General features: G+C 39.5%; 2 protein-coding genes and 1 non-coding gene across 7 annotated transcripts; 2 read left to right on the forward strand and 1 right to left on the reverse strand.

Moving 5' to 3' along the window:
• The first annotated feature begins 1,442 nt into the window (after positions 1-1,442).
• Positions 1,443-19,821, forward strand: CC2D1B (coiled-coil and C2 domain containing 1B). 3 transcript variants are annotated; one of them, XM_043878352.1, is made up of 25 exons: positions 1,443-1,580; positions 3,144-3,230; positions 4,417-4,561; positions 5,612-5,715; positions 6,069-6,227; positions 6,668-6,793; positions 6,997-7,156; positions 7,371-7,552; positions 7,709-7,784; positions 7,882-7,992; positions 8,071-8,201; positions 8,409-8,481; positions 8,682-8,818; positions 9,226-9,340; positions 9,418-9,590; positions 9,974-10,099; positions 10,640-10,698; positions 10,786-10,902; positions 11,277-11,350; positions 11,487-11,545; positions 11,748-11,799; positions 12,264-12,363; positions 12,530-12,620; positions 13,739-13,868; positions 19,491-19,821. In XM_043878352.1, the coding sequence occupies exons 2-24, from the start codon at positions 3,165-3,167 to the stop codon at positions 13,865-13,867; spliced, it is 2,565 nt and encodes an 854-aa protein (XP_043734287.1). In that variant the 5' UTR covers positions 1,443-1,580; positions 3,144-3,164; the 3' UTR covers position 13,868; positions 19,491-19,821. The 3 variants fall into 3 exon arrangements, with proteins under 3 accessions (XP_043734287.1, XP_043734288.1, XP_043734289.1); XM_043878353.1 differs by lacking the exon at positions 19,491-19,821 and adding an exon at positions 14,145-16,545; XM_043878354.1 differs by lacking the exon at positions 19,491-19,821 and adding an exon at positions 16,287-16,545.
• A 415-nt stretch (positions 19,822-20,236) lies between these two features.
• ZFYVE9 (zinc finger FYVE-type containing 9) lies at positions 20,237-196,565 on the reverse strand. 3 transcript variants are annotated; one of them, XM_043878349.1, is made up of 19 exons: positions 196,433-196,565; positions 127,770-127,875; positions 116,671-116,776; positions 110,130-112,225; positions 87,303-87,402; positions 84,712-84,888; positions 82,896-83,065; positions 77,697-77,817; positions 73,066-73,188; positions 71,340-71,495; positions 64,193-64,417; positions 63,030-63,112; positions 53,340-53,444; positions 32,631-32,781; positions 30,449-30,529; positions 27,944-28,106; positions 24,938-25,043; positions 22,369-22,545; positions 20,237-20,861 (listed from the first exon to the last, which is right to left on the reverse strand). In XM_043878349.1, exons 3-19 carry the CDS (start codon positions 116,738-116,740, stop codon positions 20,700-20,702), a joined length of 4,266 nt encoding a protein of 1,421 aa, XP_043734284.1. In that variant the 5' UTR covers positions 116,741-116,776; positions 127,770-127,875; positions 196,433-196,565; the 3' UTR covers positions 20,237-20,699. The 3 variants fall into 3 exon arrangements, with proteins under 3 accessions (XP_043734284.1, XP_043734286.1, XP_043734285.1); XM_043878351.1 differs by lacking the exon at positions 84,712-84,888; XM_043878350.1 differs by lacking the exon at positions 127,770-127,875 and having other exon boundaries at positions 196,433-196,560.
• On the forward strand, positions 191,107-191,213 carry LOC122678463. Its single transcript, XR_006336135.1, has one exon. It is a non-coding gene; the product is annotated as a U6 spliceosomal RNA (small nuclear RNA).
• Positions 196,566-224,585: the final 28,020 nt, after the last annotated feature.

Raw genomic sequence — 224,585 nt, forward strand, 5'->3', positions numbered from 1 at the left:
AAAAATACTACTGGCTGTTTAAGGATGTGCACATACATAGTACAATATGTCTACTAGCAATAGTAATGCTCAGGAATACCAAAATCAGGAGAGTGGATATCTCTTTGGGAAAGGGTTGCAACATGAGAGGTGGACAGATGGCTTCAACTATATTTCTCAAACTTGAGGTAAGTGCCCATGTATTTAACTCACACAAGAAATAGAAACCGTTGAGTGCCTACTATGTACCATGCACTGCCCTAGATAACTTAAAGCACAAAAACTTCTGCCTTTAAGTAGCTTGCATTCTAGCGAATGTTACATATTGTACATTTTTGAATGTCTTAACTATTTATCATTCAAATTTAATGAAAAGAAATGAGTGAAATTTCCACTTTATTTACTTCTAACACTTTTTTTCTTGGCTACCCCGTGTGGCTTGTGGGATCTTGGTTGCCGCACCAAACCTGGGCCCTCTTCAGTGAGAGCCCGGAGTCTTAACCTCTGAGCCGCCAGGGGATTCCCTGAAATTCCCTTTTTAAAACAATAAAGATGGGGAATTCCCTGATGGTTCAGTGCTTAAGACTCCACTTCCACTGCAGCGGTATTGGATGGATCCCTCCCTGATCAAGGAACTAAGATCCTGCATGCCAAACGGTATGCCAAGAAGAAAAGCTGAGTTTTTTTTTTTTTAAGCTGAGTTTTAAAAAATATAAAATAGTAAAGACAGTCTCTTCCTCGGAGAAATCACCAAAAAGGAGGTGGAAAAGCTCTTTGTCCAAGGAAACTGGGAGGTAATTCAGAAGTTTAGGAGACAGGCAGGAGGAAACGATTCGCAAGGTTCCAGGAGGTAGCTTCTCTCCCCCGATCCCCCCTTACACTACCCCCTTACACTTGCAGGGTAGGAGAGGAAGAACTTGGTGTTAAACTGAAGTGACTTTATAAAGAGATGCAATGAGTACTGCCTCTCATATCTTAAGGATTAAACCCGCCTTCTGATTAGAAAAGGTAACTTTTTTATTAGAAAAGGTAACTGCAAGATTAAGAGGAATCTGTGAGCCCCTTTCCCTAGAGACTCAAATTATAAAAGACACTGAAAGAGATGGTAAGGCAGAGAAATCACTCCTATAGGGCGGCGGCCGCACCACGTTCCCCTCCACGCCGATAGGGGCGGGACGAGGACTTGAAGCTAGATAGGTGAGCGTGCACCCAGGCAACCTCGGGAAGGGGAGTGAGGGAGGAAGGTTGGCGGGAAACCTGTAAATAGGCTAGTACCGACAGCGAGGCTGCTGCATTTGCTCCAGATGCGGAACAACCTGGAACGGCCCAAAGACCCGCCCAGATAACTTCGCGTTACCTGCCCGAAGGCGCCTGCGCGCTGAGAACTCCACCCTTGGAGTCACCTGTTGGAGCGCCACGCCCGCTTCGCGTTGCGCATGCGTGATCCGCGCCGCACCGGCCGTGGAGTCACGTGTTAGAGCGCGAGGCGTCTCCCGCGGGGGCGCTTCCTGTCACGGCTGCCTCGGCGGCCCGGGGGCCGCGGGAGGCCTGGGCGGCACCGGGCGGGAGAAGGCCCGGGTCGGTTTCGGATCCGCCGCGAGGTATGCCGCGAACCCGCTCTCTGGCGAGGGAAGAGGAGGGGACGGCGGGGGAGATGGAGGCGGCCGGGCAGGGCTGGGCAGGGCGGCGCGTCCTGCCGCGGGAGTGGGGTCCCCGGCTTCGCCTCGCCTGCGCACTCCCTGTCCTCCTCTCTCCAGAGCCTGCGTCTGGGTCCAGCACCCAGACGGGCGCCCCCGGAGCCGCAGACTTGGCGGGTCTCGCCGACCCACTCACTTCATGTCCCCCGCTCAGTTGACCACCCGCCGTACACCCAAGTCACTGAAATCTGACGCCTTGGAGTCAGTCACTCTGAGCGCCTCCTCCCGTGCGCGCACAGCCAGTTAATCTCGGAGTCCTGCTGGTTGTACCCCCTAACTCTGGATTAGGTCCACTTCTCTCCCTCCTCAACACCGCCCTCACGGTCCCTCAGCCTCTCCCCTTTTCGCCGGGACCGATTCACGATGCTCGGTGTCCAGCCTGTGTTCTCCCTCCTTCCGTCCGTCCTTTCTGCAGACAGGGGGCATGTTTCTGAATCGCCGACCTCATCCCCTCACGTCCTTTGCCTTCAGAACCGTGCCCAAACTACTTTAGGCTTCAGAGTTTTCCTCATTTGCCCCTTGCTAACATTTTCAGTTTCGCTTGTCTCACACTGTATGCCGCACTAATCCCAGCTTAGTTGCCCTGTGCAAGTCAAGCTGTTGTCACCTCAGAACCATTATCAGGTTGTTCCCTATGTTTGGAATCCTATTCCCCTCCCTCCCCCTCAACATGTTCGTGACTCAGCACAGGCATCACCTTCTCCAAGAAGCCTTTTCTCTCTCTGCTGGATAAGGGCCGGCCCTGGGCAGCCGTGGCGCCTGGCACATCCCTGTTTGGGTTTTGTCCAGTGGTGAGGGGCTCCCCACCTTGTGACTGTTCTTTGAGAGCTGAGGGCATGTCACATCCACTCCTGCCCTCCGGTGCCTAGCACAAGGTCTGATACATAGTAGGTCCAGGAAATGGTTGTGAGATCTCCGAGAGAATCAGAATACCGAGTCAGATTTCTCTAGAGCAGAACTGTCCAATAGAACTCGCTGCAGTGATGAAAATGTTCATTATTTGTGCTGGCCCATGGTAGCCACTAACTGAAGGACAGAAGCTTTAACTGGATTAAATTTAAACGTCAGTAGCCACATAGCGCAGCCATGCTTAACAGCACTGTTTTAGAGCCTTTCTGAATCCTGCCAAGCCTTACACCCTCCCTGAACCTGGAGTTAACTTCCCTGATCTGCCTTCTTAGGCCACTCATCACTCAACCTCTTGGGTTTAATCCAGGTTAAGTCAGTTCAGTGACTTTTTTATTGTGTCCACTCTCCCCTCTTAATGGTATTAATAGGTGGTCCCCTCCCTTCCATCTTCTGTGTTGCTTGCTTCAGTGCTCTACTTCCAGCTTAGGTATTTCAGCCTTGGATGTTAAGCATATTAAGCCTTGCCTTCTTTCTCTGAGTTGGGAGTTTACTAACCACACCTGTTGGGGGCGGGGCTTGTAAGCTGCTCTCATCTGAGTTTCTTCCACTCCCCACTAGACAGGTATCCAGGCTGTCAAGATGCCAGGGCCAAGACCTCGGAAGGGCCCTCCGGCCAGTGGCCAGGGTGTGGCAGCTGCCAAGCAGGTATGGATATAGCCTTCTTCACCTTCACTTCTGAGTCAGTCTGAGGGTAAGGGTCTCTGACAACTTGGGCAAACTGGGTCACCTGTGTGGTTTCCTTGTTAAGTCTAGCGACTTTGAGCCATGCCTCCTGGAGCTGGCAGAACCCATGGAGACCCTCTGGACCACCCCCTGGCACACACATGTGGAAGCTAAGGCTTGAACTCTCTTGTTTTCAACCCAGGCTTCCTCCTGCAATGGCCACCTCCATGTGAACGATCCAGAGAGTTCAGGAACCACCAAAATTTAGGGTGTTCTGATTGGATCTGCGTGCTCACTTTCTCCCTTTATTTCTTTTCGGCCCAAATTTGAGACTTCTTAGCGTATTGTTACTGTCTTAAAAGAGGCAGGTAAGGGAGGTGGTAGGATAAAGGGCATAGACTCAAGTCACAAGACCTCATTTATTTTTTTTTTTAAATTTTTGGCTGCAACTTGTGGCATGTGAGAGCTTATTATAGTTTCCTGACCAGAGATCACACCTACTCCCCTTGAAGTAGAAGCATGGAGTCTTAATCATTGAACTGCCGGGGAAGTCCCTTAAGACCTTATTTTAAATTCTAGCCCTGCCACACTCTCAGGGCTGTCTCAGTTTCATCTGAACATGGAGATAAAAATAGGACCCACTTTAGGTAGTGTAGTCAAACTCATAAAGACAGAGAGTAGAGCAGTGGTTACCCTTGGGGTGGGCGGAGGGGAAATGGGGAATTGTTTAATAGGTGTAGAGTTTCAGTTTTGCAAGATGGTGATAATAGTTATGCAACAGTGTGAATGTATTTAATGCCACTGAACTCTACACTTAAAAATGGTTAAGATGGTAATTTTCATGTTACGTGTGCTTTACCACAATTTAAAAGGAAATAGGATCTACCTTAGGATTTTGAAAACTAAGATAGTCACATAGGCTGCCAGGGACCCTGCCTGGCAGCTGGTGCTGTTATTGTTAGTAATAGTAATGGCAGTGTGATCTTACTGAGTTCTTTGTAGAGTCACCAGGGAGTTAAGTGTCCCAAGGAGTAATGTTCAGGCCTTAGTTTCGCTTTCTGCACATCAGGCCCCACAGGGAGCCGCTTAGCTCCTGGGGATTGACTCTGGGTCTGGGCTCCACCCTCTCCTCATTGTATGGTTCTTAAGAAACCTTCTCTGCTCTCAGCTCGGGCTCTTTGTGGAGTTCAGCCCTGAGGACATGCTGCTGGGGGTGGAGGAGACTGAAGACGAGGGGGACCTGGAGGCTGAGTTGCTGGCTCTCACTGGGGAAGCAGGGACCACAGGCAGGAAACCGGCACCCAAGGGGCAGGGTGAGTTTGCCACACTTGGTGCGGGGACCAGGTGGGCTCAGGCAGGTGGTTGGAGGGGCCTTTCCTCACAGCTGCGGGGAGCCAGCCAGATCACCTGGTCCCTCTGTATTCATGTCCCATCTGCAGCATCCCCACCGAGAGGCCATCTTGCTCTGCTCACTTACTGTGTGTTGTGTGGGGGGAGCTCACTCCTTCCTGGGTTGCACCCTCTCCCTTTGGACAGTCTGAGTCTCTGGGCCTGGTATAGGCTAGGGACTCAGCACAGACTGAATCGGTCACACAATGAGTGCACAGAAATTGTATCAAATGAACGAATAAGTGGTATCTTGCTCCCCAGCCTGAAGAGGACAGAGACCTGAAGCCTGTTGGGTGAGGTCAGAGAGAGCCAGGAACCCTCAGAGAAAACCATCTCCCATCCCACATGTCCCTGAGCTGAGGACAAGGAGAGGACCCTGAAGGGACTGACTGGTCTGGGAGAACCATGGCCATCACTTCTTTCTCAGTGCAAACCTGCTTTGGGTTTGATGAGCCTGGGTTTGAATCTTGGCTCTGCTGTTTACCAAGATTGCCATGTTAGGGAAATTAATAAAGTTCTCAGTTTACTCATATGTAAAATGGGGATAATATTACCTTTGGGGCGGGGGGAATGGTACCTGTGCTGTGTGGCTTATCTGATCTTAGTTCCCTGGCTGGTTCCTCAGACGTGAAAGTACAGAGTTCTAAGCACTGGACTGCCAGGGAATTCCCAGTATTACCTATTTTGTGGAATCATTGGGAAGCTCACAAGTTAAAAATCTTTATTTATGAAAGGTGTGGTTAGGGGGAACGGATGGCAATGTCTGTGAATAACTGCCACAGTAAAAGGGCTGAGAAGGCAGTAGCCTGATGCTTGTTGGAGGGCCTAGAAAAGTGTCCCTGCAGAGGTGGGACTCTGACTATGGAAGGAAGCTGCCTGGGTGTATCTGCCAGTGCAGTGGATTGAAGACCATCCTCTACTCCTTGGAAACATTTTCCGTGTTGCTCTGACCCTCTGTGACCCCCTTCTCCCAGCCCCTCTGCCTATGGCCCACATTGAAAAGTTGGCGGCGGACTGCATGCGGGATGTGGAAGAAGAGGAAGAGGAGGAAGGGCTGGAGGAGGATGCAGACTTGCTGGTGCGTCTGCCAGGCTGGTGGCGGGGGCTCTGTGATCAAGCTGTGGAGGAGGCCTGGGTTTGTCCCTCTGTGTGCTGATGTCCTTTCCTGGGCCCTTGTCCTGTCTGTACGGTGTGAGACGTCTCCTGACATCTGAGCTCTGTACTTGGGGATTCTCAGATACGGAGGCTTCACTGTTTTGGGGGCTGTCCCTGATCAGATTGGAAGGGTGTAGGAATGTTCTGGTAAAGGGGACTTTCAGGCACAGTGAGTGACGCTGGGAAATATGGCTGGAGGAGAGTGTCCTTTATTCTCAGGTCCTGTCGTGGGTATGATCATGAGGCTCCAAACTCTTGGGACCTGTGTCTCCCCAGACAGAGCTGCAGGAGGTCCTGGGTACAGATGAGGAGGCTGGGGCCCTGGATGGTGATGAGACAGCCAGCCTGGGTGGCCCTGAGGAAGAGAAGGAACAGGAAAACATTGAACCTCCGGTGCAGGCAGCTCTCTTGACAGCCCCAGTCCCAGCAGCTCAGGTAGGTTCTGGAGTCTCCAGTGTGCCTTTGGCTGTGTCCTTCGTGCCTGCATGCCCGTGTAGGACACTCGTGGAGCACAGCTTGTCTGGGAATGCTGCAGTAATGACCCTTTCCAGGGCCCTCCTCCAGCAGCTGCCCAAGCCGAGACTGAGCACGAGAAACTCCTTGTTGGCTGCCGGCCTCAAAGGCCTCTCTGTTCTCCCATACCGCCCCCCACAGCCATTTCCCGGCCTCCACAGATTGTCTGGGCCTCTGTGTTTGCCTCTGACATGGCCTCTGGCCTCTCCATTGAGTCTTTGTCTCCCACCTTGAGGCTTTTAGACCCTCCTTCTCCTTGAATCCAGGAGCTTCGTGTTCTGGGGCAGCTTCCTTGCAAGGAGGGAGTGGCAGGGGCCTAGGTAGCCCTGGAGTGGCCAGGCCCTGAACTGAAGTATCCACAGGCTGGAGGGCCCCCAGGGCTGCAGGCCCTGCTAGAGGATCGGATCCGCAACTACCGGGAGGCTGCAGCCAGTGCTAAGGAGGCAGGCGAAGCGGCCAAAGCCAGGCGCTGTGAGCGTGGCCTGAAGGTGCGTTGGGCTTGGCTGGGCACCAGGGCTGGGAGGAGTGAGGCTGAGGGCAGTGAAGGCAGAGGGTGAAGCACCAGAGGAGCTTGGTCCAGCAGAGGGGAAGCCTCCCCACCAGAATGTGGAGGTGAAGGACCCCTGGCCTGTCTTTGGGCAGGCTGCAGTCCGTGGTGGCTAGCTAGGTTTCTGGTTCTTTTCCCTCTCAGACACTGGAGTCCCAGCTGGCTGCTGTGAAGAAAGGCAGGAAGATCAGTGAGGATGAGATCCCGCCTCCAGTGGCCTTGGGCAGGAGGCCCTTGGCCCCCCAGGAAGCAACCGATAGGAGCCCTGAAGCAGAACCTCCAGCTGCCCTCTCTGTGGAGCCAGGTATCTGGAGACAGTCAGATCCCGTCCTAGTTCCCAAGGTCAGGGCCTGGGGCCTGCCTCCCCATCCTGCCATTGTCCGTGGCCATGTCAGTGACCGTGTCAGTGACATGTGGCTGTGTCAGTCACAACTTCCCTAAGATGTTCTCAGGCTAGCCAGACCTGGAGGCACTGGAAACCTTCTTTGACCTTGATACTTTCTCTTGTTTCTCCATAGGCAACCCCTCCCAGCCTGAGACAAGCCTCTTGGGCAGCCCTGGTATTTCTGCCCCACCCGACTCAGACCCAGACCCACGGGCCCTGCTGTTGGCCCGACAGAGAGAGTACAAAGTGGCTGCTCTGAATGCCAAGCGGGCTGGAGACCTAGACCGCGCCCGAGAGCTCATGAGGGTTGGGAAGGTATGGCATCTGCTTCAGAGGCCCTGTGTCCAGCCCCTCATTTCACAGATGTGAGCAGTGACCTGGCCAAGCTTCAGTGAGACTGGTCTGTGGGGGGTTTTCAGCCCAGATCCTTGGGGTTCCCTGGCTTATGTTCCCGCCTTGTTCCTACTGCAGAGATTTGGTGCTGTCCTGGAGGCCCTGGAGAAGGGGCAGCCTGTGGACCTGAGTGCCATGCCCCCGGCACCAGAGGGTCAGTATCGGGGTGGTGGGGGGAGCCTGCTCAGGCTAGGGCCAGGGCTGGCCAAGCACCCCTACCCATACCTATACCTCTGCTCTGGATTCCCCAGACCTGAAGCCCCTTCCACAGGCTTCCCAGGCCCCCACAGCACCCTCAGATACATCCCCGGCAGTGGAGCGAATGCACCCAGTGATGGCCTCTGACATCCCAGCAGCCCCGGGTAGGACTGGGGACACTGTGGAGTGGGGACCTGCGGGGAGGCAGGCAGAGCTGATGCTGTCTCCTTTCTCCTTTCAAGTGGCCCTCGCTGAGCCACAGACAGTGCTGGATGCCCTGCAGCAGAGGCTGAACAAGTACCGCGAGGCAGGCACCCACGCTCGGGGCAGTGGGGATGAGCGCAAGGCCCGGATGCACGAGCGCATTGCCAAGGTGGGCTACAGCCTCCCTCCTGGACCAGCTCTGTCCGTCTGCTCCCTGGTCTTTGAGTCTTTATCTTGTCTGTGTCTCTGGAGCTCTTGCTGTCTCAGGGGCTCTCCTTCCTCCTGGGGCTGCTGTCTTCATCTTCCTCTTTCTGCCTCTGCCTAAGTGGAGCCTGTGACCGCTGCCCACCATAGGTCCCTCCCCCTCCTCTTGCAGCAATATCAAGATGCCATTCGGGCCCACCAGGCAGGACGGAAGGTTGACTTTGCCGAGTTGCCTGTTCCTCCAGGTGAGTGGGGTTTGGCCTGGGGGCTCATGAGGTCTCTGAGCAGGATGGAGGGGAGGGAGAAATGATTTCTCACACATCAGCCTCCACCCTGGGGGAACCACCCATCCCAGCCATGCCCAAGAAGACCCCAACAGGACCCACAGCAGCCTGATGCATCCTCAAGGCTCCCTGAACCCTCTCCCAGTGTCTCTCTCCTGCAGGATTCCCCCCTATACCTGGCCTGGAGCCCACCGTGGCTACTGAGGAGGATATGATGACAGCTACTTTAGCAACTGCCCAGAAACTGGCCTCCTCAGAGGATACAGCCCCAGTAGAGGAAGAGGAGGATGAGGACAAGGTTTGGCTGAGGGCCCAAGACTCCAGGGACTGGTGGGGGGAAATAGCTGATAAGGGGTAAACCCAGCCATTGGTGTCCATATTAACAAGCTCAGCAAGGTAGATATTTTTGCTTTTATTTTATAGAGAAAAAAACTTGGGCTAGGGCACCCAGCTAGGAATTAACAGAGCTGGATTCAGACCAGGGTCTTTCTGACTTCAGAGCCCAGTTCGATCCCCTTCCCCCTACTCTCTCACGTTGGGAGGTTAGCGCAGAGAACTTTTGAGACTTCTGGTTCTGAGATTCTCTAGGGTCCATGAGGGAAAGCCATTCCTCTCAGGTCACACAGTGAGAGTACAGTGTTATGAAGAGAGTCCAGGCCAGGGTGGGAGACAGAACCCCTGTGACAGCCTCCTGGGCGCCTGCAGGATGAACCCCCAGCCCAGGCCCCAGCGGCCAAGAAGCCAGCACAGCCTGTCCCTTCATCACGGCCCCTGCCTGAGCCCAAGGCCTCGAGTTCTAAGGAGGTGCTGAGTCCATCTGGTGAGCTGCAGAGAAGAGGGATGGAGGGGAGGCTGTGGTGAGAGGTGGCATGGCTTCACCTGTGTCCCCCCCTCCAGCACGAGAGCAGCTGACCCTGCTGGAGGCACGGAAACTGCAGTACCAGCGGGCAGCCCTGCAGGCCAAGCGTGGCCGGGACCTGGAGCAGGCCAAAGCCCATCTGCGGGTGGCCAAATCCCTCGAGGCTCAGATCACCCAGGTGCGAGCTGGCCGCCCCGTGGACCTCTCCAAGGTGAGTGTTGCCTGGTTAAGCAGCAGGACTTCTCCGGCAGAGAGGTGGGTGGCAGTCCTGATGAGCAGGACCGTGAACAAGGTTGCTTGGAGGAGGTGGGACTTGAATAGGATGCGGTGACAGCTGAGAACTCTTTTGCTTATGTGTCTCCCTGTCCCATGACCCCAAGAGAGCCCGGGGGCCTGCCTGTGGTGAGAGGTGACCAGGCCGGGCAAGGCCAGTGACAGAGCATTGCACTGGGACAGGATGGCAGGCAGTGAGTTCCCATCATTGAGGTTACTGGAAGCTGGAGAAACATTTAGCGTAGATTTCTGGTCTGTTTGGCTCAGTAGAGGAATAATTTGACTCTTGAGGGCCCCTGAGGGGCCTTGTGACCTGGACAGGTACCTTCACCCTTAACGGATGAGGAGGGTGACTTCATCCTGATCCACCATGAGGACCTGCGACTCTCTCAGAAGGCTGAGGAGGTGTATGCCCAGCTACAGAAAATGCTTCTGGAGCAACATGAGGTCAGTCCTCCCCTTCCAGTGTCCATAGCCTCCCCTTGGCAAAAGGCAAGATAGGGTTCAGATTCTAGCTCTTCAGCTTACTGGCTATGAGATCTTGGGTAAGGAATTTCTCTTCTCTAAACCACATTTTCCTTATCTGTAAAATAGGATGATTAATACCCCTCTTGCAGGGCTATGAAGTTCAAACAACAGAGTGCAGGGGGAATTACCTTGAAGATGGGAGAAAGAAGTGTTTGAGGAGTGTATGTATGTCTATCTGATGGTGTGTCTACCTGAATGGCTGCCTACAAGTCTGGTTGCTAAAGTGATGAGGAAGAAAAGGAATTTGCTAAGGGAATCTGGGGGAATGGCTATCCCCAGTAGAGGAAACAGCAAACACTTAGTTCAGTGGGACTTGGAAACAGTGACCTTGGGTTATTATGTTGGAGAAGGAGAGGGGTGAGGCTACAGAAGGTTGGCGCTTTCAGAAGTCAGGCCTTGAAGGCCAGCTTAGCTGGGTCCTATCCTGGACCACGGAGTCACTCTGAACCCCATTTTCAGAAGTGTCTGCTGTTCTCCAAGCAGTTCATGCACCAGGGCAATGTGGCTGAGACCACCCGGTGAGTGCAGGGCTGGGGCTACAGCTTGTGGGGTGGGGAGCAGGAAGTGAGCACTGCCGCACTGATGTGCACACCTTTTCCTGTCAGGTTTGAGAAGCTTGCTCAAGACCGCAAGAAGCAGCTTGAAATCCTGCAGCTGGCCCAGGCTCAAGGCCTTGACCCTCCTAGCCACCACTTTGAGTTGAAAACATTCCAGACTGTGAGGTGCCAAAGCCTAAGGGAGACCGTGGCTCCATGCAGGACTGGGCAAGAGGCTGGGAGCCAGGGGTGGAGACTTAGGTCCCTTGAGTGAGGCTGCTCGGGCTTGGCCCTGACATAGGCCCTGGGGCTGGAGAGGGGCAAGATGTGGTGCCTGCTTGTGAAGAGGGGCTTGGAGCTGTGTGGTCGCTGGGGCAGGCGCCCTGTACTAGAGTCACAGACCGAGAGGCCTTCACTCCAGCTCTGCTGCTCAGGCAAGTTTTGCCTCCCTGGGCCCACTCTCCTCTTGGCCGCCACCCAGCTGGATAGGCAGGCATTGGAAAAGGGAACCTTTTCCCACTGCTCTCCTTCACTTTGCTTTCCTTGCTTCCTGGCTCTAGGATCTTTGCAGAACTCAACAGCACAGAAATGCATCTGATTGTTGTCCGGGGAATGAACCTCCCAGCCCCTCCAGGTAGCCCTGGGGCCACCCCTACTCTTGTCCAGATGCTCCAGCCCTGGCCAGGAGGAGGCAGTAGCTCTCCCTCTGTGTCAAGTGCTGGGGCTCCTGGCTACTCCCTGTGACCCTGACTCGTCTTCCTCCTTCCTAGGGGTGACCCCTGACGACTTGGATGCTTTTGTGCGGTTTGAGTTCCACTACCCTAATTCGGTGAGGTTCCAATAAGCAGGAGGGTCCTGTGAACTCCATCTCCCCTTCCAAGGCCCTGTGCTCTTTTTCTCCCCATCCCTCGGTCTCATTCCCTCTCGGGGTCCCTTCCCTCAGCACTGATGTAGACCAGAGCTCCTGGGCCTGTATCTGTTTTTTTTTTTTTTTTCAAGCTGTCCTGACTTCTCTCTTCTCACTGCTTTAGGACCAGGCTCAAAAAAACAAAACAGCTGTGGTGAAAAACACAAACTCTCCAGGTGAGGACCTACATGCGGGCTGCTTCCTTCTCCCCTCCCCCTCTGATACATGTGTGCAGCACTTGTGTTTCCAGAGTACTTTCAGATCTATTATCTTACTTGGCCTGCTTACCTTGGGAGATAAAGGCAGGTATGACTACTACGTCTTGAATGTAGTTGGGGAAGCTGAAGCTCAGAGAGGAAAAGGGATTTGCATAGGGCCTTAAAGCAGAGGTGGTGGAAATGGGACTTGAATCCAGGAATCCTGACTCCACATTCCAGGCCATTCCCATTTTGATACGATCTGCATCTAACAAGAACTGTCCAGGTGAACTTCAAAGCCAGGATTTGGATGCTCTGCCTCCCTCTGGTGGCAGTAACTCTGAATTGCAGGCAGAAAGACAGGGTGGGGAGGCAAGTGGGCCAGTTTCCACTTGGTCAGGAGATCCCTGCAAGCCAAGTCCCTCCTTCTCCCCCTCTTGCAGAATTTGATCAACTCTTCAAACTAACTATCAACCGAAACCACCGGGGCTTCAGGAGAGTGATTCAAAACAAAGGAATCAAGTTTGAAATCTTCCACAAAGGGTGAGGGCCCATCGGTCAAACACTGCCAAGGTGGGCTGGGAGGAAGGATTGGCTTCTGTTGCTGCCCCTGCCCCTGCCACTATTCAGTTTTCTTGTGCTGGTTTTAGCCAGCTCATTTCTGCTGTCCTTGCCCAGTCCAGTCCTCTGCTGACTCTTGGCTTTCCAGATCCTTCTTCAGAAGTGACAAGCTGGTTGGCACAGCCCACCTGAAACTGGAGCGGCTGGAGAATGAGTGTGAGATCAGAGAGATTGTGGAGGTAAGGTGGGAAAACTGGAGGACGTGGCCAGAAAAGGGCCAACATTCACTGAATCCCTGTTGTAGGGTTTTTGGTGCTTGTTAATTTAAAAATATCCATAAGTGTGCTGTAGAGTATGTGCTATTCCCATTTCACAAATGATGAAATACAGAGGGTCTGAGAAAATTTCATTCTGTCAGAAAGGAAGTAGCTATACTCTTTCCACAACACTCTGAGCTGTTCATGTTCCCTTGAGGGGCCTGATCATGGCTGTCCATGTGGCACCCATGAATTCCTAGGTATCTGGGAGCAGGCTTTTGTTGAGGCAGTTGTGGCAACACGATGAAGTAGAACAAACTCTGGACATAAAGTTGATAAGGTAGTTCCAAGGAGGGACCTACCAGAATGCAGCTAGTCTGCTTAGGAATCACCCCCAGACAACTCCTTAAGCTTCCCTGAACTCACTGAATTTCACAGGGATGTGCCCCTGACGATAGCAACTGAGATCAACAGAGAAGGGGCTCTGGCAGAGCTGGGCCCAGACCTCGGCTGGTGCCTTCACAGACGGAGGCTTTTCCTGCTACATTGCCTCTGCCTGCTTGGGAGAGTTGTTCTTAAGTGGGGCCTGCTTTGTGTCAGCCCCAGTGAGGTGGGTCAGACTTCAGAGCCTGTAGCACTGCTTTGTACTCCAGCTGCCTCGTCTCCCGCACAGGAGGAAGCACACGGTGGGCGAAAAGGCGGGCATATCCTGACCTTGTTGCACAGTGAACCGTGTGACTGTGTCCCTCATGCCATCTGTGAACGGAGGGTTTGGGCTCAGTGGTTTTCAGGCTGTGCCTTAAAGCCAGAGCATTTCTTCTAGGAGTTACCATGGGGACCGTGGGGCAAACTGAGTCAGCACAGCTCTAGGCTTCTCACCCCCACTTCAGAGCACTGGCCCTTATTTGGATTGATGTATCTTCTGAGACGTACCTAAAACCACCGAACCCAAACAGCAGGAGGTTGGGGTTGTCCAGAAATGGAGACTCTTCTGTTGACATGCAGGATACTTTAGCTTCTCTCTCACCTTGTGAGCACAGGGAGCTGCCGGTCCCCGCCCCACCTCTCAGTTACCATCTCCCTCTCCGCGGTCCTCACAGGTCCTGGATGGGAGGAAGCCCACTGGGGGCAAGCTGGAGGTGAAGGTGAGGCTGCGGGAGCCTCTGAGTGGCCAAGACGTGCAGATGGTCACCGAGAACTGGCTGGTCCTGGAGCCCAGGGGCCTGTGAGGTGGGCAGCTCTCTGGGCCCTTGGAACGTCTGCCTGGGCCCCATGGGAACCCTTCCGGTACTCAACTCATATCTAAGGAGAAAACCGAGGAATTTCTCATCTGTGAGGAAGACCAAGAGGCAAAACTGTTGGGTTGGGCTCAGGTTGGTTCACGATATTCAGTAGAACTGGGGAAGGAAGCTAACTCTCCCAGGTTGTTGTCAGGGAACCCTTCCTGAAACCTACTTGGACATTCATGCAGTTTAGACTTCTGTGCTCTGTGCCCGTTTGCAACAGAGGGTCAACGCTGGAGTGGAGTCAGGCTGGAGACTCTTCTCCAGCTTTTCCCCCTGGGCTTCGCTGGCTACAGAAGTCTTTGTACATAAAGGAGATACTGCTAAACAAGTACCAAAGACCTGTTAAGCACGTGCATTACTGACCACGGCTCTGGTCTTTCCCGTTGCTGGCCTCTCCCCAGGCCTCCACCAAAGCAGGCTGGATTCCAGGATTTTCCCCTCCCTCTCTGTCCGGGCAGGGCAAGGACAGCCTCACCGCTCTGCCATGGAGCCTTGTAACCAACCCCTTAACCCCTGTGAATCAACTGTTTGCAACCTGCCCCAGCCCCCATTTGCACCATTTCTAGACGTGCCTTTAAAAGATAAAACTGTAAGGGATGGGAAAGCGCGAGTGTGATCCGGACCCCCTTCCCCATAGGGCGGGGCAGGGTTCTGTGACTCCAGTTGGTCGGCAGCCGCCTGTCCCCCCAACTCAGTTGACCCCAGCCCCGCCTGTGCCTTGCCTCCCGACAGCTGCTGCCGTAGCCTCCCTGCTTCCCAATGCTCTCAGTGGGATTTTGTTCAGGACTGTGTGGTGGGAAGTGAGAGCAGGTTATCTTGAGTTAGGTCCATGTACCTGAGACTGAGACTGTTAACTGAGGAAGAAAGAAAAAAAAATTTATATAAATATGTAGAATGTAACTGGTTTTATTTAAGAAACTAGGTCTAATTCATTGTAGGGGATTTACGTTCTCACAAAATAACCATCAAAGTCTTAAACAAAAGCCCTGCTCCCTGTCACTGCCCCCCACCACCCCCACCCCATCACTTTTTAAAAGCCACAGTGGCAGTAACATTTGTTAATTGACAGAAACAGGTATGGCTTCCTCTTCAGAGACAGGGCAGGAGAAGCCTTGCCTCTTCATCTAATCACCTAGGGAAATCCCTAAATTTCTTCCCAAGAAATTCTCTGGATTTATTTTTGTGAACAGATGGAGATCATGGAGGGATTTATATCAATATTTGCAGTAGACTTAATGTTCAAAACTGCAGTAGTCTACATCTCTTAAAAATAAACTTTAACACCCCATCTTTTCCCCCCTTTCTTTGAAACATTGTTTAACAAAGCATTCCTGAAGATAATATTTTAAGGCTCTACATGAAGCAGATACATTCAACTTACTGATGATTGTAGTCCTGCAAACACACAAGTTTGGGATTGAGCTTTTGTGTGTGCGTCTTTTTCTGGGATGCAGCTGGACCACACTTCCCTGCCCTTAAGAGCAGAGCTTATAGTGTAACAACAGGGACAACAGATAACTTCTGAGAGCTAGAAAGCTAGTCTAGCTAGAAGGCTAATCTTAACTTACTAAAAATTCCATAGATGTGAGACTTAACACTTAAATGCAGTTGTATCTGTGTGTCATACAAGCAGCCATCTAGAATGAAAAGGAGGGCTGTCAGCCCTCATAAGGTGGCCTAGAGCAGAGAGGGAACCAGAAGAGGGTTCCTGACTCAACCTAGTCTTCCCTTAGGGTTTGTAAGTGCTAAGAAGGCTTGACGTTTCCGACCAGTACTAGGAATGTCTAAACTCAGTCCTCTGCTAGAAATCGGATAGCAAGTTTTTTTCTGTGGTTCAACAATTTCTCATCATAACCTGTTCAATTTCCTTCTGCTTCACTGTCCTTTGCTTTTTGAAAACCAGAACCTCCAGGCTGAGAGAGGTAAGGCAAAACCGCCCACTGGACTTAGAAACTAAGGTTCTTAAAAGGCCTTTGTTGTAGCCCAGGCATGCAGGGGTCACTGGCATGGGAGGAGCCTGCCCAGCCTCATCTTGTGCTAAGATTTATCCAAATACAGCATTTCAGCAGTGCAGATTAGTGACTTGTGGGCAGTTGGGAACCAGCCATGGCCCAAATCCTTTTTAAATTTTAAAATTTCTTTTCAATTATATAGGACATACTTTCTTCTGAATACAATATGGAAGGAATTTATCTTAGAATCAGGAAGTCTTGCTCACAACTAAAGGGCAGACTAGTTTGCATTTTATTACGTTCCTTTCTCACGGTTCTATTCTAAAACCTATATTGTTGCTTCCCAGTTTTTGAGTGCTTGTTTTCCAAATATTTGTGGGCAGTTTTTAAACACTCGTTTATCCCTTAAGTTAAGGCAGCTGCTTTGAAGATGAAACTCTGGGGCTGAGACTGGCAGAAGGAAGCTTGCACCTGATTCAGTTCCATCACAGATGGATTCTTCCCTTCTCTTAGCCTCAGCTTCCCAAACTCTAAAATGGACATTCTCATTCCTCTTATGCTCCTTCTCCCTTCTGGCTACATTATAGTCCTCCAAGTCCCGTTACCATCATTACTAAAATTATTTCAGCATTATTAAAACAAACAACTATCACAGACTTTTTATAGAAACAGATTTCTTATTGTCTGAAGTGCATTAAATGCATAAATTATTCCGCAAGTGACTAGTTATGATAGAAGAAAATTTAGTTGGAAATTCTGGGCTTACCAGCATTCAGGAACCAGTGTAGGTGAGGGAAGACACTAGATGGGAACTTAAACAGGGCAAAGTTCAATATATCTACAGCCCTAGAAACCAGTCAATCATAAAGGAAATGAACTTTGAATATTTTCTGGAAGGACTGATGCTGAAGCTGAAGCTCCAATACTTTGGCCACCTGATGCGAAGAGCCGACTCATTGGAAAAGACCCCGATGCTGGGAAAGATTGAGGGCAGGAGGAGAAGGTGGTGACAGGAGCAGATAGTTAAACAGTGTCACTGACTCAATGGACATGAATTTGAGCAAATTCCAGGAGATACTGGAGGACAGGGGAGCTTGGCATGCTGCAGTTCATGGCGTTGCAGAGTCAGACATGACTGAGCAACTGACCAATAAGAGTCCAGTAGGTGCTCAGATACATGTTGATTTAAAAAAACTGGAGAAACTACACTGCCTAGCATTTGGTGAGAATTTGGTAATTTTTTTAAAATGTAGTAATACCAGAATGGCAGTTCTATTCCTCATTATAGGATCTCTATATCTCAATCTGAGTTTACATTATAGAAGAATCTGCCTTATTTATTTAGAAACATGATGTTTCCAGTTCTATACAGCATACAGTATATAAAAACAAAAGTGAAACAAGGGAAGACAGTAAACTAGCCTTGGCTATCTTATGTCCAATTCCACAAGATGATTTCATTAAATATAAAGGACATTTTATGCAGTTGAGAATGGACCCGACTCTGCAAGGACAGAGTCTGTTCTTAGAAAGGTTTGCACTGATCTGTGAGAAACGTGTACAACTGCAAGGTCTGTTCAGCTGAGAAGGAAGAAAGGTAACTCCTGTAGGACAGAACCAAGAGAGCCAGCTCCTGTAGAAGCTCCAGTGTAGACCAAGCTGGATGTTGGACCCCAAGTTCCTACTACCCCTGTTAACAAGTGCATCCGGTGCCTGTCAGGTGTAGGGGGTGACAGTCCAGGGCTTGGTCCTCACAAGCTGGTGTTCAGTGGGCACCCGTTCTTCCTTTGGAAGCTCCCAGTCTATGGGAAAGGTTACAATCCCAGCCCTCTGCAGCCACGATCAGTGAAGCCTATGAAGAAGCAGATGTAGAATGTGGATTTTCCCCTCCGGCCCAACAGAAGAGGGATAAACCTTGGGCTTCCCCAGTGGCTCAGCAGTAAAGAATCCAATGCAGTTCAATCCCTGGATCAGGAAGATTCCCTGGAGGAGGGCATGGCACTCCTCCAGTATTCTGGCCTGGAGAATCCCATGGATAGAGGAGTCTGGTGGGCTATAGTCCATGGGGTCACGAGAGTTGGACAGACCTGAGTGACTAAACAAAAACAACAGACACCTTTGGGCCTCAGAAAACAGCTACTAACCTGAAGGGAGCTCCACAGCCTGTAATGCCAAGTACTAGGCCTAGCTCCAGCCGCCGGGGAGCAGCCTCTCACTGTCTTGGGCCTGCACTACCTTCTAGGGGATTTTTGGAACTGTCCTTTCACTGCAGAGGGACCAGCCTCCTCCTTGGCCTGGGGTTTTAGAAAATGCCAGTGACAAGGAAGTGAGCTGCCCTAGAGCAGTGTTTTTCAAACCGTGGGTTGTGAAATCTATTTGGTCTGACTAAAGTAAATTTTTCATTAAGGAGAAAATGATCAGCATGCGTCACATATGTCACAGGTAAAACCGAGTCTTGCCTTCTAATACCACTTCTACTAAAAAAAACACCCAACTGATTCCAAGGCTGGGGCAGGGTAAGCACAAGATGGCACTGGGGCATCTTGTTAGGCCAGAAAAGGAAGTGTTAAGAAACAGGAGCATGTGACAAGGATGTGGGAGCTCACCTAAATAATGAATTAGAACCATTCAAAGAGTAATCCCAAGTCCAGAATGAAAGTTAATTAAATGAGTAAATAAGAAAGAAGGGCTTTGGGAACTTTCTTGGCAGTCTAGGGGTTAAGACTCCGTACTTCCAAAGTAGGAGATGTGATTTCAATCCCTGGTTGGGGAACTAAGATCCCACATACTGTGTAGTGCAGCACTCCCCCAGCCACACACACACACACACCCACCCATATACACACACCCACCCACACCCACAAGTTGGGCATTAAAGTGAAAGTGAAGTGAGAGTCGCTCAGTCATGTCTGACTCTTTGCAACCCCATGGACTGAATAGTCCATGGAATTCTCCACGCAAGAATACTGGAGTGGGTAGCATTTCCCTCTCCAGGGGATCTTCCCAACCCAGGGATCAAACCCAGGTCTCCTGCATTGCAGGAGGATTCTTTACCAGCATTAAACTTACATATATATGTGTGTGTGTGTGTGTGTGTGTGTGTGTATAAAAAGAAGGGTGTTTGCTTATAGGTAAATCAAGTGCAACTGATAAACAGGAAGTGCTGGAATTGAAAAATCTTGAAGCCATCATAGTAAAAGATCAACTCAGGCAAGAAACATCAGAGTGCTAAATCTAAGGGGACGTTTCAATGAGTAAGATCTCCATATGATCACAGAGTGTCTACACAAACCAGTTATTTGTTCTAAGAGGGGAAATATCCAGTGGAGAAACCAGACAACACCTTGACTGGGTAAAAATTTATCATCAATGAGGGGCAGAAGGACATACATCTAAGTGACCCATGATGTGATGTCCCAAGAAGGACACAACATCACTTGGGTAGGATTCTGGCCAAGAATGCATAATTCATCTAATTCTGAGGAAATACCAACCAAGTTAAAAATGGGGCATTTTCTGTTAAATGAGTTGGAAGAACCTATATTCAGCAAAAATATCAATGACATAAAAAATAAAGGTGAGTCATGACAGAAACTTACCATGTTCTGATCTAGGCTGGAAGCTTCACTGGATGGGAAGGACGCTGGGTTAAAGTGTCAAACTGAAGTGGAGCCTGTCCTGCGGTGATGTGAGAGGATACCCTTATTTGTAGGAAGTAAGCATTAACATACTTAGGGGTGAAGGACTTTGATGTGTGCAATGTATGTACTTCTCAATGCCTCAGTTTTTTACGGAGAGAAAAGGAGAGAAAGGAACACTGATAAAGCAAACAAGTTAATCTGTAAATAACCGGTGAATCTGGGTAAAGCATACATAGTTTGTTTTTTTAACTTGCCACTTTCCTGGAAGTTTAAATTATTTCTCAATAAAATATTTTTAACAATACCTTCAATGTAGAGAGCTCCCTGGTGGTCCAGTGGTTAGGAAGGACCTGGCACTTGCACTGCCAGAGCCACAGGATTCAATTCCTGGTCAGGAAACTTAAGATCCTGTAAGCCATGTGGTGACGCCAAAAATAAATAAAATGCTTCTAGTGTATATTATAACTAGAAACGTCTTGAGTATAATCTATCAGCTTTCACAGAAAGGTCCAGTTCAGTGTCTGTCATTCAGTCTGGCAGGTCTTGAAAGAACCTGAACTGGGCTTTACTATTCAAGTGACCTCATTTATACTAAGTCGCCCTTCTTTGGATAAAAGAGAGATAATCCTTTGGTTCTTTGATTCACTTCATGAATAATCTAGGGGAAAAAATAGCTAAATGTGACTTTGTGAGGTTGCTGTAATGTATCTGGGACAAGATCAGTGTGAAACTGTCCGTTTTACATCAATTCTGTATAGAGAGTTCAAGACTGATGCTTCATTTTTTTTATTTCCCTTCTGCCCTCCCACCCACCCTTGGTGATGGCTGTACCCATTTGAGCATTTCTGAGCACAAGACCAAAAGTAAGTCTTAAAACAGAGGAGCAGAATTCTTGTCTAAACAGTAACAGAAGGGGATTAGCTGCAAGGATAGCATAACTGTTGTGCAGTAACAGAAGCTGCCCAGATCCTCTTGGTGGACAATGCATAGAAGACTTAGAATTACGGAACATCTGTCCCTCCACCACCACTTCCCACCCCTGTCCCCCAAACCCCCACTCCCACCCCACCCCCCATTAATAGTGTTAACAAAAGCTTAATTTTCCAGTTCTAAAGTGCAAATGATTTGGGTATGACTGCTGTTGCAACAGGTCTGAACAGAAAACAGTGAAGTCCTCTCTGTCTACGCGATGTTTTCCAGAATATAAAAGATGAGTTCCATGACGATGGGGCCCTCACTGAGCTGGCAGGCCCCTCCATGGATCACCGGCACCAGAGCGCTGTCCAGATCGTTCATGTACTGCGAGGGAAGGGGCTGGCCATTGCTCCCTGCTTGATAGCCAACCTACACCATGGAAAGAAGGGGATGACAGGTTACTGGACAGAGAAGATCTCTCCAGAGGACTGGAGGGCCAAGAGGCTGAGCAGGAAAGGAGATGTCCTTTTTGGCTAGGGGCTAGACACTGGCAGTAAACACAAACTTCTTCTCTTCCTTAGAACTGTCACTTACCATCCTGCCATATATTCATCCTGCCCCTACCACCTCATAGCTGTGAGACCTTGGGCAAGACAACCTGTTATGGTCTCAGTTTCCCAGGAAGGGAAGTTGGGGCACAGAGAGGTGTGGAATGTCAGCAATAGTACATAAACCTTTGGTTGTGGAAGTTAAAATGAGAAATATACTGGGTAAACTCCCTAACTCAACAGGAACTGAACACCGTCCTTCCATCCATTTCTCCACATACCATTTTTTAAACACCTACAAACACAAGAATTCAAGCATGAATGTAAACAGGGCCCCTGCCCTCAAGAGCCCCACATATTTAGTAGAAAAAAATGCTTGTTCTTATTTTATGTGAAGTAATTCTCTCTCTAGTCAGATTATCAGTACCATTTAGAAAAGGGTTGTAATACTCATTTGTATTACCCTGGCATGCTTAGTAAAGCATTGGGCAAGACCATAAGTAGAAAATAACTATCTGTTGATTGATGACTAGTCAAGAAATGGAGCTAAACATATGACCTTTCACATTTTCCCTGATAATGACACAAATGGCATCAAAGCAGGAGCACTGGGACGTGTCACAGGGATCTAATCCAAAAGAGCGACTTCCCTGGCTGTCCAGTGGTTACAAATCTGCACTCCAAATGCAGAGAACCCCAGGTTGATCCCTGGTCAGGGAATTAAGATCCCACATGCTGCCCCAAAATAATAAAAAATAAAATCCAAAGGAAACGTAGAGAGATTAGAGTGCTAGGCCATATAAGAGACACTGGGACAAGGAAGTGAGGGCAGGTTGCACTCAGACTGGATTGTGACTACTCAGAGCACACAAAAAGGTTAATGAGTAAGACGGGGAGGAAAGCCCGGCCACGAGACACCGCGCTGACAGGGACACTAACGCGGAAATGGTTCAAGTCACATCCACGAACTAGCACGGCAATGTTGGCGCTAAGAAAAACACAAGAAGTAGAACTGCAGAGACCAGTCAGCAGAAGCCTGCTGTGGTTGGACTAAGAAAACAACAGGGGACGGGACAGCCTGGAACCTGCTCTCTAAAGGAGGCAGGGTGGCCCCTATGTCACTCACACAGGGCGGCAGGTCCTCACACTTCTTACCCCACACTAAAAAGAAAGACAAGGCAAGACATTGAGGTGAGGGAGCCAGAGTTCACACAGTTCAGAGGCTGACCAAGCAGCACATCCAGCTGTCTTACCAGCAGAGGGAAGGCCAGAGACTACATTCGGTCAGGCCCAAGTGCAGAGACTTGTACTCTCTGGGTTGCAGGAAGAAAACTCGTGTCAGAAAAAAGATACTGCCCGAGACCTGCTTCAAAGGCTGAGATTCTTACCTGATCTGAGTCAAGTGTCACACGAAGTCCCAGTTTTGTCATTCCATCTTCTTTCAGAAGCTTCAGGTGGGGACACAGAGCAAGACAAAAAGCCTTGGCAACATGCTCTGTTAGCCGGCTGTGATCTGCAGGATCACTCAGGCAATTGTGCTGGTCATCATTTTCTAGGAAAAACACCTGTTCCCCAAACAAAAGAGACTTTTAAGCTTGTGTCCAGGAGATGTGGGAGGAAGTGAGTGCACCAGCTCATGGATATGAGTACCCTGACTCCCTGAGACGTGCGGGAAGACCAGACACAGAACACCAAGAAAAGCAGGGCACTGACATCTCATGTCTAAGTAACAGCTTCTGCCTCTCACAGTGTATGCGTCCACAGGATGGTAACTACCACTTACTGATCTCCCTAAAAGCCATGGCCGCAGTCATAATGGTACATTCTGTTCAGAACTGGAAAAGGCTTGCAGTTTGCAATGCGTACTTCTAAAAGGACACACTGCAACTTTCTAAAGGAAGTGATCTTAGAATCTAAGAGAACGGTTCTTATAGATCACATCACCCAACACCTGCATATTACTGCTCACTCATAGAAGAGAGGGGACTCACTCAGAGCCCAGGTGAGAATCTGCGTCTTTTGCCTCTCATCACAGACAGAGCTCTTCCTACCACATGGCTCTGCCACTGCTGAGGCCAAAGCTGTGTCACTGTGAACTGAGCACCGCGCTGGGCGCAGGCGGAAGCACAGCAGATCTGAAAGTGAGACCTGAGTCCTATCACACAGAGGAGGGTCCTGAGCAAGTCCTCTGGCTTCTTAATGCCGATTTGCCTCTGTAAAACGGGAAGCACCTACCTTCTCTGGTTATCATATAAATGATATAAAAGCAAAACATAGGCTGATTCATGTTGATGTTTGGCAGAAACCAACACAATTCTGTAAAGCAATTATCCTTCAAATAAAAAATACATTTAAAATTTTTTAGAAAGCAAAACATAAAAGATACAGACGTGTAAATATAGAATGCTTCTCTATACCAACACTTGGCTTACGGCTCAAGCAGTGGCTTATATTAAGAATCTGCAAAGGGGTAGCTCTGAAGCCTGGTGCCCGAGGCATTCGTGAAAATGGCAGTGTGAAGTGATAGACGGAACTCTCAAGTGGGAGTCAGGAGACTCTGGTCCCTGCTCTGCCAGCAACCAGCATTAGACAAGTCACAGAGTCACCTGGCCTCTCTGAGACTGTTTTCTCATCATGTAATTTCTCATTCCTCATCTCCCTATCTCAGGGGATCAGCGGGGAGCAAAAAAGAGGGAGCAGAGGTCAAACTACTCTGTAAGCAGTAAAGACATTCACATGTTTCAGACCCTCGACTACTCAAGATATGTCAAACAGATGATCATTACAAAGCAAGCAGATAAAACCACTCAGCTGCATATAAAATTACCAAGTCTGGTATGAAAGCGGTCACTTGGAACAACAGCTCAAGAACTTCTAGCCTCTGTGCTGTCAGGAACCAGCTAGTAAACTTGGGTTACTAGGCACCTATCCTCCCTTGGCTCAGTTACCTTGTGTGTAAAATGGAGAAGGCAGAAGTCACAGAACTTCTTAAATTAAAAAAAATTAAGACTTTTAAAGCTTCCAGAAATCCTAGAGATCTTATAATTTAATACTTGATTTTTATAGACAGGTATAAACAAGCTTCAAAAGAAATCAAGAGATCCAGAACCTACCTGTTTATTATCAAGAAATAAACTTTCTGATTTGTTTGATGCGCTTCCCAGATGGCGCTAGTGGCAAAGAACCTGTCTGCCAGTGCAGAAGACATAGGAGACATAGGTTCGATCCCTGGGTCAGGAAGATACCCTGGAGGAGGGCATGGCAACCCACTCCAGTACTCTTGGATAGTCTCACGTGAGATTCTGGAGAATTTCACGAACAGAGGGGCCTAGTGGGCTACAGTCCAGAGGGTTGCAAAGAATCAGACACAATTGAAACGAATTAGCATGCACGCACGCACATACACATATATAGGGTCCCTGCCTGGCTCCTCTCACCCCCGGGTAAGCCTCTAATACAGCTCTAAGAAACAATATAGTAGAAAACAGGTTAGGAGTCGGCCACATCTGGGTTTGATCAGGGCTTTACCAGTGCTTATTTGCCATGTAATCCTGGACAAGTTAGTTTCTGAGCTTTAGTTTTCTTATTTGTGAGATAAGTCTATTTTTAAAAGACAGTGTTATCTAAGTTATAACTGAGTGCAACATAACCAGCCTAGCTTTCTGAAGAATGCAGCAAAGACAGTATGTACCCTTCAGAGATGCACCCTTCTTGAGGTCCAGTGTGAACAAATTTCTAAAAGCTAGTTCATGGGGCGGAGATGTCAGACTGCTGCAGGCTACACTTGGTGCATTTCCTTCCAGTGAGCTAAGAGAGACCAGAGGGAACTGGAGAATAGAAGGTAACAGAGACTTTTTCCCCCCTTATCCTCCAGAATCAGTCCAGAATGTCTCTGGGCCAAGTAAAAAGTTGTCTGCAAAGGAGGGGGTCAAGGATGCCAAGTTTCTATTTCCTTACCTCGGTCCATCTGATGACCTTTCCATTCGCTTTATACTCTGATCCATGGAATATCTTCACACTTGTTATAGACTCCATGGACTTCCCATCTATGGGACTTAGGACACTAAAACAGAAACAAAGGAAAGAGATGGAAGCAGCTCTTAGAAGAACTGCTTCTCTCTTATCATATACTGGGTGCCTTGCTGGAAACACCTGTGCAAAACATCACAAAAGCAGCAGCCCCTGCCCCAAAATGTACATGAACAGCGCTCTCAGGGAGGCACCTGTGCACTGAAATAATTGCGAGGACACACGTGTGAAAAAGGAGTCCTGATGGCAGAAGCTGGTTCTTTAGCGTAAAGAAACTGTTTCCAAGCCTGCTCTCTTTCCCTCCTGTTCCTCCCTTCAGTGGCTGCACAGACCCACACCCAGCCCTGCTCCCTGCTCCACCACCACACCGTCACGTCATACCCTCCATGCATCTGTGTATCCGCCTCACAAACAAACTTCCGAAGGGGAAGGTACATGATATGCTCATTTCCATGTGCTATACTCACAGTCTGACACACAACATAGGAGTTCAGTGTTTACAGACTAAAGGAGTTATTTGACCAAGTATGTTAACTATGACAGTGCTGGTATGAACTGATGAACGTGCATCTCTATTATCTCTCGAAACAAGTTCCCTTCAGTGCTGCATAGCACTCCTAGGTTCCTGAATTGAAAGGCCACATTTTATGGTTGTGTCCTCTCCAAAATATAGCAAGTATAAATATGTGGATGTACACACTCATTCTGATGAGGAGTCAAAGTAATTGTTGTGAACTTTTCCTAACCACTTTCAAGCCTGTTTATGTTTTTGAATCTCTATGTATAAAAGATCAAATTTAACCTAAAGTTGACTATCAGGGACATGCTACATTTGACTGAATTAAAATTATTTAAACATTGTTAAGTTTAATTTCTAACTCATCAGACAGTATAAAAACTAGAGCAGCCTTAGTTGATAAGAACTCTCTTGAGAAAGGATACCCTGACATTGTGGGACAAGCTAGAAAACATTCTGTCTACACACTATACGCTAAACTCCTGGGTTCGAGAGCTTCCCCTGATGAGTTCTTGTTCTTTTTTCTAAAATGCTGCTACTGTTGTAGGAAGTGACCACCTACTTGTTAGCTACCAATACCATATGGCATCCGATTGTCAGATTACCAATTTTTTGTCCTAATGACCATGGGATTTGTTGTGATAATATAGATGCTTGCCCATATCGGTTCACACCATCAACCTAACAACCCACTATAATAGAGAATTAAACACAAATTGATTTTGAAATTAAGTTTTCCAGGAAGTATGGGAAGATAAAATGTAAGTTATAAAGTAGACAAACATACTCATTGATTTAGAAATTGCTTCTGTTTGTTCAATAACAAAAGTTTTAAAACATTCTTTTAAAAAAAATCTGGTATGCCATGCTGCGAACGCCTTCTGTCTGCCTTTGCTCCTGCCATTCAGTCACACTGGCAGGCCCACTCTGCCACAGCTGGGCAGCAAATATCTACCATCTTACCAGACTCAGCTCAAGAGGCAGCCATTCCTCTAGGAAGTCATTCCTGAATCCTGCCCTACTGCCTCTACTGAGTTCCTCATTTCTCTTTTATCTTTACTGTCTTCTATAGAGTTTTCTATGAGCATCTTCCATACTTCGGTGCTCTTATTATGACTATCTTCAAAACTTAGACTGAGTCACCTGTCACCAAGGACCATGAATTCATTTTTGTCTTTTCCGAAGCCCACATATAGAATTACTGCCTGAAGGATGAATGGGAGAAAGCTTAATACAATGAAGTTCAACATACTTATTCAATTAATCAGTTTTTTAAAGAACCTACAGGTGCCATACAGTGTTTTAGGTGATGATGACACAGCAATAAACAAACCAGCAAAAATTCCTGCCCTCATGGATCTGACATTCCAGAGCCAATATAATAAAATAAATAAGTAAAAATATATTATATGTTAGTGAGTTATAGGTACCCTTAAATATAATATGGGGAAGGGGAGTATGAAGTATTTGGTGGAGGAGGGAAGAAATGTGTATGAGAGGCTTACAATGTAGTAGGCTGGCCAGGGAAGCCTTTGTTGAGAAGTGAAGGTACAAAGGTCTGAGGGCAGAAGTACAGCTGATATATTCACACGAGAAGCCAGATAGTTTCTGAGAAGTAAGAGAGTGGGCAGGGGATTGTGTAAGGCTTGTAAGTTGTAGCAGGCTTTGGCTTTTACCCTGAATGACCCTGGATGGCAGTGGTGAGTTTTGAGCAAGCAGTGACATTGCTCTGGCTGCTGTCCTGGAAACTGACTAGGCTAGGAGGAGGAAGGAGGCTGAGACTAGAAACAAGGAAACCAATCAGGAGCCTGCTGCAATAATGCAGACCGAATGACGGCAGGAGAAGCAGTGAGCAGTAGTACAATTCTGGACATGTTTAAAAAGAAAGCTAACAGGCTCTACTGCTGGAAAGCTGTAGGGTGTGAGGCAGAGTGTAGAAGATGACTCCAAGGTTTTGGCTTGAACCATCAGAAACATAGTTGCCATATTCCAGAGATGAACATAGAATTTGAAGCCCAAGGAGGTGGCTTTAAGTCCTAGCCCAGCCACTTCCAAGCTTTGTGGAGTCATTTATCCTTTTGGTGTTTATTTACTCATCTGTAGTTGTTATAGAAAATGAAACAATATTAGCAAAAGTGTTTTGTAAACCAAAAAGGCTTAGGTTTTACTCTTATCTCAATAACTTTAGAGGGACTGCTGTGTTTCATCAGCTCCTTCCTTCCCCTTCCCTTCAAAAATATGCATAGAAACTCCTTCAGGAATTAAGCCAAGAAATCAGAAATTTAAAAATCCATGTTATAATACAAAGCAGTCCTTTTAGGCAGGGGTTTCAGGAAAGTAATAAAATGCCAGTCTAGATAAAATCCAGAGGCTAGCCCACGACGAAATGCCACTGAGGGGGCGTTTGCTGCATTTACCCCTTGTTGAAGTCCTTGTCGTCATCCACCCACTGGATGTGGATTTGCTCCTGGGGGTCCTCGGCCTCTGCCTTGCCACAGGTGATGGTGAAGTCCTTCATCTCCCGCAGTGCCTGCCTCAGGGCATCCATGTTCTCTGCAGTGATCTGGACCATAACTCCATCTGAGAATCAGCACCAAGACAATACAGATGAAAACAATGCAAAGCCAGGGAGAGGGCCAGAGGAAACTCTGTACCTGGCATCTAGCAAATCCCTCCAGGATTAAACATGAAACTTCTGTTCTCTAAAGCTGACAGATACAAAGAAGTTTTGTCCTTTGAACTCAACCTCTTACTTACTGAAAGTGTTACGAGGAGCAAATGCCAAGATGGATTCTGCTTAAAACACCTGCCTATTGATTTCACTTCAGGCACAACTAAGTTTGTCCTGAGACTGCTTAAAGGGAAAACTTACAATGGTCACATCCCTCTTTTGGACACACAGAGCATTTTGTTCGTGTTTCCACTGTTGCATCATGCTCTAATCATATTCATTTGTTTGTATCACTCACCTTACTATGACTGCATATAGTGAATGCCAGTGCTTGTTAAACAAATCACTGAATAAACAACAGTAGTAACCTGGGGAGTAATTCCATTTATTGACTGGCAATAAGGCAAATCTACCATGTATGTTTTACATGGGCTACCATGAGCCAACAGATGATAACTATTTGGGGGATACCACCTAAGTTAAAGGAAAATACTAAAATTGAGGGAATAAGCTGTCACATACTGAGCAATTATCTTGCTTCTCTGACACATAATTTTGTCAACTGAAATAATTTCTAAAGACCATCAGTAAAATTTTCATAAATAGGTAGCTAACTGCTCTACTGACACACATGGCGAAATATGAGACCTAAGAAATTCCCAAGCCAGAGACATATATGTAACTTTTTAAATACATTACTGTGCATTTGTAAGGATTTCTTTCAGTTCAGTTTATCATTTTGACTTTTAAGGGGTGCTTTTTAAGCATCTTGTAAAGACACAGTTTAAAGGTAGTCAATATTTGATTACAAAGGCATTAATCAGTCATTTAATGCCTAGATTTCTTGATGAGGAAGTAGAATGACTAACTCCTAGATTTCTTAATTTCTTAATAGAATATTTCTGCTTTGAGTTGTGAAATTAAGTTGCGAAATATTAGCATACTTTGCTCTTCACTTGCTGTTTTATTGGGTTTGGCAATAAAGGAGGTCAAAGTCAATCTCTGTTAACATATGTTAAGTTTATCTATGTATTTCAATTAACACAAAGGAATCTACCCTCAGGAAGAACTGCTCTTAGGGCACCGGGGTGAGCCACAGTGGAAATGAAAATCTGTCATTCTGTATGCAGACTGTACTTTCCAAAGATAATATAGCATCTCCTATCTCACATGCTTTTCTACAACACTACCTTTCCATTTCCCCATCAAGAAATGGAGTCTAACTCCTCTCCCTGCAGCAGACTTATGACCACTTCCACCACCATAAGATGATGGATGTGACTGTATGATTTTCAAGGCTTGGCCATAAAACCAATGCAGCTTTGGCCTTGTGCTGGAATACTTGTGGTTGGAATTCTAAGCCACCACATAAGAAGTCCAAATAGCCCAAGGCCGCATGCTAAACAGTCCATTGTTATGGACTCCAGTCATCTTTCCTAGTCTTTAAATCATCGAAAGATGGGCCCCAGACATGTGAGTCAACAAACTTTCAGATAATTCCAGCTCCGGGCTATCAAGTAACCATCAACCTTCAGGTCATCCCAACTGAGGCCCCAGACATCAATGAGCAAGATCAAGCCATCCCTGCATTGCCCTGTCAAGGGCAGACCCAGCGCAATCAGTGAGGGTGATAAAATAGTTGCTTTAAGCCATTAAATTCTGGTTAATCTGTTATGCAACAAGAGTAACTAGATCAAAATACAGTGAAGAAGAAAAAATAATAATAAAAAAAAAAAAATACAGTGAAGAATAGTTGAGGAAGAAAATATCCAGTGGTAAACCATAATGGAAAAGAATATGAAAAATAATGTGTATATATATATATACATATATAACTGAATCACATTGCTGTACAGTAGAAATTAACATTGTAAATCAACTATACTTCAATAAAATAAATTTATAAGTGGGGCTGAACTTCATCTACTTATTTACAGATTTGCACCCAGTGATGTATCTGAATTCAGACTACGTCCCCTTGGATACCTTATTCCAGAGCTCTGAAAAGCCATCTCTCTTAACTTTATGTCAGTGTCCCATGGCATCTCTACCATTTACTCCCTTCTTTGGAGAGTTAAGCATCTTTATGACAGTCTTAATTAGCTGTACAGTGAGATGCTATTGAATAAATAACTTCTATGGAGTCAGAAGTCTATGGCAAAAGTGTCAAGTTTTCCTTTAATGTCCCTTGTTTTTCAGTTGTATAATTAAGACTGATCTATGTACATGCAGTAAATAACCCATTCTTTACCTTCCACAATGCTGGACTTGGCAAGATATCCTGAAGAGGATTTCAGAGCGCCACTGAACACAAAGAAACTGGCACCAGTCACTAAAATAGCAATAGAAATAGGTTAGTGAAGAAAGATTTTGAGATGGAAGGACTGAAAATAATAATGAAACACTTGGTAGTTGGGAACTCAAACCATTATACAGAAAATAAAAAACACTTACTGTATACACTACCATATACAAGTAACCAATAACTCAAATACTAATGAGAGCTTAGAGAGTGAGGTTTTAAGAAACACTCTTCCATTTTGTTCTGAGCTCCCTTCAATCAAGAAGCAAGGAAATCTTAGTAGTCAAGACTAAGGTTTGGTCTGCAGCTTGTTTTGTAAATAAAATTTTATTGGAACACAGCCATATTCATTCATTTCTATATTGTCTATGGCAGTTTTTGAAGTATGATGCCAAAGTGTTGGCAACAAAGACCACAGGTTTGCAAAGCCTAAAATATTTATCATATAGCCATTCACAGAAAAAGTTTGCTGACCCCAGATCTAATTCATTGCTTTTTTTTAAGAGCAAATATATTTTGAATATGGAGATATGGTTGCCAACTATTTTACTTACCAAGTGGAGCTTTTAAAAAACAAATACGTATTTAAAAGATGAACACCTCTTCATAAAAGAAAGGATATTTAATTACATTTTGCTTTATAAAACTGCACTACACTGTTTTGTTTCTCTACATCTTACATTAGACTAAGATATTCCAACTCCCTACCCACTGGCCCTACAGCATCTCTAATGGGTAGGTCATCCAGCCTTTTGTCAAAGACTCCTAGTGACAGGGAGCCCACAATAGCACAAGGCAACCATTTCTATTTCTGGATAGCTCTCAGTGTTACAGAGTGTGCTCTCAAACAGAGCCCAAATCTAGATCCTTGTAGCTTTCACCCACTGGTGCTGGTTTTGGTCTTTTGTAACTATAGAGAGTAAGCTGAATATTATTTCCACATAATAGAGAACCTTAAAAATAGAGATACCTATTTTTCACCCTCTTTCAATCTATACTTTTCTAGGTTAAACATTTATATTTTATTCAAGAGATCTTCCTGTGACCTAGTTTTCAAACTTCTCACTGGCCTTGAATCATCCTTTGAAGACCTTCTAGTTTTATCAGTGGATATTGCCAACTACATTAATGACACCCAGAATTTATTAAAATATTATAGATATGATTTGACTAATAGGGAGCATAGTAGACTTGTCACCTACCTGTTTTAGATATTATATTTGAATATACATGTGCTCAGTACCTTTTATGCCTTTACTAAACAACTGATTTTAAAAACGCACCTTGAAGACAGAAGTAGTATATCTACTAGAGAAGTGCTTAATGAAGCATACTAAAGAAAGCTAGTTTTAGGAGATATTCTGAGAGGAAAAAGATTTGTGGTCAAATAAATTTGGGAAGGTCTAAGCACTATCCTCCTTTTAAAAAAAAAAAAACATGCTAAAGGCTCTGAAAAGTCCTACAGTAAAGAAATCTGCTTAAACTTATTTAATACAGGGCTTCTCAGTCTAAAATAATAAGCAAAAGTTTTATTTATTTATGTGAATATTTTAAAAACCATAGACACTGGTAAGACATTTTAGAAAATGGCATGTTGAGCAGCGCATCTTAAATTCTAATGTTGAGCAACACTTCTTAAATTCTAATGTGTATCTGAATCACATAGCAATTGTGTTAAAATGCAAACTCTGATTTAGCAGATCTGGGATACAATCATCATTTCTAACAATCTCCTAAGTGATGAGATCACATTCTGAGTACCACTGAACCTGGAAGGCTTCCTTCAGAATCCTTTCAATCTGTTAATTAACACTCTTTGGGTATGATCATTCAAAAAGCGCTAAATCTACCTAAACATGTTCTCACTATGGGGCCAATGCACCAAATACCTACGCTGGCCCGGTCAGTGTCCTGAGGCAGTGTTTTCAAGATGCTCCCCTCAATAACAGAGATTCTATTTGCAACTCTAAGTCTGGGCAGTCAACATATTCCTGCAGAACAAGCTTCAAAAGGTTAATATAATCAATCGTTTTCACCTGTTCTGACACTGAGTGTTACGGGATTGAGATATCCACTCTCCAGTTACAGCACCATCTTCCATCCCATGACCTCAGTCAGCTCAAACACTCACCCTTTCTGGGCTGATTATGAATACTGATAGCCTGGGTCTGATAGTTGCCATCATCATTCTGTACACACACAAGATGGGAGTCTGCCTTCTCATTGAAACAGGCACCTCCTGCCAGGACATGCTCATTGGACTTGTTCATGGCTTTTATCATCTGCAATCAAAAAACAGGGCTAACTTTCTTATTCTGCCAAGAATGGGCACTTTTTGGTGTGCCTGACACAGCACAGGTCCTTCACCTTCTCAAAGACAAAAGAGAATATTGTTTATTAAAGCGACAAAGGAGCTACTAAAGAATAAAGACAAAGTGAAAAATCAGTCACCATTAGTAAAACTTCAACATACACAAAAATTCTCTCTATAATTTATAGGTGATTTGTGTTATTCTATCCAATGGATTCTCTGAGAATATCTATACACTGAAATTCTAAGTCAAAAGAATATCCTATATTTAAGTGTATCTGCCTTCTTTTCCCACATCCATACAAAGGAGTGCTTTCCTCTATAAATATATAAACTCCATTATTTCTTAGTTTTACTAACTTATGTTTGATATCTTCAATGAAATAACTAATATTTTGCTTTATTCTTATCAAGAGATTTTAAGGTGATAATTCTGAACCTTACATGGAAAAGCTCATCAGCCATCATTTTGTATCTAGTCAGTAAGTCTGAGCTTATATCATCTTGATGCTAAAATCTAGCTTCTGGTTGAAATAGGTCAATGATAATTTATTTCTTTGCTTTTATTCTTATTTTTTTCTTATCATTTATCCTTATCATTTGTTAAACTTTCTAATTCAATCTTTTTAAATGGCTCTGATCTTTTGAAACTCTAGTTTAAAACTTTTGTTTTACTACCCTCCTCTTAACATTATAAATTGCAGTGTGAAAAATAGCAGATGAGTGTTCTGATACCTTTTATATTCCTGTACTACTATACTCAAAAAAAATATTGAAATGAAATTCTCATGACAAAAAATTAACCATTTAAAAATGAACAGCTCAGTGGCATTCAGTGTATTCACAATGTTCTTCAACCGCCACTCTTACCTAGTTCCAAAAACTTCCCCATCATTCATTCAAAGTAAACTCCCTTACTAATTAACTCGTTTCTTCCCATTCCCTCCTCCAACATGAATCTGTATTTTGTCTGCATTATGGATATTTCATATAAATGGAAACACAGAATATGTGACTACTGTGTCTGACTTCTTTAATTTAGCATGTTTTAAGAGCTCACCCATGGTGAGCATATATCAGTACTTCATTCTGATATATGTATGATACATACATATACATATATATGACATATCAGTATATCATATATCAGTACTACATTCTCTTTTATGGCTGAAAAATATTTCATTGTGCATATACATCACAATTTGTTTAACTATCCATCCATGAATGTTTCAGCTATGTCTACCTTTTGGCTATTGTGAACAGTGCTACTATGAAAATGTGTGTACATATACTTGTTATGAGGACTTGTTTTCAATACTTTGGAATATATACTAGGGGTGGAATTACAGGGTCATATGGTAATTCTATGTTTAACTTTTTGAGTAGCTGGCAAAATGTTTTTCATAGTGAATGAACCATTTAAAACTTCTACCAGCAATGTAGGTTTTCAAATTTTCTTGCAACCTTGTCAACACTTGTTATTTTCCATTGTTGTTGCTGTTTTCTACAGACATCCTAGCAGGCATGAAGGAGTGCTGCACTGTGGTTTTCATTTGCATTTCCCTAGTGACTAGAGGAAAACAATAGAATGGGAAAGACTAGAGACCTCTTCAAGGAAAGTAGAGATAACAAGGGAACATTTCATGCAAAGATGGGCTCAATAAAGGACAGAAATGGTATGGACCTAACAGAAGCAGAAGATATTAAGAAGAGGTGGCAGGAATACACAGAAGAACTATACAAAAAAGATCTTCACGACCTAGATAATCACGATGGTAGGTCACTCACCTAGAGCCATACATCCTGAAATGTGAAGTCAAGTGGGCCTTAGGAAGCATCACTACGAACAAAGCTAATGGAGGTGATGGAATTCCAGTTGAGCTATTTCCACTCCTAAAAGATGACGCTGTGAAAGTGTTGCACTCAATACGCCAGCAAATTTGGAAAACTCAGCAGTGGCCACAGGACTGGAAAGGTCAGTTTTCATTCCAATCCCAAAGAAAGGCAATGCCAAAGAATGCTCAAACTACCAAACAGCTGCACTCACATGCTAGTAAAGTAATGCTCAAAATTCTCCAAGCCAGACTTCAGCAATACATGAACCGTGAACTTCCAGATGTTCAAGCTGGTTTTAGAAAAGGCAGAATAACCAGAAATCAAATTGCCAACATCCATTGGATCATCGAAAAAGCAAGAGAGTTCCAGAAAAACATCTATTTCTGCTTTATTGACCTTGCCACAGCCTTTGACTGTGTGGATCACAATAAATTGCAAAATCTGAAAGAGATGGGAATGCCAGACCACCTGACCTGCCTCTTGAGAAACCTGTATGCAGGTCAGCAAGCAACAGTTAGAACTGGACATGGAACAACAGACTGGTTCCAAATAGGAAAAGGAGTACGTCAAGGCTGTATATTGTCACCCTGCTTATTTAACTTATATGCAGAGTACATCATGAGAAACACTGGGGTGGATGAAGCACAAGCTGGAATAAAGATTGCTGGGAGAAATATCAATAACCTCAGATATGCAGATGACACCACCCTTATGGCAGAAAGGGAAGAACTTTATAAAGAGCCTCTTGATGAAAGTGAAAGAGGAGAGTGAAAAAGTTGGCTTAAAACTCAACATTCAGAAAACTAAGATCATGGCATCCGGTCGCATTCAGTTCAGTTCAGTTCAGTCGCTCAGTCGTGTCCGACTCTTTGCGACCCCATGAATTGCAGCACGCCAGGCCTCCCTGTCCATCACCAACTCCCGGAGTCTACTCAAACTCATGCCCATCGAGTGGGTGATGCCATCCAGCTATCTCATCCTCTGTCGCCCCCTTCTCCTCCTGCCCCCAATCCCTCCCAGCATCAGGGTCTTTTCCAATGAGTCAGCTCTTCGCATGAGGTGGCCAAAATACTGGAGTTTCAGCTTCAGCATCAGTCCTTCCAATGAACACCCAGGACTGATCTCCTTAGGATGGACTGGTTGGATCCGGTCGCATTACTTCATGGCAAATAGATGGGGAAACAGTGGAAACAGTGGCTGACTTTATTTTGGGGGGCTCCAAAATCACTGCAGATGGGGATTGCAGCCATGAAATTAAAAGACACTTACTCCTTAAAAGGAAAGTTATGACCAACCTAGACAGCATATTAAAAAGCAGAGACATTACTTTGTCAACAAAGGTCTGTCTAGTCAAGGCTATGGTTTTTCCAGTGGTCATGTATGGATGTGAGAGTTGGACTGTGAAGAAAGCTGAGCGCCAAAGAATTGATGCTTTTGAACTGTGGTGTTGGAGAAGACTTTTGTGAGTCCCTTGGACTGCAAGGAGATCCAACCAGTCAATCCTAAGGAGATCAGTCCTGGGTGTTCACTGGAAGGACTGATGCTGAAGCTGAAACTCCAATACTTTGATGTGAAGAGCTGACTCATTTGAAAAGACCCTGATGTTGGGAAAGATTGAAGGGGGGAGGGGAAGGAGACAACAGAGGATGAGATGGTTGGATGGCATCACCAACATGTTAAGCATCTTTTCAAGTGCTTGTTGGCCATTTGTGAATCTTTTCTGGAGAAATGTCTCTTCATGTCTCTTGCTCATTTTTAAATTGGACTGTTTGTCTTTTGTTGTTGAGTTGTAAGATTTCTTTATTCTAGACCTAGAGAACAGATCCTTATATCAGCTAAATGGACTGCAAATATTTTCTCCCATTTTATTGGTTGTCTTTCCACTTTCCTGTTAATATCCTTGGATGCACAAAAGGTTTTACTTTTTCTTAACTCCAATTTATGTATTTTTTTCTTTTGTTGTTTATGCATATTTAAAAACCCACTGCCAAATCTAAGGTCATGAAAACTTACCCTCATGTTTTTCTCTAAGAGCTGTATGAATTTAGCTCTTATATTCAGGTCATTGATCTATTTTGAGTTAAACTTTATGATTTGAAGTAAGGGAACAACTTAATTCTTTTTACATGTGGATATCTAGTTGTCCCAGTACCATTTGTTGAAGACTATTCTTTCACCATTAAACAGTCTTGGCACTCTTGTCAAAAGCAACTGGCCATTAAATGTATGAATTTATTTCTGGGACCTTAATTCTATTTCATTCCAATACCACACTTTTGATTACTGTAGCCTTGAATTAAGTTTTGAAACTGACAAGTGCGAAGCCTCCAATTTTGTTCTTTTACAAGATTTTGGCTTCAGAGTGCCTTGCAATTTCAAATGAACTTGAGTATTGGCTTTCCAATTCTATAAAAGGCCACAGAAATTTAAAGAAAAATTTTATTTTTCTGGCTGCGCTGGGTCTTCGCTGCTCTGTGCAGGGTTTTCTCTGGTTGTTGTGAGCAGGGGTGCTCTTCACTGTGGTGCGCAGGCCTCTCATTGCAGTGGCTTCTCTTGTTGTGGCGCACAGGCTCTAGGCTCACAGGCTTCAGCAGTCTCAGCATGAGGGCTCATTAGTTGTGGCTCATGGGCTCGTGAGCTCAGGCTCTGCAGGCTCCGTAGGTATGGCACAGGGGCTTACTTGCTCTGTGCTATGTATGTGGAATCCTCCTGGATCAGGGACTGAACCTGTTTCCCCTGCACTGGCAGATGGATTCTTATCCACTGGGCCACCAGGGAAGTCCCCATTGGAATTCTGATAGGGCTTGTGCTGGATTTGTAGATCACTTTGAGTAGTATTAGCATGTTAACAACTTTCAGTCTTCCAATACATGAACATGAGATGTCGTCCCATTTATTTAGGTCTTCTTCAAGTTCTTTCAACAAATTTTATAGTTTTAAGGTTTCAAGTCTTTTATATCCTTGGTAAATTTATTTCTAGGCACTGTACCAATACAATGCCAAGATACCATCATCTTCTGGTTTGACTCTGTTATGTTTATAACTCTTGCAAAGTTAATATTTTAATATACAGCTGTATTGCCAGAGGCATCCAAATAATAATTAAAAATTCCTCTCACACTAACTTTTATCAACCCAATAAAACAAACTAGTTCTATCAGGGTTTTCTAAAAAATACTTTTAAATAAGTTTTTGCAAATAAGTTAAGTCAAAAGATCCCTTCTTGAAGAAGTCAGTAGATAGACCAATTTAGGTTCTCAGTTACAATTTACACTTATATCACATGAAAGAAATGGATACAATCATATACAGAATTCTAAAAAATATTATATCTGCCATTTCTTCCAAATCATTAGGCTAAAGTGATTTCTAATTTTGCTTACATTGAGCAGATTAAGAATATTTTCAAGAATTTCCAAAAAAAAAAAAGAATTTCCTGGTGACCCGGTAGTTAGGGCTCAGAGCTTTCACTGCTGGGTCCAGGTTCAGCCCCTGGTCAAGGAGCCAGGTATTCCACAAGCCAAATGGCCTCATGAAAAAATATAAAAAGTTTTCCATTTGGATATTCTGAATAAATTAGCTAGCCTCTAACAAAATCATTTTCCTGGATGTCAATTTCAAAGCTAATGAGATTTTCTTAAAACTTCGTATTTCTTTAGAAATGAATGAACAGGGTTGGTTGGTTTGTTTTCTTAAAACCATGTTCATTTATACCAAAGAGAGAATTTCCCAAATATTCAAAGGATCTTACTGAACATAAAGTAAACTTACACTTGTCATACGATGAGATAAATAATTGGTTTTCCACTTTAGTTGAGCCATTTCTCTGCTCTGTCAACTCAAAGTCTGTCATATCTGTTGATTTATTACTATTGTTACTGTAGCTCAAGACCCGTTACCTCTTTTCTGGCCATTTAACAACTTTATAACTGTTACCTACAGTCAGTCTCCAGCAGCACTGATTCATTCTACATGTGAAAAAAAAAATTCATATTTATGGTAAGATAAGAAAAATTTTAAACATAAAAAAAATTTTCTCTGCTTTTTGGCCTTCTCTCTCCCTTCTACTGTGCATTGTGTATCTGCATTATGCATCCACCAGGCCTCCCCATTGGCAGAAATACCTGCTCAACCATGAAAGCAACATTCTCCAAGCTCCAACAAGGCCACTTTTGATAACATTTCCTCTGGATCTTGGGAGGGGGTCATTTCTAGCAGATCTGGGTTGTGTCAACTGTTAATAATACATCATGTAATGTATAGCACTCTGTCTCAAAAAACATATAACTGTGCACTGACTTCTAACGGGTGTTAACAGTTCTCAGAGCTTTCTGAGATGCTTTTCCAGGCTATAATCCTCAATTTGGCTCAAATAAAAATTTTCTTTTCTTTCTTAGATTGACTGAACGCTTCCATGTTTACCAAAGGCACAGCTCTGATCACATCTTCCCCACTTGTCCTCCACTCAGATCCTAAGTGTCCTATGCTCTAACTCCAAACCAGCTCTCCTGCTTCACCTCCCTTCCTACTGGATCCTTGCAAGCAGGACTGCCTCCGGCTGTCTTACCATTTCCCATCTCTGAGTTGTAGCGTTTGCTCTTATTTACCCTCCTTTTGGGCCTCCTTTGTAGCTCAGTTGGTTAAGAATCCTCCTGCAATGCAGGAGACCTGGGTTCAATTCCTGGGTCAGGAAGATCCCCTGGAGAAGTCAATGGCAACCCACTGCAGTATTCTTGCCTGGAGAATCCCATGGACGGAGGAGCCTGGCAGGCTACAGTCCATGGAGTCACAAGAGTCGGATATGACTTAGCAACTATACCACCACCACCACCCTCCCTTTTCTTCTCCCATATCCAAGCAGCTGAAAAAAGCTGATCCCAAGTTGAGATTTAGTAAAAACACCAGTTCCCACCAGTAGCCTTCTTTAATTCCCCATCAGAACTAATGTGACCACCCCCTTTTTTGAACTGCCATAGCACATTTTTTGTATTTCTTATGTGGCATCATCCGCATCCAGCTCTGGATCTGATTAACATCAAGGACTCAAGCCAGACTGCCTATAACACAATCCTGGCCTAGTTACTAACTAGCCGTATGACACTGGGCAAGTTACATGATTTCTCTGTATCTTAATTTCCTCCTCTGTAAAATGGGATAATAAAACTATTTTATAAGCTATGAGGATTAAATAAATATTAATAAAGTGCTTAGAACAGCACCAAGAGCATAAGAAGTTTAAGTATTTGTTAAATAAAATTTGTATGCTTGTCTCCTCTGCTCTGCATATAAAACTGCAAAGCAATCTTCAAGTCAGCAGCAAATAATTCCATTGAGTATATCTTATCAGATAACGGGATTCAGACCTTCTAAGAGTTCACAAATTAGTGACAATGACATACTGATAAAAGGCAGGGAGACAATTTCTATAACAACAGTACGTGCAAAACACAGAACATATACGAAGTGCCACCCATGAGCCAGGCACTGAGCTAAATTCTATGTGCTCTTATCTTAAAAGAATCATTTTAGCATACCAGGTGAAACGTACATGAGCTTTTTTTCCCTGTTTCCCACCCCCAGAATCTAACATTCACACAATCACAAACACCATTAAAGAATACAGTTCTAGAGGAATTCCCTTCTGGTAAAGTGATTAGGACTCAGTGCTTTTACTGCTGGGGCCTCAGTTTGATCCCTGGTGAGGGAACTAAGATCCTGCAAGCGCTGCAGGTCAAAAAAGAAAAAGAAAGATGGGAAACAGAGGAAGGCAAAAAGGAGTGATACTGTTTGGAGAATGGAGAATTAAGGTTTCCTAAAGGGTTTAACATTTGAATTGGCTATGAAATCAGGTACAGAGGAAGAACACTTTGGATAAAGAAAAAAAGCATAAGTGAAGGAAGAGACACAGAACTGAGAAAGCAACACTGAGTTGAATGACAATAGGACAGGTGGAGGAATGTCCTTTCCTGGAGATGTTTCAGTTCAGTTGCTCAGTCGTGTCTGACTCTTTGCAACCCCATGAACCGCAGCATGCCAGGCCTCCCTGTCCATCACCAATTATCGGAGTTTACCCAAACTCATGTCCATTGAGTTGGTGATGCCATCCAACCATCTCAGCCTCTGTCGTCCCCTTCTCCTCCTGCCTTCAATCTTTCCCAACATCAGGGTCTTTTCAAATGAGTCAACTCTTCGCATCAGGTGGCCAAAATATTGGAATTTCAGCCTCAACATCAGTCCTTCCAATGAACACTCAGGACTGAACTCCTTTAGAATTGACTGGTTGGATCTCCTTGCAGTCCAAGGGACTCTCAAGAGTCCTCTCCAACACCACAGTTCAAAAGCATCAATTCTTTGGCGCTCAGCTTTCTTTATAGTCCAACTCTCACACCCATAAATGACCAGTGGAAAAACCATAACCTTGACTAGACAGACCTTTGTTGACAAAGTAATGTCTCTGCTTTTTAATATGCTGTCCAGGTTGGTCATAACTTTCCTTCCAAGGAGTAAGTGTCTTTTAATTTCATGGCTGCAGGGAAGATACAAATATCTGTCCTTCTAATTAGCTGCGGTTCCCTTGTGTGGAGAAGCTAGCAGCCACCTTCCAGGCCTATGGATCTACATATCATGAACCACGAACCTTCACTCATTTGTGTAGCAAACGAGCACCTAGTGTGCACCAGGCACTGTGTCAGCACTCGGCTCACTCAGCACTGAACAATCTCACCTCACAGAAGTCATGTTCTTGTGTGCAAAGGGGGGGGAAGTAACATCATTAAATGCTAGACACTGATAAGTGCTTATAGAAAATAAGGCATGCAGGATGACTAGGAGTACCGGCAAGTGCCACTTAATCCTGGATACTTAGGAGGGCTCTTACTGAAAAGAGAGGGAAAAGCCACGGGACCACCCAGGGAAGGGCCTGGAGCCCTACAGGCACTTAGAGCAGCTGCTTCAGTGGCTGTGTGGCTGCAGCATGTTACAAGCCAGACAATTTCAAGGAACATCAATTAGGCACAGTGTGACTGAAAAGGGAGAAGTATAAGAAGTAAGGCTAAACAGGTAGTGGGTTAAGGGGAACGTATGGTATAGAAGACTTCAGGTATAGTTCTGATCGGGATGAAAGATCTTTGAAGAATTTTGAGCAGAAGAGTGACATGATTTGACTTAGTTTTAACAGGATCACTTGGGCTGCTGTGTTGAGAATAAAGGGATGGGGGAAAGGCTGCCGACAAAGACCAGTTAGGAGACTACCGCACAAATCCAAGATTACCTTTGACCAAGACTGGCCCAAGGGTTGAGAGGTGGCTGGGATCTAGATAGGTAGAGCCAGCAGAACACAGAACAACAGGTTCGACTTAGGATATGAAAGAAGACTTAAAGACAACTCCAAAGTTTTGGGCCTGGTAAATGGAAGGATGGCACTGCCATTAATTTAGGGAAGACTGCAAGAGGAAATTCTGAGGGAAGATCAGGAGTTCAGAATTGAACATGCTAAGCTTAAGATGCCTAAAAAAACTAGAGATGTCAAAGTAAGCAATAAGAAACTCAAGTTGAGGGCTTCTCTGGCAGCCTGGTAGTTATGATTCCAGGCTTTCACTGCCATGGCATGGGTTCAATCCCTGGTCAGGGAACTGAGATACTCCTGCAAGCCAGGTGGCATGGCCAACAAAATAAGTAAATAAACAAATTAATTAATTTTTAAAAAAGACACTCAAGTCTATAAAACAGGGAAGAGTCAGGTTGAAGGAAGATATCTGGAAGACATCAGGAGGCTGTATTTAAACCCAAGGGACTGGCTAGGTCAACAAGGAAGTGGACAGAGACAAATAAAACTCACAGGGACTGAGCCATTGAGTTTTTCAAGATGAGTGAAAAATGGGGTCAGAAAGGTGGATGTACAGAGACAGAAATTAAATTTGGGGAGATGAGGGATGTGGAGGGAGACCAGGGTTTCTTACGGTACTTGAACACAATGAGATTAGAGGTGGCCTCAACATTAAAAGTAGCAGCAACCTTGGGAGAGCTAGGAGATAGGGAAACCCAGGGGCTTAGCTAGAAATAACGTTCTGAAGCCACGGCTCACCCCTATCACTGGGCATGCAGGGACATGGGGGAGGAGGGGTAAAGACAATCTTACTGTGAACATGCAGTGTTCAGCTCCTGCTGCAGTCACTGGAGAGGTAACAGCCAGGGCTCCTGGGGGATCCTTGTATTTTCATTCAACCTGAGGTTAAACACTGTCTTCCATGTATAACACGAGGAACAGCTATGCTAACAGTCAATGGACAGCACCTCTTTCCTCTGCCCCATTTTCCAGAGCACCTTTCACCAACTCCCTTCATTCTTTTGAAAAGAAGACTATTAGTTCCTTCTCCCTAAGAGAAAAGAAATGTATTCCTTGAAGGCCAAAAAATAAAACATTCCTCCAGCAGATTTTAGGACCATCTGTTCGTGCTTGTGCTACAATGAACCTTTAAAATTATGCTTTTATAACTTCACAATTCTCTGAAGGATATATGTAGCTTTGAACTAAAATAAACGGAAATTCCTATTTTAGAACTGTTCAGGGAAAAAGAATCTCAAGATGCCATTCAGCCTAAATTATACAAGTTGGGGATTGCATAGATATACAGTTTCATAGATTCTTATATTATATCACAACCAACATTATTTCTCTCTGGTTTTTAGTAAAGAATCAACACAATTTTGTTCCTTTTTGCTTGAAACTCTGACATGAGGCTACCTCTTTGGTTCTATTCTCCCAGTGATGTGATGAAAGTTTGAATGTCCACTACATTTCCTGAAAGATTTTGTGATATTTTTTAGCTGTATTTAAAATAAGTGACAAAATGTACACATTTAAAGTGTGTAATCTGACAAATTTTGGTATGTGTATACACCCTTATAAACAGCACTTGAAATCACTCAACTCTGTTCTACCGATCTAGACATACATATTACACTAAAATACTATTGTCCTGATTAACATATCTTTAAAATAAGCTTTAAGCATCAGGTAGTGTAAGTCTTTGAATTACGTTCTTTTTCAAAGTTGTCTCAGCTATTCTGGGTCTCTTGAATATCCATATACATTTTAGAATCAGTGTCTCAATTTCTATTTTAAAATAGCTTGCTGATATGTTTACTGGGATTGTACTGAAGCTACGAATCAATCTGGGGACAAATGACATCTTAACAATATTGCATCTTCTGATTCAAAAACATAGTATACCTCATAGTATTAATTTGGGTCTTCAGTTTCTCTTAGCAATGTTCTGTAATTTTCAACATAGAGGGACTGCTGATAATCTGTTAAATTTACCCCTAAATACATCATATTTATGATGCTATTGTATAGTTTTTAAATTCCAACTTCTGATTGTTAGTATACAGAAATACAATTGATTTTTACACAATGATCTTGTAACTCTGATAAACTGATTGATTAGATTTGGTACTATTTTGTAAACTCCTTAGGTGAAGAAGTGGTAAAGAATCCACCTGCCAATGCAGAAGACACAAGGAACTGGGGTTCGATCCCTTGGTCAGGAAGATCCCTGGAAGTAGGAAATGGCAATCCACTCCGGTATCCTTGCCTGGGAAATCCCATGAACAGAGGAGCCTGGTGGGCTACCAGTCCATGGGTCTGCAACGAGTTGAACACGACTGAGCATGCACACACTACTCCAGGATTTCCTACGTAGATAATCATGTTATCCATGAATAAAGACATTTTTTTTTCCAACTGTATTCCTCTGATTTTGTTTTTTCCCCCCTTATTACATTGGCTAGAAGATCCAGAAATGTTTAACAAAACCAAGAATAGACATCATCTCCTTGTTCCTCATCTTAAAGAACCAATCAATCAGTCACCATTGGACATATTAATTTTAGGTCTTTCATAAATTCTCTTTATTAGACTGTAAAACTTCTATTTTACACTGCTGATATATATATACACACATATATATGTATATATAGAGAGATGAGATTTCTGTAGTTTTTTATTTTAACATGCTTTTCCTTTCTATCCTATTAATATGCTGAGTTACAGATTGATAAATTAATTTAGCATTCTTGGAATAAATCCCATTTAGTTATGAAGTATCTTAATTTTTGTATATTATTGAATTGGATATACTAAAAACTTGTTATGTATTTATGCAACCAACTATGAGGGATATAGGTCTGCAGTTTTCATTTCCTAAAAATTCTTTCTGATTTTGATACTAGTGGAATTAAAGCCTCCTCATCTATTTATTAAGAGTTTGTATAGAACTGGTGTTATTCTGTCCTTCCTTTTGTAACAATCACCAGTGAACATATCTAGACCCGGGCTTTTCCTTGTGAAGAGGTTTACAATAATAAATTCAATTCTTTCAATGTATGCAGGGCTATTCAAGTTACCTATTTTTTCTTGAGAGAGGTATGAAAGTCAACGTTCAAAGAATTTGTCCATTTTGTCCAAGTTGGACATGGATTAGTATAAATGCATTCATACTACGCTCTATTGTTTTTCTACTATTTATAGAGCCTGTAATGATACCCCTTCTCTCATACCTCATAATGGGACTTTGTGTTTTCACTATTTTTAAGTGAAATATGGGTGATTTACAATACTAATTTCAGGTGTACAACACAGTGATTCAATATTTTTATAGATTATACTGCATTTAAAGTTTATAAAATAACAACTATACTTCTCTGGGCTGTATAATATACCCTTCTAGCTTATCTATTTTATAGACACTAGTTTGTACCTCCTTATTCCCCTATGCATATCTTGCTGCTCTTCATTCCCCTCTCCCCACTGGTAACCACTAATTTATTTTCTACATCTGTGAGTCTATTTTGTTATGTTCACTTGTTTTATTCTTTTAGATTCCACAAGTAAGTGATAACATTACAGTATTTGTCTTTGACTTATTTCAGTAAGCTTAATATCCTCTAGGTCCATTCATTTTGTTGTAAATTCTTTTTTATGGTTGAGTAACACTCCATTGCACGTGCAAGCGTGTTTGTGTATACATACATACACATATACCATTCATCTGTTGATGGACACTTAGGCTGCTTCTGTATCTTGGTTACTGTAAATTATGCTTCTACCAACATTGGGGTCCATGTACATTTTCAAATTACTTTTTCTTCAAATATATACCCAAGAGTGGAACTGCTGAATCATATGATAATTCTATATTTAGTTTTTTTAGGAACCTCCATAATATTTTCCATAGTAGCTGTACCAATTTACAAGCCCCCTAACAGGAATCCCCTCTGTACTAGGATCCTCCTTTCTCCACAGCTTTGCCACATTTGTTATTTATAGACATTTTGATGATAGTCATTCTGACAAGTGTGAGGTGGTTCTTCACTGAGGTTTTGATTTGCATTTCTGTGATAATTAGAAATGCTGAGAAACTTTTCATGTGCCTGTTGGCCATGTGTATACTTTCTTTGGAACATCTATTCATACCTTCTTTTTCTTTTTGCTACATCGTGCAGCTTGCAGGATCTTAGTTCCCTGGCCAGGGATCAAACCCAGACCTAGGCAGTGAGAGTGCTGAGTCCTAACCACTGGACTTCCAGAGCATTCTCTTCTGACCATTTTTTAATCAAGTTATTTGTTATTATTCTTTAATTACTTTATTCATTTGACTGTACCAGGTCTTAGTTGTAGCATGTGGGACCTAATTCTCTGACCAGGGATCAAACCCAGATCCCCTGCATTGGAAGCATGGAGTCTTAGCCACTGGACCACCAGGGAAGTCCCCCAAGTTGTTTGCCTTTCTAATATTGAGTTGTGTGAGCCATGTATCTATTTTGGAATATTAACCCTTTATCAGTCATATCATTAGCAAATATTTTTTCCTATTCAGTTCAGTTCAGTCGCTCAGTCGTGTCCGACTCTTTGCAACCCCATGAATCACAGCATGCCAGGCCTCCCTGTCCATCACCAACTCCCGGAGTTTACTCAAACCCATGTCCATCGAGTCAGTGATGCCATCCAGCCATCTCATCCTCTGTCGTCCCCTTCTCCTCCTGCCCCTAATCCCTTTCAGCATCAGGGTCTTTTCCAATGAGTCAACTCTTCAAATGAGGAGGTCAAAGTATGGAGTTTCAGCTTCAGCATCAGTGTTTTCCTATTCAGGGGGTTGTTTTTTCATTTTGGAGATAGTTTTCTCTGCTATTAAAAAACCTCTTACATTTAACTAGGTCCCATTTATTTATTTTTGCTTTTATTTCTTTTGCCTTAGGAGATAGATCTAAGAAAATATTGCTACACTTTCTGTAAATTAGTGTTCAGCCTATGTTTTCATCCAGGAGTTTTATGGTCTCAGGTCTTACATTTAGGTCTTTAATCCATTTTGAGTTTATTTTTGTATATGGTGTGAGACAATGTTCTAATTTCATTCTTTTACAAGCTGCTGTCCAGTTTTCTGAGCACTACTTATTGAAGAGAGACTGTTCTCTCCGGTAAATATCATGCCTCCTTCATTGTAGGTTAATTGAACCTAAGTATGTGGGTTTATTTCTGAGCTCTCTATTTGATTCCATTGATCTTTATCTCTTTCTGTGCCAGTACCATTCTATTTTGATGACTGCAGCTTTGTACTATAGTCTGAAGTCTAAAAGTATTCTACCTCTAGCTTTGTCCTTTTTTTTTTTCTCAAGATTGGATGGCAACTCAAGGTCTTCTGTGATTCCATATAAGATTTAGGATTATTTCTTCTAGTTCTGTGAAAAATGTCATGAGTATTTTGGTAAGAATTGCATTAGATCTATAGATCACTTTTGGTAGCATGGATTTTAACAGTATTAATTCTGCTAATCCATAAATCTGGAATATCTTTCTATTCCTTGGTATCATCTTCAATTTTCTTCATCAATGTTTTATGGTTTTAATAGTACTGATCTTTATATCCTTGGTTTAAATTTATTCCTGGGTATTTTATTTTAGGTGTTTTAATCTATAGGTTGATAGGTTTTCTTTTTTTTAGTACCTTAAGGATTTTGTGCACTGTTTGAATGAGAAGTCTACAGTCATTCTTATACCCATTACTCAGTACATAAAGTGGATTTTTTTTTCTCTAGTTGCCTTTAAGATTCTTTACCTCTGGTGTTAAGCAATTTGATGATGATGATTATAACGTTCCTTAATGTAATACTTTTCATCCTGCAGCTGGAGTTCATTGAACTTCTTGAATCTATATGATTATACTTCTCACTAAATTTACAAAATTTTTCATCACTGATACTTCGAATACCTTTTCTGTCAACCCACTTCTCTGTTCTCTTGGGGACTTCAATTACAGAGTTAAGCCATCCAACATTTCTCACATCTCAATGATATTCCATTCATTTTATTTTCCAGCCTTTTATCTTTGTATTTCACCTTGGATGGTTCTATTCTGTTTTTAGGTTTATTAATTTTTTTCGGCAGTGTCTGATCTGCCATTATTCTCATCCAGTGTATTTTTCATCTCATTGTCATTTTTGTTTCTTGAAGTTTGATTTGGGTTTTTTATATTTTCCATGTCTTGCCTTAGAATGTACAGGCCCTCATCTTGTTGAAGTTTTATTTTAAGCTTGTTAGGTAGGATCAGAGCAGACTAAATTTATGAACAACTTTGATCACTACAAATTTTTTGTCCCTTTCTTACTCTAGATGGTAAGAATATAAATTATTCCTGGAACTTTGAGAAGTGTTCTAGCTGCTCCTCTCCAGCGTTTTTTCTCACATACATGCATTGATTAGTAGTCAGCTGAAGACCCAATAGGAACTTCTTACAGATCTCCAGAGTTCTTTTATTTCCATAATCTGTCTTGTAAATTCTAGCCATGATGGCCTCTACATTCTGTTCAACTCAGGGAGCCTCTAGACCTCTAGGATCAGGTTAACTTCCCTCTAACTGCACTATGGCCTGGAAACTAACTCCAGACAGTAAGGTAGGGTAATCATAGGACTCACCTTCTCTATCCCATTGTTCTTAGGTTTTTGCTTTTTTCCCCTCACATATTTTGTCATGATGTTTAGCTATTTAAGGTAGACTGGTATGTTAGTGTGTGTTGTGATGGCTTTAAGTGGTGGCTTAAACAACAGAAATTTATTGTCTCACAATGCTGGAGGCTAGAAATCCCAAATCAAGATGTCAATAGCACTGGTTTCATTTGAGGATTGCAAAAGGAAAGATTTGTTTCAGAACTCGCTCCTGACTTGTAGATAGCCATCTTCTCCTTATGTCTCTTCCTGTCATCTTCTCTTTATACATGTCTAGGTCCAAATTTCCCCTTCTTATATTCAGAAGGTAAAGAATCCACCTGCAATGCGGGAGACCTGGGTTCGATCCCTGGGTTGGGAAGATCCCCTAGAGGAGGGCATGGCAACCCACTCCAGTATTCTTGCCTGGAGAATCCCCATGAACAGAGGAGCCTAGCAGGCTACAGTTCATGGGGTCACAAAGAGTCGGACACGACTGAGTGACTAAACAACAGGTCATACTGGATTGGGGCTTTACCTCTGCAAAGACCCTAAAATCAGCCCTACAATCAGAAATAATAATTAAACTGATGTCTATGAAAATCAGTTTAGGATAGTGTTTAAGAACAGTGACACTGAAATTAGAGTGCCTGGGTTTGATTCTAGCTCCAACACTTGCTAGCTCTGTGCCTTAATATCCTTACCTGTAACAAGGGACTTACCCCTACTCATTTCATAGAGGTAGCGTGAAGATACATATATGCTTAGAATAATGCCTGATACATAATATACCCTCAATAGATATTACTTAACACAGTGATCAAGATAATGTCTCATAAGAACATGAGTAACTTTACCTAGACCAACAGAGATCTTGAATAGCCTTTTTTTTTTTTTTTGAATAGTCTTGATGAAAGAAATTAGAAAATTTATATACAGTGACTACTTCATTTATTAAAATTACTACTTCAGAAATACTACCTTCTAGCTTTCTAAGCTTAAAGTCTTTCCTTATATGGAAAAAAATGTTGTCTGACATTTCAGTAAACAAAGCATGCTGCCTGTCATTCTGGTAAACAATGAATGTTGCCTACCATCAATTCATCACCACTATAGCCAACATCAACAGTCCATGATAAGGGGATATCAGGAGGGAGAAAGACAGGATACTGACCCTACATGGCTCAAATGAATATCTAAGGAATAATTTCAGTGAACTCTGACTCTTGCATCTTTCCATACTTAGAAAGAACTAAAATCATTAACCTGAGATGTCTGGATTTTTCACACTTAGCAGTAATCTTTTGATGTTCAATTTTTTTCCAGCAAAAATTCCTACATGTCCTGGCTCCTCCTCCCTTACCTCTTTGGAACAGTCCCTCAGAAGTATCTGAGAGGCTGTCTCCTGGGCTGTATTCTCAATAAGGCCACTGAATAAAACATAATTCTCAACTTTTATGTTGTGTTTGTTTTTTTTTTAGTTGACACTTAGAAGTCCCCCTCTCTTGATAATTTACATATAAGCTGCCAAAACTAAGTTTTCTAAAATTTTACTTTGGTTAAGTCATGTTTTTGCTTTAAAACCTATAAAATCTCTTTTACAAATTATCATATTAGAAGCAAAAGGCAAGGTAGAAAGGGAAAGATACATCCAACTGAATACAGAGTGTCAGAGAATAGCTAGGATTAAAAAAAAAAGGTGGGGGGCGCTTCTTAAGTGAACAATGCAAAAAAAACAGAGGAAAACAATAGAATGGGAAAGTCTAGAGATCTCCCCAAGAAAATCAAAGATAACAAGGGAACATTTCATGCTAGGATGGGCACAATAAAGGACAGAAACATTAAGGACCTAAGAGAAGCAGAAGAGATTAAGAAGAGGTGGCAAGAATATACAGAAGAACTATATAAAAAAGGTCCTAATGATGAGATAACCATGATGGTGTGGTCACTCACCTAGAGCTATACATCCTGGAGTGTGAAGTCAAGTGGGCCTTAGGAAACATTATTACGAACAAAGCTAGCGGAGGTGATGGAATTTCAGCTGAGTTATTTCAAATCCTAAAAGATGATGCTGTGAAAGTGCTATACTCAGTATGTCAGAAAATTTGGAAAACTCACCAGTGGCCACAAGACTGGAAAAGGTCAGTTTTCACTCCAATCCCAAAGAAGGGCAATGACAAAGGATGTTCAAACTACCATACAATTGCACTCACTTCACATGCTAGCAAATAATGCTCAAAATCCTTCAAGCTAGGCTTCAGCAGTATGTGAACCAAGAAATTTCAGATATACAAGCTAGATTTAGAAAAGGCAGAGGAACCAGAGATCAAATTGCCAACATCCATTATATTATAGAGAAAGCAAGGGAATTCCAGAAAAACATATACTTCTGCTTCATTGACTATAAGAAAACCTCTGACTGTGTGAATCACAACATATGGAAAATTCTTAAAGAGATGGGAATACCAGACTACCTTACCTCCCTCCCAAGAAACCTGTATGCAGGTCAAGAAGCAAGTTAGAACCGGACACAGAACAACGGACTGCTTCAAAATTGAGAAAGGTTGTATATTGTCACCCTGCTTATTTAACTTCTGTGCAGAGTACACCATGTGAAATGCCGGGATGGATGACTCACAAGCTGGAATCAAGACTGCTGGGAGAAATATCAACAACGTTACATATGCAGATGATACTACTTTAATGGCAGAAAGTGAAAAGGAACTAAAGAGCCTTCTTGAGGGTGAAAGAGGGGAGTGAAAAAGCTGAACACAGGAGCCTGGTGGGTTACAGTCCATGGGGTCGCAAAAGAGTCAGATACAATTTAGCAGTTAAACAACAACAACATACAATGAAATATTGTGTATGAAATTACTTTTCCAACTAATAGACACAACTGTCCAAGATCATAAGAAATAAAATTACACTGAGTTAAAACAAAAATTGAATTAGAAGAGAAGTGAGTCTGCTAAATCAAGTAAGGAAAATAAGTGATATACAATTGGTAAACTTTACTGAAAATTAAATATAATAAATTACAAGAAATATAGTTACTGCTTTTGAACAAAAAATTTTGAAACTTCACAACCATAAAGTTAGGAGGCAGAATTCAGATAAAGACAGATAATATGAATGGAAGTTGTCATGAATGTCCTTAGTCAAGTATTGAAATAATTATGGGGGCCTCATAGCTTTTACAGGCTTCTTGATTGGCTCAGTGGTCAAGAATCCTCCTGTCAATGCAGGAGATGAAGGTTCAATCCCTGGGTCGGGAAGATCCCGTAGAGAAGGAAATGGCAACCCACTTTAGTATCCCTGCCTGTGAAATCCCATGGACAGAGGAGCCTGGCAGGCTATAGTCCATGAGGTTGCAAAGAATTGGATACCACTGGGCAACTAAACAACAACAACATGGCTTTCACAGATATACTTGTATAAATAGTTCCAATTACCAAACACAAAGCATCATCGTGCAAACATCAGGCATAGCAATGTGTGTCAGCATCTCATTTCTGGACAATAAGCTCCCAGAAGCATTCATAATGTCTAATTCATCTTTGTATTTCATATCACAGAATATATTTAATAAATATCTATGAAATAGATAATAACACTTCAATGAGAAATAAAACAAGCTTTCAAAGCATAGCTTAAAAAACTACTTAGGGTACAAATTACATAAAAATAGCTCTCTTTAAAAATTTGACTCTACGTAGTTTGGTATAGTTTCAAGGTAGGACTATCCAACAGCTAATTGTACCCAGAAAAAATTAAGCACTCTTTCTCACTACTATTTTCTAGTGTCCTGAAAAGAGCCATCAGACAGAAATGTTTTCTTCAAATATGTCTTTCCCACATAATAATACTGAGCCCTGAGCTTATAAGTCCAGTAAGACATTTCTGTGATTTTAAGTGTATATCAAGTACAAAAATAATGTTTACTGAATGTACAAATGACTAAGTGAATAAATGGCAGAATGGGAAAGGAAAAAAGAAAGGAATAAGGGGAAGTAAGAGAAGGAAGGAAGAAATTATTTTATACCAAAAATAGTACAAGAAGTAATTGGGGAGTTACTACCCTGCCTAATAAAACAACAAATTTTAACATATCAAACTAAGTTTTGAAACTCCTCTTTTAAATCACAGTGATTACTAGTCTGCACTTCAGAACTGATTTTAAGAAATTTTAAAATTCAAGTAGTACTTCACTTGGCAAATAGGCAAGAACACTGCTTACATAATTCTGCTAATATATGTGTAGTATGCACAATTTCATTTTAGTTACAAAATACAGCTTAATTCGAGATGCAATCATTTGCTTTCAAAATTTTACTTAAAAATCATTTTGGGACTTACACAGGTGAGCTATGCTTAAACATTAAGGGTAGTTAATAATATATACTTACCAAAAGAGGGAAAAATCAAAAGATCCTACCACTAATATTATAAAGTGACTTTTATACCTCAATCAAAATGCAAATCTGTTGACTGTCAGCACCAAAAGGTCAAAAAACAACAAATGACGCAACCAAAAACTAAGACAAATTTAACATCTTCCTTTCTGTTATGAAATTCTCTAACACTGATTTAATTCATATAATATTATGAACTGATTTCACTGCCAATACATTAAAGTTTTACATGCAATCATGTATTTTTCATCTTCATTCATAATGTTCAATTATGAAAAAAATCACAGTAAGTCTTACCTCATTGTATCTGTTGCTGGGAATTTTGATGCTGGTTTTCCGAACTTCCATATCAACCACCAAACCTTGAACTACTGGCAATGTATACTGGTAATTTCTAAAGTCCTGGGCAAGAGCAGATTGAAGTGGAATAAAGAATTCATCAACAGCAGGATCTGATTAACAGTAATAAAATTAGCACAAAGGAAAAGTTATGCCAAAATTAAATACTTTTGAATTAAATAAATAAATTCACTCACTTAAATAATAAGAAAATGCATGATGAAAGCCCCACTGTGTGTATTCTATCTCTCCAGTTAGTCTGTAAACTCTCACAAGGAAGCAGATTAAGAAGTTTCATATACTTTTCTATACAATATTAAACAAACATTTAAATGTTTATCCTGCTTTATCAGCACTTGACATTTTCTGTATTTATTTGTTAACTGTCTCCTCCCTGTGAGGTAAGCTCCCAAGACAGCAGAGATGACCACTTGTTTTGTTCTTGTTATATCCCGAATGCCTAGAACATGATGGGAACTCGGTGAACATTTATACACTAAAACACACACATACACCACACCCAGTGTGGCTGAAGCAACGTGAGCAAGAAGTGGCAGGAGTTGAGGTCAGAGTGACGGCACACAGCTGGATTTCACAGGGTCCTGGAGGTCACAAGGACCTTGACCTCTACTTTGAGAAGGCTTTCGACCTACTGTAATGGATCTCTCTAACTTTCTCCTCTGTAAAGAACAGATGGAAAAGGAGCAAGAATAGAAGAAAGGAGATCAGATAAACACAATAAAAACAATCCAGGCAAGAGACAGTGATAACTTGAGCCAAGATTTTAACAGTTCAAAAGGTAGTCAGAAGTTATCAGATTCTAGATATATTTAAAGGGAAAACAGACAATATTCGCCCTTAGGTTGGATGTGGAATGTGAAAAAAAAAAAAAGTTAAAGATGATTCTGAACTTTATGGCTTGGGCAAGTAGAAGACAGGAACTGCCACCAACTGAGATACAGAATATGATGGGAAGGGGAAGGTGGCAAGTCAGAAGACTGCAGGAAAAGAATTGAGAAAGAATGGTGTCCGGGAAACTAAGAATAGAAAATGTGTAGATGCTAGTAAGTTGTTGGATGGAACTGTGTGAAAACTATCCTCTGATTGCTTCTATTCATTCAGAGAAATTGGGGTTATGTCATCAGCTGAAACTGAGGAAAGAAGAGGCAGCACAGGAAATTAGAGAAGAAATCACACACAAAAAGTCATATGGGGAGTTAGGAATGTATTAGGGACCAGGAAGGATTGCTGGGTAGGTTCAAGAGCTTCTTTAATGGTACTGGTCATGAATCTAAAATGAGACCCATGAGTATGCTGCTCTGTCTTCACTCATATTTAACTTGGATGGAAGTTAAGAATGAAGGAAGAGTCAGATCTGCACTGGTAAAATCAATTGACTTTTCAGGTATGACTGAAATCAAATCCCTTACAATTATAGAATGGAAGTGACACATAGATTCAAGGGATTAGATCTGATAGACAGAGTGCCTCAAGAACTATGGATGGAGGTTCATGACATTGTACAGGAGGCAGTGACCAAGACCATCCCCAAGAAAAAGAAATGCAAAAAGGCAAAATGGTTGTCTGAGGAGCCCTTACAGATAGCTGAGAAAAGAAAAGAAGCTAAAGGAAAAAGAGAAAAGGAAAGATATAACCATCTGAATGCAGAATTCCGAAGAACAGCAAGGAGAGATAAGAAAGCCTTCCTCAGGACCAAAGCAAAAAAAAAAAAAATAGAGGAAAACAATGGAATGGGAAAGACTAGAGATCTCTTCAAGAAAATTAGAGATACCAAGGGAACTTTTCATGCAAAGATGGGTACAATAAAGGGCAGAAACAGTATGGACCTAACAGAAGCACAAGATACTAAGAAGAGGTGGCAAGAATACACAGAAGAACTGTACAAAAAAGATCTTCACGACCCAGATAACCATGATGGTGTGATCACTCACCTAGAGCCAGACATCCTGGAATGTGAAGTCAAGTGGACCTTAGGAAGCATCACTATGAACAAAGCTAGAGGAGGTGATGGAATTCCAGTTGAGCTTTTCAAATCCTAAAAGATGATGCTGTGAAAGTGTTGCACTCAATACGCCAGCAAATTTGGAAAACTCAGCAGTGGCCCCATGACTGGAAAGGTCAGTTTTCACTCCAATCCCAAAGAAAGGCAATCCCAAAGAATGCTCACTGCACAACTGCATGCATCTCACACGCTAGCAAAGTAATGCGCAAAATTCTCCAAGCCAGGCTTCAACAGTATGTGAACCATGAACTTTCATATGTTCAGGTTGGATTTAGAAAAGGCAGAAGAACAAGAGGTCAAATTGCCAACATCTGCTGAATCATCGAAAAAGCAAGAGAGTTCCAGAAAAACATCTACTTCTGCTTTATTGATTATGCCAAAGCATTGACTGTGTGGATCACAACAAACTGTGGAAAATTCTGAAAGAGATGGGAATACCAGAACACCAGACCTGCCTCATGAGAAATCTGTATGCAAGTCAAGAAGCAACAGTTAGAACTGGATGTGGAACAACAGACTGATTCCAAATCGGGAAAGGAGTCCATCAAGGCTCTATATTGTCACCCTGCTTATTTAACTTATATGTAGAGTACATCAGGCAAAATGCCGGGCTTGGTGAAGCACAAGTTGGAATCAAGACTGCCGGGAGAAATACCAATAACCTCAGAAATGCAGGTGACAACCACCTTTACGGCAGAAAGCAAAGAAGAACTAAAGAGCCTCTTGATGAAAGTGAAAGAGGAGAGTGAAAAAGTTGGCTTAAAACTCAACATTCAGAAAACTAAGATCATGGCATCTGGTCCCATCACTTCATGGCAAGTAGATGGGGAAACAATGGAAATAGTGACAGACTTCTTTGGGGGGCTCCAAAATCACTGCAGATGGTGATTGCAGCCATGAAATTAAAAGACCCTTGCTCCTTGGAAGAAAACCTATGACCAACCTAGACAGCATATTAAAAAGCAGAGACATTATTTTGCTGACAAATGTCCATCTAGTCAAATTATGGTTTTTTATGGATGTGAGAGCTGGACCATAAGAAAGCTGAATGTTGAAGAATTGATGCTTTTGAACTATGGTGTTGGAGAAGACTCTTGAGAGTCCCTTGGACTGCAAGGAGATCCAACCAGTCAATCCTAATGGAAATCAGTCCTGAATATTCACCGGAAGGACTGATGCTGAAGCTGAAACTCTAATATTTTGGCCATCTGATGGGAAGAACTGACTCACTGGGAAAGACCCTGATGCTGGGAAAGATTGAAGGCGGGAGAAGGGGAAAACAGAGGATGAGATGGTTGGATGGTATCACCAATTCTATGGACATGAGTTTGAGCAAGCTCTGGGAGTTGGTGATGGACAGGGAAGCCTGGCATGCTGCAGTCCATGGGGTCGCAAAGAGCTGGACACGACTGAGCGACTGGACTGACTGAAAGATGCTAAGGCAAGTAAATGACAAGTGATACTGAAATGACTGGACATGCAAATGGGGACAAAAAAAGAACTTCAAGGAATGCCTCATAAACAAAAATTAACTAAAAGTGAATCACAAATCTATATGTAAAACATAAAACCATAAACTTTTGAAGAAAGCATAGTGGAAAATGTTTGTGATTTAAGTTTTAGTCCATAAGTTCTTAAATATGATATAAACAGAATGCCCCATAAAAAATTAACAAACTGGACTTCAACAAAATTAAAAACTTCAGTTCTATTAATGACATTATTTTAAAAAATGAAAAGATGATCTACAGACTGAAAGAAAATATTTTAAAATGATACAAATCTACCAAAGGACTTACATGCAGAATACATGAAATACTCTCAAAATTCAACAATAAGAAAACAAAAACCATATCTTTTAAATGGGCAAAAATTTGAACATTCATTAAAGACATAAAGAAGACAAAATAAGCAAATTAAAAGATGCTCTAAATCACTCATCATTGGAAACATAAAAATTAAAATCACAAAAATTAAAACCATTAGACTTCTATTAGAATCGCAAAAATTAAAAACTAAGGCAGGAACAAGTGTTGACCAAAAAAAAAAAAAAAGACTTTTGTACCTGATGAATGCAAGACATTGCAGGCATTTTGGAAGACAATTTTACAGTTCCTTATAATGTTAAACCCTGATAGCTCAGTTGGTAAAGAATCCAACTGAAATGCAGGAGACCCTGGTTTGATCCCTGGGTCGGAAAGAACCCTGGAGAAGGGAGAGGCTACCCACTCCAGTATTCTTGCGCTTCTCTTGTGGCTCAGCTGGTAAAGAGTCTGCCTGCAATGCAGGAGACCTGGGTTCAATCCCTGGGTTGGAAAGATCCCCTAGAGGAGAGAAAGGCTACCCACTCCAGTATTCTGGCCTGGAAAATTCCATGGACTGTATAGTTCATGAAGCCGCAAAGAGTCGAACATGACTGACTGACTTTCACTTTCATAATGCTAAACATACAATATGGCTCAACTCTCCCACTCCTAGATAAATGAAAACTAAACATTCACACAGAATTTAATACATGAATGTTTACATTTATAGCAGTTTTATTCAGTTGCAAGAAACTAGAAACCCCGATATACATCAACAGGTGAATGAACAAACTATAGTTCACACATACAACACAACCCTACTCAGCAATAAAAATCAATCATCTATTGATAACTGAAGGTTACCAGAGTATACCACAGCTAAATACGCCTCTTGTTAATCAGTCTTTGGCCAGTCTAATCTAGAGGACCTCATTCAAAGAACGTGAGATGAGTGGACGAGAAATTCCTTCCCAACAATACATATAACATAGATTAATCTCAAATGCATTAAGATAAGTAAAAGAAGCCAGACTGAGAAGGCTACATACTGTATAATTTCCCTTACAGGACAGTCTGAAAAAACTAAAACTACAGGGACAAAGGATCAATGATTACCAGACATTAGAAGTGCACCAGCAAATATTCTGGAGTGACAGAACTGTTCTGTATTTCAATTGTGAGAGTGGTTGTAATGTAACCGTTACATGTGTGAAAACCCTTAGAAATATACTCAAAAAAAGGTGGCTTTTACCATACATAAAATTTTTTTAAGTTTTAAAGAAAGAGGTAGATTTAAGCAGGGTTTACATTTTGCCAGGCTACCACAACACACAGTAAAAGAGAAAAAGGAACTAGAATTATGTTAAAAAAGTGATTTGATGATGAAACTATGGAATCAAAATATACAAAAACAGAAAAGGAACAGGAGTGAGAAATAGTGAAAAGGTTTCTTGAAATCAGTAGACTGCAGGATCCTGATAATCTAGAGAGAAAGTGATGATGTGGAGTGAGATGCTTCAGGAGATAATTCAACAAATGTTTGTATAAATAAAATGATAGAGACCATAGAAACCTTAGGCTGCTGTTGCTAGATAACAGGACAAATATCTCCTTTTCATTCCAAAATAGAATACAACCTGAAAGAAAAATTATCTTGCAAAAAAATGAGACCAAAAACTAAAATTACCAAGGAGGGACAAAGGGGTGGGGGCTGGAGTAGAAGAATATAGAGAGATATTATACATTAAAATATATCTTAGAAATTTTCATTTCTGCCCAATGTAGAGGAAAGGAGACTGGATTAGCCTCATGTCTTAAACAACCAAAGACCACACAAAACATATGGAACAATGATTTTCAAGAGAGCGAATTTGAGGTAAGAAAGGACAGTGATCCTTGAGAGACTGGAAACAAACAAGATGAGCTCTGTGACTGCCCAGGTCACGCTTCAGGAGAGCTTCCAAGCTCAGATGCAGGAAAGGGGAACGCCGGCAGAGGCTGGCAGAGTTCCTGAGGAGAGAAAACTGAAAAATGAGAAAAATGAAGGTAGGTAGTTAGAGTTGACAGGACAGAGAGGAGAAAACTGCAGACAGGACTCCAAAGGTTTGCAGAAGGTCACATCACGTATTTAGCAGTGCTCTCATTAGCTAATAAGTGTGAGGAAACCTGAGGCCAGTGAAAGAAATGCCTGAAGTGATTATTGGGAGCATTATCTGATACACAGGTCTGGGAATAATGCCTATTCCCAAAATCCAGATAGAAAGACCTCTTGGGCATTCATGGGCATTGAGTAGAGTCTTACTGTATAATAAAGAATTTGGCTGACCTTTGCCCCTGGTTCCTGGGACATAGCCCCTAAACCCTTGGAATTTCCTGAGTGACGTGAGTGCCCTTCTTATTCCTGGTGGGCTCTATGTCTATGTCATTTGACAGTCAGTGTCAACTTGATGATATTCAGGCTAACAAGATGACTCAGGGTGGTAGCTGGCCATTTCAGAAACATCAACCACATGATGAGAGGTTGGGGCTTTGAGGTACACAATACCTGCCTGACTTTTGGGGAATGCTGAAGTGGGGCTGAAGATTGAGTTCAATCACATAGCCAATGATTCAATCAATCAGGAATAGTAAGGAATCTCCAATAAAAACTCAAGACACAAAAGTTACTTGTTTGGAACCCTCCCAGACCCTGCACTATGTGTCTCTACTGGTGGCTGCTCCTGACTTATATCTCCACTGTTATAATAAAACTGTATCTTAAGTACAGTTGGCTCTTGAATAACATGGGGGTTAGGGGAGTCAACCCCTGCACCGTCAAAAATCCATGTATAACATTACACTCAGCTCTCTGAACTACAGTTCTGTAATCTGCAGGTTCTAGTAACCATGGACTGTGTAGTACAAATTTACTGGGAAAAAAAAATCCACATAAGTGGATCTGAGCAGTTCAAGCCCATGTTGTTCAAGGGTCAACTGCATAGTACTTTGCTGAGTTCTGTGAATCATTCTAGTGAATCATTAAACCTGATGGGTTAGTGGGATCTCCCACATTTGTATCTAGTTAGTGCCAACTGTAGGAGGTCTGGGGACCTTTGAATTTACAGCTAGCATCTGAAGTAATGGCAGTCTTATGAAGAACTGTGTCTTTAATCTGTGAGGTTTAACTTAATTCCAAATAATGTCCAAAGTCACTAAAAATCACTGTGGTTGTTGTTTCAGTCGCTAAGTAATGTCCAACTCTTGAGACCTGATGGACTGTAGCCCGCTAAGCTCCTCTGTCCATGCGATTTTCCAGGCAAGAATACTGGAGTAGGTTGTTGTTTTCTTCTCCAGGGGATCTTCCTGACCCAAGATTGAACCTGTGTCTCTTGCACTGGTAAGTGAACTCTTCACTACTGAGCCACCAGGAAAGCCCTCTTCCACCTATAATGGCCACCATATATTTTCCACTATTTTATTCTCAACCCTACAGTTTGAATAGGTAATTTGCATTACAACTGTTTTTTCTGTACTCTGAGCCAGTTAATTTTAACATAATTCGAGATTGAATTGATATCTTGTTCAGTGTTTAGAGACACTAATAACTACATTTCAAAACAAATTTAATAGTACTACTTTCAACATATGATAATTAATGCTTTATTTGGCTAGAATATTGAGAAAAATGTAATGATCTGATCCACTCTAAATTCAATAAATACTATAAAGCAAGTTTGCTTTAAATCTAGAAGCTTGTTCTCACAAGTGTTTGCATCTAAGAGCGCTGACTGAAAATACAAGGAGTATGTATTTCTCTGATAATGAGTGATGTTGAGCATCTTTTCATGTGTTTGTTAGCCATCTGTATGTCTTCTTTGGAGAAATGTCTGTCTGTTTAGTTCTTTGGCCCATTTTTTTGATTGAGTCATTTATTTTTCTGGAATTGAGCTGCAGGAGTTGTATATTTTTGAGATATGTAGCAGAAAGAGCAAGGAGGATGGAGCAGGAAGATGCAAACCCTGGCTTTACAATTTGCTATACAATTTCTAAGCTTAGGTTGCTGAATCTTTAAAATGCAAATAATATGCATCCCTACTAACTTGTAGAACTATTGTGGTGGCAAAATAATACAAGGCATTTTCAGTTACAAAGAATCATATAAATGTCAGATACTATTTGCGGAATCTCATCATAAATAGTGAAATAACAGCTAAATGTCCTACTGGTGATAGCTTAAAAGTTTCTTTGTCATGGCTGAAGGACAGAAAGTATCTTAACATAATTATGTAGTATACTAGAAAAAGGGCTGTACGTTTGAAGTATTTGTCTATTGATGTCAATATCTGCTCTTGTTTCTCAGTATTTCTACTCAATTTGTGGGGGAAAAAATGCTTCTTACATTTTCATTCCAGATATCATACAAATCGCTGTAGAGAGGAACAAAGAAAGGCAAGATGGGAAACATATTTCTTATCAGAAAAAAATGCAAACCAGAAGGCAACAGAATAAATTTTTAAAATTCTCAAAGAATAAAACCGTCAGTCTAGAATTTACAGCTGGCAAAAGTGTCTTCTTTCAAATACAAAGGACTTTGTAAGAAACACAGATGCTAAAAGAATTCATTACCAGTCAATCCACACTATAAGAAACATTAGAGGAAATCTTTCAGGTAGGAGGACACCAAATGGAAATACAGATTTACACAAAGGAATGGAGAGCACTGCAAATGGCAGCTACATGAGTAGACCTATAAGAATCTTTCTCATTGTTTAAATCTCTTTAAAAGATAACTGGAACTATAACTACAATTCCATGACAGAGTAATAAATCAAGTCCCCCAAAAGCAATAAAGTTGGATAAATTTATTTAAAAAAGAAAACAAAACCCAACCATTTCAGTGCCCTTGACTCAGGCTAAAAGCACACAATACACTGAGATGTGCTCATTCAGGAAAATTACTGAACTTCAAGTAAGAAGAATAGAGTTGAGTCTGTGATCTTCTGGCCTGGGGCTGCCCCTAACTTTGCCCTGTAGTTCAACCAAGGCAAGGTAGTTTGTGAAAACAGTAAGCTTTGCTTCTTGTAGAATCTTGCTTGATTTGGAGTGTCTCAGTTAAAGCAGTAATCTTAGTGACTAGTGAAAGAAGACCAGTGGCTCTGTTACCCAGAGGCTGCTAGTCTATCTGGAGCAAGTAATAAGCAGGCAGACTAGCCAGAAATTTAACAAGGAGTTCTGGGAATGAGACGGCAACAGGGAATTTCATAAATTCTCCACATACATACCTAGGACTGACCTAAGTCTGTGCACATGTGCAGCAGAGACCTTAGTGGGCCCAAGCCAACTAATCCTTGGTCAACAGGGTCAGAGCCTATGCATGTGCCAAGGAGATATGAGAGAGTCCAGTGGAAAATAAAGGAATAATATTTGAATCCCAGTCCACACATCAAAAAAGTATAGATGCCTTACTGGCTTGAGGTATGTGAATACAATCTCTGATCAATCTTTGGCTAAACTGTAAGCTACATGGACACAGGGGAAATCTCTAGGATGCCAGGCTTAAAATTAAAACAAGACATAATGCTGGGTGCTTTAAGTATGCACTACTCTTCACAATAATCCTGCAAGGACACTTAGTAAGTGTACAACCAAGAGCCAGAATCCAGTACTATTTCATTCCAAAGCTCCAAGTAGTTTCCAAAGAATATACATGTTCTGTTCTTTTCTTTTAGCATAAATCTTCACTTCCCTGAAGCAGCAAGGTATGAACAAAATAATAAAATCTGCTTCCTTCTCCCATACAAATCCCAGTGAAGAACAATAAAATAATAATTCTCAACTTACTGCAAGAAGATTCATGATGGTATGCCCAGTCTCTCCGAACAATGGCTTCCGAAATCTGACGCTGAACAGTGGGCATGGATAAACTATGCAAATGAGAAATCAACAGACTAAGTTCGGCAGCTTATAATTTTGGTAAAAGAGATATCAAGTTTCATAAAGTTCTCAAAATATAATTGTAGATACTCATTAGAGCACTGAATTCCTTCCTCTGTGGTTAGGAAGTCTTTTTTAAAAGAGTTCACTCTTAGACATGTCTGAATCAGGACACTCCTTAGATAAGCCAAACACCAGGTGATCCTAGCTGGCTCCTTGAACTTTATGGTTTCAACTGTCTGTGCAAGCGAGGGAGACACAAATGTTGTTTCCTCTAAATTTAATCCTTTGCTTTCCTTACTATATTTTGCTGATTCATAATACCATCCTCTTAATAATGCCATGCAACAGAAAAGGCAAAGAAACTGACAGCAACTTATACAACTTCACTCAAAGTAACAGAGCTAGTAAGTGGCAAAGTTAAAAACCTATTCCGGTGGTCAATTCCTAGACCAGGGCAACTTTGATACGAAGTTTAAAATAAGGCTTGCATTCAGGCCTTAATGTCTTTAAAAACAATAGCAGCTTAGTTGCACTGCTACAACCATGGGCACAGAGGCTCTTTTATTGCTTACTTTACCAACTGAGAGTTATCTCTATACCATTAGCTTCCAGTCTGTTACATTATATAAAATATAATTTGTCATAACTATTTTCCAAACAAGTGACAAAAAATATGCTCACCATATATGGATACTATAAAAAATATAGTTACTTGTTAAGCTGATATTCATTTTTTCTGAAGATGATCCTGTATAAAACCTATAAATTAACCTATAAAATCAGTAAGTTTACAAGGCAATAAATAATCACTAACATCCTCACTTGTTATTTTGAGTCCTTCCCATTACAGCCAAAGCAATGCAAGAGACATGGGTCCAGAAGATCCCTGGAGGAGGTCTCAAAGAAAAATAGAGACACTGACCATATTTAGCTTAGTTATTTTAAAAGACTACTTCTGCTTAATTGTATCACCATGGGGCTCTGAATATCTCAAATCTCAAGTCTTTGCTTAGTTTTTATGTCTTGGTCTTGGTCATATGGTTTAGAAGAGGGTATTTTTTACTTACGTCGATATTCAGCTCCAAGTCTCAACATTAGTCGGATGGGAAACACTTTAGCCCAAGGAGTTTCCCATTTCTGAATGAGAATCCCAAACAAGTAAGGTGGGGTTGGGAGTACTAGGTCTTGAAGTGACTGGTAAGTAGATGTCACATATAAGAATCCACCATGTTCTTTACTGCCAAGGAAACTTTGACTGAAGAAGGAATGTCCCAAGTTGCCTACAACATTCCCTAAAACAAAAAAGTACATTAATTACTATCAATAAAACAATCATATTTTAATAATCATTATTATCAGCACTGGGCCAGACATTACCAAACATTAATTCCCAACCTTTCACTATGAAAGACACACATTTATAAAGTTGTTTCTTAAATAAATGGCATTTATTAAATGAAAATTTGTTCTCCAATTTGATGAGGGCTTCTGGTGAGCATAAAATACCTTGCATTATTAGCACACTCTAGTTTGTCTGGCTAAAAGACATAAAAAAATATTGATACCTTGCTTTAGATTATACAACTTACTGTATGAATTACTTTAGAGGTCTCAGGATCATAAATATTACCTCAAAGGTCATGAAAAAGTATTAGGATTAGGTACCTGCTCTCACACAGTTTACAGTCCCATTGAGTAAATAAATTCAATTCATGAATATAATTAATGAAGACATTAAGTACAGATACATAAGAGACACTTAAGGGAAGGAAATTTATGGAGAAAGTAGAATGACAGATTGGATTTATTCTAATTTTATTAATAGTTGAGATAAATATAAAACAGTAATAACCTAGGGCTTATTTAATCTCATATCAGGCAGGTTTTTTTTCTTTTACTTGCAAATGCTCTTAACTAAGTACTTTCTAATTCAAGTATTTTTTTAATGAAATAGTAACAAATCACCCTTCGTTAAGGAGACAGTTTCCTCAGTTTAGAATTACAAAAGAACTTCCTGATAAGGGCTGTTCAATAACGTAACAGAAGATTTATTCCGAGACATGTGCAAACTTCCTTTGATACCTCTGAAATAATAGCAAGTAGAGAAACTGCCATCAGAGAAGTTAATGCTTACTTTCCTTGGAAACTAAGAGTCTATTTGCAGAACAGTTCAGTGATGGAACATAGAATCCTTGAGAGAAGTGGAAGCTATACTAACAGCAGGGACCACAAGTGGAGAGAATACCACCCCACAAAATCCAGAGAAGCTTTATGACTGAAAGTCATGTTCACCTGCGCATCATCATCTTCCAAATACCTTCGGGGTAGTACCTTTGCCTCATTGGAAAAGACCCTGAAGCTGGGAAAGATTGAGGGCAGAAAGAGAAGAGGGCGACAGAGGAGGAGATGGTTGGATGGCATCATCAAATCAATGGACATGAGTTTGAGCAAATTCCAGGAGATGATGAAGGACAGGGAAGCCTGGCGTGCTGCAGCCCATGGGGTCGCCAAGAGTCAGACATGAGTAAGCAACTGAACAACCACCTCTTCCCCAGGACTAACCAGATCTGGCTGCACATTTAAACTGCTGGGCCAGATCTATAAGAACAGAATAACCCCCATATCAAGGAAGGAAAATGTTATTTTGGAAAAAAAAAAATCACAAATTTTGAAGTCACAGAGACATGGGTTTGAACACTAGTTTGAGCATTTACTATTACGAGATTGGGGGCAAGTTACCTAATTTCTGTGAACCTCAACATCTGTGACAATAGAGAAGATTACACTAAATTTCAGACTTGATGTGAATAAATGATAGAATATATGTAAAATGCCAAATAACATCTTGCACACAGTGTGTTCTCAAAAAATGTTAACTAGATGGGGAAACAGTGACACACTTTATTTTCTTGGGCTCCAAAATCACTATGGATGATGACTACGGACATGAAATTAAAAGACGCCTGCTCCTTGAAAGAAAAGCAATGACAAACCTAGACAGAATATTAAAAAGCAGTGACATTTCTTTGCCTACAAAGATCTATATAGTCAAAGCTATGGTTTTTCCAGTAGTCATGTATAGATGTGAGTTGGACCATAAAGAAGGCTGAGTGCCAAAGAATTGATGCTTTTGAACTGTGGTGCTGGAAGACTCTTGAGAGTCCCCTGGACTGCAAAAAGATCAAACCAGTCAATCCTAGAGAAAATCAATCCTGAATATTCACTAGAGGGACTGATGCTGAAGCTGAAGCTCCAATATTTTGACCGCCTGATGTGAAGAGCTGACTCATTAGAAAAGACTCTGATGCTGGGAAAGATTGAAGGCAGGAGGAAAGGGGGATGACAGAGGATGAGATGGTTGGATGGCATCACTGACTCAATGGACATGAGTTTGAGCAAACTCCAGGAGATGGTGAAGGACAGGGAAGCCTGGTGTGCTGCAGTCCATGGAGTCGCAGAGTCAGACACGACTGAACCACTGAACAACAACAGCATCCATTCAACCATACAGACAAATCTCAAAAGCACTGCACTAAGAAAAATTAGTCAAACACAACAGTGAGATTTCATTGGTATAACTTTCTCAAAAATGCAAAACTATAGGGACAGAAATCAAATTACTAGTTGCCAGGAGCAGAGGGTAAAGTGAGGGGATTAAATACAAAGGGACATGAGGCAGGATTTAAAGATAATGAAAATATTATATATTTGATACCGGTAGCTGTTACCGGACTTTATTGGTTTGTCTAGATTCAATGAACTATTTATATACAGTATGTATTTATATACAGAATGTATTTATATACAGTAATATATGTCTAAAAAGGCACATTACTGTATATAAATTATACCTCATATACTTGACTAAAAAAACTCAGAGAACTTTAGTAGTGAACTTACAGAAAATCAAAGAGAAAGAGACAGTTCTAAAAGCCAAAGAGGAAAGACAAATAACTGTTTACTAAAAAAGGAGAAAGGGGGAATTCTTTGGCAGTCCACTGAGTAGGATGCTGCCCTTACGCTGTACAGGCCAAGGGCTTGGTCGCCGGTAAGGGAACTAAGAATCCATAACATACGCAGCTCAAAAAAAAAAGCGGCTAGATTGCAGGGCTTCCCTGGTAGTTCAGATGGCAAAGAATCTGCCTGCAATGCAGTAGACCCAGATTCAACCTCTGGGTCAGGAAGATCCTCTGGAGTAGGAAATGGCATCCCACTCCAGTAGTCTCACCTGGAGAATTCCAGTAACAAGAGGAGCCTGGCAGGCTCTCGTCCATGGGGTTGCAAAGAGTAGGAGAAGTAGGAGGAGAGTAGGAGAAGTAGAAGTAGGAGAAGACTGAGAGACTAACATTTTCACTTTCTTTCAGATTGCAGAAAACGCCAGAAGACAATGAAGTAATACCTTCAAAGTACTTGGTAAGGGAAGGTGAAATGAAGCAATGAACGAAAGAAGGAAGAAAGGGAGGGAAAAAAAATCTGTTAACCTAGAATTCTTTAGCCAACTAATTATTTAAGAATGATGGAAAAATAAAAACATTTCAGACATACAAAGACTAATGGAGTTTAACAACCATACACCATCATCAAGAGAACTAATTAAGAGATGTGTTTCAGCAAGAAAAGCAAGTCCTAATGGAAACATGGGATACTAAAACAGCAGATAATAATATAGTGGTGAATTTAATAATTTTGATTGAACTGAAAATCAATCTTGATTTTTAATACTGGAATTAAAAACTGAATATAATTGAATATAAGTAATATTTTTTTTTCTTTTACAAAAGGTAAAACAAATTACAACAAATGCAAGAATGGCAAAGATATTAAATGAGTGAAGTATGCTGAGGTCTGTGTCATGTTTGGAAGGACTGAAATGCTCTGAGGCAGAACTGTCAGCTTCCTCCTGTTCACACCTTGTTTAATTCCCTACCTTTCTGTGGGGATAACACCTATTAATATATTGGGTGTCACTCCCATGATTAGGCTACTAATCAATAAACTTTGAGTTAATCAACAGGGAGGTTATCAGAGTTGGCCTGACATAAGCTCTTTAAATCTAGGTCTAGGGGTCAGAGATTCAAAGTGGAGACACACTCCTGCTGACCTGAAGGAAAGGAAACACTCATGTGGTAAACTACCAATGAGGCAAGGAGCTGCAGGCAGCCTCGGGGAGCCAAGAGTACTTCCCAACCAGTAGTAATAAGAAAATGGGTATTTGTAAGAAAGTGAATTCTGCCAACAACCTGAGGACCTTGGGCTCCAAATGAGAAGCCCAGCATAGCTAACACCTTAAGGCACCCTTAGATGAAGATTCACTTAAGCTGTGCCTGGACTTCTAACCTATGGAAACTGAGATAATAAATGTGTGCTGCTTTAAGCCTAAGTTTGTGCCTTAGGAATATAGTAATAAAAAGCTAATACATACTGAATTTAACTCTGTCATAAAATGGTTATAGTTAACACTTATGTTGAAAAAATTAAAGGAATCCCAAAGAAAATGCTAATGCAACAGATACAGGAGTGAAAGATAATAAATGTGTGCTGCTTTAAGCCTAAGTTTGTGCCTTAGAAATATAGTAATAAAAAACTAATACATACTGAATTTAACTCTGTTATAAAATGGTTATAGTTAACACTTATGCTGAAAAAATTAAAGGAATCCCAAAGAAAATGCTAATGCAACAGATACAGGAGTGAAAGACATAAACAGGATGTATCTGTCACAGAAAAAAACCTATACATGGCCAATAAATACATGAAAATATGCTCAGTCTCATTAATAGTGAAACGCAATTCAGAGTGAGATATCATTTATATCCACCAGTATGGCAAAAATTAAAACTCTGATAAAACCAAGTGTTGACAACTTTTATACACTGGAGATGGGCACAGATAGATATAAACTGGTAAACCTCTCTGGGAGACAGTTTAACATCACCTAATAATGTTGAAGATATCAATACCCTATAAAAAAGCAATTCTCCTCCTAAGCATTGTTGCTGTTTAGTCACTAAGTTGTGTCTGACTCTTTTGCAACGCCATGGACTATACTGCCTGCCAGGTTCCTCAGTCCATGGGATTTCCCAGCAAGAATACTGGCTGCTGTTGGTCAGTCACTAAGTTGTGTCCGACTCTTTGCAACCCCATGAACTGCAGTATGCCAGGCTTCCCTTTCCTTCACTATCTCCCAGAGTTTGTTCAAACTCGTGTCCATTGAATCGGTGTGCCATCCAACCATCTCATCCTCTGTCATCCCCATCTCCATCTGCCCTCAATCTTTCCCAGCATCAGGGTCTTTTCCATCGAGTCAGCTCTTCACCGAAGTATTGCAGCTTCAGCTTCAGCATCAGTCCTTCCAATGAATATTCAGACTTGATTTCCTTTAGGACTGACTAGTTGGATATCCTTACTGTCCAAGGGACTCTCAAAAGTCTTCTCCAGCAACACACTTCAAAAGCATCAATTCTTCAGTGCTCAGTCTTCTTTATGGTCCACCTTTCACATCTGAACATAACTACTGGAAAAACCACAGCTTTGACCATACAGACCTTTGTCCAACACTGATATCTCTGCTTTTTAATACACTGTCTAGGTTTGTCATAGATTTTTTTCCTAGGAACAAGCATCTTTTAATTTCGTGGCTACAGTCACTGTCCACAGTGATTTTAGAGCCTAAGAAAATAAAATCTGTTACTGTTTCCACTTTTTCCCCTATATAATTGCCAGGAAGTGATGGGACCAGATGCCATGATCTTAGTTTTTTGAACGCTGAGTTTTAAGCCAGTTTTCTGTAAAACCCAAACCAATTTGTGGCCAACCCAACATGTAACAAACCAAGAAATGTTTAGTTTGCCTTCAATGGTAGTATGAGGAGATTACTAGTGGGAAACGAGATTGAAAATAGACGATCAGATACGTACAGCACTGAATGTCAGAGTACACAGTTTATTCTAAAGGTAACATGGAGCCAAGAAAGGGTTTTGAGTAAAAGAGGGAAATAACTGAAGACTAACTCCAGAAAAAATAATCTGGTACATGTAATTCCTGTTTCATTCAAATTCATGTTCTGAGTGTCTGTTTGTAAAACATAACTATAAGACATGGAGGAAGGGAGGAGAGACGGGGAGACATAACTTTCCCATGCCCTGCAATAACCAGTAGGCATCCTGAAACTCTCAGAATGTCACTTCTCACAAACCACCATTTTCCCCCTCACTGTGGAAAGGATAAGCAGTGATGTGTGACCAAAAACTTTATATACACTAAAAGAGAAACATATATAAATACATATATACATATATACATTATTATTAATACATGTAGTTTAGATTAAAAATTCATGAAAGAATTATAAAGACAGTTCATATAAGGGCTTCTGCAGCCTTTTGAGTGACATATAGCAGAGAAACCACTAAGCTTTGGATAGAGTGTTTAAGGTTTTTACACTGAAGGGAAATTTAACATATAGCTTGCCAGTTCCACACAATGTACCATAAGAGAAGAAAAATAATGAATCAGGATCATCTTAGAACACTTATAATGTGTCCATTTATTTTTAAAATATCACAGTGAAATAATATACTAAACTTCTACCTTGATTATCTAAATATGGGATTCACAGTAAAATAGACATAGCACATAAAGTATTATGCACATTTTTTTAAAAACTTCTATCCTATTAATATACTTAAAAATATTCCCTCTCTCCCAATTTTTAATAGTATGTCTTTATATTAGTATATTTAGTCTTTTGAACTTCTATGCATTTACTTTCATATTGTTACAGTTAGTAATATTTATAATTTACTTTGAAATCATAATAAAGTCACTCATGCTAGTGGTTTTTGAAACTTGAAAGTTAAATGAATATATATATTATGATTATATGAATATTATTAAACAAGTTAGCAAGTTATCATTATCCTTCCTTCTACCAGATAACAATACCATGTCCTAAACCAATCAAAGGAAAAGATTCTTACATCATTGTGGTCAGTGGATTATCTTACAACTCTGATTACAGTCTTTGTAAAATAATAACTACACCAGATAAAGTATTAAAATTTATAACCTCCTCAAACCATGCCAAGTTCTAACTTGCCAATAATTCCAAAGTCCAACACCAGGCTTCCAAATTAAAGACTATTATTTTGCATCTGAGTCCAGAATTTCTTATCAACTATAAAGGGTTCAGACAAACTCATAAAGTATCCCCACCTGCCAGAGCATCCCGATAAAGCTGCACAAAATGGTTGAAGATATCCTTTGGCAAACACTTTTCATCTGGTAGACACTGCAGAAGAATGACTATCTCAGACTGACCAACTGCATGCATTCCCTTTGTTGTGAAACACCAGCACTTCCTGTTCACATCTACAGATTAAATAAAAATATATAAATGAAGACCTTCTTCTCAATCCTTACTCTTAAGAAATGCACAGAACTCTGTTTTAACACACCGAAGAATAAAACAGATCCCACTGACTTTGTATAATTCAACTGTGAACTGTCACTACTGAGCCAAAGGACTTTTGCAGAAAATAAAACATACCAGTGCCTCTGGCTCTGAGCAAACACTTAGATTGGATTCAGGTTGTGGCCTAAAGAAAATATATTTTGATGTACACTTACTGAATTTAAACTGTGATTGAAAGAGTCTAGCTATTTATAGTCTTTCCTGGAAGAAAGTTCCAGATAACCAGCAAGAGAACTTTTACTGACTTCATCCTGTAAAAAGTGGTGAAATAGATAGCTTTTCTGGACTAATTACTTCCACCTCTTCACTTTAAGGCTATGCAGAGGCACAACAACACAAGCTATATGTAGTTCAAAACAATGTTCAGTCCATGATACTTTTATTATTTGTACTTCAACACAAGATTCTCAATGGAATTGAAAGAGGGTTCAAATAAAATTATGGATATCATGATATAAATCAACACTAATAAAAGATCTTTCTTTCCCTCTGGGAATTGTTTCTTTATATACCAAACAAAAGGTGCCCAATCCAACTATATTAAGATGGTGCATACTTAAGGAATTCTAGACTAGCTATTTTCTAAGTATATAAACTATATATGGTAAATTGAAATTACAAGCAAATTATTTAAAATTTTGATCCTAGAAGGAAAGGTGGCAAGCATTAGTGACTAGCGAAACACACAAGGGTGTGATTAGCAAACAAACCAGAACTGCATTTCATGTATATAGAACCTCTAAAGAATTTAGTACATTGGTGATTCTGGTTTTCAAGGACAACTTAAGACAAATATACAGTGAGACTGGAGGACTGTTCCCCAATGCTTTCTTCGTCTCTCCAAAACTCTGCCTATTAACATTTATCCAGGATAAGTGAATTCTCCGTTTTCCAGTATGATCCTGGAATCAAGATTTGAAGTTACTGTCCTCTCTCTCATTCTGTTGCCTAAGAAGCTAGCACCAGGAATTGAGAAGTTTCTTCTGAATCCTAACTTGTGATACACTAAAGTTTTACTATGTGTTAGTTAACACTACTCCCAAATAAGGTTTTGCACCATGATTAAATGTTCCTGAGATTTAAACCTAGCATGTACAAATTGATCCCTCTGGATAATTTATCCACCTCTAGTTATCCGAGTGGTGAGTTGTGACTTGGCATACCCATCTCAGGAAGAACTTAACTCAGAAGTTCCGTTTGGCTTTCCTCCATGGAGAATTCACGTATCTCACTCCTTTGACTAAAAACAAGAGTCTCAGTCCCACAGTTGTCCTCAACGATATATAATTTATTAGAAACCAACTTCTTCGGTACCCAGTTTTCATTAAGATGTACTTCTTCAGCAACCAGTTTTCATTAAGGATTTATTTCATTAAAAATACTTGTGTGTAATGAATCTAAAAGCTTTATTATCTATGACTCAGTACCTCATTTTAATTTAAAAAAAAACACAAAGTTTCAACTTACAATTTACAATTTTAACCATTGACAACAAATTTGCATTTAAAACAAATACAAGTGGGTCAGGGCCACCATCCTCCAACTGCTGCATTACTGAAATCTGTGATGGTTTCTCTTCCACAGCATAGTCTGTAAAGGGAGAAAACAATGTTAAGAGACTGGTTAAAGAGACAAATCAAGAGAGAAATCTGACAGAGGAACGGCCTCATCATTAATAGGAAAAAAGCAACTGATTTACAGATAGGCAAATACAGGTTTGTATCTGCTAACCTAGTGTCATATTACTAGCGCCCTTTCATTCGCAAAAGTGATCCAGTCCAGTTTGGATGGTAACACAGTTATCCTATGCTTAGACGTCTCCACACAATGGTTTATATCACAGTCTAAAAACAACCCTTTGATTTAACAAAAATCCTCCAACCATCATAATAAGAATTTCACATATGACATGTTCTAAGACCAACATATAAAATAATCTGCGATACACAAGGAAGTGGTAATATACTAGTTACCGCTGGAAAGGATGTATAGCGGTTGAAACAGAGGGGAATCCTACTTCTTACTCTATATGCTTTTGTATCGTTGAGATTTTTTACCATTAAAAGTCAAACTTTAAAAATGTACCTAGAAAGTAAAGTATCATAAGTGACTGGTTTTATGAAAAAAATGCCTCGAAGAATAAGTCAAGAAAGAGATTAGTATACATATCACCAAAATCAGCAGGAAATCACATATCAGATTCTTAGCATGACAAGTTAATACTTGAGGCTGCACAGAACCCCTCCCATTTAATCTTTGCAAGCATATTATGTAAAATTCAGCCACACCATTTTGAATGATGGTAGTCCTCTCAGCTTGAAGTCAAAACCCTGGGTAATAACTATTGCAGAATCTACAGACAGGGGGACAGAATTAAAAATTCTAAAAGCTGCATATTGTTCAGTGTAAGTGAAGTCACTCAGTCGTGTCCAACTCTTTGTGACCCCATGGACAGTAGCCTCCACCAGGCTCCTCCGTCCATGGGATTTTCTAGGCAAGAGTATTGGAGTGGGTTGCCATTTCCTTCTCCAGGGAATCTTCCCAACCCAGGGATTGAACCCAGGTCTCCTGCATTGTAGACAGACGCTTGACCATCTGAGCCACCAGGGAAGTCCATATTGTTTGGTCTTATATAAAATGCAATGAGGGATAGCAAGATAGAACAAAGTAACACCATTTCTCACTAACCAATAGAAGCAAAAATGTATTTTGGAAATGTATATCCTATCAATGAAAATATTTATTGAAAAGAGAAACATTAAGTGATTTAAATTTTAAAAAATTTTTTTCCACTGGAATACAAAATAGCAAAATTCTGCTCAGAGATAGTAATATGGTTTAAGGAAGTGAATACACATAACTAGTTGCTGCTTCTTGACAAGAGAGGCTTTGACAATTAGATTTAATGGATGTAACTTTTAATGAAAACACAATCTTAATTAACAACAGAAGCCAAGTTAATTTCTTATTAAGATTTATTAAAATAACCCAAATTTGAAACCTAAGTGGCAAATTTACTTACAAAAGAATATTTTTAGATGGCTCTAGTAAAGAAGCTTTATCCAATCAAAAGAACGCTTAACTTTATGTGAAAGTTCATTGTTGAAGCATCTGAGATACAAGCTGGATTTGACAGTATGATACATTCAGCCCAGCACCATGACAGGAACAGAAGACACAAACATGAATTCAGACTGAAGGAACTCATGGTTTAGGTGAAAGAATCAGACCTATACAGTATGTAAATTACAGTGAAAAATGTGTTAGTATAGTAATAGTCTATAAGAATTTCTATTTAAACAGAAATGAGGATGTAAAACACTACTACAAAGACATCCAACGTAGGATTCAGAGAAGTTTTCCATTAATATGGATTTTGAAAGATTGAGGAGTTATTCAAGGAGACTGGCATATAGCAGGGTATTCTATTCTAGATAGAAGAAAGGAAAATAATAAAAATATTTATTACATGCCTACTTTGTACCAATTTTCTTATTATATATTTTCAGGTATGAAATCTAATTTAAATTCATAATGATACTTAAGTACGTATAGTTACATAATTTAAAAGAAAACAAAAAAGTAGGAAAAGGATTCAGAGAGATAAATGACTTGCCCCCTGGATCATAAGGGCTTCCCTGGTAGCTCAGCAGATAAACAATCCACCGGCAATGCAGGAGACCTGGTTCGATTCCTGGGTCAGGAAGACCTGCTGGAGAAGGGATAGGCTACCCACTCCAGTATTCTTGGGCTTCCCTGGTGGCTCAGTTGGTAAAGAATCAGCCTGCAATGCAGGAGACATGGGTTTGATCCCTGGGTTGGGAAGATTCCCCTGGAGAAGGGAATGGATACCCACTCCAGTATTCTGGCCTGGAGAATTCCAGTCTGGAGAATTCCATGGACTGTATAGTCCATGGGGTTGCAAAGAGTAAGACAGGAATGGGCATCTTTCACTGGATCATAGAGCTAGAATGGACTGGTACTGGAATTAAAACTCGGGCTTTTCCAGCTCTTAATAATTAAGTCCATGTTCTTCCCACTATTGCACACCATAAGAAAAAGCATGGAAGTATGAAATGTGAACATTGAGAAAACAGCAAATAATCTGTATTATGCCTGTAAAGTACTAAGGTGCTGGCTGGAAATAGATAAATTGAGATAAGGTTACCAGGAACACTATACGTCAAAGGAAGTAATTTATATTGAAGGCACTGGGAACCCATTGAATTTTCTAAGCAAGAATAGTATATGATAATATCTATGTTTAAAAAGATAACTGGACCTATGCAAGATTATAAGCTTTTGCATCACAAAGAAAACCATAAACAAAATGAAAAGGAAATCTACAGACTAGGAGAAAATATTTGCAAATGATGCAACCAACAAGAGCTTAATTTCCAAAATATACAAACAGCTCACACATCTCAGTAACAAAAAATTATCCAATCAAAAATGAGCAGAAAACCTAAAGAGACATTTCTCCAAAGAAGATATACAGATGGCCAACAGGCACATGAAAGAAAAGATGCTCAACATCACTCATAGAAAAATGCAAATCAAAACTACAATGAAGTACTACCTCATACCAGTCAGAATTGCTATCACTAAAAAGTCTACATATAACAAATCCCAGAGAGGCTGTGGGGAAAAGGGAACCTTCCTACACTGTTGGTGGGAATGTAAATTGGTGAAGCTATTATGTAGAACACTATGGAGATTCCTCAAAAAACTAAAAATAGATTTGCCATATCATCTAGCAGTTCAACTTCTGGGTATATACCTGGACAAAACTATAATTTGAAAAAATGCATGCACCCCTATGTTCAGAGTAGCAACATTTAAAATAGCCAAGACATGGAAACAACCTAAATGTCCATTGACAAATGAACAGATAAAGAAGATACGGTGTGTATATATACAACGCAATATTACTAAGCCATTAAAAAAAAAAAACGTGAAATAATGCCATTTGCAGTTACATGAATGGACCTAGAGATTACTATACTAAGCGAAGCAAGTCAGAAAGAGAAAACCAAATAGCATATGATATCACTTATACGTAGATTCTCTACAAAACTGAAACAGACTCACAGACATAGAAAATAGATTTGTCATTGCCGAGGGAAATGGGAGTGTGGGGGAGGGTTGGATTGGGAGTTTGGGACTAGCAGATGCAAACTATTATATATAGAATGGATAAAAAAACAAGGTCCTACTGTATAGCACAGGGTACTATATTCAATGTCCTGTTACAAATCATAATGGAAAATATATCAGAAAGTATACATATGTGTGTGTGTGTACACAGACGCACACACTCACACACACATACATATATACACACAAACACATGTATAACTGAATTACTTTGCTGCACACCAGAAATTAACCCATTGTAAATCAACTGTACTTAAACAAAATAAAAGATAACTGGCACCAATGTGCAAGATTAAATAAAGGTGAGGAAAACTGAAGGCAAGGAGACAAGGTAAAAGACTAGAACAAAAGTGAGGAAAGATTATTGGAAAAAACCATCTCCTGAAAATGTACTGACTGGATGCTGATCTGGATCTATCAACAAGAAATTTTCACATAAAGATAAGCATTCTTTTGACTGAGTAGTACCTTTGCTTCTTACCAGGGCTCACTAAAAATATTTTTTAACAGAAAATTGCTACTTATGTTCTGTGCTCTCCACTTATTATATATACATTTCTGAATATGTATTCTACTCAAAACAAAAAGTTAAATGAATATACTGACTGTATAACATGGGTCAATCCTAGAACTATGAGCAACTCTTCACAGAGTATTATATGCTTTGGAATACAAAGAAAGAACTGCCAATAAGCTACATTTACATTACAATTAAAAATAATATATCCTTTCAACAAATGAAATTATACTATAAAAACATAAATATATTATCTAAAACAATCACTAACAGCAACAGTGCTTTTCATGGCACTTAATAATCACTTTTTTGTTGCTAGAAAAGAGAAAGGAGGTTATTACTTGAATTCTCTCTCATTCCCTTAATTGGAAGGCAACATTTTGCATGTATAACTATCCCTGTTTAAACATCTAAGTCCACATACCTCCTTTTACCCCAGTGGAGATGAGAATGGGAGGAAGACCATCTTCAGGAATAAGGTTCATTGCACTGCCAACAGGACTTCCGACCTGAGTTATACTTCCAGAGAATAGAGAAATATTCGTCTAGGAAAAGTAAATTGGCATAGACAGCATTACAGAGAGTTTAAGAATTTGGCAGGATATAGTCAAGACTACAAATGGGAATTTAAGTGAAAACTTCAAATTCATACTTTTTGAAATATAGCATAAGATACTCATTAACCTGTGGGTCTCAAGGGCTGGGCTTAAACTATAAACGAAAATGTGAAAATTTTTACAGTTGTATAGTTTCTCCTTTTGGCACCATCAAATCATAGTAATGAGAGAAAGCTTCCTCTACCAAGGCTTCTTTTACCATAAAAGAAAAATATTTTTTAAACCAGCAGTGGCAACAGAAACAAAATTTCAATATTATCTCATACTTTCTGAACATTTACACATTTGGATCTACTTAAAGTCTTAATGATAGGCTTTTTCAAAGTAACTTTGAGAATTGGGGTGATGGTTATACGACAATGTAAATGTAATTTAAAATGGCTAAAAAGGCAAATTTTATGTTATATATATTGTACTATAATGTAAAAAATTAACTTTGATAACATACAGTTTTCATTTACTTTGTAATGAAATTAAACTTCAAGTTCTTTTTTCTTTGCATCAATATGAAGGTCACATTAACTAAACTTAATAAAGTATAATGTTGCAGAATACATCTTGAGTGGGTTTAAATCCACTTAATTAACAATTTAATAGAATATGCTCAAAGAGCTATTAAAATGATGCTCTACTCTCTATATTCTTCACAACTTAAGCAAGAAACAGAAGCTTTAAGCACTATTTACAGTAGCCAAGATATGACACAGAAGCAACCTAAGCATCCATCTAACTAACAGATGAATGGATAGAGAAGATACAGCTGTGCGCGCGCACACACACACACACACACACACACACACACACACACACACACACACACACACACACACACACACACACACACACACACACACACACACACACACACACACACACACACACACACACGGCTTCCCAGGTGGTGCTAGTTGTAAAGAATCCACCTGCCAGTGCAGGAGACATAAGAGACACAGGTTCGATCCCTGGGTCAGGGAGATCCCTGCAGGAGGAAATGGCAACCCACTTCAGTATTCTTGCCTGGAAAATCCCATGGACAGAGGAGTCTGGTGGGCTATAGTACATGGGGTCTCAAAGAATCATGCACACTTGCGCACGTGTGTACACACACACACACACACATATACACACCCACACAGGAATATTACTCAGCCATAAAAAAGAATGAAATAATGCCATTTGTAGCAACTTGGATAGACCTAGACATTATCATACTAAATGAAGTAAGTGAGAAAGACAAAAGTCACATATTTATATACAGAATCTAAAAAAAAGTAATACAAATAAACTTATTTATAAACCAGAAATAGAGTCACAGACTTAGAAAACAAACTTTCCCTAAAGGGGAAAGGAGGAGGTGATAAATTAGGAGTTTGGGATTAACATATACACGCTAGTTTATGTAAAATAGACAAACAGCAAGTTCCTACTGTATAGTCAGTATCTTGTAATAATCTATAATGGAAAAGAATATGAAAAAGAATATATAAATATATAATAAGCACAAATGAATCACTTTGTTCTACACTTTGTACACTTTGCTATATATAATACAACACTGTGAATCAATAATACTTCAACTGTTAAAAAAGAAAGCTTTAAAAGAGTTAAAGAAAAAGCATATAAAAACTGTTTAACATGTTTAAAAATGCTTATAGCAGCTTTACTCAAATAGCCCAAATATGGAAACAATCCAAATGCCCATTATAGGAAAACAGATAAACTGTGGCATAGCTACATGATGGAACATTACTCAGCAATAAAAAATATTTACTTTTGATGCACACACCATGAATAAATCTCATTAATTAGAGTTTAAGAAGCTAGACACAAAACATTATATACTATATTTTTCCATTTATATGAAATTCAAAAACAGGCAAAACAAATCTGTGGTGATACAAGTCAGAATAATGTTTATTTTTCCGGGGGGGTGGGGAGAGGGAAGGTATTGACAGAAAAAGGGCATGAAGGAAACTTCTATGGTGACAGAAATATGTGTATCTTTACCTGGGAGGTGGTTACATGTGTGTGTGTGTCTATATGTATATATAGAGAGACACACACATATGTGTATGTTCATCAATGTTTTCCTAAAGATTAATGCTCCTTAAGTACTTCACTATATATATATATAAAATACTTGAATAAAGATTAAAATTATTAAAAAAAACCCAGGTGTTAACATATTTTTGTCTATATTAACTATAATTTAGGACTATAAGTTTTTAGTGGGTTTTTGCTAAAAATTTTGCAGTGTTCTCAGGACACCACCCTATAATGAAATTTGGAAAATTTTATTGGCTAAACATTATTGATCTAAAGGGCTAATACAGGAAACAAAGTAACCTAATCCAACTTGTTATTTAATGATGCATAAATCCACCTTTTAATATTATAAGTAGTAGTCATCTGGCCTCTACTTAAATATCTATGAAAAGAAATTTGTTTCATTTCCTGAGCATCTTTTAAATAAGTGCCAGGCACTCTACTAGATCATGAAAATGAAAAAAATATATTCAACTCTGGCCTTAAAGAATTTGTTTCCCTTCATTTTATCAGACAAACATTAATATAGAGTATTGAACATTGTGAGAGCACAGAAATAAAATAACTAACTTGTTTTAGTTTCTCTTAATGACCTGAGTTTTGTTTCACTAAAACAGTCATTCACTAGAGCTAGCTCATTCATTCAAAAAATTTATGTTTTAAGAACCTATCATATAAGTTTCATAGAAAGAAAAACACTATAATCTTTACTGTATAATCACTACAGTTATCGCTGATTCAGGTAAGATTGTCTCAAAGGGCAGTAAGACCTTGAAAGACTATAGGAGAACAGGACACCCAGAGTCTCAAAGTATCACCCTCATTTTACTTTTTAGTTGCAAAGAGGAAAAGCTACTTTTGCAGTGGACATACACAAGAGACATCAATTTAACTAATTATCAAACTGATACTTCTTGATGTGTTCCAGTAAAATGACCATCACTTATGATAGTATCATTCTTGCTGAAAATATTTAATCTGAAACTACTTATGAGGGCAAAAACAAACACAAATTAAGGATTTTATGCCAAATATGGCCTACATGCTTCAAAAATATTAATGATGTGAAAGACAAAAAAAAAGTGGGAAAACTGTTCTCAATGAAAGAAAATCAAAGAAACATAACTAAACAGAACTGTGATCCTTGATGGAATCCTAATTTTTAAAAAAATATTTTAATAAAAATTATATATATAAAATATATACACATACGTATGTATAAAGGAAAGAATAAGAACATCATGGAACAACTGGAGAAATCTGAATATGAATGATATGTTTGATAATAGAATTATGTGTTAAATTTGTTTCTCATGTAATTGTACTTAAGTTAAAAAAAAAAATGACTTGTTCTCAGGAAACATAAGCTGAAGTATTAAAGTGACAAACTGTAACTAATCCTCAAATGGTTCCTCAAAAAAAAAATTTGTGTGTGTGTAGAGGTAAAGTAAATGTGGCAAAATGGCAACAACAGGTGAATATGGATGAACAGTATATAAGCGTCCACTGTACTATTCCTGCAACTCTTCTGTGGGTTGAAATTTTTCCACATAAACAATTGGAGAAAAAATAAATTTTCTTGACAAAGTCATTTATTAGATACAAAGAAGAATCAGTCCTAGTTCTTGCTATTGTCCTCTGCAGCCATAGAAAAATCCCCCAAAACAGAAATACTTGAAGACAGTGATATGGTTTACTGTACTTTCATCAAAAAGGAAATTTAGCTCTGTATGTCAATAAATTTAATCTTAACATGTAATTTCAACTACAACCAAATCAAAAAATCATGTAAATTTCTAGAAAAATATTATAGAACATAAATGTAAACAAACAGTAACCATAAAAACTTGAAAAGTAGCAACATTATCCAAATTCTGATCCTCTTACTTTATTTAAAAAAAAAAAGACAAACACACATAGCTGGAATTAATCACCTTATTATAATCTTGACTACCATATTAAATGGGCAAATAGTAATAATATCGGGGCCCACTGTATAAACAATCCTATGTGTATACTTTCTAATTATGGCTCTAGGTGGCTCTATTCTTTCACGGACTCAAAAATAATGAAGATAGTATTTGTCCCCTTCTGAAAATAAACCCCCAAATTGTGACCAGTATATCCTATAGAGACAAAGTAAATGTGACCACACAGTATGAGCTCATTTCCTCAGATAAACTAATCTTTCAACCATTAAGTCAGTGGATTTTCAACTTATTTTTAAGCTTTAGAATCCCTTTTTAAAAATCTTACATGGAAACACTACAGGTACACCAGAAAAAAGCAGAGATACTCAGACTGAAGACAAAGGACAGATTAATTCCTCAGCCATCTTCCTATTTCCTGGCCCTTCCTCACCACGGCAATTTCTTGGAGGCTATCACAGAACCTGGGGAATATGCTTTTAAAAAGCTTGTGTATCACGGGACCAGGGTTTTCCTGGTGCCTTGACAGCAGAAGAATCCGCCTGCAATGCAAGAGATGCAGGTTCGATCCCTGGATCGGGAAGATCCCCTGGAGGAGGACAAGGCAACCACCTCCAGTATTCTTACCTGGAGAATTCCATGGACAGAGGACCCCAGCAGGCTACAGTCCACGGGGTCGCAGTGTCAGACATGGCTGAGTGAACACACATGTATATATGTACCAAGGGACCAAGATTCCCTCCAGCACAACCTCTAGCAACAGTGGTAGGCTGAGCTCACCCCAGAACAACCTTTATAAGAATCTTTCTCCTGAAAAAACTTGCAAATATAGAGCAACAAAACCAACTGATTTTGCCACATTTATTTTACCCCTAAATGCACAACACAAGCAGGCACACACATATGTACGAAACTGTATCAAAAGTCTATAGGGTTCCACAGAAAGGTCACTCAATCCAGAAAAAGGCAAGACAGAGGCAGCACAATGCTGAGAAAAGAAAGTACTCACTTTTAGTTGTTTTATTTTCTTACCTCTGCTGGTAGAGGACTGGTGGTTGCTGGCTTGACTGGGTCGTGTGCCACAGCCAGGGTTCCTGCAGAGGAAGTTCCATTCATGGTTAATTTGGCTGCATCAGCAACTTCTCCATTAGGCAAGATCCCATCAGCAAACCAAACTCGCCTCTGCTCTCTGGGCTGAGCCACTTGAGGAGCCAGAAAAATAAAACAGGCATCACTGTGACATTGGTAGGGTTTCTAACACCAAGAAGAGAAGGTCACCAATTTCAGATGTACAAAGAAACCACTATTTAGCATTTTATAATTATAAACGTAATTGTGACTGCATAAAAGTGGTTATCAGTTAATAAAATACACATTTAAATATATTCCTTACTTATATAATCCCTTAATTCTATAATCTTTAAACACAGTCTTAAAGATTTAAAACACTTTGCTTTAAAATATTAAATATGCCTATGAGTCACATACTCTGTCCTGTTAACACAAACAGATAAACTAAGGAAAATGTTTGAAGTGCATAGGAAATAAACATCAGGGGGAAAATATCTAGAAATATACATCCACATCTCCAGAAAGTATGAAGTTTCTGTAGGAATAAAGTATCTATCTGGAAAAGTGATACAGCATTTTGAAAGGGCAAAAGATGCCCTGAAGAATGTTGAAGAATCATTAACTAATAAAAGAAGAGCTGGCACAGATATGAAAGAACTGGGAAGCAAACTGACCAGATCTTTGGCTGAAGTGTTGCTGAGAAAGAAAAAGACTGATCTGGCAGTGTGAAAGTAGCCTGCATTTTAGTAAAAGGATGGGGAAAAGCTGGAAAACTAAGTCCAGAAAAATGATCTCTTCAAATCCAGTTTTGAAAATCAATTCAAACAGTGAAAACAAAGAGAGACAAGGGAAGAACAACAAAAACAACAAAAGAAGTAAAGAGGATAAAGATTTTAAGAAAGAAAACCTGAGCTCATAAAAACACAAGGAGAATGACTAAGGGATGATCTGAAAAGAGGAGGAAATGGGGAAAAGTATGATAATGTCAATAGAAGTTTTTGGTCTTCAAAAGGAGAGGAGGGCTATTTAGCAAGGGGAAGGGAATATTGCTAGACAAAAAAGTTATAAAATTAATGAGAGAAGACAGAGTTTAATTACCAAGGGAGATTCATTGACAAGATCATTTTAAAGAAATAAATAATTGCTATTTTTGCTATTCATAATCCCCTGAACTTAACAAAGTGCCTTTCATCTAACAATACTATTATCAAAAAGATATAGTAAACTAAAATAAGTTGAGTCTATAATTTTCCACCTATCATATGATATCATCAGAATTAAAGTTTTGGATTTTATAAAGATCTGTGCACCTAACACAGTATTTTCATATTTTTATATGGGTAGAGTTTTTAAAATGGCAATATACATTCCAAAAATCGATACTAGAATGGGCTGCTCAGAAAAAAAGAATTCTCATTTTTATCACTTCTTAAAGTCCTACAAAGAACACTAAGGTAGGCATGAGGCTAGAATTTTTCAGGCTGACTTCAAATTCTTCAACTCTTCAAGAAAAGACAAAGTAATTACTCCATTCTTAAGTGGGAGAGGGTATTGGCATATTTTTAGAGGTGCCTCCAAAATATCAGGCAATACAATATTATTCCTTATTTGCCCAGAAATAGTCTCAAGACATTTCTCACCTTGTTCTTCCACTTTAATAACCACCCAAAGGGACTTATCTGCAGTGTGTTAAAGACTTGTGATGTAAAATCACATCAGCACCTTTTCAGAGGAACTTGGTGAGGAAAAAGAGAGAGAACAGCACATGATCCCCTACCTTCTGCTCCAGGGTGCTTTAAAACTCCCACAGGTACCATCACAGTGGGAGGTGGAGAGCTCAGGGCTCCTGAGGCCTGAGCTTGCTGCAAGGGAGGGATAGTAGAACAGTATTCAGCAGGATTGTTAGGGTTAGGGCTCTGGCTTGAGGCACTCATCATGTTCTCCCAGGCTTGAGCTAAAGCAAATACAGACACAATCAATGTGAATGGATTGCAAAATATGGACATCAAGACCTCCACAATATTGGATAAATAATGTAGTTCCTCCTCATTAACACTCATAGTATGTCTCTCTTCCAGCTAATAAAGGTATTAAGGAGATAGATGATTTTATTCAGTAAAGGAGACCATGTAGTTAAGTAAACTATTTGGAAGCAACAAATAAGAATTACATGATACTTCTGATACAGCCTGATAGCAGACCAGTCTTGAGGTTAATGATAGGCTCCTGGCTCCTTTAAAAGGGACCACACATTACCTTAAGAGGGAGTAAAATAATTTTAAACTTATTAAAAATTTATAATTGGGATAGCATTTAGACATTTCTGGTGGCGGGGCAGGTTTAATATTTAATGCATTAAAAAAAAAAAACCTCAGGGGCTAAAAGACCAAAACTCTGTTGTATGATATTTTTTGTTTCATTTCTAGATTTTTAGGCTCTTCTCAGCTGAAGTAAAATCTCATTTGAAAAATTATGAAGCCTAAAGCTCAGAAGAAAACATCTCAACATTTCTGTGAATTTTGCTTTTGTGCAATCATTACCCTGTGTAAAAGTATACAGCAAGAACACCATTTCACATCTCTGGTGTGTCTCAAAAGCACAGGACCCATTTGAACATGAAAATGTGCCAATATCATACAAGTGCCATCAACCAGTATGAATGATCACAAATGTGTTAAGGTTCTGTATACTCCATAATTTTACTAACTAAATACTGACATATCAACTATTGTCTTCAAAGTAAATAGGATGAAAGATGCTACAGAAATGAAATACATAAATTTTATTATCTAGGTTCAGGTAATATCACACGCTCAGGAATAAAATCACTCAATTTTTGGAGCATTTTTAAAAAAATCTCATTCTGCATCAAAGAATGATCCATAAGATTTTGAATACATGTTGCCTCCAAACTGCAGGACGAAGCTAGAAACAACAGTTATGTTCCTTTGAAAGCACTGGCAGGAAGAGGGAAGGAAGAGAAAAGGAGAAAGGGAAAAAGGGACAGGGAACACTGAAAAGCATCAAATTAAATATTCAGTAAAAGACCAGGCTAAGCCATGCAAGAGGAAAGATGCTGGAAAAACCAGGAAAAGAAGAATTTAGGATCCCCTATTAAGGGCATCCTTGGCTTAATTTAAAAAGTAAGTATTCCATATGAATCCTCTGCCATTTCCTTCATCTTTAGCTATGCCAAGTTAAAAAAACAAGCTATCAAGTTGGAAGACCTCATCAAATAAAAGAGGTACTGGGTACTGTAATTAAGCAGCATGCTATTATCTGTGAATAAACATCTGAAAATGAAATGATCACTGAGTGAAATAACCACCATCTGAAAAATGACCCTTAAGAGTAAAGAGAATGAATTCATATTTGATCAAAATTATAAGAATTCAGAAATGGGAGGAAACTGGGTGGATCACAGGAAATCAGAAAAGATCAGATTAAATAACATGCAACAGGTTAATAAGCCAGCAACAGGAAAACATCACTATGAGCAAGGCAGACACAGACAGCAGGAGGGGCTTTGAGCAGATAAGCTTCAGCCTCCAGGAGACACCACTACCCCAGCAGAGGCAGCACTGGCGTCTAACTCCAGCATTTCACATCTATCAGCAACTGTTCTAGCAACTGCACAGAGATGCCCTCAAAGAGAAAATACCAAATAGCCTGATCAATTTTATCTTATCTTTTTACAAGAGTACTCTGGGGTTGGTTGGTTTGTTCGGTTTTAACTAAAATGCCCTTGGATTTATTTCCAGTCCTGCAAAAGGTGAACACAGGATAAGCTATATTTACCTTTTCCTGGCCATATTCTTTTACCATATAAGTAAATTCAAAATTATTATCCTCATAACAAATCTAAGTGGTACTAAGGTGATACATGATAGAAAAATGCAATTTTCTTTGATCCTAGATGCTAAAAATATTTACTTTTCACAAGATGAGTGAACCAAGGTGTTAATAAGAATATATTCAGTCATTAAGGTATTCCCTAGAAAGAGAATTCTTCCCTCGAAAGGAAAACCTCAGCCCAGTTCCAATATTTCATCAACTTAGTGGTCAATAGTGCCCTCCCCCTCCCATTCCAGTTACTTCCTTCACAGGAACGTGAACAGCCATGTAGCACCAGATTTCCACAAAAATTTCCATTCTTCCTGCAAAACTTACCTGAATTTAGCAATTATTCATTAAACTAGGCACAGGAATTCTGGAATACTAAGATATTTTCAAATTTTTCTGTTAAAGTTACGACATTTGAGAAGGTGAGCAACTTGAAAAGCAAGGCAGGAAAAATCAGGAGTTTTTTCATTGGCATTCTCTTGTTCTGTCTCAGTAACTGTGAATTCAACCTGTGTTAATACTTACCATTCATTAGCACTGAATGGCAGATTACACATACTCTAGCTTCCTTTCTATCCATGTATAACAGTTTACATTTCAGGCTACAGCAGGAAGCACAAAAAACCTGCAGGAAAAAGAACATACTAAATTTACTTAGGATCACAGTATAAAGGAAGTAAACCAATACTGATCAACACTGTGGTCAGGAAACCATATTAATACAACACTAAAAACTCCAAAGTGAAGTCACTCAGTCATGCCAACTCTTTGTGACCCCACGGACGGGTAGTCTATGAGGCTCCTCCATCCATGGGATTTTACAGGCAAGAGTACTGGAGTGGGTTACCATTTCCTTCTGCAGAGGATCTTCCCAACCCAGGGATCAAACCCAGGTCTCTTAGTCTCCTGCAATGGGAGACAGGTTCTTTACCACTAGTGCCACCTGGGAAACCCTTCGCTTTTCTGCCAAGAAGCAATCGTCTTCTAACTTCATGGTTGCAGTCATCACCTGTAGTGATTTTAGAGCCCAAGAAGAGGAAATCTGTCATTACTTCCACCTTTTCCCCTTCTATTTGCCAAGAAGTAATTGGACCAGGTGCCATGATCTTAACTTTTTTAATATTGAGTTTTAAGCTGGCTTTTTCACTCTCCTCTTTCACCCTCATCAAGAGACTCTTTAGTTCCTCTTCTCTTTCAGCCATTAAAGTCATATTACCTGCATATCTGAGATTATTGATATTTTTCCCAGTAATCTTGATTCCAGCTTATAACTCATCCAACCCGGCACTTCACATAATGTGCTATGCAAACAAGTTAAATAAAAGCAGTGACAATAAACAGCCTTGTCGTACTCCTTAATTTCGAACCAGTCAGTCTTCCACATAATGTTCTAACTGTTGCTTCTTGACTCACATACAGGTTTCTCAGGAGACAGGTAAGATGGTCTGGTATTTCCATCTCTTGAAGAGTTTTCCACAGCTTGTTATGACCCACAGCTGAAGGCTTTAGCATAGTCAATGAAACAGAGGTAGATGCTTTTCTGGAATTCTCTTGCTTTCTCTATGATCCAGCAAATGCTGGCAATTTGATCTCTGGTTCCTCTGTCTTTTCTAAGTCTAGCTTGAATATCTGGTAGTTCTTGGTTCATGTACTACTGAAGCTTAACTTGAAGGATTTTGAGCATAACCTTACTGGCATGTGACATGAGTGCAATTGGCCAGTAGTCTGGACATTCTTTAGTATTGAAGATTGATCTTTTCCAGTCCTGTGGTCACTGCTGCATTTTCCAAATTTGCTGGCATAATGAGTGTAGTACTTTAAGAGCATCATCTTTTAGGATTTTAAATAGCTCTGCAGGAATTCCAGCCCCTCCACTAGCTTTGTTCGTGGTAATGCTTCCTGGGCTGTGTGCTTAGTTGCTCTGTCCTGTCTGATTCTTTGCGACCCCATGAACTGCAGCCCGCCAATCTTCTCTGTCCACACAGATTCTCCAGGCAAGAATACTGGAGTGGGTTGCCATGTCCTCCTCCAGCACTTTAATAGCATCATCTTTTAGGATTTTAAATAGCTCTGCTGGAATTCCAGCACTGCCACTAGCTTTATTGGCAGCGGTGCTTCCTAAGACCCACTTGACTTCACACTCCAGAATGTCTAGCTCTGGGTGAGTGACCACACCATCGTGATCATCCAGGTATTTAAAATCTTTTTTTGGTATAGTTCTTCTGCTTAGTCTTGCCATCTCGTCTTAATCTCTTCTGCTTCTTTCATTTCAGTCCTTGATTGTGCCCATCTTTGGATGAAATGTTCCTTTGATATTTCCAATTTTCTTGAAGAGATCTCTAGTCTTTCCCCTTCTGCTGTCTTCCTCTATTTCTTTGTATTGTTCATTGAAGAAGGCCTTCTTGTCTCTCCTTGCTATTGTCTGGAACTCTGCATTCAGTTGGTTATACATTTCCCTTTCTCCCTTGCTTTTCACATCTTTTCTTTCCTCAGCTATTTGTAAAGCCTCCTTAGACAACCACTTTGCCTTCTTGCATTTCTTTTTCTTTGGGATGGTTTCGGTCATCACCTCCTGTACAGTGTTATGAACCTCCGTCTACAGTTCTTCAGGCACTCTGTCTACCAGATCTAATCCCTTGAATCTATTCGTCATCTCTACTATATTATCATCAGGGATTTGATTTAGGTCATACATGAATGGCCTAGTGGTTTTCCCTAATTTCTTCAATTTAAACCTTAATTTTGCTATAAGGAGCTAATGATTTGAGCCAAAAGTCAGCTTCAGGTCTTGTTTTCACGGACTATATACAGCTTTCCCATCTTTAGCTACAAAGAATGTAACCAATCTGATTTCAGTACTGACCATTTGGTGATATCCATGTGTAAAGTCATCTCTTGTATTGTTGAAAAAGGGTGTTTACTATGACCAGTGCATTCTCTCTGTGTGACTCCATGGACTGTAGCCTGCCAGGCTCCTCTGTCCATGGGATTTTCCTGGCAAAATTACTGGAGTGGGTTGCCATACCCTCCTCTAGGGGATCTTCCTGACCCAGGGATCAAACCTGCATCTCCATCTCCTGCACTGCAGGCAGATTCTTTACTGGTGAGCCACCAGGGAAGAAAATATATAGGAGGGAAAAAAAATCTAAGCTGTTCTTAGGCAAAATTCCTATCCACAAACACATAACATGGGTGTTTAGATTAGTAACATCTGCTATTTCTGTTTGAAGAGGCAATATAGCAGGTGAAATAAACAAAGACTGGGAATTCTGGGCTTTCACTTCTGTTTTTTTACTACCCTTATGTGTGGAATAATAATCATACCAGCTGCTTTCACTGGTTTGCTATGCAAGTCAGGAAAGATCAAAATACACAGTTCAACCATAAAAGTAAGCACAGCCCCAGCTACAGGGAATCAAACTAGGCCACCAAAAATTGGCCATGCCAATTTCCAGCACCTTACTTCCATTTTCCAGGGTTGGTTCCCGACAATCTTACTTTCTTCTCCCTTCCATACCAGGCAACAAGAACATCCTTAGCTCCCTGTTAAGATTTATTTTCTTGAGAACTCATTAATCCCTATCAGAGAGAACTTCATACAGGCAGAAAGGTGTTCCCAGCAGTGCAAATTTTACTAATCCAGTTTTTATGGCCAATAAGTATCCTGTATGTTACATAACTGAAACAAGAGATGACAAAGTGAGACAAAGACAAAGACAAAGTGAGAGCAATCACCTCTTCTTCTACTAGGTATAATTAATCTACCTAGTTACCATGATTACCAATTTACATTTTCAGAGGCTTCCCATTATCAAAATAACTCTGTGATATAGGGAGAACTGGGGATATATTACCTTATTTTCTAACAGAGGAAACTAAATTTGGATTGTTAAATGACTTGCTCAAGTTCACAGGAATACTAGGCACTACATGTATTATCTCATCTAAACTCATAAATTCTGTGAAAGCATTCATTCATAATTAACAGAGTTAAATAAACGTGAAGTAAAACTACTCTGCCATACAGCTAATAAGCTACATAATAGGTTCGAAACATTCTATTGGAGGCAGTTACCAAAACCATCCCAAAGAAAAAGAAATGCAAGAACACAAAGTGGTTCTCTGAGGAGGCCTTACAAATAGCTGAGAAAAGAATAGATGTGAAAGACAAAGAAGAAAGGGAAAGATATACCCAACTTAATGCAGAGTTCCAGAGAACAGCAAGGAAAGATAAGAAAGTATTCTTAAGGGAGCAATGTAAAGAAATAGAGGAAAACAACAGAAGGGGAAAGACAAGAGATTTCTTCAAGAAACTTGGAGATACCAAGGGAATAATTCATGCAAAGATGGGCACAGTAAAGAACACAGATGGCAAGGACCTAACAGAAGCAGAAGAGATTAAGAAGAGGTGGCACAAATACACAGAAAAAATATACAAAAAAGTCTTAATGACCCAGATAACCACAATGATGTGGTTACTATTCTATAGCCAGACATGCAGCGTGAAGTCAAACAGGCCTTAGGAAGCATTACTACAAACAAAGCTAGTGGAGGTGCTGGAATTCCAGCAGAGCTATTTAAAATCCTAAAAGATGATGCATTTAAGGTGCTGCACTCAATATGCCAGCAAAATTGGAAAACTCAGCAGTGGCTATAGGACTGGAAAAGGTCAGTTTTCATTCCAATCCAAAAGAAAGGCAATGCAAAAGAATATTCAGAGTACCGCACAATTGCACTCATTTCACATGCTAGCAAGGTAATTTTCAAAATCCTTTAAGCTTGGCTTCAACAGTACGTGAACCAAGAACTTCCAGATCTACAAGCTGGATTTAGAAAAAGCAAAGGAATCAGAGTACAAATTCCCAACATCTTTTGGATCATAGACAAAGCAAGAGAATTCCAGAAAAACATCTTCTACTTCTCTGACTAAGTAAGCTAAAGCCTCTGACTCTGAGGATCACAACCAACTGTGAAAAATTCTTAAACAGAATACCAGACCACTTTACCTGTCTCCTGAGAAACCTGTATGCAGGTCAAGAAGCAACAGTTAGAACTGGGATGGAACAACAGACTGGTTCAAAATTGGGAAAGGAGTACATCAAGGCTGTATATTGTCAACCTGCTTATTTAACTTCTTTATGCAGAGTACATCATAGGAAATGCCAGGTTGGACCAATCACTAGCCAGACAATCAAGACTGCCAGGAGAAATATCAACAATCTCAGATATGCAGATGATACTACTTTAATGGCAGAAAGCAAAGAGGAACTAAAGAACCTCTTGATGAGGGTGAATAGAGGTGAGTGAAAAAGCTGGCTTAAAACTCAAAGTTCAAAAAACTAAGATCATGGCATCCAGTCCCATCACTTTATGGCAAATAGATGGGGAAAAAGTAGAAACAGTGACAGATTTTATTTTATTGGGCTCCAAAACCACTGTGGATAGTGACTGCAGCTACAAATTAAAAGACACTTGCTCTTTGGAAGAAAAGCTGACAAACCTAGACAGCATATTAAAAAGCAGAGACATCACTTTGCCGTCCATATAGTCAAGCTATGATTTTTCCAGCAGTCATGTACAGATGTGAGAGTTGGACCATAAAGAAGACTGAGCACCAAAGAATCGATGCTTTTGAATTGTGGTGTTGGAGAAGACTCTTGAAGAGTCCCTTGGACTGAAAGGAGATCAAACCAGTCAATCCTAAAGGAAATTAATCCTGAATATCCACTGGAAGAACTGATGCTAAAACTCTAATACTTTAGCCAGCTGATGCAAAGAGCTGACTCGCTGGAAAAGACCCTGATGCTGGGAAAGACTGAGGGCAGGCAGAGAAGGGGATGACAGAGTATGAGATGGTTGGATGACATCACTGATTTCACGGACATGAGTTTGAGCAAGCCCCCGGAGATAATGAAGGACAGGGAAACCTGACATGCTGCAATCCATGGGGTCGCAAAGTCAGACACAACTTAATGACTGAAAAACAACAGCTCATTACAATGCTCTTAACACCACATTCAACACAACTGCAGTTTGAGAAATTAACTACCTCTCTGCTTCCCAAGAAGCATAACCAAGTGGCTATGTTTTAAGACCAGAGGACAAAAAAATCTTGAGAAATTGATCTCTGAGGTTGTAAGCCAACAGATTATTTTAAAGTTCTTTTAATTCAGGGTCTTATAAAGGTTATGCTGTATTCACCACCAAAATCCTCAGCGATAAACAAAACTGACTGTAAGTCAAGTTATTCAAAAGTAATTTGCTACTTAATGTATACTTTTATTTAAAATAACAAATTGCCATCTAGCAAAATACAAATCAGGGTTTCTTCACCCTTCTTTTTGAATTAAGTATAAAAGTGTATAAAGTATAACATATTAAGTTTAATAGGTTTTTTTTTTTTTTGAGGGGAAGTGTTTTATTTTTGTATTGATACTACTGTTACTCAACTCTGCAGGGAAAAACAGAGAAAAAAGGAACAACAATGGACAAAAATTATTACCTTTAAATGCTCCAAGGTACAGGTGATGTCTATGCAATAAACCTATTGGGTTTTTAATTTTTACCCTCTCCATCACATTTATGGGGGAAAAGCATGAGTTATATAGCCAAAAAAAGCCTTGGTTGGTTTCTAGTTCCACTTAGTTTCTTCAACTGTAAGGTAGGGATAATATCACCATTTACACAGGTTTACTAAAAAGATTAAATTAGATAATAAACAAAATACTGAGCATGTACTAAATAAATGTTAACTCCCTTCTGATTCCCTCTTAGCTGGCTGCCCAGGAACTGTGTGGTCATAGTCCAGGTGTTGCTAGAGAAGTGGCCCTAGAACTAAGGACTTCAATTTCACTATTCTCTTATTCTGTTTTTTCCTAAAACCATTGCAAATTGCTTTGGAGTTTGGACTCTGCAAGTCAAAGAGTCTGAGTTAGAATCCTAACTCAAACAGTTATTTGCTGTGTGATTTTGAACAAGTTAATCATTTTAAACCTATTGCAAAATATGGATTATAACACTAGCTATCTCCTAAAGAGTTAACATGTACTAAATAAAATCATATAATCAGCATTTAGAAGTGTCTGGCACGTGGTAAACATTCAATAAATATTAAATGAGAACATTATCTCATTCTCCTCGCCATCACTACCACCACCATCATCAATCTGCCTCCAACTGCAAAGCATCTGCAACTCTGTAACTGCTTTGTTACTTATTATATTTCATATACTGAACTCTGTCATCTACAGAAATATGAGCAGTATGTTTTAATACAGTGACTATTCTTATACTGTTTTTGCCTCTCTTTAATTAAAAACAGAACAGTAAGCAATAAATAATGCTCACTGAATGAATTAATGAGTAAACAAATAAATGGAAATAGATAACAGATGGCAACATAGATGGGCCCGTTAGGACTTCCCTTGCTTTTCCAATAGAAAGTGCTTTTATTGCAAAGACAATGTAACAAGTTAAAAATGTCTCCAAAGACAAATTCTGACCCTATCCCAAGAATGGATTGGACCAGTACAATTTAGCTGGAAGCTTAATACCAAGTCTTACAGGGCTATGAAAACTTCAATTTTCTACTAAGCTTTACTTTCCCACTCCAAAATAACTAACAATTTTCTGAAACCTTCATCATCTATCCCTATTTCACCTTCTCTCAATGTTTATATTTTCTATGTGAAATATGAGCCAAGGATTTAGAAATTTCTTAATGCTTTCACCACTAAATACAAAAATTTACCTAAATACAAAAAAATTCCCTACCTTCTCTTTCTTACCCTTGTTGAAAACCTAACACTCAATAAATGCACAGATGTCATCTCTTTGGCATTCTCAAAATTTTTTCTCTTCCTTTGATTAATCCTCTTTTTCTTCTAAAACAACTTGTCTAGAAGATCATTCATGATGTTATATAAATATGGTAGAATCTTCCATCCTTAAAAAAATTCACCCATAATCACCACCTTCATTTAATAATTGCTCCAATTTTTTCTGTTCTCCCCTAACAGTAATTTCTGAAAAGGATCTCTCAGTCCCTTCACTTCTTATTCCATTTTCAACCAATTTCCCATTTTTGACCCATCCTGCTTCTGTATTCACAGAATAGAAGAAAGCATTCTCTATCAAGACAGCTAAAGTGACCCTACTGTAGTCAAGTATAATGGTCCTTTTTCTGTCCACATCTTATTGACCTTGATCAGCATTTTACATAGGTGATAGTCCCCATTCTTTGACAAACTACATTCTTCTTTTGACTTCCAAGACAACACGTTTTGTTTTCTACCTGTCTCTCTGGCCACTCTTTCTCAGTCACGTGTACTGAGTCTTTCTTCTCCACTTGACCTCAATGGCTCAGCCCTGGGCCCTTTCTCTTCCCTCTGTCCAGTCTTCCCTAGGTGAGCTCATGCATCCCCATAGCTTCTCACTGAATTTCCTACATAACCTGCAAAGCCCAATGATCTATTCCCCGAGTCCCTCTCTAAGCTCTTTTTAGGCGGTTTCTTTTACTTGTTGTACTTTAACCACACTGTATTCCTTTCAGTTTCTTGAAGAGGTGCTTTCCTACCTCAGACACTGTGTCTGTAATGTTCACTCTTCCTAAAGCATTCTGCTCCCTGTTCTGATGACTGACTCCTCAAATTTCATATATCACCTAAAATGCCACTTCTCAGAGGACTACCCAGACCTTCCTCCCCGTCCCTTTTATACAGTATCCCTCCTTGTTAATTTCCTAAATAGGCCTCATCACAATTTGCAATTCTGTTTTTTATGCTTTTGGTTATTCCCACTAATCTTTACATCAGAATATGGATCACAATGTCATTAGTATAAACCAGCACCCAGCACAGTGACAGACACTTGGTGTTTATTGAATAAAATAATTGTCTGGGATTCATTTATTCATTAACAAACATCCACTGAGCACTTTGTAGGTAGCAGGTACCACACCAAATGCTGGGGATACAAAAAGAATCATAATCACACAATCCTTACAGACTAATGGGGTCTTGAGAAGGACAAAGACAATACTGTATGATAAGTGCTATGACATGGGTGAGGCTGATTTTTAGCCCTCACAGTCTTTTCAATGGAAAACATTTCCTAGCTTCATTAGAACTCAAGATGAAACCAGCATGCTTGATCTGGTTTTACCACACCAGAACAGTTAAACTCATAATGTCAGTGAAAAGATAGGACAGGCAGGTTTTCAGGCAGAGTATGAGGGAAACTAACTTACTATGCAATATTCTATTTAAAGCATCTATTTCTTACTCTTATATCTATGGTTTTCCATTAACAAATAAGCAAATAGAAAATGGGATTGCCCTGATGGCTCAGTGGTAAACGGTCTGCCTGCCAATGAAAGGACACAGGTTTGATCCCTAGTCCAGGAAGATCCCACGTGCTGCAGAGCAACTAAACCCACGTGGCACAATCACTAAGTCTGTTCTCTAGTGCCCAGAAGCTGTAACTACTGAGCCCACATGCCACAACCACTAAAGTCCACAAGCCTAGGGCCCGTGCTCTGCAATAAGAGAAATCACCACAAGGACAAGCCTGTGCATCGCAACTAAAGAGTAGCCCCCACTCACTACAACTAGGAAGAAGCTCTCATAGCAACAAAGATTTAGCAGAGCGAAAAATAAATACAATTATTTTTAAAAAGAAAACAAACAACCCAATTAAAAGATAGGCAAAAGATTTAAATAGACACTTTACCAAAGAAGCTACACAGATGGGAAATAGGTATAAGAAAAGATGTTCAGTATCATGTCATTAGAGTTGCAAATTAAAACAAAAATGAGATACTACATCTATTAAAATGTCTACAATTTGGGATTTCCCTGCCTGCCTGGCAGTTAGGACTCCAAGCTCGCATTGCCAAGGGCCCAGATTCAAACCCTGGTTGAGGAACTAACATCCCACAAGCCACACACCATGGCCAAATAAATAAATCAATTAAAAGGTCTAAAAATCCAAAACTGATAAGACCAAATGCTGGTGAGGATATGGAGCAACAAGAATTTTCATTCACTGCTGATGGGAATGCAAAAATGGTACGGCCCCCTTGGAAGACAATTTGGCAGTTTTTTACGAAGAGAAGCGCTTCTCCGGTGGCTCAGACGGTAAGGAATCTGCCTGCAATGTTGGAGGTCGGGGTTTGATTCCTGGGTCAGAAAGATCCCCTGGAAAGGGGAATGGCTACCCACTCCAGCATTCTTGCCTGAAGAATTCCATGGACAGAGGAGCCTGACAGGCTACAGTCCATGAGGTCGCAAAGAGTCGAACACAACTGAGTTAGTGACACTTACAAAGAGAAACACAGGCTTACCATGCCCTCCAGTAATCATGCTCCTAAGTATTTATACAAATGAAAAACTTACATCTAGTCAAAACCTGCACACAAATATTTATAACATCTTTACTTATAATTGCCAAAAACTAGATCAACCAAGATGCCTTTCAATAGCTGAATGAATAAACAAACTTGTGGTGTTCCCATACAACAGATCACTACACAGCAATAAAAAGAAATGAGTCATCAGGTCACAAAAAGACATGGAGGTTCCTTGACTCTGGTCTTCGCAATGACCAAAAAAGTAAAAATAAACAAGTGGAACTACATCAGGCTAGAAAGCTTCTACACAGTAAAGGAAATCATCAACAAAATGAAAAGACAATATGGAAAATGAGAAAATATTTTCAAGTCAGGTATTTGATAAGGGGTTAATACTGCAAATGTACAAAGAGCTCATATAGATCAACAGGAGGAAAATAACACAATCCAATTAAAAATGGGTAAAAGACATAAACAGACATTTCTCCAAAGACGACATAAGAATGGCCAACATGTATGTGAAAAGATGCTCCCTAATTATCAGGAAATGCAAATCAAACCACAATGAGATTTCAATTCATACCTGTCAGAATGGTTACTATCAAAAAGACAACAAATAACAAATGTCGGGAAGGATGTGAAGACAGCCCTGTGCACTGTTGGTGGGAATGAAAACTGGTGCAGCCACTACAGAAAACAGTATAGAGGATGCTCAAAAAATTAAAAATACAACTATCGTATGACCCAGCAATTCCACATTTAGGTATTTATCCAAAGAAAACAACATCAATAACTCAAATAGATACCTGTACCACCATGTTCACTACAACATTATTTACAGTAGTCAGTATATGGAAACAACCTAGGTGTCCATCAATAGACAAATGAATAAAGAAATTCTGGTATGTATTTTTATATGTATATGTGTATACACACACACATGATGGACTATTACTCAGCACAAAAAAGAATAAAATCTTTACATTTGCAACAACATGGATGCAACTAGAGGGAATTATGCTAGTGAAATAAGTCAGAGATAGACAAATACTGGACGAGCTTACTTATATGTGGAATCTAAAAAGCATCCAAACAAAACAACAAATAATGAGCTCATTAAATCAGAGAATAGTCTGGTGGTAGTTGCCAAGGTGGCAATATATGTGAAAGAGATGAAGATGCTCAAAAGACAGAAATTTGAAGAGATAAACTACATAAATCATAGGGTGTAGTGCCTGTCATCCCATCTATTGTTAATAATACTATATTGCAAATTTGAAAGTTGCTATGAGTGTAATCTTAAAAGTTCTCATCATAAGAAAATTTTATAACTATGTATGGTACAGATGTTAACTGGATTTATTACAGTGATCATTTCACAATACATACAAATACCTAATCATTATGTTGTATACCCAAAAGTAATACATCCTTATATGTCAATTATACTCAATTTTTTAAAAAGGGAAGAATCTTAAATGTGTATTTCTAAGTCAAAGATGCCAGTTTGAAAGCCAACATAATATATGATACCAGCTAATGATAAAAGACATTCTGGAAAAGCAAAAACTACAGGGCCAAGATCAGTAGCTGCCAGGGTTCAGATAAAGTAAGGGAGGGATACATAAGCAGGGCACAAGGGACTTTTAGGGTGGTGTAACCATTCTATATGATAATAATAAGGTAATAACATGCATTTATCAAACCAATAGAACTGTAAAATTCAAGGAGCAAACGCAAACAAAAACTGTAGTATGTATTTCTTTTTTTTCAGATTGACTTTTTCATTTATTTTTATTAGTTGGAGTGTATTTCTTTTATATGATTATTGTTAATAAAATAATGTATCAATATTGGTTCATTAATTGCAACCAATGTACTACTCTAGTACAAGATGTCAATAATGAGGTCCACTTGAGGGGAGGTGTGCTTTCTGCCCAATTTTTCTGCTATAAAAAAAGAAAAGTCTATTCAATAAGCAAGCATCAGTCTTACTATTTGAACTTAACAAACAACTACAGGGCATCCAATCCATAAAAGCAGAAACACATTATTTTCAAGTGTGGTTCTCCAGGACAGATTATATTCCGGGTCACAAAACAAGTCTCAACAAATATAAGATAGAAATTACTTCAAGCATTTTTCCAATCATAATGGTATGAAACTAGAAATCAGCTACAGATAGAAAAACTGGAAAAACAAACATGTGGAGACTAAACAGCACATTACTAAAAAACCAATGAATCAATGAAGAAGTCACAGAGAAAATCAGAAAATAGCCTAGACAAATGAAGTGGAAACACACATTCCAAAATCTTTGAGATGCAGCAACAGCAGTTCTAGGAGGCAAGTTTATGGTGATACAGGCCTACCTCAAGAAATAAGAAAAACCTCAAACAAACTAAACTACAATCTAAAACAATTAGAAAAAGAAGAACAAACAAATCCCAAAGTATCCTGCACTAAAGGTGGATTCTTTACCACTGAACCACCAGGGAAGCCCATGACCATAACTAACATCATATTCAATGGTGAAAAGCTAAAAGCTTTTCTTCTAAAATCAGGAACAAGACAAAGGATGCCCACTCTCAATCACTTTTATTTAACATAGTATTGGAAGTCCTAGCCACAGTATTCAGACAAGAAAAAGAAATAAGATGCATCCAAATTAAAAAGGAAGAAGTAAAACTGTCATTATTAGTAGATGACATGACTCTACATATAAGAAAAACCCGAAAGTCTCCACTGAAAAACTATTAGAATAAATGAGCTTAGTAAAGTTGCAGGATATGAGATTAATGTACAGAAATCTGTTATAAAATAATCTTGTTTAAAATGCCATAAAAAACAATAGATACCTAGGATTAACGTACCAAGGAGGTAAAAGACTCTAAAAAACATGAAACACTGATGAAGGAAATTGAAGATGATACTGAAGAAATGAATTGAAACACTGAAGAAATGAATCAGAAGAAGTAATACTGATAAATACTGTACTACCCAAAGCAATCTACAGATTTAATGCCATCCCTATCAAAATAACCATGACATTTTCCACCAAATTAGAACAATCCTAAAACTTAAATGGAACCACAAAAAACTCTGACTTGCCAAACCAATCTTAAGAAAAACGAACAAAGCTGGGGCTAGCACACTCCCTGACTTCAGACTATACTACAAAGCTACAGTCATAAAAATAGCATTGTACCACACTGCTACATTTAAAACGGATATCCAACAAGGACCTACTGCACAGCTCATGGAACTCTGCTCAATGTTATGTGGCATCCTGGATGGAAAGGAAGTTTGGGGGAGAATCGATACATGTATATGTATGGCTGAATCCCTTTGCTGTTCACCTGAAACTATTCCAACATTGTTAACTGGCTATACCACAATACAAAATCAAAAGTTTTTTAAAAAAATAGCTTAGTACTGGCACAAAAAAAAATACACAGATCAACACAGAATAGAGAGCCCAGAAATAAACCCATACACTTACATCAATTAACCTATGACAAAGGAAGCAAGATATACAAAGGAGAAAAGATAGTCTCTTCAATAAGTGGTGTTGGATAACTGGACAGCTACATTTATTTTACAAAATAAAATTAGAATATTTTTTCACACCACTTACAAAAAGAAAATGGATTAAAGACCTAAATGTTAGACTGGAAAGTATAAGACTTCAAGAAAACATAGAAAACACTCTTTAACACAAACTGTATTGATATTTTTTGGGTCTATCTCCTAAGCCAAAGGGGAAAAAATCAAAAATATATAAATGGCATCTAATTAAACTTAAAAGCTTTTGTACAGCAAAGAAAACCATCAACAAAGCAAAGAAACAACCTACAAAATGGGAGAAAACATTTGCAAATTATATGATCAGTAAGGGATTAATATTCAAAATATATAAAGAGCTCAAACAATTCAGTATCAAAAAAACAAACAACTGAATTTAAAAATGGGCAGAACACATGAACATGCTTCCAAAGGAGACACACAGATGGCCAAGAGCCACATGAAAAGATGCTCAACATCAGTAATCATCAGGAAAATGCAAAGCAAAACCATAATGTGATATCATTCACACCTTTCAGAATGGCTATCATCAAGAAGTCCACAAATAACAATGTCAGCAAGGACATGGAAGGGAACCCTCATAAACTACTGGTGGCAATGTAAATTGGTATAGCCACTATGGAAAACAGTATGGAAATCTCTCAAAAAATTAAGCACAAAACTAACGTATTATCCAGCTATCCCAATTCTGGTTATTCAGCCAAAGAATATGAAAACAGTAACTGAAAAAGATATGGACTCCTATGTTCATCATGGCATTATTTACAAGAGCCAAGATATGGAAACAACCTAAATGTTCATCAACAGAAGAATGGACAAAGAATATGCAGCACATGTGTGCATGTATGGACGGGAGCGCACACACACACACATGGATGGGCGCGCACGCACACACACACACACACACACACACACACTGGAATATCACTCAGCCAACTAAAAAGAATTAAATTCTCCCGTTTACAACAACATGGATAGACCTACAGAGTATGCTTAGTGAAGAGTTAGAGAAAGACAAAACTCGATATATGAAATCTAAAATATAAAACAAATGAATATGACAAAACAGACTCACAGATAAGGAAAACAAACTAGTGGTTAGTACTGAGGAGAAGGAAGGGAAGGGGCAAGATAGGAATAGAGGATTGAGAGGTAACACAATGGGAAAGACGAGAGATGTCTTCAAGAAAATTAGAGATACCAAGGGAACATTTCATGCAAAGATGGGTTCGATAAAGGAAAGAAATGGTATGGACCTAAGAGAAGCAGAAGATATTAAGAAGAGGTGGCAAGAATACACAGAAGAACTGTACAAAAAAGATTTTCACCACACAGATAATCACGATAGTGTGATCACTCACCTAGAGCCAGACATCCTGGAATGTGAAGTCAAGTGGGCCTTAGAAAGCATCACTTCGAACAAAGCTAGTGGAGGTGATGGAATTCCAGCTGAGCTATTTCAAATCCTGAAAGATGATGCTGTGAAAGTGCTACACTCAATATGCCAGAAAATTTGGAAAACAGCAGTGGCCACAAGACTGGAAAAGGTCAGTTTTCATTCCAATCCCAAAGAAAGGTAATGCCAAAGAATGTTCAAACTACCACACAATTGCACTCATCTCACACGCTAGTAAAGTAATGCTCAAAATTCTCCAAGCCAGACTTCAGCAATACGTGAACCGTGAACTTCCAGATGTTCAAGCTCGTTTTAGAAAAGGAAGAGGAACCAGAGATCAAATTGCCAACATCCGCTGGATTATCAGAAAAACAAGAGAGTTCCAGAAAACATCTACTTCTGCTTTATTGACTATGTCAAAGCCTTTGACTGTGTGGATCACAATAAACTGTGGAAAATTCTGAAAGAGATGGGAATACCAGACCACCTGACCTGCCTCTTGAGAAACCTATATGCAGGTCAGGAAGCAACAGTTAGAACTGGACACGGACCAACAGACTGGTTCCAAATAGGAAAAGGAGTACGTCAAGGCTGTATATTGTCACCCTGCTTATTTAACTTAGATGCAGAGTACATCATGAGAAACGCTGGGCTGGAAGAAGCACAAGCTGGAATCAAGATTGCTGGGAGAAATATCAATAACCTCAGATATGCAGATGACACCACCCTTATGACAGAAAGTGAAGAGGAACTAAAAAGCCTCTTGATGAAAGTGAAAGAGGAGAATGAAAAAGTTGGCTTAAAGCTCAACATTCAGAAAACTAAGATTATGGCATCTGGTCCCATCACTTCATGGCAAATAGATGGGGAAACAGTGGAAGCAGTGTCAGATTTTATTTTTGAGGGCTCCAAAATCACTGCAGATGGTGATTGCAGCCATGAAATTAAAAGACGCTTACTCCTTGGAAGGAAAGTTATGACCAACCTAAATAGCATATTAAAAAGCAGAGACATTACTTTGCCAACAAAGGTCTGTCTAGTCAAAGCTATGGTTTTTCCAGTGGTCATGTATGGATGTGAGAGTTGGACTGTGAAGAAAGCTGAGCACCAAAAAATTGATGCTTTTGAACTGTGGTGTTGGAGTAGACTCTTGAGAGTCCCTTGGACTGCAAGGAGATCCAACCAGTCCATCCTAAAGGAGATCAGTCCTGGGTGTTCATTGGAAGGACTGATGCTGAAGCTGAAACTCCAATACTTTGGCCACTTCATGCGAAGAGTTGACTCACTGGAAAAGACCCTGATGCTGGAAGGGATTGGGGGCAGGAGGAGAAGGGGACGACAGAGGATGAGATGGTTGGATGGCATCACTGACTCGATGGGCATGAGTTTGGGTAGACTCTGGGAGCTGGTGATGGACAGGGAGGCCTGGCGAGCTGCAATTCATGGGGTCACAAAGAGTTGGACACGACTGAGAGACTGAACTGAACTGATGCATAAAATAAATAAGCTACAAGGATGCATTATACAGTACAGAGAAACACAGTCATTATTTTATAATAATTTTAAATAGAATATAGGGAATTTCCTGGCAGTCCAGTGGTTAGGACTCTACACTTTCACTGTCAAGGGTGTGGTTTCAATCCATGTTTGAGGAACTAAGATCCCACAAGTTGTATGGTGCAGTCAGAAAACAAAAAAAGTATAATCTATTAAAATATTGAATCACTATATTGTACATTTGAAACTAATGCAATATTGTAAACCAACTATACTTTAACTTAAGAAACAGGCTATTAATTTCTTAAAGTGGGTGTATCCAGGGAGTTGAATTAGAGACTTGGGATTTGTAAAAGTAGGTAGAAGATTGCCATCTTTAATATATAACTATTACTTAGTTTAAAACAAAGATAGTACCAGGCCTCTTCTTCTCAACTAAAAATGTATTTTATTTTCAATTTCAAATTTGAAAAATTATTTTAATTCTTTAAAATATTTTTCACTTAAACTAAAAATATGCTATAAAGACAAAAATATCTAAATATTATTATATAATTGTTATATATAATTTATAGGCAAAATCACTCATAACAACTGTAGAACAGTAATTCAAATTAAAAGTATGACATTAAATACTAACTGTAGATTTTATACATAAACATAAATTATATAAACATATTTATGTTATATAAATTTATGTAAAACATAAAATTTTATAAGTATATTTAGAAATGTTCATTATATATGAAATCACTTTCATAAATATAAATTTATGTAAAACATTTTATAATTACATTTAGAAATGTTCTGTATACATTAAATACCTATAATCCCCAGTGTGTAGAGGGAGGTACCTTTCTAGAACTATATTAAAAATAATCTAGATCAGTTTTCAATATGCCATTTTGATGTTATACATGTCATCAACCTATCTGCTTTAAACTATATGCAATGATCATTTGCGTGTAAAAGTATTAGTACTATTGGAAATGAATAAAAAATAACAGTAATTGCAAAATACAATCCCTAGCCCATTAAGTGGTACTGTAATAAGCAGCATTCCAATCAAACTAAGATGACTTCCAGAAAACACACTTCCAGCACAGCACATTACAAAATGTCTAATGGCATATTTTTCCCACAAAGTGACCTTGGCTAATCAAGTATGTTTAATAATAACTTTACAGAGATAAATCAGTGCTAGCACAAACCTTATCATTTCCTTTTCTTTCTTTTTTAAACACAGAAGTTCACACAAGATTTCAGAGCTGCAAGGAAATAAAATCTATGCAATCCCCTCCTTTTACAGCAGAGGAAACATAAGCCCAGAGCTGTTTCATACCCATTCCAGGGTTCTTTCCATACCATCTCTCCTACAGTTCTCTTCTGTGGTCTGTCTATTCAAACCACCATCTATCCAAACATAGTAAAAATCCTTCAGTTTTGAGTTATACTGTTAAAGTCAATTAATGTGGAAAAAGCAGTGAGTAAACTGGAGTGGTATATCTCTCCTCATTCTATGACCTGGCAACCACATTGTTCTTTTCCTAATTTGTAGCCCAAGACCTAACAGTGAAGTAAAACCTAAAATCCTGCTACCTTTGCTATACTCTCCCCTCCACTGATAGCACCAATCACTTAGCATTTTTGTCTTCCTTTCAAATTCCCAGTCCTTTACCACTATCCAAAACTAACGTTCACCCAAAGACAATCATTTATATTTCTAGTAAGCAATCCAAATACAGATAAATTTTGCTACTATGTCCAGTGTGATAAAAAGAGCAAGGGGCTTTGGAACTGAATAAACCTGTGTTAAAATCCATGCACTCTTGTTTATAAACTCTACTTTCTGAGGCACTTTTCTCCCCTTTAACTGTATCTCAGAGAACTGTGTTAGTTTAGACCAGATAAACCTAGCACAGAGTAGAAGGGTTAAAAAAAATGTTATTCTCATCTTGCATACTGTCCTAAATAAATACACAGTATCTACATTGTGAGGATCAGTTCAAGAACTTTTAAAGGCTATTTTCATGTCTATTTCAGTAGATAGAATAGTCATTAAGCAGTTGGCATCTTGTAAGTAACAACCAGCCACATAACTGATGGTAATGGATAAAGTGTGATAAAACCTTGTGAATGACCAAATAAAAGATAAAAAACTTTCTTCTTTTTTTTTTAAGAACAAAAGTTGTTTTTATTTTTATTTATTTTTTTTTCATTTATTTTTATTAGTTGGAGGCTAATCACTTTACAATATTGTAGTGGCTTTTAGAAATTCTTTTCCACTTTCAAAAAACTCTTTCCTGTACTCTTAAATTCAATAGCTTCCTTCAGGCCTTTCAAGTCAAATAATCAAATAAAAAGGGGTCAAAATATTTATGGCAAATGGAACATGACAGAGGATGAATAACCATGATCTACTAGATTCAGTGTTTCCCATAGGAAATAAATATAGGTACCTAATAACAATGATCATTTGAACTTAGAGGGCACTTTTCAGGGAAGGAATTCTCCATACTCTTTTTTTTTTTGGTCTCACTGCACAGCTCTCAGGATCTTAGTTTCCCAACCAGGGATTGAACCTGGGGCCACAGCAGTGAAAGCCCCAAGTCCTAAGCACTGGACCAGCAGGAAACTCTCTTCTGTATTCTTTCTATTCTGTAATTTATCACTTATCATACAGGAGAAGTAGAGATTATGCTGCTATATGGAACAATTATATGAATTAATATTGTGTGAAATCATAAAACAAAACCCATTTGCTAAGCATTTTAGAGCATGACATAGTTTTCCAATTAACAATGAAGACAAGAATGGAATCCAGGTGTTTTGATGTCCACTATAACAATATAGAAATAAACTGCAATATTTTAATACCTTCCTAAATTCAATATAATTATATTCTTAATGATAATATATCAAGATAAATATAACAACATCTGTAATACTACTCATCAAGAGCTGAATATATGCCCTAAGCTTTGCTAAATAATTTCCCACAATTTTCTATTAGCTCCTTCTATATTCAAGTATATTTTTATCATAGCCCATTCTTCTGTAAAACGATTTCCCTTTTCCTATTGCTAATTCTCCACCTGTGCTCTGCTGTGATCCCAGTCTCTTCACGTACTTTAGAATTTTGATCCATAAATTATATCCACTTTCTTATCTCCTTCTCCAAATAGTCATTTTATCTTTTAGCAGGGGGCAGAAGCGGGGTGGGGGGCAGTATGCTCACCGGGCAGCATGCGGGATTAGCACAAGGGATCTTAGTTCCTCCACCAGGGACGGAACCCAAGATCCCTGCAGCAGAAACAGAGAGGAGTCTTAACCACTGGACCACCAGAGAAGGCCCAAATGGCTGCTTTTTACATTACAATTTTCCTGACTCCTTCTTCCATTCTTGGAAAAATTAAGCTCCCCTTTCTTACTGTTCCTAAAGCATTTTGTTCATACTGCTATTATAAATGAGGAGACATGCTAGGAGAAGCAGTTACGACGGAAGGAAAGAGTCCTAGCTTTTCCTCCAAAGGTGGCTCTAGCACTTTCAAGCCACGTGACCTTGGATATCTTCCTTGACCTCTCTGAGACTCTAATTCTGGATCTGTCGAGTAGAAAAAAATTAACCACCCATTCTACAAGGTGATAGGGATTAAATGAGAATGAATATAAAACATACATAACTGGCTCTTAAAATACTGTATTATAAATTGTATGGGAAGGTTCAATTTTCTACTCAGATCAGCAGTTCACTATTTTTTTTTTTTTAGGATTTTTACAAAACTACAGGAAATCCAGATACTCCTCACTCACTGAAATCAATCCTTCTGATTATAAGCTCTATGAGGTCATACATTCTGTCTTCAAATCTCTAGCACTTAGCCCAGAAACTTTCATATAGTAGATGCTTAATATATGCTTGTTACAATAAGGTAAATTTATTGCCTATAGATATTAAGTTTTAAAAGTATTAGAAATTACTGGATAGTAGAAATATTAGAATGGTACAAACTAAATTTCTTTTTTCAACAGTAAACACTATTTTACAAAATCACATTGCTTAGGGTATTTTTCCAGCTATCTTCCAAGTATCATTTGATTAATTTACTGTCTAGAAAAACTATACCCACATTTATAAGCCCCTTTCTTCTGAGACGCTCAAGGATTTTCACAGACATTATCTCAACAATCCTCAGAATATCCCTGAGGAAAATGGAGATGGAAAGAAAAAAATACGGAATATGAATCCATAGTCCATATGAATGATAAATTTATAAATTCTACAAATTCTACTCAGCAAAAATTCCATGTAATTTTTCAGTTTATGTGCATTTTTATGCCACCATTTTCTTTCTGAATCCACCTAAGTTACCTATTTCGTCATTACATCTGAATATGCTGGCCTGGAACAAAAGCATTTTTATTATTTGCTTAAGAAAGCAAAATTTTCACAAAGTGTTACACACAGTAAGCAAAACATAGAACAGAAACAAAAAAAAAATGATGCCTCTAATCCCCTAACAAAAAACTAATTGTTCAGGCTACTGACCACAGGTTTACTTCAGACTGCAAAATATTTAGGAGTTAGACACATTATTTTCTTCAAATTTTAATAATCAGAGACTAACAGACTAGTCACAATTTTAACAACTTTCTGCTCCCCATTATTTGGTTCATTTGTTCTATGACTTTATAGTAGCCCTTGTTGAATGTCCACCCAAGAACCATTCTTCCCCTTTTCCTTTGCCATTGTACTAGACATTCTGGAACTTTCTGTACACATATTTTTGTCTTCCCCCCCATATAACTATGACTCAAAAAAGAGTTGAAGGCTATTGATCCTTGTGATGTTATAAGGATAATTGATATCCCTTAGTTCTCTCAAAATTCTGTTAGCTAGTAACACATCAATATACTAGGTTTTTTAAAGCGAGAACAAGGAGGAAATAGGATTTTGTATTTTTTGATATCCTTTTCATTATCTGAGCTTTCTGGAGCTAATGCTGCCATACCGGCTCAGCCCCAGGGGGTGAGTCACGACTGACCTTTGCCAATCCTGGCACTTCTGTTCCCTGCTGTCAGTCATTGGTCTAAACTGGACCTGTGGTCTAGAAGTGGCCAATAAAGTGAAAGAAGCTGCTGGGGGTTCTTTCCTCCCTGATGAGAGGGTGGCAAGAGAGATGGGCTTTTTTGCCACTGACCAGCTTCTCTGTACTTAGGAAGTCGTCAGGTTGGACTTGGTGCTTAAAGCTGTGCCACATTATATTGAGACCATGAAGGGAAGACCAAGAGAACTTCAGTAACCCTGACTCTACACCCAGACACAGCAAAGTCTCTATTTTCAGTCTTCTTGTTATGGGAAATAAATGTTATTTTTGTTTGAGTCACTGAGAGCAAGATAGTCTGTCCCTTGAAGTTGATGGCAATCTAATTAAGACAGACCAGTAAATCAGGCAAGAAGAGAAACAGAGGTCATTTACTGAGCACTTACTATTACATGTAATTTCATTTAATCTTCAGAGCAGCCCAATGAAAGTTATCTTTTGGTTTGTTTTCTTATGACAAACTTGGCACATGGCACTAGTGGTAAAGAACCTGCCTGCCAATACAGGAGATATAAGAGACATGGGTTTGATCCCTGGTTGGAAAGATTCTCCTGGAGAAGGAAATGGCAACACACTCCAGTATTCTTGCCTGGAGAATCCCATGGACGGAGGAGCCTGGCAGGCTACAGTCCACAGGGTCGCACAGAGTCAGACACAACTGAAGCAACTCAGCATGCACACAAAGCTTAATAAAGTTATACAGTTAATAGTAATAAAGCTGAGGTTCAAATCCAGACCTGACACCAAACCTTACATTCCTTTAAAAAATACAAAACCCTATTTCCTCCTTGTTTATAGTTCTTGCTTAAAGAAACACTAGTATATTGATGTGTCACTAGCTAACAGAATTTTGGGAGAACTAAGGAATATCAATTACCCTTATTACATTGTCACAAGGATCAACAGCTTTCAAGTCTTTTGAGTCAAAGTTATATAGGGGGGAAAGACAAAAATATGTGTACAGAAAGTTCCAGAATGTATAGTACAATGGCAAAAATTCTATAGTAAAAACTGGGATGGATTCTAAGTATAACATTCAATTTACTCAAGAATTAAAAAATACAAAGTCAATTATAAACATTTCTTAAATTTCTTAAAATCTTATTCAAAAGAATAACTTCCTCGTTTCAAGCTATTCCATTAAGCAAAGTATCAATATAGAAATCAAAGTTACCACTTCTGCAGTTCTCATCTCTTTATGAAAATTGATTTGGCTTAAATCTTCACAACAACAAGAAAATTATATAAACACTAAGAATCAGCGAGGCCATTTTTCATTTGGAAATTTACTAGAACTGTATATTCAAAAGCTATTTGTAATCTCATCTCAGCCTTAAGCATGCTCCCTTATATTACCTTTATTAAGTTTTAATTGAGCGTTGTAAAATGCACATGCCAGATTCCTGACACACACAGCTTACCTTCCCACATGCTCTGCAATGATGCCTCCTTTTGGTGAATGTAAACCTGGCTTCACATTTCATGCAGTTTGGAGCCTGAGAATCTGGTACCCACACTGGAGCCACTTCCCCCAGAGTGGTAAATGGCTTTCTAGCAGAAATTCCAAACTGACCAGCTCTGAGATCATTATCTGGGCTTTCTGGAGCTAATGCAAGGCACGGTCTACTGGATATCCCAGATTCATAACTTTCTAAATGGTCCCCATTTGTATCAGCAATAGAGATGTTTCCCGAAGAGGCATTGCATACATTGGTTGCTGAGTTTTCCCCTAATTTTGCTTTCCCAAGAACATCATTTTTGTTTTTTGTGGTATTTCCACTGTTCGCAGGAAGGTCATTTTGCAAATGGTCTGATAATGGCTTTGGAATTTGAAGTTTAAGATTAGAAGGTTGCTTGGGTCTTGCACCACCAAAGGGAACACTGATAGACTGCAGGTTTGCTACTATCTTGGGTGAAGATTGCCCAAGCACTGATGGAACCTGGCTACAGAAATTGTGTAAATAGTTTTTCTTCGTTAGGTCACCAGTGCTGTTTAAAAGTAGTCCACTCCCTTCTGTGGCTTCATTTCCTCTCTGTTCATAAATATTTGAGTAGCATTCCGACTTGCTCTCCTCTATTTCCTTTTCTTCTGTTACGGAATCTTCTTTGGAGGGTAGAGTCTTTGGAACAAAACAAACAGCCGGGCTCTGCATTCCATAGGAATCACAACAATTAGACAGTGAACTTGCTGCTGGTGTATCCCTAACAGTGGAGAAATCACATCCTTCACTTTCATTCATGTAAGTTCCTTCTAAATCTAGACCTGCTTCAGCCATTCTATCACACTCTCCACTGTCATCACAGGTGTCTTCAGGCTGATTCACCTGCAGGAACTTCTCATTTTCTTTTTTTACTTGGCTGTCATTCATCTTGTTTGGTTGAGTCAATTTCCAGTTAGTCATCTCCTGAGATTCAGAGAAATGCTCTGTCATATTAAGAAGTTCTTTAGTGCCAAGAATTTCTTCATGTTTACAACCTTCCTTGTCATCAGCTCTAACTTCACTGGGCACAAGACAAGCTGAAACCTGTTCAGAGTTATCATCCCTACCAGACCCATTAGGCAAGTCAGCTTTGAGAAGTAAAGGTGAAGCAGGCTGGGTGGATTCTTCGGCTGTCCTCTCCTCTGCTGGTTCTTTTTTCATCAAAATCTCCTCACTTGAGTGAGAAAAGGAGTTTGGACTCCCCAGGTCTGTCCTAGGAGAGCTGGTTTTGCCAGTGAGAACCTTATCTGGGGTACAGTCCTCTTGCTTTATAGCAGGACCTTCCTCTGTTCGCTGGGATGAGATTACTGAATCTAGTGTTAAGCTTGTAATCACAGACATGGAGGGATCTCTATCTATATTTTCATCATCCTGTAGCTGTGAAGGGGAACAAACACTGGCTAGATTATCAGAAGTAGTACATATATACTTATCAGAATCCCCCTCTGCATTTGGTCTATTCAATGGATCCATTTGTTTCTCTGAGTTCATATCTTTTTCAGTGGACCCATTTATACTAAAACTAAACTGATCAGTTTGTCTGTTTTCATTATCCAGTGAACAGCTAAAAGCATTCTTGAGGGACTGACTATTATAATTATTACAATCCTGCAGATTGCTTTGTAATGTCCTTTTATCACAGTTATGCATGACAGCTACAACAAGAACGTTCTTCTCATCTGGCAGACAAGCTAGGTTTCCACATTTCTTCTCTCCCACTTCGACAGTACTGCATTGATCATCTCGATTACAGTTCCTCTTAATTAACTGGTCTTCTGTGACTGCATTTTCATCAATCCACATTGTGTTGATCTCTGGATTCAGACTACAGTCTTGTCCATTAGCACAGTGGTCCTCTCCCTCTGTGTTAGGAGGAGCTGAATGAGCCAGAGAGAAGACTTTCAGTTGCGGCTGTGACTCAGAAATTGTAGGTTCATTCACACTGGTCAGTGCAGAGTTAAATGACAGCTGATGAGAAGGGGGATCTAGAATCTTATTCCACTTTGTATCCAATAAAATAGGAGAAACGGTTTCATCTGAAAAAATAAATAATTACAGTAAGTTTGTTGGTAACACTGATAAGGTTAGGACTAAGTTATTGAAATACACTTGCAAATATTCTCTGAAAGTAAAATTGGTTACCTAGGATATGTGAAAACAGAATATTCCCAGGATATGAAGTTTCTGATTTTTAGCTAAGGATAAGAGAAAACATTTAAGACAGTTCCCTGAGTTATATATCACCAAATGGTAATACCTCAGAACATTTCAAACAATGAAAGAATTCTACCTCAATCTAGTTAACATAATTAAAGCGATTGGCGGGCTGTCCTTTGAGCTGAGCAGGGGAGTACAGTAATCAGGTAGGCCTTGCATAGGCTAAGCACAGTATGGGGTAGGGGCTAATCTAAAGTGAAAAACAAATCAGAACAGTGATGAGGATATAGTAATTGAGTGGAAAGGAAACAAATTTTCTGTGGAGACAGAAAGTTATATAATCTACATCATGACTAAGATGTGGGTTATACAGATATATCTCTTGGTCAAAACTGTACATTTAAGATCTATACATTTAATGTATAAATTTTACCTTTAAAAATCTGTAAAGAAAAAAAAAAACAACAACAATGAAGCAGGGAGTGAGGAATAAATGAAGATATATAAATGAAAAATGGCAGCATGTCAATCACTACTAAAGTTGTGTAATGAGTATACAGGAATTTATTATACTAGTCTATTTACTTTTGTATATATTTGAAATTTGTCTGCAACAAGTTTAAAAGTTTCTACAGTATGTGAAATTCTGCTTATAACTATGTTACAATACATTATTTCTTAGGTTCATAATTATACTGAGGAAATTTGGCAGAAATTATGCATTTGCCATATGAAATCAATGTTTTTAATACTCTATCAATAATCAAAATTTCATTCAATGTTTATTTTTTAATAGATCATAACTATGATAGCTACTTTCCCAAGTTATGTGCTATGTGTATGTCTAATTAGAGAAGTAAGAAACCAAGCACTCTGCAATGATTGCCTCTCCTGCTTTCTTCCTAGAGTAAATCTGATAGTCACAGCCCTGAAATTACATTGATACAATTTGCTCTCAGGGAAGCCCCTTCCTCTCAGCAGCAACATTAATCTTTAAGGTTTCCTTAGCACTTTGTTCATATCTCTATCAAAGCATTTATTACACTGAAATGTAATGATTTACCTGACATTTTCAGGCAGAAACCATTTCTTCCCATCAGTGTTAGCCCTAGCTTTACAGAACACTTGATATGTAATAGGTACACAATAAAAACATGCTGATAAATATGTAGTAGGTACACAGTAAAAATATGCTAAGTGATACCACAGTAAAAGCATTGAGGTTGAGGAATATGAGATTAAATGATAGCTCTGGCCTCCAAAAAGTACATAATATAGCTGGAAAAACAAGAAATAGATAAAGCAAACATGAATATCTAACTAGCAGTATATGACAGATTAAGTGTTTGAAAACTACTATGTAGTAGTAGAAAATAAATTTAGTACGAAGCTATTTTACAGGCTGATGCAGCAAACTTGCATTCATGGAAGCAGGAGGATGTGTGCTGGGCTTCAAAGATAATTTTACATAAACTTGGAAACAGGACATATATAAAAGAGAAAAAAGGAAAAGTATAGCCCCAAGCACAAGAATCTGAAACAGCAATTAAGTAAATCAGTTTGAGGTGAAAAAAGAATTAGTGAAAAGAAGCTAGAAAGGACAGATTGCAAAAGCCCAAAAAAATTCAGATTGCATGCAGAATGGGAATATGCTCTGACTGCTAAATGTTAAATCCTGAGTTCCCCAAATGTGTGCTGGCAGAGACTTGAGATTTGGTAACTTGTACTTCTTTTAAGAGATTAAGAGGTGGCAAGAATACACAGAAGAACTATACAAAAAAGATCATAATGATTGGAATAATCATGATGGTGGGGTCACTCATCTAGAGCCAGACATCCTGGAGTGTGAAGTCAAATGGGTCTTAAGAAGTATAACTATGAGCAAAGCTAGTGAGGTGATGAAATTTAACAGAGCTACTTAAAATCCTAAAAGATGATGCTATAAAGTGCTGCACTCAATATGTCAGCAAACTTGGAAAACTCAGCAGTGGCCACAGGACTGGAAAAGGTCAGTTTTCATTCCAATCCCAAAGAACAGCAATGCCAAAGAATGTTCAAACTACCGTACAACTGCACTCATTTCACATACTAGAAATAGAAAGGTAATGCTCAAAATCCTTCAAGGTAGGCTTCAGCAGTATATGAATCAAGAAATTCCAGATATAGAGCTGTGTTTAGAAAAAGCAGAAAAACCAGAGTTCAAATTGCCAACATCCACTGGATCACAGAGAAAGCAAGAGAATTCCAAAAAAGCATCTACTTCTGCTTCACTGACTACACAAAGTCTTTGTGTGGATTACAACAAACTGTAGAAAATTCTTAAAGAGATGGGAATACCAGACCCACTTTACCTGCCTCCTGAGATAACTGGATGTGGGTCAAGAAGCAGCAGTTAATTCAGATACAGAACAAAGGACTGGTTCAAAATCGGGAAAGGAGTACATCAAGTCTGTACATTGTCACCCAGCTTATTTAACGTCTATGCAGAGCACATCATGCAAAATGCCAGGCTGAATGAATCACAAGCTGGAATCAAGATTCCTAGGAGAAAGAGCAATAACCTCACATATGCAGATGATATCACTCTAATGACAAGAAAGTGAAAAGGAACTAAAGAGCTTCTCGATAAGGGTAAAAGAGAAGAGTAAAAAAGCTGGCTTAAAACTCAACATTCAAAAAACTAAGGTCATGGCACCCAGTCCCATCACTTTATGGCAAATAGATGGGGAAAAAATAGAAACAAGGGCAGACTTTATTTTCTTGGGTTCTAAAATCACTGCAGCCATGGTGCAGTGCGGCCATGAAAAAGACACTTGTTCCTTGGAAGAAAAGCTATGACAAACCTAGACAGCGTTTAACACCTAAAAAGCAGAGATATAACTTTCCTGACAAAGGTACAGATAGTCAGAGCTATCTGTTTTTCCAGTAGTCATGTATGGATGTGAAAGTTGGACCATAAAGAAGGCTGATCACTGAAGAATTGATGCTTTTGAATTGTGATGCTGGGGAAGACTCTTGAAAGTCCCTTGGACAGCAAGGAGATAAAACCAGTCAATCCTAAAGAAAATCAACCTTGAATATTCACTGACACCAAAGCTGAAGCTCCAATACTTTGGCTACCTGATGCAAAGAGCCAACTCATTGGAAAAGACCCTGATGCTGGGAAAGACTGTGGGCAAGCAGAGAATGGGGTGACAGAGGATGAGATGGTTGGATGGCATCACCAACATAATGGACATGAATTTGAGCAAACTCCGAGAGACAGTGAAGGACAGGGAAGCCTGGCATGCTACAGTCCATGGGGTCACAAAGAGTCAGACACGACTGAATGACTAAACAACAACAACTGAGATTTTTAAAAAACAGGTCAAAACAGGACTTCCCTGGTGGTACAGTAGATGGGAGTCTGCTTGCCAATGCGGGGAGCATGAATTCAATTCCTGGTCCAGAAGCATTCCACATGCTGCAGAGAGGCTGGGCCCATGCACCATAACTACAGAGCCTGCATGCTGAAACTACTGAAGCTCACGTGCCTAGAGCCTGCGCTCCTCAAGAGAAGCCACTGCAGTGAAGAGTAGCCTCTGTTCGTCGCAAATAAAGAAAGCCCACACACAGCAATGAAGACCCAGAGCAACCAAAAATTAAAAAAAAGAAAAAGTTCAAAACAAATGATGAGCGTAGTTGCAAAAAATCTGGCTTCTGAAATCATTCTCCTTTTAAAGGAGTTATTTTTGGTAAGCAAACACTATATTTCAACTAAAGCGACAACTTTTACTTACTCAACAGGAATATTTTGCACATCAAATATATAGAAAATATTCAACTAGAACCTACAGAAGTTGCAAAGAGACCAAGGTAAAGAACTATAAATTTGTTAATGAGAGTCAGTGGTATTCTAGAGACAGTATTCACATGATTAAGTGTAACATTTGTGTAGATGACAAAAAAACTGTGATACAAGCAGGGAAGAAACTAGAGAAGAGAGTGAGAAGATACTTGTATAAATGATCTGAACTGAAAGGACAATACACTTTCCACTTCATGTTTATAAAGCCCAACTACATACATCTAATAAAATCCCAAAATAATAAGTTTCAAATTTACATGAATCAGGAGTTAGCCTAGGGTCATGGGTGAGCTTAGTATCTGGCACATAGTTAGGGCTAAAAAAATGTTAGTTCTTCCTCTGAATATTAATATATAATACTATCATCAATAAAGCATTGGACCCAACTTTCTCTGTTTTAGTACTGCATCCTCCTATAATCCCACATTTTCTATATCATAAACACATTCAAATAGTGTCACCAAACTAAATTCTCACCTTCGTTTTGTTCAAATTCATCTAACACCTTGTCCAGGTTGTAAGCTTCTGCTTGGAAGTAATTCTCCATCGGTGAGAAAACACCACTCAAGAGACTTATTTAAATCTAGAAAAAAGATCAAATTTTATTATACTCCCAATTATTAAAATATAATTTATAGATATTACAACTGATAAAACAGAAATACAAAGGATCATAACAGACTACTATGAATAAGTATATTCTAATAAATTGGACAACTCATAATAAATGAATAAAGTCCGAGCCACATACATCCTACCAACATGAAATCATAAAAAATAGAAAATATGAACAAACCAATTACTAATAAGGTGATTGATTAGATCACTAATTAAAAACCACCCCATAATATACTCTGTGATGCCAAACTATACTACAAAGCTACAGTAATTATAACAGTATAGTACTCACACAAAACAGACACATAGATCAATGGAACAGAACACAGAACTCAGAAAAAAACCCACACTTGTATGGGCAGTTAACCTATAACAAAGGGGATGGGGAAAAGACAGCTCTTCAATAAATGGTGTTGGACAACTACATGCAAAAGAATCAAACTGGACTACTTTCTCATACCATATACAAAAATAAACTCAAAATAGATAAAAACACTTGAATGTAAGACCTGAAACCATAAAACTAAAAGAAAACATAGGTAATATGCTCTTTGACATCAGCCTTAACAATATTCCTTTGGATATGGCTCTTTAGCCAAGAGAAACAAAAGTGAAAATAAACAAATGGAACTACATCAAACTAAAAAGACTTTGCCCAGCAAAAGAAACTATCAACAAAACAAAAAGGCTGCCTATTGAATGGGAGAAGGTCTTGCAAATGATATATCCACCAAGGGGTAAATATCCAAAATTGTACAAAGAACTCATATAACTCAACATCAAAAAAATAAACAACCGCATTTAAAAGTGGGCAGAGGATCTGAAAAGATATTTTTCCAAAGAAGACATAAGATGGCCAACAGGTACATGAAAAACTGCTCAACATCACCAATCATCAGGGAAATGCAAATCAAAACCACAAAGATATCATCACACCTGTCAGAATGGCTATCATCAAAAATGAAAACAAATAATAAGTGTTGGTGAGAATGTGGAGAAGAGAGAATCCTTGTGTACTATTGGTGGAAATGCAAACTGATGACAGACACTACAGAAAGTATGGAAGCTCCTTAAGAAATTAAAACTATAACCACCATATAATCCAGTAATTTCATCGCCAGGTATACTTCCAAAGAAAATAAAATTGCTAGCTGGAAGAGAGTCTGCACCTCCATGTTCATTGCAGCATTACTTACAATAGCTAAGACACAGAAACAATCAGATCAACATATTTACAGTGCATCTACTGTATGCAGGGTACTGGGATCAACTGAAGTCTCAGATACGATCCCTAACATCAAGAATCTTATCATTTACTTAATGATAAACAGTGCTAAATGAGAAAATTTAAATAGTAATCAAAACAATTTTAATAACAACACAGCGCAAGAAACTAAACGGTTAATCTGTCAAAATTAACAGGTAAGTATTACAGAGTAAGTACTACAAAAGTTCAAGAAATGGACCAGCTGATCAGTCTAGATGGTCAAGGAAGGCATTATTTATGGATCTCAGCTGGGTCTGGAAGGATGGATAAAATTGTAATAGTCTTCTACACGGGAACATGCACCAGTGAAATTTCAAACAGGGAGAGACATACTAGGAATGGGCAATTATTGAGGAATCAGTGAAATCGGAACAAAGATTTATTTACATGGGTAACAGCAGGACACAGCTGTAGTGACAGGCATTATATTATGGAAGCCCCGGAATGTAAATTTGAGATAAGTATTATTTATACTTTAAGCAATAGTTAAGAATTACAGCATAATGGACAAGAACATGAATTCTAGGACTAGACCATCCAACTTCTAATCCTGGTTTCTAATTCCACTTGACCTTACTAACTACTTGACCTTAGGGAAGTTATTCAATTTGTGCCTGCGTGCATGCTGTTGTTCAGTTGTGTCCGACTCTTTTTGATCCCGTAGACTGTAGCCCGCCAGCCTCCAATATCCATGGAATTTCCAAGGCAAGAATACTGGAGTGGGTTGCCATTTCCTTCTCCAGGGGATCTGTCTGACCCAAGGACTGAAACCACATCTCCTGCGTCTCCTGCAGTGGCAAGCCGATTCTTTACCACTGAGCCACCTGGGAAGTCCAGTATTCAATTTACCTGTGACTTAATTTTCATCTGCAAAACTGAGTAATAAAGTACATACCTAAAGATTAAATAAATTAACATAGATAACACATTTAAAATACTGTCTCGCACATGATAAATGCTTCATCAGTAATTATTTAAGTTTTTAAGGCTTGGAGTTGATCCTTTTATTATAAAATATCTAGTAACAGTGATTACACAGGCTAATTTTCAGCCCTATCCTCCCTTCCACTAATATTTACTGAGCATCTATTATGTGCTATGCTTTGTGCTGGAACACTACTTGAATATACATTTCTTCAATGTCTCATGCTCCTTTTCTCTTTGAGACCTTTTATCTGTCTCCAATACACACACTCCTTGCCAAAATAGTGAGCCAAAAAGTTTTTTCAGTTTTTTCCCTAAGATGGTTCTAGTAGCACTTAGTTGTCTTTAACCTCATTTAAAACAATTTTGCTAAACTGTATTGTGACAGCTGTCGTATCAGAGTGCACTTTAGAAAAACATCAAGATTGGTGAATTTTTGTGTAGACATTCTAACATTGAAGATGGAAGGAAAAAAGTAACATTTTTGGCATACTATGCTTTATTATTTCAAGAAAGATAAAAACACAACTGAAATGCAAAAAAAGATTTGTGCAGTATACAGAGAAGGTGCTATGACTGATCAATCATATCAGAAGTGGTCGGTGAAGTTTCGAGCTGGGGCTTTCTCGCTGGATGGTGCTCCACAGTCGGGTAGATCAGGTGAAGCTGATGTCAATCAAAACGAGGCATTAACTGAGACCAATAAATGTTAATACCACACAGGAGATAAACCAACATATTCAAAACATCCAAATAAAGCCTTGAAAATCATTTGCACCAGCTTGGTAATGTTAATCACTTTAATGTTTGGGTTCCACATAAGGTAAATGAAAACTTTCTTGACTGTACTTCTGTGTGTGATTCTCTACTTAAAACATAAAACGTTATGGTTTTAAAACAAATTGTGACGGGTGATGAAAAGTGAATACTGTACAATAATATGGAATGGAAGAGATCATGGGGCAAGAGAAATGGACCATTAACCACACCAAAGATGGTTTTCATCCAAAGAAAGTGATATTGTGTATATAGTGGGAATGGAAGGGAATCTTCTACTACTTCCAGAAAACCAAACAATGAATTCCAACAAGTACTGTTCCCATTTGGACCAAATCAAAGTGGCACTCAATGAAAAACATCCAGAATTAGTCAACACAAAACACATAATCTTCCATCAGGACAACATAAGAGTGAATGTTTCTTTGATGACTAGGCAAAAACTAGGAGCAAGGACACTTATTCCTTGGGAGAAAAGCTATGACAAACCTAGACAGCATTATTAAAAAGCAGAGACCTCACTTTGCCAACAAAGGTCCGTATAGTCAGAGTCATGGTTTCTCCAATAGTCACGTATGGATGTGAGAGTTGAACCATAAAGAAGGCTGAGTGCTGAAGAATTGATGCTTTTGAAGTGTGGTGTTGGAGAAGACTCTTGAAAGTCCCTTGGACTGCAAGGAGATCATCCAACCAGTCAATCCTAAAGGAAATCAATCCTGAATATTCACTGGAAGGACTGATGCTGAAGCTAAAGCTCCAACACTTTGGCCACCTGATGTGAAGAGCCAACTCATTAGAAAAGAACCTGATGCTGGGAAAGATTGAAAGCAAGAGGAGAAGGGGACAACAGAGGACAAGATGGTTGAATGGCATCACCAACTCAATGGGCAGAAGTTTGAGCAAGCTCTGGGAGATGGTGAAGGACAGGGAAGCCTGGCATGCTGCAGTCCATGGGGTCACAAAGAGTTGGACACAACTGAGCAAGGCAAAAACTGTTACAGCTTGGCTGGGAAGTTCTGCTTCACCTGCCGTATTCATCAGATATTGCACCTTTGAATTTCTATTTATTTCGGTCTTTACAAAACTTTCTTAATGGAAAAAATTTTAATTCCCCAGAAGAGCATAAAAGGCACCTGGAACAGTTCCTTACTCAAAGAGATAAAGTTTTGAGAAGATGGAATTATGAAGTTGCCAGAAAAATGGCAAAGGGTAGTAAAACTAAACAGTGAATATGTTACTCAATAAATTTCCTGGTGAAAATGCAAATGTGTCTTCTTTTTTTACTTAAAACCTGAAGGAACTTTTTGGCCAACTCTACATCTTTAGTTCTTAGCTCAAATACTACCTTCACAAGAAGTCTTCCTGAATCCCTAGAAAAGGTGATCTCTCCTTATAATCAATCTCTCAAAGCACCCTTACCTTTCCCTTTATAATAATTATCACAGTCTTATTATAAATACACACTGGTGTGGTTATTTGATTAATGTCAGTCTCTCCCACCACACTGCAGACACCACAAGGCACCCACTAAACTGCAGTCAAATGCTCCATCCCTGAGCTATAACTCCAAGACACCCACTAAACAGTGTTCACCATGTGATTGTCACAGAGCCCAATGTGGCACCTATTTCATAAACACCTGTGAAATAAACAAATGAACAGTATAAACAGCCATTCAAGAAACTGTATTGAACTCCAATTGTAACTACTGATTCAGACAAGCATCAAAAATGGATGCCTAAAACCTTTAGGTAAATAGTGGGGAAGAAAATTTTCACAATGCCCCCAAAATATCATTCTATAGGTGATTTGTTAGTCCCAAGGGAGAAAATGCACATTTACAGTGAAAAGATGCAGCAATCACTCCCTTAACCAAATGAACAAGTTCAGCATCACCAACAGTTTAACAAGCCGACAGTATGCATCTCCTGATGTGATACAATAAATTTAAAACATTTACCTACAAAGTATTCTTTCTCAAATTGTTTAATGTGAATTGAATCATGAAAAATTAGACAAATGTAGAATGTGAGGCATTCTAAGACAACTGTCCTGAATTCTCCAAAAAATTCAGTGTATTCAATTCTGAATTAAGACAGACTAAAGAAATGAAAGAACCAAATGTTATGCGTGAATACTAACTGGATCAAGGAAATATACATATAAAATACAGAGCAAAAAAAATGACATTTAAGGGATAATCAGGGGAATTTGGACTATACATTAGTGATACAATGAATAAATAATCATTTTCCTGGATGTGATAAGTATTTAAATTTTGTAGGAGAATGTCTTTACTCTTAGGAGACACCTACTGTATCTATTTGGGGAAAAAAGGTGTTATGTTATTTGCAACTAACTTGCAAATAATTCAGAAAAAAAAATATGTGAATGTCAGTGTGAGTGAGTGGCAAGGGTGAGGGGGAGAGGAGAAAAGGGCTCAAGAAAGAGGCAAAATAGTAGAAATTGATGAACCTGGTGATGGATATTTCTGTACTATTCTTTCACTGTATATTCTTCACTATACTATTCTTTCAACTTTTCTACAGGCTTGAAATTTTTCAAAAGAAAAGGAAAAAAAGTGTACTGAGCTTGTGGTGGAAAACATTCTTTTCTACTTTGAATACAGAAATTCTAGATAAAACACATTATTTTTAAAGAGTTTATATAGTGAAATTCAAAACCAAGAAAGAGAAATAAGCCATTAACAAAGAAGAGATCAAGCCACAGCAATGAGTGAGAATTGAAGGGTGGCAGTCACAGGGGTTACAAAACTAGACAGCAACCTTCAGACCCAGGATTTGAAAGCTAGAAAGTAGGATGGGAACCATTGGCTGTAAACTTCTAGAAGTTTCTGCATTACAGAGGGCCAGACTGGGCTCTCTGCATAAAGCCAGGAGCTGAAGGAAAAACTGCCCCAAGTGGCCCCAAGACTCAGCAATGGTGCCCGATGGAAAAAAATGCCAATAAAAATCAACCTTCAGAAATTAGAATTCGTAGCCTGCCCCTCCCTCAGGATTGGTAATGATACTAAGTTTTCCCATTCATGAACATAACATAAACATAGTTTATCTCTATCCTTGCTCAGCTCTTCTCTTCCTGTGACTTGTAATAATGTTTTTAATTTTAAGAAGTCATTAAATATGTGACAGTGGAGAGAGAAGAATTTGCATGACTATAAAGGAGAAGCACAAGGGAGATATTTGTGGTGATAGAATCATGCTGTATCTTAAATTGAAATGGTGGTTATACAAATCTGCCTGTGATAAATGGGACAGAACTATATACACTCATGAATATGCACACAGCAGCATTATTCATAAGAGCAAAAGGGTAGAAACAACCAAAATATCCATCAACTGATGAACGGACAAATAAAATACTAATTTCCTGGATTTTACATTTTCTCTAGTTGCATAAGATGTAGCAAATGAGAAAAACTGTAAATGAAGGATACACAAAAAACTATACTATTTTTGCAATGTCCTGTGAATTTATAGTGACTTTAAAATAAAAACTTGAAAAAATAAAAATAAAGGGGAAAAATTATTAACAATTCAATAAATAAGGAGCAGATGAAGAGGGCATCTGTGTATGGGGGGAGTCAGAGCCCAAGTGTGGCAAAGCAGATGCCCTTACATAGGGGTGGCCCAGCATCAGGTGTCACAGCCCCAAGAAGGAAACCGCCTGTGCAGCACAGCCCAGCGTGAGTCGTTAAGAGTCCCAGAGAGGTGAGGAGGGCGCCCACACCAAGGGATGGTCTGGCAGGGAGACAGCACAGTGGGCAGGATGGCTTCACATGCAGGAAGGGTGCGGAGGAGATAGAAGAGGGCAGTCCAGGGTGGCAGGTCACAGTCTGAGCAGGACTAGAAGGACCAAAGGGAGGAGACAGCGACAGGGCCCAGATTACATGCAGAGGGATGGATCAGAGAAGCGATGATGCAAAGGGTATTAGGAGGAAGGTTTCTCATTGGTGGAGAAGGGGTTAAAATAGGGGAAAACTGAGAACTAGAAAGAACCCTGCAATGTAAATGTGGAAAAAGAGAAAAATACAAAGAACCCTGCAGTGTTGGTTTGGAATCTGAATTGTCAGTTTGAGCTCATGGATTTCAATAAGCATACTTATAGTAATAAGTAAACACAGTTTTTGTATTCATGGCAATAAACACAGATCTAAGTGTGTGTGTGTACACATATATTCAAAGAACCTTGGAGCAGCAGATTCCAACCTCCGCTCCATGTAGCAATGAGCATACCTAGCACCAGATTTGATTTGTAAATATTGTTATTCACTAAAAAGAGCAAGGGCTCCACGGAAAAATGCCTGATTCTAAAGCTGAAGTAGAAAAAATATAAGAACTTTGATGAGGATGGAGAGAAACATGAACCCTCACACATAGCTGGGAAGAAAGTAAAATGGTGTGGCAACTTTGGAAAACAGTTAGGCAGTTCCTCAAAAAGTTAAAAGGAATTAACCACATGGCATAGCTATTCCACTTCTAGGCTTATTCCGAAGAGAAATGAAAACATACATTCACACAAAAACTTATCTGTGAATGCTCAGAACAACATTATTCATAACACCAAGAGGTGAAAATGATCCAAAGATCTATTAATTGATAAATGGATAAATAAAATGTGGTATTATATATTAACAAAATATAATAGTGTATGATAATTTAAATGGATAAAGTATTGCCATATGCTATAACATACATGAAGCTTGTAAATATCATCGTAACTGAAACAAGCAGACACAAAAACCTACAGATTACATGATTCCATTTATATGAAATGTCCAAAATAGGCACAGAAACAAAAAGTACATTAGTGGGTTGCCAGCAGCTGGGAGGAACTGGAGGGAAATGGGAGTAACTGCTAACAGAGACAAGATTTCTTTTTGGAGTGATGAAAATGTTCTGGAATTAGATAGTGGTGATGACTTCAAGACTCTGCAAATATATAGAAACCACTGAACTATATATTTTAAAAGGGTGAATTTTATGGTATGGTATGTGAATTACATTTCAATTAAACAAAAAAGAAAAAAGAAGTGTCCAAAAATGATGGGGACATATCAAAGGACACAGAAACCAGCTTGAAGGAGCTTCCACTGACCTAACCAGGGACATTCTAAACATCAAAGTAAACAATGGTAGCAACAGATTATAACCATTGGGTTAAAAATAGAAAGCCATGAGTCTTTACAACATAAATGAATGAATTCCAAGTGTAATGAGGAATGGGGTATTTGAAACTACTTTGAATTTTGAAACTATATAGTTTCAAAATTCCTCTCCACAAAAATACTAATTACAAAAAAAAAGGAGTCACTTCAGAGGCAAATCTTGGCAGATGTCACCTTACATAAGTGATCAGAGTGAATGAACATCATCAGTAACAGGACAAACAAACTTCATGCTCCCTGATAGATCGCAATAAAAACAAACAGCAATGTCCACACTAGGGGAGGTTGGGAGAGGATTTGGGGGGGTGGGGTAGGACGAAATGAGGTATATGGAAACTCCCTGTATTTTCTGCTCAATTTTTCTCTGAACCTAAAACTGTTCTTAAAAAAATTAAGTTTACTGAAGAGAGATCAAGGTAGTGGAGCAGGAAAAGAGTGGAACTCACCTCCCTCCAAAAACACATCAAAAATACATCTCCATGTGGAACCATCTCACTGAACACTAACTGGAGACTGGCAGAAAGACTCTTGTACAACCAAGGCTATAGGAAACATCCACATGGAATCAGGTAGGAAAGGAAGAAAAGTGATCAGGCTGGGGCCTGTGTGCTTGGGAGGGGACTCAGAAGAGGAGGGGGATTTCACGGGTGGAGAAACTCCCTGGGGAGTGAGCCACTGAACCCACACACTGGAAGCCAAAGCCCAGGGGCTCGACGCCAGGAAGACAAGTCCCCTTGGCTGGTTGAAGGGCCAGTGGTACTAACAGAAGGGCTGTGGGAAGCACACGGGGAGCACGCACACCCTTGCTTACTCCCAAAACAGGGTGGGGAGGTCAGATTGAAACTGCACGAAACACTGGCTGGCTTCCCAACTAAATGAAACACGTGATCCCAAACTCAGTACTCCCCAAAAAGGACATTATTTGCACATCCGGCAAAATGAGAAAGATCTGACAACAGGATGGTGGTAATGCATCAAAGTTCATTCCCTAATTTGATGGCAGTGTTATAGTTATGTACAAAATCCTTTTTTGAAGGGAACAGTTTCAAACATGGTAGGGGACGCAGCTAGCAACTTACTCTCAAATGATTCAAAGAAAAAAATTCTCTGTACTATACTTGCAAATTTTCTATAAACCTGAGAGTTTTTTTTTTTAATTTAAATGTACTAAAACTATCATATTTTAAATTTCCAGGGTACTTTCTTTTTCTGATCCTTTTTATGACATCTTGATCTTACTTCATGGATATAATTCTTTTCTTACTTCTTTAATATAATTACCTACAATTTGGTCTGACTTTTTTTCTTTTTCCTAAACCTTCTGTTTCCAATACTATTTCCTCCAAGTTCCTGTTTTGTGTTTTGATCTCTGTCTTTCACATTGGATGCTTTCCTCAAATGCCTCACATTGAACAAATGAAGTACCAAAAGTCAACTGGAAGCTCTGAATGTGTGGCTTCCCAGCTGGAAGGCTTCTACTGCACAGTGATTGGTGGGGAACAAAGCTATTTCACTGAGAGACCTCCAAATGTCAGCATATCTAGGTCTTTTCTTTGGACTCCCAAGAAGAGTCATATAATCTCCTATAAGGGGGTGCAGAGATGTTAACACCAGGTAATCACTGTCTGAAAGAAGAACAGAAGATGGGAAGGGCCTCTCTTTAATATATAGGATTTCCCTTTATCCTCCTGTTTTTACTATGCAGCCAAAGAAGATGGGACTCCAAATCAGACTAGAGCAGGGGTATATTATTTGTGGTAGGATGGGCTACTGTAAGAAATACTCCAATAATTTATTATTGCTGACTAATTATTATTTATTATTATTAATGGTCTTTGCAGTGGGTTGAAAACTTCCTAAAGAGGAGATGTCTGAAAAATAAGATTTTGCCAGATGAAGGCAGACAGAAGCACTCTTTTCTCACACTCATATGTGAGAAAGCTAGGGGACAAGAAATACCTAGCCAGCTCCAAGTCCAGAAGTTTTGGTGAGGAAACTACTACTGCTAGGTGCCTTAAGAACTCAGTCTGCCACACACTGTCAGACCCACACCTCTATCCTTGAAGCGTACATGGAAAATCAGAGCACTCAGCCAGAGCACACAACACTCCAATAGGGAATCAGTCTCTGAAACCAATCTCACCCACATACCTTCCCTTCCCACCACCATGTTCTACGCATTAAATAATCATAAGGCTTGAAAGAAAACAAAGAAGATTTCTAGTCAGAAAAATGTCAGTGATTAAGAAGTCTTGCTCTATCAGAATTAACAAAATGCTTCCAATTTTCTGCTGGAAATGACTTCTCTTCAGAACTAATCTAAACATACAAAATAAAATAATGTAATTAAATCTGTATTTCTGATTCCTTATCCTAAAGTAAGATTTAACTATTTAGTACTTGTGCGATTAACTAAGAAGTATTCATAACATTAATTGGGTAGATATACCAATTAATTGGGTAGATTTCCTCTTAATAATATTGCTCAAGTCCATGCTCTTTGTTATGCTGAAATTACCTTTCTATGCTCAAGATAGAAGTTGACTCTAAAAGGAAGAAGCCAAGCACTGGTACAGAAATTAGCATTTTGATGTAATTCAATAGGAATTTTAAAACATCCTCTTTTTCCTTGGACTTAAGCCAAATCTTTTTTGTAGAAAAAAGCAATATTCCTGATTTAATAAGAGGCAGTGTCATAAATGAAGCAATTAGAACATATATTCATGAGCATTAGTTTCTATAAAGCTATTTGTTTTCCCAAGTTCAAGCTCTCACAAGAAATAAGATCACTGTATTTCTTACCTTTTTCCCCTTACACACGTGATAAGGAACGGACTCCTATGTGTTTACTCATGATGCTTGCTGCACTACCAGCCAGTCCTGCTGTTTCACTATGTTCTGTTTGATCCTAAAGAAAAAACACATTGCTCATTACATCTGCTAAAGCAATAAGCCCCAATTTTCTTCATATCAATCTATCATGCTGCTGCTGCTAAGTCACTTCAGTCGTGTCCGACTCTGTGCGACCCCATAGACGGCAGCCCACCAGGCTCCCCCGTCCCTGGGATTCTCCAGGCAAGAACACTGGAGTGGGTTGCCATTTCCTTCTCCAATCAATCTATCATAGCTAGACAAATTAAAGCTACTCCAATTATATCTTCAGATTCAAAGACCTGGCCAGCAGCGAATGCAGCAGCAGACACATCATATTGTCTAAAAAGGCTCAAAGTTAAATGTTTCAAGGAATAGTTAAAAATTTCCACACACTTCTTATTTTCAATGAGTAATACAAAGTGAGAGATCAAACGCAGGTACTTTTTATCCAATGACTATGATAATTCATAAAAACACTATTTATTTATATTTCAATAGGCCTTCCACAGGTCCAAAGCTAACAAAACTGCTGCTTCACAAGAAAGTCCTCTGTTAGTGATTTTTTTTCCTACACATACAGAATTCTTAAACTGAGATCAAAAGATTTCTGTTAAGATTTTTTAATGCCAAACAACTGTTTCTCCTCCAAATGGAGTCCCTTATGATTTCAGCCCTTCTCCGCTGCTTAGAAATAACTGATTAGCAGTTGAAACTAAACAGAATAAAACTAAGTATCTCATATTATCTCTATAAACTATCTAACCTATGATCAAAACAGTTTCAAAATAGAAGAGTATCTTAGACATGATCTAGTAAACATCACTTAATTTTAAAGTTATCTGGCAATAAAAGAAATTCTTCTGACATTATCACAAATGTAATTATCCTATCTGATGTGAAAATGATGTGGTTACTAAAATAATAAGTATTCTAAAAGGCCAAAGTGTAAGCCTTTGACTTTGCGGATCACAACAAACTGTGGAAAATTCTGAAAGAGATGGGAATACCAGACCACCTGACCTGCCTCCTGAGAAATCTGTATGCAGATCAAGACGCAACGGTTAGAACAGACTGGTTCCAAATTGGGAAAGGAGTACGTCAAAGCTGTATACTGTCACCCTGCTTATTTAACTTCTATGCAGAGTACATCATGAGAAATGCCGGACTGGATGAAGCATAAGCTGGAATCAAGATTGCTGGGAGAAAGATCAATAACCTCAGATATGCAGACAACACCACCCTTATGGCAGAAAATGAAGAAGAACTAAAGAGCCTCTTGATGGAAGTGAAAGAGAGTGGAAAACGTTGGCTTAAAACTCAACATTCAGAAAACTAAGACCATGGCATCCAGTCTGATCACTCCATGGCAAATAGATGGGGAAACATGGAAACAGTGAGAGATTTTACTTTCTTGGCTTCCAAAATCACTGCAGATGGTCACTGCAGCCATGAAATTAAAAGATGTTTGCTCCTTGGAAGGAAAGCTATGTCCAACCTGGACAGCATATTAAAAAGCAAAGACATTACTTTGCCAACAAAGAACCTAGCCAACAAAGTCTAGTCAAGGCTATGGTTTTTCCAATAGTCATGTATGGATGTGAGAGGTGGACTATTAAGAAAGCTAAGCGCCAAAGAATCAATGCTTCTGAACTGTGGTGTTGGAGAAGACTCTTGGAGAGTCCCCTGGACTGCAAGGAGATCCAACCAGTCCATCCTAAAGGAAATCAGTCCTGAATATTCATTGGAAGGAATGATGGTGAAGCTGAAACTCCAATACTTTGGCCACCTAATGCGAAGAACTGACTCATTGGAAAAGACTCTGATGCTGGGAAAGATTGGAGGCAGGAGGAAAAGACAGAGGATGAGATGGTTGGATGGCATCACCAACTCAATGGACATGAGTTTGAGTAAGCTCCAGGAGTTGGTGATGGACAGGGAAGCCTGACATGCTGTAGTCCATGGGGTCACAAAGAGTCGGACATGACTGAGTGACTGAACTGAACTGATTCTAAAAGGCTGGGAATTCAAGTTTCCAGGGAACAATTCTAAAAAGTGGAATGAAAATCACGGATGAAAAAATTTCCTGTCTTGAGAACTTGGAAAAATATATACATGCTACATACTCTAAATGAGAAGAGCTACTGATGCTAAGAAACAACTTCTCTCTATCAAATAAAGGACAAAATCATACCAGAAGTATGTAAGAGCTATATAGGATAGAAGTTCCAAGGTCAAAATGAGAATGAGACCAAAGTAATACTTCTAATAACTAGCTAAAATTAAAAAAAAAAAAGAAATATCTAAATTCAAAGTCAAATTCTGAGTATTTGTGTCTATTTTAATGTGTGAGGCAAGTCCAATAATATGATGTAACTGTCTCAAACATAGGTTTTGCTTCTGGATCCCTCTGACCTAGCCTCAGTTGGTAAAATCTCAAGCCTGGTTAAATTCAACTATCTACCTATCCATACGTTCCCCTAAGCAGCTTAAACAAGGCTAAAGGAAAACCCACGCGAGATGGTGACTCCTCTCAACTTCACATTTATGACTTCACAGTACATTTTCCTTAGTTAATCTACTTTCAACCCTATATCTCATCTTCATCTTTCTGATATGCCCCAAATCCTTCAGTTGAAAGCTTTCACAATTCAATTCTACCAGAAGATAAACCTCTAGTCTCCTGCAGGAGCAAGTAGGAAAGTTACTTGACCACAAAAGATAAGGTGGAATACCTGCAAAATTAACCACTCCTAGCACAGACTTCCAACCAATCCTGTTTTCAACACCACACCTCACCTAAGCCTTTAGAGGTCCCTAAAGACTCCACATCACAAGACTGTCTAAGGTTCTATGGTGGTACACACTTGTTCTCATCAAAGCTCCCGCTGCAGGTAATTTATAGTCTTTGTTTTAAAACCTTTCTTTACTTTTTCTCTTTTTTATAGCTTATTTTTAAATTTATTTTATTTTTTAACTTAGATAATTTTTAAAGCCTACTTTCCATTTATAGTTATTACAAAATATCAGCTATATTCTCCTTGTACAATACATCCTTGAACCTATCTTACACTCAATAGTATGTATTAATACCTCCCACTTCCCTACCTCTACATTGCCCCTGTCTCTCTCCCCCTGGGAACCACAAGTTTATTCTCTCTGTGTTTCTGTTTTTGTTATATTTGCTAATTTGCTATATTTCTTAGATTCTACATATAAGTAGTAAACTATAATATCTTTCTCTGACTTATTTCACTTAGTATAACATCCTCCAAGTCCATCCATGTTGCTGTAAATGGCAAGATTTCATTCTTTTTTTATGACTGAGTAGTATTCCAATGTACATCTTACCACATGTTCTTTATGCATCTATCTACTGATGCATACTTAGGTTGTTTTACATCTTGGCAATTGTAAATAACACTGCTATGAACATTGGGGTGCGTGTATCTTTTTGAAATAGTGTTTTTGGCTTTTTCATATATATAACTAAGAGTGGAACTGCTGAGTCATATGGAAATTCTATCTTTAGTTCTTTGAGAAAACTCCATACTGTTTTCACAGTGGCGGTACCCATTAACATTCCCACCAACAGTGTAGAAGGGTTCCTCCTCCTCCACACCCTCTTCAACATATATTATTTGTGTCTTTTCAATAACAGTCATTCTGACAAACCTATGATTTTTGAGAGTTACATAATATTATTGGACTTGCATCATAGGTTAAAAAGACACACATACTCAGAATGTGAGGTGCTATCACATTATGGTTTTTATTTGCATTTCCTGATGATTAATGATGTTGAGCATCTTTTCATGTGCCTGTTGGCTACCTGTATTTCCACTTTGGAAAATGTCTATCTATTCAATTCTTCTGCCTGTTTTTAAATCAGGTTGTATTTACGATGCTAAATTTTATGAGCGATTTATACTTTCACCCATTCAGTAGGTTGTCTTTTCATTTTGTTGATGGTTTCCCTTGCTGTGCAAAAGCTTTTAATCTTAATTAGATCCTATTTACTTACCTTTGTTTCATTTACTTTAGGAGATGGATGCAAAAAAATATTGTTGCAATTTACATCAAAGAATGTTCTGCCTATGCTTTCCTCTAGGAATTTTATAATATCCAGCCTTGCATTTAAGTCATTAATCTATTTTAAGTTTATTTTTGTATATGGTATTAGAGAATGTTCTAATTTCATTCTTGTACATGTAGCTGTCCAATATTTCCAGCATCATTTACTGAAGAGACTGTCTTCTCCACTGTATATTCTTGCCTCCTTTGTCATAGATTAACTGACCATATGTGCATGGGTTTATTTCTGGGCTTTCCATCTTGTTTCATTGATCTATAGGTCTGTTTCTGTGCCAGTTCCTATTGTTTTGGTTACCATAGCTTTGTAGTATAGTCTGAAATCAGGGACACTGATTCCACCGGTTCCATTCTTCTTTCTCAAGATTGTTTTGGCTATTCAGGTTCTTTTGTGTTTCCATACAATTTTAAAAATTATTTGTTCTAGTTTTGTGAAAAATGCCATCAGTATTTTGATATGGATTGCATTGCAACTATAGATTGCCTTGGGTGGTATAATCATTTTAACAATATCGATCATTCCAATCCCCAAATACACATTTCCATCTCTTTATGTTGTCTCCAATTTCTTTCACCAGTATCTCAGTTTTCCAAGTGCAGGTCTTCTGCTTCCTCAAGGAGGTTTATACCTAGGTATTTTATTCTCTCTGATACAATGCTGATAGTGAAAGTCTCTCAGTCATGTCCGACTCTTTGCGACCCCATGGACTCTATAGTCCATGGAATTCTCCAGGCCAGAATACTGGAGTGGGTAGCATTTTCCTTCTCCAGGGGATCTCCCCAACCCAGGAATCAAACCCAGGTTTCCCGCATTGCAGGCGGACTCTTTACCAGCTGAGCCACAAGGAAAGCCCAAGAATATTGGAGTGGGTATGGGATCATTTCCTGAATTTTTCTTCCTGCTATTTCATTGTTAGTGTACAGAAATGCAACAGATTTCTATGTATTTATTTTATATCTTGCAACTTTACTGAATTCGTTGATGAGCTCTAATAATTTTCTGGTGGTGTTTTTAGGATATTCTGTGTATAGTATCATGTCATTTGAACTGTGACAGTTTCGCTTCTTCCTTTCCACTTTCTATTCCTTTTCTTTTTCTTCTCTGACTGCTATGGGTAGGACTTCCAAACTATGTTGGATAAGAATGGTGAGACTGGGCATCCTCAGTTCCAGGTGTTCCTGATCTTAGAGGAAATGGTTTCAGCTTTTTACCATGAAGTATAATGTTAGCTGTGGATTTGTCAGATATGGCCTGTATCATGTTGAGGTATGTTCCTCAATGCCTGTTTCTGGAGAATTGCTTTTTTTTTTTTTAAATAAATGAACACTGAATTTCATCTGAAGCTTTTTCTGCATCTATTGAGATAAGCATATGCTTTTTACTCCTCAATTTGTTAATGTGGTGTATTACAGTGACCGATCTGCAGATATGGAAAAAGCCCTATGTCATTGGGATAAATCCCACTTGATCATGGTACACGATCATTCTAATGCCTTATTCGATTTTAGTTTGCCAGTATTTTGTTGAGGGCTTTGGCACTTACGTTCATCATAGTGATATTGGTCTGTAATTTTCCTTTTTTATGATATCATTGTCTGGTTTTTGTATTAGGGTGATGATGGCCTTACAGAATGAGTTTGCAAGTGTTCTTTCCCCTGCAATTTTCTAGAACAATTTCAGGACAGGTATTAGCTTTTCTCTAAATTTTTGATAGAATTCATCTGTGAAGCCATCTGGTCCTGGACTTTTGTTTGTTGGGAGTTTTTAAATCACAGTTCCAATTTCAGTACTTGTGACTGGTCTGTTCATATTTTCTAGTTCTTTTTGGTTCAGTATTGGGAGATGCTACCTTCCTAAGAATTTGTCCATTTCTTTCAGGTTGTCCATTTTATTGGCATATAGATGCTTATAATAGTCTCTTACAATCCTTTGTATTTTTTTGTGTGTCTGCTGTGGCTTCTCCTTTTTAATTTCTAACTTTATCAATTTGAGCCCTTTCCCTTTTTTTCTTGATGAGTCTAGCTAAAGCTTTATCAATTTTATCTTTTCAAAGAACCAACTTTTACTTTCCTTGATCTTTTCTACTGTTTTCTTTGTTTCTATTTAATTTACTTCTGCTCTGAACTTTATTCTTCATTTCCCTTTACTAACTTTGGTTTTGTTTGTTCTTTCTCTAGTTACTTTAGATATATGGTTAGGTTGCTTATTTGATTATACATATCAATAATGTAAGTGGATTAAATGCACCAACCAAAAGACATAGACTGGCTGGGCAGATGAAAACATGTGATGTATGCACTTCTACTTATCACATCACTCTGCTTGACCCTCCCCCAAACTGTATGTAATTATTTTATACTGTTAGGTTAATCATGTTCCCATTATGGCTTGCAACTGTAATTATCTTTTATTTCTTGTCTGGCTACTGATTGTGAAAACTGATAAACATCTTTTACTATTGTAGAAAAAAAAAATAGTACGCATTTGTATTCTCTGCCTTTCACAATTACTGTACTTGATATCACGTTTTACATCAAATTGATTAGTGTAAACCACAATGGCTTATTGTGGATACAGATGATTTTACTGTGTTTGTCGTTTAACCTCCCTACTAGTTTCGTGTGTGCATGATACACTAATTTTACTGTATGTCTGCCTTTGATGGTGAGTCTTTTCATTTCATAACTTTCTAGTTTCTTTCTCCTGGAGAAGTTGCTTTAACATTTGTTGCAAAGCTGGTTTGGTGGTGCTGAACTCTTTTAACTTTTTCTTGTCCATAAAGCTTTTGATTTCTCCCAGTAAAGTATTATTATTGATTTTAAGCTTTCCCTTTTCATCACTTTGAATATATCCTGCCACTCCCTTCTAGCCTACAATTTCTGCTGAAACTGATGGCCTTATTGGGAGTTTCCTTGTATGTTACTTTTTGCTTTTCCCTTGCTGCTTTTAATATTCTCTCTTTATCTTTAATTTTTTGTCATTTTAATACAGTATGTCTTGATGTGTTCCTCTTTGGATTCACCGTATACAAGATTCTATATATACTTAGGTGACTGTTCTCTTTCCCAAGTTTGGGAAGTTTTCAGCTATTATCTTTCAGGCTCTTTCTCTCTCTCTTCTCCTTCTAGGACCCCTATAGTGCAAATATTAGTGCACTGACTTATGGCATCACAGAATGGCTTTTTGGAAGGAACAAAAGAAATTCAGTAAATGCACAGATATACAGTATAAAATACAGTATAAAGTGCCTTAAATACATTTCAATATACACAGAAAAAAGTGTATCTTTTTTATTCTGGATAAAAAAATGTATCCTTCAATATTCTGTTCAATGTCACCTCCCAATGTGACATTAACAGTCACTTAATTCTCTACATTCTCACAATACATTTCTATCAATAACACTTTTCACATTACACAGTAATTTCTCTCTTTATAAACCTATTACACCCCACTGAACAAAAAACCACTCAAGAAAGGGAGACCTCTTTATTCATCCTTTTATACCAACACTTCAGCACCATGCTTGTCATAAAGTAGGTGTTAAATATATGGCATAATTAATTAAGTACAGCACGGCAAAGATTCCAAATCAATGGCTCCTAACTGTATCCCCCTCCTTCTATTTCTACTACAACTGCCTTAGTTTAGGCCCTCGTTAGTTCTCATCCAGAATGGTTCAGTATAGTTTCCAAACGAACGTCACTATCTCCTTTTGTCTAGAAAATATACTGATTCATAGTCTTACCAAAGTAACTTTTTAAAAGAAAATCAGGTCACATTATTTTTCTGCTTAAAAATACTTAGGTAGTTCTCCGTCTCACCTATTTAATGGACATATCTCTGGATGTCACAATGATGGGTCTTCATCTGCTATCATATATACTAGCCAGATTGATTGTACTTTCCTAGCTAACTGAATGGATCCTCTTCCTCCTTTCCCCCAAAAATGAAGTGTAGTTTTTTAACATGGCATAGAGGTCCCTTCAGAACTTGGTCTTTCACTACTTTCCAAGCTCCAATCATACCAAACTACCAATATTTCTTGTGTGACGCTCTACCAAGCTTCTTTATCATTGCATGTTCTATACCTATGTTGAACTACTCTTGATTTGCCTAACTTGCATTCCCAAGGTTCAATTCACTTCCGCTAAACCTGGGAAGCCATCCTCAATTCTCTACAAACTGTTTTAGAAGAGTCACCCTACATTCTTGTCATGCATCTCTTTACTAATGGCAGCACAGACCAAATTAGTTTACATTGTGAGTAATCCTGTCTGTCTTCCCCATTGGACTGTGAATTCACTGAGAAAAGGACTATGTCTTCATTCTCTTTAAGCCAGGGCATGGCACATATGCATGCATGCTCTTGCTCAGTCCTGTCTGGCTCTTTGTGACCTCAGGGACTGCAGCCCACCTCTGTTCATGATATTTCCCAGGCAAGAATACTGGAGTGGGTTGTCATTTCCTTCTCCAGGGCATCTTCCAGACCCAGGGATCGAACCTGCATCTCTTGCAGACAGATTCTTTACCACTGAGCCACTTGAGAAGCCCATAGTGTAATAAATGTCTCATGAAGAAGTAAATCAAATGAAACTAATAATGTTCATACTTAACCAATCAACTTCATGATGAAGATTTCTTCCTAAGAAATAAATATTTATGAATATCTGTGTGTTGGAAGAGAGAGGGCCAGTAAGCAAATACAAGAGAGAAACAAAAAACAGAAATTTTCTAGTAGGAGAGAAAAAGTGCCAAGGATTTAAATAATTGGGAAATGTTAATGTTAGTATACAAACATAGGCCCTTTGACGTAACAATTACTCTTCTTGACACTTATCTTAAGGAAATAAATAGAAAGGATGTAAAACAGAAGCGGTAGCTGCACAGCCCAGGAGCGGCCGAGAGGAGATACCCATGTCCAAGGTCAGGAGGGACGGCCAAGAGGAGATATCCCACGTCCAGGCTCAGAAGCGGCATCCGAGAGGAGATACTCCACATCCAAGGTCAGGAGTGGCGGCCGTGAGGAGATACCCCACATCCAAGGTAAGAGAAACTCAAATAAGACAGTAGGCGCCTAAGAGAGGGCATCAGAGGGCAGACAGATTGAAACCACAATCACAGAAAACTAGCCAGTCTGATCACATGGACTACAGTCTTGTCTAACTCAATGAAACTAAGCCATGGTGTGTGGAGCCACCCAAAACGGATGGGTCATGGTGGAGAAGTCTGACAGAATGTGGTCTACTGGAGAAAGGAATGACAAACCACTTCAGTATTCTTGCCTTGAAAACCACATGAACAGCATGAAAACGCAAAAAGACAGGACACTGAAAGATGAACTCCCCAGGTCGATAGGTACCCAATATGCTACTGGAGATCAGTGGAGAAATAACTCCAGAAAGAATGAAGGGAAGGAGCCAAAGCAAAAACAACACCCAGTTGTGGATGTGACAGGTGATAGAAACAAGGTCCGAGGCTGGAAACAGCAATATTGCATATGAAACTGGAATGTTAGGTCCATGAATTAAGGCAAACCGGAAGTGGTCAAACAGAAGATGGCAAGAATGAACGTCGACATTCTAGGAATCAGCGAACTAAAATGAACTGGAATGGGTGAATATAACTCAGATGACCATTATTATCTACTACTGTGGGCAGGAATCCCTTCAAAGAAATGGAGTAGCTATCATAGTCAACAAAAGAGTCCGAAATGCAGTACTTGGATGTGATTTCAAAAATGACAGAATGGTCTCTTTTCGTTTCCAATGCAAACCATTCAATATCATGGTAATCCAAGTTTATGCCGCGACCAGTAACGCTGAAGAAAGTGAACTTGAACGGTTCTATGAAGACCTACAAGACCTTTTAGAACTAACAAGCATAAGATTTCCTTTTCATTATAGGGAACTGGAATGCAAAAGCAGGAAGTCAAGAAACACCTGGAGTAACAGATAAATTTGACCTTGGAGTACAGAATGAAGCAGGGCAAAGGCTAATAGGAGTTTTGCCAAGAGAACGCACTGGTCATAGCAAATACCCTCTTCCAACAACACAACAGAAGACTCTACACATGGACATTGCCAGATGGCCAACACTGATATCATACTGATTATATTCTTTGCAGCCAAAGATGGAGAAGCTCTATACAGACAGCAAAAACAAGATCGGGAGCTGACTGAGACTCAGATCGTGAACTCCTTATTGCCAAATTCAGACTTAAATTGAAGAAAGTGGGGAAAACCACTAGACCATTCAGGGATGACCTAAATCAAATCCTTTATGATTTTACAGTGGAAGTGAGAAATAGATTTAAGGGACTAGATCTGATAGAATGCCTGATGAACTATGGATGGAGGTTCATGACATTGTACAGGAGACAGGGATCAAGACCATCCCCAAGAAAAAGAAATGCAAAAAGGCAAAATGGCTATCTAAGGAGGACTTACAAATAGCTGTGAAAAGAAGAGAAGCGAAAATCAAAGGAGAAAAGGAAAGATATACCCATGTGAATGCAGAGTTCCAAAGAATAGCAAAGAGCGATAAGAAAGCCTTCCTCAACAATCAATGCAAAGAAATAGAGGAAAACATAGAATGGGAAAGACTAGAGATCGCTTCAAGAAAATTAGAGATACCAAGGGAACATTGCATGCAAAGATGGGCTCAATAAAAGACAGAAATGGTAGAGACCTAAGAGAAGCAGAAGATATTAAGAAGAGCTGGCAAGAATACACAGAAGAACTGTACAAAAAAGATCTTCATGACCCTGGTAATCATGATGGTGTGATCACTCACCGAGCCAGACATCCTGGAACGTGAAGTCAAGTGGGTCTTAGGAAGCTTCCCTACGAACAAAGCTAGTGGAGGTGACGGGATTACAGTTGAGCTATTTCAAATCCTAAAAGATGATGCTGTGAAAGTGCTGTACTCAATATGTCAGCAAATTTGGAAAACTCAGCAGTAGCCATAGGACTGGAAAAGGTCAGTCTTCATTCCAGTTCCAAAGAAAGGAAATGCCAAAGAATGGTCAAACTACCACACGATTGCACTCATTTCACATGCTAGTAAAGTAATGCTCAAAATTCTCCAAGCCAGGCTTCAGCAATATGTGAACCATGAATTTCTAGATGTTCAAGCTGGTTTTAGAAAAGGCAGAGGAACCAGAGATCAAATTGCCAACATCTGCTGGATCATCAAAAAAGCAAGAGAGTTCCAGAAAAACATTTACTTCTGCTTTATTGACTATGCCGCAGGCTTTGACTGTGTGTATCACAACAAACTGGAAAATTCTTAAAGAGATGGGAATACCAGACCACCTGACCTGCCCCTTGAGAAACCTATATGCAGGTCAGGAAGCAAAAGTTAGAACTGGACATGGAACAACAGACTGGTTCCAAATAGGAAAAGGAGTACGTCAAGGCTGTATATTGTCACCCTACTTATTTAACTTCTATGCAGAGTACATCATGAGAAACGCTGGGCTGGAAGAAGCACAAGCTGGAATCAAGATTGCCAGGAGAAATATCAATAACCTCAGATATGCAGATGACACCAACCTTATGGCAGAAAGTGAAGAAGAATTAAAGAGCCTCTTGATGAAAGTGAAAGAGGAGAGTGAAAAAGTTGGCTTAAAGCTCAACATTCAGAAAACTAAGATCATGGTATCTGGTCCCATCACTTCATGGCAAATAGATGAGGAAACAGTGGCTGACTTCATTTTGGGGGCTCCAAAATCACTGCAGATGGTGACTGCAGCCATGAAACTTTAACAGACGCTTACTACTTGGAAGGAAAGTTATGATCAACCTAAACAGCATATTAAAGAGCATAGACATTACTTTGTCAACAAAGGTCCATCCAGTCAAGGCTATGGTTTTTCCAGTAGTCATGTATGGATATGAGAGTTGGACTATAAAGAAAGCTGAGCACCGAAGAATTGATGCTTTTGAACTGTGGTGTTGGAAGGACTCTTGAGAGTCCCTTGGACTGCAGGGAGATCCAACCAGTTCATCCTAAAGGAGATCAGTCCTGGATGTTCATTGGTAGGACTGATGTTGAAGCTGAAACTCCAATACTTTGGCCATCTGATGCAAAGAGCTGACTCATTTGAAAAGACCCTGATGCTGGGAAAGATTGAGGGCAGGAGGAGAAGGGGGCGACAGAGGATGAGATGGTTGGATGGCATCACCGACTCGATGGACATGGGTTTGAGTAAACTCCGGGAATTGGTGATGGACAGGGACGCCTGGCGTGCTGCAGTTCATGGGGTCGCAAAGAGTCAGAGACGACTGAGCAACTGAACTGAACTGACAACATGTTAACTGTGAGATGATGTTTTAACACAGTGTATAGTGAGAAAAATCTAAATGTCAGATAGAAGTATCAATTTACAAAATGGTACAAATGGTAAGACTCCACATTTGGGGAAAAACATAAAAGTCTTTAAATATATATACACTAAAAAATAATAGTCTCAATAATGTTTGGGTGATTAACATTTTCTTCAAGTTTATCTATAGCCTAAATTTTTCTCAGATGAATGTGTATTATTTCTTAATAAAAGGGAAGAGAATGGCACATTCATGAATTTCAATGAATAAAAACCAAACTACTAAAATTTTTACTTTCAAATATGAAAAATGAAAAAGGAAGGAAGCAGGAAAGACAAGTATTTTAAAAGATTATCTCCCTGGGATATACAATAGATGATTAAAATTTTAATTATAATATAGGGCAAGTAAAAGAAGAATCATCTAAAATTAAGAAACCAAGATTTAAAAAAAAAAAAAACCTATAATGAAAAATGACAAGAATAAAGATGATGTTTAAAATATAAAATACAAGCAACTTATAGGAAACTATGATGTGGGCTTGTTTACAACATAAGAGATTAAGGTAATAATTTCCAAAATCCTGACCATACATTTAAAAAAAGAAAAAGAATAAACTAGGAAACATTCTCAGTTAAATATTGTTTCCTGTCTTGTCTCTGGTTAATACTATTCATCTCAGAACAAATTCAGTATCTGCTTAACATCCAAACTTCTTAATAGTATTTCCACCAAGAAGTCTGACAAACAGCCTAACTCAATATATACAAAATTACATTTAACATCCCAAAGTCCTCATTCTTGGTTTCCTATCTCAGTCTGGGCAGGGCTCTCAAGGTAGGTAATGGTGGGGTTCAGTTGCTCAGTTGTGTCCAACTCTCTGTGACCCCATGAACTGCTGCACGCCAAGCTTCCTTGTCCTTCACTATCTCCCAGAGTTTGCTCAAACTCATATCCATTGAATCGGCGATGCCATCCAACCATCTTATCTTCTGTTCTCCCCTTCCCTTCCTGCCTTCCATCTTTTCCAGCATCTGGGTCTTTTCCAATGAATGGGCTCTGCACATCAGGTGGCCAAAGTATTGGAACTTCAGCTTCAGCATTAGTCCCTCCAATGAATATTCAGGGTCATTTCCCTTAGGAGTGACTAGTTTGATCTCCGTGCTGTCCAAGGGACTCTCAAGAGTCTTCTCTGGCACCACAGTTCAAAGGCATCATTTCTTTGCGCTCAGCCCTTTATACTGTCTAGCTCTTATATACATGACTACTGGAGAAACCACAGCTTTGACTATATATGGACCTTTGTAGGCAAAGTGATGCCTCTGCTTTTTAATATGCTGTCTAGGTTTGTCATTGCTTTTCTTCCAAGGAGCAAGCGTCATTTAATTTCATAGCTGTAGTCACTGTCCACAGTGATTTTAGAGCCCAAGAAAATAAATTCATTCACTGTTTCTACTGTTTCCCCATGTATTTGCCATGAAGGGACTGAATGCCATGATCTTAGTTTTTTGAATGTTGAGCTGTAAGCCAGTTTTTTCACTCTGCTCTTCCACCTTCATCAAGAGACTCTTTAGTTCCTCTTCGCTTTCTGCCATAAGGGTGGTGTCATCTGCATATCTGAGGTTATTGATATTTCTCCCAGCAATCTTGATTCCAGCATGTGCTTCATCCAGCCCAGTATTTCACATGATGTACTCTGCATAGAAGTTAAATAAGCAGGGTGACAATATACAGCCCCGATGTACTCCTTTCCCAATTTTGAACCAGTCCATTGTTCCATGTCTGGTTCTAACTGTTGCTTCTTGACTTGCATACAGGTTTCTCTGGAGGCAGGTAAGCTGGTCTGGTATTCCCACCTCTTTAAGAATTTTCCACAGTTTGTTGTGATACACACAGTCAAGGGTTTTAATGTAGTCAAGGAAGTAGCCAAGCAGAAGTAGATGCTTTTCTGGAATTCTCTTGCTTTTTCTATGATCCAACAGATGTTGGCAATTTGATCTCTGGTTCCTCTGCCTTTCCTAAATCCAGCTTGAACATCTGGAAATTCTCAGTTCATGTACTGCTAAAGCCTAGCTTGAAGGATTTTGAGCGTTACTTTGCTAGCATGTGAAATGAGTGCAATTGTGCATTAGTTTGAACATTCTTTGGGATATCTCTTCTTTGCGATTGGAATGAAAACTGGCCCTTTCCAGTCCTGTGGCCACTGATGAGTTTTCCAAATTTGCTGGCATACTGAGTGCAGCACTTTCACAGCATCATCTTTTAGGGTTTGACATAGGTCAACTGGAATTCCACCACCTCCACTAGCTTTGTTCATAGTGATGCTTCCTAAAAGCCACTGACTTTACACTCCAGGATGTCTGGCTCTAGGTGAGTGATCATACCATCATGGTTATCCAGGTCATTAAGATCTTTTTTGTATAGTTCTTCTGTGTATTCTTGCCACCTCTTCTTAATATCTTCTGCTCCTATTAGGTCCACACCGTAGGTATGACATATTATATTTCCAAAGATGGGGAATTCCCTGGAAGTCCAGTGTTAGGATTCCATGCTTTCACTATTGAAGGCCCTGATTCAATCCCTGGACCAGGAACTAAGATCCTACAAGTCCCATAGTACAGCTCAAAAACCAAAAATTACCAATATGGCTGCTGCAGTAGCCATTCCATCCCACATAATCTTCTTTCAAGAACAGTAAAACCTATATCCCCTTCCTCTACACAGAGGTAAACCTTCATGACTGCTTCAACTAACAGAGTAAAACAGGAGGGAGACAACTTCTAAACCTAGGTCATAAAATATAATAGATACGGCTGAGTCCCTTTGCTCTCCACCTAAAACTGTTACAACATTGTTAACTGGCTATACTCCAATACAAAATTAAAAGTTTTAAAAATTGCTATTCCTTTAAATAAAAGAAATCAGAACTGGGGGGCGGAGGTGGGGGGGGGAAGTAATAGAGTTCCTGCCTGTTCTTCTTGGGACACTCAGTCTTTGAATCCAGTTATCCTGAGAGAGCCCAGGGGAAAGGCTACACGTAGGTGATTTGGCCCATGAACCTTCCCATATGTGAATGAGCAAACCTCAAGATGGCCCTAGCCCCAGTCACTATCTGACTACAATTTCATAAAGACCCTTAAAAGAGAACCACTTAACTAGTCCAATCAATCCCTAGAATCACAAGAGAGAATTACAAAAATTCTGTAAAAAATTATGTTTTTGTGCAAATTATTACATAACAATAGATATAAACAATAGTAATTTGACACTCTTCAATCCAATCTCATATGAAAAATCCACGAAAAAAGGGTAAGAAACGTAAGAACAGGCAAAAAAGAAGACCCCTGATGGCAGCCTCTCCACTACTGGCTTATTTTTAGCTCTAGTTCCAAATTTACATATGCCACTCAATAAAAAAGCCTTTGGGCTTCTCAGAGTAGTTTAGAAAACATCTCATTCATTACTCAACCAAGAAGGTAGGTGAGAGAGGGGAGTCTTATCTCCTTCTCTAGAAGCTTACCAAAGTTTTCCTCCACAAGAGTTCTTGTAAATGCATTTTTTCATCTCTTTAGCTTTCCAGTGCTACTTTAGTACTCCTCATAGATTGGCACCCTGGGAATTTATCTACCTAGCCAGTTCCTTAATTAATCTATGAATTACAATCCACCTGGCCCACCAACCCTAAAACTTCAGTGCCGTTCTAGATTCTACCTCTCCTCCCTCACCTTTACATCCATTCTAACACCAAGTATTGCCAATCCTGCCTTTTAAACCTCTCATATCTATCCACTGCTCTCTATTCCCAGGCCATATCCCACACCATCGACATCTTTCTGTTGCTCATATTTCTGCAAGAAACCTAACTAATCTCCCTGGCCCCCATTTTGTGTTCATCCAGCCTATCCTCTACACAAATAGAAAACACAAATTTGATGATATTATTTTCATACTCAATGGTATCCTACTGCCCTCAGGATAAAGCCCATACCTCTGTAACACAGCTTTGTTGATTTGGTTTCTGCTTACCTCTCTAGTATGAAACATTCTCTTTAGCCTTAAATCCTTGCTCTATGCACCCATCATCCTGATCAACTGAACTTTAGATTCTCGATACTGCTCATCTCCATTTCTCAAAACAGGCCTTCATACCGATACATGCTACAATATGGATGAACCTTGAACACCTTATGCTAAGTGAAAGAAACCAGTCACAAAAGACCACATATTGTATGGTTCTATTTATATGAAATGTCAAGAACAGGCAACTCTTTAGAGACAGAAAGTAGATTAGTAGTTGCCAGGGGCCAGGGAGAGGAGGGAATAGAGTGAATGTTAATGGGTATGGTGTTTCTTTTGGAGGTGATGAAAATGTTCTGGAATTAGGTAGTGGTGATGGTTGGAAAACTCTGAATATAACTGAAAACCACTGAATGTGAATTTTAAAAGAGAGAATTTTATGATATGTGAATTATATCTCCAAACTATTAAGGAAAAAAAACAGGTCTTCACGTATTAATATTTAGGCCCAGAATACTCTGCACCCACCACTATTACTCAACTAATTCCTGCTTATCCTCCTTTTCCTACCCTAAACATCATATCTTCCATGAAGTCCTTCTGCTCTAGGTCTAGGACAAGAGCTCCTTCTTTTCATATATCTTCATTTCCTCTATCACAGCACTCATATAAATTATGATTTTTTTTAACTGTTTATCTCCTCTTTCCAGGCTACTGAGGTTTTACAGAAAAGAGACTGCTTCTGACACATTGATCACTATATTCTGTGTGTGTGTGTGTGTGTGAGAGAGAGAGAGAGAATGGCACAGAATAAGTGCTCACTAACTTACTAGTGATCCAAAGTAAAATAACCAAAAAGCAAACTTTTAAAGTACTTCCACCCACAAAGGATCCCAAGAGTTGTGCTAAGACTGCTAAGGCTCTAATGTAATTACCATTTTAAAGTTCACTAACGCCAACATAAAATTATTAGTTTGCATAATGAAGTTCAAACTTAAACTACGTTTTATCAGGGCTTTCTATCCTAGTCACAACTTCAAACAGCTTCTATTAGTTTGATGACTCACCTTTAAAGGAAAAAAAAAAAAAAAAGGTGTGATTCAAGGGTATCCATAAACACAGCAATGGAATATCTAGAAAACTGGGACTGGAATTTCAAATCAATGATTACCAATAAGTAACAGACTTGCTTCTCTGATGTTTAATCAAATGAACATTTTTATGAGCATCACTGGAGTTTGGTGAAAGAACACTAGCGCAGGACTCCGGCAAATCCAAGTCTGAATTTATGCTCTAGCATCTAACAAGGAGAAGGAAATGGCAGCCCACTCCAGTATTCTTGCCTGAAGAGTCCTGTGGACGGAGGAGCCTGGTGGGCTGCTGCCCATGGGGTCGCACAGAGTCAGACACGACTGAAGCGACTTAGTATGCATGCATGCATTGGAGAAGGAAATGGCAACCCACTCCAGTATTCTTGTCTGGAGAATCCCAGGGACAGAGGAGCCTGGTAGCTGCCATCTATGGCGTTGCACAGAATCAGACACGATTGAAGTGACTTAGCAGCAGCATCTAACAACTGTTGTTGCTTTGAGCAATTTACTTAAACTTTCTGAGTCTTAGTTTCTTTATACTTTGTATGAACACTAACCTTGCCAGGACAGTTTTAAAAATGTGCCTTCCCTAGGTCTCATATGTTAAGCGTTCAATGAGTGGTTGCTATTACTATTCATCATCAAAATGCAATTTGCGTGAAAGAATTACAACAGAAAACCAGAATGTGATCTGAACCATAAAGCCAACAGTGGACTAGTCTGTCTATACAATTAGTAATCCATCAGAGGCACTGGTCTTAAGTGATGGATTCAAGTTTGAACAATGAAAAGAAACACAGGAACAAAAAGTAACTTAACTATTCAACTTTCTGAAGAGGCTAAGTATATTTGATCCTATAAAAACATGCTTTAAACAATCTCACTCACAGTGGCAGAAAAAGGAATGAGATAATCTTTGAGAAGAGCTTTATTCCTGCAAGATCAAGACCAAAGTACATTAAGAGAGGAAGATGTGGGAAGTTGACATATTGCTATATCACATTCACACAGGGTTTCAATTTCTAGGATATCAACCTGGCATCTTTCACAAACATTGAATTCTCGGTCAAGAGCTATTAGGACCAGGTAGTTGCTTTCATCTAGTACACATTGGGGAAAAAAAAAAGCAGAGTTGAACAAATATTGGAAAACATGGTAACAGATGTATCAAATATACACACCCACTGAAACCTCTAGAACAAAAACTGATCTGAGATTGCCACTGAAACAAGTAATACGCATAATTCTCAAGTCTAGAGTAATAAGACTCAAGACATAAAAACAAATTTGTGTATATAGGGTATATTATTCAGATATACAACACCCTTTAAGTAGCGAATAGATAGTCCATGACTGGAACCACTAATGAACACTACAGTAGTTCAAGTCCATATCTTTAATTTTTAAATAGGTGGTAGGTATCTATTGTATTATCTTTGTCGTTAGAACTCTAGGATTGCCTGTCTCTCATTCCATACACACACATAAATTTTTATTGCAAGATAAAAAGCCATATTCTTGGGAAACTAATCAATTTAACCAGTTTATTAATCTGGTGTGGGCTCTTGGACTAAACTAACGAATTACAGACTCTCCTACGCTATTCCTAAGAGACAACTGCAATCCCTGCCCTTCTGTGAGATATGCTAGTATCCTTATAAAATTCTCCATAAGTAAGCTCTAATTGGCTGCTTTAACTTACAACAAATATCTTAACAAATACATCTGCACAGAATGATATAAATTGAGACAAATGACATCAAAATCAGAGTTTTGAAACTTCCCAGTGGTTAGGACTTCACCTCCCAATCCAGGGGGTACAGACTGATCCCTGGCCAGGGACTAAAATCCTACATGCCTCACAGTCAAAACAGAAAACAGAAGCAAAGTTGTAACAAATTCAATAAAGACTTTTTTAAATGGTCCACATCAAAAGAGAAAAGTCTTTAAAAAATCAGAGTTTCAACCTTAATCACACACCTAAAATTTCGAAGATCAGACACTAGCTTAGAAATTCTATGAGCTACAGTAGATAATAAGAGATAAATTCACTGGGGAAGGGTCTTCACTTCAGGAAGAAGATTGACAAGGAGATATAATTTGTACAGCACAAATTGTATGTACCAAAAGTAATAACAAGAGTTTGTGTAAAGAACAGTTATGACTCACCATTAACCTACTCACTACAAGTTATGTATTTCATGTACAAATTACCAACTATTGAAAACCTAGCCAAACAGGTAGGTTCATAAAATGTTTACCCTAACATCTGCAGTAAAATGAAATCCTATGCTGTACCTGTCTTGACAACCTTGAAGGGGAGCAATTTAGAGCACTATATCTTACTTTTAACAATGTCAAATTTAAGAAAAGCAAAACCTAGTTGTAACAGCCAAAGCTTTGGATAATTGAGTTGGAGGAAACAAGTCCATGCTCAGATTACTTGCACTAGGAACACTACAACATTATTTAATGACAATCCAAAGAAAATCTCTAACTACACATGATCTCCCAGTTTTATCTTTGGCCCCCTTTTCTTCCAAAGCCTTCAACTACCATGTGAATGGCTCTCCGATTTCTCTAACCCTCACCTCTCACTCAAATTCCAGGGCCACAGCAGCTTCACCCACCCAACATACAATCCTTCTCCATTTAGATATTTCACTATACCTCGAATTTCAAATAGTTAACCCTTCACATTCAAAAGGACTATTTTCTTTTTATCGTTTTTTTGGTCTTGCCGTGTGGCATACAGGATCTTAGTTCCCTGACCAGGGATCAAACCCATGTCCCCTGCATTGGGAGCACAGAATCTTAACCACTGGACTGCAAGGGAAGTCCCAGGAGAACTATTTTCTCAAAGATTTGTCTACTCTCAATGTCTCCCCTTCATCTGGCATGCATGCCCCACTCTTTTCTGGCTTCTTTTCCCATCTTAGCAACCCTCAATTGTAGTAGATCACATCCTCCTTCTTGATGAAACCATTCTTCCATGACTTATGTGACACTAAAATTTTTTATTTTCTCCTACTTCTTTCATATCTCCCTCACACTTTCATCCCTGACTCCTTCACCTTTACCCAATCTTAAATGTTGAAATGGGGCTTTCCCTGGTAGCTCAGTGGTAAAGAATCTGCCTGCCAATGCAGGAGACGCAGGTTCGATCTTTGGGTCAGGAAGATCCCCTAGAGAAGGAAATGGCAACCCACTCCAGTATTCTGGACTGGAAAATACCAAGGACAGAGGAGCCTGGCAAGCTACAGTCCATGGGGCCACAAAAGAGTCAGACATGACTTAGCAACTAAATAACAATAAAATGCTGAAATTCCTCAAAGTTCTATACTTAGCCCTCTTCTTTCTTGATTTATATTCTTTTCCAAGAGAATTCTACTACAATTGCCTCAAACACTATCTGTTAACAAGTCCTAATATCTTTTTCTCTACTTCAGACCTCTTTTCTGGGTTCTAAATCTATATATACAAGTGCTTATTTAAGTCTTTGTGTCTCACAGACATCTCAAACTTAATATGCACATCTAGTCTCACAATAATCAATGCTGTTTCTCCTCTGTTCCCTATATCATCAATTACCCAGATGCTCAGGACATAGTCATTCTCCATCTCTCTCTCTCCATGATGGTCATCATCAACATTCAATCACGTCCTAAAATTGATAAAAATACACTTTCTCTGTCAACAACCACTACTTTGGTCCGAGCCACTACCATATACCATATCTGGATTACAGAAATAATCTCTTCAATGATCATCTCATAGTACCTTTGTCACTTCCTCCAATCCATCCTTCACTCAGCAGCTAAAGTAATCTTTTAAAAAGGTCTAATTAGGGGCCAACAAGGAAATCAAAAGAGAACTTAAAAAATATCTTTTAAAAATACCTTAAGACAAATGAAAATGGAAATATAACATGCCAAAATTAATGGGATGCAGGAAAAGCATTTCAAAGAGGGAAGTTTATAACAAAAAAATGCCTACCTAAAACTAAGAAAAATCTCAAACAAACAACCTAACTTTACACTTTCCTAGGAAACTAGGAAAAGAAGAACAGAAATAGCCCACAGTTAGTAAAAGGAAGGAAATAAGAAAGATTAGAGTGAAAATAAATGAAATAGACACTACAAGACAACAGAAAATATCAGTGAAACTAAAGCCAGGTTTTTGAAAATGTAACCTTTAAGGTAGACTCACCAAGAAAAAAAGTGGACTCAAATAAGTAAAATCAGAAATCAAAGAGGACATGTTACAATGTATCACAAAAATAAAAAGAATCAAAAGAGCTGACTATAAACAATTATACACCAGCAAATTAAACAACCTAGAAAAAAATGAACAAATTACTAGAATCATACAACTTTATGAGACTAAATCATGAAGAAATACAAAATCCGAGTGGAGTGATTACCAGTAAGAAGATTAAATCAGTAATAACACTACTCCAAACAACAAAGTCCAATCTCAGCAACATTTAAAGAAGAATTAACACCAATTAATTAATAATATCAATTAACACCAACCCTTCTCAAGCTCTTTGAAAAAACAGTAAAGGAGGGAATGTCTTTTACAAGGCCAGAATTACCCTGATACCAAAACCAGACCGTACATCACAAGAAAAGAAAATTACAGACAATCATCCCTGATAAACACAGATGCAAAAATCCTTAACAAAATATCAGCAAACCAATTCAATGATATATTAAAAGGCTCATACACTACAATTAAGTGGGATTTATTCCAGGGATGCAAGGAAGGTTCAACACCTGCAAATCAAGGTGATACATACCACGCTAGCAAAATGAAGGCTAAAAATCATATGATCATCTCAATAGATGCAGAAAACCATCTGACAAAATACAATACCTATTCATAATAAAAAATCTCAAATGAGTGGGAATAGAGAGAATATATCTCAACATAATTAAAGGCTATACATAACAAGTGCATAGCTAATATACTTAGTGGTGAAAAACTGAGAGTTTTCCTTTAAGATCAGGAACAAGACAAAGATGTTAACTTTCACCACTTTTATTCAACATAGTATTGGAAAGCCCAGCCAGAACATTCAGGCAATAAAAAGAAATAAAAAGCATCAAAATTGAAAAGGAAAAAGTAAAACTGCCACTATTTGCAGATGACATTATATTATATACAGTACAGAAAATCCTAAAGACTTCACGAAAAAACTTAGAATAAATAAATTCAGTAAAGTTGAAAAATACAAAATCAATATACAAAAATGTGTTGCATTTCTATACACTAATAAACTATCAGAAAGAGAAATTAAGAACACAATTCCACTCACAATTCCATCGAAAAGATTAAAATACCTTGGAATAAATTTAACCAAGGAGGTGAAAGATTTGTAACTGAGAAGTCTAAGACACTGGTGAAAGAAGTTGAGGAAGAAAAAAAAAAAAAAAGAAGTTGAGGAAGACATAAACAAGCAGAAAGATATTCTGTGTTCATGGATTATAAGAATTAATATTGTTTAAATTTACATACTACTCAAAGCATTCTACAGATCCAAAGCAATCAAAATCAAAATTCCAACAACATTTTTCACAGAAATAGAATGAACAGTCCTAAAATCTGGATGGAACCTCAAAAGATCCCAATAGCCAAAGCAATTGTGATAAAGAATAACAAAGCTGGAGGCATCACACTAAAATTATATTACAAAGCTATAGTAATCAAAGCAACATGGTATTGGCACAAAAACACACACAGGTCAACGGAACAGAAACAGTGCCCAGAAATAAACCCATGTATATATAAATGCATATAATATATAGTCAATTGATATAACAAAGGATGCAAGAATATACAACAGGGAAAGGATAATCTCTCTTATAAATAAAATAGGGAAAGTTGGACAGCTGCGTGCAAAAGAATATAACTATTCTTACAGTATATACTGAAATTAACTCAAAATGGATTAAAGACTTGAATAGTAAGACCTGAAATCATAAAATTCCTACAAGAAAACATAAATAGTAGACTCCTTGACATTTGCCTTGATGATGATTTTTTGGATCTGACTCCAAAAAAATGCAACGAAGGCAAAAATAAACAACTGGGCCTAAATCAAACCACAAAGTTTCTGAATAGCAAAGGGAATCATCAAAAAAAAATGAAAATGCTTGTAAAAAATGGAGAAAATACCTATAAACCATATATCTAATAGGGGTTTAATATCCAAAATAAATAAAGAATTCACACAACTCAATAGCAAAAAAACAAAAATCTGATTTAAAAATGGACAGAGGTCTAAACAGACATTTTTCCAAAGATGACATATTTACAGCCAACAAGTACATGGAAAGGTGCTTAACATGACAAATTATCAAAGAAATACAAATCAAAACCACAGTGATAGCACCTCACACCTGTAAGAATGGCTACTATCAAAAGAGATAATAACTGTTGGCAAGGACTTGGAGAAAAGTGAACCCTGCGCACTGCTGGTGGTGACCACAGAAAACAGTAAGGCGGCTGCTCAAAAAATTAAAAATAAAACTATTGGGAAATAATCCAAGTGTCCAATGAATAAACAGATAAAGAAAATGTAGTATAGACAATGGCATATTATTCAGCCATAAAAAAAGAAATTTTGCCATTTACACCAACATGGATGGACGTTGAGAGCATTTTGCTAAGTGAGATAAGTCAGAGAAAGATAAACACTATATGATCTCACTTATATGCAGAATTTAAAAAAAACAAAACATCACACTCATAGCAAACTGGTGACTGCCAGAGGTGAGGGGATGGAGAGTGGTGAAATGGGTGAAGGGATCAAAAGGTACAAACTTCCAGGTATAAAATAAATGTCATGGGACATAATGTACACTGTAGTGACTGTAGTTAATATTACTATACTGCATATTTCAAAGTTGTTAAGACAGCAGATCTTAAAAGTGCTTAATCAAAATAAAAAATATTTTTCAACTACATGTTAACTTGGCTTATTGTGGTGATCATTCACACAACTACAAACAAATATCCAATCACTATACTGTATACTGAAACTAATAAAATGTCATACATCAATTATATCTCAATTTAAAATTTAATCAAGTGATTCTTCAACTTGAAATTCTTCAACTGTTTCTTGTTGCACTTACAACAATATCAAAACTCCTTACTCTGACTTTATAAGGTCTGCATAATTTAATCCTTGCCCAACTGTGCAGCTTATTCTTTTGCCACATCCCCTTCCATTTACTGCTCCCCACCCACGCTGACATCTTCCTATTCTTCAAGAGTACCATGTCCTTTCCACCTCTGGTTCTTTTTTGATGCTATCCCTTCTCCTTGCATTACTGTTTCCCACATTAGCTATTTCTTATAGCTCTCTCCTGGCTAATAAAAACTCACTCAACCTTCAGGTCTCAGTTCCACAAGGAAGATCTCCTGTGATTCCTCAGACTAGGTTTCCTGCATTGCTCTCTCATAACCCTAAAATTATTTCTGTAATATTGTGAAATATCAGCTATATGAAGGTAGGTTCCATGACTATGTAGTTCACTAAAGAACTGATAGGATTTAACATAATAGAGAGAAGGCAATAAATAAATAAATATTTGTTCTATGATTCAAGTATGATTCACCAGGCCATTCAGGTATAACCTAAATCAAATCCCTTACGATTATACAGTGGAAATGACAAATAGATTCAAGGGATTAGATTTGATAGAGTACATAAAGAACTATGGACGGGGTTTGTAAAAATGTACAGGAGGTGGTGATCAAAACCATCCTCAAGAAAAAGAAATGCAAAAAGGCAAAATGGCTGTCTGAGGAGGCATTACAAATAGCTGAGAAAAGAAGAGATGCAAAAGGCAAAAGAGAAAAGGAAAGATACACCCATCTGAATGTAGAGTTCCAAACAATAGCAAGGAGAGATAAGAAAGCCTTCCTAAGTAAACAATGCAAAGAAATAAAGGAAAACAATAGAATAGGAAAGACTAAAGGTTTCTTCAAGAAAATTAGAGATACCAAGGGAACATTTCAAGCAAAGATGGGCACAATAAAGGACAGAAACAGTATGGACCTAACAGAAGCAGAAGATGTAAAGAAGAGGTGGCAAGAATACACAGAAGAACTATACAAAAATGATCTTAAAGACACAAATAACCACGAAGGTGTGATCACTCACCTAGAGCCAGACATCTTGGAGAGCGAAGTCAAGTGGGCCTTAGGAAGCATCACTACGAACAAAGCTAGTGGAGGTGATGGAATTCCAGCTGAGCTATGTCAAATCCTAAAAGATGAAGCTGTGAAAGTGCTGCACTCAATATGCCAGGAAATCTGGTAAAACTCAGCAGCAGCCACAGGACTGGAAAAGGTCAGTTTTCATTCCAATCCCAAAGAAAGGCAATGCCAAAGAATGCCCAAACTACCACAAAATTGCACTCACCTCACATGTTAGCAAAGTAATGCTCAAAATTCTCCAAGCTAGACTGCAACAGTACGTGAACTGAGAACTTCCAGATGGTCAAGCTGGATTTAGAAAAGGCAAAGGAACCAGAGATCAAATTGTCAACATCAGTTGGATCATAGAAACAGCAAGAGAATTCCAGAAAAACATCTACTTCTGCTTCATCGACTATGTTGAAGCCTTTGTGTGGATCACAACAAACTGTGGAAAATTCTTAAAGAGATGGGAATACCAGACCACCTTACTTGTCTCCTGAGAAACCTGTATGCAGGTCAAGAAGCAACAATTAGAGCCACATTAGGAACGATGGCTGGTTCAAAATCAGGAAAGGAGTACATCAAGGCTGTATATTGTCATCCTGCTTATTTAATGTCTATGCAGAGTATATTATGCGAATGCTGGGCTGGATAAAGCATGAGCTGGAATCAAGATTGCCAGGAGAAATATCAATAACCTCAGATATGCACATGGCACCACCCTTATGGCAGAAAGCAAAGAGGAACTAAAGAGCCTCTTGATGAAAGTGAAAGAGGAGAGTGAAAAAGCTGGCTTAAAACTCAATACTGAAAAAACTAAGACCATGGCATTAAGTCCCATCAATTCATGGCAAGTAGATGCGGAAACAATGGGAACAGTGACAGACTTTATTTTCTTGGGCTCCAAAATCACTGCAAATGGTGACTGCAGCCATGAAATTAAAAGACGCTTGCTCTTTGGAAGAAAAGCAATAACAAACCTAGACAGCATATTAAAAAGCAGAGGCATTACTTTGCTAACAAACGTCCATATAGTCAAAGCTACGGTTTTTCCAGTAGTCTTGTATGGATGTGACAACTGGATCATAAAGAAGGCTGAGCGCCGAAGAATTGATGCTCCTGAACTGTAGTGTTGGAGAAGACTCTTGAGAGTCCCTTAGACTGCAAGGAGATCAAACCAGTCAATCCTAAAGGAAATCAACCCTGAATATTCACTGGAAGAACTGATGCTGAAGCTGAAGCTCTAATACTCTGGCCACCTGATGCCAAGAGCCAACTCATTAGAAAAGACCCTGATGCTGTGAAAGACTGAAGGGTAGGAGGAGAAGGGGACGACAGAGGACGAGATGGCTGGATGGCATCACCAACTCAAAGGACGTGAGTTTGAGCAAGATCTGGGAGACAGTGAAGGACAGGGGAGACTGGAAAGACTGCATGCTGCAGTCTATGAGGTCGCAGAGTTGGACACACCTGAGCCACCGAACAACAACAAAAAGATTATATGCTGAAATTTTGTATATTCACAATAAATATAACATATAATTTCTCCTAGTAGATGTTATACAATTATTAGTCAATCATCCCAGGCTTCACTGATATTTATGATGACCTTCAATTTACCAATGTTAATAGCTTTTTGATCTTTACTCTCTTGATTTTGTAGCATTTCCATCAAGATTCCTTAAAAGAACTACTGAAAATTTTGCACTTCAACATTGAGTACACTCAAAATAGAGTAGGAGAACACTCTTGGGCTAAGAGCTTTTGCAACATGGTATATGGTATAAGGTAAAGTTCAGTGGCCAGTAGCGGACAGTACGATCTGTCAGGCTAGAGTTCAGTGACTAAAAATGTATGTGACCAACTAGCATGCAGACAAATGTAAGGATATATTGAAATAGTGTTTTATATATCTTTGAATGTCATTTTATTTAACAAAAATTTTCATAAAATAGTTAATAAATTACATTCCATGTACCTATTTGGGAGGGGTAAACAATATTATTTATTGTCCACTTACTATGTACCAGACATTATTGCAAGTGATTTAGAGGTATTAAACCCTTAATCCTCTTATGAACACTAAATAGTAAGGTATAGAATTAAGTCCTTCAGAATGTACATATACCACAAGAAGGTAGAGAATTTGTCTTAATCCTCCTTGTTTTATCATTGGCATCCAGAATAGTGTCTGGCATATGGAAAGTACTCAAATATTTGTTGGATGAATAATGAGGAAATGGAGGCAAAAAGAAGCTAAATAACTTGCACAAAGTCATACACAGTAACAAAGCCAGAATTTGAACCCAGGCATTCTGGTTTCATATCCCAGAGTCTTAGCCACCAGTTATGTATATATTTGGAAACAACATTCCTCTTTCACTTCTGCTTTTTGGCATTTAGAAGTACTTACAGTATAAAAATGCTATCAAGAGCTATAAGTTGCCCTTATTCTTTTTGCTAATAAAAGAAAGAGAAACTCTAGTTTAATAACATCTAAATACTAGACCATAGTATGTCTGAATTACTTAATGCTCCCACTACAGGTAGCAGAGCAAGGAAAAAGAGATATACATCAGTGGGTTACTATAATGGATTTTTAAAATACACACAGGCCTACTGTTGGACTATGTTCACACAAAGGTTATTTAATGTAGCATTATAATCAGTCAGCACTGCACAAAGCAGTGTAAAACGGGGCATGTGTATACACCGAGGTTTGCCACAGTCTTTTAAAATAGCTGAATAGCACTCCATTACATGTATTACAATTTAACTCTCATCCCTTTCAACAGACATCTAGATTGTCTGAATATTTTTATAACTATATACAATATAACGAATATCTTTGTACACATACATTTACACTTTAATATACAATAAACCCCTACAAGTGGAATTTTAGACAAAAGTATTACACAGACTAAATCTTAATAAATGTTGCCAAACTTTCCAAATATGCTGTGCTTATTTCTATTTCTATGTAAAAGTCTTTCTATAAGTTTTCGTTACTATTATCAAACTTCACCAATTTCACAGGTAGAAGCAATGGGACCTGATATTTCACTTAGTATTTTTTTTATTAATTTTTTATTTTTGGCTGCACTGAGTCTTTTTTGCTACCTGTGGGCTTTCTCTAGTTGTGCGAGTGTGGGCTTCTCACTGTGATGGCTTTTCTTGTTGCGGAGCACAGGCTCCAGGGATATGGGTTTCAGAAGCTGCAGCTCATAGGCTCCGGTGCCCTGTGGCATGTGGAATCTTCCCAGACCAGAGAAAGCAGACTCTCAACAACTGGACTACCAGGGACATCCTTCTAATTTGTATTTTTAATTATGAGTAAAAGCTGAACATCTGTTTATCTGTCATATGCTTATTGGCCTTTTTGTCTTTATATATATGTGTGTATATGTACATATATATATATATAGGTTGGGTTAGTCACTCAGTCATGTCCAACTCTTCACTACCCCATGGACTATAGCCCTCCAGGCTCCTCTGTCCATGGGATTCTTCAGGCAAGAATATTGGAGTGGGTAGCCATTTCCTCCTCCAGGAGATCTTCCTGACCCAGGGACCAAATCTGGATCTCCCATATTACTGGTAGATTCCTTACCATCTAAGCCACCAGGGAAGCCTATACACACACACACACGTACATATATATAGTATATATATTATTGTGTGTGTGTATATATATATATATATGTACACACACACACACACAATGCTTGGAGTTTTTTATTTATCTTTAATTGGAGGATAACTGCCATACAATACTGTGTTGGTCTCTGTCACAGAGCAACATGAATCGGCTGTAAGCATGCCTACGTCCTTTTCCTCCTGAGCCTCCCTCACACCTCACCCCATCCCACCCCTGGAGGCTGTCACAGAGCACCAGATTTGAGCTTCACACAGCAAATCTCTACTGGCTCTGTAGGTTTACCCATGGTAATGTACACATCTCAGTGCTATTCTGTCAGTTCATCCCCCGCTCTTCCCTCACTGTGTCTACAAGCTTGTCCTCCCTCTGCATCTCCAATATTGCCCTGCGGATAGGTTCATCAGTACCATATTTCTAGATGCATTAAGATATGATATTTGGGTTTTTTCTGACTAACTTCATTCTGTATAATAGGCTCTTGTTCATCCACTTTATTAGGATCTTTATTTCAGTTTAATGCTTATTCTTTTTTTTCTACTTGGAAGTCATCCATTTCTTTGTAATCAAATTCATCAGTTTCCTTTATGGTTTTTACATTTCACATCATACTTAGAAAAGCCTTTCTCATTCCAATATTATAAAAATGTTAACATATGTTGTCCCTGCTATTTTCATGGCTATTTTTGTTTGTTTCACTCTTTCATTGTCTAGAATCTATTTTGGCAGTAAAAGTTCTGTAACTTGCTTTTCTCATTCCATAATATATCCTAGATAACTTACCACATCATACTTCATTTATTTAACTATGCATATAAAATTCTAAAATAGTCCTATATCATAGCTTATTTAGCTGTTTAATAAATATATAGAGCTATACATTAGTTATTAGTTATTTATAGCACTGATGAGCATTTACGTTTTCTCCTATTTTTCAACAAGTACCAAGAATGCTGCCACAGACATGCCTCCTTATACACATGTTTTTTTAAGATACACATTAAGAAATAGGATTATTGAGTTATTAGTATGTGTCTTCTTTGCTATTCATAAACTACCCTCCAAAATGATATGCCTAATACATTTTCATTTTAAGAATTCATTCAACAAATAGTTAAGAGCTTTTTTATGTGGCAGACATTTCCAGAGGCTGAGCATACAGCATAATGGTAACCAATTCAGACAAAGGCACCACTTTGGTGATTAAGAATTCAGGCTCTAGAAAGAGGGAGGGGCTCAAATCTATCTTTATGGCTGATTCACACTGTTGTACAGCAGAAGCCAATACAACATTGTAAAACAATTATCCTCCAATTAAAATAAAGTTTTAAAAAAAGAGCACAGGCTCTAGATATAGGTTGTCTGAATTCAAATTTGGGCTTAGTAAGGACTGAATGTCTGACCTTGGACAAGTTTCTCTATCCTTGTGCCTCAAGTACCTTAACAATAAAACAATAATAATAATAGTACCCACCTCACTAGGATTATTGTAAAGACTGTTGTGCCTGCCACAGAGAAAGTATTCAGTGAAGTTCTCTTGTAGTTATTGCTTAAATTTGCTCTAACCAACTTTTACTTTTTTGCCAATGAGAGAGGCAAAAACATTATTTTACTATTTAATCGCCATTTCTCTGATTACTGGTAAGACTGACATATATTTTATCTTTTTTAGTTTCTATTTTATGATCTGTTCAAATCTCTTATCCATTTTTTCTATTGGGATGTTTTGTACTTTTCTTAATGTGACACTAAATGTGATGCAAATATTTCATAGCATGACACCTAAACTCTGACCCATAAGCTATCGGGTTCTATCTGTGGCCAAGTTACAAGAATAGCAGTGCTGACTACTATTTTGCTAAGAGAATTTCACGTGCTGCTCTCTACTTTAAAAAGATTTCTGAGTGCTTAGATTCAGGGGAAGGAGATAAGGAATACTCTCCAGGCAATGGAAAGTAAAAGCTAAAGGCAAAGGGATGGTTTCTATCTTATCTACTCTTGTTTCCTTAACATGTGGTACAGGGCCTGACACATAATGAACTCTGGATAAACACATATTGTTTGAATGAATGCAAAAACCTTACTAGGTTACAAGCTCCTTGTGGGCAAGGATGGCATCATACCTATGTTGGTATCACTCCCACAATGCCTAATAGTCTTTTTACACAGAGGAAGTACTCAAAGGTTTTTACTGAAGAGACTGCTATCTCTGAACCTGTGTGAAAGCAGCTGAGGTAATCAATGGAAAACAAACAATCCCTTCCTCATATAAAGATTATTCTCCGATTTGCAGCTGTAGATAGCTCTGTATGGAGCTGTTGTTTAGGACTCTGGTGTTGTTTAGGTCACTTCTTGAATTCACCATCTGTTTCAAGTCTTTGTTCTAGGGAAAAAAAAAATGTCCCCGGCAGCTACTATGCTGTGAGTCCATGTAGGTGCTGCTGAGACCATGTCTGTGCGGTGTTTCTCAAGGTTCAGTCTCTCTCCAAATCATTCTTCCTCAACGTGTTATTGAGAAATAAGCCCAGTCCAGGGCACTAGACAAGCTGTTTGGGTCTCCTGATTCCTCTTCCCACATGCCCTGCCTGACAGAGCTCTGCTTTGCTAAGTGCTCTTAAGCTGATTATTTTCCGGAATATCACTCTTGGTGATCTAGGCTTGTAGTCTCATGCGAAACAGCGAGACAATGTGGCATAATGGAAGAAGTGCAGGATCCTTGGAGCCAGACGATCTGGATCTGCGTATTAACTCAGCCATTTACTACATCACCTAAATATCCCTAAGTCTCAGTTTCCTTAAGTTTTCAAATGGGAATAACAGCAATACTATATCTAACCCACCTGGGCCACAAGACTGCAATAAGAGTTATAAAATTAGATTAAAATGCAGAAATAGTTTATAAAGTACTCTACAAATATATGTCACTACTATATGAAATAGGACTCAAAGACTACACTAAAACAATTGCACCAGACAATTCACTTCATGAGAGCAAGGATGATGTCCGACTGGGTCACGGCTGCATCTCCAAAGCCTGGCATATTTGTTGAAGGAACAACTAAAAGAACAACAGAAAATGAAAAGAGCACCTACTAGTGACCTTCATCAAATTAATAAATCTCTGAGTTTCAATTTGCTCATTTGTAAAGTGAGAGCGATACCACTTATATCAAAAGATGTAACATAAAAGATACCTTTCTGTTTCCTTCTTCCTCCAAAGCCATATATACTTTAGGACCTGGCTGTATAAAAAGTAGATACTCTTAGTAGTTTAATAATAATGGTACTGACTCAAATTATTCTAGAGATAGTCAGGAACATTATACTATCATCTGCCCTCTAATCTCACTAAAAATTAATACAGGAAGAGCCCCTGGAGAAGGAAATGGCAACCCACTCCGGTACTCTTGCCTGGAAAATCCGAAGGACGGAGAAGCCTGGTAGGTTTCATGGGGTCGCAAAGAGTTGGATACTACTGAGCAGCTTCACTTTCAATCAGACAGAGAAAGATAAATATCATATGAAATCACATATATGGAATCAAAAATGATACAAATGAACTTATTTATAAAATAGAAATAGACTCACAGACATAGAAAACAAACTTATGGTTACCAAAAGGGTAAGGAGCAGGAGGGATAAATTAGAAGCTTGAGATGAACAGATACACACTGCAATATATAAAACAAATAAACAAAAAGAATCTACCGTATAGAACAGGGAAATATATTTACTATCTTATAATAACCCATAATGGAGAGAATCTGAAAAACAAAACAATATATATATATATATATATACACACACATACACACACATTTTGAAACTGCATCACTATGCTGTATACCTAGAACTAACATTAACACTATAAATCAGCTATACTTAAATAAAAAGTTGTTTAGAAAAAAAAAATCAGTACTGGCAAAGTCATTATTAAATACTTTATCTCTGCCATGTTTAAACTGCTTCAGTTCACTCTAACTCACATATACATAAACCCTTAAAATGAACCACTGCCCTAGTAAAGTTAAGTCTTCTCAGACACAAGTGCATCTTTATGTAACCCGGACAAAATAATCTCCTATGCTCAGCCATGTCCAATTCTGTGACCCTATGGACTGTCCACCAGGCTCCTCAGTCCATGGAATTTTCCAGGCAAGAATAAGAATATTGGAGTGGGTTGCCATTTCCTTCTCCAGGGGATCTTCTTGACCCAGGGATCAAACCCGTCTCTTGTGTCCCCTACATTGGCAGGCATATTCTTTACCACTGCACCACCTGGGAAACCAAGACAAAATAACTTACTACTAGTCATAATCATTTAAGCATCAAAGCCACATCAAAACAAATTCAATTTATTGGACATAAAATGGGAATAATGTTTATTGAGTTATCAACAGTGTCCACATACATAGCATCCAATTCACATCATGCAGCAGAATTAAAGCTAGGGCACCTAACAACAGAGCGCCAAAGTACATGAAGCATAAACTGACAGAACTGAAGTAAGAAACAGACAATTCAATAATAAAGATAATTCAATAATAAGAGGTGGATGTTTCACTACTCCACTTTCAATTGTGGATAAAACAACTAGGGAGAAGATTAGTAAAGAAAACGAACACATGAACACTGTATGCCACTTAGACCTAACAGACATCTACAGAACACTCCATCCAACAATAGCAGGGTACACATTCTTCCCAAGTGCACATGATTAGGAGAGACCATGTTAAGCCATAAAACAAGCTTCAATATATTAAGAAGGACTGAAATCATACAAAGTATGCTTTCTGACCACAATGGAATGAAATTAGAAATCAATAACAAAGGAAATTCCAAAATATATGAAAACTAAACAACATACTAAATAAACATGTCAAATTATAAATCACAAGGAATATTACAAAATACTTTGAGGTGAAATGAAAATACTTTAAGATTGCAAATACAACATACCAAAACTTATGGGGTACAGTGAAAGCAATGCTTAGAGGAAACTTTATAAACATCTACTTTAAAAAAAAAAGCAAAATTACAAGTAGTAACTTTCTACCTTTAGAAACTAAAAATAAAACAAGGGTGGGGGGGGGAGGCAAACTAAACCCAAAGCAAGCAGAAGGAAGGAAATAATAAAGATAATAAACAGAGCATGACCCTGTGGGGCCCTCTCGGATACAAATCCTTTCTGGGTCTCCCATCTCTTGTTTGTAGGAAAGAGGTTTCATTCAGCCTCCCTGGTCTTCCCTGAGTTCCAAAGGGCAGATGCAAACAGTTGCTTATCGGGAAGGAAGGGCAGAAGGAAAAGGAGCAGCCAAGAAGCAATAGTGCCACTGTGGCGCAGAGTCCTGGGTCCTCCGCAAGGAACACATATATAACAATGCCTTCAAGTTCTTCTGTGGGAACTAAAGCCCCCATACAGGTGGGGGATGGCAACTTCACGCTAAACACAAGATTCCTGGAACACCACTCTGTTACCTCACCACCAACCAATCAGAAGTAAGTCTGTACACAGTAGAAGATAATAAAGGCTCTGACCCCCTCCCCAAATGATTCTCCCTTTAAAACCTTTCATGGTTGAGCAGGATCTTCAGAATTGGTTTTGGAGTTCACCTTCTCCCCCAGTTGTCAGCCTCCTGAATAAAGCATTCATACATTGTCAAACCAATATTTGCCTCTCTCTAATGATTTGTTGCTAATGTAGCAACCCTAGGAGTTACAAAACTGGAAAGTCCAGGCAAACAAAGGGAAGGTGGGATGCCTAGGGCTTCCCAGGGGCTCATTCTATTCGTGAATTCAAAACATTAGAACATAAGAAGCTAAAGGCAAAGGAGAAAAGGAAAAACATACCCATTTGAATGCAGAGTTCCAAAGAATAGCAAGGAGAGATAAGAAAGTCTTCCTCAGTGATCAGTGCAAAGAAATACAGGAAAATAATAGAATGCGAAAGACTAGAGATCTCTTCAAGAAAATCAGAGATACCAAGGGAACATTTCATGCAAAGATGGGCACAATGAAGGGCAGAAATGGTATGAACCTAACAGAAGCAGAAGATATTAAGAAAAGTTGGCAAGAGTACACAGAAGAACAATACAAAAAAAGATCTTTATGACCCAGATAACCATGATGGTGTGATCACTCACCTAGAGACAGACATCCTGGAATGAGAAGTCAAGTGGGCCTTAGGAAGCATCACTACGAACAAAGGTAGTGGAGATGATGGAATTCCAGTTGAGCTATTTCAAATCCTAAAAGATGATGCTGTGAAAGTGCTACACTCAAAATGACAACAAATTTGGAAAACTCATCAGTGGCCACAGGACTGGAAAAGGTCAGTTTTCATTCCAATCCCAAAGAAAGGCAATGCCAAAGAACACTCAAACTACTGCACAATTGCACTCATCTCACAAGCTAGCAAAGTAATGCTCAAAATTCTCCAAGTCAGGCTTCAACAGTACATGAACAAAGAACTTCCAGATGTTCAAGCTGTGTCTAGAAAAGGTAGAGGAAACAGAGATCAAACTGCAAACATCCACTGGATCACTGAAACAGCAAAAGAGTTCCAGAAAAACATATACTTCTGCTTTACTGACTACAGCAAAGCCTGTGACTGTGTGGATCACAACAAACTGTGGAAAATTCTTAAAGAGATGGGACTACCAGACCACCTTACCTGCCTCCTGAGAAATCTGTATGCAGGTCAAAAAGCAACAGTTAGAACTGGACAGAATTGGAACAATAGACTGGTTCAAAATCGGGAAAGCAGTACGTCAATGCTGTACATTGTCACCCTGCTTATTTAACTTATATGCAGAGTACATCATGAGAAATGCTGGACTGGATGAAGCACAAGTTGGAATCAAGATTTCTGGGAGAAATAGCAATAACCTCAGAAATGCAGATGACACCACCCTTATGGCAGAAAGCGAAGAAGAACTAAACATCCTCTTGATGAAAATGAAAGAAGAGAGTGAAAAAGTTAACTTAAAACTCAACACTCTGAAAAAAAAAACAAAAAAACTCAACACTCTGAAAAATAAGATTATGGCATCTGGGCCCATCATTTCATGACAAATAGATGGGGAAACAATGGAAACAGTGAATGACTTTATTTTCTTGGGCTCCAAAATCACTGCAGATGGTGACTGTAGCCATGAAATTAAAAGATGCATGTTCCTCGGAAGAAAATCTATGACCAACTTAGACAGCATATTAAAAAGCAGAGACATTACTTTGACAACAAAGGTCTGTCTATTCAAAGCTATGGTTTTTCCAATAGTTATGTACGGATGTGAGAGTTGGACTATAAAGTAAGCTGAGTGCCAAAGAATTGATGCTTTTGAACTATGGTGTTCGAGAAGACTCTTGAGAGTCCCTTGAACTGCAAGGAGATCCAACCAGTCCATCCTAAAGGAAATCAGTCCTGAAAATTCATTGGAAGGACTGATGCTGAAGTTGAAACTCCAATACTTTGGCCACCTGATGCAAAGAACTGACTCATTGGAAAAGACCCTGATGCTGGGAAAGATTGAAGGCAGGAGGAGAAGGGGAGGACAGAGGATGAGATGGTTGGATGGCATCAGCAACTCGATGGACATGAGTTTGAGTAAGCTCTGGGAGATGGTAATGGACAGGGAACCCTGGCATGCGGTGGTCCATGGGGTCACAAAGTCGGACGTGACTGAGAGACTGAACTGAACTGAAGTGCACAGGAAACAGGGAAAAAAGATGTCAGGGAGGGGCCAGCCCATAAAGAGGAAGGGAATAAACTTCAGCGGACGTCCAGGAAGATTGTTCACCCCATAGTACTCAGCCAATGAGTAACTACAGGAGGGACTTGTGAGCTAGAGAATAAGTTGCTGGTTGTAACTGTCCTGGGTGTGCCTGCCCATCAGACTCCTGATCTTGTAAGACCTTCATTAAAAGTCTCCTTTTGCTTTGCTTCCTGTCTCTGAGTGCATTCCTTGGTTTTGGGCTGGTGAGCATGTTTCTCACAGAAGGAGATGCAGAAACAAGGGAGGAGCAGCCAAGAAGCAATAGTGCAGCCTTGGGTCAGAGTCCTGGTTCTGTCTCAAGAGATATACATAACTATATCTTTAAATTCCTTATAGAACTAAAATGCCCAACAAATAGATGTCAACATTCATTCCAGAGAAGACTACCAAGGCCATATTAAACAAACCTGAGAAACTCATCAAAAGATTACCTGAGACCAGATGAAAGGAGGGTAAGCACTGAACACACCCTAATCTTATCAGAACACCCAACAAACTTAAGACATAAGAGAACTTACTCAACCTGATAAATGCCCTCTATGACAAACCCTAAGAGCTAAAACTCTCAAAAGAAACACAAAAGCAAATCTTTAGGACCTTGGTTTCAGCAATGATTTCTTTGATATGACACCAAGAGAACAAGTAACAAAAGAAAAAAACTACATTAATTAATCTTCATCAAAATTTAAAAACTTTTCTGCCTCAAAGGATATCATCATGAAAGTAAAAAAGACAACCCACAAAATGGGAGAAAATACTTGTAATCTAATAGACTTACAGAATATATAAAGACATGCATATTATTTTTTTTAATTCTTACAGCCAAAAATAAATAACCCAATTAAAAACCAGCAAAGAATTTGACAAGACATTTCTCCAAAGCAGATACAGAAATGGCCAACAAGCACAGGAAAAGAGGTTGAAGTCTTTAGTTGCCAGGGAAATGCAAATCAAAATGATAATGAGATATCGCTTCACAACCATTAGGATCAGTTCAGTTCAGTCGCTCAGTCGTGTCCAATTCTTTGCAACCCCATGGACTGTAGCATACCAAGCTTCCCTGTCCATCACCAAGTCCGGGAACTTGCTCAAACTCATGTCCATCAAGTCGCTGATGCCATCCAACCATCTCATCCTCTGCTATCCCCTTCTCTTCCTACCTTCACTCTTGCCCAGCATCAGTGTCTTTTCCAAGGAGTCAGTTCTTCACATCAGGTGGCCAAAGTATTGGACTTTCAACTTCAGCCTCAGTCCTTCTAATGAATACTCAGGACTGATCTCCTTTAGGATCGACTGGTTGGATCTCCGTGCAGTCCAAGGGACTCTCAAGAGTCTTCTCCAACACCACAGTCCAAGAGCATCAATTCTCTGGTGCTCAGCTTTCTTTATGGTCCAACTCTCAACCGTGGGCTTCCCTGGTGGCTCAGACAGTAAAGCGTCAGCCTGCAATGCGGGAGACCTGGGTTCGATCCCTGGGTTGGGAAGATCCCCTGGAGAAGGAAATGGCAACCCACTCCAGTACACTTGCCTGGAAAATCCCATGGATGGAGGAGACTGGTAGGCTACAGTTCATGAGGCTGCAAAGAGTCGGACTTCACTTTCTTTTTCACATCCATACATGACTACTGGAAAAACCATAGCTTTGATTAGACGGACCCTTGTTGGCAAAGTAATCAAAGAGACAAAACAACAGCAAGTGTTGGTAAGATGAAAAACAAAAAGAAAAAAAAGAAAAACACAACTGGAACCCTGATACATTGCTGACAGGAAGGTAAAGTGGTACAGTAGCTTTGTAAACCAGTTTGGCAGTTCCTCAAAAAGGTGAACATAGAGATAACCAAACATCCCAACAATTTCACTCCTAGGTAAACACTCAAGAGAATATGATACTACATATCATATGTACTACATATCAAGACTACATAAAAATTTATACAAAAATGTTCACAGCAGTTCTGTGTACAATAACCAAAAAGTGTTAACAATTCAAACATCTATTAACTGACGAATGGATAAATAAAATGTGGTATATGCAATAAATAGAGTATTATTCAGTAATAAGAAGAAATGAAGTAGTGATACACAAATGAATGAACCCTGGAAATACTTTGCCGAGTGAAAGAAGCCAGATGCCACTTACATGAAATATCCAGAAAAGAGGAATCCATAGAGACAAAAAATACATTAGTGGTTGGCAGGGACTGAAAAAGGGTGATAAAAGGAAATAGAGAATGGGTGTTAATAGGAAAGGGGTTTCTATGGAGGTGATGAAATTGTTCTAAAATTAAACAATGGTAATAGCATTCATCTCACACACTAGTAAAGTAATGCTCAAAATTCTCCAAGCCAGACTTCAGCAATACGTGAACCATGAACTTCCACATGTTCAAGCTGGTTTTAGAAAAGGCAGAGGAACCAGATATCAAATAGCCAACATCCGCTGGATCATTGAAAAAGCAAGAGAGTTCCAGAAAAACATCTATTTCTGCTTTATTGAATATGCAAAAGCCTTTGACTGTGTGGATCACAATAAACTGCGGAAAATTCTGAAAGAGATGGGAATACCAGACCACCCGACCTGCCTCTTGAGAAACTTGTATGCGGGTCAGGAAGCAACAGTTAGAACTGGACACGGACCAACAGACTGGTTCCAAATAGGAAAAGGAGTATGTCAAGGCTGTATATTGTCACCCTGCTTATTTAACTTAGATACAGAGTACATCATGAGAAACAATGGGCTGGAAGAAGCACAAGCTGGAATCAAGATTGCCGGGAGAAATATCAATAACCTCAGATATGCAGATGACACCACCCTTATGGCAGAAAGTGAAGAATTAAAAAGCCTCCTGATGAAAGTGAAAGAGGAGAGTGAAAAAGTTGGCTTAAAGCTCAACATTCAGAAAACTAAGATCATGGCATCCGGTCCCATCACCTCATGGGAAATAGATGGGGAAACAATGGAAGCAGTGTCATAATTTATTCTTTTGGGCTCCAAAATCACTGCAGATGGTGACTGCAGCCATGAAATTAAAAGACGCTTGCTTACTCCTTGAAAGGAAAGTTATGACCATCCTAGATAGCATATTAAGAAGCAGAGACATTACTTTGCCAACAAAGGTCCGTCTAGTCAAGGCTATGGTTTTTCCAGTAGTCATGTATGGATGTGAGAGTTGGACTGTGAAGAAGGCTGAGCGCCGAAGAATGGATGCTTTTGAACTGTGGTGTTGGAGAAGACTCTTGAGAGTCCCTTGGACTGCGAGGAGATCCAACCAGTCCATCCTAAAGGAGATCAGTCCTGGGTGTTCATTGGAAGGACTGATGCTGAAGCTGAAACTCCAATACTTTGGCCACCTCATGTGAAGAGTTGACTCATTGGAAAAGACCATGAGGCTGGGAGGGGTTGAGGGCAGGAGGAGAAGGGGACGACAGAGGATGAGATGGCTGGATGGCATCACCGGCTCGATGGACATGAGTTTTAGTAAACTCTGGGAGTTGATAATGGACAGGGAGGCCTGGCATGCTGAGATTCATGGGCTCGCAAAGTCAGACACAACTGAGCGACTGAACTGAACTGAACTGAATAGTTGTATGACTCTCACCACTGAACTGTGTATTTTAAACAGGTGAATTTTATGCTATGCGTATTATAAATCAATAAAGCTATTTTTAAAATATTTATTTATTATTTGGCTGTGCTGGGTATTAGCAGTGGCATCTGGGACCTTTGATCGTCATTGCAGCACAGAGGATCTTTGGTTTTGGCATATGGGATCTAGTTCCGTGACCAGGGATTGAACCTGGGCCCCATGCATTGGGAGTGCAAAGTCTTAGCCACTGGACCATGGGGGAAATCTCTCAATAAAGCTACTTTTTAAACAAAACTAGAAATAACTATTATTTTTAACCTGCCTGATCGTAACATGCATGCTCTGTCATGTCCATCAATCTACCACATAAAAGCCATTGTGAATCTTCAATTATAAGATGGAAAATCTTCAATTGTAAGATGGAAAAATTAACAACCAGTATTCTTTCAACAAAGTACTCTCATTATAAGAGCTACAAGACCATCAAATTTTTGTGCAAAACTCCAAAACTCTTTTTTTCATTTTTAGTTGAAGGATAATTGCTTTACAATATTGTGTTGGTTTCTGCCACATACCAACATGAATCAACCATATGTATACATATGTCCCTTCCCTCTTGAATCTCCCTCCCACCTCCCACCCCATTCCACCCCTAGAGATTGTCACAGAGCACCAGATTTGCACTCACTCCTTGCTGATTCAGCAAATTCCCACTGGCTATCTGTTTTACATATGCAAAGTGTATGTTTTCATGCTACTCTCTCCACTTGTCCCACCCTCTCTTCCCCCTTCCAGGTCCACAAGTCTGTTCTCTATGTCTACATCTCCATTCTTGCCCTGCAAATAGGTTCATCAGTATCGTCTTTCTGGATTCCATACATATGTATTAATATATGATATTTGTTCTTCTCTTTCTGACTTACTTCACTCTGTATAATAGGCTCTAGGTTCATCCACCTCATTAGAACTGACTCAGATGTGTTTCTTTTTATGCTGAGTAATATTTCGTTGTATTTATGTACCAGTTTCTTTATCCACTCATGTGTCAATGGACATCTAGGTTCTCAGATTCATGATCTCCAAAGAAGATTTAGCTTCGGGACCAGGGACCAGGCACCAGGCTTGATCACTCAAGACATTTTGTATAGCAGTTTTATTAAATTACAAAAAGGGACAGAGCAAGTTTCTGAAATAAACATCAGAAGGGGGATGGAGAGTGCCCCACTCACTAGTCTTAGCAAGGGAGCTATATACTTTTTCAGTTGGTTATTACAGTAAATCAAAAGAATGTCTCAAGGTTGTAAAAGTCTTACCAAACCCACTCCCACATTGTAAAATAACAGGATTAGTAAAAAGGTTCTCAAGGAGAAGAAACATGTCCTCAAGCATGATACAATATTGTTATATAATCCTTAGTACAGTGTTTAAGCTGAGTTGTTTTGTTGTGTAATCATCAGTTCTGGGCTTAAACAAAAAAAAAAATTTTATGTGACTAACACTAAGGAATGTAGGAAAAAAGTTTGTCCTTTTATCCTCCTTGAGAACTCCAGACCCCTTTCTCCTCCTGGGGACCCTGGGCTTCTTACCAAGCTACCTAAGAATTGACTCTCACTCGCAAGCCCTAGCTATTGTAAATAATACTGCGATGAACACTGGGGTACATGTGTCTTTTTCCATTATGGTTTTCTCAGAGGATATGCCCAGCAGTGGGACTGTTGGGTTGTATGGTAGTTTTATTTCTAGTTTTTTAAGGAATCTCCTGTCTTCCATAGTGGCTGTATCAATTTACAATCCCATCAACAGTACAACAGGGTTCCCTTTTTTTCACACCCTCTCCAGCATTTGTTGTTCAGTAGCTCAGTTGTGTCCAACTCTTTGCCACCCCACTGACTGCAGCACACCAGGCATCCCTGTCCTTCACCATCTTCCGGAGCCTGCTCAAACTCATGTCCATTGAGTCAGTGATGCCATCCAACCATCTCATCCTCTGTTTCCCTCTTCTCCTCCTGCATCTTTCCCAGCATCCGGGTCTTTTCCAATGAGCCAGCTCTTCACATCAGGTGGCCAAAGTACTGGAGCGTCAGCTTCAGAATCAGTCCTTCCAATGAATATTCAGGACTGATTTCCTTTAGGATTGACTGGTTTGATCTCCTTGTAGTCCAAGGGACTCTCAAGAGTCTTCTCCAGCACCATACTCCAGCATTTATGTTTGTAGATTTTTTTGATGATGGCCATTCTGACCAATGTGAGGTGATATCTCATTGTAGTTTTGATTTGCATTTCTCTAATAATGAGCGATGTTGACCATCTTTTCATCTACTAGCCATCTGTATGTCTTCTTTGGAGAAATGTCTGTTTAGATCTTCGACCCACTTTTTGACAGGGGTGTTTGCTTTTCTGGAATTGAGTTGTACCAGCTACTTGTATATTGTGGAGATTAATTCTTTATCAGTTGTTTCATTTGCTATTACTTTCTCCCATTCTATGGGTTGTTTCATGGCGTTTACAGTTTCCTTTGTGTGCAAAAGCTTTTAAGTTTAATTTGGTCCCATTTGTTTATTTTTATTTCCATTACTCTAGGAGGTGGGTCATAGAGGAACTTGCTGTGATTTATGTTACAGAGTGTTCTGCCTATGTTTTCCTCTAAGAGCTTTATAGTTTCTGATCTTACATTTAGGTCCTTAATCTATTTTGAGATTATCTTTGTGTATGGTGTTAGGAAATGTTCTAATTTCATTCTTTTACACTGTCCAGTTTTCCCAGCATCACTTATTGAAGAGACTATCTTTTCTCCACTGTATATTCTTGCCTCCTTTGTCAAACACAAGGTGCCCACAGATGTGTTTTTATCTCTGGGTTTTCTGTCTAGTTCCACTGGTCTTTATTTCTCTTTTTGTGTGAGTACCATATTGTCTTGATGACTGTAGCTTTGTAGTATAGTCTAAAGTCAGAAAAGTTGATTCCTCCAGCTCCATTCTTCTTTCTAAAGATTGTTTGGCTACTCGGGGTCTTTTGTGTTTCTATGCAAATTGTGAAATTCTTTGTTCTCAGTTAAGTTCAGTCGCTCAGTCATGGCCAACTCTTTGAAACCCCATGAACCGCAGCACACCAAGCCTCCCTGTCCATCACCAACTCTTGGAGTCCACCCAAACCCATGTCCATTGAGTCAGTGATGCCATCCAACCATCTCATCCTCTGTCATCGCCTTCTCCTCCTGCCCTCAATCTTTCCCAGCATCAGGGTCTTTTCAAATGAGTCAGCTCTTCATATCAGATGGCCAAAGTATTGGAGTTTCAGCTTCAACATCAGTCCTTCCAATGAACACCCAGGACTGATCTCCTTTAGGTTGGACTAGTTGGATCTCCATGCAGTCTAATGGACTCTCAAGAGTCTTCTCCAACACCACAGTTCAAAAGCATCAATTCTTCGGAACTTAGTTTTCTTTATAGTCCAACTCTCACATCCATACATGACCACTGGAAAAACCACAGCCTTGACTAGATGGACCTTTCTGACAAAGTAATGTCTCCGCTTTTCAATATGCTGTCTAGGTTGGTCATAATTTTCCTTCTAAGAATAAGTGTCTTTTAATTTCATGGCTGCAATCACCATCTGCAGTGATTTTGGAGCCCAGAAAAATAAAGTCATCCACTGTTTGCACTGTTTCCCTGTCTATCTGCCATGAAGTGATGGGACCAGATGCCATGATCTTAGTTTTCTGAATGTTGAGCTTTAAGCCAACCTTTTCACTCTCCTCTTTCACTTTCATCAAGAGGCTCTTTAGTTCTTCTTCACTTTCTACCATAAGGGTAGTGTCATCTGCTTATCTAGTTCTGTGAAAAATGCCGTTGGTAATTTGATAGGGATTGCACTGAATCTGCATTATTTCTGGCAGTATAGTCATTTTCACAATATTTGATTCTTCCAACCCAGGAACATGGAATATCTGTTTATTTATGCTGTCTTTGATTTCTTTCATTAGTGTCTTATAGTTTCCTGTATACAGCTCTTTTGTCTCCTTAGGTAGATTTATTCTTAGGTATTTTATTCTTTTTGTTGCAGTGGTAAATGGGACTGATTCCTTAGTTCTTCTTTCTGATTTTTCATTGTTAGTGCATAGGAATACAAGTGATTTCTGTGTATTGATTTTGTTCTGTGACTGATTAGCTCTAGTAATTTTCTGATAGTATCTTTAGGGTTTTCTGTATATAGTACCATGTCACCTGCAAACTGAGATTTTTACTTATTCTTTTTCAGTTTGGATTCATTTATTTTTTTCTCTGATTGCCATGGCTAGGATTTCCAAAACTATGCTGAATAACAGTGGTGAGACTGAGCACCTTTGTCTTATTCTTGATCTTCAAGGAAATGCTTTCAGTTTTTCACCATTGAGAATAATATTTATTGTGGGTTTATCATGTATGGCTTTTATTATGTTGAGGTAGGTTCCGTCTATGCCCATTTTTTAAAAATAAAACTATTACTTTTAATGAAATCATATTATTTAAAACAGTCATCAAATGCCAACTATGATAAATGCTGAAAAAATTAAGCAATTTTATTTTTAACAAAGGATTTTAAAATGTTTAGCAAAGCTCTATAATATATTAAAATCTCCAACTCAAAAACAGCATATTTTATTTGTTTGATTTATCAAGAACTAGTACTAATTGTCTAACAGAGCTAAGCAAAGGAATTTCAGACATTCCTGAACAACATTTCCCAGCTTGTAATTTCACGAAAAGTACCTACACTAAGAGCTTCCCAGGTGGCTCAGTGGTAAAGAAACTGCCTGCCATGCAGGAGATGTGGGTTTAATCCCTGGTTGGGAAGATTCCCTGGAAAAGGAACCCACTCCAGTATTCTTGCCTGGGAAATCCCACGGACAGAGATGTCTGGTGGACAACAGTCCATGGGGTCACAAAGAGTCAGACACGACTTGGCAACTACACAACAATAACAACCTCCACTAAGCATTGAGAATTCTGTCAGAATAAGTTTCCAACCTTATTCTGAGTTGCATGAGTTCATAAAACTCCATGATGTCCTATCTGCAGCCCCACACTTTAACTGTCTCTTAAGAATTTCTTAAAAAGGAAAAACTCTGATAAACCTGTATTGAAAACAAAGTTGAAAGAATAACAGAAGAGGGAAAGCTCCTAACAATAAAGGAATTCTGAAAGTATGTTCACAATTTTCAAAAACTCTATGCATGAGTTTACAATCTTTTAGCATAGTGTGACCTTACAAAAGTTGCTTGACTTATTTTTACCTTGTTTTTTAATTCCTTATAATAAAACTATCTGCCCTAACCATTTATTTGATTGCTATGAAAATCAAAAAAGAAAGTATTCTGTAAAGTACAGTTATTATCTCCTAAATGGACAAGCAGATGATTAAAATATCAAACACTTCTTAGGGGGAGCATAAATCTGGGGACGGACACGTGGTGCTATACTAGAAGGAAACAGACCTAAAAGCTTCTAGTTGCTCAAAACAAAAAAATAGTATATCAATTGATTTATAAAGCTTTTTATCAATTATTTTATACTGAACATTAGTAACTATTTAAATCTAAAGGGTCATTATCAGTGATAATTTTCCTAGATAGTAAAGAAAGAATTTATTTTTGAGCAGGACAAAAAAAATGTTTTTTAAAGCTGACTTCAAAAGTATTTTCCTTAAAGCTTTTAAAGTCAAGTCACAAAAATGCCATGTTGACCTGTTTATTGTTGCTTCTAAAATACTACAAAAAATATTTAAGCAAAAGTAACACTCTCTCCAACACCACCCTAAGCAATCTAAAATAGGAACCCCATGTTAGGGAGCATCCACACTTGTCATTAAAGAAACACCAAAAGGACAACCAGAAAAGTAAAATAACCTAATTTAAAGTTGGCAGCTAGAAAGGTATTCTCCCAAGGATAAAAACTGTATTAAATTACCAACAGTTGCATGAGTTCGTAAAACTTCATGACGTCCTATCTGCAGCCCCATCCACCCATACTTAACTGTCTTTTAAGAATTGTTTAAAAAGGAAAAGCTCTGATGAACTTGTATTAAAGACAAAGCTGAAAGAGCAACAGAAGAGGGAAAGCACATAACAATAAAGGAATTTTGAAAGTATGTTCACAATTTTCAAAAACTTAAAACACATCTTCTGGTTAACCTTCACAATAAAAGACAACTCATAACTGGTAAGGAAGACACTGGTATGCATCAGTTCTATCTTTGAAATATTCAGTATAATAAATATGGAGGTTGAGGGCAGATACCTCAACAAATACATGTGATTATGAAGCTTCAAAGTGGAGGGGGGGGACTACTACTACACCTAAATACTGAAAATAAAGCTCATGAACTCAAAGATTGCTGAAACTCATCCACAGTAAGAGTGGTATATCTGCAGGTTTAAGGTATTCTTTCCCTTGGACACTGGTAAATTTATACATGAACAAAAAGGAAAGTCTATCTTTTTGGCCAGTCTGTGAATTCATCCAAGCATATATCTATTCAAGAATATATTTAGGACTTCCCTGGTGATCCAGTCGTTAAGAATCTGCCTGCCAGTGCAGGGGACATGGGTTTGATTCCTGATTCGGGAAGATTTCATATGCTGCAGAGTAACTAAGCCCGTATGCCCCAACTATTGAGCCTGCACTCTAGAGTCTGCAAGCTGCAACTACTTCAGAGCCTGTGTTCTGCATCAAGAGAAGCCACTGCAATGAGAAGCCCGTGTTCTGCAACTGAAGAGTAGCCCCTGCTTTCCCCAACTAGAGAAAGTCCACGCACAGCAATGAAGACCCAGCACAGCCAAGTAAATAAGTAAATAATTTTTAAAAAATAATATATTTAGGAATTCTCCTCCAGTGGTCAGGACTCCATGTTTTCACTGCCAAGTGCCAGGTTCGATCCTTGGTCAGGAACTAAGATCACATAAGCGACATGGTGCAGCAAAATAAAAAAAAAAAATTTACAGATCACCTACGATTATGCTCAACAGTTATTCTAAGAGCTCTGAAAATAAGAAATTTCCAGCCCAATGGGGATCAGGGGACTAACAACAATATTTTCCATGAGAGATGAGTATACAGAGATTCAGCACTTAGTTCAGCAGAGAGAAAGTAAGAAAGATCGAAAGAGATATTTGAGATAAATGTGGACTCTGAGGAACGAGTCTGCTGCATAAATTATTCTTTTCAAGGTACGCATATTGACTTGTCTAGGCTGGTCTTTTGTTATTTTTTAAAGTTTCATGTGTAATTAGAATATCTTAAAAATTGAAAGTACTCTATCTAGACAAACATGTGTAACAAAATTGGTCCTGAGAAAGGATATTCAAGAATTTAATTTAATTTAATCAATTTAAATAAATAAAATTAATAGCTTAAAAGACAAAAGTACTAACCTAGATCTCAGTTCACTCATCTATCCAAAGAAGAAACTAGCCTAGAAAATCTCTTAAGTACTCTCTGACTTCTAAAATTGACTTGACTGATTAAGTCAGTCAAACACTCAGTGGAGTTTATCTAACAATGCTGTTGAATTTATGGAAGTTTAGAAACAAGCTAGGTAATCTTATAAGCAAAGTTCAGGCTGCCTGAAGGCATCTAAGCACAATATGGGATGAGTTGATTAAGTTCTTAAAGCACGTCCACAGACTCCAGGAGATCTTCCAGAAAGTATATGAGGTCAAAACTATTTTCATACATATTACTGAATCATTCTGTTGTACACCTGAAACAAATATAATGTTAAACATGAGTTATACCCCTCAATTTAAAAAAAAAATTCATATCGGGCTTCCCTTGTGCTCAGACAGTAAAGAATGTGCATGCAATACATGAGACCCAGGTTCAATCCCTGGCTCGGGAAGATCCCCTGGAGAAGTGAATGGCTACCTGCTCCAGTATTCTTGCCTGAAGAATTCCATGAACAGAAGAGCCTGGAGGGCTATAGTCCATGGGGTGGCAAAGAGTCCAACATGACTGAGCGACTAAGCACACACACATTTTCATAATGACACTAAGATACAACAGCTTAGAATGCCTTTTTCACTGTACTGACATTTGCACTGGTGGACATATTTGTGAGGGGCAAAAGCAGAAGTGGGAAGAGCTGTCTGCACTTGGGCGCGAATCAAGGCAGCAACACCAAATTGTATTAGTAGTCATATTCTTCACTGCCATGTACTCTCAATTTAAAAAAATAATAAAAATGCCAGTTTCACATGATTAATGAAGCAATAAAAATTATTAATTTTGTTAAATCAACTCTTGAGTAAATGTCTTTTTAATGTTCTGTGTAAAAAAAATGGTAAGTATGAATAAGGCACTTGTGCTGCACACCAAAGTGTAATGGTTGTCTTATGAAAGCATCTGCACAATCATTTGACATGCAGACTCAACTAGCCCCTTTTTCCATGGAACATACTTCAAAGAAAAGAGGGAATAACAAAGAGTGTGAATAGCAGAAGGAGATTCAGAGGAGATGGGTTAAATACTACAAGATATGCTTCCAGCCCTCCAATAACTGATAGCATAGCCTAGAAGTCAGATGGCAGTTTCCAGCTATAGTCCCTTGAGGATCCCTAGCTCTCAAGCTAAGACCACTGTCTTCCTGGATAGCTGATCACAGCACAGCACTAAAGCCTGGACATTTCTGTCAAATACAGGACCCTCTAATGAAGAATATTTGATGGAGCCCTCACTGGGTCTGAGACTCTGTAGATCAGAATCACACTGAGGCTCTTCCTGCCAATTCTGTTTCCTCCCTCTGGCCTTTCATACGAGTCCTCCCCCTCTCCCTTGTGAAAGTAGCTTAGTCGTGTCCGACTCTTTGCAACCACATGGACTATATAGTCCATGGAATTCTCCAGGCCATAATACTGGAGTGGGCAACCGTTCCCTCCTCCAGGGGATCTTCCCAACCCAGGGGTCAAACCCAGGTCTCCCGCATTGCAGGAGGATTCTTTACCAACTGAGCCACCAGGGAACCCCCTCTCCCTTATACCTCTTGTATTCCTAACTCTGTCTTGACGTTCACTTCCAGAACTCCAACTGGCACAGCTGGTACCAGAAATGGACTGAGAAAGCAGAAGGTAAGAAATGGGGTTTGGAAACTAGATCACTTCCTGCTGGCAATAAGGATCTCAACCAGTTGATGTGTGAGGCACGGGCAGTCCCTGGAACAAGCTAATGGCCCAAATGCTAAAACTTTCCTCGGAAAATGCTAAAACTTTCTTGGGAAAATGTTTCCAAAGAGGAATATTCCATCTGGTGTAATAACTGTGATGACTGAAAAGTTTAAGGGGAACAATACGAATAAGAACAATGGAATTGGCTGGCTATTACATGGCACTGACTTGCTAGCATGGGCAACTGACTATTGGAAATTAAGTGCGGCTCTCTGGTAGCTCACAAAGAAGTCCTTATCATTTACAGTGAAGAGCAGAAAGAGATAATTAAAGGCTGCAAGGCTTCAAAGAGGACTGAATCTCATTCAGGGCAAGTTTGCTATGCTTAAGGTCAGAGTCCTGGTTTGGAAAACATGGAGGCCTGATAGATGGTGAAGGGATAAACAAGATGGTTGCCTCCAAAGACTCTGACTCTGGCACTTCCCCCTCTAAAGGAACACACTTCAGAGGTCTCTCTCCTGCAAGGCAACAAGAGCTCCCCTCAAAATCTGCCGCCCACCTCCATTCCTGGTTGCCATGATAATAATTAATGTTAATCCTGTTAAGGACATCTTGGGCTTGATAACAGAAAAGAGAGACAACACCCCAAAGGTGCTGCAAGAATTAGCCAGCATATACCAGCTGGATCAGTAGGGATACCCACGGTGATGGATTTTGAGAGTATTTAATCAAGGAGGTCAAACATGACTGAATAAGATAAAGTCTGATTAGGAGGAGAGCCACTGTCACAGAATATGGGGATTACCACTGTGACAATTCCCTGGTAGCTCAGTGGTTAAAGCGTCTGCCTGCGATGTGGGAGACCTGGGTTTGATCCCTGGGTCGGGAAGATCCCCTGGGGAAGGAAATGGTAACCCACTCCAGTATTTTTGCCTGGAGAATCCCATGGAGGGAGGTGCCTGGTAGGCTACAGTCCACGGGGTCGCAAAGAGTCGGACATGACTGAGCTATTTCACTAATCACTAACTCACTGCTAGTGACTCCTAGAAGCCTAGAAAAAATAGCCCACACTGAATGAAGTTCAAATGCCTGAATTAACATGGCAGAGAACTGGTGATGGGATTAAAAGGCTCCAGAAAGGGGGGAATGCTGGAGTGGATATATTATGTGAGGTCAGAAGAATCACCAGTTATGTTTCATAAGATGGTCCATTAGACACACCACTGACCAAGGACACCAGAATACACGGGTGAGACAGGCATTAGCATCACTGAGACGGGGTGGCTCTCCTCTATAGTAGAGGCTGTCATGGAAACTGGTTCATTGATGAAGGCAATGATGGGGCTCGGAAGCAACAGCGGCCAGGTGGTGGCACTAAAAACCAGAAGCTAGTGGACCACGCTATCATCGTAACTTGCAAGGTAGGAGACAGCCAATAAAGCCTGATCCACAGGGAGCTGTGGAGATAGTTAACAGAACTTGGTGTCATAAGAGCAAAACAGGCAATCAACAACAGTTCTGCTTATTACTACATTCACAGTCAAAGCAAGCAAGAACAGATAAAAACAAAACTGCGAGTGCCTGCCTCAATAAATAGCTACTATTCCTTGCCTAATTCCTAGACCTGAGTTAGTTTTCGGATCCAGACCCACGGATTTAAAGAGATGGCTGGGTCCCCAGGAGTAAGACCCTGAAACAAATATTATATATATATATATATATTTCCCCAAAAGGATCTATGACTATTTACTCAGGTGACTATATAGGTATAGTGAGAAAAGGAAAATACCTAGGCATTTGAAGAACTACAGGCCACAGAGCCTAAGTTAGTGTTGATATCTGGAAACCTGGAACATCGTTGGAACATCATGGCTCTACTACAGGGGAAGGAATATAGGAACTAGGCAATTAATAGAATCCTGGCCAAAGAATAGTTTACAGTGGGTCCACTGTCCACTGACCCACCCAGCAGTTATTTTCCCAGGCCCTGAATATATAAATGGGATTGGCATACTTAGCAGTTCAAAGCCAAATGAGATTTTAAAATGTCTCCCTACTTCTTGGCCAAAAGAGTAAATCAAAAAAATATTGTGTCAGGGTGGAGGTAAGAGGAATGGCAGATATTAATGCCACCCTTAAGGGTCTCAAAGACACAAGGGTAGTGGTCCCTTTCATACGTTTAATTCACCAGTCTGTTCTGTGTAGAAACTAGCTGGATCCTAGAGAATTAAGAGACTAACGCAAGTTCAACCAAGTAGTAGCCATGGCCATAGCTATCATGTTGCTACGCTCAGTTGTGTCCAACTCTTTGCCACCCTATGGACTATAGTTCCCCAGGCTCCTCTGTCCATGGGATTTTCCAAGCAAGAATACTGGAGTGGGTTGCCATCTCCTACTCCAAGCAATCTTCCCAAGCCAGGGATCGAACCTGTGTCTCCTGCATCTCCTGCACTGCAGGTGGATTCTGTACCACTGAGCCACTGCGGAATCCCGCAGCCACCGTGCAGGACGTAATGTTTGCTACAGCAGAGAGAAGCCTCAGGTACACGGCACATAGGCTTCCCTCGTGGTTCAGTGGTAAAGAATCCACCTGCCGATGCAGGACATGGAGGTTCCATCCCTGGGTTGCGACGATCCCCTGCAGAAGGAAACGGCGACCCACTCCAGTATTCTAGCCTGGGAAAGCCCATGGACAGAGGAACCTGGCAGACTATAGTCCATGGGGTCACAAAAGAGCTGGACACGACTTAGTGACCAAACAACAACAACATGTCATGCAGTCACTGATTTGGCTAATGAGTTCTTTTCTATCCCAATTAGAAACAGTTCCTTTCATGTGGAGTGAACAACAGGATACACTCAGTTTTGCCTCAGGGCTGTATTAATTGTCATACCTTGTCATAATATAGTCTGAAGAGACCTGAACTCAGAACAGAATACTAACCTTTTAAATCAACGACATGATGTTGTTCATGCAAGATGAACAAGAGATGGCTAGCATTCCCAAGGAGATATATCCAAAGGATGAGAGAAAAACTACAAATATTCAGGGGTCTGCCATTTCAATGAAGTTTTGGGAATCCAATGGTTAAGGTTATGCCAACACCCCCTTCCCCAAAGCAAAAGACAAACTGCTGCACCTTGTATCTCCACTATTTAAAAAAAAAAAAAAAAGGGAAGCACAAGGTCTGGTAGATTTCTTCAGATTCTAGATACAACACATTCTATACACTGCTCTGGCCCATGTACTTAGTATGAAAGGCTGTCAGCTTTGAGTGGCATAAACAACTCTGCAGTAGATCCAGGTTGTAGAGCAAGCAGTTCCTATGCCACTGGAGGTATAAATGGTGGGAAAAGTTGCAGTATAGCATTTATAGCAAGCCCCAGTGGGAGAGATACAATGCAGGCCCCTGGAGTTCTGCAGAAAAGTCATGCTATTAGAAAAACAGTTTCTGGTGTGCTACTGGGCTCTGGAAGAGATAGAACACTTGACCATTGGGCACCGTATGTCCAGAACTGCCCATAAGCAGGGTTCAACAGGAAGCTCTCCAAGTCATAAAGTCAAGTGAGCTCAGCAACAATCCATTATGAGGCAGAAATAGTATAACAAAAATCAAACCCAAGTAGAACCAAAGGGCACAAGTAAGCTATGTAAGTAGGCAGGCAAGACTTCCCTGACATCTACCACAGCTGTGCCAGCACCCTTCTTCAGCTCACATCTATAACTGTTTGGGGGATCCTATGAAACCAACTTGGGGCCTCCCTGGTGGCTCAGTTGTAAAGAATCTAACTGCAATGCAGGAGACTTTGGTTCCATCCCTGGGTTGGGAAGATCCCCTGGAGGAGGGCATGGCAACCCACTCCAGTACTCTTACCTGGAGAATTCCATGGACAGAGAAGCCTGGTGGGCTACAGTCCAGAGGGTTGCACAGAGTCAGACATGACCTGAAGTAACTAAGCAGCAGCAGCATGAAATCAACTTAAGGAGGACATAACCAAAGTTTCGCTTACAACAGGTCAGGTCAGTATGTGAATGCACACTGGGAAAAAAAAAAAAGGCTTCAGGGACTTCCGTGGTGGTCCAGTGGCTAAGACTTCATGCTCCCAATGCAGAAGGCCTGGGTTTGATTCCTGGTCAGGGAACTAGATCCCACATGCCACAACTAAGACCCCATGCAGCCAAATAAATAAATAAAAATTAAAAAACAAAACAAAAACCCAATAGTGTCATTACAACTACACTTAGGGGTGACCTTGATAGTGGAAAGTCTCCCTAAGATTTAGCTTTGATACACTTTGTGCAGAAAGAAAAGTGGCCTGAGACGAGAATATACAGACTTATGGGCAATGCAAATGGATTGAGTACCTGGTTAGGGGTCTTTAAGGAAAAAGACTGTATAATGGATGCAAAAAGATGTGAGTGGAGACAAATGAATTAATATATGGGAGTGAACATAAAGTGTGAAAATCTTCTCCAGGTGTTAATGTCCACCAGAAAGCATCCAATGCAGAAGAGGCAAGCAACCAAGCAGACAAAATGACTCAGACAGCTGACATTAGCCACCCCAGAACTGGCACATGGAGACAGGAACAGAGAAGCCACTCTAACGGAAGTGAAGACGGATGCAGAGGAGGAGGCATAGACTCCCACTTACCAAGGCTTAATCAGGCTACTGCCGACTCTGAATATTCAACCTACGAGCAACAGAGACCAACACCGAGCCCCCAGTACAGCACTATACCTCATGCTGACCAACTGGCTCTAGATGACAAGCTGACCACTTGTGTTACTCCCTCTTGAAAGGGCCAGTGACTGATCCTTACGAGTATTCAAAAGATACTTATTCCAGGTATGGGTTTGTGTTTCCTGCCAACAGAGCTCCAGCCACACGATTAAAAAAGGGCTTAGAGAGTACTTGACCCACAAACAGGGAATCCCACATAATGGAGCATCCAACCAAGGGAACCACTTCATCATGAAGGAAATATGGCAGTGGGCCCATATCCATGGGACCAAGTGGTCTTATCACAAAAAGGCAGCCAGGCTTACAGATTATTGGAATGACCTACTAAGGACACAGCCAGTGTACCAGCTCAGAGGCAAGAATGGTACAATATCCTCTAGGATGCAGTATATGTACTGATTCAAAGCTATGTTTCCAGTTGGGTCTAAGAACCCATAGATTCAAGAACCAAAAGGTAGAAGCCAAAATGACCCCCCACTTACCATCATCCCCAGTGATCCACTGGAGGTCTCCAGTGGATTCCCAAACACTGGGCTCTACAGAGTTAGAGGTCCTGGGCACACTTGCCAGGAGATATATCAAGGCTCATACCTGAGCATTTAGGACTCTGTGTGACCAGGGACCAGGAGACAAGAAGAATCACTACCATGGCAGAGCTAATTAAACCTCATCCTCAGGAGACGTAGGGCTGCTGTTACATAATGGAATCAAGAAGTATGTGTGGAATTCAGATGATCTACTGGGTACCACTTGATACTCCCCTGCCCAATTGTGACTGTGAATGGAAAAACACAACCACTTCACCCTTAGAAGAGTATGGTTTTCAGACCCTTCAGAAAGGTTTGGGTCATATCACTAGATAAACCACCAAGACCTTCAGAAATGATAGCTGATGGCAAGAATTCAGACTAGATAGTGGAGGAGACAATGAGAACCACTGTGACCCTAAGACTAGCTACAGAGAAGGAGGCTGAAGCCTGTCTCACTGTCCTACTTCTTCTAACTTTCCCATCAGGAAGAGAAGGCCATGGAAAAGGGAGGAGTTGCTCTCAGAAAATGTTTAGAGACATAGATCGATACAACATAAAAAAAGGACTATAGCATTCACTTGCCTCTCCCTTCAAAAAAGAACTTGCTTTCACAGGCAAAGGGTACAATTAGCTAACAGCCTCCAGCTGCAGCATATCAGAATTCATCTCAGCTTTCCAGTGGAGGCCATACTCTTCTTGGGCAGTTCCTTGTTGTTCAGTCCGATTCTTTGCAACCCCATGGACTGTATTCTGCTAGGCTCCCCAGTCCATGGTTTTCCCAGGCAAGAGCACTGGAGTAGGCTGCCATTTCCTTTTCCAGGGGATCTTCCCCACCCAGGGATCGAACTCGCATTTCCTGCATTGGCAGGCAGATTCTTTACCGCTAAGCCACCAGGGAAGCCTGGGCAGCTCCTAGCCAGTGACTAAACACAGTGGGTATTCTAGAACCTAGACATTTCTTCTAATAAGAAGTTTTTGCTCTTGAGTTTCTTATTGAGTTGACTGAGTTTCCGCTCCCCCCTCCCCTCCCCAAGATCTGCATCATAGATTGAGGCTCTCCTTGGTCAGTTCAGTTTCCTCTCCCTTTCCCGTCATGGGCATCCATCTCAGTGATTCCCAGGGGACCAAATCAACACACTATGCAATTAGCTCTTTATATGGATTATCCCATTTAGCCTACTAAAGTATGACTGCTATTCCCTTTTTAAGGATGAGGAAACTGAGGCACAGAGATGATGACTTGTGCAAGATCACAAGGCAAAAGCAATGAAACTAAAATATGAACCCAGGCATTGAGAGCTTTGAGTCACTATACCAGGGAAGAGAAGAAATTATCTTGTCATCTTCAGATATTAAAAGGAGAGCAAATGTTTATCCTGTATAATTTTAGAGGTAAACAAAAAAAGGATAGATACTAAAGAAAAGCAGATCTTAATTATAAAAGAAATTTTCTACTAATCAGCAGTAACCAACAACAGAATGAAGTCCTTCAGAAATAATCAGAGCCAATCACCAGAGGGCTGAAATCGCCATGGATATTGTGAAGAGTGAGGCTTTACAAAACAGATAAAAGTTGATCTAGATCAGTAAAAGCTTTACTACTAAGTATCATGTGGAAAAAATGGTTCCACAGTCAATTAGTCTGGGTAACAGACCACTAAATAAAGTGAAACAAATTCTTTACTTTTACTCTTCAGTTTTTAAAATACTAATGTGCAGTTACAAATCTCTGAGGGATTTAGTATGCTGGGGGGAAAAAAAAATGTATTTGACTAAAGAACACTTCCTTGCTCTTGGTCAAGGATTATTTCTTTGCTAAGTCAAGATTCACTGATTCAAAGACTCCAGAAGCTGACAAGGAAAAGCATGATAGTTTTCTAGCTGGGTAACAATTTTCCAGCCAGCCAAAACATCACCTGATTACCTACATGTCAATATTAGCATATCTAATACCTTCAGGGTGGGTAGGCTATATCAAAGTTGTCACTAAAATTGTCATCCTTTTTGAATGCAAAACACACCCTACTTTGCTTTATAAACAAATTATCTTAAGATTCACAATAATGGGTCCACATTTTAATTACTGAATTCCTACTTTATGAGCAATATGAAAGTTTTAATTATTTCAAGTGTGCTAGTGGTGACCTGGTTATTTTCACATAACACAGTTTGACATGCATTTTCCACAAATATAAACATCACAAGAAAGGGCAGAAGAGGGAATTCCCCGGCAGTCCTGTGGTGAGGACTCACTGCTTTCACTGCCAAGGGTGTGGGTTTGACCCCTAACTGGGGAACTAAGATCCCACAAGCTGCAAGGCACAGTCAAAAAAGAATAAAAAAACAACAACAAAAAAAGGGGGGAGGGGGCAAAAGAAGGGGAATAATAGGTAGAGAGGGAAAAGACCTTAGCCACAAACTATTCACCCAGCTAATTTCCAGAGTTTCTGTGTTTTTATTCAGAACTACATTCTCTTTAATCATTCAGGGAAAACATCTCTGTAAATCACAGTCCCTTGACCTTGATTCTCCTATCTTCCTCAGCCACTACCAACAGACCACTGCCACCCACTCTGTTACTTCATTAACGACATTTAGTCACCATTGCCTAGAGGTGTTCACATACCAACTATCTTTTCATTGAGCTCTTCTTTAGAAATATTGAACAGACTATTAAGTGTGGAAACGGCTTTAACATCTAGCCCATCACTCAATTTCAGATCAGAGAAATGAGGTCCAGAGGTCAGTTATTATACTTATCTACTAATCACAAAGCAGGCACATTATCTACTTCAAAAATAAGTGTATGAAAGCAGAAATTCCCAAAATACACGCATATATACATTTTTAAAAATGAATACAAATAGCTACGTGCCAGTAGCACACTTCAAAGGCGAACATCCACCAAAATCAATCAACTAAAGTTGTGCTCTCCTAATTTGAATACTCCCTTAAGCAGTATGGAAAATCTTAGGATAAAACAAATACAGAACACATGGGGAAGTTCACTTGATGAAAAAGACTGGACTTTGTAGTCAGTTATATGGTCTGAATCGTGGATGTGGGCTTAGGAAAGTCAATAAAACTCTCTAAGCCTCAGTTTCTTCAGTTGTAGAACATCCATGACACCATGGATATTACAGAATCATTCTAAGAATTCTAAAAAAAAAAAAAAGAATTGTAAATAACAGACATGAAACACCTATTAGAAAGATGGCACACTGTTGACAAAACTTTTGTACATTACACAAATAAGTAATAAAAGGCAAAAGAAATCAAGGAAAATTTTGTTAACCTGGGAGCACTGGATAATGGGGTAAGCAGAAATAAGAGTGAGGAATGATCAGGTTGGAAGCAGACCATGAAGGGCTGTGCCAGAATAAAGAATTTCAATCTTTCTTTTTAACCTCTGAGCAAAAATTTCTAACAGTGACCTCAGAATAATCTCAAAAATAATTTAATTTAGCTACTAATTTAAAAACAAACAAACAAACAAAAAACCATGGACAGCTATTATATCACCAGAATCACAAGAAGGTCTAAATGATGAAATTCTGAAGTTTAAAAATTTTTTCTCAAAGTCGCAGTGCTTTACTTCAAATAATTAGAAATTGTTTCTCTCAATTTAAAATGAGAAATGGAGACTAATGTTTACATAAAGTTTAAGGGAATATTTTCACAAAATTCTGATACTGCTTGCTCTTTATTTTAATAAAGGGAATTCTAAGATAGGCTCTGCTGAGGTTTAAAAACATAATGAAAACATTTACCATTTATCTTTCTTAATTTAAATAAAATGAATTCTGGCAGATAAGCTACCAAACCTTACCATGAGAGGTTAAAGAAGAACTATATTACAAACAGAAATGTTTACATTTTCATTAATCCCAGCAAAAGACTTCAGAACTACTGTTTTTTTTTTAATAACTATATAGAAATTATGGCATCCAAAGCAACTATAAGACTGTGTAAAAACCAGTTATATAATCTTGTATAACTTTCAGCTCACTCAGTTCAAAGTTAGCATTAAAAGATCTAACAGTGATCATAATCAAATGGGAAAATACTGAAGGTGATCCACTGTATGTAGAATGAAGCCACAAAATGCATTCTGTTTACTCAAACAATGGTTCCCTGGAGAATTTCCTAACTAGTTTGAAAAAACTTTAGAAACATAAGCAAGTCATTACTGCTGACTTTGAACTGTGTCCTACAAAACCTCACAGAAAAGGTTTTAATAACCTTTTCCCTGAATGGGAACAAACAATAGGGGGCCATCCTACATACAAGTATAAAGAACTTTGCTGTAAATAATTTGTATTTTTGACTAATCTGCATTTATACAGAATTACATCTCATGGGGAGATAATGACAATCCTTAAAACCTGTCAGAACTGAGTGCTTAGAAACGTTAATAGGTAAATTTGCAACCGTACTCTTAACTTTTAAGAAATATTTTAGCATTTAGCAGAAAACTAAACCTAAGGTTTACAACTGCATTTTACCGACAAAAATTCTTAGAATTCAATCTTTTAGTTGAAGTCCCCATATCACTATCTTCATCACCACCCAGTGTGGTTAACCACCTCACCGTTTACTAAACATGAAACTAAAAAGTTCACACCATTCATCCTCAAGCCAAAAACCCCTTCTCATCGAAGAATCTGGCAATTTATCTGCAAGTAAAAGTTTCAACAACTTACCTAATGACTGTAAATAAAAGTTACAAATTTCAAATAAAGCCTTATCTTACCACTTCACACCCACTAGGATGGCTATACAGTAATTTAAAAGACAGATAACAAGTGTTTTGAGGATGTGAAGAATCTGTGGTAATGTAAAATGGTGCAGTTCCTCAAAAAGGTTTAAATAGTTACCATTTGACCCTGGCAATTTCACTTCTAAGTATATGCCCAAGAGAAATGAAACCACATAAAATATCCAAAGCAACATAATTCATGATAGTGAAAAAGTTGAAACAACCCAAACTGAATGGATAAAGTAATCTGGTATTATCCATAAACCCCTGCATGGATCACAGCCTTGTTGTGGCGAAGGGGCTTGTGTAACTCAACGAAGCTATGAGCCATGCCTTGCAGAGCCACTCAAGATGGATGGGTTACAGTGAAGAGTTCCGACAAAACATGGTCCACTGGAGAAGGAAATGGCAAACCACTCCAGTATTCTTGCCCCAAGAACCCCATGAACAATATAAAAAGGCAAAAAGATGTGACACCAGAAGAGGAGCTCCCCCAGGTTGGAAGGTGTCCAATATGCTACTTGGGAAGAGCAGAGAGCAACTACTAATAACTCCAGAAAGAAAGAAGCAGCTGGGCCAAAGAAGAAACGATGCACAGTTGTGGATGTGTTTGGTGATGAAAGTCAAGTTCAACGTTGTAAGTAACAACACTGCATAGGAACCTGGAATGTTAGGTCCCTGAATCAAGGTAAACTGGACATGATCAAGCAGGAGATGGCAAGAGTAAACACTGACATCTTAGGAATCAGTGAACTAAAATGAATGGGAATGGGAAAATTTAATTCAGATGACCATTATATCTACTACTGTGGCAAGAATCTCTTAGGAGAAATGGAGTAGACTTGATAGTCAACAAAAGAGTCGGAAATGGCAGTACTTGGGTGAAATCTCAAAACAACAGAATGATCTCAGTTTGTTTCCAAGGCAAACCATTCAACATTCCAGTAACCCAAGTCTACGTCCTAAACACTGATGCTGAATAAGTTGACGTTGACCACTTCTACGAAGATCTATAAAACCTTCCAGATATAACACACACACACACACACACAAAAGGTGTCCTTTTCATCATAGGGGATTGGAATGCAAAAGCAGGAAGTCAAGAGGTACCAAGGCAAATTTGGCCTTGGAGTACAAAATGAAGCAGGGCAAAGGCTAACAGAGTTTTGCCAAGAAAACACATTGGTCATAGGGAATGCAAGAGACAACTCTATACATGGACATCATCAGATAATCAATAGCGAAATCAGATTGATTATATCCTCTGCAGCCGAAGATGGTGAAGCTCTACAGAGTCAGCAAAAACAACCTGGAGCTGACTGTAGCTCAGATCATGAGTCCTTATTGCAAAATTCAGGTTTAAAATGAATACAGTAGGGAAAACCACAAGGTCATTCGGGTATACCTAAATCAAATCCCTTATGAACAGACAGTGAAGGTGACTAGTAGATTCAAGGGATTAGATCTGGTAGACAGAGTACCTGAAGAACTATAGACAGAAGTTCATAACTCTGTACAAGAGGCAATGACCACAAAAATCCCAAAGGAAAAAAACATGCAAGAAGGCAAAGTGGTTGCCTGAGGAGGCTTTACAAATATGCTGAGGAAAGAAGAAAAGTGAAAAGAAAGGGAGAAAGGGAAAGATATACCCAATTGAATGCAGAGTTCCAGAGAATAGGAAGGAGAGATAAGAAGGTCTTAACTGAACAATGCAAAGAAATAGAGGAAAATAATAGAATGGGAAAGACTAGAGATCTCTTCAAGAAAATTGGAAATATCAAGGGAATATTTCACGCAAGGAAGGACACAATAAAGGACAGAAGTGGCAAGGACCTAATAGAAGCAGAAGACATTAAGAAGATGTGGCAAGAAAATATAGAAGAACTATACAAAAAAGTCTTAATGACCAGGATAACCACAATGGGTGTGGTTACTCACCTAGAGCCAGACATCCTGGAATGTGAAGTCAAGTGGGCCGTAGGAAAAGCTACTACAAACAAAGCTAGTGGAGCTGATGGAATTCCAGCTATTTCAAATCCTAAAAGATGATGTTGTTAAAATGCTGCACTCAATATGGCAGTAAATTTGGAAAACTCAGCAGTGGCCACAGGACTGGAAAAAGTCAGTTTTCATTCCAATCCCAAAGAAGGGCAATACCAAAGAATGTTCAAACTACCGAATAATTGTGTTCATTTCACATGCCAGTAAAATTATGCTCAAAATCCTTCAAGCTAGGCTTCATCAGTACGTGAACAGAGAACTTCCAGATATACAAGCTGGGTTTAAAAAAGGCAGAGGAACCAGAGATCAAGCTGCTAACAATTGTTATATCATAAAGAAAGCAAGGAAATTCCACAAAAACATCTACGTCTGCTTCATTGACTATGACTTTAGCATAGTGTGGATCCTTCACTGTGTGGATCACAACAAACTGTGGAATATTCTTCAGCTCAGTCATGTCCGATTCTTTGCAACCCCATGGACTGCAGCATGGCAGGTTTCCCTGTCCATCATCAACTCCCGGAGCTTGCCCAAACTCATGGCCATTGAGTCGGTGATGCCATCCAACCATCTCATCTTCTGTTGTCCCTTTCTCCTCCTGCCTTCAATCTTTCCCAACATCAGGGTCTTTTCCAATGAGTCAGTTCTTCGCATCAGGTGGCCAAAGTATTGGAGCTTCAGCTTCAGCATCAGTCCTTCCAAAGAATATTCAGGACTGATTTCCTTTAGGATGAACTGGTTGAATCTCCTTGCTGTCCAAGGGACTCTCAAGAGTCTTCTCCAACACCACACTTTAAAAGCATCAATTTTTCAGCATTCAGCTCTCTTTATGGTCCAACTCTCACATCCATATATGACTATTGGAAAAACCATAGCTTTGACTAGACGGACCTTTGTCAGTGAAGTAATGTCTCTGCTTTTTAATATACTGTCTAGGTTTGTCATGGCTTTTCTCCCAATGGAAACAGTGATAGAATTAGAACCTTACACGGAACAACAAACAGGTTCAAAACTGGGAAAGGAGTACATCAAAGCTGTATATTGTCATCCTGTTTATTTAACTTATATGCAGAGTACATCATGTGAAATGCTGAACTGGATAAATCACATGCTGGAATCAAAAATGCCAGAAGAAATATCAACAACTTCAGATACGCAGATGATACCACTCTAATGGCAAATAGGAGGAAAAAATGCAAGCAGTGACAGATTTTATTTTCTTGGGCTTCAAAATCACTGCAGACAGTGACTGCAGCCACAAAATTAAAAGACACTTGTTCGTTGGAAGAAAAGCTATCACAAACCTAGATAGCATATTAAAAAGCAGAGACAGTGCTCGCTTCAGCAGCACATACACTAAAATTGGAACGATACAGAGAAGATTAACATGGCCCCTGTGCAAGGATGACACGCAAATTCATGAAGTGTTCCATATTTTTCCATGGAATATTACTTAGCCGTTAAAAAGATTTCATTTGAATCAGTTCTAATGAGATGGATGAAACTGGAGCCCATTATACAGAGTGAAGTAAGCCAAAAAGATAAAGATCATTACAGCATACTAACACATATATATGGAATTTAGAAAGATGGTAATGATAACCCTATATGCAAAACAGAACAAGAGACACAGATGTACAGAACAGACTTTTGGACTCTGTGGGAGAAGGCGAGGGTGGGATGTTTCGAGAGAACAGCATGTATATTATCTATGGTGAAACAGACCACCGGCCCAGGTGGAATGCATGAGACAGGTGCTTGGGCCAGGTGCACTGGGAGGACCCAGGGGAATCGGGTGGGGGAGGGGGGATCAGGATGGGGAATACATGTAACTCCATGGCTGATTCATGTCAATATATGACAAAACCCACTGCAATGTTGCGAAGTAATGAGCCTCCAACTAATAAAAATAATTGAAAAAAAAAAAAGAAAAAGCACAGACATCACTTTGCTGACAAAGGTCCAGACAGTCAAAACTATGGTATTCCAGTAGTCATGTACGGATGTGAGAGCTGGACCATAAAGAAGACTGAGCGCCAAAGAATTGATGCTTTCTAACTTCAATGCTGGAAAAGACTTCTGCGAGTCCCTTGGACAGCAAGGAGATCAAACCAGTCAATCCTAAAGGAAATCAATCCTGAATATTCATTGGAAGGACTGATGCTAAAGCTGAAGCTCCAACACTCTGGCCACCTGATGCGAAGAGGTGACTCATTAGAAAAGACCCTGATGCTGGGAAAGACTGAGGGCAAGAGGAGAGGGGGACGGCAGAGCACAAGATGGCTGGATTGCATCACTGACTCAATGGACATGAGTTTGAGCAAACCCCAGGAAACAGTGATGGACAGGGAAGCCTGGCATGCTGAAGTTCATGGGACAGCAGAGTCGGGCACAACTTAGCAACAACAATGTGGCTCAGTGGTAAAGAATCCACCCGCCCAAGCAGGAGACACGGGTTTGATCCTTGGGTCAGGAAGATCCCCTGAAGAAGGAAATGGCAACCCACTCCATTATTCTTGCCTGGGATATCCCATGGACAGAAGATCCTGGCAGGCTATAGTCCATGGGGTCACAAAGAGTTGGACATGACTTAGTGACTAAACACACACACACGCACACACATTTATTTTATTAAATAAGACTGACAGTATTATAAAGTGTAAGACATTCCAATAACTACACAATTAAAATACTAATTCTGATACTTTAGCTTCTCCCTAATTTAGCAATATCTAATAGTTACATATTGACTATATATTGATTTTATTTTCTTATAGTAAACTCTATAGACAATCACCTTTCAAGCTCTTTCAAACAGAAGTAAAACAAGAAGTATATTTTCCACTTCCAGGGTAACACTGATTTACGAGGACTCATGGGGTTGAATTACAGCTCTGACTTACACATTATATTGTTTAATCCTTGCTATAATCCTATAAGGTGGGCATTATCAGCTTCATTTTCTAGGAGAATAAATTGAGGCTTATAAGGGGTAAGAAACTTGTCCAGGGTTAATGGGTTATAAGAAAAGACTGGACCCCATGTCTGACATGTTACAAAAATCTAGTTCTAATCTACAGCAGTATGTAAGGAAAAGTCTATGTTTCGAAGATTCGTCAATAAATTGATGCTGCTTTTTGAAAACTAAGTATAAGAACTATTTCTATTCAGTAACTGCAACTATGTACCTCTCACTGATTATTATATACTAAGAATATTGTTCTATATAATGCAAGTAAAACCAAAGATCATGCAAAACTCTGAAAATGAATAACTGAAAATCAACAAAATTCTGAAAATGTAACATGTATATATTTTCACAGAGAATGGCTAATTTTTAGCTAAACACAGGGAATAGTTAATTTGTTAGCTAAAAATGAAATGGAAAATATGTGTAATAGTTAAGATCAAAATAGTTTTCCATCAAAAAAAAAAATTTTTTAAGTCCAAAAGTAAACGCATTCTCTAAAAAATTAAAGCTACCAAGTTTTAAGGCACACAGAAATTCCAATGCCTGGTTTTGTTCTCGTTTTCCCCAAAATAAGGAAAGGAATTAAATATTTATTGAGCACCTTCTATGTGACAGACACTGAACTAACTGCTTTTGATCACTTTCATCTCACGGAATGCCTGAGTACTAAGGGGTACTGTTACTCCAGCAGCACATAAGATAAAATTCAGGATCGAAATGTCACATTGCTCTAGGGTATACTAACACTGCAGAAAGGATTCCTACTCACATCTGACTCCACGCTCTGCACCACATGATGCAATTAACAACCAGAAAACACACCATTTAGGAACATGAGAATTTAAGTTAAATTCAAGCAGTTATCTTTTAAATAAGCTTTGTGCCTGTGCCACTAGTCTGTGGCCAATACAAAAAAAAGTGCCAAACAAAAGTCTATTGAATGGAATGTAGCAGAGGAAGAAATGGGATCAACTCCACTCACATCTTCTTTTTAATTTTTCTTTTTGAAGAAGGAAATGGCAACTCACTTGAATATTGTTGCCTGGAGAACTCCATGGACAAAGGAACCTGGCAGGCTACAGTCTATGGGGTTGGAAAGAGTCAGACACGACTGAGCGACTATCACTCACTCACTCATAAACACACCAAAGAATCATGTAATATATATTCCCTGCCTCTTGAGCCTCCCACACACACACACCATCTTTCTAAAGGAACTAATGTAAAATTATTGCTCACAAGTAACATATATGATTTTTTCCTTAAAAAATAAAACACTGAATCAGGAAATAGAAGAAGGAATGAACATATATAAAAATTATTAATATCTGAAAGGGCAAGCTACTGGATTAAACACAGAAGCTTTAAAGAGAGATCCAGCATGTTCCCCCCCGATTACACTTGTCTGGTTCTGCCTTATAACATTTAATTAAACATGTCCTGCTTCCACAATTACCTAGCTGCTTACAGAGACCTTGGTCATTTCCTGTTTCTTAGAACACCAAAGACAGGACCTCACACTTAATATTGGTAGCTAAAATTTTATAAAGATCTTTACAGATTACAAAACTTTTCCAAACGCATTTACCCTAAAAGCCTTGCATAAGTATAATAACTATCTGCATTTTACAGACAATGACACTGAAATCCAAGATTAAGAGCCAAGGTAAGTATCCTTCTGAAGTAACACCACAGCTACCAGAAAAGGCTCTCAAAAATGTGTTTGATTGAATCAGCTGTCCCTCAAAATATTATTTTTCTAAGAGTATAACACCACATCATGTATGACATAATGAATGATCTGTTGCTATGAGAAATGACTGTACTGCCACTTAAGACTTATAGACTTGCTAGAAAACGGATACCGTCATTCAGCTTGACAAGGTTAATTAATTTTACCAGTGATACTTAAACTTTAGAAGGACTAAGAACTGACTAGCTTGATAAAAATTAAGCTCTTGGATCATCACCATCTCTAAAAATTCTGATTCAAGGGGCCAGCAATCTGCATATTTTAATAAGCACTCTTAGCTGATTATAATGTTGGTAGTCTTTAGAGACACATTAAGAAATGAATCAGATTTGTTTAAACTTAATCTACCTCCCCAAAATGTTTTAATGAAGGCCATTTTTTTACAGTTATATTTAAGCAAAAATCTTCCAAAAACAATACCAGACTATGGCATTTAATAGGATAGGTCCCCCAAAAGCATTTAACACACAAAACCTCCTTCCACCTGGAGCTTCACACACTGCACAGGAGGTAAATTAGGGGTCTTTTAGGTAGTTAGCTATGTTAAATTCTGTTTTAATTGAGGAAATCAACTATGACTGCAATGTAATTTAGTAAAACATTTTTATAGGTCTAATACAAATGGCTGGCAACAGTAAAATGGAACGGTTAACTCTGAACCTGACACAGAAATAATCACTTGAAAATCACCAATAATACAAGCCCATTTTTAAACTTTAAATGACCATCAAAATGTTCTGTCAAGATTATGGATGAATTTTCCCCCATTATTAAATATTTACTGAGGGTTGGCACGCACCTCTGTGTACTTTCTGAATTTTCTACAGTAAGCATAATTTTTTTCAGGACTATAAGTTTTATAAGCACTTAATTCTACAACCTTCACATGCATAACAGAAAACAATAATCCGAACCACGTTTATCATTAACTATAAATACTCAAATATCTGACTAAGGTATCAAATCATGATCACTAACTTTTCTTTTTACATTAATACTAGGACAAATCACTTACCTACTAAAATTTAGAATACGTCCTATTTCTATCAGGTATCTGTTATTCGGATAGTTAGCATGACTTTAAAATCCTCTTGTCATTCATCCTATGGATCTATTTAGGGAGACAATTTTGTAACGAGGACTGAGGCATTAAAATATTTACACTCTCTTATGGCAGGGGTGGGGATGGGGGGCCAGACCTTTGTTAAAAAAGAAAAAAAAAAAGGTGTTTTTCTAATTGTGAGTATTTATCCAGGAAACTTAACATCGCAAAGCTGGAATGGGGCTTTCTCCAAGGCCAGACCACGCTCAGGAGCAAAATGTAACAGAAGAAGGCAGAGATGAGCTCCCGGTAGGTGATGAAATTTCACCTCAAATAAGACGCAAACGGTTGTTTTCAGCCCAGTCAGGTCGGGGAATGACACTCCAGGAGTTCCAAGGGCTTTCGGGGCCCCGCACTTTCGGCGCGGGCTCTCTCACCCTGCCCTCCCGCCCCTCCCCCCGGGACTCTGCGGGACTCCGCACCGGGCGCGGAGAAGCCCGGGCTGTTCGCAAACAGGCGTCCTCTGCCTCCCTCCGGGATGTACGTGCGGGGCCCTGGGTAAGAGGCTGCGCTTTCCCGGGCCCGCGGCCAATCCAAAGGTTGCCGGCGACCCTGCCAGCCCCCGGCTCCACACACCCGGCCGCCCCGCTGCCCAGGCCGGAGCGAGGGCTTTCCGGCGTCGCGGGGCCTAGTCGCCCCCCCACGCGCCTCCAGCTTCTCGGGGGACGCGAGGAGGAAAGGCTGAGCCGCCCCCCCGCCTCCACCAGCCGCGGGGTGGGGAGGCGGCCGCCGCGACAGGACGCCCCGTCCGCCCGGCCCGAGGACTTGCCGCCAGGGCCCTCCTGGGCGGCCGAAGGCCAGCGAGCCCGGGACCGCGCCGCGCCACACTCACCTCGAGCAGCGGCCGCTGCCGCCTCAGCATGGCCGGGGGGGTCGTCCCTGAGCCGACAGCCTCCTCCGGAGGGCACCGGCCCGGCCCCAGGCGCCGCCGCGAAGCCTCCCACTCCTACAGGGGGCTGCGGTCGCCGCTGTTGCTGAGGCCCGGCGCCCGCCAGACCGCATCGGGCTCCCCGGCCGCCGCAGCCACGCGGATCCCGCAGGAGCGCCGCCGAGCCGGGCCGGGGGCGCAAGGCTGCGGCGGGACGACCGAGGTGCTGCAGGCGGGGATCCTCCGCGAAGCCTCCAGCGTCGCCGTGGCCGCTCCTGCCGCCGGCGCCGCTGGGCCACAGCGCCCCCTGGACCCCACGCCCGGCTACGGCGCCGGGACTGCGGCGGCCGCCCGGGCACGAGCGGTAGGGAACGCGAGGGAGCGCGGCCTGAGGTTGGCGGGGGCCGGGTGCTCCCTGCGCCGCCCTCGGGTCCCCGGCCCGCCCCCGAAGACGCCTCCCGGGAGCCGGAAGCCCCTCGGTCCCCACCGAGCTTGATGGGTCCCCTCCCCACTTCCCAGTCTTCAGGCCCTGAGCATCTTTGCACCTTTTCCTTCTCTCCAGAAGGTACGTGAACAATCCTGGCACTCGGACCTTCACCTGAGAGCGGGAATGTGAGGCGGTCTTCTCGTTTTCATCTCTCGTGATTCAAGGGGGATCCCTCCTAATCCCTTCAGTGTGTCTGGATATAAGAAGTGACCCAGAATCAACCTCCCTCCCCACCACCCCACCCCCACCCAGTCCTCTCCCAAAACAGACGAAGGAATTGTCTTTGACCTTAACTTATTTTGGATCTAGTGGCAGATCATCTGAGGAATTTCCTTCAGATTCCAAACCCTTAACCCCCAACCTCCCCCACAATAGAAAACAATAATATCCAGAGCAAGAGAAGAGTTAACCAATGAGTTGTCCGGAAATTCATAAGTAACTTAAAGGTAAGAGAAGAACTATCCATCTATTCTAACTAACCTACTCCCCCGCCTCCGTCTCTGCTCTTCCTCCCTCAACCCCTGCCAAATCCCAGGTGAGGTTTTGTAGGAAGGAAATTGTTACATAGCCGGGACTGTGGAAGGGCTGTGGAATTGTTCTGTTTGCAGACACCCCACATTCGATCCCACTCAAACTCTAGGGTGCAAACATCAGAACCAAAAACAAACGAAAAAACTATCAGAGGGAAAATAGGGAAACTGAGAAATTCTTTAAATCCTCTGGTCCCCAATTTTTCCAAATAGATCATTTTGTCATAAAGTGGTATAGTGGAACAAGTAGGGACTTTGATGGCAGACAGGTCCTGATACTGCCCATTGCAGTTCTGTCACGTGTAACTTTATGACCCTGGATGAATTATATAATGTTTCAGAAACTTGGTTTTCTGATGCCTACCTTGCTGGTTGTTGTGAAGATTAGACAGAATTTATGTAAAGGAACTAGCCCATGAAAGATACTCAATAAATGTTAGTTCCTACTATGATTGGTTCCAAAACACCTTTGCAGTCTTTCTTGGGTGTATAAAAAAAAGGTGCAACATTCTTGGACTGGGTAAAATCTCCCTAAATTTCCCTGTTGAATTTATATAACATCCCTCCACAGAAGGCTAATAGAGCCAGTATACTGGATCCTATGATGTTCTGTTGCATGGCAGATATCAGCATAGAACCAGTATATTTTTCTGTATGAAAAAAGAATTATAAGGCAATCTCACCTTACCTTAGGTTATGTCCTAAGAATAATAAATCTTAATGAGAAAATTATATAAGGTCTCTGGAAACTTTCAAATAATAATTGAGCAGCCACCTCAGAGAAAATATAACCTAACAGCTCTCTTCCAATCAATGAAAGCTGTTCCAGCATGTGCCTTTGCCACCTACTTCTGAGTCACATTGCAAAAAAGTCACTATCCCCTTTTTATAACAAGAGAAACTGGGGCTCAGAAGGAAACTGTGATTCATTCTCACAACAGCTCTATGAATTAAGTACTACACTACCACCATTTTACATGTGAAATACCTCCAGTGTAAGGAAAAGTTGGAAGTAGACCCCGAAATTCCTTCTTCAAGTATCGTCTGATGCTCTAACAGTCTTTTCTGCAATATTCTGAAAATGCTGTAAGGCTACGACAATTTGAGTCTAGTTCTCAATCTAGAGAAATGGGCTCTTTAATTAAGATTAGTTTGGCAACCTAACATTAGCACTGTGCTTTTCAAGCCTAGTTCACTACCACCAGCAGGAAATCTGCATTTGTTTATGAATAATCGTGCTACACAGGGTGTAGCTACTACGTGAAGATGATTCATTTGTTCCCAGGACCAATTTCCTCTTGCTTCACACTTTCTCCCCTTCTATTCAAATTATGTTGCTCAGAGAGGCTGCCTTGATCATCACTACCATTTCTCTGATTATAGTAGTCCATTTTAAATCCTTTCATCTACACTTTTATTGCATGGTTTCAATGCTTCCTACCCAATCTGCTCTCTGCTTCTGAAATGTCTTTCATCTGTTCTCTTCTCCTCTACTGTAAATCTCTTTCATTTTAATCTACATTGACCTGCTGTCAATTGATTTGGTTACCCTACCCTCAGTTTTTCATTGATTCCCACTCCTATCCAGTGACAGTAAAATACCTCCTTATTCCCAGCCTGGTAAACACACTTTTGCTTTTATACCGCATACATCCTATAGAAAGCCCATATTTCTAAGAATGGTTTCTTCAAGTGAGTTTAAAGTATAGCACCCCAAACAAAATTTTCTTTGCTCCTTAAAATTTGTTCTTTAAAATTCAGTCCTTTTATTTGTCAATTATAGGCTGAGAAAAGAAAATTCAGAACAAAAAGGTATTCATTTTCTGGCTTGGTGAATGGCATAGGAATTGTCATTAACTTTTGTGTCTCTGTCCTGGACAATTGATCACTACACCTGATAAATTATACTTCTTTTTCTTTTTAACTTTAATTTTTTCACCATGTGGCATGAGGAATCTTCGTTCCCTGAGCAAGGATCAAACCCACACCCTCTGCACTGAACCACAGGGGAAGTCACTCTATCTGTTACTTAATCATTGACTTTCTCTCCTTCTCTCCAGTTCCGCTTCTGTAGATGCACTGAATACAAAGAAAGAAGGGAAGGAAGAAGGAGGAATTAATATTATACTTGTGTACAGGAGTATTACTGTATAAATGTTTGTTTAAAGAGCACAAAATCTCTTCCGTGTTTTTGATAATCGTTGTGCTTTCCAATTTGTAAGTACGCATTACTACACTGTCAATATCTGTTTGTTTGTATGTTTTCCCTATCAGATTGTGAATGTTTCATTCATTTCTGTGTTCCCACAACCAGTCTCAGCACAGAGTGCATCTCAGGGGATGTTATTGTTCTGTCCAGTCATGTCTGACTCTGTGATCCCAAGAACTGCAGCACACCAGGCTTCTCTGTCCAGGGTTCAAACCAAAATTGAGAGTTACTTGTTACCAAACAGGAGAGCCCTAGAAGAAACTAGAAGTCAGGTCAGTAAAGCAACACAAAAAAGAAAATTGGGAACATTTGGGTTATGTCACTTGAGTCATTTCAAAAGGAGCAAAGCAGTTCCCACTTTCCGAATAAGTACATTAAGGAAGTAATCAAATATGTAAAAAAAGATATGTGCAAAAAGATATTTATTATAGATTTTACTGTAGGTTTATGACACAAATATGTAAGGAAAACCTTAAATGAATTACAGTATCTCAATACAAATATCATGCATCTACTAATTGCATTTTTGAAGAGTTTTAAAAGACATTTAATACTGCTTGTGATTCAATATCAAATGAAGTGTTAAAAAAAGACCATTGATGATGCCAATCATTTTTCTATATATTTCTGAAACATATAATATTTAGAAGAAGTAATACAAAATGTATGTTTGTGAGATTTTTTTTAACTTTTTGTTTTGAAATAATTTTATATTTAAAGAAAAGTTGCAAAAATACTACCAAAAAAGATCCCATATATCTTTCACCCTTGTGCTGTGCTGTGCTTTGTTGGTCAGTCTTATCCGACTCTTTGCGACCCCATGGACTGTACCCCGCCAGGCTCCTCTGTCCATGGGATACTCCAGGCAAGAATACTGGAGTGGGTTGCCATGCCCTCCTTCAGGGGGTCTTCCCAACCCAGGAATCGAACCCAGGTCTCTTATGGCTCCTTCATTAGCAGGCAGGTTCTTTACCACTAAGGTCATCTGGGAAGCCCTAGTAGCATACAGGGTCTTTTAGGGGCAGCGTGTGGGATCTAATTTCCTAACCAGGTATTGAACCCTGGCCCCCTGCATTGGGAGCATGTAATCTTAACCACTGAACCACAAGTCCCTGCCTTGGGTTTTGGTTCTATATATTTTATTTTGCATGGGTGCTAAGTCGCTTTAGCCATGTCTGACTCTTTGCTACCCTATGGACTGTGGCCTGCCAGGCTTCTCTCTCCATGGGATTCTCCAGGCAAGAATACTGGAGTGGGTTGCTATGCCTTCTGCCAGGGTATCTTCTCAATCCAGGGATTGAACCCAGTACTCCTATTCTCATATTCTACAGAGAGATGGATATAAATATATTTAAAGTAAGTTTTATAATTATTTTCTGATCCATTTATTCCTAAATATTTTAGTGTATTTCCCCAAAATAGTACAGATATCAGAATACAATTATCAAAATCAGAAAATATTGATACAACACTGTGACTTAATCTATGACTCTATTCAAATTTTGCTAGTTGTCCCACTAGTATTCTTTATAGAAAAATAAAATAATTTTTTTCTGGCCCAGGATTCAGTGCAGGATCACACATTATAATTAGTGTCAAATTTTTTTAATATTCTTTCATCTGGAACTATTTATCAGTCTTTGTTTTTAATGACCTTGACATTTTTACAGAATATATGCCATTTATTTTGTAAAGTATCCCTCAATTTTAGCTTGCTATTTCTTCTTGATTAGATTCAGATTATGCATTTTTGGCAGGAGTACTACAGAATTGATGTTGTGTCCTTCTCAATGGATCATATCAGAAGTCATATGCTAACTGTACATCCCATCACTGGTAGTAATAGCAGTTTTGTTCACTTACTACCTTTCCCTCCTAAGAAATCTATATGCAGGTCAAGAAGCAACAGTGAGAACCAGACATGGAACAAGAGGCTGGTTCAAAACTGGGAAAGGAGTACGTCAAAACTATATTTCACCCTGCTTATTTAACTTATATGCAGAGTACATCATGCGAAATGCTAGGCTGGATGAAGCACAAGTTGGAATCAAGATTGCAGGGAGAAATATCAATAACCTCAGATATGCAGATGACACCACCCTTATAAAGTGAAAGAGTGAAAACGCTGGCTTAAAACTCAACATTCAAAAAACAAAGATCATGGCATCTGGTCCCATCACTTCATGACAAATAGATGGGGAAACAATGGAAACAGTTACAGACTTTATTTTCTTGGGCTCCAAAATGACTGCAGAGAGTGACTTCAGCCATGCAATTAAAAGATGCTTGCTCCTTGGAAGAAAAGCTGTGACCAGACTGGAGAGCATATTAAAAAGCAGGGACATTACTTTGCTGACAAACATCCATCTAGTTAAAGCTATGGTTTTTCCAGTAGTCTTGTATGGATGTGAGAGTTGGACCATAAAGAAAGCTGAGCACCAAAGAATTGATGCTTTTGAACTGTGGTGTTGGAGAAGACTCTTGAGAGTCCCTTGGAAAGCAAGAAGATCAAACCAGTCAATCCTAAAGGAAATCAGTCCTGAATATTCATTGGAAGGACTGATGCTGAAGCTGAAGCTCCAATACTTTGGCCTCCTGATGCAAAGAACTGACTCACTGGGAAAGACCCTGATGCTGGGAAAGATTGAAGGCAGGAGGAGACAGGAACCTCAGAGAGTGAGATGGTTGGATGGCATCACCAACTTGATGGCCATGAGTCTGAGCAAGCTTGGGAGTTGGTGATGGACAGGGAAGCCTGGCATGCTGCAGTCCATGGGGTCGCAAAGAGTCATCAGACACAACTGAGCAACTGAACTGATGACTAGTGATGATCACTTGATTGATTAAGATGGTATCTGCCAGGTTTATCCAGTGTCAGTAACTATTTTGTTCTTTGTAATTAATAAATATCTTTTAGAGAGATTACAAATTTTAACATGTGTTGATAACTCTTGCTTGAAACAGTTATTAATTTAATCATTGCCAAATTTCTAATTCCATCATTATCATTCCCAGCACATTTTTTTATTTGCCTCCCTACCGTATGGGCGAGCTTTTTGCTTCTCCCCCGTTTATCAATCAAATTGTTGATTTATATCAGAATAAGCTCATCAATTTTTATTTTACTCTATGAATTTTATAATCATTACCTTCACTGTTTATTTTGATGGAAAAATTATTTCAGATTTGGTTGGCTTCTGTGTTCGTTTATCATCTTTCCATCGTCTTCTAAGCATTTACTTTACTTTCTGGCACTATAACCCAGTCTGGCCTTGGGCTTTCCTAGTCCCTGCCCTGGAAACACCCATTTCCTCTAAAAACCTTAGTTCTATTTAGTGAAGGAAGGTATTTAGAAATTAAGAATCTAAGTGGTAGGTATGCTCACTGCCACTATGATGCCATTGCTTCTAGGCTCTCTCAGTAAGTAGAACTAGAAAACATACAAACACACCCACTTCGCTTTTACTTGAACCTCATTTTTATTTCAAAGAACAGATTAACTCTGGTATTCAGACTTGGGAATTTGGCAGTCATTTTCTAGAAAATGGCTGAAGTGAGCTTGTCACTTCAAGGAAAGGAACTAACAGTATTTGTTGCCAAGGGTAAAATTCAAGCTTTCCACTAACATAAACTTGACAGCTTCCCAAACTTTTCTGAAGAGATGGGTGATTATTAACAAATGTTGTAGAGTTGTTTTTTTTTAATGTGTAATAAAATATGTCAACATTTGGAAGGTCTACATAACTCAGTGTACTAGTATTTTTTTTCAGATGACCAATGCATGATGTCACAAATACATATGTGGGTAAAATATCCTGTTAAAGTGTAATATAGACCAAAAAATTTTAATGGAAATGAATGCAAAAAATTAGTTGATTAGTTCAGATTCCATATTGTAGCTAACCATTAAGAAATTAGTACTTGTCGGGATTTTGCTGGTGGTCCAGTGGCTAAGACTTCGGGCTCCCATTGCAGAGGGCCCAGGTTTGATCCCTGATCAGGGAACTAGATCCCACATGCTACAACTAAAAGATCCTACATGCCACAACTAAGACGTGGTACAACCAAATAAAAAATATACATACATATATAAGTATATATAAATATTTTGTTCTTCACATGAATGGGCTTCCCTGGTGACTAGACGATAAAGAATCTGCCTGCAATGCAGGGTTGACTGCAATGCAGTCGCTGGGTTGAGAGGATCCCCTGGAGAAGGGAATGGCTACCCACTCTAATGTTCTTGCCTGGAGAATTCCATGGACAGAGGAGCCTGACGGGCTACAGTCCATGTGCTCCTGGAGAATCGGACACAACTGAGCAACTAATACTTTCACTTTTCATACATGTATATGTGTATATATATGTATATGTTATATGAAAGAAATTACCATTTGTCAAGTTTTAAAGTAGTATCAAAGAAAATATCCACTGTTATCTGAAATGACTGTTAATGTACTCCTCACTTTTCTAACTATGTATCCTTTAAGGACAGATTTTCTTCACAAACATCAACTAAACATATCCCAAGAGATTGAGTGCAGAAGTAGATATGTTAATCCAGCTGTCTTCTAATTGACTGACTTTAAGGAGATTTAAAGGGAATTCCCTGGCAGTCTAGTGGTTAGGACTCTGAGCTTCCACTGCAGGGGTATGGGTACTCTGGTTGGGGGCAGGAGTGGAATTTACAAAAATGTAAATAATGCCAGTTTTCATAATATATTTTTGTTGTGAAAAATACAATTATTTTTTCATTAAAATAAGTTGCTTATGTTAACATATAATGAGTTCACTGTTATTTTAAATAAATGAGTAATTCTTTAAATTATTTTCTCCATTTTAATTTCTAAGATGATAAATATTAACAGGTATCCACACAGACAAAAGATTTCTGCAGTCTTCCATAATTTATAACGGAGTCAAGGGGGTCTGTTACCAAAATGTTTGAGAACCATGTCTATAGTTTATTTGCCCATAGTTTATTCTACACTTTCTCCTACATGTGGGGATTTATGTTGTTTCCAATATTTTGTATTACAAACAATGTTACAACAAATAATTTTGTTCATCTATGTTTTTATAATGTTGTAGATGTATCTTCAGGGGAAATTCTTAGAAGAATTGATATTTCTGGCTCAAGAGATAAATGCACATGTAGTTTTATTAGATAGTACCTATTACTCAACCATGAAAACTGTGCAATTTACAGAGACATGGATGGACCTGGAAACTGTCATACAAAGTGAAGTAAGTTAGAGAAAAACAAATATTGTATAATATTGCTTACATGTGGAATCTAAACAAATGATACAAGTGGACTTATTTGCAAAGCAGAAGTAAAGACAGACACAGAGAAAGGACATATGGATACAGGGATGGGGTAGGAAAGTGGGATGAATTGGGAGATCGGAACTGACATATATACACAACTGTGCATAAAATAGAAAACTAATGAGAGTCTATCGTATAACACAGGGAACTCAATCCTCTATGGTGACCTAAATGGGAAGGGAATCCAAAACAGAGAATGTATGTGTACATTTAGCTGATTCACCTTGTTGTCCAGCAGAAACTATCACAACAATGTTAAGCAACTATACATCAATAAACAATAATTTGAAAAAAAGATAGCACCAAATTACCCTACCAAGGGGTTGTGCCTCAGTGCTACCAGTGTCTGTCTCCCCTACCAATGTTGCATTTGTACTCAGTCATGTCCATCTCTTTGCAACCCCATGGACTGTAGCCTGCCAGGCTCCTCTGTCCATGGGATTCTCCAGGCAAGAATACTGGAGTGGGTTGCTATTCCCTTCTGCAGGGCATCTTCCCAACCCAGGGATCAAACCCACATCTCTTGCATTGGCAGGCAGATTCTTAACCACTGAGCCACTAGGGAACACATATATTTTTCTGTCAAATCTGATACAGTAAGAGATTACAATAAAAGAATAACACTTTAAATGATCTGTTGTACAAAAAGCTTTGGAACAAGACAGATCTGGGTTCAAATTCTGGGTAAATGGGGAAAAAGTGGAAGCAGTGACAGGTTTTATTTTCTTGGGCTCCAAAATCACTGTGGACAGTGACTGCAGCCATAAAATTAAAAGACACTTGCTCCTTGAAAGCTATGACAAACCTAGAGAGCATATAAAAAGCAGAGACATTACTTTGCCAACAAAGGTGCATATCGTCAAAGCTTTTTCTGTATTCATATACAAATCAGAGAGTTGGACCAAAAGAAGGCTGAGCACCAAAGAATTGATGCTTTTGAATTGTGGTGCTGGAGAAGACTCTTGAGAGTCCCTTGCATTGCAAGATCAAACCAGTAATCTTAAAGGAAATCAACCCTGAATATTCATTGGAAAGATTGATGTTGAAGCTGATGCTTCAATACTTTGGCCATCTGATATGAAAAGCCAACTCATTGGAAAAGACCCTGGTGCTGGGAAAGATTGAAGGCAAAAGGAGAAGAGGGTGGCAGAGAATGAGATGGTTGGATAGCATCACTGACTCGATGGACATGAGTTTGAGCAAACTCTAGGAGATAGTGAAGGACAGGGAAGCCTGGTGTGCTGCAGTCCATGGGGACGCAAAGAGTCAGACACAACTTAGCAACTGAACAGCAACAATGAACAGAGGACCATTTTTTTTCTTCATCAATAAAATGAGGCGAATGTCTGCTATATTTGCAAGGATTGGCATATAGTAGGCACTCATTTATGGTAACTTGTTTTTATCTGAGTCTCTCTGGGCAAGTGTGAGTTGTGGTCAGGGTTGATCAGCCCAGTTACCCAGGATTCCTTGGAATATCCTAATTCCTTGGATATTCCAACTCCTTGGACAAGAAGAGACATAGGGCACCTAAATCAGAAAAAAGGGCTAGAAACAGATCCTAAAATCTAGGGTACAGAGCCAGGAATCTAGGCAGTGAGAGCATTGAACAATTCATTAATTCATTCAGTTGATCAGATACTTATTGAACACTTCTGTGTATGAGATACTATGTTCTATGGTAAACAAGATATTATCTCTGCCCTTAAGTTTAGACTATTGGTGGAGGCAGATGAGAAAATAGGCAATTAGAATTTTAGAGGGTAAGCACAGTGTGTTATATAGGAACAAAAATCAGGGCATCTTACTTAAACTTAGTAAGATTTTTGGGCAAGATTTGGCAAGATTTTTTAGAGGAAATGGTACCCAAATGGAGACATGAAGAATGGCTAGAACTTAGCTAGGTAAATTGGGTGGAGGGGCACGAAGTGGGTAGTTAGGGAAAGTGCTTCAGGCAGCAGGCGTAGAATGTGCGACATGCTAGGGGCAAGAGAAAATGTGTGTCTGAAGAACTAAGAGACAGTTTTGTCTGAGGCAGAGTGGACAGGGTTGGGGAGGGATGACAGCCAGAGCAGAAGCAAAGTCAGGAAAGGCTTTATAGTCAGTATTAAGGACTCTGCATTTATTATGAGTGAGGGAAAGCCATTAGAGCTTTTAAGCTGTCAGTGGGATTAGTAGGTCTGATTTTACAGAAGATCACTCTATACACTGTGTAGAAAATAGATTAGAGACTTCCTTGGTGGTCCAGTGGTTAAGAATCCACTGGCCAATGCAGGAGACGGGCTTGATCCCTGGTCCAGGAGGTTTCCACGTGCCACAGGGCAGCTAAGTGCGTACACCACAGCTGCGGAGCTTGAGAACCCTAGAGCCCGTGCTCTGCAACAAGAGAAGCCACTGCAGTGAGAAGCCCGTGTGCCGCAACTAGAGAGTAGCCCCTGCTTGCTGCACCTGGAGAGAGCCTGTGGGCAGCAACGAAGACCCAGCACATCCCCAAAATAAATACTAAGGTAAATAAAAGGAAAATAGATTAGAGGATACAAATTTGGAGACATGGAAGCCATTTATAAGTGTCTATTGCAATAATCTGGTGGCTCAGAGGTTAAAGCGTCTGCCTGCAATGCAGGAGACCTGGGTTCAATCCCTGGGTCGGGAAGATCCCCTGGAGAAGGAAATGGCAACCCACTCCAGTTTTCTTGCCTGGAGAATCCCATGGATGGAGGAGCCTGGTGGGTCCACGGGTCGCAAAGAGTCGGACACGACTGAGCGACTTCACTTTCACTTTCACTATTTCAATAATCTAGGCAAAAGCGATGGTGACCTGAATTAAGGTAGAGTAGGGAGAATGGAGATTTCACAAGGCAAAATGATCAAACTCATGATTGGATTGGTGTGTGAAAAAGAGGGAGAAGTCAATGGTGACTCAGATTTCTGGCTTAGGCAACTGGGTGGTCGGTCTATGGCTATCAGACTGGGTGACAACTGTGGGGAAATAGCGGGCTTGAGAGAAAAAAATGATGACTGCTGTTTCAACATGTTGACAAATTAAGAAACTGAGGTTCCTTGTTCCAGGTGACTGTAAGTGGCAGACCAAGTCTGGTCCATCTGACTACAATGTTCCCTGTTGCTTCAGCACCACCACACCTCCTCCCACACTCAGATTGGGAATGTGCACCAACCACCAGGGAGGGGAAAACCACTGGAAACATTTATAATGTGAGTGAAATATCTTCCTGTGAGTCAAATTTAACTGAATAACAACACAAGAGGGTGTTTCCATAAGCATAATCATTAACCCTCTGCCTGTGATGACTCACACTGCCATTCTCTGGTCCTACAAAGAAAGTATGGAGATACATTTGAGATTGGGGAATGTTTATTATGGGTTTTTCATAAGGATTACATATGAGGCAACATGGCAGATATGTACAATGGAAAGATCCTGGGTTAGAGACTGGACACCTGGGTTCTAATGACGTAAACATGGACTGGACTGAAGAAGAAAATAGTTATTTAGGCCTTTGAATCCCTGGGCCTTACCTCAGGGTGTCCAGTTCAATCAGGGCTGCTTCAGCATACCAGCCTATTCCATACTACTGGCCATGTACAGAGATAGTATAGTATAGTGGAAAGAACCTGCACTTTGGAATTGGCAAATCTGAGTTTAAATCACAGTTCCACTGACTTCAGGCTATTTGACTGAAGGTAGCCACTTACTCTGAGTCTTATTTTACTCATTTGTATAGTATGTGATTGAAAGCGTCATCAAGAAAGTGCCAAGTATGTGGTAAACACTCAAGGTAAATTATCTTCCCTTGTCTTTTCTCATCTTTTGAACCTCAAACACTGTTTCCTATCTCTATCAGCTCCAGAAGAGAGTTAATAGTTTCTTTATACCCCTTCCTTTTCTTTCCAATGTACATGTATCCTCTCACTGTCAGAAAATCAAATAAACAGAAAACATTTTGCAGCAGAGTAGACCAGCCAAGTAGTCAGTATCCATTATAGCCTGATGACTCACAAGGTTTATTTTATTTGAGCATGCTACACCCCAGTTGTGCATATGAGCGAATAACATCTGTGTTCTCATATGAATTCACCTCAGTCCTACAAACACTGATTTTTAACTATGATCCAGAAGTTATAGGGATACACAGTTGGAAAAAAAGGACATTTTACTTAGTTTTAAGTGTATTTATATGTGTGTGTTGGGCTTCCCTGGTGGCTCAGTCAGTAAAGAATCTGCCTGCAGTGTAGGTGAGCCAGGTTCTATCCCTGCATTGGGACGATCCCCTGGAGAAGGAAATGGCAACCCACTGCAGTATTCTCACCTGGAGAATCCCACAGATAGAGGAGCCTGGCAGGCTACAGTCCATGGGGTTGCAAAGAGTTGGAAACTGAGCAACTAAACCACACCACACCTTATGTATGTGTTAATATGTGTTTTGGCTGAGGAAAGGAAGGATTAGATTCATAGAGCTGAGGAATATAAAAGCTGAAAACAGTGATGGGGTGGAGCCAGCTTTATTGGCTCATGAGAGCCAATTGTTAAATTTTAAGAAACTTTGTGAGCTAGTTGTTAAATGTGGCCATTTTGAAAAGTTATATAAGCATGATGTTAGAGTAATCCATACAGGCAGCTTGCTTTGCAAAGTTCTGAAATGTGCAAATTTTAGTTCCCACAGTTTAGTTAAATAATGTCAGTCCAACAGGACAGTTCACATTTCATTTATCACAGTATATTAACTGCAAGTAATTGCAGGAAGTACAAACTTTGCTGCTGTCTCTTTGGTTCACAAATCACTATATAAATAACAGATGCACTTTATGACTTGTGATCAATCACATCACTTCTTTCAAAGTGTTGGGAATTGATCACTGTACAGCCATTGTTATTCAGTTCTTACACAGACAAAAAAGTATGTATTGTGTTGCCTCTTTTACTAATGACAAAACCCACAAGACATTTTACAGAAATCAATAATCAAAAAAACAAATTAATAATCAAAAAAGGGAATTAACCAAAAAAAAAAAAATGAAGCAAGGTAACAAAGAATAAGACCGAAAGTGAAACTTTAATTGAACATAAGTGGAATTATAGAAGAAATAGTTGAGCATGGAAATACTGATACTTCTTTCATTTGCAAGGCACTAGATGTGTGTGTCCCCAGAGAAACTTATTGATAGCATTGAGGAAAGTGGTTGCGAGGGAAAGACTGAAGGTGTCTTAGAGAAAGTAACCCTGGCAAAAAACTTCACTTTAAAAAGTTTAGAGATACTTTACAATGTTGAAAGTACAAAGAATGAAATGTTGAAAGTAGATCCAGACTTAGAAAGAAGTAGGACCATGTTCTACTTATAAAAAAGTTGCTCACTCATATTTTAAGTTATAAAACAGGAAGGCAAGCACTGTTTAAATTACTCTTAATAATTTTTTACAAAGAAACAAAACACTTTAATTCTCAATGTTTTGAATGTTTTAAATTATAATGTGCTATACCACTTAACAAGAAAAGAATAGCCTTTGAACATATGGTGCTGGGACAACTAGATATCCACATGAAAAGGAATGAAGTCAGACCCTACCTCACATCACATACAAAATGAACTCAAAATGGAACAAAGACCTATATGTAAAACCTAAAACTATAAAACTCTCAGAAACAAACATAGATATAAATCTTTGTGACCTTGTATGTTTAAGACATCACCCCCTGATTCAAGGTCACAAAGATTTACATCTACGACTGAGTGACTAACACTTCGTAACTGTAACACCAAAGTACAAGCAGTCCAAGGAAAAAAATAGATAAATTGGACTTTATCCAGCACACCACAGGCTAGAAAGGACATCAATGATCCTATGATCTATTATCATTTTACAATTTAGGGGCATGAGACCCAGGACCTGCCCAAGGTTACAGACAAGTGAATGAATGGATGGTCAACCTTTGAATCATGTACTGTTCTTTTACACTTTGACACCACATCCCTGGGTATCCAGGAAAATATATTTTCCATGGCATGGCAGAGTGACCGTGGGCAGCGAAGGTGTATAAAACAGTTGTCATCAGTTTAGCTAATAAGAAAGCCCTTTTCCTCCAGAGTCCTAATAATGCTGTGTACCTTCCCTAGGGGAAGGAGGCGCAAGAAGAATTAGGACACAAGCAGAGACCTGCCAGCTGCCTCTCCCTATCCTGGCAGACAGCAACAGGGCAGGCAAACAAGCCATGTCTTATTTTTGGACTTTTCTCTCCTTACACCCTGAGGCATTCAAGAGACTGGGGAGATATTCAGGCTTCTCTCTTCAATAAGGGATTAAACAAGAGACCTGGCCCCAGGGGAGAGGATCAGGTTCAAACATGGCCTCAAGGCCAAAGCTCTCTCCTTGGCCTCAATCACTTGGAATATTACTTCAGTATTATCTTATTTACCCAGAGTCTCTCTTGAGAGGATTATTAATAATAATAGACCTTTACTTTTAAATACAGCCCTTTACAATTTGCAAGGCCTTTGTACATGCACCATCCTGTTTAAGCCCCTTAATAGCCCTGTATGGTGAGTAGGGTAGGGGATTAGTAAACCTATTTTATAGATGAGGAAATGAGGCTCAAAGAGACAGGGTGCTCATGTTCATGAAACAAATTTTAGGACTGCAGCCCAAATATACTGACACACAATTGAGTTGTCTTCCATGGTGCAAAAGTATCACAGCACAAGCCTAGAAATATTCAGAGGATTATTACTAGTTAGTCATTTGTAACAAAAAATAGATTGTTAGGAGAGAGAAGAACTGGGGCAAAAAGATCTTTGAGAAACCGTTATTTAGGAGGGTCCAGGAAACTGTTACTGAGCAAGCGGCATATAAGTTGGGACCTGCAGGAGCAGTTAACCAGGAAGCCATGTGCACAATGACCTGGGAACCTGAGTTGCCCAGTGTGGCTGGAGTGGCCAGAGAAAGGAGTGAGTGGCAAGAGGTGAGACCAGAAAGAAGCAAACGTCAGATCACAAAGGACGTGTAGCTCATGATAAGGAGTTGGGGTTTCATCTTATGGACAGTGGGAAGCCTTGAAGGGTTTTCAACCAGGGGAGGGATATGACCCAACTTATGTTTAAAATATCACTGACTGCTGAGAGGCACTGGAATTGTAGAAACAATATTTGAAACTGGGAACAGGAGTCTCGGAAATCCAAACAAGATGGATGAATTTGAAATACATGCCTGTTACTGTCAAATATACTCTCTCATTTAGGCCTCACAACAACTGCATGATGTAGGTATTTTACAGATTTTTTTAAAATTTTATAGATGAAGAAGCTGAGATTCAGAGAGGTTCAACTTCCATATCATCCTTCCCTCTGTGTAATAATGATCATCTCATATTCGCTCAGTTGGTAAAGAATCCGCCTGCAATGCAGGAGACCTGGGTTCGATCCCTGGGTTGGGAAGATCCCCTGGAGAAGGGAAAGGTTACCCACTCCAGTATTCCGGCGTGGAGAATTCCACGGACTGTGTAGTCCGTGGGGTCGCAGAGAGACAAGACTCAACTGAGCGACTTTCACTTTCACTTTCATTATGCTGAGTAAGGAAACCAGAGTTGGTGTCAGAGTGATTAGCATGATAAAGCTCCTGTCTAAAAGGCTTTTTCTTTTTCCAGATGAAAGAGATCAGTCTAGTACGGAACTGCTATGGTTAGAGGAGGTTATGTCAACTAGAAAACTGTTTGACTCAGCACAGGACCAGGCCATCAGAACCCCTTGATGCCAGTTAGTAGGGAGCTTCCTATTGGGCAACATGAAAAATTGAAGCCCTAGAAAGGTGTCATTCTCAAGACGGAGGGGGATATGTGTATGCATGTAGCCAACTCGCTTTGTTGTAAAGCAGAAACTAACACAACATTGTGAAGCAATTATATCCAATAAAGATAAATGAATTAATTAATTAAAATGTTTAGCAATTAAAAAAAAAAACGTATGATTGCAGATTGAAAGACTCCTTACAGGTGGTTGGGTACAAATATCCCACTGCACAGATGAGAAAAGTAAATATTAAAGTTCAGAGAAAAGGAGGAGCTTGCAAGTATCACCCAGAATGATAGTGTCAGAGTTGAGGTAGAACCAGGTCGTCTGACTCCCAGCCTACAGTTTCCACAGAACTGGACTCTGCTATTTCTTTGATGGGCCCAACGATACTAGAATATACCATATCAAATGAATTCCATGTGAGTAAAGGAATTTTGAGTAGAGGAAGGGAGGCAAATCTCATTTCTGCTCCTAGGAGTTTCCTGTCAGAAACAATTGTCTTCCCACTAACAACCTCTTAAGTCCCCGAACAAAGCCACCTCCCAGAAAAGCTGGAGAGAGGGGTCAGATTGTCCCCAGGAGTTGAGACTCCTATTCCTTCCTCTCTGTCCCCTTCCTTCTCCAGGTGATCTCTACTCTTAAATGCATGCTTTTAGGAAAGAATATTCTGTCATGAATTAAAAAGAAGCAAATCCCAGTTAGTCAGGGTCCCTAAAGTCTGCCTCACTGCTATATGTTGTTGTTCAGATGCTAAGTCTTGTCCAACTCGTTGCAATTCCATGAACTGCAGCATTCCAGACTTCCCTGTCCTTCACTATCTCCCTGAGTTTGCTCAAACTCATGTCCATCAAGTCAATGATGCCATCCAACCTTCTCATCCTCTGTCATCTTCTCCTCTTGCCCTCAATATTACCCAGCATCAGAGTCTTTTTCAATGAGTCAGCTCTTTGCATCAGGTGGCCAAAGAATTGGAACTTCAGCATCAGTCCTCCCAATGAATATTCAAGGTTGATTTCCTTTAGGATTGACTAATTTGATCTCCTTGTGGTCAGGGGACTCTCAAGAAGTCTTCCCCAACACTACAATTTGAAAGCATCAATTCTTTGGTGCTCAGCCTTTATGGTCCAACTCTCACATCCATATATAACTACTGGAAAAACCATAGTTTTGACTAGATGGATCTTTGACTATATGGACTATACTGTCAGCAAAGTGATGTCTCTTCTTTTTAATACATTGTGACCCTTGGGCAAATTACTGCTTCTCTCTGGGCCTGTTTCCTTATCTGCACAGTGAGGATACTGGACATAACTTCTGAGGGGCTTGCTAGTTCTACTCTTATGGGATCAGCACTTCTTAGTTCCCACGATTCAGTTCCCTGGCACAGAGTAGGTAGGAGATCACCTACTTTGTGATGTCTTCCCTAAAACACTGGCATATCTCTCATTCCCTTGGTGGGAGGCATTAAGACTCCTCCCTCTTTGTGTCCTTAGCCCTATCCACTTGATAAAAGTTCAGTAGATATTTGTTGAACTCATTAATCTTAAATCATTTATTATAAATTCAGTGAAACCAATCAAGGGAATAGATATATATTTTTTAATCTTAAGGATCTTCAAGTGTACCAAAGAAAATCTAGAGTGATTGTCGACACTTAGAAAAACAATGGTGTAATTCAAGCTATGTCCAACAGGTGGCACAGTAGTCACTATCAAGGCAGTCAAGGAAGTGTTCTTTACAAAAGGGACAACAGCAACTAATACTTGGGTAAAGTTCATAAAGCACTTTATGTATATTATCTACATGAATTTTTAATTCCCACTTTAAAAATGAAGTGAGAAATAAGGGAGCTTTCCCAAATCCCAGAATCTTTTCATTATCAATCAATTTCACAGTCACTAAGTTATGTCTGACTCTTTGTGGCCCCATGGACTGTAGCCCGCCAGGCTTCTCTGTCCATGGAATTTTCCAGGTAAGAGTACTGGAGTGGGCTGCCACTTGTCTCCTGCATTGGCAGGAGGATTCTTTACCTCTAACACCACCTGGAAAGACCAATCAATCAATTAGGTGAGTTGATTTCAAGGGTCCACCAGAGACTCTGATTTTCCTTCCAAATTACCTCCCTCCTTTTTTGAAAATGTGTGTAGTATTACTTTAGGAGCTTCATCTCTTTGGTTGAGATTTTAAATTTTAAATATTTAAATGGAGGGTAGGGATGGGGGAATGGATTAAATACTTTAATTCATTTGCACTTCAGTGTAAAAAGTTTAAAATACATTCTTCAAAACCACTCGACCTAAGTGGGCTGGATGGATGCATGAGTGTGCACAGGGCAATGGGGACCTGAAGTTCAGTTCAGTTGTTCAGTTGTGTCCAGTGACTCTTCGAGACCCCATGGACTACAGCATGCCAGGCTTCCCTGTCCATCACCAATTAATTCCCAGAGCTTGTTCAAACTCATGTCCATCAAGTCAGTAATGCCATCCAACCATCTCATCCTCTGAGGTCCCCTTGTCCTCCTGCCTTCAGTCTTTCCCAGCATCAGGGTCTTTTCTAATAAGTCAGCTCTTCACATCAGGTGGCCAAAGTATTGGAGCTTCAGCTTCAGAATCAGTCCTTCCAATGAATATTCAGGGTTAATTTCGTTTAGGATTGACTAGTTTGATCTCCTTGCAGTCCAAGGGACTCTCAAGAGTCTTCTCCAACACCAAAGTTCAAAAGCATCAGTTTTTCAGGGCTCAGCTTTCTTTATGGTAAAACTCTCACATCCATACATGACTACTAGAAAAACCATAGCTTTGACTAGACAGACCTTTGTTGGCAATGTCTCTGCTTTTTAATATGCTGTCTAGGTTTATCACAACTTTCTTCCAAGGAGCAAGCATCTTTTAGGCTTCAGTCACCCTCTGCAGTGATTTTGGAGCCCAAGAAAATAGTCTGTCACTGTTTCCATTGTTTCCCCATCTATTTGCAATGAAGTGATGGGACCGGATGCCAAGATGTTAGTTTTTTTAATGTTGAGTTTTAAGCCAGGGGACCTGAAGAAGAGCCACAAAGATGAGATGGCAGATAGGGGAAGGAAAAGGAACTCTAGCAAGTGTCATTAACTTAATTTTGCCAGAGGCTAAACTAGTTCTCTGTTGTGGTAGCCATTGCCAGAGGACTCTATTCATCAGGGGATTTGTTATCCCAGGAATTCTAATTTGACAGTACAGTTCAGGACAGTGTAGAGTCAAGTAAGAATGCCTAGAAAATTCTCAAGAAACATTTCATGGCATCCTCTAGAGAGAAGCTAGAAAACCAACAGTCAAATCTGGGGTCGTAAGAATGAAATCTGGAGTAAAATAGTAAAATCTGAAATTCCAGATTTGGTACCTGGAGTTCAGTATTAGAATCTCAGACTTTGATAGAACTGAAAGGTCAAAAATAAAGTTTAAAATTTGCAAGTTAGAACTTGTGTTCCCGTATAGAATCCTAGGTTGCTATTATTGAAATTTCAGAGTAGAATTTCTTTTTCTTTTTTTCTTTCCAGCTGCACTGCACACAGCTTGCAGAATTTTAGTTCCCTGACCAGGGGTTGAACCCAGGACACCACTGTGAATGTGTTGAGTCCTAACCACTGTACCACCAGGGAATTCCCCAGAAGTAGAATTTCTGATTGTGATTTTGGAATCTAATTGTAGATTCAAGTTCCAAGAAGAAACCCTATTCTTCCAGTAGTAGAATTTTGGGGTTCCAAATGGCAGCTGAGTTCTAATTGTAGATTGCCCAGGTTCAGAGAATAGAACCTGAAGTTTCAATAGTAGGTACAGGAATTCAGTACTCGAGTCTCAGACTTTGAATCTGGAGCCTGGAGTTCTAATAGTAAAATCTCTGGAAAAAAAATAAAACAAAACTCCAGTTATGAGAGTAAAATCTAGAGGTCCAATAGCAGAATTTCAATTTCAGAGAAAGAAACTGATGGTTCCTAACTTGAATGCGGGGTTCCAAGAATAGAATATGGAATTTACAATATTATTAGAATCTTGGGCTTTGAGATTGGAACTTTAAGTTCTGATAATACAGTATTGAAGTTTGAAGTCTTAGCCTGAAATCCAAGCACAGAATACAGGGTTCAGAGAGCACATGTTGTATTCCAATAGAGAATCTTGAGGTGTCCTGGTGGAACCTAAGGTATAATATTGAATTATGAAATTCCAAAATTGAAATCTAGCATATTAGATTAGTATTAGAATCAGCTTTCAATAGTAATAATGCTAATGGCTAATGCTAATTAAGTGCTTACTATGTGCCAAGCATTGTTCTAAGTCCTTTATCTGTATGATCATTGTCATTGTTATTATTGGGCTTGCCGGGTAGTGCAGTTGGTAGAGAATCCACCTGCCAATGCAGGAGATCAAGAGTCTGGGTTCCATCCCTGGGTCGGCAAGATCCCCTGGAGAAGGAAACGGCAACCCACTCCAGTATTCTTGCCTGGAAAATCCCATGGACAGAGGAGCCTAGGGAGCTACAGTCATTGGGTCACAAAGAGTCAGACATGACTGAGCAGCACACAGACGCATGTGCCAAGCATTGTTCTAAGTCCTTTACCTGTATTATTATTGTTGTTGTTGTTATTACATGTAAATGCTCACAAAAAACCTGTCAGCTGAGTACTATTATTATCATCCCTATTTTACAAATGAGGAAACTGAGGCATAGAGAGGTTAAATAATTTTCCAAAGGTCACACCTGGGAAGCACAAAGATGGTATCTGACCATAAGCAAGTATGCCTCTAGAGCTCATGCTTTTAAGTATTTTGAGATTACTTCTAGATTCTAGAGTTTAGAAGAACTTTAAATTCTATTAGTAAAACCTGAGGTTTAACAAATAGAAACTTGAGTTACCCTAATAGAAATTACGCCAATAACAGCATCTTGAGTGATTTTTATGTCCAATGGTAGACTAAGGGACTCATGCAGTAAAAACTGAATAAAACATAAATGATTTCATCCTGAATTTAGAGCTTCAAATGAAGACCTCAATTTAATCTCAATAATTGGAGTTCAAAATTTTTCCACCAGAATTTCAGACTCAGCTCTGAACCTTCAGGTTTAATCCTGATAATGGAATCTATTCTGCAAGTAAAGTTTCTATAGTATAATTTTAGTTTCTGAGAGTAGAACCTTGAGTTTTAACGTTTGAATTTTTCTGGGGAGACAACAGACCTAGGGTTTTAATGGCAGAATCCAGAATTAGTGGATCCTTGAGTTCCAAGATTAGAAATTGAGATTCAAATAATGAAATCTTAAATTGAAGTAGTAGAATGTAAAGTCCAATATTAAGATCTTGAGCTCAGGGCTTCACTGGTGGTCCATAGGTTAAAGATCGGCCTTGTAATGCAAGGGACACAGGTTGCATCCCTGGTCTGGGAAGATTCCACGTGTCATAGTGCAAATAGGCCTGTACACCACAACTACTGAGCCACGTGTGGAAACTACTGAAGCCCATGCACCTACAGCCTGTGCTCTGCAACAAGAGAAGCCACCACAATGAGAAGCCCATGCACTGCAACTAGAGAGTAGCCCTTGCTCTGCAACTCAACAAAGCCTGCATGCAGCAAATGATGACCCACCACAGCCAAAAAGTAAAAATAAATAAATAAATCTATTTTTAAAAAGATCTTGAGTTCAGAGAGTACAATATCACATTCCAAAAGTAGGATATGTGATTCAAAGAATAGAACCTGGAATTCTAATGTTAGAATCTTGGGCCTTGACAAGAGACTCTGGGATTACTGGAATATTTTAATCTAGAATCTAGGGAATAGAATCTAGTATTGCCAAAATAGATGCTACAATTCCAAAAGCAGCATCTTAGGCTTTATTTAATACTGGAATCTGTTTGCCCAGGGGGAGAACATAGGACTCACAGAATACAATCTGGAATTCTAAACATAAACTGGGTTCCCAGAGTAGAATCTATAGTTCGATAGATTAATTTTATGGAATGATAGTAGAGTACGGTTTGCATTAGTAGAATCAGATATGCTCGGAGTAGGCCTAGAGGTCTAGTGTTAGAATTTGGAGTTCACAAAATAGAACTTGGGGATTTCAGTGGAACAATCTAGAGTGCAACTGAAGGATTCTGGAACTTAAAGTAGAACTTGAACTTCCGACGGCGGATTCGATATACTTAGTTTTCAGTTCAGTTTTCAATCCTTATCCTATGTTAGTAATAGGATTGTGCCTCCACAAAAGTCACCGTTCTGTCTAATGAGGGAAGGCTCTTATTCAGAGAGTAGGAGTTCAGCTGCCACTTTCAGATATGTGTAGAACTGAATGTAACCTCCCAATGTTACTGAAGGCTATTTGGCTATAGATGAAAGAAGTCTTCTAAGCAAAGAGCCTAGTGATCAGACCTGTGTTACGTGCTCTGAGGCATTTCAAAAAGAAGATTCTGTCCTTGTCCTGAGAAGCTAGCCATGAATAAGACAATACAAGCCCAGTGCAGGGTAGAATGTAATCCAGGGCAAAAATATGTAGGCTGGCTTTATTGAAACAGGTGAAAGAGCTACGTGTAGACTGCAACAATTGGAGGGATCCACAGAGTAGGCATTTCAAAGGATAGATAGAATTTAAATAGGCAGAGGGGAGGTAGGGTATTTAGGTGGGAAAATACTAAGAGCTTATGGAAGTAGGATCTAACATGGTGTGCACCAACAATTTTCCACAAAGATATATTATGGAGTGTCTACTACTCACCAGTTACATTGTAAGCCCTGGGGAAATAAAAAGAAACCACAAGTAGTTTCCTCTGAGGAAATTATGTGGAAAAAACAATTATAATAGCTTTGGCATTAGACACACCTGGGTTTGGAAAGCAGGCTCATTAACTTAGTAGTTATGCAACTAAGCAAACCCCTTTATATCTTTGAACTAGTCTCTTCTTCTATACAAAGAGGATAATGATACCTTCCTCAGGGGTTGTCTAAGGATTCAGAATATCCATAATTTTGTGTGTGTATGTGTGTGTGTAAAGAGGCATGGGGGATGCTATAATGATGATGATGATAGTGATGATATGCTCAGAGTCACATACAAAGTGTTATGAAAACACAGAGTAAGTGGCATTTTGGCTAACTCCTGAATAATAGTAGGATGCATCTGGCAATCAGAGAAGGGAAAGAGCATTTCAGAAGGGGAAGGAAAAATTATAAAAGTATGGAAGCATGAGAGGGAACAATATTTTCAAAGACCCATTTGTTGATGAGGCTGAGTAAAGGATTTGTAGTGCCAGGCTAATTGCCTCTAGGTTATGGTGAAGCACTGAAGTGTTGTTAATAGGAAAGATTTACTCAGTAGAAATATATTGAACAGGCTTAGAGCCTAACTGAATGCTAATTAGACTAGTGTAGGAAAGATGTCTCTGCTTACATATACCTTACAAAAATTTAGCTGGGAAGAAAGATAAATAGCAACATAAGCATAGAAGGAAAGGTTGGGTTTTAGAGTTAGGAATCCTTTCCATGTTTCACCCATCAAATTTACTTACATTTACTGATCCTCTCCTTTAATCTTTGAGCTCCATGAGAATAGAAATTATGTCTTCCCCTCCCCAAACTCCTTTTTATAGAAAAACTCATACATACAGAAAGTTTCAATAAATATCCATGAACTCAACTTCCTAGGTTTAATAATCAACATTTTGACTTATTGCTTTGTATAAATTTTTTAACTGCATGGAAGTTGCAGACATCATGACCCTTTACTCCTAAGAAAAAGGACATTTTTAAATAGATCATAATACAATTATCCATTTCAGGAAATTTAACATTCATTCCAAATTTTTGTCTAATATATAGTTCAAATACAAATTTCACTCCTTGTCCCACTAAGTCCCTTAGGTTAAGAAACAACCTCTCCACAAATATTTTCACATTTCTGCATGGTTAGGGCTGAGAAAACAAATTTTGGCAACCTGGGTTAAAGGATGATTGAATAGCAACCCTGAAGATAGAGACTTCTGGAGAATTAAAGTTTTCTCTCTCCCCGTAGTTCTTTTGTCCAGAAAGTTGGTGATCACTCCAACCTCTCCCTAAATAGGATTTATTGCATTCCAGAGCCAAGATCTCTCTTCAGTTCTGGAGGGAAGGATGGGCAGCTGTGAAGGCCATGCTAGATAAGCTCTAGGATTCATAATTTTGGAGTCTGTCTTACATAGTACAAACTGCACTGTATGTACAGGTTACATCAGGCTCTCTTTCTGTCACCCCATGGGAAAACAGGACATAGAAAACTGGTGCTAAAATTGTTATGTCAGTAAAAACAGTTCTATTTCTGATCCATATCCAGAGGTATCATGTTCCTCTGTGTGTGTGTGTGTGTGTGTGTGTGTGTGTGTGTGTAAAACTGAAAGTAGGGAAATACTTCAGACCCTTTATAGTTCAGGACTTAACACTTTATAACTCTTCCCTCCCCAGATCCAGGAACCTATTGGGGAAAGACAAGTTGCATTTAGTTGCATTATTGTCTTTTCATATTTACCTCTTAATTTTTTTTTTTTTTTGGTTGCTCATCACACTGACATTTTTTAAGAGTTCAGACCATTTGTTTCATGGTTCCCTTCCTTCTTACAAGATTAGGGAGGGCCAACAATACTCTTCTGTACTTTGCTTTTTTTCACTTAACAATATATCCCGGAGATTATGCTGTATCATAATAAGCTCTTCTGTTCTTTTTTAAAACAAAATTTTATTTATTTGTTTAATTTACTTGGCTATGCCGGGTCTCAGTTGCAGCATATAGGATCTTCATTGTGTCATGCAGAATCCTTAGTTGTGACATGTAGGATCTGATCTAGTTCCTTGACCAGGGATCAAACTCGGGACCCCTGGATTTGGAGTGTGGAGTCTTAGCCATTGGACCACTAGGGAAGTCCCTTCCTTACTTTTTTTTTTTTTTATGGCTCCATAATCCTTCTTTGTTTGGGTATGTCACATATAGTACATATATGTAGCTTATGGGGGCTTCCCAGGTGGCTCAGTGGTAAAGAATCCTCCTGCCAATGCAGGAGGCTCGAGTTCAGTCCTTGGGTCAGGAAGATCCCCTGGAGGAGGAAATGGCAACCCACTCCAGTATTCTTGCCTGGAGAATCCCATGGACAGAGGAGCCTGGCAGGCTCCAGTCCATCGGGTCGCAAAGGGTCCGACACGACTGAGCACACGAGCAGCAGCCGCAGCATGTAGCATGTGAGTAGGTGCTCAGTGAGTGTGTTGAGGAAGTGCATGATCCAAAAGAAAAAAAAAAGTATAAGTGAATGAGGAACAATTAAGTAGCAGAGCAATATATCATTTGGGCAGACAATTATTTGGAGTCAGTCAAACAGACGAGAGATGCAAATCCAGCTCTCCTGTCACTGGGCAGTTTAGCATAGTAGTTAAGTAAACTTAAGCTCTGAGACCAGTGTACCTTGGTTTGACTCCACCACTCCACCTTGGGGAAGCTATTAAACCAATGGTGCTTTAATTCAGTTTTCTCATCTGTAGAATGAAAATAAAAAGAGCACCTACTACATAAGGTTATCGTGAGAGCTCAATAAATATCAGCTATAGTTTATAGCTATGACTTTTCTAAACTTCATTCAACAGGAAGTGTCTTGAGGACTAAGGAAGCTAATGTCTGTAAGGCACTGAGCATAGTGACTAGCACAGAGAAATAATCAATAAATTATAGCTCTGAAGACTAGGGAGCAGAGAAGGATTATTGGCACTGTAAACTCTCTGAAGGTTGACTTTTATCTTGTTCACTAACTCAGACCCAAACACAATGCCTGCCACACTGGCTTTAGAGTTAGACAAATCTATTTGTGTTTAAATTCCAGCCAGGACACTTGCAAACTATGTGATCTTGGACAAGTTCTCCAACCTTGCTGGTCCATATTTTCCTCATCGATAAAACAAAGATAATATTAGTATCTATCTCAAAGTTGTTGCTGGAATTAAATAGAATGATTGGTGTAAAGCTATCCAATTTCACCCTCGATGATGATATTTAAAAAGTAAAGCCGATGGCTACCCTTGTATGTATGCATTACAAAATATTTTTATGAGTATATTCAGGTGGTAGCCATGAGAATGTGACTTGGAGAATTTCAACCAGAGAGGGTAATTGACCAAGACTCCAGTTGCTGAATTGTGAAATCCATTGCCACATTTGTACTGAGTCTATGCCTTCCAGGGGCTGACCCAGTTACTGAGTATGACAGAATACAAAGGCAGATCTGTATCTGAAAGACATAGGACTCCTCTGATCACTGATTTTGACTTGGGGATTCCATATGGCTTTGCCAAACCTTCCCCTAACTGTAGGGAAGTCTGGGGTGCTCGCACCCAGTCTTTTCTTCTTCTCTCCTTCCCTTAGGGTCAGATTTATATGGTAGTCTGACAGCAATCCCAGCCTGTCCCAGTTTCCTGCCTGTTCTCTTTTACAGAGGAATCTCCCCTAATAAAACTTGGGTATGATAATCCCATCTTGGATTCTTTGAAGACCCACACCAATAACCGCCTTGGAAAAGGGGATTTACTCACTTAAACATGGTGAGTATGTGCCTTTTTAATGCTGGAGTTCATGATTAGTATATTTAAATCCAGATATTGGCTGAATATTTTGGAAGGAAAATGACTCAGAGAGGAAAGACACATTGTAAAAGGTCTGACCCTCATTCACTTTCTACTCCTGCTCTTCTGCTTATCTTCCACAGATGTTACCCCCAATAGATTTATTGCATTTTATCTCTGTCCTGCTTCCAGGAGGACTCCAACCAACACAGCCGTCCAGAGGGGGAGAATTCCTAGCTCTTAAAAAGTGTTCTATATAGAATGAAGGAGAAAAACTGGAGTCAGGGTTGATGAGGGTGTGTGTGCAGATGGGCTATTAGTGCCACTTCCCATTTTGCCTCCGAAACAGTACTTGGATGTTGCCCTAAAGGTCCAGGAGTGAGCAACGAGCATGAAAACAGAATACTAAATCTGCAATGGGTCAGGGTACCCGCAGTCTCTATTGGACTGAGGTGCAGAGTCCACTCTGAGTCCAGCTTTTTATTTCTAATTGCAGACTACAAAACTTTCTTTGATCTTTCTTTCCCAAGACACTACACTGACATAGTCCAGCTCTCCTTGTTTTTACCCCAGGCCGTTCCCCTCTGGGAACGTCCCGGGAACAATCAGCAAGTGCAAAAGCAGTGTTCATACCTGACCTGGTTTTCCAAAGTCCATGCTTTCATGATCCCAATGATAATCCCTTCTGGGTCTGGCCTTGGGGTTTGTAACAAGGTTATTATTCTAAGAAAAACATGAAGAATAATCATAATACAGTTTCTTAACTTATACTGTTTTTCCAAGTGCTATTTCTGTGAAATTTCTCAAGGCTGTGAAAGCACATTATTAGGAATTCCCACTACACTTGGAGACCAGTATATGCAAACTTGAGAGTTGAAATTAGCCAGAATTAAGTTCTTCTAATCCATTGAACAAGCTCATCAGTGATATAAAAAGTGATTATGTAGTTTAATAAATTAGGATCATGATTGGACGACGTCTTGGGGTACAGAACACAAGCAAAGCTGTGGAAAACTTCACATTCTTATGCCTTGGAGGTGTTTTGTTTGAATTTATTTGGCTGTGCTGGGTCTTAGTTTTGGCATATGGGGTCTTTAGTAGTAGGGTGTGTGAGTGCTAAATCGCTTCAGTTGTGTTCAACTCTTTGCGATCCTGTGGACTG

The sequence above is a fragment of the Cervus elaphus genome, chromosome 20, assembly GCF_910594005.1.
Source record: "Cervus elaphus chromosome 20, mCerEla1.1, whole genome shotgun sequence".
Classification (NCBI taxonomy): Eukaryota; Metazoa; Chordata; class Mammalia; order Artiodactyla; family Cervidae; genus Cervus; species Cervus elaphus.

What these genes read in the sequence shown, in the direction of transcription:
- CC2D1B (XM_043878352.1), top strand. Translation starts at nt 3,165, where the DNA reads ATGCCAGGGCCAAGACCTCGGAAGGGCCCTCCGGCCAGTGGCCAGGGT. An exon ending in TGCCCTCTCTGTGGAGCCAG is followed by an intron (nt 7,157 to 7,370) that starts GTATCTGGAGAC and finishes GTTTCTCCATAG; the next exon opens with GCAACCCCTCCCAGCCTGAG. An exon ending in AAGAGGAGGATGAGGACAAG is followed by an intron (nt 8,819 to 9,225) that starts GTTTGGCTGAGG and finishes GGGCGCCTGCAG; the next exon opens with GATGAACCCCCAGCCCAGGC.
- ZFYVE9 (XM_043878349.1), bottom strand. Translation starts at nt 116,740, where the DNA reads ATGGAGAATTACTTCCAAGCAGAAGCTTACAACCTGGACAAGGTGTTA. An exon ending in ATTGCAGAGCATGTGGGAAG is followed by an intron (nt 87,403 to 110,129) that starts GTAAGCTGTGTG and finishes TTTTTCCTGCAG; the next exon opens with GTTTTTTGTGCTTCCTGCTG. An exon ending in CCATTCAGTGCTAATGAATG is followed by an intron (nt 84,889 to 87,302) that starts GTAAGTATTAAC and finishes TATTTGCTTTAG; the next exon opens with CTCAAGCCTGGGAGAACATG.